A 288,358-nucleotide genomic window follows, 5' to 3' on the forward strand; every position below is an offset into this window, starting at 1 on the left:
TTAAAAGAAGGTTAGCAAGCATATAAAAAGCCTAGCTAATAAGGAGAGCTATGTTAACCTTTTCAAACCCCGCCGTCGCGCTCGCCAGTTTTTTTAACACTGAGGTAAATCAGACACATTGGTAGAAAAACAATTGTCTCCAATTTTTGTTCAACGGGTCTGGTAGTGTCACATTTCAGTTTGGCCAGGTAACATATATTTTCTTTGACTGGCAAGATCAGCTACTAGGTTATTTACTTGTTATGGATTGTCTGCGCAAGTCTGCCGGAAGTTAAGTTTGGGCCAGATTAACGCACATGTCGTCACTGCTGAAAGCGTCTATAGACAGACACTTACAAGGTGAGTGGGAACAGCTGAGGGTGATGAAACAGGAACCAGGCGTGACTGCTTATGCTGGGTACACCAAAAGATAAATTGGGCTGATTTTGGGCCGATTTCCCCCCTTCCAACAATCCTAGTTATGTCCAGATTATCTTGATGGTTCTTCGGATTATCTTATCAGTTTCTCCCTTGGTGTGAGGTGTGTTAAGAGTGTCCGAACCTGCTCTGAAGAACGTCGGAGCCGTCCCAATCGCGAATCAGTTCCTGATGTGTGGGAGGAACCCCGAGCATGCACGCTCTGGAGATTATCAAGTGAAACAAAACAATATCCAATCAGAAAGTGAGATGTTGGAAGACATAGTGTAACAAATGCAGTCATGGCGCAGAACATTTATTTTCCAATAGAGACCTGAGAACAACAATTATAAAAAACATAAGCTGTGTGATTTTGTGACCATTGCTCACCTGTAGCTCGCTCTGTAGACCATGTACCCGGCGTCTCCATGACTTCACCCAAACCCTTTTCTTTTTTTCATGAACTTTCTGTGAAGATCATTCCAAACACACACACACACACACCTTCCCCGCCCCAAAATCATTGATCCCCTGAAAGCCTTGTGTAATTCTGCATGAGTTATTGTAGTTTGTGTGACATCTGATGCCTTGAGATTGTCCCTGAAGATTAAATTCTGCTGATCTCAGGGTGTGACAGGGGTGCAGTGGGCCGTCTGGTTGAGTAGGAAAGAAGTGAATCATGAAGGTTCATGCCTAGTTTGTTCCCGCATTGGACCTTATTTCCAAGTTAACCTAGGTGTTATTTATCATAAAAAACAGGTTTACCCACTCCACAGTACACCAAAACAAATGAATTATAACGGCAGACTATCCATGTAAATGTCTGTTCAGAGATTAATGTTAGAAATTACTAAGTAATGTTAGTATTACTAAGGTGGATGGGCTGGCCCGTCGGTAGAACAGTGACTAAGGGCGGGGATGGGGGAGGGTGGTGGTGGTGAAGGGCTCTGAAGAGGCAACTCACTCCCCTCTATCTCCTAGGACTAAATATGCTCCTTAGCCCTGGTGTGGAATGAAGCAGCCAGAAGAAAAAGCTGTTGAGCCTGACCCAACTCAAACGATCATTTCGATTCGATTACAGTGAGGCAAACCAATCCTGCTGATTTTAACATTCAAACACAAAACACTCATTCAAACACGCACACACACACACACACATGGTAAACTATACAAAAAATATAGTTTGTATAGTCCCCCCCCCCTTTTGTTTCTTTTTTTTTCTTGTTTTGTTCTATTTTTTCAATTATTGTTCTCCTTTGTTTCATGTTGTATGTGTGATACGCACTCTGTATATGTATATCTTTTCTCAATATCAAATATTCATTGTATACTGTATGTTTTGTTTGTTACACTCTGGATTTTATATTATGTGCAGTAAAAAAAGGGGAAAAAAAAAGAAAAAAGAAATTAATAAGTAAAAAAAAAAACCTGAAATACTGGTTTCACAACATGTCTGTAACTCATCCATTTGTAAGAAGACAGTTTAGCCTATTGAACAAAGAAAAACCACAAATAAGCTCATGAATGTTTCTAATCATCAGAGCAAACAAATTGGATATACACCTTGTTCCCTAGTAATTTAGGAGTCTCTTATAGCACATTTTGCAATGAAGTATTATCCCATTCTGTGCATTTAATCCTCTTCAACGTTTAAAGCAACTTTTCACCTCACTTCATAAGAATCGAATTCATTCTGACAATAACAGGGCTCATGATAAAGGAGCAGGTATTATGTTACTCACGGCAACAAACCAAACCCCATAAGGAGAACAATACCAGAGAAGATGTTACCATAGATTCTGGGAGTGTGTAACTTCTCTCTCTCTCTCTCACTTTATATATATATATATATATATATATATATATATATATATATATATGAAGAGTTCAGATGCAAAAGCCTCTAAGTGCCATTTGAAATTTTCTTCTAAAATGATCATTTTTATCAAGCTTATATATTCAAGTTCAGTAATTTCACTTAAATGACAATGAAGATTACCTATGAATTGCCATTTAAGTGAAATTACTGAACTTAAATATCAGCTTGATAAAAATGATCATTCTAGAAGAAAATTTCAAATGACACTTAGAGGCTTTTGCATCTGAACTCTTCATATATATATATATATATATATATATATATATATAAATATGTATGTGTGTCTATCAGTCTATGATTGCATTTAAAAAAATGAGTATTATCATTGAAGATGGACAAGTTTCAGCTGTGGGATTGTTCATAGGTGCAAGAGGAAAGAAATGCTTCCTGGTTATTCAGTCTAGACTATTCAGGAAGGAATACGTGAAGTAGTAGGGTTACAAGTTGAACACACTAAAATGGCTATTAAAAACATTTGGCACAGGTAAGCTTACCCATCCTTTTATTATTTGATTTACTATTAGATATTTTATAATGTTATTTGTGTTGTTAACATACAACATCTTTTAAACTATATGACAGAGGTCTTTAACTCTGCTCCTGGCGACTCACTGTCCTTTAAAGTTTATTTCCAACCTGCTTCAACACACCTGCCTGTGTATTTTCAAGCAATCCTGGAGAGCTTCATTATCTGCTTCAGGTTTTGATTAGGTTTGAAAATACTCTAAACTACCGGACAGTGGGTGCCCAGGAGCAGAGTTGTAGATCTCTCAACTAGAGTAACTTACAATTTGATGTGCTTTCAATAAAATATTCAAAATAATTTGACTGCAGCTTAGCTAAACATTGAATTCTGTATATCTGAAATGATTCAATGGAGGAGTTCAGATGTATGTGAGTGTATATATAGGCGGTAACACTTTACAATAATGTTAACATTAATTAACTACCTTAGTTGGCATGAACAATACTTCTTCAGCATTTATTAATCTTCGTTAATATTATTTTGAATTTACTAATACGTTATTAAAATCAAAGGTTGTAATTGTTAACATTAGTTAATGCACTCTGAACTAAAATGAACAAACAATGAACAGCTGTATTTTTATTAACTAATATTAACAAAGATAAATAAATACTGTAACAAAAGTATTGCTCATGGTTAGTTCATGTTATTTAATACATTAACTAATGAACCTTATTGTAAAGTGTTACCCATATATAGGTTATATAATTACACTTTCTTTTGTTCAGTGTCTTTCAATATGTGAAAGAAAAAGGAAACACAAATGTGATATGTGATCATATAAAATGAATACATTTTACATTTAAAAATTAGCTTGATATCATGAATTTTAATTTAGAAATCAAAAACATGTATCATCTAAGACAGTGGTTCCCAAATTTGTTTTTGCATTTATAAGCATATTATTAGATAATATTGAACTTTTTTCATGCTTATTAACAGAATAATTAGTCTTGCAGAAGAAAATTGAAGCCGGAGCTACTTCTCTGTACAACCCAAACCAGTGTAAAATAAAGCCAATATAAACACTTTTTATATTTCCATAGTGACTCAGGATAAGACAAAAACACGGTTTGGAAAATGGATACATCATGTACTCCCTCATTATATAAATTTAGTAAATTTTGCTGCTGCTTTAATAAATATGGCGCAACCCCCATTGGCATAGGGCTCATTGAAGAGCTCCCTTGTGGGCCGAGACCCCCGTTAGGAACCGATTATTTACTCAATCTAAAACAAAAAAACAAAAAAACACAGGCAGTAACACAGAGTAACTTGGATAAGTAACTTTACTTTATCTGATTAGCGCCAAGCTCAAACCTTCATTTTGTCCAAATGACATCCTTCAGCCGAAATTTTTAAAGTTAATAATCGACTCTGTGGGTCCTGGTCTGGTATCCTTTATTAACAAGTGCCTCAATACGGGCTCAGTTCCAATTAATCTCAAAGTGGCTACGGTCACTCCCTTGCTCAAGAAGCCTTCACTGGATCCATCTGTTCTACAAAATTACCGACCCATCTCTGTCTTGCCTTTTATTTCCAAGGTAATGGAGAAAATAGTGTTTAATCAACTCCAGCACTTTCTTCTAAATAACTGTACTTATGATACTTTTCAATCTGGGTTCAGGGCTGCTCACAGCACTGAGTCTGCCCTTCTGCGAGTGCTAAACGACATCTTAATCTCCACTGATTCTGTGGTTCTAATTCTCTTAGACCTTTCGGCAGCTTTTGACACCGTTGACCACCCTACCCTGTTGGCTAGACTTGAGACTGAGGTGGGACTAAAATCTTCTGTCTTATCATGGTTTCGGTCGTACCTTTCCGACAGAAAGTTTTTAGTTAAGATGGGCAACTTCTCCAGCTCCACGGCCCCTCTAACCTGTGGTCTTCCACAGGGCTCTGTTCTGGCTCCCTCTCTATTTTCTCTGTACATGCTTCCGTTGGGCACTATTTTAAGGAAACACAGTGTATCATTTCATCTGTATGCGGACGACACCCAAATCTACATTCCATTCAAGAAAAATAACCCTGCAGCATTAAACTGTCTTCTACTATGCCTAGAGGAAGTGAAGGCATGGCTGGCCCAAAACTTCCTCTCCTTAAATAGTGATAAGACCGAGGTCATTGTCTTCAGCCCGAGTGAAAGGTCCCAGTGCTTAAGCCCAGACTTGGGGAGCTTAGCCCCCTTTAAATCGACAGAAGTGCGAAATTTGGGTGTTCTTATTGACCATTCGTTAAAACTTGACAAACACATATCAGGCGTCGTCAGCTCCGGTTTCTACCAACTACGTCTATTATCTAAAATCAAAGGCTTTCTTACTCCGACAACCCTGGAAATGGCAGTTCATGCTTTCATCACGTGTAGGCTCGACTATTGCAACTCACTCTATTGTGGGATATCTGCTTCTCAAATTGCCCGTCTTCAGCTGGTCCAAAACGCTGCGGCTAGACTTATTTCCAACTCTCGCAAATATGACCACATCACTCCAATTCTTGAGTCTTTACACTGGCTACCTGTCCAGCAGAGAATTGATTTTAAAGTCCTACTATTTATCTTCAAATCGCTACATAGCCTAGCCCCAGCCTATCTCTCCGAACTTATTCATCCCTATACTCCATCCAGAAGCCTAAGATCCCACGACCAGGCTCTGCTGGTAGTCCCTCGTGTCAGACTTAAGCGCAGAGGGGAGCGTGCTTATGGTAACAGCACAACTTTGTCTGTCTCATTATTTTACCAAACATAATTCATTTACAGCACCAACACCAGTCAGATGGCGGGCGTGCTATAAAAACAGTACATTGATAGCAAACAGAAATACTGGTTTTACAACATGTTACCCATTCATTTCTAAGAAGACAGTTTACACTATTGAACAAAGAAAAACCACAAATAAGCTCATGAATGTTTCTAATCATCGGCATAAATAAATTGGAAATACACCTTGTTGCCTAGTATTTTGGGAGTGTCTCTTATTGCACATTTTGCAAGGAATTATTAACCCATTCTGTGCATTTAATCATCTTCAAGATTTAAAGCAACTTTTCACCTCACTTCATAAGTATCACATTCATTCTGACAATAACAGGGCTCATGATAAAGGAGCAGGTATTATGTTACTCACGGCAACAAACCAAACCCCATAAGGAGAACAATACCAGAGAAGATGTTGCCATAGATTCTGGGACAAAAGAAAAGAGCTCACTGAGGCCCCCTTGTGGGCCAAGAACCCCCTGTTGGGAACAAAAATTCACGTGCTTGAATAAAATGTATGTTTACAAAAGCAATTCACATACGCAAAATTTATTTATATTTTCGTAATACATTTCACAAATGCAAAACACAATTTGTAGATATACAACTGTGCACAAAAACCTTTGAATGTTCAAAATGTGAGTGTGTCCTTGAATTTGAATGTGCAGATCAGCATTCAAGTACGAATCGCCTAGGATGTGCGTTTGTATTGCAAGCCATTTTTACACTTAAATGTAATTTAAATGCTAAAATACACATACGATAGATAAAATATATCAATGAAAATATAAAAATATAATATATAAAATATAAATATCAAACTTTGAGTAGGCTGTCGTTGTGCTAAAATCACTTTCATCATCTGATCCGTCTGACATTGTGCTAAAATTGGTTTCATCATCATAAGTTTCGCAGTCAGACATGTTGTCAGCGAGTCGTGCGCTATCAACAGCTGATCGTAACGTGCGCACTGTTGACGTTGCGGCAGCGCGGATTGATAGAAATGGATAGAAAATAGTGCCGCATTAAAACCGAGGTATGAATTTTGACCGGCGTGTTTTTTTTTGTGGTAAATTAATCAAGCTTTAAAACGCAAATCATTTTTTCATTTTTTCAAATAGCCGGGAGTACTTCATTTAAAAACTTCCAGCGGTCACAACTCTGACCGGGGGGGTGACAACAGAGTGGGTCAGTGTGTATGCACTATAGTGCTGGTAAGGATTGCATACAACTTCATGTCTTAAATGGGTGAACTAACCCTTTAAATGCACTTGCCTCTGCTCAGCCACGAACTGGTCGAAAGCTTATGACAGGTATGGCCCGCCCTCAAGTGATACTGATTGGTCGATTGATAAACTTAAATCAATCACTCATTCGCTAAAGATAAGAACTGCTCTGTGTTACGAGTAAATCGCTGCCAGGAAAGTCTCAAAAACACACACACACACACACACACACACACACACACACACACACACAAGGCGATTCGTATGTGAAGGACACACTCACATTTTGAACATTCAAAGTTTTTGGGCACAGTTGTATGTCTTTGAATTGAGTTTTGCATTGGTGAAATGTATTTTATGAATATATAATTTTATTTTGTGGATGTGAATTGCTTTTTGTGAATATATATGTATTTTTTTATGCATGTGAATTTTTTTGGTGTGTATGTGAATTAGGTTTCATGCATGTGAAATTGTCTATGCATGTGTGAATCATGTTTTTTGCGTGAATTATATTTGAGACTAATCTGCTTCCATAAAAACCAATCAGAGCAATGGAGATGACGTATGCAGAGCGACGTTTGTCTGTTATAGAACAACTTAGTTTGAATAATCGAGCAGACCCTGATTAGCTACTTGCTCTACGTTTATTTAACTTTGTATTTAATACAAGTTCATAATTTTACAATTAAACCCGTTTTAAGATTGTTTCTGATTAAATAGAATAGTTAAGATTGTTTTTTAGACAGATGCTGCTCTCCCGAGAATTTTCAGTTTCTGTGGTTGTTCTGTGTTTTTGTGTGAGCATATCAGTGACCACTCGTGAGTTTCACGTCTTTCTAAACAAAAGTTTTATGCGTTTTATGATGGATTGTTCCTGTGCACCCATACTGTAGAGGTGTGGGGGTCCTACAGCAGAATCAGAAAATTCTCGGGACAGCAGCATCTGTCTAAAAAACAATCTTAACCATTCTATTTCATCAGAAACAATATTAACAGCAAGACAACTAGAAGTGAATGTGCTTTCGATTGAATAAATCATACACAGTAAACAAAACCTTAACCAAAAAAAAAAAAAACGTTGCGATGAACTTTGCAATTTAGACGCGCAAACTGGGTGCCATGCGGTGAGACATACATGCTCGGAAAGATCCGGCTTTTGAAGTCGGTCATTCTCGGACGTGGCGCCATGCACACAGAGGGTCTTGCCAGTGTTCTGACGATTTGTGCTGCCTTGTCGAAAAATGATACCGTAGCGTGAATCGATCACAGATAATTTCGATTAATTTTATATGAAATACAATCATAATAAAATTCAAAGTTATGAGTAGCTACTGTATACTACTGTTTTTATTTTTAAAATGGTGTGAAAAGTAAAAATGGATCCAGTAAACAGCAAATCTCGATGGTTAGCATGAATCGTCAGAACACCGGTCTTGTGCACCGAATGCACCATTTTTGACACACACACACACACACACACACACCTTCACGCTCGTGTGGGGGTGTCGAGTATAAACAAGTATATTTACTCTGTGTCAGCGCGCACTCTGATCGGTAAAGGGGCAGAGATTTCAGACCTCCGTTTATTAAGGTGATCTCCAAGATTTCTCTTCTTGGGAGGGGGTGCACAGATCTATCCCGAATCATCTCCAGCAGTAACAGCCTCCGAAATACCACTAACGCCGCCGTTTCCCTCGTAAGCTGATATTAGTATTTAAACAGTCTCTATGATAAAAAATAAAAAAAAAATAATAATTTTAATTATTTTAAGAGTTGTATATGATATGTATGTATGTTTATATTATTATTTTTTAATATTATTATTGAAGTAGTTAATCATGTAAATTTTATTGTGTATAAAAGCCCTTCCAGGGACAGGAATTGAAAATTAGCAATAGCTATAAACTTTATATGCAACACTTCAGTGACATGCTTGGTCTTGACATTATGTTTGTTTGCATTGTCCCTGTCAAATAAATAGAATAATTATAATTCAATTAGAAAAAAAGTGTATTGTTTAAGTTGCATTTCTATTTTTATAAATAAAAACAATGCACATATACATTTCTCAAAACACCATAAATATATAGATTAATTCTAGTCACTTACATTGTACTGTTGGATGAGGTCATCCTCTTTTCCACCCAGATAACAGATCAAGCAATGGAGGACAACGTCTCTCATCGTGTCGATGTTTATATACGGATTCTGATCGGGAAGTTTGTAAATTAGCATCATCCAAAAATAATGAAAAAATATTGATATGTTAGCTATGAAAGTAACTTACCTGCAGCATGGGATCAATAACGTAGCTAGCTCCGTAGTGTCCGACGTTTTGAGCCATTCCTTCGCACATTGCTTGATTTGTTGCTATCGAACTTCAGTACAGGGCCACGGACCTTTCCCACCATCTTTTCCGACATGAAAAATACACTTTACGGGTGTTAATCGAGCTTGATCGCCGCTATCAGATGAAGATGTGCTGCTTACGTCCTTCTCCATGTTTACATGTGCGTAGAGATATTGGCTGTTACCTACTTACATTTTCGACGCTGACTGGTTGAAAATCTAGCTCAACAGTTTTATATGTCTCAATACGCAGACATAGTGCGCCAATAAATTACACTTTCTCGTTACCTGCAGGATAATGCGTGGAGAACTTTTTGTTTGGATAACTTTTATTCAAGTTAAACATATTGAGAAAAAAGAAAATGTAGTGCCCTGTTTGTCGGAACGAACCTGAACGATACAGCTCATGTACAGCGGACTAAGATAGTTCCTTTAATGAATTGTTCAGAATTGTTTTGCACGTAGCGGTTGTGTATTTTATCGCCCCTCCAGCCCGTGATTTGGAAATCCTTATGCCATTTGAATCCAACTGATGAATCATTCAATTAACAAATTTTCTGAATCAGTCAAAGAATGCAACTTACTGCAAGCTATCTTTTAAGTGATGTCCGTGTCAACATTTCTGACAAAAGCTGTGAACTTAAAATTCATGAAACTTAAATCACTATCATAACCAAGAGATGTAACATGTAAACATAGATTTGCAACAGTTATTTTTGTGATAAATCGTTAATTTTAATTAAAAAAAATTCTGATGTTTTACTGTGAGACTAATTTTGACCTGTTTCTCTTTTGTTTTTCTCTATGCAGTTTGACTCAGGAAAGAGGTCCATGTATTCATCAATTTAAAACGGCATTTTTTCTGCTGCTTACATTGACATTCTTATTGCTTGCCGTTGCTTACGCCTCTGATTTCACTTTGGACACAATTACGTTCCCTAAAACATTGTTTACTAAAATCATGAATCAGACTCACTATAAGGTAATTGACAGCATTTGGGCTGATCATAATCAAAAAGATACATTAGTGCATTTGCCCAATCAGCAAATACAACAAAGAGGTTCAACAATTAGTTATCATATAGCTCATCCAAGCAACTATCATTACATTCTGGATGAACCTGATAAATGTCAGCAGAGTCCGTTCCTGGTCTTGATGGTCCCCGTGGCGCCCCATCAGGTAGAAGCTCGAAACGCCATCCGGAGCACGTGGGGGAATGAGAGCACAGTCCAAGGAAACGCAGTGATGACTCTCTTCTTGGTGGGTTTGACTGGAGGATCCGACTCTGAAAAAGCTCAACAGCAGCTGGAGGAAGAGAGCCGACAACACAGAGACTTACTGCAGAGCAACTTTGTGGACTCGTACTACAACCTGACCATAAAGACGATGGTGATCATGGACTGGTTGGCCACTCGTTGCCCTCAAGCCAGTTTCAGTATGAAGGTCGATTCGGACATGTACTTAAACCTGGAAAACCTGGTTACTCTTCTATTGGCACCCAACACACCCAGACAGAACTACATCACTGGAATGGTAATGTGGAACCGGCCTGTCATTAGAGACACAAACTCAAAATGGTACGTGTCAGAGGAGTCGTACCCCGAACCAATTTACCCCACTTACCTGCTGGGAATGGGATATGTTTTCTCCAATGACCTGCCAGAAAAAATAGTTGAGGCTTCCAAGGAAATAAAGCCCTTCAACATAGAAGACGCATATGTGGGGGCTTGTGTGAAACATTTGGGTTTTGCACCCTCATCCCCCCCAGACCCTTCACAGTTCAGAGCCTATCTGGGACAATATAAACGAGAGGATTTTCTCAGGGTCATTACAACAATCCTGGGATCCCCGCAGCAGCTAATAGACATCTGGAAGGACGTAAAGAGACCCACATAAAAGTATCTCAAACTTTCATAAAAGTATCATACATGAGCAAAATTGGTTTACAAATAAAAAATTACAATCTATACGACAATTCACCATGACGTCACAACAATAATAGACGTTCTTCCGGGTGGCAAAAGCCGAAGCGTCCCTATGGCAACACTAGTAAATTGCATGGCGGGAGACACACCGCCGGCAGAAGCCTAATCTACATTTCAACAGTTGATTCAAGAACAGACGTGGTGGAAATTCAGACATAGTTAACATGATCATTAAAGCTTAGATTCTTTGATCTAGAGACGTGCACTCCCAACGCACTAGACCGCGGCGCGGGACTAGATCTGATGGCCGAGTGCGGGCGGTAATGCACTCTGTGTGTGCGGATTGCAGGAGAATAAAACGATTCGCGGGACTCCCGCAAACTAGAAATATCTATGAATAAAACAAATAAAAACTAATACATTTGTATTTATCTGTTGCAGAAAAGCAACAAGAACAACTAAAACAAAATAGAAATGACTTACATGGCAGAGTTTCTTTTTATAACGTGACTGGAGCGATGAGCGATGTAGCCAATCACAGACGTGTGTTGATTATTGAACGCATTAGCCAATCAGAAGCATTTACTCACCGCTCAAAAGAAAGTAACATAGAAAGTAATAGAAATAACTAAGTTAGTTGAGAACGTCAGTTATATAACGACACGCGTATTAAAATGGTTGGGTTTAAATCGGGCTCAGGCGCATAATTAGAAGACGACATGCACTTTTGACGACGTCCACTCGCTTTAACCTCCTCACCCACAGGTTCTGCTGGATAGATTTACTTTTTTCTGAAGGAAATCGATAAAAAAAACCTACGCCTTTTGCTGTATATCTGGTGGCGCAACCCCAAACACAACATATTTTCGCCATAGATTCAACTTTGATCAACAACAATGATTTTAACTGTGTAACTGTTCAGTTGCCGGCTGGATCTCTTCAGTTAGTCAATGGAAGCCGCTCGCGTTCTGCCACCCGGAAGTATCGCGGTGCCTATTGTTTACAAACATTCTGAAATGCCCTATATATGGAGTTAATATACTGTATGCATAGAAATCCAGGTCATATCTATTTTAAATGAAAACTGTTTTCACAAAGCACGGGCATTTTTCATAAATGTCTGTTGGGGAAGGTTGCTAACTGGTGTCATATTTTGTAATTTTATACAATTAATTAATTATAATTTCAGTTAGTCGGAAGAAGGTTTTATATTTATGTCCATTAATTAATTTTTATTATTGTTTTTTCTTTACTGTTTTGTGGGTGTCATTGTTGATTTATTCTTTAAGTATTGATTGGGGGAAAAACAACATAAGAGGGAGAAATCACATTAGATCATGGTTGAATGTTCCATGAAAACAGACTGCTAGTCTACAAAGAGCGAGTATGTAAAAAGTATTTTTTTAAACACTTGAAGAAGAGAACAATATGAAAGGGAAAAGCACAGGAGCACAAAAGCCAATGAAATGATTCAACAAATTGCTTGTGATATTCCTAATTTGTAAGTTGCTTTGAATAAAACCATCTATTAACTGAATAGGCAACATGGAAATGCAATTTTCTGGTGCACTATTTCCAATATAGCCTTAAAGCATCGCTACCAACTTTTGAGTTGGGGTAAATGTGGGAGGAGACAAGGTTTCAGGTGCAAGTGGTTGGTTCTATCATGCTACATAAAGACCGCATAAAGGATTCTAACAGCAACAGGAGATGGCTGTTCTGCAGTTCTGTAGTGTGGTTGTTGTACTCAACGTGCTGTCTATGTACCCTTTCATATAGGCTGATTATTTTAAGAGGTTTTATTCTCTGTCTGGAAAGCGAGGCAGACAAACATTTATTGCTGTGGAACCTTCAATGGACTGACGGCCGTGTTGGAATGCTGAATAAATGTAACTTATCAATCATGTTTGGGGATTGAGAGCTGAGATTGGGTAACTGTGTTGCTGTCGACCCTCTTGCAGTCTTGAGGAGAGCTAATTCCAACTTCTGCGAATGTTATTAATTTGTTGTCTAAAATCAGTATTTAAACCTTTAGAGGGCTCCTCCTGCCTTAAATAAGGAGGTGGCGTGGTTAGTTTATATCTCTTGCACATTTTTACATTTTTGGTGTAGTCGACAAAGTCTTAATGTAATCTTAACTGTTATTTATTGTATGATTGTTAAAATAGAAACAGTGGCTGGTAGGGGATAAAAAAAAAAGAGGAGCGATTGCCAGGAGATGCCAAGCGGTGCCCCAGAGGCCAGTAAGGTTTCTAATATTGCACCAAGTCCCTCAAGTCAAGCAACACCTGAAAAGTTTGTTTATATTCAGTGGGAGAGGAAGTGTGCTTATTTTTCTGGCTCCAAAACCAAACCATCGGTTTATGATTGGATTGAGAATGTTGAAGCATGTCTTAGGGACAGGTGCATAATAGAGAGAAGGCCCTCTTCCTTTATGACCATTTGGAGGGGGAAGCTAAAGCAGAAATTAGATTTCGCTCTTTGACAGATAGGGAAAAGCCTGAGATTGCTTTACAAATTCTTGGTCTGAAAAACAGTTATTTGATAGAAAACAGAAAGATGGAGAGTAATTAAAAGACTTTTCTCACTCACTGTGGGCTTTAATGGGGGATATCCAGCATTCTTATCCAAATAAGCTAATGGATTCAGATGCCTTGGTTAGCTGAACATGTGCATGAGCATTACGCAAAGAGTCAACGAGTATCATTTACATTTAGTCATTTAGCAGATGCTTTTATCCAAAGCGGATACATTTGAGGACTAAATCAAAAAAAGTCATCGTGAAGAGGCAATAACAACACAAGAAGTGCTCAAAATACATGAGCAAAACCTGTTACATTCATTTCACGGCTGAAGGCTTATGATCGTGGTGACCGAGAAACTGACAAATGGCCCCTTGACTGTACTAAGCACAAAACATACCTCCAATTCCACTGGAAACGATGCAGCGATCCTCCCGTTCCTCGTCCTATTGCGCGCTCGTTGACTGAACAAAACGCTCCTCACACGTCGCCAGAGGAACCCAAAATAACTCGGGTATCTGGGGTTACTATCTCTGGTCCTCAATGATCCCACATTGAATGTAAATAACAGCGATAACTGTCTTCTCTCTGTAACGTTACTGAACGTAACAGCGTTAACGTTCAGAGGCACTGATATCCAGTGAATGTTACACTAAACACACAGTCTGTCTGTATCCGACCAGACGGCCGATTCGGTAAACTGACCGTAAAACACTAAAACAAGCACTCAAAAGCGATTCACCTCTGTGTCAGTCCTTCACATCAGATCTACATTCGATTTAAAGATATTTTAAACCTGTTATATCGTTAGCAAATCACTATCTTACCGCAAGTGCGTCTCTCTCATGTAGCCCACGTGTCTCTAACTCCATTCCCGCGCTTGTCAAAAAAAAAAAAAAAAAAAAAAAAACGACCGCTCACGTTACTTAAAACACCAGGGTGGGACTTGATTTACATAAACCAATAAAATAATCAAACATCTAACTTGATGGTTAAAGCCACGTTTTCCACATATACACATCAATCAAACTTGTATGTTGTTACATCGTGGAGTGCTATTTATGCACGACTTGTTTAGAGTGATGACACTGACAGGAGCATTTCACATAGCAGCCTTTACTGACTCGTGACTCAACAAGACACAGTTGTTCTGCGCATGAACAATATCCCGAGGAGGGCAAATACGGAATCACCGTAAGGACAAAACCCGAAACGTTAAGTAAACAATACACAACATATTCCTCCCCTTTTACTTTTGAAGTCAATCTCAACAAATAAATGCTTTTGATGTCATACATACATTTGTCTTTAGTTTAAGAACATTACTCTTATTATTATTATTTTCATGAACATTCTATTAACTTTTCTAACTCTGGGGAAGGAGGGTAGACTGCCTCAATTCCCTGGCGGAACCCTGGGGATTATTCTGCCCCAATGTCGTGGGTTAGCCTCTAGACTAAAGATCCAATCTCCGTGGTGGTTTTCGCACTCTAGTTGGGTAACGATGGAGAACAGGCACCGGTGGTGTTTCTACTGGAGTGTCTGTAACAGTCACTGATGAGGAAGAAGTATTCTCAACGGGAACGCTTACCCGCGGTTCACTCGAAGATGGTGTGGGTAAGGTTTCTGATACCACCTTTCGACCCGAGTTGAAGAGAGATGCGTGTTGATGTGCGTCCAATTCACAGGGATCATCCCTGGAGATTGTCGAGGACAACAACTGGTCAACATGTCTCCTCCACGTAAACTTTTCCTTTGTTTCAACGATGTATGAAACAGGGCCGGTTTGTGCAAGAACAGTTGCAGGTACCCATTTCGCTCCCTTTCCATAATTACGAGCAAGTATCTCATCACCTCTGTTGAAACTCCTGAACTTCGCTTTGGATCGCCTCTCCACCTGCATTTGCTGTTGTGACAATACAATCTGCTTGGTTCCGATTGGTCTCAGAAGATCCAGTCTGTTGCGTAGTTGTCGTTTCAACAAAGCTGTAGCTGGAGAGACTTTTGTGGTTGCATGAGGAGTGTTTCTGTAGGACAATAGAAATGTGTTCAGTCTTTGGTTTAGGGAGCCCTTACCCTGAGATGTCTTTAGCGCCTTCTTCAGTGTCTGCACGAATCGTTCAGCCAGGCCATTTGTGGATGGATGATAAGGAGCAGATCTGATGTGCTGAATTCCATTTACACTCAGGAAAGACTGAAACTCTTCAGACACTAGCTGGGGCCCATTATCACTTACAAGCTGTTGTGGCAGTCCAAAACGACTGAAAACATTTCTAAGCTCCTCAATGGTCTTCTCCGAAGATGTGTTATGCATGACCGCAACCTCAGGCCATTTGCTGTGAGCATCCACAATTACCAGAAACATGTGGTTCTCCAGAGGTCCTGCGAAGTCTATGTGAATTCTTTGCCATGGCACCTCTGGAAAATCCCATGGATGTAAGGGAGCTGGCTGGGGCATGTTCCTTACATTCTGACATTCTGAACAACCCTTTACTTCCTCCTCGATCTCTGCATCCAAGCCAGGCCACCAGAAGTAGCTGCGTGCCATCTCTTTCATTCTCACTATTCCCGAATGACCAGCGTGAAGTTCTTTCAACAAACGGTGCCTCAGGGGCGGGGGTATGATGACACGATAACCCCACAGTAAGCAATCCGACTGCACTGTCAACTCATTTCGTCGAATCAGATAGGGTTTGAATTTATCTGTCATCTTTCCTTTCCAGCCCTGAGATATCCTGGTCAGAACTTCTGACAAGACAGGGTCAGTTCTTGTGAATCGTTTCACTTGGGCAGCAGTTACCGGAGCACCTTGCACTTCTTGGAAGTAGAATATGTCACCTTGAGGGCATTCTGGCTTTGTGTCTGGCAAAGGCAGCCTAGACAGTCCATCCGCATTGCAATGTTGCTCAGACCTCTTATACTTGATGTCGTACTGATGAGCCGACAGTAGCAGAGCCCAACGTTGCATGCGATTCGCTGCCAGAGAAGGAATACCGGTTTGGGGACCAAAAATGGAGGTAAGGGGTCTGTGGTCTGTGAGCAGGGTAAATCTGCGCCCAAACAGGTACTGGTGAAATTTCTTCACACCAAACACGATTGCTAAAGCTTCTCGCTCAATTTGAGCATAATTACTCTCTGCTGAGTTCAGAGTCCTTGACGCAAAAGCGATTGGTCTTTCTTCACCAGATGGCATTACATGTGAAAGTACCGCACCTACACCATACGGTGAAGCATCACATGCCAACTGTATCGGTAGGGCAGGGTTGTAATGTGTGAGGACCTCTGATTGTGTTAATGTGCACTTCACATCTCTGAATGCCTTTTCACATTTGTCAGACCATTTCCATTTGTTTGACTTGTTTAACAGTTCATGAAGTGGACGAAGTCTACTGGAAAGGTTTGGCATGAACTTTGCATAGTATGTTAGCAATCCTAGGAATGATCGCAGTTGGCTTACGTTCTTTGGTGACGGCGCATCCACAATAGCTTTTACCTTTGATGGAGCTTTGTGAAGACCAGCGCTATCAATCACGTGTCCTAGGTACTCGATGGTGGGCTGGAAGAAGTCACATTTGTCTTTCTTCACCCGAAGGCCATACTCTTTTAGCCTTTGTAGTGTTGCGTTCAGGTTCCCGAGATGGTCTTCATCATCTTTCCCTGTAATTAACAGATCATCGAGATAACACTGTACTCCATTCAATCCACTCAGGATCTGGTCCATGGCCCGCTGGAACAACGCTGGAGCCGAAGTTATGCCGAAAGGAAGCCTCTGATACCTGTATAGGCCCTTGTGTGTCACGATGGTCAGCAGCTCTTGGGAAACAGGATCCACCTGCATTTGGAGGTAAGCTTGACATAAGTCTATCTTGCTGAATTTTTGGCCGCCTGCTAATCCAGCAAACAGATCTTCAATTAGTGGCAAGGGGTAGTGTTCAACAGTTAACACCGGGTTGATAGTAACCTTGAAATCGCCACAAATTCTGACTGATCCATCCTTTTTCAGTACAGGAACAATTGGCGTGGCCCACTCGCTAACACTCACTTTCTTCAGTACACCGGTTTCCTCCAGCCGGTCTAATTCAGTTCCTACCTTAGGCTTTATGGCGTAAGGAACTGGGCGAGCCTTTAAGCACTTAGGTTTACTATCAGACTTAATGGTCAGTTTTACAGTGATATCTTTCATGCTTCCCAATTCATCTCCAAACACCTCTGCATGCTTCCTCAGAATGTGTTGTAGGCTGGTAGACTCTTTCGCCACTAAATGTACTTCCTGCCAGTTTAGCTTTATTTTCTCCAGCCAAGATCGACCGATCAGAGCTGTGTGACTACTACCTTTCACAATATACAGTGGTAAGTTTACCTTTTGTCTGTTTAGCTCTACAGACACATCCACGACTCCTGACAGAGGTACAAGCTCACCTGTGTATGTTTTCAAGCTCAGCTTCGCTTCTTTGAGACAGAGGTATGGCCACTTCTCTCGGTAAGTTGACTCTGCCATGAGCGATACAGCAGCTCCTGTGTCCACTTGCATTGGAACAGCTTTTCCATCTAGAAGTGGTGTCACCCAGTAGCCATCAGAATTTGACGACACAGACATTACATGCGAGTATTCAGTTTCATCAGATTCATCCTCCTGTTGTTTCCCTGAATATTTCACTTGATTCACGTTTTTCTTTTTGAGTTTTCTGACATAACTTTTCTTGAACTCTCCAGGTTTAGCTGGGTTTGCTTTCTCATTTTGCTTTCTGTTTTGGCACACACGTTCAATATGGCCTTTTTTTCCACAGTTTCTGCAGTCTTTGTCTTTGAACCAGCATTCCTGTGCCATATGACTACTCTTTCCACAGCGGTAACATGCTCGCTTATCATCCTGTTTCACTCTTTCACTGTACACATTGTGAACTTGACTGGCTGTGCTTAACTCTTGTGCTTCTTTTGCAGCCATTTCCATGGATACACCGACTTCCATTGCTCGCTCTAGCGTTAGGTTACTTTCACATAAGAGTCGCTTTTGAATGGTCTCACTACGCAACCCACACACAAATCTGTCTCTTATGGTGTCACTCAGTGTTGTGCCGAACTCACAGTGTTCTGACAGACGCTTCAGTACAGCCACAAATTGTGCAATCGATTCTCCTTCTAATTGGTTGCGTTTATGAAAGCGGAATCTTTCAGCGATGATGAGTGGTTTTGGTGCATAATGTTCCTGGAGCATTGTTACAATGTCCTTGAATGAGCTATCACCAGGTTTATTGGGCTGGACCAGGCTACGTAGTAGATTATATGTCTTACAACCCATTACACTGAGAAAAGTAGGTACTATAACCTCATCTTTTATCCCATTAGCCTTGACAAAATAATCGAACCGCTCCGTATACGAGCTCCACTGCTCGACAGTTTCATCATATGGTCCGATTTGCCCCACTAGACCCGCCATTTTGGTCTGTTTGTCAGTGTAATTTACCACTCACTCTTCTTTTATACTGGACTCCTTTCCCTCCCGTGCCGTTTTGCGTCGCCTTCGTGGTGTGCAGTTGCCGTTCTCTGTTTGCGCTATTTCCCAGCGCGACGAGCATCGCATGACTCGCGTGCGTTTTTGCCTGTTAGCTTCCACTGCTCGACGCCGTCGCGGTTAACGAGTCGCCGTCAGCTGAATAGCACGTTATCTCGGAGGGAGAGAGAGAGTTTATCCTCGTCGCCAACTTTGTTACATCGTGGAGTGCTATTTATGCACGACTTGTTTAGAGTGATGACACTGACAGGAGCATTTCACATAGCAGCCTTTACTGACTCGTGACTCAACAAGACACAGTTGTTCTGCGCATGAACAATATCCCGAGGAGGGCAAATACGGAATCACCGTAAGGACAAAACCCGAAACGTTAAGTAAACAATACACAACATATGTCATGCACGCGCGTTCTAAAGGAACAAATAACATATCAAGATGAATGGTTAATTCAAATTTTATCTCTTATAGATACAAAATACAATGAAACAACCCATTAAAAGAATATTGTACTGGGTTACAATGTTTTGGGTTCATAGTTGAAAAAGCATTTGAGTTTTATGCAGATTTAATTTATAGCTGGAATATGAACCAAATTATTTAAAAAGAGATAATAATTTGGGCAAACTTGCATTAGGACAGCTAAATGTCACGAGTATGTCGTCTGCATATGCACATATCTTATATCGTCTGTCTACTATTAATACCAGTGTTATATCCTTGTCTTCTCTGATTGCCTGCACCATGAAGAGGGCTAAAAAGAGTGGGAATGAGGGGGCATCTCTGTCGACATCCCCTTTCAAGAAATTGTTTTGGATAGTCCCATTTATTTAGAAGTTATTTAGAAGATCTAATTTCCTAGTCATCAAAACCAAAGCTTGAGCATTGGTGTTATTGTTTCCCTGAGGGTTTTATACCATTCTAATGGGTACCACTGAAAATAGTCCTCGTCGGCTTTGTTTCGCCCAATTCGACATGTTGTTGAATCGGCGTCGGGGAAAGAGAGAACTCTGATTGGCTGTTCAGCTTAGTGAAAGAGTCAGTGCACGAGAATTAAAGCAAAACAGCAATCAAAGAAGTCAAAACAGTAAAAATAGAAGGCTGTTCTTGTGTTACGTCATCTTACCTGAGTGTTCCTTGGCGAATATTTCAATATCAACATGTGCATAGTGGAATAAAGAAAGCATTCAGCAGGATTGATATTCAAAATGGTAAGCATTCGCTGCTTTGTTTACTGGCAGCCCATTCTCACCCCCAAGGCGTCACTTAACTGACGCCTTGGGAAGCATTTGGACATGCTTCAATATCTGACGCTTTATGCCTAGTTCACACTACATGATTTTAAAATGTCGGGCTGAACTGTGCAGTTTACACTACATGACTTGCTCTCAGTAAAATCATGAGTGTTCAAGTTGTTTAGCTGTTCACACCACACAACACAACGTGATTGATCCACAACAGGAGGTAACTCACTACACGAGTTAACAACGCACTACGTAGAGATACAACCACGATCGGATGATAAGAGCATATAATTTGTGACTCAATGAGAGCTGTTTCAGTACTATAATACGGTCTAAATCCTGAAAATAATCAAACAAATAACGAGTTGACAACAACACGATTCTATCTGGTCTAGAAACCATGTTTTGTAACGAAAAACCACGCAATAAAACGAACCAGAAATGACGCGAAACTGCAGAGAAGAACACAACACGCGAATATGGACGTCAGACAGAAACTAGTGCTGCACACTGTTTGCTCGACGATATGCTCTGAGAAAAAAAAATGCAAAGAAAAAGTAAGATTTACCTGGTGTCCTCAACCCATGCGTTGCTATGATTGGCTGTACTCATGACATCACTGAGATTGAGTCGCGCGACTGCGCGAGATATCTAGCATGCTAGATATTTTTCTGAGCTCGGTGACCTGTCTGCGAGCTGTCTGCGAGCTGTCTTTGATGCGTTGTTGGATCTTTCACACTAACTGATTGGCGAGCGTTAATCGTCCGCTAATCGCCCGCGATTTGCACGCGATAACACCCTGACTTGTCGGCGACTCAACGATTTGCAAATCGGGCTTAAATCGGGCTTAAAATCACGTAGTGTGAACTAGGCTTAAGGCGCCCTTTAGCGTCAGTTAGATGACGCCCTAGGATCGCGTGTACCCTACCCCCACCCCAGACCTAAACCTAACCGCGTCCTCTAACTGACGCTTTCCTTTAGCGTCAGTTAGATGACGCCGTAGGATCGCGTCATGTAAGTGACGCTAATGGCTCTTTCAGACTGCACGATTTTCAAAGTAGTCAGGTCGCTGCTCTTTTCACACTGCATGACTATCTTGGCCAGCATTCAGTCGCTGCTGTGTTCACACTGGACGATGGATCGGCGACAGAAGGTTTCACACTGCATGACTTTAGAAAAATCGCCGACAGACTCTGTCTAGCACGCTGCACGCAAACTACATTTCACAACAAACACGCGTGAGATATGAAAAGGAAACAACGCGCGACACCACACGTGCAAGACCGGAGTTCTCACGTGAGATTTTTTTTTTCGACCCGGTTGTGGTACAGCTGGTGAAACAGACACGAGTGCTCCTGCCAAATTTCTACTAATTTTTCTTCCATTTATTGTGTCCAAATAGACCGAGAAGAAGCTTTTTTTGTTGAAACAATGCCATATCATGTTGATATGTGATCTATAACTCCTCCCCGAACTCCCTGCTGCTCTGTATCTTGCTCTCTCACTGGCTGCCGGTGATCGCCGATGTAGTTTTCAGTCAAAACACTTTTTGAATCGCCGACAGGTCCAGATATTTAGCATGCCAAATATCTCACGGGCGTCGGCGACTCGTCGGTGATTCTCTCAGTTCGCGTCTTTGTTCATTCACACTGCGTGATTGTCACTCGCGTGAACGAGCGCCGATTTGCCTGTGATTTCGGGCATTTGTCGGCGATTTCTCAAAACCTGTCGGCGAGCCAAAATCGTGGCTAAAATCATGCAGTCTGAACTCGGCATAAAGGGCGCCTAAAACGTCAAATATTGAAGCATGGTCAAAGGTGACGCCTTGGGGTGAGAATGCGTTGTTACTGCAGCCGGCAGCGTCGTTTTCCTTTTTGAATGACAAATATATAGAGTGACATATCCGCAGAAATAGACAGTTGGCTCATTAAACACAGGCGCAGAACGCACATTCTAGCTGACAATCGCCTGTAGTTCTCTCGGTGTGTTCATGTGCAGCTTTTTACCCCAACAAAAGCGGACGAGGCAACAACACAGTCGGCTTTCATCAGTGCTTGTCGGCGTCGGCTTGGTGTGTTCTGGGCTTTAAAGACTTTTTACATAATTTACCTCAAAACTCACTTTCATGTTTAAAAGCCTTCTGTTTGTGATCCGATGTAGATTCTGATCACCGTATAAGGTAGAAATATTACCGACGCAAAAGACACTAACCATTACCATAGTAAACATTAAATGAACGCTTGAAGAAAACAGACAAATCATAATGGCTATCACAATGATGTTTTTATTTTATCTGTCAGTAGCCTATGTCTATACCGGACTACCATAAAATAAAGCTTTTTTTTTTTTTTTTGGAAGCTTCCTTTATTTCTCATACTGAACATATCTAGCATACTGGGAGAAAGTGCTAAAACACTTCAGGTTGTATTTTTGGTGACATTTTTGTAGAAATGATCATTCTTTCTAAATGTGATATGTCCTGTAACTACCAAATAATCAGAAACAATAAAGTGAGAAAGTGTGTCCTCTTTCTTTTGTCAAATAGACGATAAACCACTTTATTTCTGTGTGACTAAATTGCAATTTTGACACAAATTAATTCATTATGATCAGTGTATCACTTTTTATTGTAAACCTGGTAAACAACATTGATTCTTGGGTTTTAAATATTTACGGTAAACAAAAAAAAAAAAAAAAAGCCAGCAAACGGTCGCTTTTATTAAGTTTGTATTGTGATCATGCTGTTTCCAGTAATTTATTTTTTTATTTATTATATTTATTTACTTAACCAGACAACCGATGCTGTGTACATAGGGCATATAGCGTAAAGCTAGTTTGCGGGCCGCGTCCCTGATGAGTTTTCTGATAAAACTTTCATTTATTTGTGACAAGATGGGTTAGTGTGACGTTGTTCCAGAGAGGCATGTTACAGGTATGTTTTAGTGAAGCGCAACAGAGCCTCTGGCCCGACACTGGGAACGCAGCAGATTTTGGGCCCGGGGCTTTTAGCCCTGCACGGCCTGTTTAAATCTCTGGCCCAACAGTGGAAACGCAGCTAATGGTGTCTAAATGGTATATTAGAACCTCTTTAAAGGGTACCGGCCTTTGTAGACTACATTTTTTCTGAGAGTGTATGGTGTCACAGTTTAATGATGATCAAAAATACAGGACAGCAGAACAGGCCAGTAGCACCACGAGATCCAGGGGGTGGAGTCGGATCCAGATCTGAGTGGTGGAGTTGGGTAGGTTTAGGGGTGGGTTTAGGGATCAGGGGGTGGAGCCGGGTGGGTTTAGCAATACGTAAGGTGGGAGGAGTTGGATCTGGATCCGACTCCTCCCCATGGATTTCATGTTCTGTAGTGATAACCATCTCGAACAGGCAGCAACACACATTATTTACAACGGAGATAAGACAAAGACTGACTTAACAAACGGAACAAGCGAATATGACAATGATTGACGAAACACAGGTGATAGTTAACAATGATTGACTAAACACAGCTGATACAGTGATTCACTAAACACAGGTGATACAGTGCAGGTGCCGTGACGTGGTGACAGGCAGACAAGTCCAAATGAAAAGAAACTAAACCGAACACCACTGTGACAGTAGGATGGTTAAAACTACAGTGTTTAATGCGTTTAATTTATGAACATACCTGTGCTAATATCTCTACAGTGAGTGACAGCTCAAAGAGGTCAGCTGTGGGTTTGTTCAGGTGCAAGAGAAAAAAACTGCTTCCTCACCCCACCCCTGTTAACTGGTTACTCAGTCTAAGAGACTATTCAGGAAGGAATACGTTAAGTAGTAGAGATACTTGTTGAACACACTAGAATGGCTATTAAAAACATTTGGCACAGGTAAGCTAACCCATCCTTATATCATTCGTTTTATTTTTTAGATATCTTATAATGTTATTTGTGTTGTTTACATACAACTTCTTATAAACTATGACAGTGTAAAGTTTATTTCCAACCTGCTTCAACACACCTGCCTGTGTATTTTCAAGCGATCCTGGAGAGCTTTATTATCTTCTTCAGGCGATTAGGTTGAAGATCTCTCAGCTACAGTAACTTATTATGGAGTAGTTGATGTTATTTGAATACAATGGTCAAAATCAGATTAGATCATTTGACTGCAGCTGAGATAAACGTTGAATAGAGTGCCGAAGTGATGACGTCACTTTGTAGGACAACTCGGAAGCTAGCGGCGCATGGGTTCCCTCGATCTAAAAACTATGCATTTTCCCCATAGACCTTTGTAAAATCGCAAAAAATAAGATTTGTGTTTATACACGTTTTGTGTAAGGGTCACAACCCTTTGTTACACCCCTACAACCAATCAGAGCAATGCAGTAAGTCAACTACTTTGCATATCACAGTTGTCAACTACAGAACTTATTTATTTTAGAAGTAAAATAACGAGTATTGCTTTTTTCACTTGATCCTCCATGAGTGTGACCAAAGGAGAAACCACAACACTTAACCACAAGTTACACTTAAACAAGTTACACTTAAACCACAAGTTACACTTTTGCCGAATCATGTAGGAAGGACGGCAAAAATATTTTTACGATCAACAAATGCCTTGATTGCAGTTTTCGGTTCGTCTATTAAAATTAATGCGCAGTCGTTTTATTTTACAACAGACGTGACAGAGGAATCTATAGTACATCTCAATTCTCCAGCTGCAGTCATCTCTGAGGGAAAACAGTTAAGCGCTCTTTGATAACGTGATGATTACGTCCCTGCAGATCATCTGTCCATCATCTTATAAAGCCCGCCCTGGCAATTTGATTGGCCCGACCATTTTTTGACTGATCATAATTACTCCTCAATGGATCGAGTCCAGACCGAACTTCCCGACCAAAAAATGTTGTTCAGGCTGGCATCCAGGCTAACTATTTCCTAATGTGATGGACAAATAGCTTACATCATATTCTTCGGAATCACGGACAAAAAAAGTCATACAGGAACATTTCTTCTGCAATTTACGAAGAAATGACTCTTATGAGATAGTGCCTTTAATAAATTGTTCGGAATAGTTTCACACGTTGAACTTCTGCGTTTTCTCGCCCCTCCAGGCCATGATTTGGAAATCCTATGCTATTTGAATCCAACTGAAGAATCATTCAATTAACCAATTCTCTGAATCAGTCAAAGAATGCAACTTACTGCAAGCTATCTTTAAGTAAAGTCCGTGTCAACATTTCTGACAAAAGCTGTGAACTTAAAGTTCATGAAACTTAAATCAGTATCATAACTGATGTAACATGTAAATATAGTTAAAGATTTGCAACAGTTATTTTTGTGATAAATCATTAAATTTTAATAAAATATTCTGTTGTTTCACTGTGAGACTAATTTTGACCTGTTTCTCTTTTGTTTTTCTCTATGCAGTTTGGCTCAGGATAGATGTCCATGTATTCATCAATTTAAAACGGCATTTTTTCTGCTGCTTACATTGACATTCTTATTGCTTGCCGTTGCTTACGCCTCTGATTTCACTTTGGACACAATTACGTTCCCTAAAACATGGTTTACTAAAATCATGAATCAGACTCACTATAAGGTAAATGACAGCATTTGGGCCGATCATAATCAAAAAGATACATTAGCGCATTTGCCCAATCAGCAAATACAACAAAGAGGTTCAACAATTAGTTATCATATAGCTCATCCAAGCAACTATCATTACATTCTGGATGAACCTGATAAATGTCAGCAGAGTCCGTTCCTGGTCTTGATGGTCCCTGTGGCGCCCCATCAGGTAGAAGCTCGAAACGCCATCCGGAGCACGTGGGGGAATGAGAGCACAGTCCAAGGAAACGCAGTGATGACTCTCTTCTTGGTGGGTTTGACTGGAGGATCCGACTCTGAAAAAGCTCAACAGCAGCTGGAGGAAGAGAGCCGACAACACAGAGACTTACTGCAGAGCAACTTTGTGGACTCGTACTTCAACCTGACCATAAAGACGATGGTGATCATGGACTGGTTGGCCACTCGTTGCCCTCAAGCCAGTTTCAGTATGAAGGTCGATTCGGACATGTACTTAAACCTGGAAAACCTGGTTACTCTTCTATTGGCACCCAACACACCCAGACAGAACTACATCACTGGAATGGTAATGTGGAACCGGCCTGTCATTAGAGACACAAACTCAAAATGGTACGTGTCAGAGGAGTCGTACCCCGAACCAATTTACCCCACTTACCTGCTGGGAATGGGATATGTTTTCTCCAATGACCTGCCAGAAAAAATAGTTGAGGCTTCCAAGGAAATAAAGCCCTTCAACATAGAAGACGCATATGTGGGGGCTTGTGTGAAACATTTGGGTTTTGCACCCTCATCCCCCCCTGACCCTTCACAGTTCAGAGCCTATCTGGGACAATATAAACGAGAGGATTTTCTCAGGGTCATTACAACAATCCTGGGATCCCCACAGCAGCTAATAGACATCTGGAAGGACCTAAAGAGACCCACATAAAAGTATCTTAAACTTTCATAAAAGTATAATTTGGGATACATGAAAGTATTTCAAAAGTCCCTGTCTGGGATGGAAGCACAAACAAACAAAATGAGAATCACAGATTTCTGATTACAAAGACATGAAACATGGTGGATGTTTATTTAAGAACTTTTTTTTACGCTCGAGATCGTTTGAGGATATGTTATACACAAATAATATGTTCTTGAAGAGGAACTTACGGTCTTGATAACTTCTGTTATTGGGGAAGTGGGTTTTAAAGGGGGGGGGGGGGGGGGGGGGTTAAAATGGGGGAAGAAGTAAGTATCTTATTGGTCAGTTTGCACGTCTCTCGTTTGGGTTAAAGACAGATGGTCAGGGAAAGGATAAAACAAGACTGTAACTGTTGCTCTGTCTCTTTTATTCTCTGGGTCCCTTTCTTGGGTCTCTCTCTCTACAATTAATAGTATAAGTTATCACTATCTCATACATCTATTTTGTAACTATTTTAAGTGTAAACACATTTTGTCATTAAATCTTTTCGATTACAAAGGATGTGTTAACTAGTTTTGATTTGGTATTGACTTTGAATTGCTACATATTGCAATACAATAGTAATCAATTCATTCATTACTATAGGAGAGGAAGATTTTTTTAAACTAGTTAAATCGACAACAGTTATATAAGACCCTATACCAACTAAGCTAATGAAAGAGATGCTTCCAGAGGTCAAAGATCCTCTTTTTAATATCATTAATTCATCTTTGTCATTAGGATACTAACCAAAAAGTTAAGCAGGCTATGATTAAACACTTGTTAAAAAAAAAAAAACACAACTTGATCCTACAGAATTAGTCAATTACTGGCCGACCTCGAATCTACATTTTATGTCAAAGATACTAGAAAAGGAGGTATCTTCACGACTGTGTTCCTTTTTAGGAAGAAATTATATCTGGGAGGATTTTCAGTCAGGATTTAGGCCGTACCATAGTACTGAGACACAAATGAGTCACAAATGATTTGCTCTTATCATCTGATCATGGTTATACTGTAGGTAGTAGAATGTCGAAAGTGACTATCAAAGTAAAGTGTAACCTATTGTTGAGTATTAAGTGTCCCGGATTTAGCAAGCCAGAAGCCACAGTGGGTGACAGAAACTCCATCAGGTGACAGAATGAAGAGGAATAAACCTTGGGATAAGCCAGGCTCAGTCACTTCTGGCCAACGAACGAACGAACAGTGTATGATTATGATTCAGGCTGCATTACAGGTCAGAAGTCAGATTGGATCAGAACATTTCACTCAGTTCCCAAAAATCGGATTAATCACGTCGGTATGGAGACAGGTTTTTTGAGGATTTGTGCCACAGGTTGTCGTGTCGATGAGACTTTCACAGGGGAGAGTCTAGTTGACACATTCTCTGTTGACCCTTCAGAGCTGCGTTGTGGTCGTGTCAAGGCGCAGGTCCTTCGTCTGATCTGGATACGGCCCGGATCCGGCTGACTACGTCATGCGTTGTGGTCGTGTCCAGGCGCAGGTCCTCCATCTGATCTGGTTCCGGCTGACTACATTATGCGTTGTGGTCGTGTCTAGGCGCAGGTCCTCCGTCTGATCTGGATACGGCCTGGATCCGGCTGACTACATCATGCGTTGTGATCATGTCTAGGCGCAGGTCCTCCGTCAGATCTGGATACGGCCCGGATCCGGCTGACTACATCATGTGTTGTGGCTGTGTCTAACATCCATCAAGTGTTATTCTAGGTTTCTACGTGCTTAGGTTTTTGGGTAACACTTTACAATACGGGTGCACTAATGTGCATTAATTCATGCTTAACTAAATGCACAGATAATCATGACTTAATGTATAACTCATGAAGAACTAAACCATTAATTGATGATTACTTAATTAGTCAAAGCTATGCACTTCAACTTCCAGTTGTCTGCTTTAATTAATCATTAGCTAATGATTTGCAAAGGTATCATTATGTTATGACTTTACTTGTTGGGGCACATCATTATTATCTAGTCATTTAGTAATTGTAGTAATTTGCACATGAATTTGCACCAACAATGAAGTAATTAATCATGTATTAATGCATATTAGTGTACCTGTCATATTATCTTGAAGTTGAAATAAAAGGCTTTGGCTCATTCTGGTAATTAACATATTAATTAATACTATTAGTTTAAAAATGAATTATTATGGAATTAATCCACAATTACATATTTAATTAATAACAATTCATGTATGAACTAATACATTAACCTCACAGGCTCTTAATTAGTTCCTAATGTGGTAATCATTAATGCATAGCTTAAATAATCATTAGTTTCACATTAATTCAGTATTATCTGTGCATTAGTTAAGCATGAATGAATGCTTATTAGTACACACGTATTTTAAAGTGTTACTGGTTTTTGTCCATTCAGTTAATATTGTGATTGGTAAGTTTCGTTGGGGTGCAAAGAAATATAGAGCAAAGTATCATCAGTAAAAACAGTAAAAACTAACTCCATGCTTCCGGCGTCATCCTGGTTCCAGAATCTCTGTGACCAACGAAAGTTTGCGATTCTCGCACATTTTGTTTATCAAGAGAATCTTCACAAACGAACACAACTTTCGTGAACTTTAAAGCCTAAACACAATCGACAGAAATAAAAAGCTTAAAAACATATCTTTTTACTCCATCCCTGTCTCAATAGACTGCCTCAAGATAATGCCTTTTCTAAAAAGACATAGCTCCATCAAGTGGTCACAAACAAGAACAAAACAACATGAAATGGGGCCTCCTGTGAAACGATTTTTTCCTCGTGGTTTATAAATGATTTAAAAAGGAATTTGTCCTGCACACTCAGTTAGTGAAAATCTACATGACAAATGTTGGTATTTACAAGGAGGCGACTTCCGTTGGATAGAGGTTTACTTTTTGTACAGAAAATATCTTCATGGTTCATTTTTAGACATACATGTTTAAATGCTGCCCCCTGCTGGTGACATTATGAGTTAGGCCTATTGAAAGTCAGATCATTGAATCCCCAAAGCTGTTTATAGGCAGTTTAAATGATTTTTTCTAATTAATTAAATTAATGGGCCATAGATAGAGCACTGATTATGTGAAGCTTTTTATTATTTTAACAGAAACATTTTCATACATGACAAGTTGCACTCTTAAGAAAAATGGTTGTAAACAGTACCAAATTAATTTTTTTTTCGGCTTATAACAATAGCAGAACCCTTTTTGGTGCCAAATAGAACCATTTTTATGAGGTTCCATAAAGAACCACACTTTAAAAAGTGACCTAAGGTTGTGATAACTAACCTTTTCAATGATATTTATTTTCATTAATATGAGTATATTAGCATCTTCATAATATTAATATTACTTTTATTCTTTATACATTATTTATTAATATTGTTTTTTTAGCCATCTATCTGCCATGGTCTCATATCTTGTTGCCTCTATTTGGGTTTTACGTTTAAAAAAAACAGCAGGTTGTGTCAATTTGGTACTTATATTTTTTATTGACATGGCAGATTGTAGCAAAAAGGACAGTGCTCTTACAACAGAGGTTAGCAAGAACAATTGACATTGAACACAATGTAATGAAGACCAAGTTCCAGTGAAATATCTACACAATCCCCTATGTTGTCTTTACGTCCTTCATTTAATTATTCAATTCTTATTATTATGCGTGTATTCTGAGTGGCAGTTTCTCTCTACAGATAATGAGGTTATGATATGTGACGGCATCTGAAATACACAACAGAGTTAAGAGTTGCATTGTGTGTCTTCCAGTTGATTAAAAACAATTAGTAATATATATATATATATATATATATATATATATACACACATACATACACACACACACACACACACATACTGTATGTATAAACATGAAATGTGATCAAAGGGTAACCAGCAGCACAACTGAAGAGAACTAAACTGATCTTAGACCTGAAGATGAAATATTTACCCAGAGGCCTTTTCACTCTCCACAACTGACAAGCAGCAGGAGGGGCTAGAGATTTCCATAAAGCCTGTGGGTTCCCATGGCAAGCGATGAGGACGTGTACATTGGGGCTGTGGGAACGAAGGTAACCCTGAGGTCGCAGGCTGAGGGGTGGGAGGGGGGCCGTACTCCTGGCAGTGTCATCATCATCAGCTGTGTGCTCATGGACAGTGCGTACAGTCCTTTAGCAGGATCACACACACATGCAATGCTGTATTGATAATCATCCACGCCACTCTCACAAGCCCTGAAGGAGTGTGAACAAACACAGCTGTTCTCTGATGCCTCAGTAAAGTCCTGCTGCTGCTGCTACACACATCGGCTTCAAATCTTTATACTGGAAACTGAAATCAGTACTGCAGTACACAAAGTCTTCAATATAAAATATAGACTATTATGTCAATAGCAAACTACAAAAGATACAAAATTGCAAAGCTAATAAAATTATTATTAAACATTATTAGGCAGGTCAATATCTTTATCATATCTTTTCTCCAGGCACAAATTTAAATTCCAAACAAAGTCGATTGAATTACTATGATTGCATATAATCATTTATAAGTGAGGCGGCTCATTAAAGGTTCTCAGATATGAACGTTTGTGAAAGTTCACGACTGTGCTCCTGATACGAGATATCATTCTGTTGGATCGGGTGTTAAAACAGGAATGGGGGAAACTCTCCAGAGATGTTACTAGCTGTGTTTAGATGCGTGGGAAAGTGTGTATGTGTTTGTGAAGATAACGCACCGAGTAGTTTGTGAGAAGCATGCGAGTGTGATAAAATAAGAGAGAGAGAGAGAGTATGTGAATGTGTTAGATCCGTTTGCTGTTTTAGCCAGGTGGTTCTATCATTACACATGCTCTTCTATTAATACAGCAGAGGGAAGACGCGGTCAGACATCCATGTATTAAACTGAACGCAGACAGACGGGTAAACAGAGAGAGTGAGATGGGTTCAAAAACAGAAAAATTGAGTGAAAATGAGTACAAGAACAGGAATGTGAGACATTTGAGCTATTTTAAAGATACCAACAATATTCAAAACAAAGTAAACAAACCATCCAGCAGCCGAGTTGGATGAATGCAATTTTTAGTTAATTTATGCATACACTGATTTTTTTTGTAATTTTGGTAACACTTTACAATAAGGTTCATTAGTTAACATTAGTAAACTACATTAGTTAACATGTATAATATGTGAACAATACTTCTTCAGCATTTATTAATAATCTTAGTTAATATTAATTCCAACATTTACTAATACGTTATTAAAATCAAAGGTTGTATTTGTTAACATTAGTTAATGGACTGTGAACTAACATGAACGCACAATGAACAGCTGTATTTGTATTAACTAACATTAACAAAGATTAATAAACACTAACTAATGCATTGCTCATCGTTAGTTCATGTTAGTTAATGCATTTACTAATGTTAACTAATGAACCTTATTGTAAAGTGTTACCGTAATTTTTGTAAAAAAAAAAAAAACAACTACTTTTGGAAGAAGGATTGATTATGTATTTGAATTTGTGTTCATTTTTAACTGAAAAAGTTACAAAGTGTACCTTTAAATTGAATTACAATAATTACCTCCCACAACGTAGTTCTTTTTAACTGAAAATGAACTGATTTAGCATCTGACATATGATGAACAATGTTGCTGCATTATGCTTTATGAAAAAAAGTGTGTATTATGACAAAATAACGTGCCTTTTTTTACAATGTACAGAATCGAAGTCTGTGATACTGAAAATCACTCTCATAGAAACTCTCTCTCTCTCTCTCTCTCTCTCTCTCTCTCTCTCTCTCTCTCTCTCTCTCTCTCTGTGTGTGTGTGGTTTACTGTATGTATAAGGACAAAATGTCCCTACAAAAGAGCAATATCCAAAATCCTTTTCAATGTAGGGGAATTTGTTGGTTATAAACCGCTAATAAAATCAAACTAAATGATGTGTTTTGAAAATGTAAAAATGCTGAAGGTTTTCTGTGATGGTTAGGTTTTGGTTAAGGAGAATATGCAGTTTGTACATTATAAAAATCCGTATGGCTATGGAAAGTTCCATAGAAAACCCAATGATTGTGTGTGTATGTGTGTGTGTGTACTGCAGCATTTTGGCTGTTTGTTTGTCTTTCTCTTCTATCTGATAAATAAAGTAAACGTAAAGGAGAAGAACGTGGAAAGGAAGCTGTGGGGTGCTGAAGAAAATTGTGGGAAAGGAATGAAAGGCAATAACGAGAATTAAAATAGAAAAGGTACAAATTAATTTATTTTTAAAAAGATTGAATGAATAAGGAATAAAACAGCGAGAGGGGAAGCGTGTGAGCTGACTAGTTGGTTTCTAACAAGCGGAATTTGGCCAAGGACCAGACGCTGTTTAACAGGCTCCCCTGAGGAATATGAACCAACACACACACACAATGCTGCAGGCCAGATTCCATTCAGCAATTTCACTTCTTCCATGAGGAAAGGCAACGTACAACCAAACAAAAGCTGGTGGTGTGAAAAGACTTTAAGAGCAACTTACACTGTATCCAGCTTTACACATTGCTAACTAGCATTAGCGATGTTTACTTACCACAGTGGCTATACGAAAAACGAGACAACACCACATTTGTCTTGTTGGTCTTAATATCTGAACTAGTTTCAAATCATGGACTGGCACTTTGTAAATGTTGAAGATATGACTCAAAATGTTAGCTTCAGTTCTGCTGCATCTGAGAGGGGAAATGGGATGAGTCAGGTTTGGAAGAAAGGAGAGGAGGAGAGAGAGCGAGGGATTACACAGGGTAAAGTCATTTCCGTACACTGAGAGGTCTGCTGAGGTCAACGAATTCAACACTGTTCCTGAACGTTTAATACCACAGTCAACCTAAAGAGAGAAAGTGGGAGACACATTGCGCCTAAAAACAGTTTGAGACATTTCATGAAGTCACACAAACACACACACTTACATTTCTTAATATAGCTGACGCTTTTATCCAAAGCTACAATTGCTATTATGTCAGAGGTCGCACACCTCTGGAGCAACTAGCTATGGTATACGATGTTAAAAATCGGTCGAGACGGTAGGGAAGTTTTAAAAAACTCATCCCGCCCCTCCACACACACCCCCCTCCCCTCTGTGCTACCTGATCCGTGACGTATGTCACGTTTGAGTTCACGTCAACGCAAGATTAGCAACACATGAAATGTTCTAAACTCCCCACCACCATTATAATACTATTAGTATTGCTAAGGTTTTCAGTAATTGTTATTGCAGCACGCAGCGCATCTTGTTCAAATTCCGATCGGCTCGAACAGAAACCTTGAACAAGAAATATAATTACTTTGAACCGCGATCGGCGATGCTAAACGGCTAACATGAACAATGCCGACCGGCAGCATGAGCAAGTTGTCAAACTGATAAAAAGCCACGTAACACGTCACACCATAAAAGAATAAATAAATGTTTACCTGCTCAACAAAAAGTCATCCGTGTCAGCGTCGTTTTCAGCCCCAGATCTCCCTGAAGCTTTCTCCAATGGTCAATGAAGGACGCTATATTTATATCCTACTTAGAGTCCGGCGTTCTTCACATTTCTTTTTAATCTCTGATCTTTCCTCCACAGACTTTCTCTTGCGTCCAAACTTTACAGTAGAGGCAAGCAGGGGCCGCTTGCTGTTGTCGTTTATATTTTTATCCATTGCTTTATCCATTGCTGATCTGACGCTACTAGCAAGCATAGACAGTCTGTCAGCTGTTTGCTCACGCACGGAGGGGGGCGGGTGCGGTTGGATTGGAGACGCGAGCGCCAGGCGGAGTTTCAAGTGGAGCTGGTGATTGGATGAGAGCAGTTGACCAATATAAGCTGTGCGGCCGCACAGCTTACATTGGTCAACTTTTCTGCGGCTGTACAGCCAATAGAGTGAATGGATTTTTTTCGTTCTTTTTTCTATTCATATTGTTAGGATTGTACTATATAACCATAACCAGTATCTAAACGAGTATATTAATAATGAACAAACTTTGAAATCGTATACCCTAGCTTTAAGTGTCTTGCTCAGGGACACATTGGTGTTTCAGAGTGGATTCGAACCTGTGTCTCTCACACCAAAGGCATGTGTCTTATCCACTGTGCCATCACCACCTCTTCACCATGTTATTTTGGACTTTATTCATCAAAACTATCCTGAAAAAAATGTTTCATGTTTTTCACAAAAATATTAAGCAGCAACTGTTTAAAACATTGATTATATTAATAAAAATAAAAATAATACACGTTTCTAGAGCAGAAAATGGTCATATCAGACTGATTTCTGAAGGATCACAATCTTTGATCACAAGAATAAATTACATTTTAAAATATATTCAAACACAAAACAGTTATTTTCAATTGTAATAATATTTTAAAATATTACTATTTTTGCTGTATTTTTTTATCAAATAAATGCAGCTTTGGTAAAAAAAATTAAATAAGAGACTTCTTTAAAAAAAAAAAACTGCAAAAAACTTTTACTGGAAACCTATTTATTTGGCCTTTTCGGAATAATTTCAATCATATTAAGGGTTTGATGACCTGATCTTTGTTCTTTGGTTGGTTGTATAATTGCTAGTTGCAGTACAAGGGCTGTAATACTTCTCAGTAATGCAATCCATTCCCACTCTGCCACAGCTAACTAAACTCAAAATAACAGGCTATGGGGTTTGGATATCTTGGAGTGTGCGAGTGCTCCACGTTTGCATGTGAGCAGGTTCATGACGCACGCATAAACTGTGAGGAAAATTTATAATCACTGCATCCTTTTCCCAAAGGGTAGTTCAAAAGTTCACCACACGTATTCACTAAGCAGCAGATCCGCTTTTAACACATAACAATACACTCATACTCAGGCTAATCTTGCTCTAGGAATAAGAGCCGAGTTTCATGTCGAAATGTCATCTCAGGTCTCTGCTACGCTATCTCACGACCAAATCTTGCCACGCTATCTCACTACCAATTCGTACGAATTCGTACGAGTGATTCAAAAGTGGCTAATTCGTACTAATTCATACGACCTCACTCGTAGGAATTTGTACGATTTGTCTAAACCCACGTGACTGTTATGTTTAGGGGCGGGGTCAGGGGTAGGTCATTCGTATGAATTCATACGAATTGGCTAATTCGTAAAATACGATTTAGCAAAATCGTACTAATTCGTACGAGTGAGGTCGTACGAATTGTTACGAATTAGCCACCTCGTAAACTTCGTACGATGAATTCGCTCAGGTACAAACAGAGCGGCGTCGAGCTAGCCGACTCTCAGGGCTAAAGCTAAAAATCCCCGCTAAGAATAGCCTAAAAACTCACAAATCCAAACTGTGCACATCACTCACCAAGTTTTAGTGCTCAGTTTAGCCGACTTAAAATCAACGCTGAATCAACATGCACCAATGCTAATTTTTTCTAAATGTCATAATCATTTGTTAACAAACAAGTATTCATTATTTTCAATGAGCTCACTGTTTCTGCATTTAATTATTATTGTTTAAATTAATACCTTTTTGCAAACTGTGATTTCTGAAATAGCCTACATAACTTAGTTACCTCTGATAACAGATCACTCCAAATTGTCACATGAACTCATGCATATTCTGTAAAGCTGCTTTGAAATTATGTGTGACAAGTTCAAGTCCTGGGTGAGCATTTGGCATTGCGCAACTAAATAGTGTGTCGGTGCTACTTTAGGTGAATGTCGGAAGTGTAATGTGACACCATTGATGATTTCACAAGACAGCAGCTCTAAATAGCCTAGCTGTTTCCACCTTAAAACTGCATGTGCATCTAAATGTCAGATATTTGAACTTAAAGTAGCCTAATCCTCCAAGTATAAAGGCCAAGAATTATAACAATAAAGACATGCCTTAAATTCAACTTTACGCACGATAACGTCCTGTCATCTGCCGCTTAAAAGGAATACTGCACCAAAGATTAAAATTCAGTGATGAATCCTAAAACAAGCTATTAGCATAACAATACCACGAAATGGATGGAATAAATAATGAACAGCCAGTTGACTCACTGTTATTGTTGATGAATAACAATGTTCTCAATTTGAACAGACAACGTATCAAAAAAGCAGCAGGGAAGACATTAAAGAACTAGCTTGTCAAATCCAGTTGAGCACAATGTGTAAACTATAGCCAGAAACACTGAGACGTTATAGCGTGCAATTATTTTATTGCAGTGCTTAGTTTTATCAAAAGGTAAACTCATGTTTTGAAAGCAGTTCTGCTTATGCTCTACACTCACACCCATATCTTTCTCCCTCTCCTTATCTTCCTCACTGTGTGAACTGATGCTGCCATCACCAACACATCCTCATTAGCATCAGCCACGGGAGCTGATGAAGGCCCTGCTGCCGACAACATATCTTTATCATTGAAGGGCCTGTTTCTTTTTTTCACACAATTTCTCAGCACCTCCCTTGTGTTTCTTCCCTATCTCTGACTATTTTGACAGATCATATTGCACACCAAAAGTTGTGATTGGACCAGCCCAGTGTCAATCAAGAAACGAACCAATGGGCCGCTGATCTACGTGTTTCTTGAGCCGGTCTGTCAGAAAAACAAACAAACAAACAAACGCATTATGCCTGCACAAAGACCCCAGCACTGTCAATAAAGCAAAACAAAATGAATAGGTCACCGATGTACATGTTGTATGAGCCATTGAAAAAAAAAATGGCATGATCCTCTTGCATGATCCTCTTGTTCATTAACATTGTCAGGGTCTGAATCTGGCTTGAACTCTTCCTTCCTTGAGTTGTTTCAAACCTGTATGAAGTACCAACATCCAAGACAAAGGAAGACATTTTGAAGAATGTCGGTAGCCAGACAGTGAATGAACCCCATTGAATTCCGTAGTAGGAAAAAAAAAAATATTATGGAAGTCAATGGGGTCCGTTCACTGTTTGGTTAGACATTTTTTTTAAATATCTTCTTTTGTGTTCAGCAGAAAAAAGAAATTCATACAGGTTTGAAATCGCTTGAGGGTGAGTAAATGATGACAGAATTTACATTTGTAAGTGAACTATTCCTTTAAGCAAACTGAATCTAAGAAGCGAGAAAAAAAACTTTACCATGGTAAGAATCATGTCTACTACAAGTATTGTAACTGCTGTAAAATCATAATTAGATTATTACAAGCTTTACTATTAATAACTGCACTAAAGGTGTAGCATTTAGTAGCCTACCAGAGGTCACTCTTCCCCAGGAAGGACTCATGGGCGTTTCCATTACAGATTTGCACAAAACTTATGCAATGTTTTCCAAATGGCGATAAAAACTATTGCGAAATGACAGTGTTTGTTATGCGACGTCTTCTCTAAGTCATTCCAAAAATTATGACAATGGACTTAGGTTAATAACCTATTTCACAGCCATGCACCGCACTACACATTATTATTATTAATGTAAGGAGACGTGGTGTGTTATCCAAGCATTAATAGCCGGGAAAGACACTGAGTTCCTGGGTGTTTCTCCCTTATTTCTGCTTCCGATGTCTTGATGGCATTTCTTTGAGGTTCAGAGAGGCTATTCCTTATTGTTTTTCTTTTTTTAATAAATAACTCAATCTCGTATTATGTCCAAACGGTCGTTGCAAAACGAAAAATGAATGGTTGTTGTATTTTTAAAACGCAAAGTTGAGCACCAACATTTTAACGAATTTTAACAAAATTTTAACGAATTTACGACTTTTAGGCCCCTTCAAAACAATATTCACAAATTAATATGGGAAAAAAATGTAGATTTTACTGGTTTTCTAAGGCCAAATTAGAACCTGGATGATATTTTTTCCCGCAGTGCTGTAGGTGAGTTATTATAAATGCGTCTAAAAAATAACAAGCTAAAAACATAATCTCCGGATGCACCTTTAGAGAGAACTGCACCTTTCGGATTACATAATCAGAAGGTATTATTTTACGATTCGAATTTGTTCTTTTTAAAGTGGACATTCAAAGCTTTAGTAAAGGCTTTTGTTTCAGTTCTCGCGCTCCAGTTCACGAAGATCATAAAGCGCGCCTGATTCTTTTATTTTATTTTACAATAGCACAACGTTTTCTTGTTATTGTGACATAATGCAAATAAAAGTAGTTGCGAATAATATATTATTATTTTCTGTATAACCAGAAATGATAGAGTATTTTAAGTTGAAATGAAAGTGTTCGGCACACACTCTTGGATAATAGTCAAAATCGAGTGTTTATTTGAGATAATCTTATAGCCCTGATTATTATTATTATTATTGTCCAACCTAGGTATGAATGAGATGTGACTAATTGCTTTGTTCCTTTTTTGGATAAAAGCGTCTTCTATGTAGCCTAACAAATGTTTTAATCTTCTAAGGGTGACTGTAAAATGCGCAAAATCCGTTTCCATTGCAGTTGCGAAAAAATCCTTTTTCGAATTGCCTGAAAAACCTCCTCATGCGATCGTAAAAACTTTTTTGCTAAACTGACGTGTTTCCATGGCATATAATACGGTGGCCCAGTAGTGCACAACACAACGAAATTCAAAAAGCAAACATAAGTTCACAACACAACGGAAACAAGCCACAACACAACGAAATATCCACAACACAACGAAATAGCCACAACACAACGGAAATGCTCCCGACCACTAGGGGGCAGGGGGTCTCTGTAAATGGTTAATTGCTCTCAATCGCCCATCTGTCTTTGGTTATCTTTGGCGGACTGGATGCTTTTCACTCGCACAGACACACGACAAGAAGAATGTGAATGTAAGTAAAAGCAAGTAAATATTAAAATATATAATATTTACTTTTAGCGTTGTTAAACACAATATTTGTAGAAGATATATAATTACTGTGTACTTGCGAAAAAAGTATAGTCACTATGATTTTGAGTCAACATTTTATTTCAAAAGATTATTTTAGTCTGAATGCCCTAACAGACTGCTTCTTCCCTAAACTAAAGTTAGTAATTCTTTTTGCAGATCACAATGTATTGTCCGTTTTGTGGCGCTACACTGGAAAACTGTCCTGCGTTTTGCAGTGCATGTGGTAAAAACATAACATTTCTGAAAAATAAAGTTCCTGGTGAAAATGAGGCAAGCACGAGTGCAGGTAGGCAACAATATCTGCTTGGTGTACTGTCGAGTGAAATTTGAGAGATTTTTATATGACAATGTGTTTGAAGCAGGGAAATCAGACAGAAGCACAGTGGATTCCTTCATGAAGTTCAGGGCTTTGAAGGAGAAGGAGAGGAAAACCTTCTTTACTAAGAAAAGTCAGGAATCTAAGAAGGATAAAAAAACAGTGAAGGTATCTTTATATGCCACAATAGGGATCAAGACTATTTCAACTCCCATTTCATAATTACTTTAAAGGATATAGAATCATGATGCATGTTTCCTATGGATTTCAGCCCAGTTGTGGAATTGAGAAAAGATGTCAACTATTTTCAAAAACATGATTATCTTTTAATCTATCAGTTTTATGTTCCATGACAAAATAGTTTTATAAATATTTTATAAAATTGTCACATGCCCCAAGTTAAAGCTAATTTTAAATTTCAGTTTGTGACACTTAACATTTTTATTTATTCTTTTTATGTGTAGATTTATGTTGGAGTTATGTGGAGACATGGTGGTGTTTTAAAGCCTATCAGAGGGAAGACCCTGCCTCTTGATGTTCAACCTATTTGGTCATCTGAGCAACTTTTAATTGCTGCTGAAAAGAAAGTAAGAGATTTTAATCAGGATATGGAAGAGGGCCCCTATGTATTGCTGTACCCAGATGGTTCAGAGGTGAAGAACATTCCAGGAACAAACACCCCTTTCAAACTACACCTGTACAAAGAGGCAATTGGAAAGGCTTATCAAAGAATAACTCTGTTTATATGCACATTTCAAGACTTCTTAGCTAATGGTAAGCATATTTAATTTAATGAAAATCTTACAAAGACATATACAACACTATTTACACTAATGGGTTTAAATCAAAGTGAATTTATTACTTTCATTGTTGTTTGAAGACTGCTCTGGGGATTCTTCTAGTGAAGACAGTGAAGTGCAAGTAAAGTCTACCTCTCACAGTCCACATTATGAGAGTGACACTTTGGTGGGTGCATTTAACTGCATGTCTCCTTAAATAAATATAACATTTAATTGTAACTCTTTGTAACAAGTGGCTTGTTTGTTTCTTTACAGATATGGGATTTTCCAGATGAAGCAAGCACACCAAATGCAGGAAGCACATCAAATGCAGGAAGCAATTCAAACAGGTATTAGCATAGTTAACAGGACATTTAGTGGTTAGGAGTGGAGTTGTTCAAATTAATTCACAGTAGTTGTTTTTCAGACCCCCTGATCTCTCTCTGCCTTTTTTGGACCAAGTAAGTTCATAATTGTTCATACCTTGCAAAGTTACTTTGTTACAACGAATGAAAAAATTTATTCGGTCTTTATAATGGTAAGTTATAATGTTATTTTAATAATTGTTACATTTCTGACAAATCTAGGAAGCAGGAAAAAATGGAACAAATATCAAAGAACACCCACATGGCCAACAAAAGTGCTACAGGTAAGCCACTTGTATTATCTCAAAAAGAGTTTAAAAAAATAAATGATTTGCTTTACAAATGTAAATTCTTGTTAATCTGTCTTTTTTTACAGCAATTACACACGTCTCTATGCCCCAATAATAATCGACAGTGACTCGGAAGCATCTGATGAGAGCAGACAAGATGTTCAAGAAGAAAGGTACTTAAAGGGTTAGTTCACCCAAAACTGAAAATTCTGTCAGTATTTACTCACCCTCATGTTGTTCCAACATGTGTTTTTTGGGTTCTGCTGAACACAAAGGAAGATATTTGGAAGAATGTTTTAATCAAACAGATCTCATTCTTCATTGACTACCAGTATGTATTTTTCCTACTGTGGAAGTCAATGGGGATTGAGATCTGTTTGATTAAAACATTCTTCCAAATATCTTCCTTTGTGTTCAGCAGAACAAATAAACACAGAGGTTTGGAACAACATGAGGGTGAGTAAATACTGACAGAATTTTCAGTTTTGGGTGAACTAACCCTTTAATTTATGAAGTATTCCATCTCAATGTCATGTTCCTAAATGTATTGACTAATTGTTTTATTTTATTATCATTTTACTTAACTTTATCAAAAACTCTATTTATTACAGAACGGATGTATTAACTTCTGCAGACATTGTGTCAGATCTCGCATTGAAGATAATAAAAACATGTTGCAGCAGATTCAACATAAATAGAGCCAATGTTTGGGATGGAGCTGTTCGTGGATTCAGACGTGCATCATACAACCCATTACACGACATGCTTGTTAAATTCACGGATGACGAAGGCACAACTGAAGATGCAGTGGACACAGGTGGTCCCAAACGTGAGTTTCTAACCCTCCTAATGGACTGTTTAAGGACACGAAGAATCTTTGATGGTCCAGAAAATAGGAGATTTCTCACCTTTAACAGTGCAGGTAAATTGTTTACTAATTTCATCTGCCCTATTCATAATTGTCTTGTTTTATACTAACTGGACAAAACAATTTACTATAGCTGCCAGAGAAGATGAATACTTCCTTGCGGGGCAGATGATTGCGGTTTCTATTGTTCACGGTGGTCCAGGTCCTCGCTTCCTCTCAGATATGCTATACGATCACCTCACTGGAAGGACGGCCATTAATGGAACAGTTGAAGATATAACAGATGAGATCATGAAGGCAGCTTTAGTTGAGGTGGATTCAATTTTTAAGCTCATTTTAAGATTTTTGTGTCCGTAATAATGGTTTATGGATTAACAGTTACAATTTTGTTCTGGTATTTGCTGTAAGAAAAATGTATTCGAATTCAATTGCTCCTTTTTAATTTATCCTATTTACCAGATATCTAGTGCAGCATCATTGGATGAATTACACATGCTCGTGGATAAGTATTCCAGCTTGCTGCAGACTGCTGGATGTTTTCATAACCCACAAAGTGTAGAAGGCAAAGAAAACATTGTGAAGGATTTCATACAGTGGTACATAATTTACAGAAACCAATACTCAATACAAAAGTAAGTTGGTTCCTAATTTGAGAGCATATTATCATTTATATCATCATTATTATCAGTACTTTGTTTTGCTTCCAGATTTAGCGACGGTCTTTCCACCCTGGATGTCATCCATGCCCTGGAACAACACCCAAGTGTATTCAGACCCTACATGTGCTACAGTGTTGAGAAACTAACACCTGAATCACTGGAGGCTGTCTTCAAGGCTCAGCTCAGTGAAGTTGGTTGCACCAGACGACAAGAAGAAACAAGGATTTTAGGATACTGGAGAGACTATCTGCTTGACACTGGAGGTAAAGGATATATAAACACATTTTATTGTTGTTTTGTACGTATTTCATCATTCCATTGTGGAGTTTTTATTTTCTTTTACTTTTTTTTTTTTTTTTTCAGAACAAGAAACTGCAATCTCCCTCCAGGACATCCTGATGTTTGCTACAGGACTGGATTCACTGCCTCCTTCAACAATTCAGCCTCAGCCCCTACTGACTTTTGAGAGCACTTCTAAATTTCCCATTGCCAGCACATGTGCCAATACAATCAAATTGCCAATGTCTAAAAGCTATGAAGACTTCAAAAATGCAATGGACTTTGGTATCCAAAACTCACCTGGTTTTGGATTGCAGTAGAGTAGAACAATGTAAAATGTTAAAGGGATAGTTCACAAAAAAAAAAAAAAAATTCTGTCAGTAATTACTCTCCCACATGTTGTTCCAACCCTGTAAGATTAATCAAAAATATCTTAATTTGTGTTCCGAAGATGAACAAAGGTCGTATGGGGTTGGAACAACATGATGGTGATGAGTAATTACTGACAGAATTTTAATTTATGGGTGAACTAACCCTTTAAATGTGGGCCATGTTTTTCAAAGTTATATAGTTCTCCACAGCAGTCTCCCAGGTGTGAGGTGTAGTCAAATTACTTCGAGTGCACAGTTCTTCAAAGTTTGCCTGAAGCTGTTCATCTCCACATGTACTGAGAGTAGATTCAATGAAAAACTGGTTCAAGTCTTCCTCTGAGACACGAAATCCACATTCTCTCCCATTAAACCTTTAAGTAAAAGAGGAAAAAGTTATGTGTGAAAAATAAAAGTACAGTGATAAAGGTTAATTTTTAATTAAAATAAAACCTTGTCAATCCAAAGTTGAATGACTTTCTTTTGTGGAATATAATGTTAGCCAGAATCTCTTTTCAATTTATTAGTGAGTGAAACTAATATTGTGTATCATATCACATTTTTTGTTATATGGAAGTAAGCCACACGGCTTTGTAAAAACATTGGTGAGTTTGTAGTTGTGTTAAATATCATTTTAAAAATTATATTAAAAAAATGCAAATAAGTGAAATATTTAATATAGTCATATACTGACCTGTGTGGAAGAGCGTAAATTGCATCTGGTTTACCAGAAGGACAGCGAGACTGTTTAACTGCCCTAATCGTGTGAGTGTTCCAGATTTCTTTGCATTCATCAAGGTCCATCTGTAGCACACTTAAAAACACATAACGTACCAAGCATATGTGCTCATGACTGCCATTAAAGAGTTGTCTCTCTTTCAAGTCATTCAGCAGATCCATCCAGAACTGAGACCTATGAAATAAAACCACAATACCAACATCCTTTTTAGACGTTTAGGCTCGTTTTCACAGACAGGCCTTAGAATGCGCCAGGATTAGGCTTTAGTACGGCATTTAAGTAGCTTTTATAAACATGTCCCAGAGAAAAAAAAATGACTGAGACATTTTGAGACAACAATGGCACTAACAATTTTTTAAGATTCGTCAGTGAAAGTGGCTCTTATTTAAAACGGCTAAAACTTGCATTTTAGTCTAGGACAAGCCTCGTCTGTGAAGCTGGGCATTAATTTTATAAGCTTTTTTCTAACGTGTAACTGCACATTAAATTCAAACTAAAATTTAGCAAGAAAATATATTAAATAAAACCCCTAAATATCATGACTGTTATACCTTTGTTTTCTGAAGTATGACCACCAGCTTTCAATTCGTTGGTTTGTGGTTGATGAGCCATACATATGGCTTGAAGCCCCTGCAAGGTCATCTGTGTGGACTGATCTCAGAGAACAGTGGATTGCAGCCATAGTTCCATTTTCAGTGCCGCAGTCTGTGCGAAGAAGCTTTGGTATGACTCCAAATTGTGTAGCACACTGTAGGTAATAAGCAGCTATAATGTCTGGGTTGTTATTGCTAGCTCCACAGTTTAACCACATTACTTTGCGTGAGTAACCATCAATGCAGCCACTTATAGCTAAACCATATGGTTTTAATTTGTCATAGCCATCAATGTGCCAGGCATGATTTGGCCCCAAAGAATGATAAACTCTTCTCACAAATCTTCTTCTTGAGCGTTGTTCAATGCCTAATGGATCAAGGTCTTTTAGCATAAGCATTACATCTTGCCTTCTCACTGTAAGATTGTGTTTTTGACGCAGGGTCTGGCACATTGTGCGGTAACCATAATGCTGTCCAGAACCATTCAACTCGCCAACAATAGCTGTCCGGACAGTGTCCAAAGGCGAGTAGTTTCTTCGTTTGTACAAAGACAGTCTGTTCAATTTTTTTTTCAGGGTACGAAGGCTCATTTTAATGTTGTGCTTCAATTCCAAGAAATCCAATATGACACTGTAAGTGTGTCCATCTCTGAAGTACTTTCGAAGAAGATCATCCTCACAAACAGGGACTGATGACTCTAACCATAAACAAATATAATAATAATAAAGGTATTATTAAGTAACAACTTTAACTTGGTAGAAACATCTGACTCAGAATTTAGTTAATAAACTTAAACATTGTGCTCAAATAACAGTAACTTAAGGTTTTAAGGCAGACTAAACGCATAACTTACATACCACGTTCAACTTCATTTGACAAAAACTGGAGATTAGAGCCACACGAGCTGCAAAAGGCTGTAACCGTTCTCAGATCGTTTCCACAAAATGGACAAAACATCCCAGCCTAGGACAATAGTAGAAATGATAACAGTTCAGCTAACGTTAATCAAGTGTTCACAACACAAAAACAGAGCTAAAAAGTTAACTAAAAATGAGTTTATCTAACGTAACGTTATATACTCGGTTCATGAATCGATAATTTAAGATGATCAGGATATTAAAACGTTCTGATAAAGTATATGTTCATTTAAAAATCAAATAGACATATTAAGATAACTTACACAGACGTGTGTCCCGATCAAGTCCTGATTCGACGCTTGAGGAAATCTATTTTCAGTGCCGGCACTGCCCCCTGGTGGTCGGGAGCATTTCCGTTGTGTTGTGGCTATTTCGTTGTGTTGTGGATATTTCGTTGTGTTGTGGCTTGTTTCCGTTGTGTTGTGAACTTATGTTTGCTTTTTGAATTTCGTTGTGTTGTGCACTACTGGGCCACCGTACATATATTTTCATTTCGCAATTTCAATTTGCGCAAATTGAAGGGTAATGGAAACGCAGCTGATTATAGACAGTTTATAAAGTTGTAAATTCGGATATTTTTCCACCAAAAACACATCACTTTGCTTCAGAAGGCCATCATTAATCCCCTGGAGCCGCAAATGGATTACTTTTATGAAAGATGGATTGATGCACTTTTTGAATCTTCAAAATCTCAGGTAGCCTACTATTCACTCGCTTAGCCAGGATATTTTTTAATATAAATGTGTTTGGGTGGAAGAAGAAAGTCATATGTTTTGGGGTGAGTAAATAATGGGATAATTTTCACTTTTGGTGACTAAACTCAAAAACTACGATGGCATTTTGTATTTAATAGTCTAATATTCCAATACAAACTGTACGGCACAACTGCATTATACTACATTTGTTGTGGAGTTAGCCTACGTAGTCGGTATATAGCCTAAATACTCCTTATTGCCACAGCCCGGCGACGGAGAGTTGTGTCAAGCCTGAAGAGTTTTGCTCTTGCTCCTCCTTCCTAAAACTCTGGAGGTGTTGCGCTCCTGCCATTCAGTAAAAACACCACCGTGTTCCTAAAGTTCAGACAGACGTCTGGCTGGACGCAACCTGCACGGATCGCTGCATATGTTGTGTGTCAAAGCTTGCCTTCGGGAGAAATTATTCCTGCTCAAGGGCATGACCATACAAGAGTGTTGAGCTTCATTCCGCGGTGTCTTGTGGATAAAACTACACACGCGTGCTTCACTTTTCGAAGTTTTACAGGTAAGCAGTGGAATAAGTATTTGTAGATTGAAAACCAGCACTGAAAATGTTACATAGCCTATGTCTAGACAAGTAAATGAATAATTAGGAATTAATTTTATTTCTGGAACTTTTGTTTCCTTTTGTTAGGGAAACAATTTTGCCAGTGAACTTGTAAAAATGTCTGAACTTTAATCCACCAGTGTTTTTGATGGTTTCGTGAGCGTTCAATAAAGCATTATGAGTTTTTTACTGGCAACTCAATATACCATCGTGCAAGTCGATGATGATTGGTTGTGAATATTATTCTATTCATTTCATTATCTCGCGGCAATAGATACGACATAAACAAAACATAACGAATGCAATATCATTAGCGAGTGAATATTAGGTTTCATATTAGGATGTGGATCTTACAGTATTCTTGTATAGGTTATTATATTATTAGTTGTAGATATTGTTTTATTTTACATTATCTGTGCGAATATGGTGGTGGGTTTTGCTGGGGCTGATATCCCTTATGGTTTTAAAGTTGTTGTTTTTTTTTTACCCATATACATGTCAAAAAAAAAAAAAAAACACAGTGTGCTTTTAACCACAAAGGTAGATTAAAAGTCTGTGGCTTTCACCTGAGGAGATTTCATTCAGTAGGCCTATGACTTATCGGTCGTTTCATCTACAAAACAAAGTGCTAGTGATAGTTTTTAAACAAATCTATATATCTCACACACACACACACACACACACACACACACACACACACACACACACACACACACACACACACACACACACACACACACACACACGCACACGCACACACACTTATTACCCAAGACAAAAATCACTAGCACAATCTTGAAAACTATTGACAGATATTACTTTAGGCCACCTGCCTTTTTTGTTATTAATGCAAGTTGATGTAGTTTGCACCACTATTGTATAGGATTAATATAAAATATATTATATAAGAGGGTTTGTATATATAAAAAAATTAAATCATTTGTACATCAACATTATTGCTAAATTATGGTAACTCGCTTGTGATAAACATGCTGTCAATGTGAAGCCTTTTTAAATCAAGCTCCTAATATTGTCCCTGCAATGTCATTAAACCTCCATCCCCTTCCTCACCCAAGCTGCTGGCATCTAAACGAATGCGTTGTAATTAGTTTAGTTGCACAGGATGGAAAGAAGATTGTGCCCAGTTATTCCACCTTTTAAACCCATTGTTTTCATTGCTTCAAAGAAATCTCACAAGTTGAGGAGAAAGCTTTTTGTGGAGGACTCTATTAAGAAGTACTTTGGATCAAGGGTTGAGTGACATGCTGAGATTTTGGCCATTCATTTTAGTGATTCTGAATAGGTTTGCAAATCCTCCTCAGCCGTACGCCTCTTTCCTTTGCGCAGTGGTTGGTTAGAGGTCTGAGAGAGATGTTAAAATGGTCACAACCTTTAAATATCCACTAGATTGTCACAACAAAATATGAGGTGGTGTAGCATCTGTGAAGTTATTCAGGTTTTAGAATACACTCTTAACAAATAAGGTAGCGATACCATAGAACAACAATTTGGGGTACCTTAAAGATTGTAATAATTTTATATTTATAACAATGGATTGCAGATTCATATTTTACCATTTTTGTGTCAGTTCCAAGAAAAGCAGTGGTCCTTTTAAACAATGCTTAGAGAGCATTTGTATGTGATTTCAGTTAAAGAGAATGACCTGTTTAGTTGGCTCTAAGTTCATTAAAACATCTATTTCAAAAGCTGAACTGATTTTCTTTTTTTTATATACAGAATGTATAACTCAATGTTTTAACTAATTGAAAAAGCTGAATAATCATTCCAAACTTAATGATTAGCCGGCAAAATAATCGACGATTAGTCGATTAAACTTTCTAATAATCATTAGATTAATCGATTATCAAAATAATCGACAATTAGTCGATTAATCGTTCTAACAATCTTCAGATTAATCGTTAACAAAATAATCGACGATTAGTCGATTAAGCGTTCTAATAATCATTATTAATCATCAGATTAATCGATTATCAAAATAAATCGACGATTAGTCGTTTAATCGTTCTAGCAATCTTTAGATTAACCGGTAACAAAATGGTCGACGATTAGTCGATTAATCGTTCTAATAATCATTAGATTAACCGATTATCAAAATGATCGACGATTAGTCGATTAAACGTTCTAATAATCGTTAAATCAATCGATTATCAAGATAATCGACGATTAGTCGATTGACCAGTTCCAATAATCGTTAGATTAGCGATTAATCGTTCTAATAATCGTTAGAATAATCGATTATCAAAATAATCGTTTGTTGCAGCCTTACTCTAAAGAACCTTTATTGTTGATAGTGATGAAGTTTTTAATAGTTTAACAGATTGCACAACCACATATTCTTTCTGCAACTGACCCTTTGAGCAGCAAACCCAAGTTTGTTTTGTAAAATATTGTTTATGAATGATGTCAGAGCAGACCAAGAACCCAGCTGCGAGTTAAGCCCGACCCGTCATTAGTAATGTGGGCCGCATTCCTTATATAGTTTGAGATAATATCTGTAGTAAGCATGTTAACACATTCTTTTCACTTTGTTTTGGTCAGAGGTTGAGATTAGTTGGAAGTCTGCCAGTCATCGTTCAGGAGAGGTAAATACGGAGGGGGCACTTTGGCTACGAAAGAAGGGACGAGCGTATGAGAAAAGCAAAGACAGAGATGCAGCAAAAAGCACAAGCAAACATTCCTGACGCGGTGTCTCAGCAATTTAATTAAAGGGACTAGTGGGACGTTAGAGTGGGCATTCGGAGGTGAAGGCTTAACCCCCCAAAACACCCCCCCCCCCCCCCCCAGGCTTGGTCTAATCCCAAGGGTCAGCTAATAAGTGCTCGGGTCATGCCACCATGACAACTAAATGGGGAGTATCTCAGAAAGAGCTTCCCAGTCACAGTTAATAACTGCATGATGGACGTTAAGACACAGTGAGCAGGAATAAGTGTGTGCAGATGCTGAGTGAAGATCAGCCTTATGGGCTGAGAGGTAGAGTCAAGTGTCTGACATCTGAAGATTATTTAGTTAGAGAAGCACTTTGATTGTAAAGATTTGGGCTTTTGTGTCTTGACTACGACTCTGCCTGTTGTTAAAGGTCAGATGGAAACACTAGAAATGGTTTGCTTGTTGTTTGGATTATACTGATCACTCAAAATCACTCTGAAATCTGTTGTAGTAGCAACTGCCAACGCATGAGCTATTTTTCTAAAACATGGGATTTGATTTTCGTTTGGTTTCTTCCTCCTTGAAGTGTTGGCTAAACAAAGGATTGCAATAGAGGAGCATTAAAGTTAACACAATGGAATAACATGAAACAGAGTCAGTGTCAGTGAGCTTAGAACAATTTAAACACCTGTCATTCAGAGGTTCGATATTTTCTGCACCTTATGTTCTTTTATCACGTATTTTGATGGTTTTATTATACTTTCGGCTATTGATTTAAACAAATTTGGCAAATTTTTAAATATTTATGTATGTTTGCAGATTCTTTACGAATATAAAAATTACAGTTGTAATCGAAATTATTCAAGCTCTTACTGTGCAGCTGAAACCTCAGTTCCTTGTCCATGTTCGTTGTTTGTGAAGGGCAATGATATCCTCTCATAACTTTCTGGACCATTCTTTTGACTTATTTCTAACATGCAGTCAAACGTGACACTAAACAAACCTAGTCAGTTCAGATATTTCATGTGTTCTAGCTCAAGCACACCTGGTGCAACTAATGAAGCCCTTGATACAGGGCTGCTTGAGACAACAAGCAACCAGCTGTGGGATTCTTTTCAAGGTTTTGAATAATTTGAGAGTGTAGAAGTCCCTGTTTACACGAGAACTCTCGCAGGTGAAAATGTAAAAATATTTTATCGGATGTGCCTTTCGTTTACACGGCGACGGCGTTTTTGGGGCTTAAAAACGCAAAAAAGTGAAACCACCCTCCAGAGAGGAAATCTTTAAAACGCTCCCCCGCCGCGTTCCCGTGTAAACGGTAAAAACGCAAAGGTCTGCTTGATAGTGAAGGTTGTACGCAGGCGTGTGGATTTGGTGGTGTTGTAGTATGCACTCTTAGCCGCTTTGAGTGCATACTACATTGAATTTCACAGAATTTTGCGTCACCATGTGCACACAGATTTCACACCCAAAACGCTCGTCTAAACGCAGAATAAAAAGTGATAACGCAACACCACTTTTGCGTTTTCTCTTCAGAATCGTTTCCGTGTAAACATAGCCTAGTTGTATTTTCAGTTGAATTTGTGGAAACCACTTGAAACATTTGTGTTGAGCTATTTAAATTACTTCTGTTTGATTTGTTTATTGAAAACAGCTGGAAGTATGTACATTTTTCCAATAAACCTGCAATGGGGGTTGAATAATTTTGATTACAACTGTAGGATGATTCATTTTTGTGGAACACAACCAGCAACAAGAATGAAAAATATAATTATATATTAACATCCAGTTCAGGAATGTTTAAATGTCCATGTTAGAATCCATATGGGAGAGAATCTCCATGGTCTCCATAATCTGAAGGAAAAAAAATGTTAATCTTTTTTAGGATTGACTTTTTCTTCAGGACGACGTTTTCTTCAATAACTAACAGTGCTCCTAACCCAACTACCTTTTTTCAGAAAGGCATTATGCTAAAATATTCAGTTAAATGTGGCTGTTCATTACTATGTTTTTGAGGTATTCTGTTTTTTTTTTTGTATGCATCTAATTTAAGTTTATTTAAAATACTAAAGTTTGATATTTAATAGGGCTGTCAAACGATTAATCGCATCCAAAATAAAAGTTTGTGTTTACATAATATATAAGTATATAAATACACACACATGCAGGTACAGTATATATTTATTTATTTATTTATTTATAAAATATTTATATATATAATATAAATTATAAATATAAATCTATGCAGTATATACATGAAAATATTTCTTAAATATATACAAGTATGTGTGCATTTATATATAAAATAATTATACACCGTGCACCCACATACAGTATATTATGTAAACACAAACTTTTATTTTGGATGCGACAGCCGTAATATTTAATAATTCATATTTTTTATTTGGATGCCTGAACGTAATACATATAAATATTATAAATTATATTATCAGATCATTTTATTTTGAAAGATTCTGCCCCCTTAAGTAATTCCAAAAGTACTTCAATGCTACTGTAGCTAACTACTTTTAACACTTTATTTTAAGGTGACGTACACATTACTTACTACATGAACTTACTATTGAAATAACAGTAAATCATGCATAATTACAAGTAACTCCTTAAACCAAACCCTAACCATAACTCTATACTAAGTACATGTAGTTAATATTACTTATTTGAGTAAGTACAATGCAACTACGTCACCTTAAAATAAAACGTAACCCTACTATTTAAACAAGAGTAGCTTGAGTGTAGTTTAACTACTTTGAATTTATGAGCTGTGTAGTTTCAAAATAGCTTCACCCAAAACTGCTGACAAGAGATAAGGAAGGCTGGTGAAGAAAAGCTCAAATACTGTATTATCTCATGTTATGGCTTTTAGGGTTTATTTTATGTATATGTTCTTTTGTGGTGTCCACTTGTAAAAACACAGTTTAGATTGCAACCCTGCTGTTTGAATGATCACGAGCACAGAGAAGACAAGAACCAATGCCAAGAGCAACAAAGAAATATAAACACGCATGTAAATCAAAACAATAAATCAGAAAATGTTAGAAATAAGCATGGAGATTGCACGCTACACTAATATATAATAACATAAAACTTCCATCCTAGCTTACAACTATGCATGAGGCATTCGTTGGTTGAATCCCCCTGAAAAGTATAAAAACTAGCGCTTTCTAAACATTACTCTTTTTTTTTTTTTTTCACATCCTGTCCAGCAACACATATCTAGCTCAACCAATAGTGTGAGTTTGAGGTGGGGCTATCCGTTTATCCAGCCAATAGAAACGTAGATATACTGTAGATTGTTCAGGAAACCTGTTTGGAAACAATCATTATTTAGCTTTTTTTTGAGGGAAAACCATACTCTTCCACTTTAAGGAGACAAACTGCATATAAGGAAATCACTAAGAGACAATTTCTTTTTCTGAATGTGAGCTGTAACTTGAATGTCTTCAAGCAAATATCATTTACAGCTCACAGAGTTGTGTCCTTTGGCTGCGTCTGTTGGGTGGTGTTCAGTTTTTCACAAGTCAAGAACAGCAAACATCCGTCTACCTTCCTTCAAACGCAGGCGCTCAGGAGAGCAGTGTTTGATCAGAGGGATCTGCTTCTCTGATTACTTTGGCTGATACATGAGTTATATTAAGGCTGTAACACACTGTCACTGACAGGTCAGAAAAATGGATGTTTTAAAGGCCATTAACCTACAGTTATTCTCTTATTATCACGTTCAAAACGTCAGTGTAAGATTTGTTGCATTAAATTGATCACTTATTACATTACAAAATATTTCTATTACAAATAAATACTGTTCTTTTGGACTTCTATTTGAACTACTACTTTTCATAAAAGAATCCTGAAAACAAAATCTATTACGGTTTCCAGTTTAATATTTAAGATGAACTTGATCAACACTGATAATCAACAGAAATGTTTCTTGAGCCACAAATCAGTTTATTAGAATGATCTCTGAAGGATCATGCAACACTGAAGACTGGAATAATGATGCTAAGATATTTATTTTAAATAGTGTTTTTTTTTTAATCAAATAAATGCAGCCTTTGTGAGCATAAGAGACTTCGTTTGTGTATACAAACACTGTATATCGGTTTCCACTTAAAATAAACTGGCTGTTTTTAGCTTTAAATGTCGTCATTTCGTCCATTTTCGTCAACGTTACGTTTTGAGTGGATGACGAGCGCGAGACGACGAAATGGATGCCAATAAGATTCTGAATGGAAATTTTACTTTTAAAATTTGCCAAATTCCACTGACAAGACCAAAGTGATCTGTGTGTTTTGTCGTTGTGAACTGAGCTATCATCATCACAGCACGTCCAGTGTGAAATACCGCTTGATGATAGCCAAGCACGCGCACACACACACACACACACAGATGATACGAATTCTCCGCCCCCTTGTCAATATCAGGACCCCGTCAGTATTTCTTTCACCCTTTTATTGATGAACCGTGTTACATTGAGAGATTATTTGCTCCAAGTGAGAATTCTAGTGTGAATTTGAATACAATATATGCTAATGTTGTTCAATAAAAAAACATTTGCACAAAGCAAGCCGATACACTTTTCCATGTTGATAAGCATTAAAATGAGAGAAAAAAAAATAACGGGACAAAAAGAAATCAAGAGACATTTAGAATAGATAAAAATGTGCGATTAATCGAGAGTTAACTATGACATTAATCGCGATTAAATATTTTAATCGTTTGACAGAACTACTTTTTTTAGATTGAATAAATGACAGAATGCTAATTTTAGGGTGAACTATCCCATTAAGATGTACATGACATCTGTTATGATGATTGGTTAATCAGTGTACATATTCATACAGCAAAGTCAGAAGCAACTTGAGAGTTACACTGAGGTCACTAATTCATTAATTCTGGCTGCGCACACTTTAAATCAATCAGTGACACAATTCATCAGCAGACTGCCAGGATGGGATCAGATAACCCTCTAAAACACACACACACATTGTGCACACTGTCTTTCATTGCTTTTCAGTGAGCTGCAACGATACACAAACAAAGTAGTATGCTGGAGATTGATGGAGAACTTCCCTAGTATTTAGTTACTTCAGCCACGCTTAAACCATGTCTACACATTACAAGCAAGAGCTACGTCATTCAGAGGAGGTAAACGTACTCCAAGAGGGCCTCAATGTCACCGTGGTACAAACAGGCCGGGACAGGCAGGGAAAGAAACCGATTTGGCCTTGTTCCAGCATACCTCGTCATCACTGGAGGTGAACCGGCATTCGTTTATTTGTTTTAATGGGCTGTTGGTTGCAAATAGATCCGCGACATTATTCAGGATTTTTTGAAACACACGGTTTTTGTCTGTTTTAAAGACTTCCTCGCTTGAGATGCATGAATATCTGACCTTTTCAACAAAGGAGATCACATGCTCAGTATCACAAATGTGATTATTTGATTAATGGCCAAGAAATTGTGAAAAATGTGCTTTGATTTGGTCTGGTCTGACAGACTGAAGACTCGAGAGTTCCTGATACAGAAAACACTCAAGCTGACACAGCTGGTCAGAAGACAGGACACCCCCTGCGGGGCAAGAAGGGGGCGGCGGGGCGAGTTGTTCCAGCACGTCCCAGCCGCGAGTTCTCTCTCTCTTGCGCTCCACTCAATTTAGTCACTTTAAACTTCATGCACATTTATTTCAGATTAATTCAAATGAACTTCATTTGCGTGACTAATTTGCTTTTTTTTTTCTCCATTTAATTCAGGTTAAAAAATAATAATAAATTCCCTCATAAAAATAAAGGTTTTCTTTTTTTTTTTTTTTTTTGCTTCTCCAAAAAACCTTTAATTGAACAGGTAAAATAGTAAAATAACCTTAAAATATATATATATTGTTCTTGGTGTGAATCCACTTTCCACTTCAATCCACTTGCCATTTACGTACATTATATTAAAATTACAACACTTTAATTTTGATTTTGCTCATCGAAAATGTTCTCTCTCCCAATTGCTCAATTCAATTTATGTTCAGATCCAATTGGCTTTCTTAACTTCAGCCAGCGCATTGGCTCCTGTCTGCCATTATTGGACAAACTTGATTAATTCAGGTGTGCCTGATTATGAGGTCAGGCACACCTGGATTAATCAGTTTGTCCAATAATGGCAGACAGGAAACGAGGAGCTGGCTGAAGTTCAGGAAGTAGTGGAGCTGTGCATGAAGCCAATTCAAATTAATGTAATTTACTTGTTTTTTTATGCTGTAATTTTTATCACTTAATTCAGTTCAATTCACTTCTCACTGACATTCAAATGAATGATTTCCATGCAAAATTTTTTTTTATGATTTACTCCAATCTCATTTAGTTTTTCTCTGTCCAGCTCAGTTCAATTCACGTTCACACTTAATTCTTATGCAAATTAGAATGAATTCAAATGTACTTATTTACGTTTTTCTCTCACGTTCAATTTAATTATTTTCATGCAATTTTTCACGTCGATTAATTCAGTTCAGTTCGCTTCTCATTGACAGTTTCATATTCAAACTGAAATGATTTTCATGCAGTTGTTTTTTATGGTTTACTCTCATTTCTTTTCGTTTTTCTCTCCATGGGTTCAATTCAATTCACGTTCGATTCATATTCAGATTTAAATTAATTTGATGTAGGGTAGCACAATATGGTATGGTTTTCCAATCACCACTTTTTGTTTGTTGTTATGCAATGCGAGTAAACGTGTGATTATTTTTGACTGCAAACCAGTTTTAAACACTGACACTTACGCCTAAAATCTGTATACCTCCATACGAGTCATGGAATTAAGATCTATGGCATCAGGCCAACAACGTTTTCCAATTTTTTGACACCCATTATGTGTTACGTAGCACAACAAATAACAAAAGAACGTGCTAACTTGAATAACTTGCTGCTTCAACAGGTGTATGACTGTTCACCTTAGACAGATAAATGCGTGCATATGGTGTGCGTGCGTTTGTTTTTCTTTTGAATACATGAAAGCTGTTGTGTTTCACTCTATTACACACCGATTCAGTCTGAAAGTAAGCCAAAAAGCATAGCATAAAATACTAGGAACCTGTCCTGAACCAACTAAACCTGCAGAGACGGAAAGAGACATGTACAGACAAGAACAAACTGTTCTTTGCCTCTCTCTTCATTAATCACAAAATAATCCAAGTGCAGTTTCCCCTATATAGTAAACAGATAAATGATTAATTGCACATTTTATTGGTACAATATTAGCGAGAATTCTAAGGTCACGTTCACATAGCAGCAGGATATGGTTGTCTGTTCTGTATTCGAGTCCTTAAAGGGATAGTTCATTTTGAAATTAATTTTTGATATGTTTTAGCTTACCTCAAGGGCATCCAAGATGTAGGTGTCTTTGTTTCCACAGTATTTTCAATTTTGACATTTTTAGGTCAAACCGTTTTTTGTCTGTCAGTCATATAATGGAGGTATATGGTCACCACCTCAAAGAGCGTGCACAGACAAGTCCAAATTAAACATGATTTAATGACTCGTAAATGTAAGTACACATTGATGGCCTAAGACACGAAACGAGCGGTTTGTGTGAGAAAACGAACAGTATTTATATTGTTTTCACCTCCTGTAACCACAGCCACATCCAAGTGGCTGAAGTGCCCCGGAAGTGATCTCTTGCGTGGTTGTGAAAAAAAATAAAATAAAATCAACGTTGTCTGTTTATATATCGAAATCGTCTTCCATTGCGATTTCCTGTATATCTAAATCTGTTTAGATCTGTTCTGATCATTTCCGGGGCTTTCCGGCACTTGCGCAGACAGAAGCGCCCTCGCCCTCAGAGTACTTGGACGTGACTGTGCAAGAGGTAAAAACAATATAAATACTGTTCGTTTTCTCACACAAACCGCTCGTTTCGTGTCTTAGGCCATCAGTGTGTACTTACATTTATGAGTCATTCAATCATGTTTAATTTGGACTTGTCTGTGCATGCTCTTTGGGGTGGTGACCATAGACCTCCATTATATGACTGACAGACACGAACGGTTTGACCTAAAAATATCAAAATTGAAAATACTGTGGAAACAAAGACACCTACATCTTGGGGTAAGCTAAAACATATCAAAAATTAATTTCCAAGTGAACTATCCCTTTAATACGGTTACGTTCACACACAGTTACAGTCGTTCATTTACTGACAACCATATATAACCGATCTCACACCCGTACATTTTCAGAACTCACTACTACTGCATTCTCAGAAAACCCGCGCTGTGTGAACGGAACCAGACTTGGTCGCGTCATACAGTGAGCGAGAGCAAACGCGCCTACAGTGTGTAACGTTTATGGCGTCGGAGATATGAGCTTTTTTACATCAGTCACTGTTGTCCACCGGAGCTGCTACCTTCAGTTTTTCGTCTACACTAGACGTAAATACTCCGCTCTTCACCACATATAAACACTGTCAGTTAACATAGAATTGACAGTTGAAGTCAAAGGTCGACTGGATTCTCGTCGTGCTAAGTTTTATGGACCTCGCCATTTCTGAAATTACTTTGCTCACTGGTAAGAGAATACGGGCTTGAGATAAGGTTTGCTTTTGACATTAATTGATATGCAAATACATTTATTTATCTAATATGCCACATTTTAACGTATTGGAATTCACTTCATCTCGTTTTATGGATGTCTACATATTTTTTTTATTGGACAATTGTATTTTTTGGTAATCGAATGCACTTCAAATGCGAGTATGAATCATGCACACACAATGCCATGGCTGCAGATTATGCCACTTGACAACATGCTAGTCATAGCAGAAGCATAATGGCTAATCCGGTCACAAACACACTCTTCTTTCAAACTTCAGAAAAATATGTGCAGCACAAAAGGATGCTAAGAACACCAAAATGATGTCTGTTTTAAACACACCCATGGTAAAATACTTCTCGTACCAGAAATGCTAAAGTTGACCACGCATAGTTTTTACATCTTGGATGGATAGACAGAGATAGATAGATAGATAGATAGATAGATAGATAGATAGATAGATAGATAGATAGATAGATAGATAGATAGATAGATAGATAGATAGATAGATAGATAGATAGATAGATAGATAGATAGATAGATAGATAGATAGATAGCCTTTGTAACAGTATATGACAGGCTGGCGTGTGTCGGAGGCATGGTCTACTTTTGTTAAGTTTCTCATGTTTCACACAGATATGGTGTCTCCACTGATGTGCATGGCTGTAGCAGGTGTGCACATACACACCGAGTAGATTGTAACTTGAACTGCCTGAGCCCCTGGGCAAAGCTGGGGGAGGACGTTATAACTTTATTGCAACTCGACACTTTTTTGTGCCTTTTTTTGAGAGTGTGTTTGTCTGGAGGACCTAATTATGGTTAATAATACTTCAAAGAAATTCAAACATGAACTTTGGGTTCTTGTCATTGTAACATTGATCAGATACACTGCATTTGAAATTGAAGGATCTTTATTGGTTTTATTCATTTATTTTTTTGTAGAAGTTTAAGTTTTACCTCTTCTAACCCTCGTCTTTTTAAAGGAGTAGTCGACTTTAAAAAACAAACAAACTTTTGCTGATAATTTACTCACCCCCATGTCATCCAAGATGTCCATGTCTTTCTTTATTCAGTCGAAAAGAAATTAAGGTTTTTGATGAAAACATTCCAGGATTTTCTCCATATAATGCACTTCATTGGGAACCAAACGGTTCAAGGTCCAAATGAGAGTTTCGGTGTAGCTTCAAATGGCTTTAAACGATTCCAGACGACGAATAAGGGTCTTATCAAGCGAAACGATCGCTCATTTCAAAAATAAATAAAAAAGTTTAAGTTTTATAAGCTCAAATGGTCGCCTTGCTCTGTTCTGTGATGAGCGTTTGTGACTCTCCTGTTCAAACTCGTTCATTTATATCGTCTGGAATTGTTTAAAGCCCTTTGAAGCTGCACTGAAACTCTCATTTGGACCTTGAACGGTTTGGTTCCCAATGAAGTCCATTATATGGAGAAAATTCTGGAATGTTTTCATCAAAAACCTCAATTTCTTTTCGACTGAAGAAAGAAAGACATGGACATCTTGGATGACATGGGGGTGAGTAAATTATCTGCAAAAGTTTTTTTAAAAGTGAACTACTCCTTAAGGAACATACCTGTATTTGGGTTGATTCTTTGGAAACCACATTTAAGCATATTGATTTATGACTTCTTTGGCGTTCTTTTTTTTTTCTTCAATATTTTAAAAGTGTGCATGCAATTCTAAAAATGCGTATAAAAAAAAAAACTACGTGCTCAATTGAGGCAATTATAATTATATGCGCATAAACTACAATGGAAATACATTTTCCGAATAAATCATGGCTTTGCCTCAACGGTGGATGTGATTGGATAACTGGAATAACCAGTGGACCCATTTTATGACACAGAATCTCAAATATTGGGTTTGTTTGTTCTTAAATGAGTCAAAGTCTGTTGATTTGGTTTAAGTCTCTTTCAGAAGCGATTCACATGATTGCATTCACAAACACTGTAATTTATAATGCAGGAAAATAACAGTCACAGTTTCTTTCCGGATTTCAGCAACTTCCATTTTTATTACAGATATGTTGTGCCAATAATCTATTACCAATGGATATAATACCAGAAAATATTGTTGAAAATGCTGAAAATTGTACATAGAGTAAGTGTATAGCATGTAGCACGAATGTGAATAGCGGAGTTCTGATAATTTAATCTCGGAAGAACTGGATAGAAATACTCATATTGAGATCTCTGCAGAAATCATGATAAATCAGAGCACAGGGATATTGTTGGCGAGGTGAAATTTTCATAAAAAAATGGAAACAAGCAAAAGTCCCCATTTGCTCATTTAATCGCACTGATGTCCAAGGGAGAAACAATGAAGATAATCTTATTTGTGATTTTAGTGCTAGTTGAATTGGGTCTGGCTCTGTTTTAGAAGCTTCTGTTGTGGTGGAAGTGAAGCATGAGGTGAATCACAGTTACCCAGATTACCACAGTAATCTGTTTCATATTTTAAATCTGCCACATGCTCATGAGCTTGATTCAAGCATGCGTAAACACAAACAGTCGCTTACGGGCATGTACGCACTCCACATTGAATCCACATTTAAGTGCAGATGCCTGTTTCTCTTTTGGCTTCCTCTCTGAAATCCTCCCCCTACCCTAATCACAAAACAGTTACTTAATGGGATCTCGCTGTCACCCGGAGAGACCGGCCCAATGCATTCTGGGTAACACAATCCAGCTGTACTCAGGAGTTGCTGACGGAAATGTGTATTTATCTGTGTGTGTCAATATGTGTGCGTGGCAGTGAGTAATTTCAAGACAGCAATGTTGTTATTCAAAGAAACACACACTTACACCCCTGTCTGTACTAAACTACGTCTGTTTCACAAATATTGAAACTGTAGCTTTTTAAGCTAAAAGCTCTTTTAAAATAGGTCAACTACAAAGGTCAAGCTACTATTTAGAAAAATACTACTAAGCTACACTTGCAAACATAGTGCTACACAAAAAAAGTAGTAATTAGCTAAGCTAAGCTAACAATTAGTTGGCTATACTTCAAATTAGCTGTTAGCTAAGCTACAAACTACTAAGAATAAGTAGTTGATTACACTGAAAACTACTAACAGTAAGCAGTTACCTACAGTGTTGTGCAAGTTACTTCCAAACTGTAATACATTAGGGATTACTTGTTACTGTAATTTAAAAGTAATTCATTACCTTACAATATTACTGTCCCAGAATTGTAATGCGTTTCATTACTCATGTATTACTTTTGAGTTACTTTCACCAAAATAACTAAGTAGAACTTAACTTTTGGGCTGTAACGATATGCAATATGAAACCGAAATCGCGATTCGCCACATCCACGAACCTACAGAATCGCGACACGCCTCTTCCAACTCCAGCGTTATTCTCCTTACCGTCCAGATCCAATGCTGCCTTATCTTTAAATTAGGCTATTAGTATTATTTGAAGTTAACATTATAAAATACGTAGACCTACACCACAAAACTAGTTGAGGATAAATTATTTAAAATTGGGGAAGTCCAGCATTATGGACATGACATTTGCAGTCAAAACTTGAAATAAAAATTCTCAGAAAATTCATGTATTGAAACGTATATAGGCTACTTCCTTAACCCTTTGATGCGCAAGCTATGGATACCCCTTCTAATGCGCAACATGGGTCTAAAAAGACCCGTATTCATTTCCTATGGTATTTCAGTGATGGCTGAGTGTTTTCTTTGCTAATCTTTAAAATATATGTATTTTATCATTTGTTATGCCAGATTTTCATTAAATATCTTTTTTTTGATTTCCACAAATCATTGGGTTTATGTTTCCTTTCTTACTTTATAAACAAACACAGTTTTTGTATTTCTACATCAATTTTACATACATGGGTCTAAAAAGACCCGTATTCATTTCCTATGGTATTTAATGCATGGCTGGACTTTTCTTTTCTTTTTATCTTTTGAGATCAATTTATTTAAGCATTTAATATTCCATTATCTATAAATTTCATGATTTATAAATATTAAAAAAATATTTTTTTCAATTACCAAAAATATTTTTTTTTCATTTTTTTTCTAGGTTTTGTGTTACTATATCAAATGTACTTATCAAGCATAATAAAACAAAAGAATAAAGACAACATTTTGTTAAATTAATCATAGACGTAATTTAGACAACACATTTAACACTTGAAATGTTTATTTGCCACTTTGTCTCGCATAGCATTCACATATCACAGATAACTGATAACTGATAACACTGAAATTGAACTGTGGTGTAGTGTAACTGTATTGAATTGTGGTGAATGTGATCAAAGAAAAGAAAAGAAAACAGAAAAAATAAAATCACACTGGTACAGCGGCATCTCAAATTGCCATCTTAGTGCTTACATGCCTCACAAATGACAACTACATGTTTGTGCTCCTTGTACACAGGCCTGGTGCTCTGGGAACACCAGCTGCTGACTTTTCTGTCTTTAGCAAAGCTGGGCATCATTTCAATCATAGAATGATTTCAGTATAAGAATCATTTCAGCATATGAATGATTATGAACTGTTAGGCCTACTAAATGTAAATAAGCTTTAAAAAACAATATTTTTTGTGTATAGTTAACATTAGCTAGCTAGAATATGTCAACAGCTAGCTAGCTAATAGTATTGGACATGTTTCTCCTTCTCACAAGTAATTTCTCACTAGGTTTACAAGGTCAAGGTAGCCATAGCCTAATATTGAGATATTATGTTGTAATCTTTTACAATATATAAAAAAAGTATGTGGTTAAAATAAAATAAGATTAATAATAATTTTTGACCCATGTATGTAAAATTGATGTAGAAAAAAAAAAAAAAAACCTAACAAAATGATTTGTGGAAATTAAAAACAAGATATTTAATGAATACCTGCAAGAAATGATTAAAAAACATATTTTAAATTAAAGATTCAGCAAAGAAACACTCAGACATCACTGAAATAAAGCAAATGAATATGGGTCATTTTAGACCCATGTATGTAAAATTGATGTAGAAATACAAAAACTGTGTTTGTTTATAAAGTAAGAAAGGAAACATAAACATAATGAGTTGTGGAAATCAAAAACAAGATATTTAATGAATACCTGGAATAAGAAATGATAAAAAAAAACATATATTTTAAAGATTCAGCAAAGAAACACTCAGCCATCACTGAAATACCATAGGAAATGAATACGGGTCTTTTTAGACCCATGTATGTAAAATTGATGTAGAAATACAAAAACTGTGTTTGTTTATAAAGTAAGAAAGGAAACATAAACCCAATGATTTGTGGAAATCAAAAACAAGATATTTAATGAATACCTGGAATAACAAATGATAAAATACATATATTTTAAAGATTCAGCAAAGAAAACACTCAGCCATCACTGAAATACCATAGGAAATGAATACGGGTCTTTTTAGACCCATGTTGCGCATTAGAGGGGTTGCTATACAAAAACTATTTTTATTCAAAAAGTAAGAAAGGAAAAATAAAAATAAGGCTTTGTGATGATCAAAAACAAGTTAATTGAGGAATACCTGGAATACTGAATGATGAAATTAATTTCTTGCAAAGATATAGAAAATGAAAACTGAGTCGGGTCTATTTAGACCCATGTTGTGCATCAAAGGGTTAAAGGACTCCAGACATTAGACAAATATCAGTCTATGTTTTATTTTTAATATTAGGGAAAAGACACAAATTCATGCGTGACAAAAAAATAGGAGGCAAAATACATTTTTTGTAATTCTGTTAATTACACTGCGCAAATCGGATGAGGAAGGGTTGGCATTTTAGTTTTCGTGTTCGCATTTATGAGGAAAAAACAATGTTACAGACGCGACCGCTCTGAACTGGCACTAAAAGACTACTTTAAAAAACTTTCACATAGTCTGTTGCCTTTAAGAAGTAAAAGCAGACAATACACTGTAATACAACTGTATTACAAGCCTCACTGAATATGTAACGAGTAAAATATTACTGAAAATTGATTAGTAATGCCTTACACTACTGCGTTACAGCAAAAAGTAATATGTTACTGTAATGTATTACTTTTGTAATGCGTTACTCCCAACACTGGTTACCTACTACACTATTAACAAAACTATTACAACTTCAACTAATAACTGAAATAATTAGCTACACTGTAAGCTATTATCAAAAGCTATAAGCAAAAGCTGTATCTAAATATTTTTAGCAGTAGCATGTATATAATTAAGTAACAAGAATAGTTAGCTAGACTACAAGCAAACAAAAACTGTAGCTAAATGTAGCCTTTGTAGCTAAATATCTATTAACATAAATATTTCTCTACACAACATTGTAATTACTTTTTTGTTGTCTTAATGTCCAATAATTTGTTGAACTTACTTAAAATTTCTTAGTACAGTTTGCATGCTATGCCTTCCTTACTCAGAACAAGCTTGTAAAGATACTGGTACCATTTGGTTTGAGCACCCCTCCCCAATTTTTTTTAATGATTTAATTAATTGACCGTTACAATTTTTTTTTCGGTCTCTTATAAGTATAACCGATAGCAAATAAAATTGTTATGGTAAAATAAAGCCAAAAATAGACAAACAAAGCAAGTAATTTATTCATGCCGCAAAGATCACAGACAGAATTAAGTTGACTAAACTTAAATGCATTAAGTAAGAATAACTTGACGCAATTAAGTTATGCTTACTTAATGAAATCAAGGCAACGAGTTTGCATAATAAAATTAAGTAAACTGAACTATTTGGTTTTTAAAAAGGGGCAATATCTTTGAAAACACAACTATCGATTACTATTTTCCTGTGTTAATCAAAGAGGGTTTTAGTACTTTTATTACTTGTATTGATATAAATGAACTAGCCTATCAAAAAAAAAAAAAAAACAAAAAAAAAAAAACCCCTGATGAACAGCAGTATATATCAAAATATTTAAAATGTATTTCTAAAAAGACCATGAGTCACACTTCTCAATTCTAGATAGTAGCACCACTTATTTTAGTTAGTTCCCCAATAACTGTCTTTCACTGTCTCTGGTCCCTCCTCCTGATTATATTAACAAATTACGCTACACACACACACACACACGCACATAGTACTGAACTTTCTGAGTCTCTATGCAGGATTTAGGCAAAGCTTTCCGTTTCGGCTGTATTTATTGAGAATTTTGCCATTCAAAAGAAGTTTTTAAAGGAAGGAAACAGGGTAAAAAAGATTTAGTGAAAAACAAAACCTGTGTAAACGAGGTCATTCGAGGTGTCTCACATTGTGTCTCTCCACTTTCATCGCGGACTAATATTTTTAAAAAAAATTCATACTTGTCAAAAGTAATGAGAAATCTAATAATAATGCAAATGGATGTGTTTTTAGTTTCTCATTTGGCTTGGCATTTATTCATCAATCATGCCTTATAAATAAAATGAAGCTGAGCCAAACCCAGAGGGAGTGTGTGCCTGTGTGTGTTGGAGTAATACCTGAGTGTTCATTTTTGGGTGTGTGTGTGTGTGTGTGTAAGCATGCCTTGCGTGTGGGATTAAAAAAAGTGTCATAATCAGAACGACTTTGTTAAAGAGATAGTTAACCCAAAAATGAAAGTCCAGATATCATGTACGGACCCTCGTGTCATCAAGAATGTTTGAAATGTTTTCTCTGTACAATGCAATTCAAAAGTCCATTGACTATTTTCAACATTTCTTCATTTGTGTAAAGAAAAGTGAAGGAAAAATTCTGATGACAGAATTTTAATTTGTGGGTGAACTGCACATCCCCAACGCTCCCTTAATAAATAGCATGCTGTAAATTATAGGCAATTATTATTAATCAATGATTACGATTTAATCACTTTGGTGTGAGCAAAGGGAACAAAAGGTGTTTTGGTGGCATTCAGCTCTGCTTCACCTGTGACCTCCTTCTGCTCCTCATGCCACCCTTGTCAAACCTGTTTTCACGCAATCAGTTGTGACAGAAGTTTGGCAGACAAGTGCATGAACCCTGAAAGAAATAAAGCGAGAGTGAGAGAGAGAAATGTCAAACCCTCCAGAAGGCCCATAGCTCCCTGTGATGAAGATGGATTTTTAGGGTTATTGCAAAATTCCTGCCGTGCCGGTGGGATTGTGCATATGCCAGAGAAAAAAAAAAAAAAGGAGAATGGAAGGAGGGCAAAATGAAAGGCATCAACACACTTTAATGAAATAGCTCTAGTTTGTCAAAAGTCAAGCAACCTACAGAGAGTCCAAACACAGTGTTTAAGCAAGAGGGAGAGACAAAAAACAAAGCTATACACACAAAATATGTGGAAAAACTACAGCTAAAACTCAGTTGGTAAAATGTCAAACTAAATATACGTCAAATAAGACGGAAAGGGAAGGATTATCAGACTAAGATGAAATGGTGGAATAATTATGACTCAACAAATTAAGCCAATTTGAATGTCACATCATCTAAACACAAGGCGTGTACACAAGTAGGTGTTCACTTTTAGAAACATGATGTCTAGCTGGTCCCAGTTGACATTTTACTGGTAGATGCTGTATAATTTACCAGCTACTGAAAGCTGATGTTTGGAAAGTGATGCCTGGTAGACCAGCCAATGATTATAGCTTGAACCAGCTAATAAGTAGAGATCATGTTCCAACGCAACTGAGTCAAACGGTCTTCTTCGGCGAAAACATTATCAGATCAGATTAAAACAAACATATAAATCACAAGACTATGAGCAAATATAGTCACAAGCCTTTCTAATAGCTAAGACATTGTCCTTCAAGGGGAAGAAGGGAAAAAAGGGGCAGAGAAAAAAAGACAAATGGTTGATGCGAGAAAAAGAGGCTCACGAAAGGGAACTCGGACACCGGGGGGGGGATAAAAAGAGTGAGTGTACCTGCCAAATGAATGGTTGTACATCTCCCTCAATAGGCTGGCCTTTTAGCGATCAGGACTCTTGTTGGAACAGTAAACTATTCTTTGTACTCACAAACATACACATTGTTACATCTGCAGAGGAGAAGATGGGTGGCTTAGTTAGCCCTTTGTTCACCAAATCAAAGACATCTGAGAGATTACTGAACAATTAGAAAAAATTACACAAGGAGTTTTATTGATTAATATCACTACAAGGCCTTCTGCCATCTTAGAAAGTAATGATTTTTCACTTTTAAATAGCCACTTTTATTTAGGCATTCTTACTTGTGTCAGTGAAGAGTTGAGAAACTGGGTGGGCTGCTCTAAGGACACATTCTGGGATGAGGTCTAAACTCTCTGGGATGAACTCATTAAGCAAACAGTGGAAAGAGTGAAACTAAATGCAAGGCGGGTCAACAGACATTCAGTCAACTGGGCCATATACCACAGCCATTGTAGGATGATCTCAGAAAATAACGATAAAAGTTCATCAGCCAGACCACGAAACAAGGTTCCATTATAGTGCATAAATCATCAGGGAAGTCATGTACCCATTTATTTATTTTTACTGAGAAGGCACTAGTGGGCATTCTGACTCATTCAGAACATGTTTACCGAATATTTCCAGTTATTAATGAGCAATACAGTAATGTAGTTAATGGGTGATTTCTGCCACAGCCATTTTAGGCCAACTTGTTTTGTCTTACCTGCAATTATTGTGCAAACTAATTATCAAAGTTTGATTGGATCAATTCTGGTCATCACAACAATTAGTTAGTCAACATTACTGTGCCCTTTGTGTAGGGATGAAGTTTCAAAGACATGACAAAAGCTTAAAAAAAATGCCTGTTTCTGTTTGTATAAGTCATGCAAAGCAATTGTTAAAAACTGGTTTTGCTTGAGGACCAGAATTTGTAATTTTATACAGCCCCAACAAAAGAACCAACATGGTATAGCAGACAGAAGCAAACAAAAATGTCTTAAAAAGACAATGAAATGTATTAATATTACAATGAACTGCCATGGGATGTCCAATCCTACTCCACATCCTGCAGTGCTTCGCTTCAAACTGCTCCAACACACCAGATTGAAAGTTTGCCTTAGAGGTTGTGAAAACTTTGGTTAGATGTTTCAGGTGTGTTTAATTAGGGTTGGAGCTCAACTTTGCAGGACAGTGACCCTCCAGGAGCAGGAACGGGCACCCGGGTGAAAGGCCCAACAATGTGAAAACAGTACAGTGTTTAGTGTTTTTTCATACAGTAAAAAGATTTTAGTTTTAACATTGGGTTTCTCTTTTTGTCTATTCCAGGTTTCAATCACAAAGGCCAGACGCTGACCGACAATGCGGCCATTATCTCCCCTGTCTCATCTCATTTTGTTTCACTTACTGTGTGGATCTCTGAGCAGCAGATGTCCTCTAAACTGCACTTGCGTCCCCGGTAGCTCCATCTTCTGTGTCCAGCAGCACTTGATCTACATGCCTCGTGGCCTCCCGTCCTCCACAAAGAACCTCTATGTCTTTCAGAACAACATCAATACCTTGCAACAGCAGGACTTTGTAGAGCTTAGCGAGCTTGGAATGCTGGACTTGAGTCAGAATGCCCTCAGTGAAATCCCTGATAGGGTGTTCAGCCCCCTCTCCTCTCTACACAACCTGGATCTCTCCTCAAACCGCATTACTCAAATTTCCAAAGACAGTTTCACTGGACTGGTCAACCTGGAAAGGCTGTATCTTTACAGCAACCTCATCCAAAGCATTCACCCAGCTGCTTTTGAGGGACTGGAGAACCTACTGGAGCTGAAGCTTCAGGGCAATAAGATTAGTGTGTTGCCAGCTCTGCGACTGCCCAGACTGCTCCACTTGGACCTTAGTTATAATAGTATCCCACCCCTTGGACCTGAGGATTTACAGACACCACACCTTGAGTCTCTTAAAATAGCTGGACTGAAGCTGACCAGTCTGGACGAGGACCTGCTAAGGAGCCTGGCGCACCTACATGTTCTGGATGTTTCACAGAACCTGCTTGCAGAGATACAACCTACACTGAAGGCAATGGGAGGCCTACGGTATCTCAATTTAACCGGGAATCCCTTGGGATCCCTAAAACAAGACGACTTCCAAAATATGGTTAACTTGCAAGAGCTTGACTTGAGTAACCTTTATTTGCAAGGCTTCCCCGAGGGCTTCTTCAACTTTTTCCCCAAACTTGAGAAGCTCACCGCAGCTGAAAACCCCTTTAACTGCCTCTGCCCACTGGCCTGGTTCCCAGTATGGCTAAAGGATTCAAAAGTAGAGCTGTTGAGGATGGAGGAGACTCGTTGCCACTTTCCGCTAATAAACTCGGGAAAGGTTTTGGCAAAGTTGGAGCATAAAGATTTTGGCTGTCCCACAACAACCATTGAGTTAACAAGCGCAGGGACAAGTAGTACTACAAGCAAGCCCACAAACTCCACAACTCCAGTAAGGACAACACGCGCCATTCCCCCGGCACCACCAAGTGAGATGCCGTCAGCAGACATAGACAGCTTCCCTCTTTCTCAGACCACTGCCTTGCCCAGAAGAATCATAGAAGATTCTGAAGAAGAGGACATTATGTGCCCCCCCAGTATCTGTCTAAATGGGGGAACATGCATATTTGACTCAAATGGGGTGGTTTGCCTGTGCCCGCCTTCAATGTCAGGACTCTACTGTGAGATCAAAAACGAAGCTCTGCTTCCCCCGCCTTCACCTAGAGTTTCTATCGAGACCATTGCTACAGTCCAGCCAAACACAATCAGCTCTATTCACATAACCAGCACTTCCATTTCATTAGACCTTCACCGTTACATCCACACAAGACCACACATCCGTGGAATTCGCCTGACTTACCGAAACTTGTCAGGCCCCGACCGCCGACCACTACAGCTGAATGTGCCTCCAACTTACCCCGAGTACACGCTTAGAGGGCTACAGCCAAATAGCACCTATTCGGTATGTGCTAGCTCTCTGGGAGAGCCAGTCCATGTCTCAGTTAGTGCCTGCATGGAGGCTCGCACAGCAGGGATCCCGCCCTCCTCCCACGAGCCCAGCGTTGACGGGATCGAACCTTCTTCCTCTCTCATACCCATTGTAGTAGCTGTGGCGGTGGTGATGGTTGCTGCCATCGTAGCTACTGTTGTGGTCATCCGCCGCAGGAGGAAATCCAAGGCTCCAGTAGATGTGGACTTACATGAGACATCTCCTCTGGAGTTGGAGGGAGTGAAAACCAGTCCAGAGAACGGGCTGACGCATCCAAAACAACCCGACATAACCCCTTGCGTATCTTTAACACAAACCAGCTTGGAATATGAGGCACCTTTAATACAAGGACAGTGTCCAGCCAACAACAATGTAGCTTGTACAAAACCTTTGTACGTGTAAAAGCCATGTAAGGATTCATACCTCCAGCCCACAGAGGGCAATGTGCTTCATGACTCCTGCAGGCAGGTGCGATGCAGACACTAGATAGACTCTGGTGGGTTGGTGAACATTTAAGTGCATCCCAGCCAAACGCTTAAACTGACTGCAAGGATTTCAACCAGGTGCATTTGCAATTTACATTTTAAGTGCCTTTTAGAACCATAAATATCAGCCTCTGATGATAATTTCACTATAAGAAGTGGCCAGATATGAATGAGCATAGTATTGCAGGTCGCTTTAGAGGTAGCTCATTGATAGTGTAGCTGGCTCTGGAAGTGGTAGACAGGAGTCAAAAGATCTTGCCTGGACGCCTGGACTTTTTTTTGTCCAGAAAAAAAAAATTGCACTGATCAGAAACACTGGGACTGTGAGGTGCCTTAAGAAGCTGAAAGTGATCAGCCTCTTAAAAGATGCTTCAAACTGGTTTTATACAGCATCAAAGCATCCCTATGTCCCTCTACCCCATCTGTCCTGCACAGGAGATTTGCTGTGAAAATAAATAATGAAGAGACATTTTCTTACTTTGTCTAGTTTACGCTGTTTTGTTAAAGTTATGTTATTATATTTTTGTATTTTTAAAGGAATATTTCACCAAAAGCATAAATTCTTTTATGCTATTTACTCACCCGTATGTCGTTTCAAACCTGTATGATATTCTTCCATGGAAGTACATTTTGCTGAAAGAATGTCACACAGGCTTTGAAAGACATTAGGGTTTGTAAATGACAGAATTTTCATGTTCCTTTTAGTCCCATTTCTGTCTTTTTTTGTGTTTAGTTGTGTTTGTATTGACTTTTAAAACATGAAACTGTAGCAAGCATTATTTCTCCTCACACATAACTGCAACACGTTAAATTAAAACAAATCACTTTACATGTGTGAAGTCTCCGTCCTGCAGTCATTTGACAAAGAAACACTTTGCAAGACTATAAACACCAGCAGCCATTTTTGACCTCAAACAAATTCCACACATTAACAAACAGACTAGTACTATATAAGGAGATGGATAACAAACGCTTTTAACAAAGCTGTTTTTTGATGTGCCAGCTTTCTAAAAATGTCCTCTAGTCATAATTCAGACTGCATGGGCCCCAAACACAGACAAACTAGTGTAAAGCTTCAAAGCCAGGTTTTTTTTATACATGTTACTGAGCTGAACGCAGTTAATTCCAGACTATGAAAACTTTAAAATAGTACAGTGATGGTATCATGTGGTAATATGATGGTACTTTGATAATAAAAACTAGGGTACTGAATAATAATTAAAAAAAAAAAAAATACAATGACAAAAAAACTGTAATTAAAAAAAAAAAATGAGTTACTTCAGCTTTTACCTGAATCTTCAATAACCTTTTAATTTAGAAATAAATATAAAAAAACCTATGTGAAAGGAGACTGATTGATTTTTTATTTTTTTTTCTGTGAAAGAATGAAAGTGTTCAAGCCAAATGTGTCATTGTGGAATTGCATATTTATGAGCATTATCAGCGCAGTAAAGTTGTGTTAAGGGAAATGGAGCCAGTACTCTAATCCAAAGTGAGGAAAGGTCAATTGTCAAATTCTCCCCACTCTCCACAGCCTCTTTTTTAGCCCTGTGCCTCAGATATTTGTGAACGTATGCAGTATGAGTGCTGAAGATGTCAGCGTCTAGCACATCCAAACATTTGAACTGGAAAGAGGAACAGCTTTACACAGCATGAGGGGCTTCAAATATTTGAAACATTTTCAAAACTGCTTTCAAGTCCCATGCTTACTTTAGGATGCTTGTTGTTGCTCTCTTTTGTTGTGTGCGAAGCCAAGTCTTTTTTTTTTTGGATGTTAAAATGTGTACTCTTTGGAAAAATGTGAGAAAATAAAATGGAAAAAACACTCTTCTGTGACTGTTATTTCCCACTGAAACTTTATGCTTGTATTTTGTAACTCAGCATGACCACAAAGCTATAATTTAATTGAAAACATTGAGAATTATTCAGGGATTATTTACAAATTGAAAAAAAATTAAGCTACAACATTATATACTAATATAGTGTTGTGTGTTTCTTCATTACATGGCTCTAATTATTGAATCTGTTTTTGTGCAAGTGAAATGAGTAAATGCATGCTCACATTTAATCTAAAACTACAATACAATAATCGTCATGTTCACACAAGCGAAAAGCAGACGAACAGAGCTTTCATGCTAAATAGAAACCGATTGATTGCCTTCAGGTAATTAAGCGCAGTCTCACCCCAAAAAGTCATATAACTGACGTTTTGGGACGTCTTTTGACCATACGTCAATATTCGCCTTTTTAGGGCCCCCTTAAACGTCGGTAGATGAGGTTATGGGATCCTAACTCTACCCCAGACCTAAACCTACCCCGTCACCTAACTGACGTTAAAGGTAAAGCGTCAGTTGTATGACGGCCTGGGATCGCCATCTACCGATGTTTAAGGGTACCCTAAAAAGGCGAATATTGACGTATGGTCAAAAGACGTCCCAAAACGTCAGTTATATGACTTTTTGGGATGAGAATGTGTTGCAGCGATAGGTGTAGCTGACCAAAAATACATTTTTATCATGTATTTATCTGGTAGGTTTTCTCATTTGGCTCATTTCATTGTGGGGTGATGGGTGACAAAAATCTAGACACTGGTTAAAAAAAATAACAAATAAAATAAAATTAAAAACACTTGCTGTCATGCTGCGATTGATATTGTTTTGATTCAAAAACGTCGTTGTGATGTACTTTCGCGGTGCTTAAAGGGACAGTTCACTTTGAAATTAATTTTTGATATGTTTTAGCTTTGATATGTTTTGCATATTTAGATCTTCCATTGCGATTTCCTGTATATCTAAATATGTTTAGTGAAAGGTAAAACTTCCAAAATCTGTGTAAACAATGAGTGACATAGACGCGCAAGCGATCACTTCCGGCGCATGCGCAGACCGAAGCGCCTGTGCCGTCAGATCATTTTGTCATGGCTATGATTACAAGAGGTAAAACGATATAAATACTGTTCGTTTTCTCACACAAACCTCTCGTTTCGTGTCTTAGGCCATCAGCATGTATTTGGACTTCTCCGTGTATGCTCTTTGAGGTGAACCAAGGGGAGGACCCCCTAAACCTCCATTATATGACTGATAGACAACAACGGTTTGACCTAAAAATATCAAAATTGAAAATGCTGTGGAAACAAAGACACCTACATCTTGGATGCCCTTGAGGTAAGCTAAAACATAAAAAATTCATTTCAAAGTGAACTATCCCTTTAATCGCTCTCAGTATTAAAGGCCCTTTACTCACAATTTTTTTCTCAATGTGGACAGGAGAGTTGTCAGTCAATAAATGGGAAAACAAAGTAACTTGAAACTCTTTTTAAAAATGAACTCAAATACATTTTGTTGTAAATTTAAAAGTAATGCGTTATGTTACTAGTTACTTGAAAAAAGTAATCTGATTACATAACTCTGTACATAACTGATTACTTGTAATGTGTTACTGCCAACATACGTGGGATAATACACATTGTTTTAATGGCAAAACAAACCCCTTCAGGGAACTACAAGACCCATTTTCTTTACACTGGAGTCCCAATCATCCCGTCAGGGTTTGTTTTGCCATAATGACTGACAAAGAAAATGCTAATAGCTCTACTCTAAGTCTTGTTTTGCTCATTCCTGAAAATGAAGGAATTGAGAAATGTAATAGACACTCCTTCAGAATAGAGCTCCTTTCAGAAATGCAGTATTTGTATTTTGTGTCAAGGTTTCAATTAGACCGGGCTTATATGTGGACTTTAGCGAGAGCTCTAACTCCAGAGAATAAATCGAATCCAAAACCAAGAGTTTGAGATGAAATGAAGACAAAGACAATAATGTTTCTGGAGCAGAACATGCAGTTCATTCGTAGCACATTTGTGTGGATGTCTGTCACACAAACTGTCCCAATGGACGCTATACACAAGGAGCCTTAAATCACTTAAGAACTAAAACACAGCAGCACGTCTAATGTGGTTCCCATTATAGAGCGCTCAGTAGGGGAAACGGGAAAAGACGAAGAGGAATTTTATTTATTTTAAAAAAGCTGGCGTTGATAATACAGGGTCGGGGTTGCAGGGGTTCACAGTGTGCAGGGAAGGTAGAAAAAAAAGGAGGTGGATGGAGTGTAAAGAGGTATTGGGAGGTGGGGGATGGCTGAAACTTGAGTTGAGACTGATGGTTGGGTCTGATAATGGCTCAAACGGGCCCCTCGGTCAGCGGCCCCCTCCTGCACTCATACACAGGTCAGCGCTGGCAGATATACAGCACCACATCAAACTCCTCAATTCTCAGAACAGATCTGAGATTGGAGGGGGAAAGAGTGAGGTAGATGAAAACGGCAAATAAAAAGAGAATGAATCAGGTTACGTGGACCGTTAACTGTAAAGCCAGATAAGATAAAGTGGACTTAATGCTAAATTGCCAGTGACTATTACAGACACAACAGCAGATGAAGAACAGCTTTAGCAAAGCTTTTCCAAAGCCCAACCCATGCTGAAGGTTAAACAGGGAAAGCCCTGCCTCTCTTGGTTAGTGTTGATAAACTTTACAGAACATCCCATAGCAATAAACTGGAGATTTCAGTGAATAGTTACTACATTCTAAAATGAAATACGTCCTACTATATAACATGAGAAAAACAATATGCCAAGACACTGTAAAAACAACATTTTTTTTTTTTGTAAAATCAACTTAGATAATTTATGTAGTTCAGATAACATATCAAAAAAATCAAACTCCTTCATTGAATTAACTCAATTTCAATGAACTTAAAATATAAGTAACCTGGTTGCCTTAAAATTAAAGGGACACTCCACTTTTTTTTTTTGGAAATAAGCTCATTTTACAACTCCCCCAGAGTTAAACAGTTGAGTTTTATCGTTTAGACGAGTTTCTGATATTTAGAAGAATATCAGTAACCAGACAGTTTCTGGTCTCATTGACTTCCATAGTCGTAAAAAATATACTATGGAAATCAATGAGACCAGAAACTGTGTGGTTACTGATATTCTTCTAAATATCGTCTGAATATATTCGATAACGGTAAAACCCAACTGTTTAACTCTGGGGAAGTGGTAAAAAAGTGGACTATCCCTTTAAGTTAAACCAACAATATTTTTTTACAGTCAAATACATATGTAGTATAAAAAAAAAGTCCCCAGATGACCAACTACTTCTAGTGAGATTCTGTTTTGTGCATTCGACGGACACTTTATAGTTATCGTTCATTAGAAAAAGAGTAAAAGCTTGGCAATAGGCCATACCTCCTAAAGGATGATTTAGACAAGCTGTTTCAACTAGCAGGGCTGTACGCAGTTGTTATGGTTATGGATTAAGATAACAAAGGCTAAGAGAGCTTAGTCTATAAGAGATTACAGCTCTGAACAGGCCAGGACTTCTACACACAAAGATTATTAGATTTAATGAAATATATTACTCATTTAGTGTCGCATGATCCTTCAGAAATCATTTTAATATGATGATTTGCTGCTCAAGAAACATTTCTGTATACACACTACCTCATCTCTCTCTGACCGGGATGGTCAAAGACTCTGAAACACGCATTACCGCCTCAGGGCTTGCACCCCCACCTTTACTGCCCACGTCTGGCCTTCGACCTCCTGGAATAAGGTGCGCTGCTGAGGCATGTCAGGGACCTTCTCATGCTCGCATGCACACAAGCGGGGGAATGTGCCGTTTTTAGTCACAAGACTGCTTGTGGGACCACAAGACTTTCCATCTATAGTAGCTCCTCTAGGCCTGTGGGCTTCTTTATACGGGCTTCAATTTAGCTACAAAATGGCCACCCACAAAATAAACCCCCTTTTATGGGTGCTAGTCATGAGCAATATAACGCAGGTTAAGACATGCCCGGGGCCGTGTGTGTGAGGGGAGGGCGTGGAGCGCTGTTAGTGTCGTGGTATGCCAATGACAAACAATCACTGACGAGCAGATGCCTGCCACATGATGGAAACAGCTTCTAGATGTAAAACAGACTGGAGATTTTTCTTGAATTTAGTCAAATGACATGTGATAGTCTTGAAAGATTCAGTAAAACATGAATTGAAAATGACAGCATTTAGTAATGTCAGGTTTTTGAAGAAAAAAAAAAGTGAAGAAAGGCATTGGTAAAAGAAAACAACATTTTAAAAAATGAATCTATTATAGTATGTATTCATATTTTACTTTGTTACAGTAATATGAACTTTTGTCTTTTTGTTTTTACAGTATATTTCTGTTTAGCTTCAATTCATTTTATTTCAGTTTTAGTAAATGTAAATACTTCAACTGTAACTTATTTTTAGTTATTTTCTAAGGCAATATTTAAAATGTTATTATCTGGCATGTTTTTTTTTTTACATTATTTATTTACACTCACCTAAAGGATTATTAGGAACACCATCCTAATCCTGTGTTTGACCCCCTTTCACTTTCAGAACTGCTGAAAGCATTCTTTAGAAATGTTCAAGAAACCAATTTGAAATGATTTGAGCTTTGTGACATGGTGCATTATCCTGCTGGAGCCATCAGAGGATGGGGACATGGTGGCCATAAACTTTATGGAATGGACATGGACAGAAACAATGCTCAGGTAGGCTGTGGCATTTAAACGATGCCCAATACCCACTAAGGGGCCTAAAGTGTGCCAAGAAAACATCCCCCACACCATTACACCACCACCACCACCAGCCTGCACAGTGGTAACAAGACGTGATGGATCCATGTTCTCATTCTGTTTACGCCAAACTCTGACTCTACCACCTGAATGTCTCAATAGAAATCGAGACTCATCAGACCAGGCAACATTTTTCCAGTCTTCAACTGTCCAATTTTGGTGAGCTCTTGCAAATTGTAGCCTCTTTTTCCTATTTGTAGTGGAGATGAGTGGTACCCGGTGGGGTCTTCTGCTGTTGTAGCCCAACCGCCTCAAGGTTGTGCGTGTTGTGGCTTCACAAATGCTTTGCTGCATACCTCAGTTGTAACGAGTGGTTATTTCAGTCAAAGTTGCTCTTCTATCATCTTGAATCAGTCGTCCCATTCTCCTCTGACCTCTAGCATCAACAAGGCATTTTCACCCACAGAACTGCCGCATACTGGATGTTTTCCCTTTTCACACCATTCTTTGTAAACCCTAGAAATGGTTGTTTGTGAAAATCCCAGTAACTGAGCAGATTGTGAAATACTCAGACCGGCCCGTCTGGCACCAACAACCATGCCGCGCTCAAAATTGCTTAAATTGCCTTTCTTTCCCATTCTGACATTCAGTTTGGAGTTCAGGAGATTGTCTTGACCAGGACCACACCCCTAAATGCATTGAAGCAACTGCCATGTGATTGGTTGATTAGATAATTGCATTCATGAGAAATTGAACAGGTGTTCCTGATAATCCCTTAGGTGAGTGTATATATATATTTATTACATGCAATAAATACATACAAATATAAAAAAATGTATATTAAATAACATAATAAAACTTAAAAAAAGTAAATATATTATAAATAATACTAAAAATACATGCATGAATGAATGAATAAATAAATGAACTCATGAATTAATGATTGAGTGCATGAATGCATTACTTAATAAATGCATGCACGAATGAATGAATGAATGAATACATTAATAAATGAATGATCAAACATATGAATGCTTGAGTGAATTAATTAATGAGTGAGTTGAGTGAAAAAAATAAAAATACATTTCAGAAAAATCTAATTTGAGCATTCTTTAGTGGTGGGAGTCTTGTTTAAAAGTTTGAATGCATGTATGAGCACCAGGGCTGCCTATATATATATCAATCCATTAATCAATCCTTTTCTCTGGTGTATTTTCACTTTCCTGTTGATTTATGTTTAAAACGCCTATAATTCCACCTGTTGTAAAACCTGCTTTCATTTCTACAAGTGCCATTCATTCCTAAAGTAAGTTCGTTCCAGGTCAAGGTATTTCCCACCTACCCCGTCCTCTATTTCTGTGCAGGTGCTGGGAGTCACAACTTCAAGGTGCATAACACAAAAAAAAATTACAATACAAACTCTAGCCATGGCCTTGAAAGTGTCCATATCTCTTTGTATCACATGAAGGGCCAGATATCCTCACAATTACCCATCTGTCCAGTGTTCTCTGCTGAACACAAAGGCTCCTTTCCCTCCGTGTGTGTGTGTGTGTGTGTGTTAACATCTTCTAGTACAGGATTTTTACTACACTAGAATGAATGTGCACTGACAAAGGATTGAAAGAATTTGAAAAGGAGGGGAAAAAAAGCAGTGGATTTTATGTATTGGTACATTTTTGGTACAAAGAAGAAGAATAGGAGAATAGAGTGATCAAGTCAAGATTGAGTCTGAGTTCTCACATTGCGAAATAGAAATTTAAAGAGTTCTGGTTGAACAATCACATGGATCTCTGGAAGAAAGAAGCAAAAAAGTAAAGATGGGCATATCCCACAGTCCCACAATCCCACATATCTTGGGCAAATCCCACAGTCCACAATTTGGTTTTGTCTCCAGGGAAAGCTCAAGTACACGAGGAGGAAGCTGCCAAACGTGCAAACTCTTCACGAGCGCCTCGCACTGCACGGGTCATAATGAAAACCATCCGTATGACTTTCGAAGCCGCTGAACAACCCAAGACCAGAATGACTTTACACAAAAGCTCTTTATCTTTCCAAGTTCAATGAGTTTCTGAACCGTGAACTCAGACTACCACGCGTCCTTCCTAAGATAAGAATCATTCCCTGAGCCTAAAACAGATGTTTGGTGAACCTCACAGATTGGTAAAGTAGTTCCGATGGAACGGCAACGATTGTGAAAAAAAGATTCGGACATGTAGACTAAGATTAGCCATGCATCAGGATCAAATAACTTGAGTAAACAACCATGATGATGATTCGAGATCCTGTATCGGTGTCCATGTTCACATTTCCACAGCCTGTCAGTGAACTGAATACAGTAACCTAAGGCATTTTAGGTGTAACAAATTCACATATTATGTTTCCAGGCAGCGTGTCTCAGTCAGTACAAGCGTATACAGTGCATGACTAAATGACAGAAAAATGGCAAACTGTTTGGTTGCAGTTCATACTTTATGCCAATACAAGACCACAACAGCATCCTGACCGCGAATGATGGAAGGAAGAGGATGAGGGCAACAGCCACAGTCTTTCCAGAATGGGAGAATGTGAGCCACAGGCCGGTTTGCCAAAATGCAGACTGACTCTCGCTCACACACTCCTCCTGTGTGATCTATAAATCCCGTCACGGTCGTGCCGCAGATGGGAGTGTTTTATTAGAAACTAAGTCCAGGGATGAAATCAGTCATGGGGCCTGAAAGTGAAAGATGTTCCTGGGTAAATCTCACGAAAACAAGGACGGTTTCATTTTTTGAAGCAAAATTTTATTTCCTACTTTAATGGCAGTGGTGGAGGAAGTACTGAATCTCAGTACTTAAGTAAAAGTACAAATACCCAGATAAATATTTACTTTAGTAAAAGTAGAAGTAACACAATGACAACCATACTTAAGTAAAAGTACATTTAAAATAAAGTACTTTTTACTTTTTAAGTATTAAAAGTAAAAGTACTTGCATAACAATTTATTATCTTAATGTCTATTTTCTAATGATTACTAAAACATTTAATTCTAACTCATTCAACCTAATAGCCTACTCCTATAATGATGTTCAATAATGATGGGAAAAAACGTCACCATTTCTGAAACAAGCTTGCAATTAGGCAATATCATGCTTATCCTTACTATCTGTTAATAACTATGTTTGGCAGTAAACGAGATTAATTTATGGTGTAATTCTGAACCTCTTGGTTTGCCATAATCCTAACCAAACCAAACATATATTACACACGGTGTGTTTCCTATGCACGTAAAAACAAATTTTCGCGAATGAGTTGCATGATAAACACACTGCGTGTGAGACGCATTTAGTGTGACCGGGTTGATATACTGTATCTATGGCAACCAAACGTCACTGGTGAGACAAACGTGCAACGAACGGACGGTCAGATTACGTTTTGGCAGGGGAAAAACTGATTAGAAATGTAACGAAAATGTAACAGAAGTTGTAGAAATGTAGTGGAGTAGAAAGTATAATAATTGCTGCAAAATGTAACGAAGTAAAAGTAAGCACTATTTATTGTACTTAAGTAAAGTAAAGATACGTGAAAAATGTACTTAAGTAAAGTAACGAAGTATTTGTACTTCGTTACATTCCACCACTGTTTAATGGATGTATTAATCAAGTCAAATCACTTTTATTTCTATAGTGCTTCATACAAGATTGTTTTCCATTTACAATCGTTGCTCCTTTAATTTTAGGTGTGCCAAGTTATGACTGAAATCCAATATATACAGTACATGAAAAGTTTAGTAACTTTAAAGGGTTAGTTCACCCAAAAATGAAAATTCTGTCAGTATTTACTCACCCTCATGTTGTTCCAACTCCGCAAGACCTTCGTTCATCGTCAAAACAGGAATTAAGATATTTTTGATGAAATCTGAGAGCTGGATTACTCCTCCATACTAGTCCATAGGCTTCTTGAGGGATTGAAACTTGCCGGCCTCGAAAAGTTATTAAAGACATCGTTAAAATAGTCCAAGTGACTACAGTGGCTCAATCTTAAGTTTATCAAGCGACGAGAACACTTTTTGTGAGCAAAAAACAAACATAACTAACGACTTTATTTCCAGCCCGTTCTCATCCTTTAACGTCATATAGAACGCTATATGCAAAAACGACGCTATACTACGCACATGGCACACTTTATCGTTAATATGATATATATAATAATATAATATAACACGCGAACCCAAGACGTTATAAATCCTTTAGCGTGAATGACACGCACACCCCCACACCTAAACTTAGCCCTCACATCGAGTGTTATATTAACGATAACGGGTGCCATGTGCGTAGTATAGCGCCGTTTTTGCATATTATGTTCTATATGACGTTAAAGGATGAGAATGCGCTGTTATTTCAGCTATTCATTTCCTTCTCTCTAGGCCTCGAGTCAGGTTACTAGTTTAACAGCGAATAATCTGTTGTACGTCACATGCATCACACACGTGACTAGCACACACACGTGTGACGTAGCTCTACGCGATTACATTACGTTAACTGACTAGAGGCCCAAAGAGAAGGAAATGAATAGTCGTAATTTATGTTTGTTTTTGGGCGCAAAAAGTGTTCTTGTCGCTTGATAAAGTTAAGATTGAGCCACTGTAGTCACTTGGACTATTTTAACGATGTCTTTAATAACTTTTAGAGGCCGGCAAGTTTCAATCCCTCAAGAAGCCTATGGACTAGTATGCAGGAGTGATCCAGCTCTCAGATTTCATCAAAAATATCTTAATTCGTGTTCCGAAGATGAACGAAGGTCTTACGGGGTTGGAACACCATGAGGGTGAGATAAAAACGGACAGAATTTTCATTTTTGGGTGAACTATCCCTTTAAGATGTTATTTCCTTTATTTGTAGATGTTTTGACATGTTTTCAGCACGTTTCGTGAGATTTGCCCATTTTGATATCTCCAAACCTCACGCAGTTGACTTTGACCTAAAAGTGCACTTTGATTCTCCCCCGCACACCAAGCATAAACTCGTTCAACAGCCTGCAGAGCTTCCCATCTGTCTTTCATAGCAAAATTGCACTGCAGCCCTCAATGCGAGAGACGGACGAGTGATAAACAAGGGCGAATGAGAGACAAGCAAAGAGAATGGGAGGCGGCATGACGGATGTGTCATACACGGTGCTAGAGATTGTTAGTGAGAAACTCCAGATGTCTGTGTTTGATGGCAGTCTATATGAAATGAGGTTCAATTACACCTGAGAGAGACATATACACACAAACTCAGAGGTCAGTGAACAGACGCCTCTGACCTTTGACCCCAAACCAAACAAGCGTCCAGAGGGACCACCACAGGCGTTCATGCCTGCAGCCCACCTACACATCACACACGGTGCAGCCATGTTACACATCGCAGTGCCTTCATGCAATGGCGGAGAGTGAATAATTAGGATGATGAAATTCAAAACGGCTGCTGGGACTGGAGACATGCTTCATCTACAGTGGAGAATGTTCTGGCCAAGTGTGTAACAGCGTTACTCCAAAACACAATCTTATGCCTCTGTTAAAGGAATAGTTCACTTATAAAAAAACTTTTGGCCATAAACCCCCATGTCATTCAAGATGTCCATGTCTTTCTTTCTTCAGTCGAAAAGAAATTAAGGTTTTTGATGAAAAATTTCCAGGATTTTCTTGATATAATGGACTTCAGTGGGAACCAAACGGTTCAAGGTCCAAAACGAACGCTTATTTAAAAAAAAAAAAAGTTTACGTTTTATAAGGTCACATGGTCACCTTGCTCTGTTCTTTTCGAACTCCTGTTCGATCAAATCAAAATGAACAAATCTTTTCCCCGAGTCATTTGTTCATTTCGTTCGTTAAATGAACCAAGTCACACAAAAAAAGATTCATTCAATTTGATTTGATCGTTTCGCTTGATAAGACCCCTATTCATCGTCTGGAATTGTTTAAATCGCTTTGAACAGTTTGCACTGAAACTGTCTTTTGGACCTTGAACCGTTTGGTTACCAGTAAAGTCCATTATATGGAGAAAATCCTGGAATGTTTTCATCAAAAACCTTAATTTCTTTACGACTGAAGAAAGAATGACATGGACGTCTTGGATGACATGGGGGTGAGTAAATTATCAGCAAAAGTTTTTTTTAAATGTGAACTACTCCTTTAAAAGAGGTCCAATGTTGTTTTTTGGACCCCATTGACTTCCATTTTATGGACGAAAACTTCTTCTAAATATGTTATTTTGTGTTCCACAGAGGAAAGAAAGAAAGTCATACTAACTGTCAATGGATGACGTATTCCTTTAACAGCTTTTCCTGAACTTCATTTACATTTTTTTTTTATTTGGCAGACGTTTTTATACAAATGAGAACTTTACTTAACAAATGAGCAGAAAACGCAATTTGTCTTCCCAACCAACTGCTAAAAAAATGACATTTGTTGGAGCACTGATTTGCACATATCACCTTCCCACATTCTGAGAGCCAGAAAATTAAATAAATAAGAAATATCACATTTCCTTCCCTTTTCTGTTCAAATGATACTTATGCAATCTGTTCTGAATTTGAAAGCCGTTGCTCATGGAAAATGTCACGCTCCATCATGCGATGTGATCAGCACTTGGAGAGGAACATTGTTAGTTTAAACTACGTACGAATTGGTCTTTCTATTAGGACAGATTCACCAGGAAACATCTATATTTTCCGATCTGTTTTCCAGCTATTAATGGGCTTGCATGAACAGATTTAATCTTGCTGAACCGATTTTCATAAGTCTTCACTGCTGAGGAATGCAGTATGTCTTCTTCCTGTTTCACTCTTCACATAAACACATTGATGTCTCCATTGGGAAACATTGTTGAAAGCAAATAAACTCAGCTCAAAAAGTTATAAAAGATGAAACTGAAATCACTTGCACCTGTTGGGCAGTGTTAAAAAAAAAAGCGTATACCATACCTGTACAATGAAAAGCAGAGCACAAAAGGCTAAATATTTAATCAAACCAGGATGCTAATAATGGTCGTATCAACAATGAGGGTTTATTTTTATCTCAAAAAACAAACTTGCGTGAACGTGGAGAGAAAGCTAAAAAGATTTAGCTCTTTGAGATAGGAAAGTTCCAGTCATTAATAATAAACGGTTATGATAAGAGGAGTTAAATCATAATGCTAAAAAAAGTTTCTCCCATAGTTCTGAAATGCACAACAATATTCCCAAATCCTTGAGAATTTAGTCATTAAATTATAACCAGATTAAGATCTGATTTTTGGGTCATGTTAACATTCAATTCAGATTTTTTGTAACTGAATGTTTACATTACATATGAAAAGCCATAAGAAAAGTATCTGCAACTCCAACCCTTGTGAAAAAGAAGTGTGCTTATTTATATTCACAGGAATATAGCTGTATTCCTTTATCCCTTTTGTGGAACTAAAATATAGGCCTTATTTGGAAAAAGTTCATGTAAACACAAGTCTTGATTTTAAGACTTGAACAGGGGACTTAAAAAGGCATTTGTCACATTTACTGGAAGAACTAATGTGTTGTTTTATGATTGGGGTTTTGACTGTTTCAGTAGTTGGTGAATGTGTCTGAATGAGCTTGGCTTTAGAGTAAAGACAATCTTCATGTCCTTGAAGGAAAAGGACAACTTGTCCCACAGCCCCCCAGTTTGCTCCACCTCAGGGATAAAGCGAAAGAATAACAGGATTTATGAAGTCGTAACACAAAACCCTCAGATCTTTAAAAGACGGGCTTGTAAGATTAACACTTCATTAGTAGAGAAAGAGAGAGCAAGACAGTTGGTGACGGATGAGTTTTCAATCTTTCTCCAAGCTGACACGCAGCACCAGTTTCAAGACTGTTCTGAACAGGTCACATGGATCTGTCTTTATAAAGTGTACTTGGAGATGGTCTAAACACACCAGCTGAATCAGCTCTATGTGTCTCCGCAAAGATAGTAAAAGATTAAAACTTACTCTGTGGCGCCCAACTCATGGTCAACATGGGACATGGGTCAAAACTTGCTTGATTATAAAGGGAGCTATCAAGTTGTCACATCTGTCTAGCCAAACCAGAGACATGCCACTTCTTCAATCCTTAATACAACTATATAGAGTTAACCCAAAACACCAAAGATGGCAGTTGTATGCACATGTCCCGCCCCTCCCGCTGGAAAGCCAATCGTCTGCTTTTAACAGTAAAGCCGGGAAACATTTAAGCCTATCATCTGGTTCCACCGACGCGTATGCACAGTTGAGGTTTGCGATAGCGGAAAATATGTTACTGTTTGAAAAGGCGGCAGATTTGATATGTGTTGGTTGTGTAAATATTAGACATCCCAAGTCTCCCGGAACTCCCGCAGATTGATTGCGGCTTCCTGATGACCGCAAATTAATTAAAATCTCCCGAAATCTAGAGCAGTGTTTCCCAACCCTGTTCCTGGCGGCACACCAACACTGCGCGCATTCTTTGTCTCCCTAATCAAACACGCCTGATTCAACTCATCAGCTCATTAACCCATCTGATTATTAGCTGATGAGTTGAATCAGGTGTGTTTGATAAGGGAGACAAAGAATGCGCGCAGTGTTGGTGTGCTGCCAGGAACAGGGTTGGGAAACACTGGTCTAGAGCGAGTGAGCAGTAGCATGCGCGACAGAGACCGAGAGAACCCTTGCGCATGCGTTATAAAAGTATAACCTGTGGGGGGGAAAAGCGTTTTAAACCTTATTTTGGGGCAAAGTCATCAAACTTTTGCATCGATTTTTATCATATTTTATTAATGTTTCTATACAAGCAGTTTTTTGTCCTGGTGACCAGTGGAAGTGCAGTTCTAAGTCTCTGCCCATTCATTTAGATAGGAGCCTGGTCCTGTTAGTCCGAAATACAGTAGCTGCCCGGAGGCGTTGCCAAGATGGCTGCCGAGTGGCATGACTTGCCTAAAAGGACTTTGGCCAAACTTAGTTGTTGTTTTGAAAGTTTACATGGTGATGTCCGGAACTAATTATGTTATTCAGAAAGGCATCAAGAATGACTTTAAAATGTAATTCTCTAAGAGAGAACCACAAAAATAGTTGGGAGGGAGAATCATTTTCACACATAAATTGGCATCTCTGAGTCCAGACCTTAAATTCATTGAAAGTCTTTGGGATGTGCTGGAGGAGACTTTACAGAGTGTTGGACTCGTGCATTGACAATACAACGCATTCTCACCCCAAGGCGTCACCTTTGACCATGCTTCAATATTTGACGTTTTAGGCGCCCTTTAGCGTCACTTACATGACGCTATCCTACGGCGTCATCTAACTGACGCTAAATGAAAGCGTCAGTTAGGGGACGCGGTTAGGTTTAGGTGTGGGGTGGGGGTAGGGTACACGCGATCCTAGGGCGTCATCTAACTGACGCTAAAGGGCGCCTAAAGCGTCAGATATTGAAGCATGTCCAAATGCTGTCAGTTAAGTGAAGCCTTGGGGGTGAGAATGGGCTGGACAATACAAGATCTTGGCTAAAAATGTAAGGTGTTGTGATATGTTATTTTCATTAAGAGGTGCCTTTTTTTAAAGATCTTGACAATGCAAGAGTCAAGCACCTCTGACATCATACAGACCACACACATTCTAACTATAAAGTAAGCAGCGGGACTAAAGAGGCAGAGGCTGTCAGACCTGCATTGCCTTGCAGAAACAGAAAACACACTGCCATCTGTGCATTCATGGCTCCAAATGCACATAAATCAGACATGAGAATCTTCTCATTCAGAGTGATGATCCATTTGCAAGCATCTGTAATGGTTCTGATCAGTTGTGAGAGGCGCCACAGAACCACTGGCATCTGAGAGCCGACACATGTGCTCCAATCCAGTCCAATGCTCACAAGCTGAGATTCTGGAGTCTGGAGACATGAGACAATCCAACGCATTCTCATCCTTTAGCGTCATATAGAACGCTATGACAAAAACGGCGCTATACTACGCACATGGCACCCGTTATCGCTAATATGACACGCACTGTGATGGGTAGGTTTAGGTGTGGGGTAGGGTAGTCTCATATTACGCTAAAGGATTTATGACGTCTTGGGTTCGCGTGTTATATTAACGATAAAGCGTGCCATGTGCGTAGTATAGCGCCGTTTTGTCATAGCGTTCTATGTGACGCTAAAGGATGAGAACGGGCTGGACAATCCCTGTGTGACACCTGAAAAAACTCTGACAGTACTTACACAAGTGGAGAGTTTATTTAATGTGATTGTGGTTTGAAGACACCTTTACTGTAAGTACAACTCTAATAGGCCAAAAGTTTCCCAATGGTAACTTCGCAAAAAGATCAAGTTGGTCACATAAATTTGCCGCCTTGGGCTTCTTGGATTGAAAGTGACTTTTATTGTGAGCTGTGCTTCTTACATAGGGATGCTCGATATGAACATTTTGGCCAATGCCGATAACCGATAAATTAACACAGTCTCATCCCAAGAAGTCATATAACTGACGTCTTAAGACGTCTTTTGACCATACGTCAATATCCGCCTTTTTAGGGTCCCCTTAAACGTCAGTAGATGACGATCCCGGGCCGTCATACAACTGACGCTTTACCTTTAACGTCAGTTAGGTGACGGGGTAGGTTTAGGTCTGGGGTAGAGTTAGGATCCGATAACGTCATCTACCGACGTTTAAGGGTACCCTAAAAAGGCGGATATTGACGTATGGTCAAAAGACCATACAGTTTTATGACGTCTTGGGATGAGACTGTGCTGGATAAATCACATGCACCGATAAATCAATCATCGCATGCGCGCTCTTGCTCTAGATTCCGGGAGATTTTAACTAATTTGCGGGCATCAGGGATCCATTATAAATATGCGGGAGACTCCCGGAACGTCTGATAGAAAGGGGATTAATAAAGATGCCGAAGACAAAACGCTCCAAGGTTTGGCTGCATTTCACATGTAAAATTACGCATCAGAGTAAGTGTGGCGATTGTCTGAAGCCCATAGAGAATCACGCCAATGCATTGACTGATGGCACGGGTCCCGCCTTGTCGCTCTTATGCCGTCATATTATATTAGCACGCATTATCTGATTTCATTGTGCAAAATGATTTCCAGTCAGTAGCGTTGAGTGGAGCTTAACTCTAGTCTACATTGATGGGCGGAGTAGTGGTAGTGGCCTATCGGGATTGTTGTCTACAATCCACAAGCACTAAAAAGTCATTCTCTGCCTTTTATTGGCCAAGAAGGACCCAAATTAGAAATTTATGATACTATTCTACTACATATATGACCCACTTTCGTTACATATTCATGTCTCCACAGCTGGAATTACCCTTTAAGTGATTCCAATCATATTTTAAGCAATTCAAAACCATCATGGTGAACAGTGCGCATCTAAAGAGTATCATTTAAAGGAGATAATCCATTATTTATCGGCTTTAACATAGACCAAATTTCTTTATCGGCAACGATAACATTTAAAAAGAACATATATCGGCTGATACCAATATGGTGGCCGATATAGACGAATCCGACGAGCGTTCTGTGTAGGCTGCCATCTTGTGGCGACGCCATTACTGAGCTGTTACACCGGCATAGACATATGTAAACAAACCTCGGTGATAACACGAAAGCACCCTCGATGAGAGCTACAGCCAGGCAGAATGACTTGTTGGGTTGAGGATGTTAGACAGTGGCCTCCAGTCACAGATGAAGGTACAAACGATCTTACAGATTATTTATGAAAATAGCTTGGCAAGCTAGCTAGGCTAACGTTTGCCAACGAGGAAACTGTAAAAAGATCTGTCCATTTGGCAACAATAAATAAAATCAAATAAACAAATCCATGTTGTTCATTTGTGTCCATTATTTATCTCATTTTCACATTGCAACGGGCAAGGGTAAGGTAACGTTACAGCTAGAAAGTATACATAATATCGACCAATTAGTGTTTTTAAACAATGGAAAGAGGTCAATATAACAGCAGGAGAACAATTATGTCACATAACGTTACAGTTAGCTCAAAAAAGCCATTTTGCTGATCACTATCACATATTTATTATATTTTTTTTACTTATGTCATTAAATAATTGTTATTATACGTGAATGTCCGCGTCTTGTACTCGCCCAGGAAATCTGTGTAAACCGTACGGCACCAGACAGGGGTATTCACAATGTTTTCTCTTCAAAATTGAAATTTTACTGCCACCATTGAAATTGAAATTTATAACGGAAACTGTTTACCCACTCGACATTATACAAGGGCTAACGTTGTAACGTTAGTGACAGTCGTAAATCGCAGGCTGTTTATTCCAGTGGACGCAAGTTGCAACTAAAAAAAATAGGAGGCAATGGCGCAACGCTACCCAGCAACAGCTCAGTAATGGCGCCCGCTTACTTCCGGTAGTTTCGCCGGATTCATCTTTATTGTGCATCCCTAACATCGATCGCTACACTATTGACAGTAGACAATGGACCTATTTGCCCTCAAACTTTCACAGAAATTTCGCTAATCTAACCGTATACCTTTGACTGTAATCCCATTCTTCAAAATATCTTCTTTCATGTTCCACAGAAGAAAGTCAAACTGATTTGGAACATGACAGTGAAAGAATTTTTGGGTGCATAGACAATCCCTAAATCTTCCCTTTCAGAGTACATTTTTCCTCAGAATTCAGGTCAAGCTTGGATTTGGGGACATGCCAACGACCCCAGAACCACGACACCACCACAAAGGCTGACAGGCTCATCAGTGGAATATCTGACAACCATCTGCTTCACTTTTCATCTACAAAGCCACACCGTCTGAGAAACTGCAGCGCCGGCGTGCGAGGAATATCATTTTAGGCATGTGCGGCAAGAACAGGGAGGATAGACAAAAACTCCCAGTTTTGTGAGAACAAGAAGAATTTGAAGGCACTTTAAACTAACGTTTGTCCTTTTGAAATCATTTCTAGTTATTATTTATGTTAGGAATGCTTCCTTTTGCGTTCTTGGAAAATTCAAGAATCCTTCCCTTTCAAACTCAACGTCTCTGGTGTCGTCAACGGTTCGCATCCTTGCTGAGCCCATGCGGACTTTCTAGATGTTTCACAATCTATTATTACTGGTGTTTTTTTTTTTCAGATACACCCTTGCCAAGGTGCTTATGCTGAGGGAAGTATCGAGTGGGCCAAATCCTTGACATGATTGTGAAACTCTTACGAACTGCGTAAGCTGCTTTGTGTTGAAGATCTGGCTCAACACACTCTGCTCTGCATTCAAAACAGCAATCCACTGTGCCTCATTACGCCTGAGAAATAACTCCACCACAAATGAGAAAATCAGGCAAAAGCATTGAACACAGAGGGAAAGAAAACAGACTATCTTTCTTTCATTCATTTGCTGATTTCTATTTCCCACTCAGCCAAGAGCAAGATTGCTTCAAGCCCCACTGCTCCTCTGAGTATCCGTATGGGGTGGATGGGGTTTCAAAACTCAAGTCACAAACCTGTGCCAGATCACAAAAGGGAGATGAACAATTTCCTTCATTTGAACATATGTGCACACTTTTACCAAAATGACGGGGAAGGAGAGACGTTGTGGTCTTTTCTCACAGTTTATGAATAATTTTGACTTTACAGCTCCCTGTATACACAAAAAGACCTGAGAAATCTGAGTGAAGATGTGATGGAAGAACCATGAGAACATTACACGCTCCTGCTTTTTCATTGCAACTGGATTGAGCAATATGGTTTATGGGTGTTCAAAAATGACTCTAACTTCAAAGTTAAGTCATAGTTTAACTAAAAGCTTAATTATCCCTCCCATATTACAATCTAATAAAGGGTTAGTCAAACCCTTTAATCAGTTCCAAACCCATTAGACCTTCAGCACGTTCTTATTGATGTTTTATGATCTCTTTATGAACAAGTGACAAATTGGTAGTTGTGTAGCTGTCTGGTACATAAAGCTCTCAGATGTCATCAAAAGATCTTAATTTATCTTTAATTTTTAGAAGATGAACAAAAGTCATAGAGGTTTAGAATGAGATGAGGCTGAGTTAATGATGACCGAATTTTCATTTTAGGGTAAACAAACCCTTTAAGTCAAATTCAAATGTAATGTACATGACTCTGCATTAATAGTGTTTTTAATGGTTTTTAGCATCACACCGTTCAAAGGTTTGGGGTCAGTACATTTTGCTTTTGAGAAATTAATACTTTCATTCAGTAAGGACACATTCAATTGATCAAAAGTGACAGTAAAGACATTAATAATGCTACATCAAAGAATCCTAAAAAAAAAAAAAAAAAAAATGTATAATGGTTTCCACAAAAATGTTACGCATCACAAATGTTTGATAATCATAAGACAGGTTAAGCAATTAAAGGGTTAGTTCACCCAAAAATGAAAATTAAGTCATTAATTACTCACCCCCATGCTGTACCAACCCCGTAAGACCTTCGTTCGTCTTCGGAACACAAATGAAGATATTTTTGATTAAATTTGAGAGCTGTATAACTACCACATTGGCTCCTAAGGGACTGCCTCTTGACGGCCCAGAAAGTCAATGAAGAAAATGTTTAAATATCCCAAGTGACTACCGTGGCTCAACTATATGTTTATCAAGCGACGCGAATACTTTTTGTGCGAAAAAACAAACAAAAATAACGAGTTTATTCGACTATTTCTTTTCTTCCTTGTAGGCCAGAACGAGACTTCCTTAGATTTCCACGACGCATGCGCGAGAATTGCCATCTGCTTACACCAGCTTACACTACTTCAGATCGCAATTCTCGCGCATGCGTCGTGGAAATCTAAGGAAGTCTCGTTCTGGCCTACAAGGAAGAAAAGAAATAGTCGAATAAACTCGTTATTTTTGTTTGTTTTTTCGCACAAAAAGTATTCGCGTCGCTTGATAAACATATAGTTGAGCCACGGTAGTCACTTGGGATATTTAAACATTTTCTTCATTGACTTTCTGGGCCGTCAAGAGGCAGTCCCTTAGGAGCCAATGTGGTAGTTATACAGCTCTCAAATTTAATCAAAAATATCTTCATTTGTGTTCCGAAGACGAACGAAGGTCTTACGGGGTTGGTACAGCATGGGGGTGACAATGGCGCCACCAGGGGGTGGCCAGGGGTGGCCATGGCCACCCCTGGCCGACTCCTGGCCACCCCATTGGCCACCCCAATGGCCAGTATTAATTTTTGTAGCATCAGTTATGCATTTTATAAATAAGTCAAAAATATTCTTAAGTAAAAGAAGACGGGGAATTATGTGTCGTGACGTGCTTTTTAAGTGCCAAATGGTATACTGTTACAGCAGCTTTTAGGTGTGTTTTTGCCACGTTTGGACAGGCAGGGATGCAAACAGCGCGCTTTTCGGCGCCTCCCGCTTTTTTCACGTCAGTTTGGGTAACAAAGTCATCTGAAGTCATTCCATAGCTTAATGTGAGGGACAGAAGTATATTTACATCATTAAAGTATAAACTCGTTTTCCCTTCTCTGCGGCTGTCATCATTCTCCATTCATATTCAAACAGCACGCGCGCCTCTTGGATGCACGGTAAAACTCTCTCCAATATGATATATTGACATTATAAATGCATGATCTGTAGATAAAAGTCTGTATATTTGCATAAAATTACTTTATTTTCTTGGAGTTTGTTGCTGTTTTTAAACGACTCACTACCGTGTTCTGTTAGATCACACATACATATCACAAGGATTATGAATCGACATCAAACGATCAAAATAATCACAGGTTTTAGTGTATTTTACAATCAAATAAATATACCATTGGGGAGAAAAAGTGACATCTTTCAAAAACTTTAACAAAAATTGACCCCAGACTTTTAAAAGGTGGTGTAACAACATAATATACACATATTATTATAGGCTAAATGTCTTTGATCCCTGTTAGAGACTTTAGTTAAGTATTGCAAGTTCCACCCTTCAATTTCCATCTACATGATGAGAAATCCCCCGTATTTTCATGTTAATGGATTTTTGGGTGACCTTGCCTCTTTTTTATTTTTTGTTACGTGGTTTGCATGCACATACGTATGAGTCACTGCATTTGTGTGTGTAGCTGTAGTCCACAACTCTAAAACACAAAACCAGCTTGGTTTAGAAAGCCAGAACACAGTGTCAATATTTTTACAGATGATCGGCAGATGTTAGCAGCCTATCAGAGAGGATGAAGAATTATGCCTGATAAAGAACAGCATCCATGTTTTGAAATGACACAATGATGGCATGACCTTTCCTTTTTTGGGTGAACTGTTCCTAAATGTGATTTGGGATGGTTTGTGTTTTTTGTGGGTAATAAGTGGGTTGAATGGAAGGATTCAGAGAGGCGTATGTTTTTTTGTTGAGTAATGCACTTAGGGCCCTGTAAGCACTTCTGAATTTCCCCTTCTTCCATCGCAACCACACACATTTTCCCTCAATCTGGGCCCTTACTCACCCACACACTCCCGCTTTCTTCTGGCAATCTACCAGTTTAACACACTCCACAACATAAACCTTGACAGTATAATTTAAATCCACATGGATCTGCCAGGTACTTTCCTTTGTCCACTCCACCCGTTTCTTCTCTTCTCCCTCTATCTGTATTATTCCAGCCCTTCTTTCCTTCATAAGGGATTCATTCCTCTTCCATAAAGCATGAGGGACTTTTGAATATCTGCCTGCCTACATTCCACACACCCACTTTGTCCTTTTTTCCTCCTTCTCTCTTCGGTACACATCGTCTTTTCCTCCTCTGCATCCCTCCAACTTCTTCCACAAAGTCCACAGAGGGATACAATTTAACATACAGAAGAATCTGTACTTGATTCATCCATTTCATTCTTCAATTTCCTGTCTCTACTTCTTCTAATTGGAAACAGATCTCAGTTTCATCTTTCATCCCCGGGCAACTGTTTCTGTCCTTTCTGTAGCTCCATCATTTATTCTTGTCCTCAACACACGGACAGAAAATGTACCTAGTTTTTACCCAGTAATTATTTACTTTTTTATATTATGTGGAATGTATATCATTATTCCTGAAAATGCAGTACATAATTTAATAAAATTTTACTACACTGTAATCACAGTGAAATTTGTTGTCAGATATTTTTGTATGACTGCTAAACTGAATAATTATGTCAAAAATATGATTTCCTAAACAGTTGTGCTAGTGTTAATTAGCTGGAAATTATTTATGACTGTACACTATCCCTGAATTATGTTTTTTACATAAAAAAAATTAAAGAAAGAAAGAAATGCCCAAACTACTGGTCCGTTCACAATGAAACCAAGACAGTCACTAGGCCACAACATGACACTATAGCCGCGTTTCCATTACCCTTAAAATTGCGCAAATTGAAATTACGAAATGAAAATGGAAACACGTCTATTTCTCCCGTTTATCGCAAAAAAAGTTTACGTTTGCATGAGGAGGTTTTTCAGGCAATTCGAAAAAGGAATATTTCGCAAAACTGCAATGGAAACGGGGTTTGCGCATTTACAGTCACCTGACATAGAAGACTGGATGCTTGGATAACACACCACGTCCCCTTCCATTAATAATAATAATAATAATGTCTAGTGCAGGGGCTGTGACATAGGCTATAAACCTACCAACGTCCGTTGACATGATTTTTGGAATGACTTATTGCGAGAGGAAAAAAGACGCTTTAGTCGCATAACATCGGTTAACAGAAACGCCGTCATTTCTCAATAGTTTATCGACATTTAGAAAATAACGCAAAAGTTTTGTGCAAATCTGTAATGGAAACGCGTCTGTTCCTAATCTTCTCAGGCACCCTCAGTATATGGTGTTGATGAAACTGGTGCTGGTTTTAAATGTCAAAATACGGCAAGGAGTTGGTAAAATACAGCATTTTACGTTCCCAATAGTACACACACAATATGGCCAACCTAAAAAGACTAGCCCTGCATCTCAATGTGCATATTATATCCATCCTAAACAGTACGTGAGATTAGAAAAGGGGTGTATCCCAAAGTATAGCATGTTGAAAAGAGAATGCCAAAAGTCTCCGAATGGTCTACTATTTTCAGTAGATTTTAGAAGTGTGGATCCGTGCACACTATAACGGCTAATATTGCCCAAAACCCATTGGGGGATTCGGATCAGAACTCGTAAATACCACTTCAGAAGTAGATAAAAAAAAAATCTAATTATGTAATTATGCAACAGAGTATATGTTAAAAGACGCAATTTTATGATGTGATAGTATGCCCCAATGTTCTGCTACGCATTCAAAAAGTATCTACTTTTTCTAAACAAAAAGAGTACATACTTTTAGGGTATAGTATAAGTAGACAAATTGGGACGTAGCATGGGTATTATTACAAAACTACTCAGAAGTTTGAAAATAGTCATGTTTAAGATTTCATGAGCAACAGATGGTGCTGTGTCAAAGTGTTAATGATAAATAGAAAGTTGAGTCAATAGATCAAAGTTTTGCAAAGATAAGGGGTGATGATGGCGCAGGGGATAAGACACATGCCTTTGGTGTGAGAGACCCAGGTTCGAATCCACTGTGAGACACCAATGTGTCCCCGAGCAAGACACTTAACCCCTAATTGCTCCTGAGGCGTGGGACCTCTGACATATATAGCAACTGTAAGTCGTTTTGGATAAAAGCGTCGGCTAAGTGAATAAATGTAAATGTAGATAAAAGCTCACTTTATTTTTGGCACATCCATACTCAGTGCTTAACTGCCCCTGTGTTGCAGTTCACAAACTAGCCACCCTAAAAAGTATTACTACTCCTGAAAAAGATTTAGGGCAGTCACAGTAAGCAAATTGTGACACGGACGGTACCGTACACAGCCAGAACCAGACCAGAAGTCCATTTTTGGGTGTACCATGCCTTTAAATCTAATTTGTGTTATAGTTTAGGTGTAATAATAGTGTGCTGGATTCCCTGATAGGGGAATAGGGGAGAAGAAAGAAGTGAGAAAATGAGGGAGGGAAAGAGAGAGTAGGGGTGAAGTCTCCCTTGACAATCTCCAGTTAAATATAGCCCAATCGACAAGCTTTCATTCTGGGACCTACTCTGTTTGTTTAGAGTTTGTTCTGTTTTGGAGGGGGGGGGGGAGCAGGATAGGGGTTGGGGGATCTTCCCACGGCCCGATCGAGTGGGACGAGTAACTCCAACAAGTGAAAGGGAGAATGAGAGTGGAAGGAGTTGATATAGAATTGGACAAGTCCCAAACAGTCCTACCTTAGCAGCGAGTTGGATGGGAATCACACCCCAGCTTGCTCTTCCTGAATACTGGTTGACTATTTAGGTTTAAAAGGCACGTGGGAACACCAGCATCCCAAAACACAACATGTTATGGTCTTGTAAGCAAGATGGAAATGCAATCTGCCTGGGAGGTTTCCAAGACTTCAGTGGTAAAGAGTTCAGTACCTTCTATCCTACATCAACTATAAAATGACTAAGGCTATAGCATGACTTTTACACAGAGTTTTGTAGATTTGCACTCTGGATGAGCTAGTAGCTAAAAGTTAGAACCAGTCAGATGATTTTGGGCAGTTGGAGTTTATACAGACTTACAGAATACAGAGTAGTGTATAATGGACACAGACTCAGAGCGCAGCTTCAGACTATGAGTTCATATTTTAAGCCAATTTTAGAACACATTGTTTTCATTCGTCATGCGTCTCTTATCAACAAGGCTAACACATTCTCATCCCAAAAAGTCATATAACTGACGTCTTGGGGCGTATTTTGACCATACGTCAATATCCGCCTTTTTAGGGCCCCCTTAAACGTCGGTAGATGGCGATCCCGGGCCGTCATACAACTGACGCTTTACCTTTAACGTCAGTTAGGTGACGGGTTAGGTTTAGGGTTAGGTTTAGGTCTGGGGTAGAGTTAGGATCCCATAACCTCATCTACCGACGTTTAAGGGGGCCCTAAAAAGGCGAATATTGACGTATGGTCAAAAGACGTCCCAAAACGTCAGTTATATGACGTCTTGGGATGAGACCGGGTTGACAAGGCACATGTTTCTGCATAAGTTTGAACTTAAAATGTGTGATCCTTAATCATTTAGTGAACGATTTCTCTCATTTACACAGCTGAAAGGGGTACTGTATGCATGATACCTAGTGTTCAATGGATACTTCAGGATTTAGCATTAAGCTTTGTATTAGTAGAAAACCTTCCGATTTACCATGCTTTCCACCCTCATATCCCCCTGAGACGAGAGATGTATTTTTTGTCGGGGGAAAAAAAAAATCGTCATTTTGCGTCATCTGAGGATATTTTGGCCATGGCTAAAGACTGCAGTCGGTAGGGTCTGTTTCGCATGTTCTCAACCCACCCATAGAGGGTGGGATCTCACTCACAGAATGAACACATAGTGTTAGCCATCTTTTTTTGGAAGCTAAGCCAACAGGCTCTTGTGGAGAAAGCGGAGTAACTTAGTAGGAGAAACCTGAAAAACCATCTTTTTCCCGGACATGTCCGGCCGTCGAGATCCTACAAAATGTCCGATATTCAGCTTTTGCTTTCTGCAGTCGCCATTTATTGTTTACATGCACAGCTTTTGTTTCAATCTAACCGAATTCATTCTGATTGGTGAATCTGAATGTAGTGTCTACACGAACGCTAAACAAGTGATCTGTTGATGCGCGTTTTAACATTGCTAAGAGAATTCCCGCTCCTCTCTGAGAGATACGAGACCGGTGCGTCTCACGGGTGTCGCTCATCGGTAATCACGCCACCGCCCTCGCGTCGTTCTCCCGCGGCCCTCACTCGTCCTTCTCGCCACAGTAAACATGATGAATGGCAATATCGAAATCCCAGGCAAATCACGGAGACTCACTAGTAGCCTTGACTTGTTTAACTACTGCACTCTGTTACCAGTAGGCGTGGCCTAGGAAGGGCATTCTGGGAGTTGTTGTCTTTAAGCCACAAAAGCCAAAAATACATTTTCTGGCTTTTCTCAGTCTAGAAAGCTCCAAATTCAAAACTAATTTCACATTTCTTCTACATAAATGGCTCATCACATGGCGTATTCCATCCACTTAACATTAGGCTTGCTTGTTGAGGAGGTGCTCCATGAGATTACTGGATTGGAATGAACTTCTGGACTCCTGCTATAGCTTCAGGGTCCCACTTCCAAACCACAATAAACAAAGGCATGGAAAATCATGCTCTCCGATTGAAATATGGCTGATGCTACAACTCCAAGAGGAGTTGCGGAGCAGGTCACAGCTTGTTACTGTTGGAGACCTAAATGGCATATTGGAGGAGATCTGTGGGAGATGGGAGTTTTGAAATACAGATGTAACTGGCAAGAAGAGGAGACGGGGAGTGTTCCTGCTGCCCAGCCATCCATCAGCATTGCATTCACAACAGTGTAGATTTTCATCAGCTGGCACTGTGCTCATAAACACTCTCAAATACGCCATAAACCTTTTATTTCCGTCCCTATCACTTGCTTAAATCACATAAACACGATGATGAGAGATATGATAAGGATGAGAAGAAACAGGAGATCATTTTGGTAACATTGAAGTTTTTAGGAAGGTTAAGGAAGTGATGTTTGTTATTTGATATGATTGGGTCACGCTCTCTCCTAGAATAGCTGAACTCTTTTTCTTCTGGTCACCTTACACTGCGAAACACACCGTGACAAAACTAGATCATGCGCTTGCGGAGTAGATCGATTATAATGGCAGCAGACTCGTTTGGTCTCGTTACACCAGTAGATTGCAGTGTTGACGAGGTGTATGTCAGCTAAATGTCCAAGTAAACAGATATATATCCGTGAGATTGCTAATGCTTTATGTGCGATTGATTACAGACATTCCAGACTGGGCTTTTGCTATATGAAGCAATCTCACTCGCTGTCAGCTCTTCTGTTCAGCATCGTCCATCAATTGGGTGTAGTCCGAGTGAAAATGTGTTGTGAAATCCCTCGCTTTGGATCTCCTAAAAGCCAAAGTCAAAATTCCAAAACCAGCATCTCTTTCTTATGTCCATAGAACACAAACCATGCAGCTTCTATGAAATTGTGTTTTTCAAGCTACACAACAAGAAAAAGTACATGGAAAGTATCATAAAAATAGGTCCACATGCTGGATTCCAAACATTCCCAAGTTGTAGGTCACTGTTAAGTGAGAAACACACCAACATTTACATCATTATTCTCTGAAGTGAGCTCTTCACTCGAGAACCAGATCGAGTCAGTGAGTCATATGGATCAATCATATTAAAATTATTAAAAGCTGTTGGAACCATATCAACCGATTTTCTTTAAAAATTGTGAACCTGAAGTAGAAAACTGGTCATAGAAGTCACTTTATGCTAATGCTGCTATAGCGCCCCTAGTGGCAGTACAGAGAATGCGACAAATACATTTCATGTTCACATATGAGCATAAAATCACTTATTGGATTTTTTTTAAACTCTTCAAATCAGTGTAAATGTAAATTATATGATCAATAAGTTATGACAACATACGTTTTACATTGCTTTAACTCACCAAAATAAGTTCAGCAATTTTTTACTTTAAGTTAAACAAGATTCAACTATTTTTTTTAAGTCAGTTTAATGTAATTTAAGTTGAAATGACTTTCATTTTTAAGGCAACAACTTTTTTGTACAGTTAATTATTGCATGCATGAACAATCTGCAATAAACCTTTTGATAGCCAACAACTATAGTGCTATCAAAAAGAAATACTGACTGATGTTTCACAGCACAGTTAAAAGGAAGTGTTTTTTTTTTTTGCATACCATATTTTTTAAAACAGATACAGTAAATCTGTTAAACACAGACCCACCAACGCGATAATGATGTTTAACTCTCAACAAATTAGTCGGCAAACACATTCTCAATTACACTACCCAAAAACCTTATCAGTTTTTCACAAGTCAATAAACTCAGAATGTACAAAGGCATAAAGTGACAGCAAATAAAGAAATGTTTGAACAAAAGAACTATAAAAGCAGTGATGACATATGTGAATATCTAAGGCCAGTCCCGTACTGTCTTTTTACAGCTTTGAGAAGAGGAAGAACAACTGTGTGTTCACAAACAAAGTCTTCTGTAAATTTGCTGACAGGTCTGTAGTGCAGCATTTAACTCGACTCGACAGAAGAGTCTTCAGAAAAGCCCTGGGAAAAGCTAACCTTTGGTTTGCACAGGTTCACACTGCAACAAAAAGACGTATGACGAAAATGGCCATGAACTAAATTATGCACATTATGTATCTGACTCAAAAAAACAAAAACTCAAGCATAAAAATGAGGGGTGGAAACGGACGTTTTTTCACGAAAGCGTCTTGCCCAATATTTAATGTCACAAACTGAATGATATATTTTCCTCAAAGGATGCAATTACTTGTATAAAGGTAGTTATTGCACACCTAAAATTGCACAACTAACTCAGCAAAATACACAAGTATGTGTAAGAGCTTTTACAATAATGTCAACAGAATGTCTACAACATCTTTAATGAAAAAAAAAGGGTGGTAGTTATTTTTAATGCAAGTTTAATAACCAGGCTTTTGGCAAAATAAATAAATAAATAAATAGCTACACAGCTTATTTTTGCAGCCAATAAGTGAAATATTCACTGGAATGAAATGCAGCCTCAGCTTTCATCTAAATATTTCTCCATTCAATTGCTTTTATAGTAAATTTAAGGCATGTAAATTTAAAGTACTTCATGGAAAGCGTCATGTACCACTTTACACTATTTTTTATGAATTATGGCGAGAGATCTGATGTAATGTAGATTAATTTGAGCTGAATATAATGCCAGATACTCCATGGCGCCGTTCATGTCTCACATTAAAACGTTCATCAGCTCAACGAGGTTGCACTCCTTCAACCTTTCCTTCAAAGCAGCCACATGTCTTTCTACTATACGTGCTTGTCTTTCTCTTTTTTTCTAAACTAATCAACATGTTGGCAGTCCATCCAAGCACATCACAGGTCCAAAATAAGCCAGAAGAAGTGCTTGGAATGTCTCCTAAAACAACAGGACATGTTCACCTCAGCGTTCCAGTCGAACTGTGTATTGCTGGATCCTGTACATGCGCTTGTCTATATGCATAAACCCTCTGACATTATTCCAATAAGATTACTAAAAACTGTAGGTCACCATACAACTGGTCTCTTCCAATCTAGCAGCACAGCTGTTTCAACAGAACTGAACAACGAACCCCTGTGACTCCAGGCATTTACTCGCTCCCTTTGTCCTCATTTTCTTCAACACTTTCTTCTATGATCTCACACCTTTCGCCGTCGTGAAACTGACTAGGTGTAAATGCAATAGTTCCAGCTCATTAACAACATGAGGCATAGATGTAAAGACAAAGCGAAATAACAGAAAGAGACTGAATTCATGCAACAGTTGTATTGCAGTCTTGTTCACTAACCTAATCCTTTCTATGCAATTTACACACATTATGGATTGCATTTTATTCACAAATTCCGTTAGTATGTGTGGCCAAAGGATTAAAGGTGAGCTATTATTGTTAATTGTAAATGATACTGAAACAAAAACCAAAATTTGTGGAAATGGTGATGCCATGTGTATTTTGTGTAATAGGCGCGTAGTGTTTCTTCACAAAGTGGCATCGCCAACTACTGGCCTGGCATGGATAATACAGCATTTTTCACGGATCTGTGTGAACAGGGATAATTTTGACAATGTTGTAGCCTGTACACAAAAAACACAAAAGGAAAACCTTTTTCGTTTTTAGCACATCATTGCCACAATAATCGGAAATGGCCAAATTTGCTCTGTTCTCTAAATCAGGGTTTACGAAAAAGGGGTTTGCGAACCCCTGGGGGGAACTTCAGGGGGTTTGTGCCTTGATGAAAAGCTAATAATTTATCAAATCATAAAAATGAAACTTTTAAATAAACAATTAACTTTTAGATGTTTAACATTAAAATAATTTTAAAATAAAAATTGTTATATTTACATTTTTAAATCAGAATAAAAACTTACTAAAACAATAGCATGTCATGTGACCATTAACCGGCATCAGCGAATCGTGAACATGCTAATTATTGAAATATTAACTTTAAATCCCAAGGGCTACTACAAGTAAATATTTTAGGTCAAAAGCGTTCGGCTGACAAAATGTTTCACTAAAACAATCAGCGACAATAAAATTTGTAATGAACACAAATGAAATGCACAATTCTAATGTCTTAATATAAATATAATTCCCTTTACCACCATTTAGCACCTGAGTGATTAAAACACAGGTATTAACTGAAATACTTGTTTGCATCTTGCCTTTTGTGCCAATGTAAGACTAAAACCTAGAAAGGTTCACTAATATCTGCATAGGATCATTCTCGCACACACACAGAGAGAGAGTGCACTGCAGCGTGATCGCTTATTTTTCATAAGGACACATAAATATACAAACACACAGACATAGTATAGTGACTAATTTTTCTCTAAACTGCGGTGCTCTGAACTCACTGTTTCCATCTGTAGATGAGGCCATTTACCCCAGTATACTGTGGCTGATCAGAGCCAAGTTGGAGTTATGGGCCATAAGTAAAGGTGGAGATTCATTATGTTTTATTGGGACAAAGGTCCGAAATTTACCTTCCATGGTATATGATTTATGAGGGTTATTTGACCGAACGGACAGTTTTATATGGCTTGGCTGAACAGCACCGATAATTAACAGTAATTCTAAGAAGGAATGCAGTTTAAATTATGTTGTTGTAAAAAAACAAATCATCATCAATCGTAGCAATTACCAGCAGACTCTTTCTGAGATGGGTTTCAAAAGAACAGCTCAGGGGAATAATGGTCAGCAAGTGTGAGAGGTTTGGACTGGGATGTTTACATTGTGGGAGTTGTGAATTTTGACAGCTGCACTAAAGGTCTGCTATTCCTCTCAACTCTTTGTTTACTTAGATGCAGAACACACACACACACACACACAAAGAGATGCATTTATATGCATTTATAGACTGAAATAGCAACAGCGTTCCTTACAGAACATAACTTTCAAAACCTAGTGAGCTGCCGGCCTGGACAGTGTTTTAGGCTTCAATCTCCCAAAATGAAGACTCTCCTAAAAGCTCAGAAGCATGAATTAAGACGCTTTCTTTTGGCCAAAATCTAAGACATCATCCCATGTATCCAGCTTATTTTGCAATGTGAAAGTAAAGTAAGCAATTTTCTGTGAACTTGAAATGTATATGTAATGTGTGAACTCCCGATTCATTAGTCACTATAGACAACTGTAAGAATGCAGTAAAATAACAAATCAGTTTGTTTATGATTACGGTAATAATTTAAAATATGCATCACATTGTTAGTTTACACCAAAGGCTTTAGATATACAAATATGGTGCACTCATATTATTTATGAATGGGAGAAAGTGCAACACGCAATATGGCAGGAAAAGTCCGGCCTTTTAAACAAAAGAGCCAATCACTAATTGGTAAAATCATCGCATCACTGCAGCTGCCCTTAGATGTTTGGGAGTTAACATTTATGGACAGATTTTGCTGCCGCTTTGAAATATGTTATTTAATTGAACTCTGCAAGCAGTTTCTTAGATTTTAGGATTCCCCCATTTATGTAGATAGGACTTGGTCTTGGATGCCCAAAATAGCTGCCCAGAGGAGTGACAATTATGTAGAGCTGGGTACCGAGTTCGGTACTTTTTTGGTACCGAATTCGGTACTTTTTAGGTACCGAATTCGGTACTTTTTAGGTACCGAGTCCGGTACTTAGGTACCGAGTCGAGTACGTTTTAGGTACCGAGTCCGGTACTTTTTAGGTAACGACTGAATTGCCTCGATACTACAGAGTATCGAAACATGTCTTGTTTTTCGGTACCAAATATCGGTTGCTAAGTGGTTAATCTCGTCAACGTCAGTGAAAAAATAAGCATGCAGCATGATTGGCTGTGGCGGAAACACTAGTTTCCAGAGACGAAGCTCATCGCGCGTGAGGCTGTAATGTGTGCGTGCATGTAAGCGTCCCAACCCAGATAGATAGAAAATATGTGGAAATGATCCAAAGTGTTCTTATGTGCCAGACTCGATGGCAGAAGCACGCGATGCAATATTTTCGACAAGATAATTGCCGCCAAGACCGGTAACATGGTAAATCTGATAAGGCACAGAAGCGCACAGACACTTGAGAGTAGAAAGTTTATCCGTCTTCGACTGCACGAACTGGAGCGCATCACAAATGAACCGAAACTCAGCATATAGGATACTTGCCTCATAGACATGAGAAATAGGCCTACTTTTGTCTAAATATGTCTACTTTTAAACAAAACTATTATAAATAAATAGTTTGATTACCTAATTCATATAGGCGCAAGCGTTCACTGCTGCAGGAATGACGAGTCAGCATCGCCATATTCATATTTGCAGCCAGCAGACATATTAAACACTTGTTCATTAATAAACAATTAAAATATATCCTTGCTGTTGTTTCCCAACACATCCATAATCATTAGCTTCATGTGTGCTGAGCACGAGGTATATATCCCCCCCCCCCCCCCCCAGTAGCCTATATTCAATTTAATTTGCATTTATTTGTATAGCATTTTTTTACAATACATATCGTTTCAAAGCAGCTTTACAGAAAATGCATGTTTCTAAATTACAATTTAGAGTGATCTGTTATCAGAGGTTTATTAATTTTCAATTCAGTTTCATTGTTAAACAATGCATTAAGATAAGGCAGAAACAATGAGCTCATTGAAGTAAAGAATACATGTTGTTAAATGATTAGGAAACAGAAAACTTTAGCATTGGTGCTTTTTTACATACTCAAAAAATGAGTGTGAAAAAGTCAACCTGAAAAAAAAAATGTAGCTAATTTTATTTAGTTAAAACTGGTTACATAAAATTGGTATCGGAAAAAAAGTATCGTTCAGGAACCGGTATCAAAGTCAAGGTATCGGTATCGAACGTCATATAACTGACGTCTTGGGATGTCTTTTGACCATACGTCAACATCCGCCGTTTTAGGGTACCCTTTAACGTCGGATTAGATGATGTTATCGGATCCTAACCCTACCCCAGACCTAAACCTACCCAGTCACCTAACTGACGTTAAAGGTAAAGCGTCAGTTGTATAACATCCCAGGATCGTCATGCAACTGACGTTAAAGGGTACCCTAAAACGGCGGATGTTGACGTATGGTCAAAAGACATCAGTTATATGACGTCTTGGGATGAGACTGTTATATCGAACATTTTGTTACGATACCCAGCCCTACAAATATGGCCACAGAGTGAACAGATTTTCCTTGAAAGGGACTTTGATTACACTCTGTAGAAATCCAGCCAAGCTTATATGCTGCACAGATATAGAGTCGCTGCCAATATCGAGTTTTAAAATCTTCAAATCTTAAAATTCACTTATGATGGGCCATTTCAGTTAGGATGATGCCTTAAAATAGCTAAGATCTGTAAATTAGATTTCAGATCGATGTATAGATGAATTATCTACACAATGTTCCTGAAATCAGACATATAACTTAGTGCTTCCTAACTATTCAAATCTATCCTATAAGTTATTAGTCTTGGTCTGAGAATCTACAGTTTAATGTCAGGTCAAAGTGGCCTATCTCTCTCCTGTGGCCATGTTTTACAAGTCATCTCTGGCCTAAAGAGAAACCCGGGAGCCTTGTTCCCACAGGGAGCACGACCTCTGAGGTCAACCCAGCCACCAAGAAGCTGCATTCGGGAAAGCAACACTGCACGGGTTCCCCTGCATTAAGGGGTCGGAGGTCAAGGCCAGCCTGGCTGAGAAGAACATCACTGAAAGGCCTTTTCTTGCTTCCTCAAAAACAAAACTACAACCAAATCTTGCTTTGAGGGTGCCACCATCAGTGAGCTCCTCACTCCTCCATAATAAAGCAACTCAGAGGACAATTTTATTGCTCAAGTTACTTGATGGGCTTCTCAGTTGTTTAATTGAAGTACCACCCTTGTTTCTGAGGTTCCTTCTAAATTTCCTTAAGATGTTCCAGAGTTAGCAGGAACCCGCTGGGAGTTTTCCCTCCTCTCCTCAAAAACTGATGCCCATAAATCTGACAAGCCCTATACACCATCACCAAATGTACTGTTTATGTTTCAGAGGCTCTAGACGAGAGGGCAGCCATGAGAGATGAGAAAGAGACAGGGTTCACACAAGCTTTCGGTGATTTAGGGATCTGTCACCTCGCACCAGAAACTAACCAGTCAAGACGAGGCGAAACTACTTTTACACTTTGTCTAATTATGGGCCTGGTTTTGATTCTGTCTTGTGGCATTTTTGTCTAATTATATGTTTATAAAAATGAAAGGAACTGTTTGTCAAATGCCCATTGTAGTAAAAAAGGGCCCTTGCCTGACCTATAACAAGAACACACTGAGAGAACTGAAATACAGTGACCAGTTTTATTGTGTTTTATTTATACTCCTTGATTATACGTTTATAATCTTGCGTTTCCGGAACTGAAGATGACAGTATCTTTAGTCAAACAAGAGAGTAATGAAGTAATGAGAAACTTCACAAAACCTGCTCTATTAGTCCGGTCTTTCTCAGTCTTGAGAAATTTTCCACGTTTGCCTCCTGCTGTCGAGTCTTTACAAGAAGCAATAGTTTCCTGCTCCAACTTTCGGTTTAACCACTGTAATCACTGTGCATGTGGCTAAAACAATATTCCTCAGATTGAAACTGCTACAATCAAAGCACCATTTGGGAATGGACCAAAACACTGACTTGATGCAGGCTTGAATCTGTCCCCAGTACAGACAGTTTAGATAGTCTATCCATCTGCTGTGGATTTGTTTCCAAACTCATGGGGAAAAAATCTGGGCTGCATATTGATCATGAACTAGGTCCAAATCACCTCACCCTGGAGGATCTATTTTTCCTTCTTTTTCCTTCTCACAGGAGTTCCAGTACAAACTTTAGACCTATTTAATGATGGATATACGAGTTACATCAGTACTCACTGCCTAAAGAAAACACCAATAATAAATATAGTTCTCATTTTTTGCTAATCTTGCTCTAAACACAAGTATGGCTGATCACCAGGATACATTGCGTTTTGGATTATGGTTTACTAGTGTCCCTGTCAGGTTACTTAATGTCAGTCAACCAGCTTTATTAACTGGTGTACACAAGGGGGTAATCCATCGACCGGAAGTTGAAGCCTCGCGGGAGCTGCCATCTTGTAGCAGAACTTCACTTGCGTTAGCATTTCCATTGACTCCCATTCATTTTGGGGTCACTTTGACAGCGAATAACTTTACATATGAGGCGTTTGAAGACCCCATTTGTCCTTTATTTATTTCTAAAAGAAACACAACAATGTATAAAATGCTCCATTACCTTGTAGCTTATGTTATGGCCCCGTAGAAGCAGTTTTTGTGAAAGTAAGCTAACGATTGCGTCATACCCACTCGACTCTCTGTCGCACAGGAGAGAGATTACCGTATGCACAGGAGAAGAAGCTCGCGAGCAATCGGGGAAACGTGGAGGCAAAATGACAAAATAATTAATCAGAATACCTAGCAAAAGTTTCTCCTGCTCCAGGTTCATGGACAGCTCCTACTCACACTCTCCGCCTCTGCAAGTTTCAGAAGGGAATGATTCAGATTTATCATGCCACAGCCACTAGAAAATGGGGTGCTCACGTCCCATCTACGTCGTCAAACTCTGTTTGAGTCTGCGCGTCAGGGACGGAAGTTCTAAAAAAAAAAAAAAAGCCAAAAACGGGCTTCACTTGTCTCAATGGAGTTCCAATGAGATGGCTCGGTCCACTTACTGTCTATGGGTGTACAGTATGGATGTATTCCTAGTCAAAATTCAAACTAACTGAAACTAACTAGGAACTTTATCAATAAAGAACAATCATGAGTGAATTTACGGTGTTGACCAACAGAAATCTGCTTGGTTTGAAAGTGTCTTCTTCCATAAAATTTCGCTAATTTGACCACACCATAACCCTAGTTCTTTCCTTACGTCTAAAATTTGATTATTTCACAGTTGGGTTGCTCAGTCTTGCTTTTTCCAAATGATCAAGGCTTTGGGGTTCATTTTCAAACACAACTCAGCAGAAAGGTAGATCTCCGAGAGCAGGAATGAACACCCTTGGTTTTAGGAATGTTGTTCCAAGGTTGTTTATCCAGGAATATGTCCTACTTGGCAATGTCAAGGTCATCAATATGGTAAGGTGGATAGCTGAGGTATGGAAGGCCTATTGAAGACTGAACCCTGTGAATTTTTTGTTTAGAGTCCAATCTTGGTCCTGGAAAAACCCTAACTGGCACATTTTGGATGCCTCCCTTGCCTAGCACACCTGATTCAACACATGATCAAGAACGAAAGAGGCTGTGCCAAAGAAGAGACGCATCCAAAATGTGCAATGTTGTTGGCACTCCAGGATTATAAAACATTTGCTCTCCGCTCAGTCTCATAATACTTTCTTCATGTTATTTTTCTCATTCTAAAGACTTTAACCCTGCCATACTGAACATGCTAACACAAATCAAGCCTAGATCAGGTTGGTGCGCAGTCCTGCACCACATAAAAACATGCTCAGTAACTCTATCCCTCTGTTTAAAGTAGAGGTAATGTGTGGCCTTGGTTAGAAAGAACATAATCTACGTAATAGGTCTGTAATCTAATGGTGAATTACGGTTAATTCTTGAAAACGAGCAACATCCTTCTGACCTTCGAACTTTGATCCCTCCTCGCTCTGCCCCTCGACCCGCATGTGGCAGTGATCAGAGCCAATAAGAGAATTGGAACTGGGAATGAGGGGAAATGGGAGTAATGGGAAACAGATTCACACACAAACAAATGCCGCAAGATTGTAGTTATTTGGCCTGCGAAAAATCCCATTTTATGGACGTTGAGAGGCTGGTGTCGTACTCTGTGATTACGGTTATCCTGCTGTGTTGTCTATCATTTGTGAATTCTCTGGGATTGCATCTCTCATCCTTCATGACCACACTACATCCCTCTTTTTTCCTTTCTGATTCATTTCTTTTCAGATCTCATGGCGTAGGCACTGCTCACTCACCCTTTTATGCATATTGTATAAAAATGTCAAGAGTTGGCTAAAAATTGGCAGTTAAGATCTGGCTCTTTGGTTTTAACGCACTTTGAGTCTTCACAGCATATCAAAACCATTCAAACTGTGGTTGGTCGCTTAAATGTCCGTTCAAAGGTCTCCTACTGTCGAAGTGGGCCGTTCTTAGCCAGAAAAATGGCACTATGGCAACACCAGAAGCTTACGGGTACAACTGAATCCAAAATCCTTTCATTGACACACACACACAGCAAACAATCGTTCAGCTTTAAACACATTTAATAAAGCAAAAGGTTTGAGGAATAAGCATATAATCATGTGAAAGAACGTCTTGCCTTGGTCTTTAATGAGTTTTTGGAGTTCATTTTACTGAAAGGTCATAGCCTCCACTCGGTTCCCACCAAATAATGACTCAAGCTTGCTGCAGAAACGCAATTACCGCAATATAGTTCCTTTGTGACAGCTTTACCACACCAGCTTCTGATCAGAGCAAACTGTCAATCTGTCCTGCTCCACAAATAAATCATATATTTCAGCTAAAGGACATTTTAGATAAGGTTGGGCATATTTGCACTCACAACACTGAGCATTACTAGTTCTCATACACGAGTTCGAGAATTTAACAAACTTGGCACATAACATGTGCCACACTATTTGTCCAAAAGACATGAATGATATTTCTATTTTCTACACTCAGGCTAAGGATGATGAAACCGATGAAAGAATTGAATTGCGAAGGGACATTCGTGACTCTCCAGTTCGAACTCTTTCATCAAAATGAACAAATCTTTTTTCCGAGTCATTTCGTTCCCAAATCATTCGAAAAATAGATTTGTTCATTTTGATGAACGAAATAGGGCGTAGGACCTTTCTAGTTCCCGCTGGATTTTGTCCTCCGCATACAACTTGAATAAAGCCTGAACCTCGCCGTCGGTCCATCGGTTTTATACTTTAAGCTCCATTCTTGATTCGAATAGCAAACACTTCTTACTGCGGCACTGCAAAAGACCTTTAAAAATGGTGGTTGAAATAAAATGCGTAGAGTCAACCAATCAAAATGCTACGTGAACTCAACCAATCAGCATGTTCAGTGCCCAAGTCCCACCACCGAAACTTTGAAACAATACTACCTCAACAAGCAGGGACTCTCTGAGGGGGAATTTACCCAAAACTTCATTTAGACCCTGGTTCCTGTGATCAAAACACAGAGTACCAGTCGAGAGTCCCCCGTTCTTCTGGAAACACTTTTTTCAGGCTCATTTTACAACTCCCCCAGAGTTAAACAGTTGGGTTTTACCGTTTTCAAATCCATTCAGCCGATTTTCTGATTTTTAGAAGAATATCAGTAACCAGACTGGTTCCATTGACTTCCATAGTAGAAAAAAATATGTACTAAGGAAGTCAATGGGACCAGAAACTGTCTATTTGCAAAAAGGAACTTAATTGGCCTTTGCTACCTGGTTTTGCCAGCTAAACAAACCAAAAACACACTGCATCTAATTCTGTTTTTGAGAATTTGTTAATGTTTGGTATTGTAGTGTTACACTAACTATACTGTATTTTTTTTCTCACCGGTGAATGATACCATGCTTTCAGAAGGTGTGGCTAGACGGTGATTTTCAGTGAGGGTGAGACGTACGCTTCTACTGCTATCAGGCTAAAGTTAGCATTTTCTCAGATGTCCTACAATACCTTTAAATTGAACAAATAATTAAATGATTAATTTTAACTTCATGCATAACTGAAATTATTATTTTTTTTAATTATTAAGTTATGTGAATGACTTAATTGTCCTAATTATGCATTAAGTTTATTTAATTTTAAGCCAATGGGTTTCCTCACTTTTTTAAGTTAAGTCAACTGATCACTTTTTAGTACACAACAAATGCACATTAAATACAATGAATCACACTTCTTCACAAGGGTGAGCTATTAGATTAGACATTTTTAGCAATGTTAGCAACCCATTGCCATGTCTATCTCAAGCATGTGTGCAACAGTAAGCAAGAGACTGGGTGTGTGAAAGAGTGCAGGGGAACAAGTGAAAGCAGTTGAGAGCTGTAGAGCAGTGGGACTTTCTTAATTCAACACATATGTTAGCCATGCTTATTTTACTGAGGGTGATTGGGTATTGGTAACTTTCACTGTACGCTGAAAGAAAAGATTAACTATGTTTGAACCTCTGCCCACTCAAAAATGTCTTCATTCATTTAATATGGACAATTATCTCAGTGGAGTTTCCATACTTGAACATAAAATACATCCCGTTCGGGATTCCCAGAGATGACATAAGCAAACAATGACGCTCCATTCCCTATTTCAAATAAAATGTCCCATTCTCACATAGAAATGGGCGTATTCCTGCCTGCGTGTTAGTATATGAGGCGCAGTGGTTAAACTCACCACACACACAAGCCTCTGCGTTCAACCAGCAACCAGGCTCATCATGACATCAGCCACAGTCATTATGACATCATCACAAGGGGTCTCAGTGCCATCCAAACCCCCGTCGCCACAGGCTGGCAACACTACACTGCTCTGTATTAAACAGAGCCAGGGTTAGACCACACTTATGACTTGTGGAAATTGTGGGGGTTTACGAGTACAGTACACTCTTCAAAATATAATTTTCCCTCTTCAAAAAACCTCAAGTCTGTTAAGATGTTTGTTTCAACTCCTGACTCTGTCCCCTGAGGGTATATGGCAGCCATCTTTCTGTACAGTGGGAATGAAATGTGGAAATACTTATGAGACAAAAAAAGACTTTACTGTAAAGATGATCTTGGTCTTGATCTGGGCCTCGGGGGTTCTAGACTTGGTTCTGGTTTTAAATCCAGTTTTGCTATGGGGGAAAAAATGTGTAGTTTATTCCCATGATTGCATCCTTAAATATATAGCAGACAACTTATATAAAATGCATAAATATAATTTGGTACCTTATATTTTCCAATTATCTTAGTAAGATGACATTTAAAGTTTAGTTTTATGACAAAAGCCCTGTAGTTTAATGCAGCAAAATACGATGACGACTGAGAGATGAACCAATCCTCAAAAGCCTGATATCATTTTTGATACTATTGTAACATGATTTTCTTTTCTAAACAGGTGATGTACTGTACGGATAATCAAGTAAACGAAAGTGGCTTCAGTCCAGTAAGTTAAGCTTGAAATGAAGAGTTCAGATGCAAAAGCCTCTAAATGCCATTTGAAATTTTCTTCTTTAATGATGATTTTTATCAAACTTGTATATTTAAGTTCAGTAATTTCACTTAAATAGGCTAACAATTAATAGGTAATTATCATTGCCATTTAGCCTAAGTGAAATCACTGAACTTAAATATACAAGTTTGATACAAATCATCATTAAAGAAGAAAATTTCAAATGGCATTTAGAGGCTTTTGCATCTGAACTCTTCAAATATTAATAACAAAAATTATTCTTTTGTTTAAGTTCAGTATCAGTAAAGATTAAAAAAAAAGACACGTTCACCACTTTTAGAATTAGTCAAAACAAGCCTTTTACTTGCATAAACTACCTATGAGACGACAGAAAGTAAATAGTAGATTGTGTTCGACGGGTTTTTCACCAAGGTTATTGATCACGTTTATCAGAAGAAGCATTAGAAAATTGCATATCAAATAATATCATGATGTAGTCTTTATAGAGTTATAGTGTTGTTAGCTTATAGATAGCTTGTATTACATATCGTACACCACTTATATCAAGTTGCATAAAAAAAGCTGCTGTACACAAAACATGAAACCAGTCGCCATCTCCCCCTATGGCTCAAACTATGTTCACACCGCTCTATCTAGTGGTGAAGAGACGCACAGCACTTTTAAATGAAACACCGCGCGCATGCGCAGTACACAGCCGGCCCATAGCGCGATGTAAACATGGCAGCCTCCAGTGCTCGCTCTACTACGCGTTGGCTGTCAGGCGGTTTACCTGGACTTCGCAGCACTTGTGCACTTTTAAAATTCTCTAGACACGTAGAAATATCGGCTTTGAGGTTATGTTGGACGCGTAGTCACGTGACGGGGAGTAATTTAAGTTGTTGGAGGCGCAAAGGATGTGTGACATTGAAGGGGGTACCAGGTGAGCTGGTTATGTGATCAAAGTTGTTGCGTTAGTGGAACAAGCTTATTTTGCATAAACATATGAAGAGTTCAGATGCAAAAGCCTCTAAATGCCATTTGAAATTTTCTTCTAAAATGACCATTTTTATCAAGCTTGTATATTTAAGTTCAGTAATTTCACTTAAATGACAATTAATAGGTAATCTTTATTGCCATTTAAGTGAAATTACTGAACTTAAATATACAAGCTTGATAAAAATGATCATTTTAGAAGAAAATTTCAAATGGCACTTAGAGGCTTTTGCATCTGAACTCTTCATATCAAGTCTATCATATCACACTTTGGTGGACGTATGTGTCCATTTATGTAAGTGGTATTAGAGAAGTTAAAAGAGATGATGCAACCGACTGACATGATTGCCAATATGAGTAAAGTGACAATATAACGTGTTTTATCATTGCAACAATAATAGTGATTCTCACTAACGCTTAAGTGTGGTAACTGGGATTTGAGATTGAATGTGTGATGGTATGTACAACAGTTCACTAAAAAATTGTTACATTTAGGTAGAAATAGAAATGACTTTACACTTACTTTGTTTTTTGCTCCTACGAAATTATTTCCAAATAAACTCATGGCTGGATAAACATAAGTTTGCATATTTCCGAGCATCATACAGCAGAATTAGTGTGTTTGGTGAGTGAAGGATTCGCTCAAAAGGAGAAGTTTTGTCAATGAATTGTTTTTATGCACAGCTGCACTACTTCCTGAACTTAAGCCTGATTAATCCAGGTGTGCCTGACCTCAGTAGCCAACAACAATAATCAGACACACCTGGATTAATCAGTTTGTCCAATAATGGCAGACAGGAATCAAAGGAGCTGGCTGAAGTTCAGGAAGTAGTGCAGCTGTGTATAAAGGCAATTTTGAAACGCATACGAACAGCGAATGATTCATTCATTATACACTTGTCGCTACCTACTGGCCTGGTTATGCAAACTGAAACAACCACTGAGGAATCCCCACTGACTGACATTTCATTATTGCGAAAGATGACGATAGTGACATTCATAAAATAAATAATGGTCTTATATTATTGTTGAGTCTGTGTTTGTGTTCTTCAGAGTGGAGGAGTCCCATTGTTTTCAGCTCTCATTTCTTCCACACTACTTCTGGGTGCCATCAGCAGAATTTCTATGACGTTTTGGGGGTTCCTCGTACTGCCACTCAGAAAGACATTAAGAAAGCCTACTACCAGGTCTGACAACCCATATGACAATCCATTCATATTTTTGAAGGATGGTTCACATGGGGGTTTAACATGGATATTTTCACTCAGTTGGCCAAGAAATACCATCCAGACACCAACCCAGATGACCCTGAAGCTAAGGAGAAGTTTGCCAAGCTAGCAGAAGCCTATGAGGTGAGAAAAGTGTCATGTTTATTTTTAATCTTGCATTACATTATTATTTGGGTGAAATTAAGCCTGTTTGGGCTATATTTTACATCAAAATAAAAAAAGCCTATTTTTAGTACCATCATTTTTGCATTGTGATAGTTTTTAATGACAATTATTAAGCACATTCCCTCCACCCAAATCTCATTATTATAATGCAAAAACATAATTTATATATTAAATTGTAAAGGATTTTACGTAGGCTTAATGTGTAAAGTAATATGATATTTATATTTATAAGCAATGTTTACATTACCATTCAAAAGTTTAAGATGGGTATGATTTTGTAATGTTTTTGAAAGATGTCTCTTAATGATCATCAAGGGAAGGCCGCATTTATTTGATCAAGAATACACCAAAAACAGATATATTGTAAATTAAATATTGCAATTTAAAATGACTGTTTCTATTTTGAACGTATTTTAAAATAAAAATTGATGCATGTGACGCAAAGCTGAATTTTCAGAATTATTACTCCAGTCTTCAGTGTCACATGATCCTTAAGAAATCAGTCTAATATGATGATTTGCTGATCAGGAAACATTTATTATTTTTACCAATATTGAAAACAGTTGAGCTGCTTAATATTGTCAAAAACTTTGATACATTTTTTCAGGATTCTTTGATGTATATTATGTTTAAAAAATAAAATGTAATGCGAATTGTTATATATAAATAGTTGGTGGGTGAAAATTAAATATATACAAGTATGACCCAGGTCTTTTTTTTTTCTCGAAATTCATCAGGGTTAGGTTTAATTAGGTGTGTTTGCCGCTTTAATTAGGTGTGTTTTCCGTTCGGTGTGTATAGACCCTCAGTGACGAGCTGAAGAGGAAGCAGTATGACACGTACGGTTCTGCCGGTCCCAGCGCGAGTGGGGCGGGACAGCAGCAGTACTGGAGAGGCGGGGCCACTGTGGACCCAGAAGAGCTTTTCAGGAAGATCTTTGGAGAGTTTACTGGGGGTCGTGGCTTCGGAGACCTCAACTCCATGTTTGAACAGGCACCCGAAGTGAGACGCACAGTGACGACTGTCCCTCATTTGTGTTCCTCTTTAAATTCCCACCACCTGAACCCTCTTTCTCTCCCTAGTTTGTGATGGAGCTGACGTTCACGCAGGCTGCCAAGGGCGTGAATAAGGAGATAACGGTCAACATAGATGACGCCTGTCCACGATGTGAAGGAAAAGGTCATGAGCCGGGAACTAAAGTTTCACAATGTCACTATTGCAATGGCACAGGCATGGTGAGGACGCCATAGAAACCGTATTAGCAACCATATTTATTTTTCTTACCATTAATAAAAAAAATGTACTCTTTTATGCAGGAGTCTATAAGCACGGGCCCGTTTATGATGCGCTCAACATGTAGGAGGTGTGGTGGACGGGGCTCTATCATCATCACCCCTTGCGTTATGTGCCGGGCAACTGGACAAACCAAACAGAAACAGACCGTCATGGTTCCTGTTCCTGCAGGTGTGCCGCGTTGTACAGTAGGTGTAGAGAATGAGCTGTGGTGAACGTACGAGGTACTGACTGTCTGTTGTGGATGTGTTTTAGGTGTAGAAGACGGACAGACAGTTAAGGTGCCGGTCGGGAAGAAATACATTTATATCACGTTCAAGGTGAGCTGAATGGCATTCACAAAAAGCCTTGTAAACACGGTTCATAGCCTTTATATTTACTCTATGAACATGGAAAACGGCGATAGATGGACCGACGCCGGAGTACGGGCACTTTTTTACATCTTTTTTTTTTGTTGTTTTTACATGTCTTGTGTTGCAGGTCCAAAGGAGTCCAGTGTTTCGCCGTGACGGGGCGGATATCCACTCTGATGTGATGATTTCAGTAGCGCAAGCAATTCTCGGGGGAACAGCCAGAGCTCAGGGCCTGTACAGCACAATCGACATTGCGGTTAGAAAATAAACGCACTCATTGGAATTCGCCACCGTATTTTTATGACTAAAAGAGGAAATGTGTTTCTTGCAGATTCCTCCAGGCATTCAAACAGACCATAAGATCAAACTGGAAGGAAAAGGCATCCCACGCTTGAATAGCTTTGGCTATGGAGACCATTATGTATATATCAAAATCAAAATTCCTAAGTAAGAGGCTTTCTCAGACACTCACGCCTATATGCACTTCCAGTTTGTGTTTGTCTAATAAATCTCATGGATCATCTACAGGAAACTGACACATAAGCAGAGAACATTGCTTTTAAGTTATGCAGAGGATGAGATGGATGTGGAGGGAGTTGTTACTGGAGTAACCAGACCAGCCACCGGTACATCAACAGACACCTTCATACACACAGACAAGAAGAATGCAAAGTAATCTGCCTACACTTAACCTCAAACTTAAGCTTTTTTGTTAAATGTTTGTGTGTTTATTCAGGTAGTTCTCAAGCCGGACAGACCTCAGAATCAGGGCAGAGCAGAGAGGAAGAGACAGAGAAAGAGGAAGGGGGATTTTTCTCTAAACTGAAGAAGATGTTTACCTGAAGATCACGGAAGAAAGCAGTCTTGTGATGTTTTAGTGTAGACTTGGTGTGTATGAACAGCATATGCGATATTTAAAGACACCTTAGATTCCAAAAGTGGGCCACTAAAACATACTCAATGTCTTTTCACTAGATTTGAGAATGGAGGAACAATTTAATTTTCAATCGGTGTCTTTTAAACCATCACAATGGTCGATCATTAGTCACGTTAACAATGAATATTTCCAGTACACATTTTTTTCATTCAGGTAAACAATCATGTTTTTTCTATTCTAGTTGAAGGCCAAAGAGAAGAAGTGTGAAAGGAGCACAAGAATGAAGCACTTTCACCCAGTAGAGGACATTTCCAATCACTCTTTGTTGTCACATTTGCTTGTACAGATTAATTGCAGAAGATGCAATTTTAGATTTGTTCAAATTAAGGATTAAAAAAAATAAAAACAAACTCCACCTATTCTTAGCCTGATCATGACATATGGGCTCTCTACATGTGTGCTGTTTGGTGTGTGTTGTTTTTTAAGGGGAATGTCTGAATAAACTAAGTCACAAGAAATCTGTTTTTGTAACACTAACAAACAGAACTGTAATAAAATGAACAGAGTTAAAACTTATAAGGTATGAAAGGCTATGTTTTATTGTTAAAATAGTTGAGGCTAAAGAGCATTTCTTGGCTGGTCACACAGCAACCCTTCAGCTGTGACTACATTATAAATAAAATTGTATTCTTTGAATTTGCTTCACAAATGAGTAAGTTTTACCCTGTAAACAGAATATAACATATGTCTTCTAAAATTACTATTTATTCAAGCAGGATGTTTTCTTAAAATAAATTTAGCTGAAAAAAAGCGCAATATTACTCAAAGAAAATTATTATACTTTTTTTTTTTTTAATCTAACAATATTTGGCGCCAAAAAGTCGAGCTCTTTCTGACTGGATCAATATTAGACGACGCTCCGTAAAAACCGTAAGTACTATAGCATATCTCGCTCTATATTATCTAGACTTTGCGATACATAAAATACTTGCATAAAAATGAATAAAATACTTTTGACTTCGTTTTAACCACGAAACTTTGGCCCCGTCTTTCCTCTCCACCAGGTGGAGGCCTTGCATTGATAATTTAAGACTGCATTTCTGAGAGGTGCGTGAACGGGTAAGTATCCGTATAAATGTCTAAATTAGTTAAGCACTGAAACGTTATACGTGGCATAAAACTTAAGTGTGGTGTCTTACTACTTCTGTTCTGGGTTAATCTTCTGTCCCTATTATTAGCCTAGAGTCAGAATCTCTAGTGCTTTCATGGATGCTGATTTCGTTTTTGTTAACATGTCACTTAATTGTTACTTAAGCTCATTGTGAACAATAATAACAATATGGAGACTTCAGTGTATCTTCTGGGCTTATCCAGATGTCCACAGTCTAGACAAACAAAATTTAGCTACACAAAGTGACCTCATAAGTGACTTTGAACCATAGTGCGTCAACCCATGATTTGTTCTGTAGACTGGGAGACAGTCCCTGGGTTTGAGGATGAGGAGTAAATGGAATCTGGAGTTGTATAAATGCACGTCAATCTGGTCTCCAAAACAGCAGGACCATCACAGCAACGTCAATGTACAGGGACTCGTAAGTACAGACACTGGCTCCACATACCCAACTGACACTCCAATACACAGTAGCTTTGCCCAGAGGAAGCCCAGAAAGAGACTGCGTATGGAGGAATGTCAATCCGTAGGCTAGTTGTGTTTGTTCTCCACTGCTCCTTGGATACTCAAAGTCTATCACTCGTCACCATGTCTTTACAAAGCCGAAGAAACTTGAACTAAAAAAGTAAACAATGTACAGCACACTAACTGACCTTAAAGCAAAACCCTTAAACTCTTAAGTCAATAGGCAGCTATACTGAATGAATGGGTAATGTATAAACATGTAGGTTGTAGTATGTAGGTCATTCTCTGCACAGACATCCTAGCACAGTCAAAATGGTTTAAAGACACTTACACACTGCTGGTTGTATGCGCCTCGGGAGCTGAAGGATTACATAGACGGGTCAAAAAAGGGTGAACGAGTCCATAGAGAGAAATGTGAGCATACAATATAATTAGTAATGCAGTAATATGTTGAATAAATTACTGTTCATGATCCCTTAATATGCACTTTATGGTCAGTTGAGTGTTGAAGTTTCAATTTTCATGACTAAAAATAGTGTCAAAAAGAAATATTTTAAATAACTTATTTTGACGACCTTTATTAATACATGTGAAAGTACACAATTATTTTTATAAATATTTTTAAAGGCAACTTTAAAAATACCATTAATTAATTTACATATCATTAAGAATATTTTTGATACTTCATAACCTTTGCTATGACATAAAAAATGGTTAAATTATATAAAGAAAAATGAATAAAGTGTCATTTTATTTAATTAAAAAAATATTTTAACAAAACTGCTTCATTGTTTATTTTTTTTCTAATAAATAATATTTTTTTTATTCTAAAACTTATATATTTTTTAATTAATGTTTCTAAAAAATATATTTTATTAAGTCATTAAAACGTGCTTATCATAGAAAATCTGAGTTTGAGTTATTTTTAAAAATGAACTGCTATTATTTTTTTAAATAAATTAATAGACAGGATGAAAAATGAGCATTGTATCGCTGACTCAGTTCACATGGCAGCGTCAACTTCGCAGCTGTTGAGCGTACTTGCAGAAAATAAATGTTTTAACTATCAAGAAGCAAGTTCTTCATCAAATGCATTATGCAGGTTTCCAGTAAAATGTCACCACATAATGTTCAAACCTTTTCACTTGCAGTTTCTAGTAGGGTATTTGATAGTTTGAGGTGCTTCCATTGAGATGGAAAAATGTATTGAAGTGGACGTTCAGACTGTGGTTGGCGGCTCTCTTCTAGTAGGGCAGTAAAGGGGAGAAGGGCTCCTTTGTGTGGCTGACTGAGGAACATAAAGTACAGTAGTGAGCTCTGATTACTTTTAATGTGTGTGTGTGTAATGTGAAGTGGGCGGAGGGCAATAGAGGGCCAGCACCCTGTACACACACTTCTCTACACTGATATATATCTCTCCCCTGTTTAATGGCAGGCTTTCCACAGGAACTGCAAAGCTCTGATCAAGGCAACAAATTACTATTGCCACCATTCCCACTGACAGACTATGGGTGGGTGTGGTAGTGGTAGTAAGAAAATGTTCCACAAAATTCAAACCTCAAACCATCAAGAAGTGAATGTAAAGCTTGCACACTTTTGCATTCTTAAAAATTTAATTTTATTAGATTAAACGATTTAAAGGCACACAATGTAATTCTTCGCCACTAGAGGTCACTTATTCAAAACAAGATGTAACTTGATGCCTTTAATTCGTGGAATCATGGGAGTTGTTGTCTTCGCCTCTACAGCCGGTGGAAAATACTACGGAATTTGGGCAGAAATCATATTCATGGATGACCGGTAATGTATTAAAGATTTATTAACGTTACGAAAGCCGTTAGAGCAGAACAAGCCGCTGAAGCGATTGCTAATGAAATACGAGCGCGACACGTGGCTCGAGAGAAGTGTAGCTTTAATTATGCCTCAGACGCCACTTCTGCTTCTTCCGGTGTGGTAACGCAACTTTGTTTTATCATATTAGATACATTTGAGTGTGTTGAAAGATGTTATAATGCATTATAAGTGAGCTAGATTGATATTAGGCATGGTAAATATGGTACTCGCGGTAAATCAAGAAAACGAGATTTTTGAGAAAAGTTGCTCACCTGTCTAATAAAAAAACATAATATATTTAAGAGTCTTTGGTGTTTACTTGATTTCGTCAAAATGAAACCGGAAATCGAGGGTAACGCGGGTATGATGTCATTGATAGGAGACGCACGGACACAGTCCATGTCCTGGTTAAAACCGCTTATTTCTCTGGAATTACAGACTGATCTCATGAAGTAGCGTATTCGTATTTCCATTTTTGACGTGCTATCAACACGCATAATCGCTTTTCAGCGCGTAAATGAACGCCGTTGACTTAACGTTATTACTGTATATATAAATATATGACTTACCTCAAACCTGTCCCTAAACCTACCCGTCACTTGGGTTAATGGCATTTATGACTCTTCCCTTACCATCCTAGGAAAGAAAAACATAGCTCCCCAGATGTAGATGTACATTTTGCTTTGTTTTGGTCAGACATTTGACGGCGTGGAATGACGTGGACGTTAATGGCGTAGACATGCACGCGGATAGCTCAAAATGCGTCGAGATAACACGCCACTTGACTCGAAATTGGCACGTATGTTTACGCAAAAGTCATGATGTCATCTTGGGATTTAAACATTCTTAGAAACATTTAGGATAATGTAAGTACACAAATCAACGAAATATATAACATCGTTCTAGTGGTTTTTGGATATTTTGATCCAAAAATCTTACATAGTGTACCTTTAAGCAGAATATAGAATTGGAACTAGGAGCGTTTTGCGAGTGCTTTAGCGGCCTGCAGGCCTTCAGAGAGTCTTATACGGCCTGCATAGCACAGGTGTGCTGGATTACCGGGTGGAGACTGGGTAAGAATGCGAGGGTCTGTGCATGGAGCCGCTGGGTCAGCGGGCCGCCATAAACATCAGCTTTAAACACAGAGCGGGAGATGGAGGAGACACCACTACCAGCCCTGCCCTGGGGTCATCCTAGCAGAAGAATGATATAATACAGACTCATCTGCTAAAGCAACACACCCAACAGGGCTTGAATCCGCCGTACCCTCTGGACGTCGAAGCGTGTGTCTGCATGCACCTTGCGTTGTGTGCGTTTTTGGAGTGATGGAAGTTGATGGTTTAATCTCCGACTGTAACTGACCCCCGAGCAGCTGGACGAGACGAACAGTGGAAGACGGCTCTCTTTGAAATATGACAGATGATAGCATGTGATCTTGGCCATGCGAAATGCTTCACCTCGACCTTTTCGTCATCTCTCATTCTGTGCGGCGTTCCTTCGTGGCCTTTTGTTCCGTTCCTCTTGTTGTTGTTTTTTTGCTCTCCTTTCTCTCTCGGAGTCGTGAGAATTCTTGCAAATCCCCGCTGAGAAGCAGTCTTCTCTCCCGCTGCTGATTGTTCAAAGCTTTAAAATGGGAAAATAGGATGTGTATGTTTTTTTAACACAGCTTTTTGCGGTTTCTCCAAGCGAGGACTGTTTCAGCATTACACGATAAAACCCAAACTAGACTTAATCATGTTCCCTCCTCGCCACTTAATGTCGGAGGAGCGGGAGGGTCTGAAACCAGACGATATCCTGAGGAGACCAAGAGGAGACCACCCACACACAGAGAAAAAGCAAGGGGGACTCCCGCTCGACAGAAAACCTGAGCTGGCTCGGTTTCCACAGCCGCCCTTCTGTTCTCAAAGAATACCTGAACCCATGACATCATTCTTCAACTGTAGGAGACTGTGATCTCCTGGGTACAATCATGCACTGATGACTGAAACATATCAGAAGTTGGAGATCAAGGAGTGCGGCTGGGTGTGTTTATAAAAGCAGCATGGGATTTTATGTGAATGAGAGCGTATGTTTGTGAGAGGAGCCGTTTGAATGACTGTAGGAGTAGAAATGATGTTTCACATGAGATTCTGGAGTTGCAATCTGAATTGAATGTGATCAGATAAAACAACCGGATAAAATAATGTTGCTGGATGCACACAAACAACAAGCATACTATACAGAGTGACCAGTGTTAGTCTTATGAACTACGACTTTTAATGAAAAGATTCATAAACTCAGAAATCATCAGTTTAGACAAAGTCAATTCATTCAGCTTCCATCTTGGTAACGCATCTGTTTTATATCTAGGTGATCCAAATGCTTGTGAAAAAACATAAAATACTACTAAAATCTATTATAACTGGGAATTGTAATAATTAATCACATTAAATAAAAAATATTATTTATGAATTGTATCAAATTAATGATATAATTATTATTATTGTTAGGTTTAATTTAATCATTTCAAATATTTTAAATTAAACGAACGAAATTAAATATTATGAAATGAAAAGCTATAATTAAATAACAATTATAATGATTAAATATTACAATATTGTTAGATTTAATTTCAAATCAATTTTTAAATTAAAACATTAAAATTGTCTTTTTTTTTATTATTCAAAATTTTTTAAATATCCAATTTTTATTTTATTTTTTTATTGGGCAGCCATCCCCATTTTGTAATCCAGATGGTAAAATATGATAAATAATAACAATAAATTAACTATTAAAAATATCGTTAAATCTAATTTAAATAGTTTGGGAAAAAAGGTATTGTTTTATACTTAAATGCCTGTGTTTAGTATCTACAGGTAATAAAGTCCAATTATGATCCTCTTATGATTCCGCTTTTACGGTGGGGAACCATGCATTAAGGCCCGTTCACACCAAGAACGATAACTAGCGGACGATATCGTTCTGTTTATTCTAAGCGTGTGCTTGTCTGTCTCTTTAAAAGCTCGTTACAGCAGGATGCGTTCTGATTGGCTCTCAATCGTTCATCGGCTGGAAAATCACTCTGAAAGTGATTCCAACGATATCGTTTCTCTGCGCCGTTAACCTTAGGTGTGGTGTGATCTCTGCTATTCTTTTATATTGAGAAGGATTTTTAGAACTATATCTTTATCGTTATCTTCATGGTTTTTGTCATTGGCGTGAACGGGCCTTTAGTGTGTGTGGTAACAATCTCCCTCCATCTGGTCTTTGAGCTCTTAGGTTGATCTGAGCCACTGAAAGCAAGCCAGTCAGGCTAAGTGCTGTTATCTAATGATACCTTCGTTTGGGAAAACTAAATACTTTCAACACCAGCACCAACAAAGCATGTATGGCCATCCCTGTTTATCACAGGAGGTCCTGAAGGCATCTTCGCATCTCTAACCCTATTCCTTCTGCACTCTCCATAGTCTTAGGTTAAGCCAGGGGCCTGTGAGATTTGAGATCCCAGCACCTTTTTTTAAGTCCTCCCCACTGTTTTTAGGTTCTCTGATGTTGAGGTCAGTGGCTTCCGCACACTAAAGCCTCTAGCTATGGTTTCAGCGCGTCTGATACAAACGTGTTTTAAAGTGATAACCTTTATACAGGACCACCAGGTCTCTCACTTTACTTGTAGCCCTAGGAAAAAAAGGAATCAGTCCCTGAGCTCAAAGGCCAAGTCCAATCCCACCGTCACCATCTCAAAACATTCCACTGTTGCACAATCCTCGCAGCCTTGAAACGTTTTGGCTACGTGCCCTGCCAAAAAAAAAAAAAAAAAAAAAAAAGGATTTAGACACCTAAGGCGTATCTTAAGCTTGTTCATCCTCATGAAGCTTCTCTGTGCCCAAAGGCAATGAATTAGAAATTTGTCTCCTAATATCCAAAGACTCCTGAAAGTGCACCAATCAAATCGCAGCAGATGTCACAGAGGGTATCGAGTCCATCCCGTAACCAGGCTTGCACGGAATATTTTCTTTTTCCTCTTGATCGCCACAGTTTTCTGCATTTAATTCAGATGGATAGTCTTTTACAAGAACAGATGCATTGCATTGAAAGTGACTGAAGCCAGGCAAGGTGGCGGATGAAGAGGGTACGGAAGGAGGGAGAGTAAGAAGACAGCTGCATGAAGAGGAAGATGAGAGGATGAAGAGCAGGGATGTTGACAGGAAAGCTTTGGCTCACATGCACACATCTGGCTAGAGATTACAGCTGGCACGACAGCATGCATGAGCGTGAGCGCTACGGTTACTCCATCACTGCCTCTACAAGTCATTCATTTCCATTGGAGATTTGATAGATAGTGACCGTTCTTTATGCAACATTTGAGGAGATTTAAACTTTATGCATACAAGCAGCGACTACCGATGGGAGCTCAAATGCCAAACCTTGCAAAACCTATAAAGAAATTCACCTGTCTCTTCATTTCCTTTCCTTTTATTCTCTCTTTTTTTCTCCTTATCATTTTCCTTAACTCTTCCCTCACCCTCTTTTCCCCTTTGATGTGAAATGCATCTCAAATCTAAGGACATCATGATCACATTAAAACAGTTACCCGCTTGCCAGTGAGGCATTTGGTATTTGATGAAAGGGGGGGAAATGAGAAGAAAAAAAGTGACAGAGGTGGGCTTGTCAAACTCAAAATCCCTGTTCGAATCCTGCCTCGGCACGTACGGACAAGCAGGGCTTTCCCCGAGCAGCTTTGAACTAAAGCACAGCTATAAATCATAGTATGTTTAAATATGTATATATATATGTATAATGTGTTTAATGTTGGGAATAGGGCGAGATATGGCTGTTTTGGCTGTTATGGCTGTCTACCAGTTCAGGTCTCTCTCTCTCTTCTTCTTCTCTCTTTCTTTGACCCGCAGGCTTTCCCTCTCTTTATTGCTCTGCTCCTCTGATGTTCTTGCCCTAATCTTGGCTGTTCTGCAAGTTGAAAACCCTTTTTCTCTGTTTCCGCGCTGTTTGATCTCGCACGTTAAGCTCGAGGAGCCTTCTCAGAGCCGAGAGACCCCGAGGTGAGGGGTAGCATAGAACAAAGGACAGAATATTGTATAGCTTTGCGCACATGAAAACATAGATAAAACTGTCTAAAACTGGCATTTGCACTTAAAGATCAATGCTCAATTCTTGACATATTGCAATGTAAGTCACACAAAACTGTACTGTACATGGACATTCAAACTTTGCAGGTCGGTGGAAATGAAATGACTTGATCCTTGCTTTATATAAACAACTTTATTCATGTTGGTGGAAATAAGAGATGTTTTATGAAGTCTAATAAATACTTAAATACTTTATTCCTAGTCTAACTTTGCCAGACTATCAGCGTAAACTGCCCACTTAAACAGGAAGGTACATCTGAACAATGTTTTTTTTTTTTACGTGACATTTAGTGATGTGTAAACCTGAAAGTCGGACATAGCACTGAAACAAATGTAGCCAAAATCTTGCAAATATTTTATATCATATATATTGTAACCATTGGCAAATCTAATGGCTAAAGAAATTGTGGGTGAACTATTTACATTTTTAAAAAAATATATAATATTTCATTAGACTATCAGTATTTTTATGACAAGAAGGGGAGGGGGGTGCAATATAAATCTATTCTAATGAATAATTCTAAAATGCAGTTTAAAATCATTAAAAATAATCAACTGCAGTTTTAACGTACTGTGTCACAAATATCAAGCCTTTCAAATTTCAGTGTCTAGTTATGAATTAAGGAAACAAATTGCAAAAAACGGACGGACGGACGGATGGATGGATGGATCCAAACTGTGACATTAAATGGATTTGGGTCCACAGCAAAAAGTCTGAAAACATTGTAAATGCACGAAACACAATATTCAAAAAAGCCAAAAAGACTGACAATACACTGGGGCAGTGCAGATGTTGAAAAGGTCTAGAAATATAATGTTGCAGTGATTGTTTTAAAATTAACATTTTGTTTTGTTGGGGTGTAAGAAAAGACAAGAGAATTTTAAAAGATTAAACATCATACTTAACATGGAAGTGTCAAGTTAAACCGATTACCAATTACTAACTCTCATGTCCTTGCAAATCCACTTTTGTTCATCCCTGAAACATAAGTGAAGATATATATAATGAAAACTGAGAGATTTCTGTCCCACAATTGAATGTCTATTCACCCAAAACTTTGACGCCACCTTCACACTGGCAGTTGAAATCAGCTCCGTAATTAACAACAAAAATTCTTCGGGTAGAACAAAAATGGCGGAGAGATTAGAAAGGTTGATTTCTCTTGAACGTCTCCAGTATAGGCAACAGCAAGAGCATTGACCAGCCGACGATTTGCTATCATTGAATTTTCTGGCTGTGTGTGAATGAGCGGTTTGAGGGAAAATGGCCACAATATTTAATTATAGCCAGTTTAATTATTTAATTATAGCCTACATTTTAATTGTATTGGCCTTATAATGTTAGAAAAATCATGAAAATATAAAAATGTAATTGACAACTTGTCGTTATAAAATCATTATTTATTTGATTAAAAGTTAAGAATTCAGGTTTGTTTATCAGTATCATAGCAACGCTCAACTTCCGCTTGTATTGTCGGATAGGAACCGTCCGTAGCTTTTCGCAAAAGTTACATTTTTTGAACGCATCCGAATGATCAACGGACACGATTTTCTTCGCACCGCACTCAATCGGACCCATTCGCATGTGGTCTGCGAATCTCCATAGGAAATGAATGACTTCCGGTCGTTTCGGAGTCGTATCGGAGCTGATTTCCACTGCCAGTGTGAAGGCATTTTCATTTTGGGTGAACTAACCTTTTATTGCACAATATTCTTAAAAGGCCACAAAAAGTATCTTCTAAGTCCACGAAGAGAGCCGACACGTGCTCAAGGCTCTTCAAAGCTGCACAAAAGTGAGTTGGTTTTCCTGTGGGAATCCCTGAAGGCATTTAGAGCTGAATTAGCTGAGCTGCCGAGTCACACAGTGGATGGGCTCTAGAGAGGATCTGCTCTTTCATCAACTGTGCAATAATGCTAAATCTTATTTGTTTTTCTTCCAAGAGTATGAAGCGCATGTGTGTGTATGTGAAAGGGAGCGAGACTGGAGGAGGGGGGTGATGGAATCCCATCTTGCCTTGGGGCAAGTTGGCACCTGACTGCTTAACAAAGCCCCGGTCAGAGGTCAAAGGTCAGATGTCACGGAGAGAGAGCCCCTACGTGGAGCGTGCTGAATAAACTGCAGCTAAATCTTCCTTTATGTCCCTTTAACTCATCCTCTCCTTCGTTGTCCTCCCTTCTCTCCTCGGCTTTCTCTTTATCAGTCTAGTCCAGGCGTCTTGAGCTCTATTCTCTCAGTGTGATGTATGTAAGACAAGGGTGAATGTAAACCCAAGGGCTCCTCAATCATCTGCTGGAGGGAAACCGTTTAAAGCCTCAATCCACACTCAAAGTCCATTGTTTATTAGGTGACGCTGAAGGTGCAGACAGACTGACAATACACTGTACACTGGTAGTGCAGATGGTGAAAAGCTCTAGAAATGTGACGTTGCTGTGTGAGTTTGTTTTAAAGTTAACCTTCTTACTCTGTTGTGGTATTAAAGACCATGTTCAAGCTCAAACAATGATTGAATTGAGGCTTTTATGCACATGTAAAAATTGATTAGCGAATATATACTGAAGCTCAAATGTGCTGCGTAACACCTCATTGGTTCTCACACACGTCTAACGGACATGCTTGTGCGAGTTGATGAATGTTTGTATGCCAATAAAAGCCTAAATTCAATCTGTTCCTCATATAAAGCAAGCCTCTTTAGAAAATTTGCACTAAACCGCTCAATTCATACGGATTAGTTTTACAATGTCTTTATTAACTTTTTGAAGCATCAAAATGGTAGTTGCGTAGAAAGTCAATGCAGAAATCTCTCAGATTTCATCAAAAAGACCTTCAGTTGTGTGCCGAAGATCAACGAAAGTCTTACTGGTTTGGAGTGACACGAGGTTGAGTAATAATCCAAGAAATTCAACTAACATTGAATATCAAGTTGATAGTTTTCTCAACTCTTTGCAGCCATTGAAGAATTTTCTGTCATTTATGACACAACACTTCATTGGAAATTTCTGGAAATCCATGTTTTCACTGTTATACGCAGCGTATTCTCACCCCAAAAAGTTTTGGGACGTCTTTTGACCATACGTCAATATTTGCCTTTTTAGGGCCCCCTTAAACGTCGGTAGATGAGGTTATGGGATCCTAACTCTACCCCAGACCTAAACCTAACCCGTCACCTAACTGACGTTAAAGGTAAAGCGTCAGTTGTAGGACGGCCCGGGATCGCCATTTACCGACGTTTAAGGGGGCCCTAAAAAGGCGAATATTGACGTATGGTCAAAAGACGTCCCAAAACGTCAGTTATATGACTTTTTGGGATGAGAATGTGTTGGTTATACGGTATAGGGCACTACACGCATCTTCTGAAAGAATACAGTATCTCCAGATCAAAATACAGGCAAAAAAAAGAGTGTAACAAGCGATAAAAGCGTTGCTTACGCAAATGTAAAATATCAAACATCAAACATTTAACAGCATATAAATTTGCCGAACATTACCGTATGATGTCGACATTTGTGAAAATGATCAAAAATGCTGGCAGTGGCTGGCAATTTTTATGGTTGGGGAAAGGGTCAATATTACAAGAACTGATTACACACAAAAACGCCCGACATGATAAACGTTACATTAGCCTGCCAAACTGATTTGTATACTCACACATTATAAGTCCACTCCTGACAGTTATTTACTTTATTCCAAAACCTTGTGAGCCACGTGTTTACATGCACTCATTTTCTTTAATTGGAATGAATCTGATCCAATTTCAGAGTCTGAATGTTTAGTTTATGGACCCTAAATGTTGCTATTAGATTCACATATGTGTTTACATGTGCATTGCATATATTCCAAACAAAACGTCAGCGCATGCGCGGTTACCGAGCCACCGTGATAATGTCATCAGAGCTTCCACAAACTTATAATGTTTTGCCTTGATGAAACATATATATATTGTAGTGAGGCGGTAGGTGTGTCGGGTAACTGCACTTGACTACGCCACTCCAATAGTTTGGGTAGGAGATCCCAAGTCACTAGAGGGTTTCCCGCTCGGCTATTCAATTAAATTAATCAAGGCAAAATTACTATTTAATCAAAGCATCACTTTTATTAAATACAATGATTCTGAGCTCATCTGCTTTCACTCAAAGCTGGTCAAATGTAAGCTTGAGAGATGGTGATACAATTAACTAGGGGAGGTAACGGATCACTTCAAAATAAAATACACACAACAATGAATAAATACAATAAACCCGAAAAAAAATTAAGTTTCTACATGCCACGCTAAACACAAAAACTCTTTACACACCACACCTGTATAAATCAAGACTGAACCTCTTCCCCCTTAGTTACTATGCTCACAGCTACAGATAATGGTCTGGTTGCAGTTCACAGAATCCACCATATTAAAAAGTACAACTGATTAGTCATGGGCCAACTAAACAAAAACACACCAAAATCATGAAAACCAAAAATAAAGGTAGGGAAAAACAGTGGTCAGTTGCACAGGACAAATCGAATTCTACAAAAGGAAAAACATCAACCACATTCTCATTAAAACAACTGGAACTAAAACATAACATTGAATACTAGCACCACAGCATAACATCATTACCAACTATAGGAACACTGACCATATATTTATTTCAATCATCATGGTTAAAATATGCTAGCCATTCCAACATTACATCAATAGAAATAAATACCTTTTGGCTAACTTCAGAAGCCCCAGGAAATACAGTAGCGGTTAATGCCCATCGCTCATCCGGCTCCACATGGCCAAACGTGAGAGCCTTTTAAAGCAACTTCTCTACAAAAATCATTCACCCCAATACATACAACACAGGGTTGTCAACAATCACTTAAAAAAATATATATATAACTTGCTTTGACATTGTCAACACTCACGTGGTGTAATGCTAATTCAGTATTCACCACTCATCCAGCCAAACTTTATCAACATTGGGGCGTTTAGGCCTCACTTCTAAAACAATCCAACTACATCAAGACAATGAACAGATTGAGTACAACTGGCCCATTTGCATTAACATTTTCCCCAAACATCACTGGCTCTTGGCCAACACATCAAAAAGATTTGAAATATCATACGTATAAAAAAACACTTCTTATTAAAATCAACCTACCAGAGCTTGTTCTTCCAGCGACCATGCCAAACAATTCAGCTACTGCAACTATTCCTCTTCCTCTTCTTCTTCTTCTTCTTTAAGAGTTTAATGGCGGTTGGCAAAACAGCTAAAAAGGTGCATTTACCGCCACCAATTGGACAGGAGTGTGAAGCGAGAGTTAAGCAACTTATCTGTATATTTAAAAAAAAAAAATCTATTTAACTATATCCTGTGAACCAGTCCTGTTTCCCTTAGATAAACTATTCCTCTCACAGGAAGTGGCATATTTAAATGGAAATTACACCCTCTATACATACCCTCAGCAGCGCCCCCTAGTGACTTGGCTACAATATATTTAAAAGCTGACGTTTTTAGAATTTCTCTCACCTTGTCCACCATTTTGGCTCAGTGCATTATGGGATAGCCTTCTCCACAATCTTGAAAATCTTGACATGACTATGTCAGAGGAATATAGTAGCCCTCAGACCGTATTCACTTTATAGCCCTTAATCCTGTAATTGTGGACAAATGTGGGCACAGAGGACTCAGGTGTGATCCTATTTTTTATTTGTTATAAATGTTATATCACTGTCTTCGATAAAGTTTTGTCTATCCATTTATGGTGTTTTTTTTTTATTTTGGGGGTATTTTTGAATTTATTTACTTCAAAAAGTACCATATTTTCTATGTAAATTATGCTTATTTTTATGTTTTATTATTATTTTTTTTTAACTACATTAAAATATCATTCCAATAAATTCTTAGAGCTAAAACATAAAGATGAAGTGACCTGGTGTCTTATTTTGGCTTATTTTAGAAGGCTCTAAATTCCAGTTTTTCCCATTTATTTCTATGGGTGACCGTTTTTGATCCAAATACAAGATTATTATTATTTTTTTTTTTTTCACCTACAAGTCTTGTACCGCTCAGATCAAGGGACGTATTTTTTTAAAAATAAATCAAAACTATTTTGCCCACATTTGTCCAGAATACGGTTTTAGGGTTAAAAAGTGAATGGTGAAAGAATTATTAAATTTGAAACACCTACTTTTTTTTTAAACATACAAACAGAATGAAAAATGATCACATGATCTCTAGAGGGTCGGGGCCAAATGTGAGGATGTATTGACTGGGCTTCCCCTTCTCTTTCTCCAATTCTTTCTCTCTTTTCTCGTTCTCTTTGTCTTGTTATGGTCCATTGGTCTTTAAATCACCAAACGCCTCGGGTTTCCCCTTTTCTGTAGTGTTGTTTTTACACCTCCCCTGTTCTTCATTCTCCCTGTCTGCTAAATTCCTCCTCCTTGTTTCCTAAACATCTCCTCCTTGTTCTGTGAAGTGTCTCCCTTGTTCTTTCGTTCCTCCTCCGTGTCTTTCCTCTCTCTCTTTTCGCTTTGAGGTGTTGTTATTCTGAAGAGCCAGACATCCTCTGAATGGCATGCAGCAACTGCTTCTTTTCATTCTTCACTCTTGCCTTTATTCCTCTACTTCACCTCCCCTGCCCTTCATCTTGAGCCAGCACTTAAACCAGCCAGAGAGTCGAGCGTGAAGAGAAAGCAGGAGATTTAGCCGAAGTGCAGGTCACAGCGAGGAGCGAGAAGAGGATAAAAGAAGACAGAACAAAGTGTCTCCAAACAGCTCTACATTTTCTCCGCAAACTTAAACGGATGCCCAGATGCTGATCTTAAAGAGAAGCTAAAGTTTTTTTTAATTTTGAAAACTGAACACATTTGAGTTGCAGAAGTGTTACCACAACCAATTTAAAGGGTGTGCGTGTGTGAGGGAGGCCATATTGGTGATTTAGTGATTCAAGTTGTCAGCTCATAAGCTTCCCTTTGTCCTCGTGGTGAGGCTAAACCTGTTCCATCCCTATAATTCACTCCTTCAATAAAAAGACTTACTTTTGCTTCAGTGGCCCTGAGTGCCCCTGATGCCCTTTCTCCAAAATACTCTACCCCATCCTTTAAACTCCCTGCACCTTCGACCCACCACTTGCTCATTATCCGTTTAGACTTTTAAGGGCAAAAGGAATTCGTTTTCTTTATTTCAATATAATCATATCATATGATATAATTTCCTGGGATTTTGTGAAAGTTCACAGTATTTTGTGGCTGTTCGAAGGCATTCGACCACATGCACGTCGATCACGTTACACTCTGAAAGCAATCCTTTCAAATGAGTTTTCAAGTGTTTTAGACCCGTCGTCCACACAAATCAAAAGTAATCAAAAAAATTTTGGCAACAGATTACAAGCAATATTATTAATTCAATTTAACACATTAGAATTGAGTAATAATTCATCAAATTCATTCCTTAAAAGTTAACCATTTAAAATGAGTAAAACTTAAAAACAAAAAAAAAACGTACATTCAAGTCACCATTATGGTGATCAGTGTTTGTTTTAAAATTACGTTTTTCTCCTTCAGTGATTCTGCTTGTTAATATTGGGTGTCTTCAATGTTGGCAATATAAAATAAAGAGTTCTTCATTAATCTTTGACGTCTGTCTGTTATTCAGATATTTTTTTGGGGTGTAAACTTTACTCATTTTAAATGGTTAACTTTTAAGGAATAATTTGATTAATTATTACTCAATTCTAATTTGTTCAATTTAATTAATAATATTGCTTGTGATCTGTTGCCACAATTTTATTGATAAGATAAAGCGTATTCAGTTTTACAGTGCATTTGTGATCCGATCAAACAAAACACCATCTTAATACCAGGTGTAAACAGGGCCTAAATGAAAGAACAAAAGACAAAAACAAAATCACTCACTGCTAGTGACTGAATAACTTTTGTAGCTTTAATAACGATTCGTCTACATTTAATGTATGCAGTGCTTATAACATTATTCAATTTATGTTAAGATCAAATATTTAGAATGTACTGTCTTTTTGTTGTTACTTATTTTGGAAATTAACTGTGAAATTATTTTAATTTTATTTTAATTATTTTAATAAACTTTAATTTTATGTTTAAATAGTTAAATATTAATTAGATCATTTGTATTGATTGACAGCAATATATATATATATATATATATATATATATATATATATATACTACTGCATATTTTGCCATTTATTTCATAGCTTTAAAAAAATCTCTTTGGCACAGTGAACTCTGATTGTACTCTAAACTTTACTTTTAATAAAGTACATTTACAATGAAAATATTAAAATTATATGTATTATACTGATGCAAAAGACACAAAATCACTTACTTGGGACAATAGTCAATTATACAATTTAGTGTTGTTATACAAAAATATTTATTAATAATTGATCAATCGTAAGTATTATTGTATTATCTAAATATTTCATATTATTAATAATTAATTATATTTTTGTATGTTATATTAACATTTTTGCCTTAGTCTACTGATGTAACTGAAGTTATAAATAGCCATATCTGTTAATCTGGATTAGAAATCGCAGGTCAGGATATATCCATCCCCTATCTCGCTTTATTATCTCTCTCTGTCTCTCTTACTCATGTGTGCTTAGACAATAAAAGAAACGGTTTTAGCACCAAATCCCTTTGTGTTTTCTATGGTAATCCCTGTGTCTATATATCCAAGACATTGATGCTCTATATCCTGTAATTCCGGGAAATACAATCCCTTGTTTGAATGTGAGGCATGTGTCGGTGTGTTAAATGCGAGTAGAGTATCTCCCTTCTCTCACCGACTCACTAGAGAGCCCTCGTCCTGTCGGCCTCGCCAGGCTTTTAATGGATTTGTGTATAATGAAAAACTGCCGATGGATTAAACCAGAACGTGAGCGCCGAGTCGTCATCTCCGCCATGACGTAAATGGAAGTAATGGCAGTAATCCTGCAAATGGCTGGTGTTTGTGAGAGGTGGAGAAAATAAATAGGTTATGGGACAATCTGTGGCAAAAGGTATGAAAAGATTGAATCACTGAACACAGTGATTCTGGCAGTGGTGTCTTCTGGCAAGAGTTCCCTAATTAATTTTTGGGAGGCACATAATTCCGCCCATAACAACGATAAGGGAATATAAATAGTTGTTCACTTCACTCCTTTCCTTCTGGAATCCTTCCTCCACGCAAACTGTTTTTTTTTTTTTTTAATTTATACTCACTTTTTAATTTAAAAAAAAAAAATGTGAATAAGTAAAATCAAATTTGTGCCAAAGTTCAGTTACAACTTTGTTTACTGATGACTGATTTTGAGAGCTGCTGAAAACTAATAGACTAAACTTTTGACATTTTGAGGCATTTTGAATCTTTACAGCTCTTTTTATAAATTACTTAAAACTAAAATGGTTCAGTAGGAATATTAGAACTGAAAACACGTGCTTGCAACATCATATTCATATTCAATCATAACATACAACATCTGATTCTGACATTCCTGATTTGAATATTTTCAATCATTTTCTATTCTTGACTGATAATTGATTTGGCAATAGATGAACTGATCTCGTCCAATATATACATATTATAATCTTGACAGGTGATTTTTATAAAATAAGATTAAGGAAATAATAGTTTTTGTATACTTTTATGTATATCTATAGACAAACAGACATGTTATTAAGACCGGTTCAAACGAATTTGGTACTTAGATTTCTCTGACGCTCACAAACACAGACTCCCTGCTGTTTGAGTGACTGACGAGCGCAAGTAGAGAGTTCATCAAAAAGCACTTAGCATCCACAACACATCCTCTTATCAGTTCCTTTTATCGCTCTCCCCTTCTTTTCGGCTCTCTCGCCCTCCCTTCTTTTGTCTCAGCGTCTAACAGAGACAAAGTGGGAGTTCCATGGAGGGGGGTTCAGGGATGAGACACATTGTGTGTGTGAGGGACGGATTGACGGATGGATGAATGCTGTTGAAGAGCGACCATTTAGCTGATAGTGATCAGCCAGTTTAACTCAGATCCCCCCACCCAACTCATCTACCTCGCTCTCTTTTCCCCTGGCTCTGCACCTCATCCATCCTTTTGTCCCGGACCTGCATGTCTCTACTTCTCCTCATTGTTGCTCTGATTGAGCCTCAGTAGCTCCGCTATCACCTCACACACATTCTCTCTGATCTCGGATCAAATCCTCCATCCCTCCCCCTCGAGAGTATTAACCTGCCCTGTTCCTCAAAGTAGAATGTCACAGCTGGACTAATCCTCCATATGCAGACCTAAGACATCGAAGAATTAGACGCAGTTTACACTTCCACTTTGGTGACTTTGTATAGATTCAATCACTTCCACTATTGGCTGCATCTTCCAATCTGATCTCAAATCCGCAAGCAAATTGACGATTTTGTGTGAATTCTTACGATCTGTTTCGCACAGATACATATCGTATATTGTAGGTAAACCATAAACATGAAGGCCCCTAATCTAACCAGAATGTACATACCGGTACACATAAAAAAAATGCCACCATGGGCGAAAAAAATCTCCAAAACATGCACTGGAGGAGGTTCTGAAGCCACATTTAGATAGGGCTGTCAAACGATTAATCGCGATTTACCGCATCCAAAATAAAAGTTTGTGCTTATATAATATATGTGGGTGTACTGTGTATAATTATTTTGTATAATGAAGAATACACATCGAGGGCTTGGAGCCAGAGGGGCGTAAGTGGCTTTTAACAAACTTTACAGGAGAGACAAAACAAATTTTTTGACCACACTTAAATCACCTGTATTATTAACCTTAAACCACAAATATTGCAACCACAGGCATACTTACATGAATGAGTATTTAAGTAAAAAATGTATGGCATATTAACAGTGAAGATTTTCTCAAACATTTTCAAATTTAAAAAATAAGTCAAATACGTCAGATACGCCTTTTTGTTGCTTTATTCTATACAGTTTGATCTCAGACAGGTATTTTGGCACCATTGGATAGAGCTCATCGAGACCTTTATTTTGATATAAAGAACTCATATTCGCCCAAAATGCCACTTACGCCCCTCTGGCTCCAAGCAAGGTATGTTGTGACAAAAGATGTGAGATTACTTGTAGCCCTTCAGTCAGAAAGCTTAAAACAGGAAATGGACATGCCTGCCTGAAGGCCGTGATTCACACCGTTGGATCTTTTATATCAGATCAACACTTTGTGAAACAAAAGCCATTTTCTTAAGAACAATCACGTTGTGTTACAGCGACTATATTCAGTTCTACCCCGGAGCAGAAATACTTTCTCTATGATATCAAAGGATGTCAGTTGCTGATGTAACGGATAAAACAAATGAAGTGGTTGTTTATTGTAGGCTACTCACAAGAAAGCTTTCAGATGAGAGAGGGAAAATGAGAATGAAAGAAAGAAAATGGGTTGAAATGTGAGTCTGAGAAACAAATTCCCTGTATCCTTTCCTTTGTTTGCTTCCATCTGAGGTCAGAAACCCGAATCCATCAGAGAGTCAGGAAAAGGCCATTCTGTAATTTACACTATTAACGGCAATAAACCTCATTTCCACACATGACAGAGTTTTCACAGCTGAATTAAGCTTCTGTACTTCAACTTAAATTGGGTGAAACAGATCTCTCTTGTCCTTCTTTTTCTTACTTTCGCTTTGAGGCTAAATTAGCTGACTTTTCAAAAACCTAGTGAACTGAACTGCCCCTCTTTTTGAAAGATACACGAGCAGAACATCGTGCGCTCCTCACAAGAAACGCATGGGAAACTCGCCTAAAAATGAATTGTAATGTTAGCATGTTGCTAATGGTGCAATACTCTAATACTAATAGAGTGCCGAAGTGATGACGCCACTTTGTGGGACAACTCGGAAGTTAGGGGCGCATGGGTTCCCTCGATCGAAAAGCTATGCATTTTCCCCATAGACTTTTGGAAAGTCGAAAAAAATAAGATCTGTGTTCAACAAAGAGCAGACACAATAAAGTTTAAAAAGCCACAAGCAGGTTGTATGTCATAGATCAAAACGTAAAAATATATAGAGCCAAATTTGTTCACCACAGACCTTATTTCAGGCGATTTAGCAAAAACCCATTCAAAAACCCTTAGACTTTAGAGTGAGGGAACTGGAAGTGCTAAAATGCTAACTCACTTCCGCGTTTTGGCCAAAAAAGTGACGTGATAACTTCGGCACTCTATAGAGAGCACCATCTTATAAGAAGCAGACGAGAGATTCCAATCACAACTGATTCTAATAGCATTTTTATTTAAAAACATGAAATCAAAATGGACGTTTTCCATTTTGTTCTTGTACGAAATGCCAATTCACTTGGATATGTGTCACAATAGAATAGCGAAAAGAGGACGAAATAGGAAGAAAAGATTAAATGATTAAAATAGTCAATTTATAATACATCAGTACGTTTAGATATTGAATGACATGTACTTTAATTGACATTTCAACATTATTTTATATGCTTCTGGCCTTCTGCCTGTTTTTTTGGAAAGTGGATGTGTTAAGTACTATAAAACACATCCACACATGCTCATCACACACTTGTACTGTAGATGATCACAACGTCACATTAATGACTCACTATTCACTATAATGACTCACTATTGGATCTATTGTGCCTTCAAACATCTTGTGGTTTGGAGTAAAGAAAGCATATTTAAGTCCTCAAACCAACATGTAACTGCATTTGTGGGTAATAGGCCTACTTGTTACATAACAACAAGATCTCACACATCACATTGACGTTATTCTGACCTCATCTCTCAGCTAACCACTGTCTACAAGTTTTGTGAGTTTTGTGTATAAACGCTAGGTCTGTGACAGTAACTGGCAATTATAATTAGCTCTCATTTTGAAACAACGCCGGGTTTCAGCACAAGCCAATTTCAGGAGCCCCATCAAATTTTCTGGAGCAGCCAGACAGGGACTGGGCGACCAGTCAGGGCACAGTTTGGTTTAGTGGTTTGGATATGAATGTGTGTGTTTATGTGGCTGATGTTTGCTTTGGATATGCCAGAACCTGACAGAGCAGCTTCCATCATCTCAATTATCGTCATTTTAGAGCTGCACGAAATAAGCCGATCAGAACTTATTAGAGGTCTTAAAGCAGGAACGTTCATACTGGCGCGAAGGAAAACGAAAATGGGGCGTGACCTGACGCGATCAAGCAGCCAATCAGACTCTCTCTCTCGCATTAGATTTCTCTGGCATCTAACTATCCAGTAAGTTAAACAGTGACTCAAAAACCTTGCTGGACACTTCAAGTCGTGTCTGAAGTTTATGATTAAACTGTGAAACTGTAAAAATATACAAAAGATACAATCACTAAATATGAAATTAGAAAATTACAGATTGACAATAACATGGGGATAATTAAACTAAGAAAATATACATCTTAATATCAAATAACCTTCTCATATGCATCACACAATAAATTTAACATTATGTACTTACAGACATTGCGTGCAAAGAAAGATGATGCTTAAAGATGAAACATAGCTATCACATTTTGCTGAACTACTGCAGTACTATTAGTACTTCCTGTTTCTTGTACTAAGGGGTTGTTTGTGAAGTTTCAAAATTAAAGTCCTCACTAGAATAAACATATTCAAAATGAAAAAAACCCCTGAAAAATCCTAAAGAAATGCAGTCCTGCACAGGCTTCGTAATCTTTAATCAAAATTACCCTCCTCTCTGCATTGGAGGATCTTCCCTGATGATGTAGGTTTGGCGGTTTGGGTGTCTGCTTAACATCCGTAACCACAAAAAACTCTTAAAACTAAGTTTCCTGACACAATAACAATAGTTTTATAATTCCAATTAGTGTAACACCTACTTTTCTTGATCCAATCTGGTGCTAGTTGGAAAAAAAATCCACGCTCACTATTTTGCCTCATTTATTATTCTGTTTCTCTCAGAAATTAGCATAGACAGTATAAGAAGTGGACAGAGCCATCTCATTGGAACTCCATTGAGACAAGTGAAGTCCATTTTTAGTGATTTTTTTTAGGACTTCCGTTCCTGACGCGCAGACTCAAACCGACTCAAACAGAGATTGACGATGTAGAAGTGACGTCAGCAACCCGTCTGTCTTCTAGTGGCTGTGGCATAAGAAATCTGAATCATTCCCTTCCGAAACTTGCAGAGGCGGAGAGTGTGAGTAGGAGCTGTCCATGAGCCTGGAGCAGGAGAAACTTTTGCTAGGTATTCTGATTAATTATTTTGTCATTTTGCCTCCACGTTTCCCCGATTGCCCGTGAGCTTCTTCTCCTGTGCATACGGTAATCTCTCTACTGTGCGACAGAGAGTCACGTGGGTACTATGACGCAATCGTTAGCCAACTTTTACAAAAAACTGCTTTTACGGGGCCATAATATAAGCTACAAGGTAATGGAGCATTTTATACATTGTTGTGTTTCTTTAGAAATAAATAATGGACAAATGGGGTCTTCAAACGCCTCAGATGTAAAGTTATTTGCTGTCAAAGTGACGCCAAAATGAATGAAAGTCAATGGAAATGCTAACGCAAGTGAAGTTCTGCTACAAGATGGCAGCTCCCGCGAGGCTTCAACTTCCGGTCGATGAATTACCCCATTGGGAAATTAGTCACAACACTGGAGAAAATTTGTTTGCAACTTCCGGTTCACGGGGACTTTAACATAGGCTACATGAAAAACGCTACTTTGGTCCAATAAGATTTCGAGGGGGCGGGGCCACCTGCTGTGATGCTGAAAAAACAGAAATCAAGCAACTGTTAAAAAGCTTTATCCCCTCAGTGTTGGTTCAAGTAATTTAGTCAGCTTATGTGTAATTTATGCATTTTATCATTCTCCTGAAGCCACGAATTTTATGAGAAATGTAGTTGTTGTCGAAACACTTAGAAATGACATTAAACATTCATGATTACAAACATGTGTGATCAATATCAAAATCCAAAGTTTCCCAAAATTAAAAATAGTAAATATGACATTGTGGTTGCATTAATCTCAATTGTATCGTCTGTAGGACATATTTAAAGTAGACTTAAAAATGGCTGCCACCCATGGTTTTGATGTGGTTGCATTTGGTTCATGTGAAGATTTATCACACGGTGTTATGAATGCACATAATCATACTCATCTTTGAGACATATTCATCTTTGTCCATCAGACAAACGTCATAAAATGTATTCACTTTATTAAGTATCAGTTACTGTAGATTGTGTTTTGTTGTACTCGTTCGTTCTACGGCATATATAAGACAAGAGAAGATCATTGTTGATAGAAAACTGGCAGTTATACAAAAATAAGATGATACAGATATTTGCTGGAGAAATACATTTTGATACACAAATAAAGTTGTGATAGATGCTCCTTTAAAAGGTCGTGGAATCAGTACTTCGACGTCTGCGACTCAAAGTTCGTTTACAGGCTCTGCGAGTCTCTGTCATTGCAGTCTCTAGTTTTTTTGTGCTTTGTTCCCCCAGGGTTTTAATCCAAAGTCTCTCTCGGGGTCGCTTCTAAAGGTGCATCAAAAGTCCAAAGTAAGCCAAAAAGGCCGCCCTGATTCGCTCATTGCTGAACAGTTCACATCCGCCTCGTCTCTTCAGATGATATCACTCAATGGCTGCCGTGCAGTCCGAGTTATCTGATTGGACGTGATGGCCCACCTTCTCTGCTTTCTTTTATCCAGAGCCACGCTCACCTTATATCTGCTGTGGAGAACAGATACTGTTAGCTTTTGACAGCGCACCTGTTGAACTGACAAAAAAAGCTGCTTACAATGGATGTGTGTGAGTGAAGTGTGCCATGGATGAAAAAAAATATTATTTTGTTTCTTTGTTCTTCATTTTTCTTACTCAAAGTTTATTTGTCTTAATATAAAAAATAGCATTTTATTATAATATTATTAGATTTTATATAAAATATTATTAAAATAATATTTCATAATATAATGATAACATAATATCATATTTAATAACATTAAAATTGTATTTAAAACATTTTTAAAGCATTTAACAGCACAGCTTTTGAGCTAATGTGCTTACAATGGAAGTCTACCGGACAAGTCCATCGGATAGAAATTGCAAAAAAAAAAATAATAATAATAATTTTTATTATTTTATTGCTTGTAATTTGTAGTCTGAGTTTCCCCATGCTGGTTTCCTGCAGCGTGATTTTATTCACGCTTAAAGGCAGTCTGGATACCATGGCCCAGATTTTCGCCTCACTTACGGAACCAATCACAGAACGGGGAGGGAGCAGCAATGCGATGATGGCATCTGTGATACACCGAAGCAGTTTGTTTATATCTATGGATTCAACATGGCAGCAGACGCGAAGATGCAGCCTTAGATATTGTTCTAAGTAGTTTCGAATGCAAGTTTATTTTGAAAAAAAGAGCAGATTTTGGCGTTAACCTTTGCGAGACCCCAGTCGTTATTGTTGTCTCGCCATTAATTGCCCTAATGGAGGACCAGGTACAGGAGGCGGTCAACCTTGGAATATCTGCCGCTAAATATATATAAAATTTTAAATTATGTTGAACTAACAAAATGGTGCTTTCTGTGTCTATGGGGCTGGTGTGAAATCGTCAGCTCTCATTGAAAATGAATGATTTTATTTGGTGTAATTTATGTATTTGTTTAATATTAAAATATCATATAAAATTACATATCAAAAATCATCATTTTTTGTATAAAGACACTCCCTAGACTGCTCTTACTCTCGACCTTGACCAATAAGTCCACTTGGCTTTCATCTTACTGACCATTAGTCTAAATATAGAGTCTGTAAATCTGTACTGCCGCTTTCGGACAGTTTATCTTATTTTCCATTTCCTCCTCTTTTTTTAGCTCTGGCCTTTGAGTGGAGGAACGAAGGGAAACGACAAGGCAGGAAAAGGGCGGAGAGGGAAAAATAAAACGAGGTGTGGGAAAGCAAATGATTAAAACGACTGAGTGGGTTTAAAGGCTTCTGTACAGCACTTTGGTTCCACTTGTGGTGTTGAAAGTGCTCTATAAATTAAGTTGAGTAAAGGTACAGCAAGCGATTTCTGAGAAACGCTGTTGAAAGTGGATTGGACCGAATGCCACAACAAACTTGTAGCCAATTGGCAGTAGTGGGTGTGTCCACTCATGATGGGGGAGGAGAGAGAGAGAGCAAGAGAAAGATTTGAAGACTGTAGAAAGAGAGATGCCTGAGAGACATTACAAAAAGAGAAAAGCTCAGGAGAATATCACTGGGAAAAAAGGGATATGAGCTTAAGGACCCTCGTTAAAATTAGAAAATATATCCAGTGCTGGAGAGACCGAAGCGGGAAGGCCTGAAAACAGACGTAAGGTTGCGTTGTTTCTGCTCCATACATGAGTAACTTTAGTTTTTCTGTTTCTTAGAACCAAGATATGCTGTTTTTGTCATGTTGGCTAACAACAGGACAGTTTTTACTGTCTGTTAATTCTTCGTGTTATTTTGTTTTGCTTCAGGTATGATAAAGAGACATCTACTCATTTTGGGGGCACAGCAATGAAGGGAGGGGTGTGTTTGTTTGGGTTGATTCAAAATATCAACAGTGTTTATCAGAAACTTTGTACTGCAACTTTAAAGGCGGCAGTGTTTGCGTACCTGTGTGTATGCGGGACTCTGAGTGATGTTTGGACGTGCACACACACTCGAGATGATCCTCCAGCTGCACCTGCACCTCCCGAAGCTTTGGCCTCCTGCGTACGTACTCCACCTTGGCCACCTGAGAGAGAGAGAGAGAGAGTGTGGGAACATCCTGAGTTGCACGCACACACTCATAACCCTATCAACAGTGTGTTTTTTCCTCTGCTTTTCCAGAGGTGAGATAAGGCGAGAGCTAAATGTGACTCGGTCGGTTTCCTGTAACGCAGATGAGCCGCCTCAAACCTCTCTTTCTAAACACACACACCTCATATCATACTGACAGACTTCTTCCCTCCCTGCCAACTCAGCTGCCCTGCAGGCCCATTTATACAATACTTTATTCAGGTCTGAACACTCACACACATTGCTGGCGAGATAAACGGAACGGAACACACCCCACAGCCGTGGAGTAACAGACAGATATTTGCAGCGGTTAACTCAAGGTTAGGGCTATTGGTTAACCAGCCGCGGAAGTCTGGCCTGAAACTCTTTCAGTGTGTTCAGCGGCCCTGAAATTCTCGTCGACGCTGTCCTCCCTTTTGGCGCGTCCTACGCCTCGCTCTTGTTACATTTAAATCTGAGAAATGTGAAAAGCTTTGCATGCTGAAAATGAGCCGGGCAAGTGGCAAACGGGGTCACAGCCTAGTGTGCAGGAGATCTCCATCAATCAAACCATATTTCCAATATAAATGCGCTTTGACGAGGAGAGAGAAGAAAGTTTTATTTAACTTTCACCTAGTTCCTATAAATAGGGACAAATTAGACAATTTTTTGACATAAAAAAAATTGTGCGCTTTAAAATTAATGTAAATGGCATAACTCAGATAACACCTCGTTCATATAAGTTCATATAAAGACTTTATATTTGATATTAAGATTAAGAATTTTGACTGCAGACTTTTATATTATTGTATATTTATTTAGTATTATGAAAAATATTTAAAATAATTATAATTTAATAGTAATTTATAATGTTTTAATCTATGATCTATGTGGTTAAAATATAAACATATATAACAATGTATAAATAAAAAGATGTATATTGTCTTATTATATATATTCAATATAAAACATTGCCATTTTTTTATTTGCCAAATTATTTAAAATAATGTGTATTTACTAATCATTTAAATAATTAAAATATGAATAGAAAATAATAAATGGTATATATGTATATATATATATATATATATATATATATAAAGATTTTAAATAATTATAATTATATACCATTAAAAATATAAATTATAAATATTTATATTTTATAATAATACCAATTTTTTAATATCTTATATATATGAAAAAAGAATTAATATCAAATAATAATAAACAGAGCAATTCTAAGGGGGTCCTCACACCATCAGTGCTCATGCCCTAATAATTTAAATATTTAAAATGCAAATATTAAAATCATTTAAATATTTTTATATAAAATAAAATATTTATATTTAAAAAAATTATAAATATTATATATATATATACTGTATATATATATATATATATATATATATATAAATGTATTACATTAATGATATAATGAAAAATTACTCTTATATAGCATAAATAAAACAATATGTAAAAAATATTCAATATATTTATACATATACTGTGTATATATATATATATTTACACAGGCACATTATATATAGAGGGAAGGATGTGTGTTTTCTCACCTTCACGGCCCTGTGGTGTTTTTTGGACGGGTGGCAGCGCATGTTGCTGGTGTTGCAGCAGCCTGAGCATCGCCTCACCTCGACACACGGAGGCCAGATCAGGAAGTTGGCGGCCGTGGGATCCACCTGACTGCGTGGGATCTCGTAGATCACTGTGCGAGTCTTACAGACGGCTGGCACTGCCTCCTCTAAACACACAATAGCCCGTAAACACACAGAACAACCACAGGAGCTTTGCAAAGTGTACGTGAGCATGTATGCGTGTGTGTTTTACCAATGCTTCTCTTGCGTCTAGAGTGAGTGTGTGAACTCTTGAGGTGTCTGCTGTCATACAGATGCTCCTTATGGTGGCCCTGCTTAACGTCTTCCAGCACCTCATTCTCTGCAAAAGGAGTCAACGAAGCACAAAGTCAACAGTGTTTAAGCAACATATTTTGGCATGTAGAACAAACAACCATCCAATGCACAATCCCTCCCTCACTATTGTGAAGAGAGAGTGCCCTTGAACCTCTTTGTGAACCCCGCCTCTGCCAGGCCCGATGGAAAGAAATGAAGAAAACCCGGTCTGATCACTAAGTGAAGAATAAAAGGTGTCCGCCAACCTGCCTCCACACACTTCATTCGAAACACTTCCTGAGGACACGCCGAGAAAAACCTAGACTCAACAATAAGACGTTCGGAAAGGATTGTGTCATTTAAAATGATTTAAGGACGTCTGGTTGGTTAGTCTGAGCAAAGTGCGCGTTATTTAATCATGCTGTTCTACGGATCCGCAGAGCCATTCAGCCATACAGCGGGACGACGGGGGGCAGAGATGCCCCTGTTGTTGCCCCCGGAAACCGGCCCAATGGAGGAGGAGGGCGCTTTTAATTCAGGCTTGAGCACCGTGGCTGACCGACCCGCTCGGCTTTTCACACAGTCGTTAGCGGAGCAACAGACCTCACAAACGCAAACACTACTTGAGCTTCAGCCTCTTTTCTCTCCCAAACACACTGACACACACTCGCACGCAGAGATGCACACACAAAACTGAGGAATTCGACATGAATAATACATTACAGCAGCGCTGGCATTCAGCCGCACTCAACTCATAAAGGCAGCATGACAACAGTATAATGGAGAGAGTCTCTTGACCTCCCTCAGGCACCAGCCACACAGACGCAGCTGTTTGCATTTCAATTACAGCGCTTATGGGCCGGATCAAATCTGACGCTCCTAAGCATTTCCTCATTAGATGTGCTGGAAGTTTATATTTGAGGCATTTCAGTTGGGTATTCAGTTATTAAATCTTTGCCATTAAAAAAAAGCTCCCATTCAGGGTCAGGTGATCCGAAACTAGCTAAATCATACTTGGCTTCCTTAAAAGGATAGTTCACCCAAAAATGAAAACTCTGTCATCATTTGCTCGCCCTCATCTTGTTCCAAACCTGTATGAGTTTCTTTCTTCTGTTGAACACAAAAGAAGAATGTTGGTAATCAAAAAGTTGATGGTAGCCATTGACTTCCACGGTATTTATGGAGTTTGAAAGTTTGATTACCAACATTCTTTAAAATACCTTCTTTTGTGTTCAACGGAAGAAAGAAACTCATACAGGTTTGGAACAACATGAGGGTGAGTAAGGGATGACTTTTTAATTTTTGAGTGAACTATTTTACTATTTATACACTTTAAAAAATGATTTGTGGGATGTGCCAAACTTCATATTATTAAAATCGACTAGTCTTAATTGTGGGAATTACTAATCGGCAGCATCTTTACAGTGTAAAGGCAGTGGTACTGTAGATGTGAGAAATGACGATTGAGAATGCAAGGAATAAGACCAATAGCAATGCAGTATGCAAATGATGCAATGACATCATCGCTGTCAGTTAGGATTTTAAATACTGAACGTAAGCCAAACCGAACTTTTTAAACTTTATGTTTTTAAAAAGCATTCTTTTTTTTACATTTATACACAAAACATGCTGAAATATCCCTCATGCTTCAAGAATGGGAATAAACTACTTTTTGATACGAGTTACTGTAACTACGTAATTTCAAATGACATAATTGAGTTCAGAATGTTTGTCTTGCCAAAATGTGACATGATTTATGAAGTTCAAAAGCTGATGCGGCGCCATGAGTGCAGGAGCGGGACTGCGGTCTCTAGGCAACATGTGCTGAGGCGTTCGTGGCGAGGTCCATAAACTTTGAGTGCAATAAAAGATTGAGTGAGTCTCCTCTGAATGGATAATTCCCACAGTCTTGTTCTCCTAACATTGCACCTCAACATTTTAGCGACTTCATAGCTAACAATTTTACGTTGGTTTTTGTTCCCAGAACGTTCCCAAGGACGTTCCCTATTGGTGATCCAGGAAAGTTTCTTAACGTAAATAGAACGTTACCTTAAAGGGTAACTAAACCCCTGGTCAGAGTCTGACTCCACCCACTGGCAATATTTGAAAGATGCTGAAAAAGTGGGCAGACCCCAGCGGAGATAGAGGGGACGAAATAGATGCTAAAACACTCCATCCTGATCGTTTTCAGTACTCGCAATTCCAACTCCTGACTCGCTACAGTGGTTTTGACGAAACAAGCTGTTTTTTATACTGCCAAGGGCGTAGCTCGTACCAAGAGCATGGTGAGCTGAAACCTGCGTACGTCACGAAGAACCGCTAACATCCAATAGGAAAACTCAATTGCAGTAGCCACCGTTCAACCTGAAGAGGGCAGCAGTAAGACGTTTTTACACCATATATTGTAGAAATAAAACACTTTATACACAAATGTCAAAAAAGTTACTCGAATCAATGACTGGTATTAATAAAGATCTATTCTTACCGATCATTAACTAAAATTTAAACTTGGTTTAGGGTTTAGTTACTCTTTAAGGTTAGGGGAATATTGTGGAAACTTTATGTGAACATTCCCCTTAAGTTATAAAAATAGAACCTAAAAATAACCTACAGGGAACGTTCTTGTTTGGTTCCCAAAAAAATAACCAAATGGGAACCATATGGGATGGTTAGGGGATCGTTCTGTGTTTGCAGGGTTGACACATTGTGCTGACATTGGTTGGGTTTCACTCATGTTTTGAAACAAATCTTTTAAGTGAACAAATCATTCTCAAACGAATCAAGGACTACGACAATTCTCCGATTTATCAAGCACACAACCCACATTCCTGTAGTAGTTGATTTAGCAACCAGCTGACAAGAAGGCTGAGTGAATGTTTCAATGACTCATTCATAAACTTGTCTCTGCCACATTAAAGATGTAACTGCAAGGACCACTAAATAAAACTGAATTAATCTTAAAGAAATCTTTTTTTTTTTCCTTTTGAACAGATTAACAAGATTCAAGTCACAGATATGAATCACCACTAGCTGGTATAGGTTTAGGATATATTTTAGATCATGTTCGGCCTACCCACACTTCTTGCCAAATAATCAGAAAAAACAACACTTTACCAAGGAAGTCAATCTCCAGGAGCCTCTGGAGGTCGCTAATGCTGCGGATGTCACTGTTAGAGAGTCTCTCGATCAGCTCTCGGGGAATCGGCGCTTCCTGTGGAAGAAAATGGTCCTTCCAAAATTCATCAAAATGAAATGAATGAAAATACATGTGTTGTGGGCCAAACCCCTTAAGTTCTTCAGTAAATTGTTTATTGAGTAGTATTTAAATACTTTACGGTTGCACCACTTGAAAAGTCATTATATCAAAATATTTGTAGAAAATTCTATCATTTTATGGTAATACTTTACAATAAGGTTTCATTTGTTACTTCGACAGCATGTATTATTCTTAGTCAGTGTTATAATTTCTCAACATTTAGGCTACTGATAAACTCTTAAGATCAAAAGATGTAGTCTATCATTTGACATTAGTTAACAGTGAACTAACATTACCAAAGGTTATTTAATGCTTATTGCTTATTGTTAGTTAATGTAAGGTAATGAATTAACAGATGTTAACAAATGAGAAAAAAGTGTTACCATTTTTTCCCGATTGTATGTAACCAACATGAGTAGCCAACTAATATTACATAATAACATCGATTTTAGAAAACGTATGAGCAATACGAATGGGTGTTCCTTTTATGGTTATTTTATAATCATTATTATGACCTGAATGAGGAACTGCGAAGTGGCAGACCGAATTGAGCATCAAAATAAGTTAAGCAATTTTCTACTTTTTTAAAGAACTTATTGGGTACCAGTTCCAACTCTTAAGTCAGTTTAATGTAATTTAAGTTGAATTGACTTAAACATCCAAGTTTAATGTACTTAAAATTTGAAGGAAGCATTCTCTCTCTCTCTCTCTTTTTTTACAGTGAATCATCGTGTACCTCTCTCCCTTTATCCCCAATGTATGAATGTGTGCAGAGGTTGGTCTTCTTACCTCAGCGGCTGCTGAAAGCACAGAGAAGCAGCAGAAGAGAAAGCAGATCAGCGCGGTTCTCATCTCCCCTGTGGTCCAAATGTGTCCCAGCGCAGGCGAAACCTTCCCGACCGGAGCCGCAAAGATGCTCCAACCGGCGTGGAGCCAGGGAACATGCCTTTCCACAGACAAACCTCTCCAAGGATAAACTCTTCACAAGTAGCCTATGTCAAAGCCCTAAAAACGACTCTCTGAATTGTACTGGTACGAATAAATTATAGTCGTTTTAATCCGTTAAAAAAGAAAACATGAATGAAGCGAACCTTCATCCCTTGACCGCATCGCTTCTGAGCTCAATAAAAAAAATTCTAAATCCAAAGGTGGTCCTAGATTCAAAACAATGATAGAGTAAAGAGTCCACGTTTATCCAAAATAGTCCATTTTATCCACCGTCCACACTTTGTGTCCTCAACTCCTCGTATAAAACTAATTCGGTTCAAACTTGAACACGTCTGGTCTCGCTCGTGCGCGTGGATGGGATCTGACAGTGAATGAACTGGCGCTTCTCTCATCTCCTCAACTTAAACTCAGCGAGAGCCGCGCGCCCCCTCAGGACGAGGTAATCTCTGCTAACCAGCCTTTCAAGTCACCGCATTTCGAGTCATTTCAGTGATTCGAATCTTTTCAATCAGTAAAAAAAAAAGATTTAAAACATCGGTAACATCGTATTACATCAGTAGGTGACGACGACACTTCAATCGCTCAACCGTATCGTTAAAAACACCGTTCACTCAAAATGGGTTCACACATTTGTTCAGAAATGAAACACCTCTCGGATGTGTTTCACCTTTATCACCCTGAGAAGACAGAATTATTTATACTTCGCTCCACATTTCCTCAAGATTTGACAAGTGAGGACGTGATAAAACCGTTAGCGTACCAGATTAGCCTGCTTCAAAATCTGAAAAAGTGTTTTCTTTTCCTTGATATTTTGACTCTGGACGTGAGTTATTCAGGTAACTTCCTCTGAGCTATTAAAAAGTTAATAGTTAACACATTTAGTTCAGATTCAGACAGTGTTTACTTTAGTCATTTTCTGTCAGATAATGCCTAACAGGAGAAACAGGGATGGGTGAGTTTCAGGGTCTACTGAATCCAGTGTTCTCTAAAGTTTTAGATGGGTGAATCCTATAGCCCCACTGAGACAGAAAGCACCATAGACAGACAACTATTCGGGAGAAATTATGGGAGTGAAGGAAACACTGAATGGACTACAAGATAATAAGGAAAAGGTGAAGACAGCAGACTACAGGAGGTGAGCACACTGTCCTAGAGTTGAAACAATGTAGATAAATAGACACGGCACACACACACACTAGCTTCCAAATTGGGTTTTGTGCAGTTTGGTGCGGTAAAAGGGAATAATGGAATTCTCTGGAAGCTTTTCATTCATTCCACTCATACCACAGATTGGCTCTCGTAATAAAAGACTTGGCATTTTCTTGTGTAACAAAATACATTTAGTTGTGCATGTTCTCATTTCATTACTTTTGTGGGTTTGTGTGTGTGACAATCATGATTTGCATTCCTGACCCTGGCTTTAGCCGTAAGATGGAGAGGAATGTGTGAGGACCCACACACACACACACACACACACACACACACACACACACACTAAAGCTTCAGCAGGTGAAGAAGCTGGAAATCCAGCGTCTATGTAGTTCATGACTGACATCTCAATGAAGACAGAGGGGGAAGGGGTACGAGGTCAGACGAGCTGAACCGAAAGAGCTGATAGGGAAAGACGTTTTGGTATGGATGGACGTCTAGTGACAGTTTGATATGAAGGAAAAAGGAAAAGCAAATGAGAGGACATCTGTTATGGTTGTGGTAAAAATAGGCAAGAGAAAAGGGGGACTATGGGAATTGAAGTCCCTTGAGATCCCGCCTTGCCAAAGAGAATGAGTCACAGCACAACCACATCTACCAGTAATGTGTGTGGGAAACCTCTACGGAGCACGCAGATGCATACTTGTACCTTTTCTGTAAGACCGACACTCTTGGACACACGGACACCCACACATACCTCGAGCACCAGCGGTCCATGCCAAGCAGGGATTCCTGCCAAAACCAAAAACCTTTGCTCTCCTTCCCATCCATCCAAGCATGAGAATAATAAGTTGAACTTCTATCATGTAAAAACACTGCACACTTGCTAGCTGGTCAAGCTCTTGACTTTTAAGGAATGGTTCGGAAATGAAAACTCTGTTACCATTTACCCTGATGATATCATTCCTGGCTTTGTTTCTTCTGTGGAATGCAAAAGGAGAATGAAATCAAAGCGATTAATAATTAATAAACTAAATAAAATCAGTGTGGTGTAACCAACACACAAAGGCCAGTTTTTCATCATCTGACTACTTAAAATCCCCACGATTGTCTCAGTCATAACATTTTTCATTAAACAATGCATTTTTTTCAGGTCAGATGGAAAAAAAACCTGTTGATATTAATGACTCAAAGTGCATATTTGTAAAATGAATAAATAAAAGTATGCAAAACCCAAACAAAGTATTTAAGTATTTTCTACTTGATGTTTTCACCACTTGACATTTTAAAATCCAAATATTTGTAGTCATTAAATCAAAGTATTGTAGAAGATTTTGTGCTTATTTGGGTAAAAAATAGACCATTAAAATTCGTGGATTAGTCCTTTTTAAAAGGTTTTTCTTTGCATTTTTTGGATACAGACGAGATGACAACTTTGTCAAAGTGATCCCCATTTCAAATCCGTGAAACAATCAAAAACGCTGTATTATTTATGCCAGACCAGTAGTTGGCAATGTAACTTTGTAATGAAAGTTTGTTTTCGTAAAAAGTATCGTTTTCATAAACTTATATATTAATTTGTTCCCTTGTTGCAGGTAAATCATGACCATGGTTTAACTAAATACAACTTGGCCATGATTTACCTAAGGATTTGTAATTGTATTAAAAATGTAAAAGTTTTTCCTTCGCGTTTTCCGCATACAGTCGACAGCATTATCAAAATGATCCCCATTTACCTGCACGACTAAAAAAAAAACGCTGTATTATTCATGTCAGGCCATTAGTTGGCGATGTCACTTGTTGTCTTAAAAGTTTGAAGTTTGTAGTAAAATGAATCCCTCATTGTAGCTAAATCACTGGCATGTTTTGGCTAGCCCCGCACATGACATGCAAGGCTAAAAAAAGAATTTTTTCTTTTTCTGAAAAAGAAAAAGAACAAATTAAGAATTTGTTTCCACAATTTACAAATTTACACAACACCGTTTTTAACTAAAAACTGAAAACTTTTTGTGTGTTTTGGCTGTTCATCTATAGGGCTGGGTAATAAATATCGATTTCTCGATATTAATCGATTCTCCTTTTTACGAACCGATATCGATTCTTAAATCTCAAGAATCGATTAGTCATCCTGTTTCATTTGAATGAATGGGACATTGTATCGCGGCTGCGCGCATCCAAAAAAAAATAAAAAAAAATCGCAATAATCTTTGTCCTTTGTTACTATTGATATGAAACAAAGTCTCATTTTTCAAATTACGTCCATTTTCTTTAGAAATTCAAAAACATAAATAGCGTTTTGGCGCTGTGGCGTGAGATCGCTCTGGCGCAGCTCTAGAGAAGCAGCAGCGCTGATCTCTCTTCCGGCTTAATAATACCAGTTACAGCGCGAAATAAACATGAATGAGCATCTGAAAGTGTGTTAAAAGATAGAGTACAACTTATCGAAATCCGTATCATGTCACATTGATTCGCTCAATCAGCGTTTTAACCGTTGAAAGACATCAGTTAAACAGCTTGTAATCAATGTCAGGTATCGTCATATTTACCTCAGAAAACCCACATAAACTCGTTATTCAGCTAGAAAAAAATAACTCTAGAGAGGAGCATTTTGCTAAATATATACACCATATTACATATGCATTATAATCTTAATGTTCTTCAATAATTAATGCATATTTGAATAAATCTGGCAAGTTTTTATGACAGCCACCATTTAAATGTTAAATGTATTTCATATCTTCTTATTATAAAAATAAATAAGTGTAATTTAAGTGTTTGTATAGCTACAAAACAGTTCATTATTACCTTCATATTAGGCTAATGAAGCCTAGTAGGCTACACCTAGACTCCCTTATTTTACAGCATTAGTTAAGAGATTTGATTCCCTTGAGAAAAATTGCCATTTATTGTAACTGATATCCAAAATAATCGATATTGAATCGAGTAGTAATTGAAATCGAATCGAATTGCAAGCTTGTGAATCGAAATCGAATCGAATTGTGAAATTTGTCTCAATACCCAGCCCTATTCATCTACACAACAATGGTGTTTTTGGGCCCTGAAAAATGCAAACGTTTGAAAACGGGGTTTTGAACATTGCATTGTTATTACCTCCATGTAAACTACAAAAACATGAATTTATAAAGCTGTGACATCATGCCTTTTTCGTGTTTCTTTACATGCATTTGTAGTTTCTTTACAAAGTGACATCGCCATCTACTGGCCTGGCATGAAAAATACAGCATTTGAATGGGGATCCTGAAATGAGGGAACAATTTAATAATCACATGGATAATCACTTAATTTGCGTCAACGGTCCCCGTTGAAAATATGGAGGCATGAATGAAACATTGAGTGTCCCAAAGTTTTAGCTCTGTTGAAAGTGAGTGAAAGTTGAGCAAGTGAGAAATAAATGTCTTGAAATGGCAATGCCAGAACAGTGGGACCAAAACATGTTCTCCGGTAATGGAGCTTGGCAGTGAACTGACAGCATCAGTTATTTGGATTTGCTCTTCGCCACTCATGAGTGGACAAAACATATAAATGTACATACAAAAGTATTATTGATGAGAGAGGAAAAAGACCCTGTGCTCTGTCCCTCCTCCCCCTCAGTCTCTCTCAATCCATGCACTGTTCATCATCCCCAGTGTCTCTGGCTCCTGCAGAGCTTCAGTGTGTCCGGAGGAATTAACAGACCAAGACCTCTGCCACCAGAGACAAGCCCTCAAGCCCTCACAAGAATAACAGTGTGTTGCAATGCTTGAGCGGGGAGAAAAAAGTTAAGGGAAATTCCCAGGAGCAGTCCAGACAGTTTACACAAAGAGACAGACTAGACTTCTCTCACCATCCTCCAATTACTGGCTTTGCATATTTTTTTTTAATATACATAGATTGTGTATGTTTGTGTTTCTGCATGTCTCATCTCATCCCCTGTAAGCCATTTAATAAGGAGACCTTAAGGTGGAAGAAGGAAAGAAAGGTGTGGTTGAGCATGTTTGTTGTACCTGGAAGGAGTGTTTTTTACAGCGCGTGTAAGTTGTATCAAAAATGCGTTGAGGAAATATTAACCAGACTCTTGTTTCTCCCTCAGTGATGGGGAGTAACTAGCGGCATGTAGCAATGCTGCTAACATTACCTTTTAGTAGCATAACATTAGCTCAGCTATTCTCAAAATATTGTTGATTTTCCAGAAATAAGCCACTTCATTTTCAACGGTAAGTGGTGTAGCATGACAAAACTCTCCATCTGTGTTTTTTATGTCACAATCTATTATGCTAACAGCCTTACAGATAAGTAGACATACTGTAATAAAGTCAACATGAAACCCAAATGGTCCCTATTTACTTCCTGGATGTTCCTGGTCTAATTCCAAAGGGAAGAAAAAAATCTATAAATGTCATAGCAAAAATAGCAACGTAATAATGTTAAAATATAGCGAAATAGCTAACTAGGCTACCACTGTTTTAACATTTAGTTACTCTTATTTTTAATAACCTAAAAAATTCCTCATTGGATAATATTTAGTCCCACCTGACATTGTTTGATGAAAATACTTCAAAAACTGAAAATACCAAAAATAAAAAACTAATTCAAGATAAATAAATGCTATAAACGTTTAATAATATTAACTCTCAAATGACAGATTTTTTAAAAATTCATTTCAATGAAATTGTTGTATGATATTTTAGTTTGATTTTTATTTAATATGTTGTATTTTCAGGGGATATTATGGTACTAAATTATAACTATATGCAGTGGTTATAATCCATTTATTCACTTTTTGAGCATGGACCTGAAAATGAAATTTAATCTGTCACAAATCGAATGCTTTGCAGAACTTAACACAGACTTGGTTTCTTTTTAACGACGAAATTTGGCAGATTATTGCTGAAGTGAAAAAAGTTTTAAAAAAACTGAAAACTCATTTATTATACGAAAAATGCACAAAATTTTTTTTTTTTTTTACATATATATTTTACAAAAAACGTTTAGGTCTAGCCATAAATCTAAACAAGGCTATGTCCCAAATTTGAGGAATGATATCTTAAAAAATTTAGCTTTCAGTAAGATTTTGTTTGGACACATTACCAAACATTTCCAATAGATAAAATTCGTCTCCCATTCGCGAAAACCTTTACAAAGTTTCATACCATTCCAATGAAGTAAAAAAAAATTCAACAAAAAATAAATAAACGTAAACTTTTTCGGTCTGACGTTAAATGAAAATAACACTGATCTCAAGTAGCCTTATTCAGAGTAATGGACTACCAGGACATTTTAATTGTAAGGAGAGAAAAAAAATATATATATTTACCAATTCATTTTGAGTCCCTGTGCAACATTAACTAGCTTGAACTCTCTTGTGGCATGGCAAGCTGGAGTTTCAAAAGGAGCTTCCTCAACCCTGGTCTGCATCAGTTTAGGTTAGAGAGGACATCAAAGCCTATCCTCAGTGTAAGCCTTGTTTGGCTGCTAACCAAAACCTATTGTGCATCATTGCAGGAGCATTTGGGTGGTGTCCAACCAAAGGCTTATCCCAGATAATGCATGAATATGCTTAAGTTTACTCATAGACACTACTGTCATACGTCAAACAACATCTGCACGGTGAGGACAGGAGCTTGCGTGTGAGCGCAGCTGTAAAGGTCAAGACTGATGATGTTGCACAGCTACCGTGTTTGAGTACGAGCCCTGCCGTAATCAGCATGAGAATAAAGCTTTGTTTTGATATCTAGGATATCTTTTGATATCTAGGATCTGACACACAGGCAGGAACATGCTTACATGTGTGTATCGCAGTTTGGAATGCTCTTGCACTTAGGAACAGCGTGGTACAACCTTATCTGCATTGTGCAAGGCCAAGTCTCTATCTTACAGCATTCGCACTTGCAGTTATTGAGTGAAGTATGTTAAATCATTAGTGGTGCGGGTGCATACTTAGGGTTAGTGATTTAAACAACTCCTCCTCCCACCAAATGCCGGCATAATGCATCAGAAGGAGCTGGATTTAATATTCTGAATTATTTCAATCTGACTTGTCATGCAGCCTGGAATTATAACCACACTATGTTATTTCGTCTGGCCAGAGGAGAACTGGTCCCCTGCTGGCCTAGTATGCATAAAAAAAAAACGTAGTATACTTTGGGCTTTACCCTAAAGGTGAAAATTCTCTGCATATATATATCATCTCTCATAATTTGTGCTATGTCCATAATACATACTGTATGGAAGCTGGTTTCCGCCACAGAATAAAACATTTTAAAAGATGATTGCGATTTTATGTCTCAGAATTGCGTGATAGAAAGTCGCAATTGCGCGTTATAGTCAGAATTGTGAGAAATAAACTTGCAATTCTGACTCTTTTTTTCTGAGTTAAGGCTATATCTCACAATTCTGACTTTATAACATGCAATTGCGACTTTAAATCTCCCAATTACGTGTTATAAAGTCAAAATTTAAAGCGCCTCGTCCCCTAAATAACCATATATGAAACTTACGACGGTTAGTTTTACTATGCATAACCTCATCTCTGCATATCATTTCTATATGGATTTTCTCACCCATGGTTGGAGCACAACTGGAAGAAAACAAAACTAGAAGTATTTTGCATTTCATGGAAAGAGAGCTCGATTGCATATCGAGAGGCCTTAAAAGCTGCTAGATCTGCTCATTTTTCAACCCTATTACAAGAAAATAAACAAAACCCAAGGTATTTTTTTGAAACAGCGGCTAAACTAATGAAAAATAAAGCTTCAAGCCCTGAAGTTTCCAAGCAGCACAGCAGTAATGACTTTATGAACTTGTCGACTTATAAGATATAATATCAGGGAGAAAATTATATCCACTATGCAACCGTCTACTACAGTATCGCATCAGGGAGATCTAAATCGACAATGTATATTTGACCCTATACCAACCAAGCTAATCAAAGAGATGCTTCCAGAGGTTAAAGGTCCTCTTCTTAATATCATTAATTCATCTTTTTCATTAGGATACTTACCAAAAAGTTTTAAGCTGGCACTTGTAAAAAAAAACAAAACACAACTTGATCCTACAGAATTAGTCAATTACAATCTCGAATCTACATTTTAGGTCACAGATACTAGAAAACGAAGTATCTATGTAACTATGTTCCTTTTTAGAAATAAATGATCTCTGCAAGGATTTCCAGTCAGGATTTAGGCCGTACCATAGTACTGAGACAGTTCTCATTAGAGTCACAAATGATTTGCTCTTATCATCTGATTGTGGTTGTATCTCTCTGTTAGTGTTACTCGATCTTAGTACTGCATTTGTTACCATCGACCACAACATACTTTTAAATAGTGGTAATGGTTTAAATCATACTTATCTGACCGTTATCAGTTTGTAGCAGTAAATGAGATGTCTCATCGATCACATGTTCAGTATGGTGTACCACAAGGCTCAGTGCTTGGACCGTTGCTCTTCACTCTGTACATGCTTCCCTTGGGAGATATCATTAGAAAGCATGGCATTAGTTTTCACTGTTATGCTGATGATACGCAGCGCAATTCACAAAATTAATGGAATACAAACCTGATATAAAAAACTGGATGACTAGCAACTTCTTACTACATAATTCTGAATAAAACTGAAATTCTAATTACTGGACAAAAAACGTTCTAGAATACTTTCTAACACTTGACGGCTGCTCTGTCAAGTCTTCATCGTCAGTAATGAACCTGGGTGTTCTCTTTGATACCAACCTTTCATTTGAACGTCACATGTAAAACCGCATTTTACATCTTAAAAATATATCTAAATTACATCATATGCTCTCAATGAACAATTAATTCATGCGTTCATGACATCAAGGCTAGATTAGTGTAATGCTATTATGGGTGGTTGCCCTGCACGCTTAAGAAACAAACTACAGCCGGTCCAAAATGCAGCAGCTCGAGTTCTTACCAGAACCAGGAAGTATGACCATATTAGCCCGGCTTTATCAACACTGCATTGGCTCCCTATTAAACATTGTATGAATTTTAAAATATTGCTGATCACTTACAAAGCACTAAATGGTTTAGCTCCCCAGTACTTGAGCGAGCTCTTAACGCATTATAGTCCTTCACGTCTATTGTGATCTCAAAATTACGGCCAGTTGTTAATACCTAGAATATCAAAAATCGACTGCTGGCGGTAGATTCCTATTTAGCACCAAAACATTGGAACAATCTTCCCAACATTGTCCGGGAAGCAGACACACTCTGTCAGTTAAAGACTAAAAACACATCTCTTTGGCCTAGCCTACACATAACACATTACAGACTTCTATAATTCAATTTAGGCTGCTTTTAGGACAACCGGAATCGGGAACACTCCCCACAAATCCTGATGTACTCGTTACATCATAAGAAGGATGGCGTCTACGCTCTCTGTTTATCCGAGGTTTCTCGCAGTCCACTGGATCCAGGCCGTACCCAGATCTGATGCAAGACCTGCGCATAGACACGATAACAACGCAGTCCTGAAGTGTCAACCAGTCCCTTCCCTGTTTACTGAAGTCAGCCGGATCCCAGCCATATCCAGATCAGATGGAAGACCCATCCACGACGCATCCCTGAAGAGCCAGCCTCATCAGCTCTGTGAAGGCCTCATCGACACGACAGCCATCGGCACTGATCCTCAACAAACTCGTCTCCCACTTCCAACCAGAATTGGATTAATATTCTGAATATTCTGATCCAATCTGACTTCTGACCTGTAATTCTGCGTGGATCATAATCATACACTGTTCACTCATTGGCTCCCGACTGAGCCTGATTTATCCCAAGGTTTCTGTCTCCTGATCAAGTTTTGTTTCCTTGCCACTGTTGCCTTGACTTATGGCTTGCTTAGTTGGGGACATTTAATATTTAACTATATTATTGATTTGCCTTACTTAAGATGGATGATGATGCAATTGTCTTCTAGAAACAAACTTTGTTGTATTTTCATATTATCACTGTGAAGCTGCTTTGTAAAAAGAGATATATAAAAAGGTGACTTAACCCATGTGATACTACCATGTTTAACGTTAGCCTACAAGACACTGTAGCCTATAAATCCTGATATGCACATTTCAACACCCAGTTTGTACTTATGCAACTTTGTACATCAGACCCCAGATTTATAGATAAATTCGAAGCATGGAAATAGATAGTACTTTCCTGTTTTGCATTTTGATTCCTTATCTCCTGCACTAGTCATCTTCTTTATATACTAAAACAAAAGGCTCTTTCTTTCATTGCTTCCCCCTGCTTTCTGTCTGCCGTTGTAATTTCTTTTCCCGTGTCCTTGATCTTGTGTGTAAGATTAGTGGTCACCGTGGCATTGTTCTGTTTATCACTGAGCAGATGTGCCGAGCACTGCTGAATGGCCCACATCTTCCTCTCTCCTTCCTCTCCCCTCTTCCTCTGAGTGACAGTGATGAAGGTATTTAGGTAAACAGGACTCAGTGTTGATGAATGGGTCAGTAAGCATCTGGTGTGTGAGAGGTATAACAAGCACCTGCAAAAGACTCACAGGAAACACTTGTTCATTCTTCTCATCTATATTTAGAGCTTTGTTTAAACACAAATTCTGTGATCATTCACTCATTTCAAATGCTTTTCAAATTCATCTCTGGAACACAAAAAGAGATGTTTTCAAAAATACCCATCCTGCTCTTTTCCATGCATTTAAAGGGATACTCCACTTTTTTTTGGAAATAGGCTCATTTTACAACTCCCCCTAAGATAAACAGTTGAGTTTTACCCCTTTCGAATCCATTCAGCCAATTTTCCAGAAAGTTTCTGGTCTCATTGACCTCCATAGTATATATTTTTTTCCTACTATAGAAGTCAATGAGACCAGAAACTGTCTGGTTACTGATATTCTTCTGAATGTCAGAAAATCGGCTGAATGGATTCGAAAACGGTAAAACTCAACTGCTTAACTCTGGGGGTGTTTAAAATGAGCCTATTAGAGCCAGACCGATATATCGGCCAGCCGATATTAGGCATTTTCCAAAATATCGGCATCGGCAGTTATAATGGCCGATAAATGAATATTTAAAAGACAAAAATTAAAAACGGATGAAACACGCTTCAATCATCTCTCCTTGGCCTGTTATATTGAAAATGTATGTTTTACAATTTGCAGTATGACGTCATCTATTGCTAAATTATGGCTCATCATAGACTAGCTAACCACAAAGCTAGCTAATGCCACTATCATCAGTGGAAGACCGCTAACGTTAACATTAATGAGCTTGGAAACCACAATGAACTTTTTCTGCCTAAATAAAGTAATGATTACTGTATTTATAACTAGCATATCTCTAGTTACAGTCCCTGCATTGTAAAATGTAAGTTATACTTGCGAGGAGTGAACATTTAGACATAGAGAAAAGGTATCAAACGTATCTTGTGCAGAAAAGTTAGCTTTTGTTTTACACGTGTGTGAAATCCAAAAATATTTAATAAAAAAAAATATCGGCCGATATATCGGATTTTAAAACGCAAAAATATTTGTATCGGTATCGGCCTTCAAAATCCTTTATCGGTCGGGCTCTAGAGCCGATTTCCAAAAAAAAAAGTGGAGTATCTCTTTAAAGCTTGTGGTGGGTTGAATTTAAGGGTTGTCTTTTTTAAAGGCATCTTAAAACATAAACTAAATTCAATGTGTTGTCAAAAATCTCAATACCGATACTGAAATATCTGAAACGCTTCCAATATTCATTTTCCGTAGAATATAAACACGAGACCAGCTGTGCTTTCTCTCTCTCATGATCTCAGAAGCGAGTTGACACGCAATGACAAACGCGCCTCCATTCACTCATTTGTTCCGTATGAATATTGTTGCTGTTACAGGGATTGAATTCTGGTGAGGGATTGCACATATTGTGCATAATTTTACTCATTCCCACAGATTTTGTGCGCACATAAAGCCGCCTTTTACTAAATTTAGTTCATTTTCGCTGTTTGTTGCACTTAAACGGTTAAATACACAAAAAATAATGTCAAAATGCTGGTCTTGGCGAGTATTCGCGATTATTCACGTAAACACAGTCAGTTTTAAATGAACGTAAACAGTTGAGAAAGGAAACACGTGAAACTGTGTAATGGATCTGTGTGTCTGGTCTTAAAGTGACTAATGCTTGGTTCAGATTACATGATTTTTTTTTGTCGGTTACGATAGTCACTGTGTCAGATTACGTGATTTTGACTCCAAAAATCGTGTTGTTTCGTGGACATGTCAGACTACACGTTGCTTCCTGACCAGTCATCGCATGCCGTCATTAATCGCGCACATGATGCCATCGAGAAGGCGAAACTAGTAGCGAGTGTCTTCCAGAAACAAACAATGGATGAAGCGGTGAGTGTTGTATTGGCTCTCCTGTGTTCAGAAAAAAAAGTAAAAAAAGAAAGAAAACCCGACAATGGACACGTTCCTGGATTGCTCGAAGAGGACAGTATGGGCTGTCAATCCTCCAAAGAGAACTTGAGGTAAAATATTGTTTTATTTTTTTATAAATATTTGAAAAATACTTGTCTTTTATTTTTACTTTTTTTATTTTTACTTTTAGTTTTAACTTTAGTACCATCATCTCTCATTCGTTTCGCCATTTTTGAAAGTTGTGTACGGAAAAACTGTTCTGCTCCTATAGGTCAACCTCATACATGAGACAGAGAATAAAAATTAAATAATAAATTGAATAAAAAAATTTTTGTTGTTATGTTGTGAAGCATCGCAGAAGCAACGTAGGCTGTCGCCCACTATGACACACTAAACGTCAAAGGGCGTCGGGACGCAAGATTTGATCGAATCATCTCGTATAGTCTAAACGCGATGATACGATCGAATCTTGCATCCCAACGCCCGTTGACGTTTACGAATCCCCACAACACCCTACGTCAAACGGATTGTGCCAAAATCGGGCTAACTGAACCAGGCGTAATATACCTGCTGCCAAATTATGCAGACTGATCTCATGAAGTAGCGTGTGTATGACAAGCCAATTCGTATTTCCATTTGTGGCGAGCTATCAAGACGCGTAATCTCTTTTCAGCGTGTTTATGAACGCCGTTGACTTATCGTTATTACTGTATATATACAGTAAATATATGACTTACCTCAACCCCGTCCCTAAACCTAACCGTCACTGGGGTTAATGGCATTTATGAGTGTTCCCTTACCATCCTAGGAAAAAAAGAGATCGCTCCCCAGATGTAGATGTACAATTTGCTTCATTTTGCGCGGACATTTGACCGCGTGTACAGATACGCGGAATCTCTCAGACGTTAACGGCGTAGACATACACACATACACGCGGATACACGCGGATAGCTCAAAATGCGTAGAGATAACACGCCACTTGACGCGAAAGTGGCGTGTATGTTTACGCAAAAGTCATGATGTCATGTTGAATTATGAGATTATGAATTATGAGATAATACTAGGATTTTTTTTATTATTTTGAGACTGGTCTTTATTTTTACCATGGCTGCATTTATTTGATCAAAATACAGTAAAAACATTAATTTTCTTACATAATATTACAATTTCAAAGAACTGTTTTCTATTTTATATTTTGCTGCTCAAGAAACATTTCGCATTATTGTTATCAGAAACAGTTGTGCTTCAATATTTTTTTGTGGAAACGGTATTTCGATTTTTTTCAGGATTCTTTGATGATCAGAAAAGAACAGCATTTATTTGAAATAAAAATGGTTTGTATTAAAAATAAAAGTCTTAATATCTATAGTAGTACACAAAAATGATCAAAAATGTTATAAACAAAAAATATACTGTATATATATTCATTAATAATAATTTTCGAACGGTTCCTTCACACATATCTCATTTTGTGTGACACAGAACACACATAATTCATTTCCTCAATTAATTGACAAACACTGACAAGCCCGCATTTGATCTTTCATCTGTTTTTAAGCCACACCCGCTTCATGCTCTCACAGGATGAATGACATTGTTCAAAGAATGAATAAACGATACAGTAGCTACACACCAGTGCAATGCAATGACGAAATCCATGATCTGTCTGGGCTGTTGTGTAGCCTACTTTTTTTTATACGCAAGATTAGTGCAAATCAGCAATGCGGTCACATGCGCAGGAGCTTTCCGAATAGCATTGTCTGAGTTATCGCTTATCCGCAGTGTCTTACAGAGAGGAAAGAGAAAGGCGTGAAGTGCAGTGTTACTCACTGGAATAATTAGGTCGACCACACAATGATTCCAGTCTTCCCTCGGCTTTAATATGCAGATATTGGCGGGAAATGACTGTATTGTTCTCTCTTCAGATTTAACTTGTGTGTGTGTGTGTGTGGGAGAGAGAGCTACCGCTATAGGTGACATCATCAGTGCAGAGAAAACCCCTCATTAGGGAGTGACTCATCTTATTAGTAGCGTTTTCTAAAACGCAGCACGTGGGGACCAAAGGAAAATGAGCTCGCGGTCAGATGATGACGGAGAGCTTTTCAGCTCTTAAATACACAGACAAACACACGCACATGCCCACACACACCTGTGCAGGTGGGCTTTTTGAGTCGTTTCATTTGAAGCCACAATAATAGATCAAAAAGGCCTCGCTGACTATCCCAAGCTTTTATGAGACTGTTAAAAAATTCAGTGAGCATGTGTGAAAAAAAGTAGTTATGAAGGCAGCGCAAACATTGTAATCTAAAGACAGGTGCACTGATGAGAATATGCATGTACATCATCTTTCTCACGGTGATGATTTCTGAAATATCATATCTTATGTTGATGATTATATTTTAATCATTTTTTTTTTTTACATGATGTTTCAGAAGAACAGTAGTGCATTAGATTTTTGGCGTTAAGAAAAACATTTACGTTCATAAATGTTTGTGCAAGACCCTCGGCACTTAAAGCTACACTGTGTAACTCTTTTAGTTTATTCTTAGATAAAAACACTTAGTTCTTTAAAAAAATTTGCTCATTAATGTATATTTACTTCGTTTAAGTAATAAAGTATAATAAAGTGTATAATATGCCATTGAAAATACATACGGGTAAGGGGTTCTAATATCGGTCGCCATGTTGCCCCTCCATCTTGAAAGTACATTAGCCAAAGAGGGACATACCCGTTAATTCAAGCTTCGCCTTTCGCGTTTATGTTTCGGTTAACACTCATGGACGAGGTCGAACTGGAAGCAATGTTAATCTTGGACTACATTGGCCACCGTAGGAGTTAAAACGAAATCGGAATTGAGAGGAACAGAAACTAATATTCACTGGATGGTCATATACCTTTTCACCACTAGATGGGGGTGAAAATCACACGGTGTAGCTTTAAAATAAAAATATTTATATTGAGGCTAAACACTGTTTATCACTACTTGTTGTATTGGAACATACAAATCATATATTTTATTTTTAGGTTTTTATCTCTTTTGTGCCATTTTGATTATAAAATGGGACATAGGTCTACTCAAATATCACAAAAATATATATTTGTTTAAATACAGGCCTATAAAAGTATAAAATTAGACCTATAGTGTATAAAGAAGTTAAAAAACCTCAAAAATTGTCAAATGGCTCAATAATATAAATATTCTAAAACAAATGTAAAAAAAGAAGATTTGATACATATAACAAAACAATATTTTTCCATTTTTTTATCTATTTTGATTAAATACCAAGATATAGGCCTACTCAAATATTGCAAGAATACTAAAAGTTTGTTATACAGCTATAAAAAAATATACAGTAAAACAAAAATATATATATATATATATAAATTCATATTTTTACACACACATGGGTAAAAAAAAAGCTGTTTGGATTTTTCTGGATCATTATTGCAGTGATTATGATGTTTCTTTCATGTTAAATATTTGGCAACCGTTCTTCTAACCCTAACTGATGGAGTGTGCAGCTTTTCATTTCTTAAACAACCATGTAGGAAGACACATCATGGCCATTTTCCAGGATGACAATGTCAAGATTCATATATAGATACAGTATGTGTGTGTATAGTTCACTTTCTTTTGATGTAAAAGTGTATGGTTAGATTTTGTCTATGAGTAGCTGTGGACCATACGCATATACCTCTCAGACCTCAAAGATCAGAGAATCCACGGTGGATTACAGTGCGGCAATGATGGTATGAGTGTGTTTATGTCGAGTGTGAGCGCTGAGAGTGCATGCCTGTGCTTGTGAGTGTCAGATGGAATGGCTTACAGGAACAGCCTGCTATAATAGTAGGGAAATACTATTTAGTGTCTCTCCGTCACCCTGAAGAAGGGTAGAGGGACTCTAAAGGTAAATGTTGATCATGTTAGGTACACGTGGGTGAAAGAGGGTAAATCAGGTCTGAATTTTAATACGAAGAACCAGACTTAAACACAAAAAAACACTAATATCTTACATATATCTTCTTTTTTTTTTATCAGTACGGTCATGCGTAACTCAGACCTGGTTTATCTTAAATAAACCGGCTTTGGCTTAACCGCACAGGTTATCTTTGAACTGCACACCTGTTGGTACTTTAAAAAAGCTGGCAGGTGAGTGGAGATGAAGGGGCGCATGAGACAAGCCAGAGAAGGAAGGGGAATGTGTGTGTGTGTAATGCTGGCAGTAATTGTCCCTTTGGCTTCTTGCCTGGTTTATAATGGCTGGTGCTTTTTAATGGCACCTCAGCAGGTTGAGCTGGTGAATGAGGACATACGGTTACTGTAAATATAATAAAACAGAGCAGACGATCTAAACAGGAGGCCTCTCTCGCAGTGCCCTTCAGTTTGAGCTGGCGGGGAAGACATTGTTTCTTGGTCCCCTGTGTTATGACTAGATGTTAAGCTCTCAGGGTCTTTCACACACTCACACACAATCTCTTATGGCTGCCTGCGTGTGAGAGTATGTGAGGAACCCTTGAACAGGTTAAAAATGTGATTTAAGTGAATTACAACAAATTATTATACTAAACTATAAAGAGTTTATATATATATATATATGAAGAGTTCAGATGCAAAAACCTCTAAGTGCCATTTGAAATTTTCTTCTAGAATGATCATTTTTATCAAGCTTGTATATTTAAGTTCAGTAATTTCACTTAAATGGCATTGAAGATTACCTATTAATTGTTATTTAAGTGAAATTACTGAACTTAAATATACAAGTTTGACAAAAATCATCATTAAAGAAGAAAATTTCAAATGGCATTTAGAGGCTTTTGCATCTGAACTCTTCATATATATATATATATATATATATATATATATATATATATTAAAATAGTGATGTCAGACTCTTTTAACAATAACTGGACAGGATCTCGCTTGAATCTGACAGCTAATGCTTGTTAAATTGCACCCTCTGGTGGTGATGAACTAGACTGCATGATTTGGACATTTGTTGTAGTGCCTGATCAAACATGCGATTAGCATACTCGGGACCATATTGAGAATTTTTTCCAATAACTTATTCATGGCCACCTTTTATTAAGTAATTTCCTTGTTTTAGTTAAATCATGGTCACACCATACTAATTCATTCCCTAAATTGTGGCCACGTTTTTCTAAATCATTCCCTTGTTTTAAAGGTGCCTAGTATCAAAAAAAAAAAAAAAAAAAAAAAATCGGTACTATCCTGTTATTCGAACCCCACCATATACTATTTCAGAACTATAGTCATCCCTGATTGGTCTTAACCCCAGTGACGGGTAGGTTTAGGGGTAGGCCATGGTCCGAATAACATAAGTACCAAAAAAATCAAATCATACTCCATATTCCATACCAGATGGGGGCAGTATACCTCCAGAAAGTGAGTTGTGCCGCAGCCGCGCGCGCACTCTCACATCTGCGCCGTATTGCTCTCTCTCTCACGCGCATATTAATCAAATCAATGGGCTCTATGCACGGCGGTATTTCCGGTGAAGGTTTCAGGATGCTCGATAACTTCCGCCGATCATAGAGTCCAAAGCAATACCGAGAATTTATATTGAATTTTATACTCTATGGTTATACTAAAGAAACGTTAGTCACAAAAACAGATAAAACAGACACCCCTCGTTGTGTTTATGCTTCTTCTTAAAATTATATTAAATAAACATAACTATATAAAAAATTACATCTAAACGTATGAAAGTTTCGTTTCAAAGACGGGAGGACAGTAAATTTTGAGAGACCTCGGTTTTCCACCGCTTTAATCTTCTCAACCGGAAACCGACGAGCATCCTTGCGTCAAATGCGGAACTTCTGCGTGCATATAGCCCATTGACACCATAGTAAAAGGTTGGAAGACCGCAGTTTCACGTGGAGCATTTGTAGATTTTTAGAGATTAGAGACCCAATGAACAACATCTCAATACTAAATTATAAAGGCCGTCTCATAGACGCCTGTCTCAAATACAAGGCGGTGCAGTTCGACGATATGGGAAAATAAACGCCCAGGCTATTATTTGGAGTTTTTCGGTATTCGTTTTGTTCATATGACATTTTTATTGTTAGTTTGAATTAATATGAAAGACAGCATTCGCTGATGTTGACCAAGCTAGCGCCATTCAGAGCTGCCAACTCTCACGAATTCACTGTGAGACACACGCAATTGACACTTTTCACACACTCTCACGCCACACATCAATTTTGTCACGCACAGAAAAGGACACGGAGACCGTCAGACTAGACGGAGCAGGTTAGTTATGATATATAAAAAAATCCGTTTTAGCGTTTTGTACATGTTACACGACAGATCCCTAGCGCACGTGAACCGATCATCTCTACTAGCTAATGGTAAAAGGACACGAACACTGTTGAAAGATACAGTATGCTACTATACCAAACCTACTTACTAAAATGTTTTCCTCATGCATAATATCGACCAATCATTTTTTGAACTCTTCCCTGAACTGAAATGTAGTAGTGGGCTGTATTTCCACACCACTGACATCAGGTTCAAGTACACACACGCCCAGCGAGTTACTCGTGTGTTGCAGTTTGGCTGGTGTTTATGTTACCCGCCCGCATAGCGCCTCCCATGGCTGAAACTAGTATTATGACATCTGCCGGGCCGGGGCTAGTAATTTAGCATGCTAAATTAGGTTGATATCTCGACAGCACTTTAACTTGTCATTTTTTTAATGACATCATCAACCTTATTTCTTCTCGTTCTTTTGATGCGTGTTGCTAATTTTTGGGATATTTTAACCTCAATTCTCACACATGGCACCTTTAAGCTAATTTTCATATTTGGGTGAACTATCCCTTTAAGTTCAATTGTAGCCATGTTGACTAAGGGTAAGTTTACAGAACAATGATGTGCTAAAAACGGAAAGGATTTTCCATTGCGTTTTTCGTGTACAGATGACAACCTAGTCAAAACAACCAAAACACAAACTTCTTAAAATTGGTTTCAAAGTGCAAGTTCTTAAAAACAATAACTTTATTGTCTCAGACTAAATTACAAATACATGAATTTGTGCACAAATTCATGCACATCCATATTACAAGTTCAGTCTATAAGCGCACATTAAAGTCTAGCGCCCCCTCTTTTGGAGGGAACGATTTAGGTTATTGGAGTATATTTTGCAAGAAAATACTAATTCAGTCTCTCTATGTCTACTTGCAGTTCCTTTGTAATTAATTGAGAAATTTACTAGCAATAACAGATTTTTTCTTCTGTGAAAAAAACCCAAATAACCATGACAAAATTCATCAGTATATTCTCAAGACTGACAGCCACTTTCTGTTAGTGCCGTCGCGAAGCTTTTCAGCTCGTCGCATTTCACCTGCAGAGGAGATCCAGCCCCGCATTCAGACTCACCCGGCCAGCGCTCGACCCACGTGTCTTTCCCCAACGTATACGCATACCTGAGAGCCAAACCGTGAGTGAATGGTCAAATACAGACCCTAACATGTACATTTCCAGTGCTATTATGCTACTCACCTGTTAGACGTGCTCCCTGCTTGCCAAACATCAGCGATCGGCCCAATGATCAGATAGTCCTGACCCTCTCTCAAACCAAGCCCTGTCCTACAGCTCGCATGAGAGAGGAACATTCGTCTTTCCTTCTCGATCAGACCTTCTTCTACCCCTACACAAACAGAAACGTATGTTTGTAAGATAAGACTCTACATTTATTAGCATCTATGATTTCGTGAACAGCCTTTAACATCTACGTAACCTTTCCGTTATGCAAAAAAGTTCTTTTTATAGCGGAAAATGGTTCTTTAGATTTTTAAAATGTTCTTAAAAATCAAATTTTGTAAAAAGGGCATAGTAGGTCCCCTTTAAGAGTGTGGTAGACGTACCCTCTTTGATAACCTGCACAATCTCCATCTCGTATTGGTCATAGTGGCTCTGGCTGGCGCTGATCAGTGTGACCCTGTAGGCTGAGGAAAAGACACATTTATTGAGAAGATGTTGACATCCCGATGTGTTCCCTCCCCCAAAAAAGAAACTTTTACCATGATGTAATCCATTGCACACAGCAGCCTTCCTCTGTTCTGTCCCAAAAGACAAGGAGTCTTCTTTCACTACACAACAGTCACCTATGAAAGAAAGTTTTACAACTGGTTAAAGTTGAGAAGTTGATTGAAAACATTAAGATAGTCTGACTCCTGCTGGACTGACCCTGTGAGCAGCGGCACACGTCGTCTTTGCAGATCTGATCGAGCTGCTGTTGGTCTTCCGGAGGAGAGTAGAATCTGCTACAACGCTTATCTGACAGAACAAAGATCGTAATCACACCGTTTGTATTTTCCACTACCCTACCTCTCACTTTTTAACAGCAGAAAAGCAAGTTCAGAGTTCAGAGGCCAAGTTTAATACTTAAAAATGTAGATTAGTAGTATAATTTCACAAACCTATGTGTGTACGAACCTTTGTTGTAGTACTGGTAAACCGTGACAGTGGAGGGCTGAAGGAGCCCCACTTTGAATTTCTGATGCAGTCTGAATGAGATCATGTCAGTCTCAGTACTGGACACCTGTTCAGGTCGTTCATACAAAGACAAATATTCAATGTTTCCTTCATTTACATCATGGTAAGCATGTATAAACCTTTAGGGTGATTGTTAGGTTACCTTAAACAAGTGAATTATGAGGGATCCTCTGTCACTCAGGTTGTCCACCACTTGGTAGTTGTTAATGTAGCGGTCCACTGAATTTTTAAGCTAAAAAAAACAAACAAAACAAACATTATCACTTCTATAGCCGAAGGATTTGCCTTGCTGCATACAAGGGTGGTGATGGCGCAGTGGATAAGACACGTGCTTTTGGTGTGAGAGACCCAGGTTCGAATCCACTATGAGACACCAATGTGTCCCTGAGAAAGACACTTAACCCCTAATTGCTTCAGAGGCGTGCAACCTCTGACATATATAGCAACTATAAGTAGCTTTGGATAAAAGCGTCAGCTAAATGAATAAATGTAAATGTAAATGTAGTACAAAATGACTCTGTTTGACTCATTTGCGTTGAAACATTGGTCATTTTGTACTAATAAATATATTTAAACGTTCTGTGCTCCGGTCCTGCTCCATAGTCTTAGTTAGACCTTGGGTCCTTTTCCTCAGATTTTTGTGTCCTGTTCCGAGAGCCCTGGCTAGGCTGAGGCGCAAGTGATTCCTTTCTATTGTAAATGTAAATGTGTAGGTAGCTGCCTATATAGTTAGCATCCTAACCGTCAAGGGGACATATTTGAATTGCTCTTTATAATCAGAAACTGCGTGCAACACAAATAGACTCAACTCACAATTGATTCCAATAGAGTTCAACGTTAGCATGTTGCTAAGCTAAAAACACCCCAGATAGCAAACTGACATTGAATCAACGTGGAAACGACGTCTCTCATGACATTGAAACAACGTTGATTTGCTCATCGAATTAACGTTGAACCAACGTCAGACGCGGCATTCTTCAAAGCTAAATGAAATCGAAAATTGGTTTGCTTTCATAACGTTGAAACAACGCGTTGATTTCAAGTTGATTTTCCGTTAGTTTTGAAAGAATGACGCATCTGACGTTGGTTCAACGTTAATTCGATGAGCAAAACAATGTCAGATCAACGTTGTTTCGATGTCATATTTCCACGTTGATTCAATGTCAGTCTGCTATCTGGGACAATACTCTTGGCATAAAAATACAAAGCAACAAAAATATTGGGTGGAAAAGCCCACTGGTGTGTTGAAGGAGAAAAACTCTATGTAAGGCTGCCAAAATGTAACGCCACATTATGTCACAAATTTGTTCTTACCAACTCTAAATCTGAGTTTTCAGGCTCGAAGCCGGTGGGCAGGCCGATGTCCAGAATAACCATCCTCACTTGGCGTGCCTCCAGAGCCCTTTGGGGTGCAAAGCAGATTGTGGAAACCACAATAATATGTCCTAGCAAAAAACAAGACCTGCATACAAGCGCTTACCTCACGTGGATATTGAGTCTGTAGGATTTTTCTACATCTGGTGGGGTTTTTTCTAAAATGGACCAAAGAGTGATCTTAATGAAAACCTGTCCGCTATATGTGTACAGCTAAGATTACCAGACCTGAGAGTTAAAAAAAGCGTAGCAAGATTTTTGGTTTTACAGATGTGAATATTTACACAGTAAACCAATATTTCATTAACTGATATAATGCCAGGGAACACTTCATTTTAGTATTCAAATGCTGCCTTTTCATGCTAATCAGTAAATATGTGTTTCCTAGTTAAAACTTGGACATGAACACCCTCTCAAGTCGTATTTACCACTGGGAAGCTTGGCGATAATTTTGATACCCAAGTTTCGTAAACTTAACACATGGCAGAAGGGAGAATGACTGCTGCCGTGGCTGTTTTTCTTTGTTACTTTTTTCCACAACAGATACATAGCCTTGACTTGTTGTTAAAGTAATGCATATTTACAAATATGAATAATCATTTGAAGCATATTGATGTTTTATACACAGAGAAAATCGCCTGTATTTGCCCAAAATTCCAGAATTGCAAGCACGCTGACTATAGATAGTGTAGTGAATGTTTATGGTTGTCAATAAATGAGACGCTAAATATAATTTTGGCTTTAATAAAATTTTCCCAATAAATAGGTAAGAATTAACCTGGTGTCCGCCATGATTCCTGTTCTTTCCAACAACAAAGCTTTTTTTCAATTTTTTTTAATCGTTCCATATAAATTGATTTGAGAACATACCATTAGTCTCAGCGATAGAGACGTCCAGCTGAAAGCCGTTACACGTGCTGTTCTCGTACACATCAGGAAGCTGGTGGTACACAGTCACTACCTGAGACACAAAATGCAATAGAGAAAAGATTGGAACTAAATTACGTCTTGGTTTTATATTTTAATAATTCAAAACTATGGCGGAAATGTGGGCATTTAGCACCTCCAAAATTCCCTTGCCCTTCCCAGAAGCCACCACTGTGAATTCCTGGTCAAGAGGTACCTGAAAGAGATAATTAAATATTTATTGTGCACGGCCTTTGTGATGGTGAAGTTGAAGTCATACGACCCTAGTGTGTTTAATATAGCCCACGTTTACGCTTTAACTTCTGCCAACTGTATTTAGGCTTCAAAATTCATATAAGTTGTGTTCATTTGTGAATATCATCTTGATGAACTAAACATGTGAGAATCATAAAAGTTTGTTGGTCACCAAGCTTTTTTTCTGCAATTATCCAAAAGCCAATGGAAAAATCCTATTGGGTTTTTGTCGGGGGAACCAGGGTGACTGGGACAGGGAGAGCACTGTATATTTGTGGGAGAGTGAAGGGAATCTGTGTGCTAGCTGATATATTTGTGCAGTATAATAACACCATATACATTCATACACAAGCCAAACAAAATTGAAGCTCAACATAAATGTGTTAAGTGGTTTTTCCCCAAATCCAACTGAAAATGCAAATTTTAGTGACTTCTACAGTCTCGAAATTATTCAACCCCCTGAACTGAATCCCTCACAACAGCACAGATCTTCAAAGCTTGTTGTCTGAAGCACACCTGTTGCAACTAATCAAGGGCTTCATTAGTTGCATCAGGTGTGCTTGAGCTAGAACACATGAAATATCTGAACTGGCTTGTTTAATGTCACATTTGACTGCATTTTCAAAGTCAAAAGAATGGTCCAAAAAGTTAAGAGAGCATATCATCGCCCTTCACAAACAGGATACAAAAAGGTTGTGGAGGCACGAAATGTTTCTAGTGACACAATTGGAAGCTTAGTTTGCAAGTTCAAAGCTACAGGAACAGTGGTTACACTGTCTTGGGCGGGGCAGAAAAAGAAAGCTATCAACCTCTGCAACCAGATTTCTGAGCCAGATTTCAGAAAAGCCCTCAAGTAACTGCAAATGACCTGCAGCAAGACTTGGTGGCAACAGGCACTGAGGTTTCAGCTGCACAGTAAAGCACGTAAGACCTACACCAATACTGACCGAAAAAGTTGGCTCCAGTTTGCTCAAAAGCATATAAATAAGCCACAGAGATTTTGAGATTCTGTTCTGTGGAGCGAATTGTAACTTTTCGGCCCTCTGAATCTATGTCTGGAGGAAGAAGAATGAAGCATATGCTAAAAGAACACTCTGCCTACAGTTTAGCATGGTGGTGCTCTGCGGCTGCTTTATATCCTCTGGCACTGGAAACCAGTTTCTTGAACCCCGTAGATTACCCCATTGAAAATCTCTGGTGTGATAAGAAGAAGGCGGTAGCAACACGCAAACCCAAGAATATTACTGAACTGGAGGCCGTTGCTCATAAGGAATGTGCTAAGATCCCTCAGAAATGCTACCAGAAGCTGGTGTCTGGCTATAGTATCTTATTTGCAGCAGGCCGTAACAGCAAAAGGGTGTTCTACTAAGTACTAAACATGCGTGCCATGAAGGGGTTGAATAATTTTTAGACTGCAGAAATCATTAAAAGTTGCATTTCAGGCGGAACATTTTGCCAATAAACATTTTGATTAAAACTGCACAGGAGAGTTTGAAAGATATACTATCGCACCCGTGAAGATCGGGCCACGTAAGCAACTTTGGGATTGAAGGTCCAGCGTACGTCACTGCGACCGGGAACACTGAGCTGCACCAATAAATTGAGGTCATTAGGAGGAGGGCTCTTCACGAGGTACTCAGAGAGGGCCTGTAGCACTACCATGGTAGACTGATGGGAGAAAACAGTCATATGAATAACCATGTACCTTAAATACAAAAGTAAGACAAGTAGTAAAGGTTTACACGTGGTTTTTAACCTGAGTAGAGCCGTACCCTCCCCCAATGCCACGTTTTTCACTCAGCCATTGAAAGGGGGCGGCTGCTTCTTCCATGTGGCCACTTTTGATAAGCGCTAACAAAGCGTAGCCTGTAGCTTCCAGTGTGAAGAAATAATTATCAGAGTCAGGCCAGTGGGTACGATCTGTAGACAGAAAAAAAGAAAGATGAGAAAGACAAGACTACGGAGCCCCCTTAGTCCCACTTTGGAAGAAAATAAAAAAACTATTTTGTGGCCTCAAGATAGTAACTCGTGGCCTCAAGATAATATCTAGTGGCCTCAAGATAGAGTTAGTATCTTGAGGCCATGAGATGGTATCTTGAGGCCACGAGTTACTATCTTGAGGCCACAAGTTACTATCTTGAGGCCACGAGTTCGTATCTTGAGGCCACGAGTTAGTATCTTGAGGCCACGAGTTAGTATCTTGAGGCCACGAGTTAGTATCTTGAGGCCACGAGTTAGTATCTTGAGGCCACGAGTTACTATCTTGAGGCCACGAGTTAGTATCTTGAGGCCACGAGTTAGTATCTTGAGGCCACGAGTTAGTATCTTGAGGCCACGAGTTAGTATCTTGAGGCCACGAGTTAGTATCTTGAGGCCACGAGTTAGTATCTTGAGGCCACGAGTTAGTATCTTGAGGCCACGAGATAGTATCTTGAGGCCACGAGTTACTATCTTGAGGCCACGAGTTACTATCTTGAGGCCACGAGTTAGTATCTTGAGGCCACGAGTTAGTATCTTGAGGCCACGAGTTAGTATCTTGAGGTCACGAGTTAGTATCTTGAGGTCACGAGTTAGTATCTTGAGGCCACGAGTTACTATCTTGAGGCCACGAGTTCGTATCTTGAGGCCACGAGTTAGTATCTTGAGGCCACGAGTTAGTATCTTGAGGCCACGAGTTAGTATCTTGAGGCCACGAGTTAGTATCTTGAGGCCACGAGATAGTATCTTGAGGCCACGAGTTAGTATCTTGAGGCCACGAGTTAGTATCTTGAGGCCACGAGTTAGTATCTTGAGGCCACGAGTTACTATCTTGAGGCCACGAGTTAGTATCTTGAGGCCACAAGATAGTATCTTGAGGCCACGAGTTAGTGTCTTGAGGTCACGAGTTAGTATCTTGAGGTCACGAGTTAGTATCTTGAGGCCACGAGTTAGTATCTTGAGGCCACGAGATAGTATCTTGAGGCCACGAGTTAGTATCTTGAGGTCACGAGTTAGTATCTTGAGGTCACGAGTTAGTATCTTGAGGCCACGAGTTAGTATCTTGAGGCCACGAGTTAGTATCTTGAGGCCACGAGATAGTATCTTGAGGCCACGAGTTAGTATCTTGAGGTCACGAGTTAGTATCTTGAGGTCACGAGTTAGTATCTTGAGGTCACGAGTTAGTATCTTGAGGCCACGAGTTAGTATCTTGAGGCCACGAGTTAGTATCTTGAGGCCACGAGTTAGTATCTTGAGGCCACGAGTTAGTATCTTGAGGCCACGAGTTAGTATCTTGAGGCCACGAGATAGTATCTTGAGGCCACGAGTTAGTATCTTGAGGCCACGAGTTAGTATCTTGAGGCCACGAGTTAGTATCTTGAGGCCACGAGTTACTATCTTGAGGCCACGAGTTAGTATCTTGAGTCCACGAGATAGTATCTTGAGGCCACGAGTTAGTATCTTGAGGTCACGAGTTAGTATCTTGAGGTCACGAGTTAGTATCTTGAGGCCACGAGTTAGTATCTTGAGGCCACGAGATAGTATCTTGAGGCCACGAGTTAGTATCTTGAGGCCACGAGTTAGTATCTTGAGGTCACGAGTTAGTATCTTGAGGTCACGAGTTAGTATCTTGAGGCCACGAGATAGTATCTTGAGGCCACGAGTTAGTATCTTGAGGCCACGAGTTAGTATCTTGAGGCCACGAGTTACTATCTTGAGGCCACGAGTTACTATCTTGAGGCCACGAGTTAGTATCTTGAGGACACGAGTTTTGTTTTTAAAAGCTATGTACCAGGTGAGGCTAATTTTAGCAACATGCTCTTCATGCAGCCGTGGTTGGAGACGGCTAAGGCGTAACATGCTATAGCCGCTGTGTACGGCCTCGACAGCCGAGGGAAATGCTCTCTTATATACATCGCTGCTTTTCTAGACTCGTCCTGCAATGATCGAAAGCAGAAAATACAATCAGAACACGTCATTTGAACATGTCAAAACGTATTTTATTCAATTTCTGAGTGAAGTTACCTGTATGTCAAGGCCTGGCTCTTGACAGGTGACAGCGTTTTGTGCCTCTGCCAAAGCAATGAGCACGAATGCAGTCAGAGACACTCTGGATTCAGAGCCCCGCAGGCCGCCCTTAATCACAAAACATGCGTCAGCTAGTACTGTGAGAAAGCATTCAGATGACAGTGTTCCCCTTCAATAGATAATCATGAAACTAGTGCAATCACAGTTATTAATTCTCACCGTCATACTGGTGTCGTAGACAGGATTGTTCTCCTTAAAGGATCCATCTGGACTGTGTTTATTCTTGAGTAAGTACAGCAGAGGGCCACACAGATGCTTCTTATCGACACGGATAAATGAGTGTGCCATGGAGAACACCTTTACCACATATGCAGTGACCCTGAGATGGACAAAACATAAAGACACATGAACTATACTGGAAAACGTTCAAAATAGTGCTGGAGTTTAAGTATGAATACCATGTGCTGGTGCCTTCTCTGGCATAGGGAGGGTACGAGTCATCCTTTTTCCGATAATTAAGTTGATTTTCGTAACCTATAAATATAAAAATAACAGGATATAAATAACTGATCGTATCATATCTGAAAGAATGGAGTTCATCCCTATTTGTACCTTTTTGTATATATTTGATGGCCTCTTCTCTGCGACTTACTCCCACCGCGGCCCAGTTTGCACTGCGGTCCAAGTAATGGGCTGCAATGAGGGGCAGTGTGATGGTGGCCAGGTTCTGCTCCACACACCCGCCGGGCATGCGGATCAGTGATGCCAGCGAGTCCTCCTGAATGGAGTTATCAATGCTGTCTGCCAGCAAATCACCTGAAGAACAGACAAACGCATACAGATCAGTACAAAACTGGGGAATTCTTCACGTCAACTGTCAAGAATATCCCAGTTTTGTTCATAAATGTCCATTATGTAATTGAGTGTTAATAACATTTTCATAATATTGTGAATATTGTTCATTAAAATGTCAAACCTCTGACATTGACAAATGTCTCCGGCAGAGATTTTGGTACGACAGCGTCCAGCTGCATCTTCTCCACTTCTATCATCTGTCTCCCAGCTGAGACGAAGGAAATACAAAAACGTATAAAATGAACAAATTATTAAAATTAACATATACTTTTCATGAATCAAAACCCATTTATACTGTGTAAAACTTTTAAAAAGAGTGTTTTTATAAAGAAAATGTTCGAGTTATAGATAATTTTACAAAGTAGAACACACCCCAAATGTACATTTTGTATTTTTTCATACTGTTATAGCAGAACGCAAAGGAAAAAAGAGCAGATATTCTTGTTATACCATGTAGCATGATGTTGTTCCCCTGACGTCTGAAAATACAACTAGAAAGAAATTGTACAGCTCTTTCAGTCAAGCGGACAGATAAGCATTATATATAGCGCGCAACCTTGATTGTAAGTTATTTGTTTCAGTCTTTTTGAGTGGAACTTCCCCAAACCAGAAGTGTCTCTCACAATCTAAAAGTAGGGCTCATCATAGATATATACACTAGATGTCGCATGGCTACGGCAGTTCATTTGAACGAATGCGTCAATTGAGCCGCCATCTTGGAACAGGGGAGCCACTTTAATGCATTAGCGTCAATGTAGACAAAAGAAATAAACCATAAAACATCATGAATGCGATTTTCTCGTTTTTTTGGTTCGTTCCAACGGTCAGACATGTATTTATCATTGATTCCAGAAAAAAATTTAAAAGATTAAAAAAAACAACAACATTTTTTACTAGTTCAGATTTCATTCGTGTGAACATCATACGCAGCACAAATGTCCGCCGCCATCCATTAATTCGAAGTAAAGGCAGAGATAGCAGCGTTACCAAGCTACTTCATATGACAAGAACCCTGTTCCAAGATGGCGGCGCTTTTGACGCATGCTTAGAACACCTAGTTAGTCTAGTCTAGTGTCTATGACTGCTCATTAGGAAAAAGGTTAATATGGATAAAAGTATTGAAACACACCTCTTAATTATTGAATTCAGGTGTTGCAGTCCAACCCATTTCTACATGTGTATAAAATAAAGCACCTAGCCAAACATTTGTGAAAAAAAATTTGTTGTTCAGAAGAGCTCATTGAATTCAAGCGTGGCACTGTGATTGTAAGCCTATAGGGGGTCGCACACCGGACGAGAAGCGCAGCGTCGCGTTGCGCAGTGCACGTCTTAAAAAAAATTCGAACACATTATTCTCTATGAGTGTACACACACCGGCGGCGCCATTCGACGTCTGTCCGCGGCGCCCAGCGACGGCTCAGGACCGTGTTCAAAATCCTGTTCAAAGCCACAGAGCGCCATCAAATTATTTTTGTCTCAAATCGGTGCTGATGGATCCTGACTTCGCCCTATGCTGCAATATACATTTAGTTTTGCATTCATTTACAGAAATTAGCTGCTTGAATGACAATTGCTGATGTTACTGGATTTTTCAGGTGAGATTCTCAATTCATTCAGTTAACGGATGCTCTGAGGTAAAGTTTTCAGATGGCAGACTCAGCAACGATTGTACTTAATTGTACAGTACAATAATAACATAGAACAGACATTATCTTCATTTCATGTCATTAAACATTACAATATTGCTGGCCATACACTGATGTGAAAGTGCGCGTCCGGTGTTCTGTCGATTTTTGCTGCCTTGTCGAAAAATGCTACCGCAGCGCGAATTGATCACAGAATGCCGATTAAAGTCGTATGAAATACAATTCTAATATAATTCTAAGTTATGAGTAGCTACTGTATACTGTAGACTACTGTTTTTATTTTTAAAACGGTGTGAAAAGTAAAAATTAACATAAAATATTCATCTTTGACTTGTCAAAGTACACCTTTTCTTATAGTAACTGAAACTTTCAGTTATTCCTTTTCAGCTGGCTGACCGTACAAATATTCATATGGTAGTAAGCATTTTTTAAAGGGAAATTATACATTATAACAGGAAAATGTACCTTTTGTAAAAAAAAAAAAAAAAAAAAACTGAGTCTGCACATTTGCATAACCGGTAAGTAGGAAATCTCGATGGGTAGCATGAATTGTCAACACCGGTGTGCGATACCTGGAGTTGTCCTAGTAGACGCGACGGCGACGCGGCGCTTCTCGTCCGGTGTGCGACCCCCTTAAGACTCTATTCTAAGACTCATTTATATTGTGTAAAACTGCTACTGTAACATTTTTGTAAAAAGCGTGATTTTACAACGGCAAGCATTTCAATGTTTTTTTGTGTGTTATGAATAATCTCATGATTTCCAACCAGTCTTACCACTGTCCCCTTTCCCAGTGGGGTTCAACACAAAACTCCTCACTTTAATTGTCTGGATGCCTTCTACCTAAAACACAAGATATAGCGTCATACTAAAAACGCATAGCAAGTAAAATATGTTCAATATTACGTGTGTGAGACACAAGACAGAGCAGGATTTAGTAGCCCACTTACAACCACACGTAGATTCTTTCTCACTGCATCTTGCCCCATGAAAGAGGCCGCGATGGCTGTGACCTGTAGGGGGAGCTCTCCTGTTTTGAGGGGGATGATAGTGTATGTAATGAGCTTGGAGGAGCTGGCCTGCACCGAAACCTGCTGTCTGTGGGGTCCGCTAAATGCCACACTACACATGTCCTCTGTCTTATCCAGGATCACCAGTACCTGCAAAACAGACAGTTGTCCAGGTCAGGTCACAGAGACGTTAGAGTGGGAGTGTGGTGGTAATCGTTTGGTGACGGTGTGAATCCAACCTCCAGTTTTGAGTCCCTGTAGTTGTGGACCACAGCTTTGATTTGCACATGTTCATTTCTGGACACCGAGTGAGGCAACCGCAGGTCTATGAAGAACGGCTGCCACGCTCGCACGTTATAAGGTTCAGCTACACAGAAACCTGCATGAACCAGGAGTAATCTCAACCTCAGGGACATTTTCACATTCTTCTCAGAAATGTCTGACATGTAGCATGAAAAGCTAAAAAATAATGATTAAACTATTCATCATTCATATGAAAAGCTTGACATGTAGCATTAAAAGTTAAATAATGTCTGTTCGAAATGTTTGACGTAGCGCAAAAAGCAAAATAATTAATACTTTGTACGATGAAATACTTGACATGTAGCATGAAAAGTTAAATAGTAATTATTGAAATATGCAGAATTCATATGCAGAAATGTTTTACATTTACCGGTACCAGGGCGGTGAAAACTTTACTTCACTTTATTTCTATTAAATCCTAATCTAATTATGACAAATTATATATCATTTGAAAGGTTTAAGACTTCTAAATAGATATTCTACCCCTGTTTTGTGTTAAAAAATTATGTAGGAAGAGTAATTGATGAATTTATGACAAGAGTGCACCTCAAAAAAACCTTTGTCACAAAAAGTCGATGCACCCACTTTTAATCATTGAAACTTCTGTTTTTATGCTAAAAGTTCACAATAAACATTTAATCTAGTATTTTTCATTAAAAAATTAAAAATTATAGTATAATATTATCATAAAAATGATAATATTTATATTTATTATCCTCTAAAATATAATATATTTTTTTATCGCCTTTTTATTATATCACATATTTTAGTAATTATCATAAATTAGGTATCATTTGAAAGCTTATAAACTCAGAATTCATCGTGTGAAAACTGTTGCGTTACCATAGCAACGGTACTTATTTTATCAGGCTCCTCCCCTTTTGGGCGTCATTATATTTCATAATTTATGATCAAAACCTTTTCTAATCTTGACAAAACTGCTATTGTCAGAAAGGTCAGAGTCTCAAGGTTCCAAAATTTGTGACAGAAATGTATTAATTTGTTAAGGCAGAATGTATACAACTAAATTCAATGGAATTCAATGGCATCTGGTGGCTATTTTTGGTACTACGCCTAAACAAAATCTCATGGGAACTTCAATTTTTGTGATATCAACTTCAAATTTGGAACATAACTTTATGTTTAAGATTTATGGCTTTGATTTTATAGAAATTTTAGAGTAAAAAATATGTTGTAAAATATATATTTTATATAAAAAAAATATATATTACAGTATATTTGATTTTCTGTAAATGTAAACTTCCATAACTTTTTCATACTTTGATTTTTTTGAAGTGTTTTCACTTCAGCAATATTCTGCTGAGTGTTTCCTTTAAAACAAGACCAAACTTGGGAATATATTCCAAAACATTCTTAAATTACAACCATTTAAGTTTGAATAGTGCATTTTAACCCCCATTCTCAAAAAGGGGGGTGACAGCTAAGGGGTAGCCTAAATGATTATTAATAAACAGGGTCTAGCTAACCACTCTTACTTAAAAAAAGGGTTAATCACATTTACTTTTTCATTTCAAGAGGTGCTCTGAATAAATGATTTGCTTTTAGAAATATCTAAAAGCATAAAAAGGAGCTCTGCCCAGACAAACAGACAAGATCAGGAACGTTTACCCTTCTCAGGTGAGGCGCTGACGGCTAGAAACCCCCACTGCGTGATACTGTCAGGAAGAACCGTGTTCACTGAAAACACAGCCAGCCTGGAATAGCAGATACACGTCATCAATTAACATGATAAAAGAGGGACTTCTTCACCGAGTCAAGGTCAAACTCTTACCCATCAGACTTGGGTACGCTGGGCAGTCTGATGTCAGTCCACAGCCACGACTCGAAGAACTTGGTGCGCACGTAAATGTCTTCTAATATGTCAGCTAAATCTTCTTCATCAAACTCTTGGTCCTCCTCCTCCTCCTCCACCTCCACTTTCACCCTTTCAACATGACTCTCCATGCGTGCTCCTCCCAACCCATATCTTCGGACGGGAGTTTCGGGGACAACAGATTGAAGCTGAAAGCGTTGTGAAACAACGAACTCGGTAAAATAATCAGGGGTTTGTCTATGAAGCATAGGTAAAATATGGTGACGTGTGGCGATGGGTGTAGGGGTGGTGGTTGGTGGAAGGGTGGTCGTCGGGGGCCTGGTAACGACACCAAGCTCCTCCCCTCTGTACTGTGCGCAACAGTGGAGGAAAGCTAACACGCAGCTCCAGTCCTCGGTGATGTAGAGGGAGCGGCGGTAGCACGAATAGGGCATGGGAATCTCCCGCATGCCGTCCACACAACATCTCTGCAGGAACTCGTCAGAATACACCTTCTCTGAGAGAAAAAAAACGTGTTTAGACAGGGTGGCCTAGCGCATTAGCTCGACTTGGCTAGCGCTTTTGCTAACACTTATTTGACAAACTATGAAATACCAAACTTTTTAAAGATTTCTGATACATAGATAACAGCGACTCACCCAGCTGCTCTCTGAGCTGCAGTTTGGCAGCAGAACGTCTTCTTCTAGATTTACTGGAGCAATCTGTACCAAACAAACCACAGAAAATACACCTTTAACATCAAAGGAACAAGATGAAGAAACCAAGATCTGAACCAAGATGGCGAATGGGACTTGGATGCTGAAGGTCAAGTTCCCCCTAAAGAGCATCTCAACGTAATACCAATGGTATCTGGTATTATTACCATAATGTTACTTTATCACATGACGATCACTGATGTGATTGATTACAACTACAAGGTAGTTTGTGACGTCAGAAACACCAGCGATTTCTTTTGAGACCGTCTTTGGTTCACTGCAGTTTTAAAGGGATACTCCACTTTTTTGGAAATAGGCTCATTTTACAACTCCCCCAGAGTTAAACAGTTGAGTTTTACCGTTTTCAAATACAGTTTCTGGTCTCATTGACTTCCATTATGGGGGAGTTGTAAAATGAACCTATTTCCAAAAAAAGTCGAGTATCCCTTTAAGAAAATACTCAGCAATGGTTTTGACTAATAAATTTGCACATGTTTTTTTCTTAAAGCATATTAAAAACACCACACATAAACAACATTAAACGCTTGATTTTCACCGCATGGGGACTTTAACTATAGGAAAGGTTTTTGAAAGGCTCCATAACAACTGTTGTCTCAAAATGACTGTCAAAGGGATATACAGTATTTGTCCTGCATTTTTAATTAGACATTTAGTTGCACTTTATTTGATTGTGCACGTATTTACCTAAGAAAGTAATGGTTTATATAAGGTAGCTACAAGGGTTAAGTTAAGTACCTAGTTATTACACAGTTATTGCAATTACTATAATTAGTACATAGTAAAATAAAGTGCTACCATTTAGTTTAGAAATTAAAAGTGCGCCATTTTTGGTCAATCTTGTGTTCTCTTGCCTAAATCTGTAACTTTGAACTTGTTTTATTAACAGAACCATTCAAAAGTTTGGGGTCAGTGGTATTTGAATGCTTTAATTCATCAAGGAAGCATTAAATTGATCAAAAGGGACAGAAAAGACATTTAAAATGCTACAAAAGATTACTACGGTATTCATAATAGACACTATCGCGATTTCCAGTTTGTTTATAATATTTCTATAAATTTATATTTATATTTTTTTTATTAATTAATTACGACTGTAATTTCATGCAGGTATTTTTTAAATATAAGTACAATGTAAAAACATGTATGTACACGATAAGTCCATTGTATCAAATTATTAATTTCAATGTAAGTACATAGTAGTTAAAGCCAATTAATATAAAGTGGGACCATAATATTTCACAATATTACTGTTTTACTGTATTTTTGATCAAAATAATGCAACTGTGATGAGTATAAGAGACTTATTTAAAAAATGTAATATGTTCCAATCTTTGAATGGAAGTGTAATGACATTTACTCTAGTGCAATTAATTAGATGTTAATGCTGTGTGTGTCTAAAGGACCTGTTTTGTAGTCAGTGGATCTTCCTGTGCTGGAATAAAACATCAGTCCTGCATCACTGAATACGCCCATATTATTCTTGCCTCCTCCTGCGGTGCAGCCCATATCGCTCTGTGCCACCACCTCCCACACCTGAATGAAAGAGTCATGAGTGTCAGTGAGGTCCTGGAGAAGGTTCTGGAGAGTGCAGTGAAAATTACATCACTCACCTTCTTCTGTGTCAGGCGGTTTTTACTCAACAGAAAGATGGCGTTATCCACCGCAACCAGGCTGACCTTTGCTCCCGGGTCACCTTTCACTTCAAATTTAAAGCTGCTGCCTGGTGAGTAGGAATTGAGTTTTTCTCCCTTCTCTGGTCCTACACTGAGCTAATACAATCATAAAAACACTCAAATGAAATAATGCACTCAAATAAAAGAATGTAAGCAACTATTATGGCATTAAACTTATATGGCCTTTTTTGGGACAAATCTTAAAGGTGCACTGTGTAATTGTTAGCAGCATCTATTGGTGAGGTTGTGAATTGCAACCAACAGAAGTTACGGTGGAGTTACTGAGACAGCAGAGAGTAGCCAGTTCAGCAATGACGTTTCTTTACAGAGATAAATTAAGAAATTAGGTTTACTTTTCAGTGAAATTATGTTATTGCGAATAATATTGTTACTTGTTCATCATTTTGTCAGTGTTTTATTCGCTGACTTTAGCTAGCTTTTTCGCATGAAGAACAACATTGAAACACGTTTGTCCGTTTAGGTCGATGTAAGAGGACCCACGGTGTATGTTGATAGAAATGGCTCATTCTAAGGTAATAAAAACATAACGGTTCATATTATACAGCACTGAAAACATAGTTATGATATTGCATTTCTGTTAACAGATCCTCCTAAATATTACACAATGCACCTTTAAGTGGTTTTAAAGCTACACTATGTGATTTTTACCCCCGTCTAGCGGTGTAAAGATATATGACCATCCAGTGAATATTAGATTCTGTTCCTCTCAATAGAGTGCCGAAGTTACGACGTCACTCTGTAGGCCAAAACGCGGAAGTGAGTTAGCATTTTAGCACTAACGGTTCCCTCGCTCTAAAGCCTATGGGGTTTTTGAATGGGTTTTTGCTAAATCGCCTGAAATAAGGTCTGTGGTGAACAAAGCCTCTGAATATTTTCACGTTTTGATCTATGACATAGAACACACAGTTATTACCTGATTGTGGTTTTTAAAAACTTTATTGTGTTTGATTGTGTTTTTTAAAATCTTTATATAGGCTTCAAAATGTAAAAGATTATCTTGATAGACAAAACGTGTAAGGGTCACTACTCTTTGTTAAACACAGATCTTATTTTTTTGCGATTTTCCAAAAGTCTATGGGGAAAATGCATAGCTTTTCGATCGAGGGAACCCATGCGCCGCTAGCTTCCGAGTTGTCCTACAAAGTGACGTCATACTTCTGCACTCTATTCCGATTTCGTTTTAACTCCTATGGTGGCCAATGTAGTCCAAGATTAACATGGCTTCCAGTTCGACCTCGTGCATGAGTGTTAACCGAATCGTAAACGCGAAAGGCGAAAGGCGAAGCTTGAATTAACGGGTATGTCCCTCTTTGGCTAACGTACTTTCAAGATGGAGGGGCAACATGGCGACCGACATTAGAACCCCTTACCCGTATGTATTTTCAATGGCATATTATACACTCACGAGAATACTTTATTACTTGAGCGAAGTAAATATACATTAATGAGCACATATATTTTTGAAAGAACAATGTGTTTTTAGCAAAGAATAAACTAAAAGAGTTACACAGTGTAGCTTTAAAGCCAAAGCAGAATTACTTACATTATCGTAATGTTAAAATGAGTAAAGTGCTAGAACCATGCAATGTTAATAACTTCTTATGGACACCACATGAACTCACCGAACCCACACACCGGTCCTCCACATCAACAAACACAGAGTCTGCCACCACTTCCGCATTTATCCATGGCAAAATGTAGTACGCCACAACCCGAAAGGAAGGTAGCATTTCTGTGGTAACCAGCAGAGGAATGTTTATGACAGTCAGGTCTTTGACATTCACTCTCCCGGCATGGATTATATTTCCCTTGTTTAACACCTATAGAAACAATTGGAAGTGTAATCAACACCAAGATTGCAGTCATTCTCATCCCAAAATGCCCCATGTGTCATACTCACAGCATACGTCAGCTGCTCCACAAACTTTTTTTTATTTGGCGGGGATTTGATGTGCGCTTGGACATTGAGTGTGTTGCCCACCACCACTTTACTGAGACCCACTGAGATATGCAGGAAGTTCCTGTAGCTGGTTAAAGGGGCATATGGCTCCACACGCAAGTCTAAAACAGCCTGCTGTTCTGGTCTCAGCGAAGGATTCGCTGTCTCCACCTACACATGAATATGTCAATCATGACAACTCTCTGGGAAGGTTAATGAATAGGGCATTTCAGAATGTTTGTAAACAATAGGCACCGCGATACTTCCGGGTGGCAGAACGCGAGCGGCTTCCATTGACTAACTGAAGAGATCCAGCCGGCAACTGAACAGTTACACAGTTAAAATCATTGTTGTTGATCAAAGTTGAATCTATGGCGAAAATATGTTGTGTTTGGGGTTGCGCCACCAGATATACAGCAAAAGGCGTAAGTTAGGTTTTTTTTATCGATTTCCTTCAGAAAAAAGTAAATCTGTCCAGCAGAACCTGTGGGTGAGGAGGTTAAAGCGAGTGGACGTCGTCAAAAGTGCATGTCGTCTTCTAATTATGAGCCTGAGCCCGATTTAAACCCAACCATTTGAATACGTGGGTCGTTATATAACTGACGTTCTCAACTAACTTAGTTATTTCTATTACTTTCTATGTTACTTTCTTTTGAGCGATGAGTAAATGCTTCTTCATCGTAAATGCTTCTGATTGGCCAATGCGTTCAATAAATCAACACATATGTCTGTGATTGGCTACATCGCTCATCGCTGCAGTCGCGTTATAAAAAGAAACTCTGCCATGTAAGTCATTTCTATTTGGTTTTAGTTGTTCTTGTTGTTTTTCTGCAACAGATAAATACAAATGTATTAGTTTTTATTTGTTTTATTCATAGATATTTCTAGTTTGCGGGAGTCCCGCGAATCGTTTTATTCTCCTGCAATCTGCACACACAGAGTGCATTACCGCCCGCACTCGGCCATCAGATCTAGTCCCGCGCCGCGGTCTAGTGCGTTGGGAGTGCACGTCTCTAGATCAAAGAATCTATGCTTTAATGATCATGTTAAATAATGTCCGAATTTCCACCACGTCTGTTTTTGAATCAACTGTTGAAATGTAGATTAGGCTTCTGCCGGCGGTGTGTCTCCCTCCATGCGATTTACTAGTGTTGCCATAGGGACGCTTCGGCTTTTGCCACCCGGAAGAACGTCTATTATTGTTGTGACGTCATGGTGAATTGTCGTATACAACAATGTTAATGTATTTGGTCTTGGCGGACTAAATCTGCTACGCGGCTGCTGCTGAGCAAGTATGGTCTCTACTGTTAATAGAGACTCGAACACACTGCAGTTAGTGTAAGATATGCTGCTGCATAAATAGACATACATCGATAGGGTAGCAGATCTAGGCAGGTGGAGCTGGGGGAGGTGGAGGAGTTAAGAGGAACTCTGATAGCACACCGCAGGACTACTTCACTTATGTATATATACGTATATAAGGAGTGTTACGATACATGTATTCCTATTGAACCGTTCGGTACAAGGCTTTCGGTTTGGTACGCAGTAGTTGGACTGTTTTTTCTGCCGGTACGACCAAAGTTTAGTTGGCAGTCGCGCTGGCGCAACCACCACAGCATTTCCCAACATCAAGTAACCGTAGATCTCTATTAGATCACACAGTGCTGGCGTGGAAACCAGGAGACACATTGTGCCATGAACTAGTTCTAGGCTTTAAGTCCACAAATCAGCAACATTCACCATGGATTTAATGTAGTAACACTAACTGTAACCATGAAAGTTTGGCAGAAATAGTAAAATACGTTACATATCTTTTTCCAGCACTTCAAAACTCAAATATTATACTATTTAAATGTTTTTTAAATGTTTTTTTGACTGAATGTATTTTTAAATGTTTTTTAAATGTATGATGACCAAAACATTATTTGTTCATACTTCAAAGATTACCCCCATTTATAAAACTAAAAGTTTCAAGATGTATTGTAGGAAAACAGAAAAATAAAAAAAGCATTCTAACTAGATCCACTCCCAAATATTTATTTTTTAATCGTTTTGCTTTTGAATTATTATTTCAACATTATGAATAAAAATGTAAAAAATTATGAATGTATAATTCACATTGTAATTTCAGTAAGTTAAGTCTATTTATTAGATATTTGTCAGTAATAATCAAAATGGGGGAAATGTGAATAACTGTGCTGCAGATTGATTTAATGTGTGCCCCTAAAATTTCTCCATGTGCGCCTAAAATTGTGTGTAAAATTCAGTGAGAATACTTCAAACATGTCAACTCATTTACACCGACATCACCCCACTCTCATCTTTCTGGAAAGAAAATGTGTCCAAATTGAGTATAAAAACTGCATACAAAATATTTATATTGCATATAAAAACTAAATTGTTATTTTCTTTGTGTTTGTTTATAACTACTACAATATTCCATTTCATTCTTTTATAAGGAGCTATTTCTGTTTTCTATGTTGCTAAGACAACACCCCAGTTTTAATAAATCAATTTTCCTTATTTTTGCTGTATCGAAAACCGAACTGTGACACCACTGTGTCGTATTGAACCGAACCGATACACAAATTCAGCTCACGGTTAAATACAATTTTTATATTGTTTCAATATGTGTGTATGTTTTTTCTGTGATTGACTTACTTTCAGTATCTGTGCTTCATATGACCTGCTTGGCATGTTGATGTAGACTTGGATGATGCCGCGGTGAACACTGATTGGGCTTTCGAGAAAGCTGATTTTAACAGGAACATCGGGGGCTGGAGAGCCGTCATGGTTACTCACTATAACCTAAGCAACAAAATACAAACTAATTTGTAATAATGGTACCGTCATGTGTTAAAATCAACAATCCTATCATAACATCAGATTAAAGGGATAGTTCACCCAAAAAATTCTATTTTGTCATCATTTACTCAGCTCCTAATATGTTTTAAGAAGGAAGCTAAAAAGAAATATTAAAAAAAGACAAAATTGACAAAAGCACATAAAATTACTAAAACTTAAACTAAAATAAAAAAACTGCAAATACAAAACTAAAACCTTTTCAAAATAATAACAGACACCATAAAAATTCTATATAAATAACAGTAGAATAACACTTTTACACACGCTTGTATTACATATGACATTAAATTACACACGCTTGTATTACATATGACATTAAAAAAAGATTATATATATATATATATATATATATTAGGGCTGTGCAAAGATTAATTTCCATTAATCGTTTGTGTTTACACAATATATCTGTGTGTGCTGTGTATAATTATTATATACATGCATGCATATGTATTTATATATACAAAATAATTAATAATATATACAGCACACACACATATTATGTGTAAACAAACTTTTATTTTGGATGCGGTTAATCGCAATTAATCTTTGCACAACCTAATATATATATATATATATATATATATATATATATATACACACACACTGTATATATATTTAAAAAAAAATAAAAGTTAGAAATGCCTTAACTAAAATGAAAGAAGTTAACTAAAACAACTAAAACAGAAATAATAATAAATTAAAGCCATATATATATATATATATATATATATATATATATATATACACATATATATTTAATAGATATTAGAAATAACAAATGCACATGAGCCATTCCACCAAAAGGGTGACATTTCTGTCCCCAGGACCTTATATGTATAAAATTGCATGAAAATTATCTCTAAAATACATTTTATTATTAAGCAAAATGTCATGCACATTTAGCTAACTACAAATTTAAAACGTATAATTAAAAACATGAACAAAAACGACACAGAACACTAAAAAATAGCATTTTCTGCATGTCCCAACTCTATCTCTAAACTTTACCATGAAATATTATAATTAAAATCCTTCAGAAATCTGATTTTTCTTGCATTGTTGTGTGACTTTATATCCAATCAATGCTTTAAAATGAAAAAAGAAAAAAAACATTTGATCTAATATTTTAGATAAAATACACATTTTAGTCATGTCCCCAGGTTTTCACTCAGTCCTGTTACACTATTACATCCCCCCGCTGAATAACGTCAAATATTCCACAAGACACATTTTCAACAGTAAGTTTCATCATCTGGATCTTCTGAAGGCAATGGGCCGACTATAAGTCACTCCTCTCATTTTCGTTTCTGTATATTTTATTAAATTGTAACTATGAATGAGAAGGTCAATCTCAACATACAGTCCTGTTACCTAAAGGTTTTCTTAGATTTAATTGTTTTATTTTAAAAATATTAACTTTTGGTAAGGCACTAGAAATGGCTCAGAGTCCTCACGCGATTAGCATCAATGGTATGTGGCCATATGCCATATATTTGATAACTTTTTGCTTAAAAACTCAATCCTGTTACCTTCAGTCCTGTTACTATTTGTTTCTTTTCCTAAAAAAAATAAAATTAAACCACTATTTTTATCATTTTTGTTTGGCCCATAATTTATACAATTATTTAATGAATTAATTCTAAAAAGCTTGAGGCTTCGGTCGTCTTTAAAATGAAAAAATGCCTTTGTGTTTTTTACATCAGAATACACCTTGCTTTAATAGTGATTTTATTGGCACAAATATCAATTTTTTCAACATATAACCAACAGTTTCTTTAAAATAAACACTTTCTTGTTGGGAAAACAAAGGAATTAATTGGCATGCTTCTAAACTTGCTTTTTAAATGACACATGATTTTTGGTAACAGGATTGAGAAAACATGGGTCCATATTCTGCTTAAAAAACCTTGTAAAAAAATAAATAAAGTTGCCTGAGATTGACCAATACAAATTTTGAGTAGTTAAATATGTGTAGTATTAGATTCAATGTTGAAAACGATCAAAAATAAAGTTTATTTTTGAAGAGTTACAACAAGCAAATGTCACCCATTCGGTGGAATGGCCCACATAGCAAAACTACTAAAACTTAAACTATCACTTGAAGCAGTAAACGTTGCAACAGAAATGAAATTACCGTCATGCCAAATGGCAGGCCAGGTTTGAAATACTTTGTTGTGTCCCTGATGGAGAGCATGTAGGGTGATATTACTATTTTAATGCCAGATTTCTCTGCTTCCACAAGGTCGCTACCTGAGGAGAAAGTCTTAAGACGTAAGAGTGTTTTCAGAGAAGAAATCTCTCAATAATGAGGCAAACGCTGGTATTTTCCCACCTGTGCTGGTCATTACTGACGCTTTGACGTACACAGAAGACCCCACTAGGCTGTTTGTGTCAGGATAGGCCCTCTTTATCTCCTCCATAGTCAAACTAACAATTCCTCCATTCAGCTGCAATTTATAAAACATAGATTACAAAAGTCTCTTTTTAAGATACTTAAAGTGAAGGTTTTTTTTCTTGTTTAACCACTTACATCATTCAGTTGCTTCATAGATGTGAGTCTCTTCTTCTCACCATTTATTTCCATACCAAACAGCACATACGCAACACCTTGCACTGGTTCACCATAAAGATACCTGGAAGAAATATATACAGTGACCTCAGAGAAATATATACTATGAAGAAATGAAGAGTTCATATGCAAAAGCCTCTAAGTGACATTTGAAATTTTCTTCTAGAATGATCATTTTTATCAAGCTTGTATATTTAAGTTCAGTGATTTCACTTAAATGGCAATGATGATTACCTATTAATTGTTATTTAAGTGAAATTACTGAACTTAAATATACAAGTTTGACAAGTTTCAAAATCATCATTAAAGAAGAAAATTTCAAATGGCATTTAGAGGCTTTTGCATATGAACTCTTCAAATATATACAGAGAAATATATACAGTGAAGGTTTTTGGCAACTTATGAATGTATGAACTCAATACACTACTGTTAAAAAATTTGGGGTCAGTAAGATTTTGTAATGCTTTTGAAAAAAGTCTTAATTCTTGCCAAGGCTGCATTTATTCAATACAAAAAAATATTACAACAATTTAAAATAACTTTATAATTGAATATGTTTTCAAAAATAGGCGTAACATTTTTGAATGATAAAATATGTTACACTTCACGAATGCTAAATGCATTCAGATCATTCAGAGTTTGATGCACACACCTGGCTGTTATTTCTACTTCCAGCTTTTCTGCATCTAGACCGAGGTGGGACGTCTTTGGAGTCAAAGTGACATTGAATGCTGGGAGCACTTGGGAGCAAGAAGAAATGGCATTAACCCACCGACAGACAAAAAAAAAAAAATAAGAAGAAGAATCTGAAGATTATATGAATTGCTTACCATATTTCTTTACTTCAAACTCTCTGCTAAAAATGTTCTCTTTTCCTTGATCAAACTTTGCCACTACTTTCCACTTGCCCTCTCTAGAAAATCAAAAAGATCAGCAGCTACACGATTACAAGGTAAATATAATAATATTTATATATAATATTAAATATAAATTAGATTATTTTATGATATATATATATATATATATATATATATATATATACAGTGATTTAAAATATTTAATATACAATTATGAAATAATCACATATATATATATATATATATATATATATTATGATAGATAATGATTAAACATATATATATATATATATATATATATATTATGATAGATAATGATTAAACATATATATATATATATATATATACTGTATATAATTTATTATATATAATGATTATACATTATATATATATATATATATATATATATATAGAGAGAGAGAGAGAGAGAGAGAGAGAGAGAGAGAGAGAGAAATTAAAAATATTGAATGTTTAATTAATTACAAATCAGAGATAATTATATTTCAACACTCAAACTATACTAATTGAGTAGTTATAGTATAGACCACAAATGAACAGTTCTGTATGTATACTTGACCACAGTGGAGAGGAGGTAGGTGTCAGATAATATCCCATCTATTGATTTGGCTCTGGAAATACCATGCACTGCAATACCATCTGGATTCTGAAACAAGAGCCAATTGAGCTATAAAGCATTGTTGCAGAAAAATAAACTGTTGCCTTGTGATCTGTAATGACGCTTATGCCAATGCCAATGAAAGTCACCTGAATCTCAAGAGTGATGGTTCTCTCAGAAGCACGAAATTCTGAGTCAGATACAAAAGCCCTGTAACGCACTGGAAAAATCCGGATTGATTAAGGAAAGGAAGAGCAATGCACTAACGATAGGTATTATGTGCTCGACAGCATGTGAGAGCTGACCTGCATCTCCAGGGTTGTAAACAGGTTTATCAGTCTGAATGAAGATGTGTCCAGTGCGGAAGGACACTGCTATTACTTTTTCTGCACGATGGAAGGAGCCAAACTGAGCAACCAGCTTCACGTATTTCTTCTTTCCATCTGGAAGCAGCATATTTGGATCAATCTGGCAAAATACAGTATTTTATTAGGTTCAGCAAGCAATATGAACAATGTTTCAAACAAGTGAGAACTTTAACAAACCAAGTTTAAACCAACCAAGATCAGACGGATTCATAAATAAATTCACCTCAATGGTCTTGAGGGCACTGTGGTTGTTGTCTGACTTGAGGACAACTGAGTCCCTCAAATACACAGTTTCAGAGACCGGATAGTCATAGACCTGGATATTGACTTTTAGTAACTGGCGCATATTCTGACCCTCTATCAGGATGTTCTGTTTTGTTCCAGGCCTTATCTTTGCAGGAGCTAGAATAAAAAACCTAAACCGAAACATAGATATCCAAGCATAACATCGATGGGAAACACGTATTTCCAAATTAAGAAATATTTTGAATGATTGTGTTTTTGTGGTTAAAGAAAGTCAAAAATGTCAAAGTGGTCTAACCTAAAAGAAAAGAAAATATGAATAGCCTGGCATTCTAAAAGAATAATTCTAAATTTAAAAAAAAAAAAAAAAGAAAAGAGTTACCGTAACAGTGTGTGTTAACCAACTCTAAGGTCAGAGGACAGTTGTGTACTTACGTCGGAGAAGGTTCAATAACCGGGTCACTGTAAAAACACAACACACTCAAGTTACAGATAAACCCTATTTGATTTTACATACAACACAAATCAATGGGCCTACTGAGAATTTGATATCCATGAACATTTTCTTCACAAAATTCTCTCAGAAGCACAAAATACACAACATTAAAAAGATATACGTACAGTGTTGGCATATAATGTCCCAAAACTGTCCACTTGCTGTTCAATTGACAAGATAAACACACTATAAATCAACTTCGTCAAGACAAGGAGAACATTTACATTATTAAACGTTATTAATATAATATTAAACGCACTGTCTTTGAGAGGAAGGCTGGCCGTCGGAGATGTGACAGAGCAAAGTTGTCCATAACAGCAGTAGAAGGAGCATATCGTCCTGACTGAGTGACAACTCACAAATTGTCAGAAACATCAACGAGAGCTGTAATAATACCCCAAAATCCCTCCCACTAAACCAGACCACTGCTATCTCCAAACGTTGAGAAACTCTTGTGTAATGTTTGCTTTATTCTAACTACCGGTAAGCACCAGCCAGATAGGACATATAAGACATTCTACCAGAAACGTACATGTCCACTTATAAAAAATCTTGGGGAAAAAAATATTGTATTAACACATAGCATGCCATCTCAGCGTGTTTTTATGATTGTATACACAAAGGCAATATATTATGGAAGCTTGTTTCCGCCACTGAATAAAAAAAAAATAATAATAATTGCCACTTTTTATCTCACAATTGCATGTTATAAAGTCAGAATTGCTAGATATAGTCAGAATTGCGAGATACAAAGTCAGAATTGCGAGATATAAAGTCAAAATTGCGAAATATAAAGTCAGAATTGCGAAATATAAAGTCAGAATTGCGTGACATAAAGTCAAATTGCGAGATAAAGTCAGAATTGCTAGATATAAAGTCAGAATTGCGAGATACAAAGTCAGAATTGCGAAATATAAAGTCAGAATTGCGAGATATAAAGTCAAATTGCGTGACAGTCAAATTGCGAGATATAAAGTCAGAATTGCGAGACAAAGTTAAAATTGCGAAATAGAAAGTCAGAATTGCGAGATATAAAGCCAGAATTGCGTGATATAAAGTCAGAATTGCGAGATATAAAGTCAGAATTGCGAGATATAAAGTCAGAATTGCAAAATATAAAGTCAAAATTGCGAAATATAAAGTCAGAATTGCTTGATATAAAGTCAGAATTGTGTGATATAAAGTCAGAATTGCGAAATATAAAGTCAGAATTGCGAGATATAAAGTCAGAATTGTGTGATATAAAGTCAGAATTGCGAAATATAAAGTCAGAATTGCGAGATATAAAGTCAGAATTGTGTGATATAAAGTCAGAATTGCGAAATATAAAGTCAGAATTGTGTGATATAAAGTCAGAATTGTGAGATATAAAGTCAGAATTGCGAGATATAAAGTCAGAATTGCAAAATATAAAGTCAAAATTGCGAGATATAAAGTCAGAATTGCTTGATATAAAGTCAGAATTGTGTGATATAAAGTCAGAATTGCGAAATATAAAGTCAGAATTGCGAGATATAAAGTCAGAATTGTGTGATATAAAGTCAGAATTGCGAAATATAAAGTCAGAATTGCGAGATATAAAGTCAGAATTGTGTGATATAAAGTCAGAATTGCGAAATATAAAGTCAGAATTGTGTGATATAGTCAGAATTGTGAGATATAGTCAGAATTGCGAAATATAAAGTCAGAATTGCGAAATATAAAGTCAGAATTGCGAAATATAAAGTCAGAATTGCGAGATATAAAGTCAGAATTGTGTGATATAAAGTCAGAATTGCGAAATATAAAGTCAGAATTGCGAAATATAAAGTCAGAATTGCGCAATATAAAGTCAGAATTGCGTGATAAAAAGTCCGAATTGCGAAATATAAAGTCAGAATTGTGAGATACAAAGTTAAAATTGCGAAATATAAAGTCAGAATTGCGAGACAAAGTTAAAATTGTATAATCATAATTTTATAGTCATAATTCTGTGATATATATATAATTCTGTGATATCAGAATTGCGAGATATAAAGTCAGAATTGCGAGATATAAAGTCAGAATTGTGAGATATAAAGTCAGAATTGCGAGATATAAAGTCAGAATTGCGAGATATAAAGTCAGAATTGTGTGATATAAAGTCAGAATTGCGAAATATAAAGTCAGAATTGCGAAATATAAAGTCAGAATTGCGTGATAAAAAGTCCGAATTGCGAAATATAAAGTCAGAATTGTGTGATATAAAGTCAGAATTGTGAGATACAAAGTTAAAATTGCGAAATATAAAGTCAGAATTGCGAGATATAAAGTCAGAATTGCGAGACAAAGTTAAAATTGTATAATCATAATTTTATAGTCATAATTCTGTGATATATATATAATTCTGTGATATCAGAATTGCGAGATATAAAGTCAGAATTGCGAGATATAAAGTCAGAATTGCGAGATATAAAGTCAGAATTGCGAGATATAAAGTCAGAATTGCGAAATATAAAGTCAGAATTGTGTGATATAAAGTCAGAATTGCGAAATATAAAGTCAGAATTGCAAAATATAAAGTCAGAATTGAGAAATATAACGTCAGAATTGAGAAATATAAAGTCAGAATTGCGAAATATAAAGTCAGAATTGCGAGATATAAAGTCAGAATTGTGTGATATAAAGTCAGAATTGCGAAATATAAAGTCAGAATTGCAAAATATAAAGTCAGAATTGAGAAATATAAAGTCAGAATTGAGAAATATAAAGTCAGAATTGCGAAATATAAAGTCAGAATTGCGAAATATAAAGTCAGAATTGCGAAATATAAAGTCAGAATTGCGTGATAAAAAGTCCGAATTGCGAAATATAAAGTCAGAATTGTGAGATACAAAGTTAAAATTGCGAAATATAAAGTCAGAATTGCGAGACAAAGTTAAAATTGTATAATCATAATTTTATAGTCATAATTCTGTGATATATATATAATTCTGTGATATCAGAATTGCGAGATATAAAGTCAGAATTGCGAGATATAAAGTCAGAATTGTGAGATATAAAGTCAGAATTGCGAGATATAAAGTCAGAATTGCGAGATATAAAGTCAGAATTGTGTGATATAAAGTCAGAATTGCGAAATATAAAGTCAGAATTGCGAAATATAAAGTCAGAATTGCGTGATAAAAAGTCCGAATTGCGAAATATAAAGTCAGAATTGTGTGATATAAAGTCAGAATTGTGAGATACAAAGTTAAAATTGCGAAATATAAAGTCAGAATTGCGAGATATAAAGTCAGAATTGCGAGACAAAGTTAAAATTGTATAATCATAATTTTATAGTCATAATTCTGTGATATATATATAATTCTGTGATATCAGAATTGCGAGATATAAAGTCAGAATTGCGAGATATAAAGTCAGAATTGTGAGATATAAAGTCAGAATTGCGAGATATAAAGTCAGAATTGCGAGATATAAAGTCAGAATTGCGAAATATAAAGTCAGAATTGTGTGATATAAAGTCAGAATTGCGAAATATAAAGTCAGAATTGCAAAATATAAAGTCAGAATTGAGAAATATAAAGTCAGAATTGAGAAATATAAAGTCAGAATTGCGAAATATAAAGTCAGAATTGCGAAATATAAAGTCAGAATTGCGAAATATAAAGTCAGAATTGCGTGATAAAAAGTCTGAATTGCGAAATATAAAGTCAGAATTGTGAGATACAAAGTTAAAATTGCGAAATATAAAGTCAGAATTGCGAGACAAAGTTAAAATTGTATAATCATAATTTTATAGTCATAATTCTGTGATATATATATAATTCTGTGATATCAGAATTGCGAGATATAAAGTCAGAATTGCGAGATATAAAGTCAGAATTGTGAGATATAAAGTCAGAATTGCGAGATATAAAGTCAGAATTGCGAGATATAAAGTCAGAATTGTGTGATATAAAGTCAGAATTGCGAAATATAAAGTCAGAATTGCGAAATATAAAGTCAGAATTGCGTGATAAAAAGTCCGAATTGCGAAATATAAAGTCAGAATTGTGTGATATAAAGTCAGAATTGTGAGATACAAAGTTAAAATTGCGAAATATAAAGTCAGAATTGCGAGATATAAAGTCAGAATTGCGAGACAAAGTTAAAATTGTATAATCATAATTTTATAGTCATAATTCTGTGATATATATATAATTCTGTGATATCAGAATTGCGAGATATAAAGTCAGAATTGCGAGATATAAAGTCAGAATTGTGAGATATAAAGTCAGAATTGCGAGATATAAAGTCAGAATTGCGAGATATAAAGTCAGAATTGCGAAATATAAAGTCAGAATTGTGTGATATAAAGTCAGAATTGCGAAATATAAAGTCAGAATTGCAAAATATAAAGTCAGAATTGAGAAATATAAAGTCAGAATTGAGAAATATAAAGTCAGAATTGCGAAATATAAAGTCAGAATTGCGAAATATAAAGTCAGAATTGCGAAATATAAAGTCAGAATTGCGTGATAAAAAGTCCGAATTGCGAAATATAAAGTCAGAATTGTGAGATACAAAGTTAAAATTGCGAAATATAAAGTCAGAATTGCGAGACAAAGTTAAAATTGTATAATCATAATTTTATAGTCATAATTCTGTGATATATATATAATTCTGTGATATCAGAATTGCGAGATATAAAGTCAGAATTGTGAGATATAAAGTCAGAATTGCGAGATATAAAGTCAGAATTGCGAGATATAAAGTCAGAATTGCGAAATATAAAGTCAGAATTGTGTGATATAAAGTCAGAATTGTGTGATATAAAGTCAGAATTGCGAAATATAAAGTCAGAATTGCAAAATATAAAGTCAGAATTGAGAAATATAAAGTCAGAATTGAGAAATATAAAGTCAGAATTGCGAAATATAAAGTCAGAATTGTGTGATATAAAGTTGCAATTCTGAGAGAAAAAGACAGAAGTGCGACTTTTTATCTCACAATTGGGACTTTTTTTCTCACAATTGCGAGTTTACATCTCGTAATTCTGACTTTATAACACATAATTGCGAGTTTGCATGTCGAAATTCTGATATCTTTTCTCAGAATTGTGAGATATAAACTCGCAAATGCGACTTATTAGGCCAATTCTAAGGAGAAAAAAAGACTAACTTTTTTCCCCCTCAGAATAGTTTAAATCTCACAATTCTGACTTTATTTCACATAATTGCGACTTTATATCACGCAATTCTGACTTTATATCTCACAATTCTGAGTTAATATCTCGCAATTGTGACTTTATATCTCACAAGTGCAACTTTATATCTCGCAATTTTGACTTTATATCAAGCAATTCTGAGAAATAAAGTCAGAATTGCGAGAAGAAAACTCAGAATTGTGAGATAAAAAGTCACAATTACCTTTTATATTTTTCATTCTGTGCCGTAAACAAGCTTCCATAACATAGCCTTCAACATTAGAAACATTTTGAACTCAAAACATTGGTGAAAAAAATGTTATTAAAAGTAGAATTTCATATTTTCTCCATAAAATTTGTGGAATGGTGCATAATCATGAATGATGCGGTGTTCTGTTGCTGTGCTTTCTCAGGGTTGTCGCAAGGGCTATTGCGGAAAAAAAAGTGTGAATTTTCCTCAAATCAACTACTGTCAGTTTGAAGAAAATCTTCCTGATCATGTTATTTAAGCATTGTAACAGCTACTTACCTGAATAATAAGCCATTTCTTTCCACAAAGAGATGCAAACCCCACCCAGCAGCCAATTCTAAAGATTTCATTGGTTATTTCAGAGTGCTGATTGCATACACAAAGCCAAAACAAATAACAAACTCAGTGACTGTACCCTAAACTCAACTTTAACCTTAAAGTGTTGCAAGCAAATTCTGGTAAATAGATAGATGACATTACCGTTTGTCGTGATCAAATTCCGTCCGGATATTCCTAGTATATAGTCAGTTAAAACAGTATGCGAGTAGTATATGCAAATTACTTAAGGCAAAAATGACTTGGATAATAATAATAATACATTTTATTCATAATGCGCCTTTCTCAGACACAAAGCCCTTGGATGACCAAGGTCTACTACTTGCAAGAATCTGAAGTGTGCATTTGATGGACATTTTAGTATCTGGGTTGTGAATGGCAATGAACCGATGCAAGTGATGGCAAAAGTCACGACGTCCAAATTTCATTCACACAATGATCATCACTCTCTCTTTTGAGTAGTAAATACTTATTTTGAGTAAGTCATCTATTTAAATGCAAGAGGCATCTTAAAGCAACTCTATCGCCCCCTTGTGTCTTGGAGTCGTTACCGTCATGTTTGCTGTGAGCAAATCAATAAACTAAGTTCAATTCTCAATGTTTGACATTTAGGGGGAAAAAAATAAATAAACCCTGACACACTTTTCAGTATGGGAGAGTTTATTTTTTGGTAAATAATGACTAATTGTTGACCACAAGAAGACATGTATGAATTACGTTGGGGTTAAAATTTCAATTTCTAATCTTTTTCAGGCCTCACTGCCCGAGTCGGAGTCGCTGTAATCTGCAACCAGAGACTTTCCAGCACACGAGTCAATGTTGTTGTCCTCCTCTGATGAGGTTCCTTCACGAGTCTCTGTAGTGCAGCTGTGAGTATTTGTGTCCTTGCTCGCGTTCACATTATTTGTGAGAGGAGAAGATGAGTCACTGGGGTTTATGTCCACAGCTGCTGGGTTAGTGTCAGGAGACGACGAGTTGGAGTTCATAACGTTTCCGCTTTCAGTCTTGCCATTTTCGGACTTCCTGCGTACCAGAATGTGTGGGCTGGGAATAGTGGAGCTGAGTGCTTTAGCTATGGCTGCTCCTCGACCCTGTTGGCCTAACTTTAGCAAGAGGCTCCCGGCAGCGCCCCCTGCCGCCGAAGACGAGGTACTGAACCAGGAACGAGTCGATATCTGTTTCCTTTTTGACTGCTGACCCTCATCATATGCTGGAAGAGAAAAAGATTTATCCAGATCAATATATGTATAGATTCATTCATTAAAGCAAATAAAAGATGAACAAAAAGAGTAACAAAGGGTAAAATAAATGAAAAAAAAATTACTACACATACATTAAATAAATAAATAAATACATCGATTTATGACTTGAAAAGAGAGCAGATCCGTTGGAAGTAAATGGAACGGTCAGACTCACAGTCTGGAATCTGAAGGGTGAGTAGTGAGGCTAGCTTCTTATCTTCTTCTCTCTCTGGTAATAACGGGATGGACAGGCCAGTCCTCATTCGGACTGCATTGTCTTTTTCCACCTCCTCGGCAATCACTTTCTTCTCCGACTGTATTTGCAAACCAGGAATAGATTAACGTGCAAATCTTTCATGGCAGATGCATATCTGATGCAGCGGCCAATGTGTAACCCACCCTGAACTTCCTGCGGAGGACGCTGTTCAGCTGAAAATCATCTTTCCAGCTGGACTGGTGATCTTGAAGCTCATTGAGAGACGGGATGGCGGCACGTAGCTTCTCCTTATCCTTTCCTCCGTGATCTAATTTATACATGGCATCCGTCTCCAGCTTCTCTTTCTCACTGTGCTCTATAGGGGAAAACAGCACACTGAGCCGAAATATCCTGATGACTGTCATACAAATAACCGTAATTAATTACTCTTTTTCTTCATATCAATATTAAAATATTTGTAATAAATAATGTTAAAAATATGGGTGGACGGACAGACAGACTGCTATGGTTTTGGAATATAGGTTAGCTCATAAACAGAGATGGATGGACAGACAGATCGTGAGACAGACATACAGACAGATATATAGATAGATAGATAGATAGATAGATAGATAGATAGATAGATAGATAGATAGATAGATAGATAGATAGATAGGCAGCCAATCAGACACACAGACAGACAGAAATGCAGACAGACAGACAGACAGGGAGGCAGACAAATAGGCAGGCAGACAAACAGACAGGCAGTCAGGCGGGCAGGCAGACAGACAATCAGACAGACAGACAGGCAGACAATCAGACAGACAGACAGGCAGACAATCAGACAGACAGACAGGCAGACAGACAATCAGACAGGCAGACACACATGCAGGCAGACAGACAATCAGACAGGCAAGCAGGCAGTAGGGCTGAACGATTTTGGAAAATAATCTAATTGCGATTTTTTTAACCAATATTGCGATTGCGATTTAATATGCGATTTAAAAAAAAAAGTTATTTACCTTCTGTATTAGTCGACAAAGACAAGCAATAAATCATTGTACAGTAGGGATGGGAATCTTTAGATGGCTCATGATCCGATCTACTTTTTTTCTTATTAATTAATCTTAATAACTCTTAAAATATGTATTTAATTACATGTGTAAAAACACATACTTTAAAAAATAAATATAAAAAACTTTAATTAAACCAATTACATGTTAAGAATTTTAAATAGCCTATATAAAATAATATAGCTTCAAAATATAAAAGCTAGTAAATAAAGAGAAACAAAAAAAAAAAAACCTTACAAGCAATAAACAAAGAGTGGTCTCAGTATTTAAAAGTAGGCTGTCTGAATGTTTTTCATTCAAGAGCTGGAGTGATTTCCCCTCAGTTTAGATACGATAAGCTGCATTCACACTAATGCATATATCTCTTTTGAAATTGTAAATGTTGTTTGTCCTGTTGGTTTAAGATATAACTGACCGTGTTTACATTAATTTCGCGTCATAAAAGCATTTTGACATGCAAGTACATTTACCAATGAGTCGCTCACGGCCGCATGCACGAGCGCTCTTCACAAAGCACGCGTTAGTATTTTAAAATAAAAGCAGCCTTCTCAGTGATTTTCATGGTTTTAATATATAAGCCAACTGCATTCCAAAAGACATAAATAATGCCTCTGTGAAGCATTTGTAAAGAAAATTCCCGCGGGAGAGAACGCGCACTGCAAGTGTAACGTTATAACATCAAGCAAAGCGGCAAAACCTGTTCAATGAAGCCCGCGAATGTCCTTGTAATTCGGTTAAATCCCGAACTTTATGAAATAACGTTACTATGTTTTGGAAGGGTCGAGCGGTGTCATGTGTGTGAGTGAGGAAGAGAGAGAGCGAGAAAACAGAAGCAAGCAGATTCAGAACACGGTTCGTTTCTAAGCACGCGCAGCGTCATTACGCATGTGTTTAAAAACTAAGCTCAGACTCGATTCTGAAATTCTCTGAATCGATCCAGGATAGTTGAGGAGAGGAGAGAATAAATAACACAATAAACTGTTCTTTTCTGAACGCCAGACCGCGTAGCGTGGCAAGTTGATGCTTTATCTTGCAGACTGCTTTTCTCTCGCGTGTCACGTGACCAGTATAATCGCAGCTCTTGCGATTACAAAATCGCTTTTCATCATATCGCGATTTTATCGCAAATGCAATTAATCGTTCAGCCCTAGCAGGCAGTCAGGCAGGCAGACAGACAGTTAGACAGACAGGCTGACAGACAGACATGCAGACAGGCAGGCAGACAGACAGACAGGCAGACAATCAGACAGACAATCAGACAGGTAGACACACATGCAGGCACACAGACAGACAGACACACAGGCAGACAGACAGACAGGCAGACAGACAATCAAACAGACAGGCAGACAGACACATATGCAGGCAGACAGACAGACAATCAGACAGACACACACACACACAGGCAGGCAGACAGACAGACAGACACACACACACACACAGGGAGACAGACATGCAGACAATCAGACAGACAGGCAGACAGACAGACACATATGCAGGCAGACAGACGGAGAGACAGACAGACAAGCAGACAGACGGAGAGACAGACAGACAATCAGACACACAGACAGACAGACAGACACACAGGCAGGTAGACACACAGACAGACAGACAGGCAGACAGACAGACAGACAATCAGACAGACAGACAGACAGACAATCAGACAGACAGACGACAGCTGGAGTATGGAAAGTCTTGGCTCATTATTCTTCTATAATAATAATAATAATAAATTTGTGTTTCGCACCAGTAGTGAGTATCTGCTCATTCTCAGCCATGTCCCATCTTTCTTCCTTCCTTTGGGCTCCACTCACAATGACATAATCACAGGTGGCCGGGTCTGTCTGCATCTCTATGTAGTTCACACACAGATGGCACTTCATCTTGAACCTGTGGTACACAAAGCTATAGGTTAACACATGCTGCCTCGTGGCATACGAAACTGAACAGTCAGAGATCAGACGGCATATAACCTGTATATTGGAGTTGTGTAGTAATTTCCCACTTTCGACTTCTCTGCATTGTATCGAACCCCTTTAAAGACAAAACGAATTAGACATCATTTTTAATCAAGAAATCCTGGTTAATTTATTTAACATAATTTAGTTGAAGAGGATTGCATTGAGAAAAGGTATGTACAATTTACATACTATATACTACAGAAACAGTACGAGTAGAATGCACAAGTCTTACCCATGCCGATATGATTCTTACAGCCATCACACCAAATATTATAAGGCATCTCAAATCTGTGAACACAAAACAGGCAATCATCACATGTGAATCAAAAAACAGTGACAGATACTGTTTAAAGAAAATGTGTATTACCGGATGATGAGGATGCCCTGAGACAGTTTCCTGGCCCTCTCCCGCAGCGGGTGACTTTTCCTGTAGCCGTTGATGGAGCCATGCTGGTATGAGATACATATGTCAGGAAAATCATCTTTAATATACAAGATGTCACACAGTCTTGAAAGACAGAACCCAGAAAAATTGTTGTCCTCACCTTGGCTGGATCGAAATCCGGAGGGTAGTACTTGTTCACTCCTTTACGTTCACCCTAAAACAGAGAACACACATTATAATAATATTTCCTTTTTTTAAACAGAGCCAGTGTGTTATTATTAACTAAAACTATGGAAAATGGTTTTCAGAAGTTGAAATAAAGCTGAAATAAAATGTAAATTAAATGAAAAACTTTTACATTTTTAACAAAAAATAAACCTGAAATAAATATTAAAGCTCATTAGTATTTAAAATGAACGTAAAATTACTAAAATAACAACTAAATCACATACAATAAAATTGACTAAAACGTTAACTAACTATTTCAAACAAATTATAAAAATAAAAGCGAATTCAAAATATTAATACATAGTAATATGTAAATAATACTTAAAGAAATGGTCCATACCATTTTTTTTTTCTGGTTTAGATCAGCTCCAGATGATTTTAGTATCAATCAGAATACAACTGCAGAAAAGAACATGGAAGAGAAAAACTAACATTATTATAAATCATAAATATGTTGTTTCATATTCTCATAAGTTGCCTAAATGCTGAAAAAATATGGTAAGTCAATGCATTGTTTCGTGGACATTATTACGCTTCACGCTTCGCTTAATATATATCAAAGTAGCTACCGTGGTAATACTGTCACTCCAGTGCTTTTACAGGATTAATTAAATTGCCAGAGCAAAAATTATAACGTGTTATAATTACAATAACGAAAATTAACAGCAGTTGTCAGCTGAAACACGATATGTCTTAAAATAACCAAAAAACAGCCGACTAAATGTCAAACAACAACCACTGCGCAAACGTTAAGCTATTTACACTACTAATACACGTAGAAACATATGAACATTATAAAACAAATGAAAATAACGTCCTACGTTAAAGTACTGACCAAACAACCGTCTGCGTAAACAGCGTCTGAGTTTCCTTGTCCTCGTAGCCTCGCTTCACGCGAGAGCTGAGTGTTCCGACAGTGCCATCTGTCGAGCGGAGGACGAGACGCGCTCGACAGGCAACTCAAAATCTGTTAATAACAAGTTTATTCAGTTAATAAAATGTACGGTTATATTATAAATAAGATATTAAGACAAGGGGGAACCCTCTGAGATGGAAAAATCCGCTGTGAGTCAATCGTGAGGCGTAAACAACATCCGTCTATTGGCTCACATTCACTCGGAATAACCATGACATGTTTGCCAGTTGGGATTTCGCTCGCAGGTGCAGGTGGGCATTTTCCTGCCAGTGAGAGGTACATAATGGAACATCTCTGGAGTTTATTTTTGAGCATGTGTAGCCAGGTGGTCAGAAAAACTTGGACATTTGAGGGTTTTTCCAATCTTAGGCATGGAAAAATAGCCTACCTGAGGTAAATTTACTCCATTTTGAATGCCAGAAACTATTTGGAGTTTGCGTTGAACCAATGGAGCAATGGGGAATAATACCGTATATATTATACATATGTGCTGGTCCAGTATGATGGAGGGATGTTGAGAAAGGTGTGAGTGGATGAGAAGTGATGGAGGAGGCAGGAGCTTCTTGTGCGCTGGTCAGATTTACAGCATAAACAGCCCTTGCCTGGCGAGTTTGAGATTCCCCACTAATTCCCGCAGAATGCTTCCCAACACTGGAACGCTGCTCTTGCATTCCTGCCCGGTGCAGACGAGCCCTATATGGGCCCGCCGGGAGACCCGCCGGTGAAGGAATGCAACACAACTTTGGTATAAGGTCACCCATACCTTAAACACCCCTGAGAAATGACCCTGATCTCACACACGATACACCTGAGCATATAGACACATGTTATTATCTTTATAGTCATTTAGATTGGGCTCTTGGGAACCAGGTGTTTGCCAACAGGCGCACTTGAGAAAAATTGTTTCAAGTTGCATAATTTAAAAGATTATTATACTTTACAGACCACATTGGACTGTGTAGAGTGATTGTGATTCATTAATATTGTGTTGTTTTGCATCCATCTTTACTGAGAATGATCTTATCAGAAAACAAAAGTATGAGGAATGCTGAGAGATATGTAGCTACTTTTTTTAAGACTAAATCCATGAGTGCATGCATAGGTGAGCTCTTGTGATTTGTACCAGACAGACAAAGCTCTTTTCCGTGGGTCCACACCTCCCTTCCATGTCACTGTGTGTTTTACAGTGTGTGAGTGAGACTGTTTTTCCACTCTGTGACTTTGATATGAGATTCCTGCCTGACTCAGACTGCCTCGGATTCCTAGAGGGTCTTTCAGGACATGCCAGATGGGTTGCCGTATCCCCCACTGTACTTCCATTAACAGGTTAAGCTTTGGTGCACAAATCCTATGTTGTTGTTGTTTTTTGACCTATTTAATAGTTTGATAAAATATCTTATATTCTCAGCTTCAGATATCACACCCATGGACTGTTGGCTGAAGGTCTGATGCATAAAGGCACACAAAATCCTCTGATCATCTGGCTGAATTCTACAGGATTTCCGGGAGACGTGTGTCGCGTTCTTTCAACGGTCCACCGAGAAACAAATCCGGTGTGATGCCAAACCCTCTTATGGAAGAAGAAAGTCATCGTTTACAACTGTGACAATGAGCGTTTATCAGGATCAACTAAACGATGGATTTTAAAAAGAATGTGAAGTTCGCGGCATAGACTCTTTAAACGATGTCAGAAAGCTTCACTTGAGGCACTTATAGTGAACGACTGGTTTCACACGGGTCTGTTGTTGTTGGGACATTGATTTTACATTTTCATGCCCCTAATCATGACACTGAACAAACTTCTGCCATCGTTCTCAAAGTCTGGCTTCTCAAGACTAATTATCTTATAGAAATTAGAATCAAAAAGTAGCTACTTAGTATGAAAATTGGCTACTTTTAAACACATCAAAAATGTCTGTACAGATTTTACGATGTGGCGATTTTGTATGAATTTCTGTGATGAGATTCGTATGGAAACGTATGGTTTAAAAAACAAAAACATAAACATAAAGGTCTACCCTGAAACTTAACCATCAGTGGGGTGTAAGCAGATACAAATACGTGCGGTGCAAATGAGACTGTATGAATTCTTAAAATTTGACACAAATTTGCCAGAATGTAAAAAGTGTGTGTTGTGGTCACGCTGTCCAACAACTAAAACATGTCATAATTTTGATGTAGTCTGTTAAATTATGCCACCTCGGTTGTGCATTTGTTCCCCTAATAATTTAATGCCTCCTCGACAGTTATTCCTTACTTAATTGCCCAAACTATCCTTTTAATTGTGACATGTAAGCAGTGAAATCAATTGGACTCTAAAGCAGGATAAGAAAAATCTAATCCAAATTTTCTACAAAATGTAGTGTTGACTGCATTCATCGAGTTAGTTTCCTTAGTTATTGTTAAATATATATATATATATATATTTACATCTAATTCTTTCCTCAATTTATAGGAAATGTATATTGATCATAACTACAAATGAACATGAAGTTGCAAACTAGTTAAAGCCCCTACTGAGTGAAAACATAATTCATTTTGCATGCTTGAAAAATAAAGCCCTCTTGGTGAAAAAAGTTTTTGGAGAAAGACCCCACCGGGTACCACTCATCTCCACTACAAATAGGAAAAAGAGGCTACAATTTGCAAGAGCTCACCAAAATTGGACAGTTGAAGACTGGAAAAATGTTGCCTGGTCTGATGAGTCTTGATTTCTGTTGAGACATTCAGACGGTAGAGTCAGAATTTGGCGTAAACAGAATGAGAACATGGATCCATCATGCCTTGTTACCACTGTGCAGGCTGGTGGTGGTGGTGTAATGGTGTGGGGGATGTTTTCTTGGCACACTTTAGGTCTCTTAGTGCCAATTAGGCATCGTTTAAATGCCACGGCCTACCTGAGCATTGTTTCTGGCATGTCCATCCCTTTATGGCCACCATGTGCCCATCCTCTGATGGCTACTTCCAGCAGGATAATGCACCATGTCACAAAGCTCGAACAGTTCTGAAGGCGGAAGGGGGTCAAACACAGTATTAGTATGGTGTTCCTAATAATCTTTAAGGTGAGTGATATTCTGACCCTATTTTTGAAAAGGAAAAAAAGGAATGTCTAATGTTTTTCAGGCTCAGTTTTGTAGTGTAAAGTGCCATACAAATCCTTCCTTATTTTCACTCCATCATCATCTTTTTTTCCAGCTTTATTCAAGGATGGAATCATACATATATCTGGGAGGACAAAGAGGAGTAAGGAAAGGATAATAAACTGAAGCAAAAAGGAATATATCATACTTTGGTTGTTTTGGCGAGACAAATAGCTATTATATTCCAAATCCATTCCCTCTTACGGATCTAATTCAGTCTTTCTCCTTTGGTGTCTAGGGACACAACAGACCTGAGCACTGCGTGTTCACTCTGGTCTGGATGAAGACGTCCAGTTTTAACAAGGTTGTAAGGTGGTTTGAGCCAACAGCATGGCAGCAGCACCAGTGGAAACTGATCTCACTGTAATCTTCCTCATGATGGATGGGTTAAAAAGAGTTATAAATTAAAACAGACTAGCTGAGAAGAGATTTCTGTGGAAGTTTCCCTGTAAAGCAGATTGTTTTATGGACCCGTGTCAGATTTTAAACCGCCCGACGATTGGCTGAAATCCTTTTCCATTGATCTTATTTTAATATTGATGGATGTCTGACTGGAAAACATTCCAAACTGCTCACAATCCAAACTCTAGGTATTTTTCTTAAAAAAACTGCACTCAATAAGAATTGGCATTATTCTCAGACTAGAATTATAATTATTAAAAGATTTAGATACATTTTGTAAAACCACCATAGATTTATCAAATAGACCATTAAATTATAACTGCAAAGTAAGGCTTTGTGGTAAAGCTTGGTTTTCTGTTTATACCTATTAACTTTAATATTTAGGTAACATCCTCAGTTTTAGCAGTGTTAGCACTGAACAGCCACACAGAAAATTCAATACAACATTCAGTAATAATTACAATAAGGTAAGAAAATATATGAATAGTGGAGTTTAGTTAAAAAAAGTTAGAATAAAGAGACTTGAAGTAACTTCAACCCTCCTTTTATTACAAATATTCTTTCAAAATTACTACATCATAATATAATCATAATGGTAAGCACAAAGCAAGGAATGTTAAATCAAACAGTAAAACTGTCAACCCTGTTGCCATCATAACGCCCTTTTATTACAATAATCCTGTAAAAATGACATCTTTTCAATAAGTGGACATTTAAAGTCACGTAACATTGTTCTTACTTAGAATTTTTTTGCTAACTTTACTTAATGTTCAATAATTTGTTGAACTTACTTAAAATTTCTTAGTATGTTTGCATGCTATGCCTTCGTTACTCAGAAAAGCCTAATGGTAAAATAAAGCCAAAAATAGAAAAAGCAATTAATTTATTCATGCCGCAATGCACTCTGGGAGTACACTTCCTCAGATCATAGACAGAATTAAGTTGACAAAACTTGAATTAATTAAGAACAACTTGATGCAATTAAGTTATGCTTACTTAAAGAAATTATGACAACTAGTTTGCATAATAAAATTAAGTAAACTGACCAAACTGGTTTTTACAGTGTAAATGTCTCCTGTTTTTAATAGGGCACGATCTTAGAATGTCAACCCTGTTACCATGCATGATTTTAAACAGTAAATGGTTGCTAAAAATTAGATATTTGTATAATTCCAGGATTCAATTATTTTTTTTTTAAGAGTATTATAATGGTGACCACAAAGCAAGTAATATTTAATCAAACTGTAGAACTCAACCCCATTACCATCATAACTCCCTTTTATTACTATAATTCTGTCAAAATTTCAAAGGCATCTTCAAAAGCATGTAAATATCTCCTATTTTGTCATAGGGAATGACGCTGAGAATTTCAACCCTGTTACGATCATTTTAAATAGTAAATGATTGCTAACAAGTAGATTTCAGATTTCTATTTATCAGTATTAAAATCTCTTTCTGACAATAAGCCATATAGTATAGCCATGGTGAGGTGAACAAGCCTTGCTGAACTGTAGAACTGTCATCCCTGTTACCTTTTTAAAGTGCTATACTCATTTATCCTTAAATTCCATAATGGATTTTATCAACAATGAAAGATGTTCTTTGTCTGGTAGAAGATTTAACAGATTTAACAGATTTAGATTAAAAATCTCGTTTTTACAGCTAAATATTAAGGTTGTCCATTTAAGAAGTATGTGGATGCTTGACACACTTAAAAAATTGATCTGAAATGTATGAATTAATGTATTAAAAAGATTTCAAGCTATACATTTCACAAAAAAATAAAAAATAAAAAAAATAATACGATTTTTAGATACTACAGAAAATGTCTCTGAAAAGTGATGTTTGATCTGAGAAAAGCTCAAGCAGAATTTGTTTCCAAACACAGCTTGGTTTGAGATTTCATTACCTAATTCAATAAATGTTTAAGTGCGACTTAAGTGTCCAAATATATTATGGTGCCGCTTTACTTATATAACACAAGACTGCTGAGATATCACTGCAAGTCATGCGCATTCACTTCTCCAGCACTGCAGGACTTCATGCCTTCATAGTTATATAAGGAATGTAAAAAAAAAAAAATCATATTTTAATAAAATCCCCAAATTTATGTATCCAAAGACAGCCATTATTCTTGGAATTTCCATTCAAATAACTTCTGTCATCTATTTAGTTTTTTTGTAATTATGGGCCTTTCTTCCATCCTTCATGCAGTTAACCCTTAATTTTCCATGTTCATCATTTTGTACAAAATCGGTCCAACCTCCATGATGTCTACGCTAGTCAGACGTCCAACAGCTTTAAACAATTTACCCCCATTTTCCATACTCTCAGCCGCTCAGACTTAAAGAAATACCAGTGGCTTTCCAAACATTACATCTAGTTGCCTCTAATCATAGCCACGAGTCCAGGTGAGAGAGTGAAGGGTTATTCCACCTCCCTCCCCTCCAGGCCGCACCCCATCATCCCCTCCGCCCCGCTTAGATGCCTATAAAAGAAACGGCGACTCTGGCGCATCTCAGCATCACCTGCGCTCTCATCCTGAAGAAGGAAAACCAGGCGAATAGACAAGAAGAACGATGCGTTCACTACTGAAGATCACCGTTCTGCTGTTTTGCGTTCAAGCGGGAGAAGGACACTGGCTTCGAACGCTACTGGGTAAGCCTGAAGGTCATGACCTTTGAGGAAAGGGTAGATTTATTACAGGCTCACTATTGCCGTTCCAAACCTGTATGACTTTTTTTCTTCTGTGGAACACATAGAAGTTATTACGAAAAATGTACTTTTTTTTGTCCATTGTGTAGTACTATTGTTTGGACCCCATTGACTTTTAATGGATGGGCTGCTACTTTTCAACTTCTATCATTAGTATTTATGTTTCGCTCTTTCTTTTTCAGACACAGACCTCCGTGACGAAGAGAGAAGAGGTGACGGTGAGGAAAAGGAGGATTCAGGGAGGGCGATTCGGTCGCCCCGCAGCGCTGAGTCCCCGTGTGCTCTGCACTCCATCCTGCTGCAGGTGCGGGACCTCGGGCTGGGATACGACTCGGATGAGACGGTGCTGTTTAAATACTGCAGCGGGACCTGCCCTCGCCTCGCCTCCAACCACGACCTCACGCTCACCAACCTCCTGCAGAGCGGCACCCTCCAATACACCGGCCACTGGCACCATCAGCCCTGCTGCCGCCCCACACACCACGAGGACATAGCCTTCCTCGACAACCTGCATCGCTGGCACAAAGTGGAGAAACTCTCCGCCGCTGAATGCGTGTGTATGGGGTAGAGACTGCCCAAATCTGGCTTCTGTCTGCTTATCCTATTGGCTTAGAGACTGTACAAATTTAAATAAAAGGCTGTTTAGGGGACGTTAATTCAGGAAGAAATAATATGTATGTATTAAGTTGTATAGGTTGCTTTCTCTGATGACATGGCTTATTCGGCTATAATTGCGTCTAAACGTTTAGTTTTGGTTAATGGCGACACAATGGCGTGTTTGAGTGGCCAATTCTGATTCCATCAGAACCAAAAACGCAAGATATTTATGTGCTCGTAAATTATTTATTTATTTGAAACCCATGTTTACTGCCAAATAAATTATTGATCATCTATATTTTATTGTGCTGCTTGTAAATATGTACAGTTCTGATTAAATATACAAACAAAAGTTGTTGTGTTCATTTCGTTTCTAACTACACTTTGCTTACAATTAAGAACTAACGACAAAAGTATGATAACATAAAAACATCCTAAATTATATAAAAATACATTTACAACGTATTTTCTTTTTTTTACCTTTTTTAATTGATTTTATATTAAAATACAAAAAATATGTATGACACAATCAAACTGATACAAAATAGTGATTCGCACTTCTTGAATGAGTCCTGCTCATGTGTTTGGTGTTCAATACACACTACTCAGCTGTGTCCTCTGGCTCCGCCCCCCATACCTGAACACACCCCTCCATCGAAGTCAAAAGGCGGGGCTCCGTTGGGTGGAAGGACAGCGATTGGACGACAGCTTTCCCAACAGGCAGCTTTAAAGTCAGCGAGCCCTACAAGGATAGATTACAGCTTTACATATTCAACTTGATATTATGGCATTGGCTCTGTGGGTCATGTGACTTATTCTGCTCACCTCCACCAGATCCCAGAAGTAAACATGGCCATCTTCTGAACAGCTCAGAACATGTGTGTCTTTATCAGACAGACAGCAGTCAAGCTTATAGCCTTTATTGACATGACCGGAGTACCTGTGAAGAGACACCATAGAAACATGTAATGTTCAAGTGATAATAGTATAAATAGTATAGAAATAATTATTTGACATATTGTTTGTATTTATTTACCAAATATTTATATTTATATTATATTTATATAATATATTTATATTATTTTATATTATTTATATTTTCAAAATAAATATTTAACAAATATTTATTGATAATTATTTGTTATATAAATAATTATTTATATAACAGCACCGTATTAATAGTTATTTAAAAATAAAAAGTTTGTGTTTACATAATATATGTGGGTGCACTGTGTATAATTATTTTGTATCAAAATAATTATACACAGTGCACCCACATATATTATGTAAACAGAAACTTTTATGCGATTAATCGCGATTAATCGTTTGACAGCCCAAGAAATAATACATTAATGTAGCAAATTATTTACCGTTCCATTTAACTTACATTTTGAACATGATTTGGCAGTTTAAAATGTGAATTACTTTATTTCACTCATATTTAACTATGCTTTTAAACATACATTTAATTCAACGGTTTTCAATAATGCACATTTATTTGTTAATGTGATAAGTGATTTATTTATTATTTTTACCATTTTTAACTAGGCTTTTAAACATGAAGTAAACTATTTTAAATATGCATATTTATTCTTCTCTACACTTAAAAAAATATATTTTAAAATATCGGTTTGCCACGTCATTTAATTTATTTACTGTTACATTTATGTACACCTTTAGACACTTTAAAATGTGCAAACTTTGTCAATTTGAAAAGTTTTGTTTAATACCCATTTTTATTTTTTAATTAACAAATTGAAAATAAAGTTCTCCATATACTTTACTTATAAAAGCCAAAAGAATCACATTGTTAAAAAAAAAAAAAAATGTTGTACATACTCTCCCAGCATCTCCCCTGAGCTTTTGTCCAACAGGCGCACCGTAGAGTCCAAGCTGGAGCTAAGTGTGCACTGACCGTCCCGACTGAAACACACACAAGTGATGGGATCTGTGGAGCAAAAATACACACAACAAAAGCATATTAGACATCACACAGTACAAAACATGTATTTTTTATTCCCTCATGTGCGATTTAACTCACTTCCAATGAAATCGACGTGAAGCTGCCCCATTCTCAGGTCATAACGCCTCACTCTTCCATCCACAGACCTGATAAACAACAAACTTCAGTTCCACACTCTTATTCTCACATCATATCCTACAATAAGATAAGCTTAGTTTGGTTCTGACCCCGTCAAAAGCTCATGCTCTGACACTTTTAGGCTGCTGATGCCATCCCGAGCCTCGTCCAGGATCTGGATGGGCTCCATCCGTCTGGATCTAGTGTCCCAACATCGCACCGTCCCATCAATGGAGCCTGAAGCATTAAGAAGCAACTGAGTCACAGTGAGATTGGATTGTGGTTATTCCCATAATCAATTATGATTAAATCGATTTCATAAAGCCTAACCCACCTGACAGCATCACAGTAGCCTCCTCATTAAACTGCACACAGTTCACTTTCTAGGGAACAAGCATAACATCTACCATAAATCATCTATAACTAATAATGAATTAATTAAGCAATTATCTTAGCAAAGACACATAATTAAGTCAGTATCATGGTGGGAAATGTGGTTACCCCTGCGTGCCCGCGAAGTTTGCGCGTCACCTGTCCAGACCCCACATCCCACAGAATGACGGTTTTATCCGAGCTGCAGGAGCACAGCTGACTGTTATCGTAAGAACTGCGAAAAGAAAGCGAAATTAACACAAACCAAACACAGTAGTGATGATATTTTAATGTAACGTATATAAGATATAAACACACCAGTCCACGTCCAGCACTTCATATCCGTGACCGGTGTAAGTCTTCAGCAGAGTCCCTCGACTCACACTCCAAAGCTTTAGAGATTTATCACTGCCACAGGTCAGCAGATAATTCCCATCCGCTGGAAGAACATGTAATATATTATATAAACGACAGGTCTGAGATTAGCTCTGTTTTCACTGGTGTTCCCCAGGGCTCAGTCTTGGGCCCTTTACTCTTTCATATTTATCTGTCACCACTTGGTCCTTTGTTGTGATCGCTTGGCCTCAATTATCACTTTCATGCTGATGATGCGCAAAATCTGGTGAACAACCTGATGCTGGTTTCCTCTTAGGCTGTATTACTGAGGATGAGTAATAATTTCTTGTGTCTGAAACAGTATAACAGATGTTATACTCATTGGTTCCCGTTATCAAATTTCCAAAGCTGGTTCACTGTTTTTGACTATTGATGGCTCAAAGTAAAGCGAGGAACCTTTCATTGCTAGTCTTTCACTGGATTCTTTTCTTTTTTTTTTTCAGAGTATTGTTAAAACATCCTTTTTTTTCAAGATTACGTCCTATTCTCTGTAGCTTAAAAACGGATTTAGAACGATAAAGAAAGCTGATAAAGATGAATGTTGGAAATCAAACCGTGAGAGCACCCATTGACTTTCATATTAGGAAAAAAGTAATATGGAAGTCAATGGCTGTCGCCGAGTAACGTAGGCTAAGCAATGACGGAAAAAAAATCATTGTTAGGTGAAACATCCCTTTAAAAGGAGTAGTTCACTTATAAAAAACTTTTGCTGATAATTTACTCACCCCCATGTCATCCAAGATGTCAAACCTCTTTTGACATCAGAAATTAAGGTTTTTGATGAAAACATTCCAGGATTTTCTCCATATAATGGACTTCATTGGGAACCAAACGGTTCAAGGTCCAAATAAACTTTCAGTGCAGCTTCAAAGGGCTTTAAACGACACCAGACGACGAATAAGGGTCTTTATCTACAACCCTTCGTGTCCTGACTCTAAAACAGATTTAATTTTGATAAACGAGTTTGAACAGGAGAGCCACGAACACGAATCACAGAACAGAGCAAGGCGAGCATTTGTGCTTATAAAATTTGTTTATTTGTTATTTAAACGACCGATCGTTGTGACTACATAAGACCCTTATTCGTCGTCTGGTATCGTTTAAAGCCCTTTGAAGCTGCACTGAAACTCTTATTTGGACCTTGAACCGTTTGGTTCCCATTGAAATCCATTAAATGGAGAAAAATCATGGAATGTTTTCATCAAAAACCTTAATTTCTTTTCGACTGAAGAAAGAAAGACACGGACATCTTGGATGACATGGGGGTGAGTAAATTATCAGCAAAAGTTTTTTAAAAAGTGAACTTCCTTTTTAAGCATGTTTGAAACAACAGCGTCACGCACTTAACTGTTACTTTTCTCAACGCTAATAATGAATGGCCAATCAGAATCGTTAGTACTAGAGGTAACTCTGTGAGGTAATCTTTAAAATGGATATTTTAAAGACTAACTTAGTGTATAGATCTCCAACAAAGTGATCAAATGAAATTGAAAAATGCAACCCGTCATGTACAACCTTCTTGAGATAGACAGATGTTTGTTTTAAGGTTAAAAAAGCAGATAGTTCCCTCACTCTTACCGTTGAAGCGCACGGCTCTCACGGCGCCCTGCTGACAGTCGACAGTCCGCAGAAGAAGCTGTGGCAGCTGAGGAGCTTGAGGACGGGGCTGGGGGAAAGCCATGACTCTAGCCTTAGATATTGAGTAAAAATTACATATTCAAGCGGTAACACTCCATTAAAACCAGAACTACTCCACAAACTGCATAAAACAAAACACACCGTTTTCTTCAGCGGAATGCATGTTGATGAATACTAGTGCTCATTACCGCCATCTAATGTGTCGGAAGACGCACGTTCTTGACATTTTTGTTCGCATTGTGTTAGTTTATAATGGAGGTTTAAAATGTTTTTTATTTTTAATTTCTTCATAACTATTTCATAAATCAGCATGTGATGGAAAACGCATCAAAATGTACTCAATATTAATGAAACACAATAGCGGATGCCAGATATGTTGCAGCACCTCCCTATTCATTTTATAACCAGAACAAAATGTTCTTTTCATATTCATGACACACATGGCAGTGCGTAGTAATAATAACAAATAAAGGACAAAAAAATAGTGCAACAATATTTTACTCAACCATAAAGTCAAGAGCAAAATGGACCATAAAATCAAATACTGCGCAATGTGAACAAACGGTTGGCTAAAAATAAGTGGACTGTTGAAAATCTATCCCAACCACATCATAAACGTGACTGATTTCCAGTACACATCTGTGTGAATCAAAATAGCTATTTACAATGACTAAGTAATCGAAGGATTTATGGTACACAGTCGCAGCTTACGTAACTTGTGATGTTTTACTAACAGAAAAAGACATTGAATTGTTTAGCATCTGACCAGAAAGAAAAAGAAACAAACTTAATTCTCCCAAACTGGGAATTTTTCAAAACGAGGTGTTAGATTTTTACAAACACACCGCAAAGCAAAGCGCAAGTCAAAAACAGTTGATGGTTTAGGAACAGCACGTTATTTCTTCTTGCCCTTGGCTTTGCTGGCTTTGGCCAAGAGCGCAGGGTCAATCTGATCCGCAGCCAGTCCTCTGACGGAGAACAGACGGGCAGCCCGTTCCTGCAGCGTTCCTCCACACTTCATCCCTCGTTCCATCAGCTCTTTCTTCAGCCGCTCCAGACCCAAGGCCTCCAGCTGCTCCGGCCCACTCGCAGAGAGCAGATCCAGTAGACTCTCCGCCTGAAGAAAAAGGCCATGATTATCAAACAAAAAAAAAAACATTTCCAACAGAAACAACCACATCAGAAGTAGGAGATCTTACCACTTCCAGTGCCTGACTGCTCTCGGCTGGGACGCTCTGTGCTTCTGTGGGCGCAACCGGCAACTTCTGTTCGGTGCTGCAGTTTTTAATGATGTCATCCTGCACCTTCTCTTCTGTGCTGCGATTTTGACTGAGATCAACCTGAACTTTCTCTTCTTCTGTGCCAATGTTTTGGCTGATATCAACCTCCATCTTCTCTCCAGTGCTGCCATTTTGGCTGATATCGACCTGCAACTTCTCTTCTGCGCTGCTGTTTTGGCTGATATCATCAGCTGTACGTTCCTTCTCGGCCTCCTCCTGCACCTCTTCCTGGTTGTGTGTTGGGGAGCTCGTTGGACTCGAGGAGGAGCTGCTGGTGCTGCTGGGCTGGCCCTGAGGTTCTGTCCTGTCGCTCCCCCTGGTGGTTGAAGCTGGCACAGCTGGTTTGGAAATATCTGAGCTACAAGAAGCCCCAGAGGTGGATGGAGAGCCCTCGCTGTCACTGTCATCACTTCCTTCACCAGAGCTGCCCATGTCTTCCAGTTCTCCAATGCCAGACCTAATGGTTTAAAGAAAGGATATTGCAGATTTTAAATTGTAGGATTTGAATTTCATCTTTGTAGTCCATCTACATTTCTTTTATTATTGCTCAGAACATATGTAAAATCATCTGACCAGAAACACGTCTTCTTTGCTTTCTTTTGGCCGTCGGTTGGTGACGGACGCTTGCGGCTCAGTTTCTCGTCCGCCTGAACGAGACCACTAGAGGAAGCCTGCATGCCTGAATAGTAAAGAATTTTATTTTCAAATTTTACCTTTAATGTCAAGAATAATTAGGGATAGGAGATACATATTGAACATTTATATTATTCAATATATATATATATATATATATATAAATAAATTTACAGACTTTTAGCTGTTTGCAATAAACATTTCAAACTAAAGTAATTGATATAGCTCAACACAACCAATGTTTCAAGTCGTTTCCCCAAATTAAGGACACTTTAAACATTTTTTTTAATTAATTATAATTTTTCTAGATAAATAAAAGTTTTCATTTTGAAATCTCAATTAACTAGTATAAATGAGATAATATTTAAAAACAGATATTTTACTTTGTAACGGTCTCTGATTTAAATATCTTTTATTCAAATTGTGATTAATTCAATGAATTAGTAGTTTTGAGTATCTCTTAAAATAAATGAATCAAAAGATGTGTTTCACTAGGATGAAACTGCGCACACACACACACATACATATATATATATATATATATATATATATATATATCATAATTCTTCTATGTAAATGTAATGTATTCTAGACTAGCACATGGAATTTGTACACCGAAAATCACTAAGTTACCTTTCAATACAGAGTCCTCCAGTCTCTCTGAGAGGTCGTGGCACTGCTGTTCATACTTCGGGTCAGTGAAATAATGTTTTGGCTCGGCCAACTTCCTCTGAATCCGCTCTAGACGACGCTGCTCCTTTTCCGCCTCTCGGTCGGATTGCTTTTTCAACCACTCTGCCATTCTACACAGAAACACAAATAAATATTCACTTACTCATATAAGCTAGATGTGATGCAGCTTATGAAAAGTTGAAAACACCAAATCCATAAAGCATGAAATGAGTATATAATCAAAGAATCGTGCTAAAAATCCATATTGCAATAATTAGCATTACTCTTTCTCATGATTGACGTCTCGAAGTCTTCTTCCACTAAGATCTCTGCAGGCCTCGCGGTTTGTGGTCTTTTCGATTTGTGCACCGAGGGCCCTCAACATAGAGCCAAATCCTACAAAACAAATATGAGTTTAAAACATATTTATAACTTTTAAAAGTTCAAAGCATTATAATTTTTTTTTTACTTCAGAATAAACACTAACGTAATTATAATTTAGAACCAAGTTCACAAAAACTAAAATAAAAAATTATACAATTAATAATACCACCATTTGGGATTAGTTGCAAATTAATATCAAAGACCCTAATCATTACTACAATACAAACCTATAAAACAATTAGTCATATCAAAACGCAATCATTTTGATGAAATATTTACAGACTTCAGACAGATCAATACTCGTCTGGTTAACGTTACCTCCTTTGCCTCCTCGTAACCGAGGCTCCAGATGGTAAACAACTCCGGACTGAAGAGGGTCATCACTGTCAGAGACACGGCCATTACTCTTCACATAGAAATCCGTACAACAGACGCCCTGAGGAAACATAAATACATACTTTAGGAAACTTTAATCATCATCATCATCATCATCATCATCAAAATCACATTGAACCAGCAGCAGTGAGAGACTGTACAGCACACGTTAGAGTTCATTTCACATTAACGTTCGACTAATGATAGACTCACCTCTTTAACGGCAAAATGACTGATAAGATCGCTGACAGTGGAATCCGGGCCGACAGTCAGGTTAGTAAACCTCAAATTCGGTGAAATCACGAAGAGCTCCATGTTTTCTTCTCCTCTGTCTGTGTTTTCGAAGATGTGCTTATAAACTTCCGGTAAAAGCTATGACGTACGACTGCGTTGACTCAACTACGGAAGCCGAGAGAACTTTCCAAATAGTAGTATATTCAAAAGTCTTTTTTTAAACAAAATACACTGAGCAATATATCGAAGCTTATTCGTCTTCGGAGATCTACAACATTCTGAAGACAGTCATATTTGATGTTTCATATAATATTGATATGAAATAATTTATATTTATGGTGTAATGTTTTATTTAGTATTGTATTATAGGTGCTTTTCATTTCTAGTTATTTGTACTATAGTCCGACTACATGTCTGTACATAATCTATTTGTGATGCGATAACTCAAAAATGCACTAAGAATAACAGAACCAAAATACATTTTAGATTGTTTATGTTTAAATGATGATTGAAATAAATTACATAATCTATCAAAGCCTCTGGCTGAGTATATATATATATATATATATATATATATATATATATATATATATATATATATATATATATATATATATATATATATAATGTATATCAAAAATCCCACTTTCTCGTGTATGCTCTTATTTTGAAATTGACTCTGCGTGCTGACCGTGCTCTCCTCCTTGAGACGTTTCAACATGGCGTCGCTCTGCAAGGTGATGTACAACGTGAGTTCCAGATCATCTTTCCTGCCAAAACACAATGTTTTAGCCACGCTTCGATCATTATACAGCTCAGACGCGAGCGGAGGAGAGGATGAATCGCCCGAGAAGGTGAAGAGCGGGTTTGCAGCCGCATATGATCTGCACTCGGACCTGCGGCAGAGCGGCGACCGGAGCGCAGCGGCGCTGAGGAGTTCCAGGGACGAGACCTCCTTCATATCGCTCCTGCGACACTCCCCGCTCATGCAGATGGGTCCCGCCAAAGACAAAATCGTCATCGGGAAAATCTTTCACGTCGTCAATGACGATCTTTATATCGATTTCGGCGGGAAGTTTCACTGTGTGTGCCGCAGGCCCCCGGCGCCGGACGGGCAGAAGTACCAGAGGGGCAGCAGGGTGAGACTGAGGCTGGAGGATCTGGAGTTGACATCGCGGTTCCTGGGAGCGACCATCGACACGACGCTGTTGGAGGCGGACGCCACACTGCTGGGACTGATGGAGAGCAAAGAGACCAGGACCAAGGAATAGTTGCCATGGACAAAACTGAGATGAACTTTGTGTGTGAATGAATGGACACTGTAATGTTTGAAATATATACAATTTTAAATCGCACTGACTTTTATTCTTGTTTCTTAATGTCTGATGCTTGTGTATAGACCATTTCACAAGATGTAAACAACACTGGTCCAGAAGCACTTCCTGTTTCAGTTTTTTAACACTACATAAAAGCTGGGATAAAATACAACCAACAGAACATTTAAAACTGAATCAAAAAGTTAAACAAACATCTTTAAGATGTTTTCTTTACATGTGAAATAAAGAAAACAGTTACAAACTGAAACAGGAAGTGCTTCTGGACCAGTGTTGTTTACATCTTGTGAAATGGTCTATACACACACACACTCACAAACAGTCCTTTCAAAATCACATAAATATATATAAAAGTATTTAGTCAAGATATAAACACTAATGTGAATCGTACCGATAGAGCAAATCACCATTTAATTCTAAGGTTGCTTCAAATAACTATTGTATTAATTATATATAGTTACACTAGTAGGTGGTGACAAGTGACCGTTAAAAAATGTATGTCATTGATTAATCCACTGAAGAGATGTTCAATAACACTGATTCATTCAATAATGAAATAAGTGAAGTATTTACAAGGGAGTCATTGAATCAATCAAATTAAACAATATATTTTTTTAAATAGACAGCAGCTATTACAATTTTGTCAGAACCGCTAGTAAATTATGTAATTTTGTTCAGTTGTTTGTTCAGAATTGTAATCTCTTTATGAACCCTCCAAAAAATAGTGGTTCTCAATTTATCCAGAATCATTTATATATACAGTGAATATAGCCATTAAAAACATAAAATGCCAATAAGTTAAATTTAATCTTTATTTTCACTTCATATTAAGCAGCATAAAAGAAGAATAATTCCCTGAACATCCTATAAGAACATAAGTTATTTTTATATAAATAATAATTGCACAGCAAATCACAGTGATCATAAATTCTATGAAAATCATACACGAACAAGATCAATTTCTGAATCTCGAGCAAGACATTTCTTTAAATATCAAGGCCGTAATGGTGCAAACTTCAGGATGCTAAGTTAAGCTACGTTTGCGAGGTACAATAAAATATCCTACAGCATAAGGTTAGTGGCATGCAGTGAAGAATATATATATATAAACACACTTACCTAAAGGATTATTAGGAACACCATACTAATACTGTGTTTGACCCCCTTTCGCCTTCAGAACTGCCTCAATTCTATGTGGCATTGATTCAACAAGGTGCTGAAAGCATTCTTTAGAAATGTGGCCCATATTGATAGGATAGCATCTTGCAGTTGATGGAGATTTGTGGGATGCACATCCAGGGCATGAAGCTCCCGTTCCACCACATCCCAAAGATGCTCTATTGGATTGAGATCTGGTGACTGTGGGGGCCATTTTAGTACAGTGAACTCATTGTTATGTTCAAGAAACCAATTTGAAATGGTTTGAGCTTTGTGACATGGTGCATTATCCTGCTGGAAGTAGCCATCAGAGGATGGGGACATGGTGGCCATAAAGGGATGGACATGGTCAGAAACAATGCTCAGGTAGGCCGTGGCATTTAAACGATGCCTAATTGGCACTAAGAGACCTAAAGTGTGCCAAGAAAACATCCTCCACACCATTACACCACCACCACCAGCCTGCACAGTGGTAACAAGGCATGATGGATCCATGTTCTCATTCTGTTTACGCCAAATTCTGACTCTACCATCTGAATGTCTCAACAGAAATCGAGACTCATCAGACCAGGCAACATTTTTCCAGTCTTCAACTGTCCAATTTTGGTGAGCTCTTGCAAATTGTAGCCTCTTTTTCCTATTTGTAGTGGAGATGAGTGGTACCCGGTGGGGTCTTCTGCTGTTGTAGCCCATCCGCCTCAAGGTTGTGCGTGTTGTGGCTTCACAAATGCTTTGCTGCATACCTCGGTTGTAACGAGTGGTTATTTCAGTCAAAGTTGCTCTTCTATCAGCTTGAATCAGTCGGCCCATTCTCCTCTGACCTCTAGCATCAACAAGGCATTTTCGCCCACAGGACTGCCGCATACTGGATGTTTTTCCCTTTTCACACCATTAATGTAAACCCTAGAAATGGTTGTTTGTGAAAATCCCAGTAACTGAGCAGATTGTGAAATAGTCAGACTGGCACCAACAACTATGCCACGCTCAAAATTGCTTAAATCACCTTTCTTTCCCATTCTGACATTCAGTTTGGAGTTCAGGAGATTGTCTTGACCAGGACCACACCCCTAAATGCATTGAAGCAACTGCCATGTGATTGGTTGATTAGATAATTGCATTCATGAGGAATTGAACAGGTGTTTCTAAAAATCCTTTACGTGAGTGGATATATATTAACATAATTATATATTAATTTACATTTAGTGGTTCATAATTGATAAACACATCTTGCATAATGAGGTGTCCTGTTTTAATCAAAAAGCATATAGTGCCCTAAGCTGATGTGATGGTTATGTTGCATGTGTTTTAAGGCAGTATTGTATTGCTCAGGCATCTTTGGGTGTGTAATGGCTTAAAGCTGCGGTTGAGGGCGTGTGATTTCGGTTCTTCTAGTCCAGCACGATATTATCTTCTTCACACATCAACCACACATGGTCATGTACAGCCACTGTTAGGGACAGCAAGATGGTTAACGACTTCATTTCCTTTATATACAATATTAAGACTTAGGCTATGTTTACACGGAAACGATTCTGAAGAGAAAACGCAAAAGTGGCGTTGCGTCATCTTTTTCTATTCTGCGTTTAGACGAGCGTTTTGTGTGGGAAATCCGCGTGCAAACGGAAACGCAAAAGTGTGTGAAATTCAATGTAGTAGCCTATGCACTTCAGGCGGCTAGGAGTGCATACTACAACAACACCAAGTCCACGCGCCTGCGTACAACTTTCACCGTCAAGCAGACTTTTGCGTTTTTACCGTTTACACGGGAACGCGGCGATGGAGCGTTTTTAAGATTTCCACTCTGGAGGGTGGTTTCACTTTTTTGCGTTTTTGAGGCTTAAAAACGCCGTTGCCGTGTAAACGAAAGGCACATCCGATAAAATATTTTTACGTTTTCACCCGCGAGCGTTCTCGTGTAAACAGGGCCTTAATACACCATCAATTATATGTCCCGCCATGTTGAAGAACATGAGACACTTTACCCACCTCGCTTATATTGAGTTCTGCGATGCCTTTCCCCTCTCTATCCAGCTCTCTGAAAGACTCTGTTGAATACGACAGTCAATGAGACATTTTAGTGGAATATTAGCGAATACATGATAAAAATAAATAGATATGTAAATGACATACTGAACATGGTGTCCAGTTTAACCAGGCAACAGACAAAGTTGTCGAAGTCAATTGTATCTCCTTCGGAATATCGTGCCACCAGTATCTGATGAAGCTTGTTATTCAGTTTAAAACCTTAGGACAAGAAAATAGGCACTGGTAAAACAAACACGCATTTAATTTGAACGATCCTAATATATGCTCTTCAAAAATCACAATAAAGATTGATTTACAGTGGCTGGATAAAAACATATTTGTAATCTTATGAGCTAGTTTACTCAATTTACAGCAAAACCGTTTCATGAACAAATTACTGACTCGGTTCTTTTTAGTGAATAAAAGTGCAACCTGATGCCTGCAAGAACGACTCTTGAATTGATTAACTTTAAAGCATACAGCCACAAGATGAACATTAAAAACAGTTTATTACCAGCTGACTCCACAGCCAGGCGCATTTCATAAGAGCTCATTGTGCCAGATTTATCCAGATCAAACTGTCTGAAAATGCCCTGCAAATGAGATAAATAAGTATGAGTTACCACCAGACTATGTCATGTAGGGAAGGATGTGTGATTGATGAACCACTCAGTTTCTCACCAGCCACTTCCTGATTTTATTCCACAGAATCTGGAACTCCACAATTCCCAGCCGTGCACTTCCATCTTTCTGAGTTTGATCAGTCAAGGCTCATTACTAAACTAAATTCGAATTAATAACCTGACGAAATGCATATATAGAGAACACAATCTGATAAGCAAAAGTCAGAGGATACATCCATCAGGCTGACCATGCATCTACACGACTCCATACTGAACCCGTCTGTCTTTAAGTCCCTGTCTGCAGAACACAGAAGAGCAGAGGTGTTTCTCAAGCACACAGACCAGACGTGAACAACTGAAAACCTCAGCCGAGCTTACGTTTGCCCACCACTCGGTTCAGAATGGTCCTCAGCTCTTGAACTGAAATCTCCATGTCCTGCAAGAGAGTTTAGATCAAGTTTAATCGAATGGAAGACACAATATAATTAATCAAGACACTCAAATATACACACCTCTCCTGACAGCTGAGAAAACATTTTTTTGAAAGAGATATCAATATTCTCCTCTGAAACCTCTTCCTGTGGATCAAACACACATTTATATATTGGTTATACACTGGTCCTTTCTTAAATGTATGTCTATGGACTTTTTCTCAGTTTTATCATCTGCGATATCAGAAAAGTATCTTTTTTTTCTGCCATGGAATAAAAATAAAAAAGGTAATTGTGACTTTTTATCTAATGATTCGGACATTTTTACATCTCACGATTCTTTTTTTGGTCAAAATTGTGAGAAATAAACTTTTGTCTTCTCTAGCAAATGAAAATTTATTGCAATTTTTTTTCAGATCTCACAATTCAGAATTACGAGTTTATATCTCACCTTGCAATTCTGACTTCTTTTCTCAGAATTGTGAGATATAAACTGGCAATTTCAAGAAAAACAAATTGCTTGCAATTTGTCGGTTAATCAGATATTTAGTAGTTTTTAGTTTGTCAGTTAGTTAGTAGTTTTTATTAGTTAGTAGTTTTTAGTTTGTCGGTTAGTTAGTTTTTATTAGTTAGTAGTTTTTAGTCTGTTAGTTAGTGGTTTTTAGTTAGTTAGTTAGTCAGTTAGTTGATTAGATGTTTAGTTAGTTAGCAAGCAAGTTAGTTAGTCAGTAGTTTTTAGTTAGTTGGTAGTTTTTAGTTTGTCGATTAGTCAGTTAGTTAGAAGTTTTTAGTTTGTCAGTTAGTCAGTAAGTTAGTAGTTTTTGGTTTGTCGGTTAGTCAGTAGTTTTTAGTTTGTCGGTTAGTCAGGTAGTTAGTTAGTAGTTTTTAGTTTGTCGTTTAGTCAGTAGTTTTTAGCTTGTCAGTTAGTTAGTTAGTTAGTAGTTTTTAGTTTGTCGGTTAGTCAGTAGTTTTTAGTTTGTAAGTCAGTTTGTAAGTCAGTTAGTTAGTTAGTAGTTTTTTAGTTTGTCAGTTAGTCAGTAGTTTTTAGTTTGTCAGTCAGTTAGTTAGTTAATAGTTTTTAGTTTGTCAGTCAGTTAGTTAGTTAATAGTTTTTAGTTTGTCGGTAAGTCAGTTAGTTAGTTAGTAGTTTTTAGTTTGTCGGTTAGTCAGTAGTTTTTAGTTTGTCAGTTAGTCATTTAGTTAGTTAGTTAGTAGTTTTTAGTTTGTCAGTTAGTCAGTTAGTTAGTCAGTCAGTCAATCAGTTATTTAGTTAGTAGTTTTCAGTTTGTCGGTAAGTCAGTAGTTTTTAGTTTGTTAGTCAGTTAGTAGTTTTTAGTTTGTCGGTTAGTCAGTAGTTTATAGTTTGTCAGTTAGTTAGTTAGTTTGTAGTTTTTAGTTTGTCAGTTAGTCAGTAGTTTTTAGTTTGCCAGTTAGTCAGTTCGTTAGTTAGTTAGTAGTTTTTAGTTTGTCGGTTAGTCAGTAGATTTTAGTTTGGCGGTTAGTCAGTCAGTTAGTTAGTAGATTTTAGTTTGTTGGTTAGTCAGTTAGTTAGTAATTTTTAGTTTGTCGGTTAGTCAGTTAGTAAGCTAGAGTTATTTGTTAGTCAGTTAGTCAGTAGTTTTTAGTAAGTCAGTTAGTTATACCACAAAGAATGGAACTGGTTTGTGTTTGGTAATAAAAAATACTCGCAAATGCCAGTATATATTTCACAATTCTGCCAAAAGAAGTCAGAATTGCATTACAAGATATAAACTCATAATTCTGAATTGAGATCTGAAAAAAATGTGGAAAAAAAGTCAGAACTGCGAGATATATACTCACAATTGTGAGAAAAAAAAAGTTTAGTGAGAATTGTGAGATTTATATCTCGCAATCCTGACGTTCTAATTCACAAATGTGACTTCATATCATGCAATTCTGAGAAAAAAGAGCCAGACTTGCGAAATGTAAACTCGTAATTGTGAGGAAAAAGTCAGAATTGTGAGTTAAAAAGTCGCAATTATCTTTTTAATTCCATGGCAAAAACAAGCTTCCATAGAAAAGTCCTTACTTCATCTTCCAGGTTAAATGAAATCTCATCATCCATTTCACTAAAAAAAAGAAACAAATAAAATTAAGTTTGCTTCAATAGAATGATGCTGCACATTGAAATGCATAACAGGCGAGACCAAAAAAGCTACATAATTAAATATAATCAATATTTTAAACTAATTATTTAAACTGGTGTTTGTTGTAGTTAAATGGTCGAGTCACTTACTGAGTTTCTGACTGTTTCTCGGTGAAGACTCGCAGGACGAAGTCAGCCTCTTTTCCAGGCTCAAAAGTGGAAGGGACAATGAGATACTCGCCCGGTGGCAGTTTCAGTCGCGTACTGACCTCTCGCAGATTAATGAAGCTGTCTGACCGCGCACAGGACGACTGACGCAAGAAAAATTCCTTCTTGAGGTGAACACTCTGGGAGCCACGAAACTAAAAACAGAAGAAATAGAGTTTATAAATGTAATTTAGAGGTGAAGTCTAATTTCAGCATCACCAAACATGAAAAAAACTGTTTTCAAAGAGGTTTCCTGAACACTTCCCTGTCTGTCATTGGTCAGATAGCTCCGCCCAAAACTCATTGGTTAAGCCGCTGTTACTATGCGGGGCAGGTCGAAATAGTCAAACGAACAGAGCAATACTTTGAAAACACCACAGGGACACAGTGTTTAAACTATTAGGGGAATATAAACCTAGAAGTGACTTAAAGGGATACTCCACTTTTTTTGGAAATAGGCTAATTTTACAACTCCCCCAGAGTTAAACACAGAAACAACAGTTTTTTGGGGGGAAATAGGCTCATTTTACTCCCCCAGACTCCGTTTTAACGTTTTCGAATCCATTCAGCCGGATTCAAAATCCATTCAAAAAAGTGGAGTATCCCTTTAATTAAAAGCCTCTGCAGATTACAAAGTATTTTATGCACTTCACCTTTAGATTCATATAAAACTGAAAAAATGACATACCTCTTCTGGGACCTAAAAACAGGAATAAAAGACAAGAAATTAGGTATGATATATAAGTTAACCAATGATATTTAACAAAGTCTGTGAGTGTTGAATCATTTTTGTCCTCAAACCTCATATATGGCAAAGCCAATGGTGTGCATATCCTGTCCTTGCTTGCGATAACGCCGCCTGTCCTTTTGCATCAAGGCCACCATGAATGTGCAGGCCACCTCATCATCCTCAGGATCATCATCTTCCTCCTGTAGCGTGATCTTATATTGAGGGTTTATCCAGAATGTATCTGACAAAAGAGACACCAAACTAAGTTTGAAATGCAGTATTTTTTAGCTGATAAATAAATTTCATTGTGTAGTAATCTCACTGGGGTGGTTCCTGCAGCCCCCTGCTGTACTTCCTCGCCTCCAGGTCCCATTAAACTTAATCGTGTTCCAGAAATGTTGAGAATCTTCACTCAGAGCATCTGGTGTGAGGTTACAGATCTCCAGACGAGAAAACTGACGTTTGAACTCCTCAAATGACATCCTGATGATGAAGCAAAGCATCAGTATCACAGCAAAACTTTGGGGAGGAAAACTTTACACGGGAAATAGAAATTAAATTCCAGAGTTTTTGGAATTAGAGTCGATTCCAAGACCTGATTCCAGACTATTGTTCTCAATTTTTAAGAAAAAAACACGTATTTCTCACATATAAATGAACACAGTGCCACGATTCCAGACCATTGTTCTCGATGTTTAAGGAAAAAACACGTGTTGCTCACGTATAAATGAACACAGTGAATGAACACCGGGAAACCTGTCACTCACATGAGATCGACCAATAACAAACCACAACAATCCAATCAATTCCTGACTGACAAAAATAAAGTCGCGCCCTACATTTTTCTTCTTCGAGAAGCCGCTTTACTTGGATATAAGACACAATAGGGTAAAAAACAAAACAATTGTGGCTTCTTGTTTATACCGATTTAATAGTAAAAAAAAACGTTCAGTTATCAGTTAAGTTTTCAGTTAAAAACAATGTTGTAGTACTACTTAAGGCTTGTTACATTAGAATGTCTTGCCCTATAGGCTTCCACTGTAAATGAAATACAGTAACAGTATTTTCTGTAAAACACTCTTCACTCTGAAACATGCAACTCATTATTTTGATTAATCATGAAGCCCAAGATTTGGAGTCGACTCTGGACTCTCAACATCTCAAAATCACTTCTTCTTGGAAGTAACTCACAGCCCTAATATAGAGCGCATAATCCATAAAGATCAAATTTTTATGCAGGTGATTTACCAAAACTCGCCATCCTCCATGTGGTTGTTCATTTCCTCTCTTTCTGCTGGATCAATTCCATTCCACTCAGAAGAACTGGAAATGATGTATAAGTGTTATACTATGAGCATGTCCGGTATAGCAAGTCCATTCAATTTCATTCTGATTGGCTGACTCACTTGTCACTCCAAGCTCCTGTCCATTCAACTTGCCCCCAAGGGTTTCGGATGCGGATCAACCTCTCTCTTCTGCCACGGAAATTCACCTAAAATTAAAACGACAAAAGATTGATGCAAATGATTAAAACGATAAACTGATGAGCTCAAGATACATTTTAGACGTGATCCTGACCTCTCTGAGAGCTGTGACGGAGTACGCATGCCCCTTCACCAGCTTCTTAAAAGTCACGGCCTCCATGTCAAAGGCACTGGTGATCTACCAGACAAACACACTTTAAATCGCGCCATCATTATTTGGATAATCCATAAATGTTGAGTTGTGTCTCCAGGCCTGTAGTAGGCGCTGTTGGGACTCACATCAATGGAACAGCCCAGCAGTGAGCCTCTCTCCAAGGCTTTGGAAATGATGCGGTGCAGGTCTTTAGGAGCTTTACACAGCTCGTACATCTCGGCCACTCCACCTGTGAAGTCCTCAAAGCCTTCGGTGGTGGAACCTCCCGACAGAGCTTCATATGAGCCGTTCAGCCTACAGGCACAAACACACATTATGGTCCCTAAATGCCATAGAAGAAGAAAAGCGAGGAAGAGACTCACTTGGCATAGGCCTTCTCCAAAAGGGCACTCCAGAACTCATTTCCCTCTGCTGAGTGAACAAACATTAGCTCTTTATCCTTTACAGGCAATCGGTCATCAATCACAACGTCCACCCACTCGCCAAACTGCCAAAACTGCACAACAAGCAAACAACACACATTAGTGGATAGTAAGGTAAAGAAAAATATAGTTTATTAACAGTGAGCTGTGCACCTGGAAATGGAAGATGCCGGCATACTCGTCTGTAAAGCTTTGGCCATGAGGTACAACTCTGTGAAGCAGCTTGTCGTTTAAAGTCAGGGAGCCAATGGCAGCCAAAAGCCAACAGTCACCTGAGTGGAGAAAAATTACCACAGAAAATACTGTTACTCTATTTCATTTACAGTGGAAGACTATAGGGCAAGACATTCTGAGGTAACAAGAGCCTTAAGTAGTACTACAAAAACGCTTTTAACTAAAAACTTAACTGATAACTGAATTGTTTTTTTTTTACCCTATTGTGTCAGGAATTGATTGGATTGTTGTGGTTTGTTATTGGTCGATCTCATGTGAGTGACAGGTTTCCCCTCCCTCATGCCAGTTAACATCATCAGAGAAGAGATGAAACAGGTTATTTTCATAGACAGTAAAAGAAACGGACACAGCGAGAAAATTGAAGCCTGTGAAAAGCTGAGATACAATGGAGCCTTTTATACATTGTCGTGTTTCTTTAGAAATTAATAAAGGACAAATGGAGTCTGTAAATGCCTCAGATGTAAAGATATTCGCTGTCAAAGTGATGCCAAAATGAATGGGAGTCAATGGAACGCTAACAGCAGGTGAAGTTCTGCTACAATGGCGGCTCCCGCGAGGCTTCAACTTCCGGTCGATGGATTACCCCATTGGTTAATTTTCATGAGGGCACATGAATAAGAAAAAAAATTATAAACAATTTATAATAAGTGCAATATTTTACATTATTTTGGATTCATGATGATTAAGTAAGTTTTATAGCCATTCTGGGGCTTTGTGAATGAACTGATAGCATCTGTTCAACCAATGGCATGAGTTTGGGGCTATCTGAACCAATGGCAGATGAGAATACAGGTTTAACTTTTGCAATTAATTTTGAAGACAAGTTTTCAAACCTATTACCCTTTTAAAAATGTACCATGGTTACCATAGTTTTAGCCAAAAAACAAGTAATACTACAGCTAGCTACTGTTACTACTTTAATTCAAAATTAAAATTCTTCTTCAATGTTTGAGAAGCTAATTCTGTAGAAACAATAACTAGTATGATAAATGCAATGTGTGTACTACAATGACCCATTAGGGGGAGCCCTCCACCCACAGCCAAAGGGGTGTGTATAAGATACTTCCGTACTCAACTTTACTCTGGATGAAGGCTGTTTTATCTCAAACACCCTTGGCAAAGCCAAACCCATTTGTCTGAGGAGGTTATTTTCTATGTGCTAACTGAAAGGTAAAATGCATTTCTGCGATAAGCTTCTCCATCCTACTCCACCCAGTGTTTGTTGTACAAACTTCGGCACTAATGAGTACACACCCACAGCCTCACAAACACACACACTGTGGGCTGTGGCTTGCTGCCAGCAATGGCAGAGTTCTCTAACGCTACCCCCATGTTTGTGTGACTCACCACTCAGGCATCTTGTTTGAACACTCCCACCAGCCAGGAAACAAACACACACATTCATCTAACCCCCTAACACACATTTCCTGTCCACATCTATCATACGTGCAATATAATATTACATTACATTTACATCCATGTCAATAAACATGCTAATGCTAACATTTTATGCTAATGCTAATCATGCATTTATCTCTACAATAGTATTGACTACATTGATGAATATCTGCAAATATATGCTGTAGAACATGTTACTTTTAATTACACATTGGGGGATATCGGGTTCTTCATTTGTGTGTCAACATTTGACAGTCAGTATGTGTGAAGGGTTGTAGACATTGTTTTGCTTAGATTTAAGCTGTAGGATCACCCAAACTGCAGTGAAGCACAAATGAATCTTTTGACATTCGTTATCGTGTGCAAGCATGCACAAACATACACACCCAGGCCCGTACAGTGCATACTCACCTAGAGCCCCCTGGCAAATATCTGTCCGAGTGGCTCCACCAACTACAAACTGAGGATTGTTCGACAGCTCCTGCAAACATTACGCAAGCAAATGCACCTCAGCCAAAGTGTGATACTCTCCCTGTCAACCTAATAACACACTTTACACATGATTACATATCAACCATATGCAATTTCTGTCTTTAATATGTGACATGCAAACAATACAGTATACTGGATACTATCAGTTTGCCTGTGAAAATATTGTTTGAGTTTTGACACGAGATACACAGGCCGAGACAAATATAACACTCCTTGATGATTCAATGAAGAAATTATATTACTTGCTGCTTGTATGAAGAACTTTAACAATTTAAATTAGGGCTGTCAAACGATTAATCGCATCCAAAATAAAAGTTTGTGTTTACATAATATATGTGGGTGCACTGTGTATAATTATTTTATATATATAAATACACACACATGCTTGTATATTTTAAAAAATATATTTTCATGTTTATACTGTATATAGATTTATATATAATTTATATTATATATAAATATTTTATATATAAATAATATTTTTTTCTAAAATATACATGCATGTGTGTGTATTTATATATTTACAAAATAATTATACACAGTGCACCCACATATATTATGTAAACACAAACTTTTATTTTGGATGCGATTAATCGCAATTAATCGTTTGACAGCCCTAATTTAAATAAATGAATTAAATGTTTCAGCATATATACATATAGATATTTCCTTTCCTTTCTTTATAGAATAGAGGGAAAATTTGGAAAAACCAGATGTTGTATCTTAGTTCTCAGGTAGGATATGAGAGTTCGAGTCTAGCTCAGTCTTTTTGCTCCCACTGAAACAAAATAAAAGCGTGTTCCCTCAGTGACTATCCAGATGTATGTGGTTTCTACGTTTACGTTTTTCTGCGACACTCACAGTGGGTCTTATCCACTTCACACCGCGTGTTTTGGAGGAGTTTGGCGCGAGCTCCTTGAAGCCCAGTGACTGGGGCACGGCGGGAAAGCAGGAGTCCTCAAACAGCCTGCCGCTCTCCACACACTCTCTCTTCAGCTCCTCGTAGTCCTGGTTCAGGAACTTGACCGCATTGTCATTGCTTCCCATCCCTTCAGCCTGCAAGCGCTCCTTGTAGATACGCGACGACATTCCTCCAATTGAAAACATACTGTAGTGCACCAAAATAAGGTAGTCATTTAAACATAAAGTAGATCCCATCCCATATTGTTCCAAACCCGTCTCCATTTACTTTCAATATGTGACCCTGGACCACAAAACCAATCACATGGGTCATTTTTAAAAGAAATTGAGATCTAAACATCATCTGAAAGCTGAATACATACATTTTCCATTGATGTGTCTTAGGATAGGATAATATTTACCCGAGATATATGAAAATCTGGAATCTGAGGGTGCAAAAAAAATCTAAACATTGAAAAAAATCGCCTTTAAAGTTGTCCATTTATGTTCTTGATTGTGCTGCATTCACTCACAAAAATACATTTTTTATATATTTACGGTAGAAAATTTACAAAATATCTTCATGGAACATGATCTTTCCTTAATATCCTAATGATTTTTGCCATAAAAGAAAAATCGATCATTTTGACCCATACAATGTATTGTTGGCTATTGCCACAGAATGATACCTGGTTTTGTGATCCAGGGTCATATGGAAAAGACATGCACTTTCTTCAACATTAAAAGTACAGGTTTCGAACAACAGGGACAGTAAATTACAGAATTGCTTTTTTTAGTGAACTATCGCTTTAAAATGATGATAGCTTATGCCTCGCTGCAGGAATCAAACCAGCAACCGCCTGATCACAAGACCAGAGCTTTAACCGCTACACCAAACAAAACAAAAGTGTGTGCATATGGTAGTTGGAGACTAGAAGCTAGCAAAGGAATAGCACGTGTTCAATGTCTCTGAGCGTTTAGCACAAAGTGCTGCAGCTAAAAGCATATGATGCTTGCTTATGTTCGCTTATGGTCACCCACTTTGCCATTATTAGTGCAGCAGCATTCATGCGGCTTTTAGTCCAGGGTGCTGAGAGAAATGCCCTCTACAAATGACACTCGATTACTAGCCTTACTGAGGGTGGAGAGAGGTTTACTAATGACTGGCTAATTTCATGAGGTCTTGTAATAGGGTTAGCTCTGCAGATTTCCAGACCCTGTTTACCATGATTTCATGGACAATGCAACGTACATGGAGGGCAGTTCTCTAAGCTTTAGCTAAAGGAAAACCCAGCTGAGATAACTCAGTCCTTAATTTAAACTAGTACTACAGAGAGACAAGATGGTGAATATACCTTCAGTTCCTTGTGAGGGCCGTGGGCTTGAGGAGAAAAGGGTCATTTAGAAATATATTAATCAGAAAGAGTAATCAGTTCATAGCTAATTTGCTACCACACGATGAATTCATGTTATGGTACTTTGGTTGTTACATGGCAAGTAGCCTAAATGTAGGCTACTTAACAATATTAGCATGTGATATTTTTTTGTTGTCTGCATATGAGAGTGTAAATACACTCTGTTCATATTTATATAAGGGCAGTGGGTGTTCTCCAAAACATAGGCTACTCTTAAAACTATACCAAAATAAATAACTAACTTTTAACTAGTCTGTGGATTTTTTCGAGGTGCAATAGGGCATATCATGTGGAATGTAAACAGCACTGGCTACTGATACAATGTCAGCTTAGTGATGTGAAATCAATAGGCCAGACTGAGCATCAGCATTCTAGTGTTTGTTTTAGATGATGAATGAACACACCCTCAAAAAAAGTTGCACATATTCACCATATATTCACTTATGCTGCTTTATATAGTGCTATCAGTTTGTATGTTGTTGTAAATTAGTTCATATATATATATCTATATCTATCTATATATATATATATATATATATATATATATATAATTCACATCCTAAAGGAGACCCCTTTGTTTACAATTATTAATGATTCACATTCACATCGTAGAAATTAAACAAATAAGCAATAAGAAAATAGTTTCGTCACTTGCTAGAAATATAGGGCAGAGGTTTTATAGCCTAACTGGCGGAAATCACATATAATCAACACGGAAAAGTTCAACAAAACTTACCACCGTTTAGTTGTCGTTATGGTTATCAGCCCTGCGGCTTCGTTTAAAAATGACGTACAAGAGAATGATGAACGGATCCGTGCAGATGAGACAACAATCAGGGTACCGCAGTGCACGGCCACGCCTATGAGGGCGGGACTAGCGAATGATTGACAGCTGAGACGTCAAATGTACTACGCCTTCTGCGAAGAGCCTTAAAGGGACCGGAAGTGTTTCTTTAATAACTTCCATTCTTCATGTACAAAAACACGAGTTCGTACAGTTTCAAAAGTCTTTAATAATGTTCTTTAGAGAGAAAAAAATGCACACAGTTTAATTACACAGTGGTTTAAGATACTCCCAGTTCAACAATGCTTCCATTTGTAAACGAAAATAGTGGGACAATGTCAAGCACAATAAAAGCATGCCAAATCTGGAAGTAAGACTGGTCAAAAGTGCAATAGACAATTTAAAAAATAAAAGTAAATACCTATCTTTAAAAGTTTAACACTTGAAATATTAATTGAGTGGCGTGGTCCATCTGTTGGCGAGTCATCTAAATCATGGTAAAGTTCAGCCACTAAAAATATAGAACATTTGTTAAAATATATACTTATTTAAATATTTACATTAAAAAAATGTGTATGAGTGACAAACCTGCTGAAAGTCCAGCTCAATGAATCCACTTTGGTGGGCATCCAGCTTTTTGAACACCCCTAGAAATGAGAGGCACATTCACATTGATCAGATCAGAGACATACCTGTACAAAACCTCCAGCACTACAGGAGGCGCTGACCCAACATCAAATTTAGACATACTGTAATTCTAGACAGAATCTGCAGATATTTTCTGCAGATTTTAGGGTCAAATCTGTTAGGCAGAGGCAGAGTAGGCAATTTTTTCATAAACACTTTTTGTTATGGTTGAAACTCTCTTCACAATCAATAACAAAGTGCTCTAAATAATAAAACATGTACATATTAGGGGTGTGCATGAATAGCCGAATATTCAATCTGTAATTATTGTTCAATTTTTTTTTAAACTATTTGAGTTTTGCTTTGCTTGCTTTAAAAGCGGTGACATCATAAGCACACAAACTAAAGGCGTTTTTAGACCGTTTAGACGCATGAACCTGAACCTGAACCCGAGACTACCTGAAGGAGGTGGTTTGAGTTTGATTATCTACCCTACTATAAATCTGCATTTGATTAAATGTGTTCACTCCAAGATAATTGTTAAACGAAAACTCAAGGAACTTACGGAACATCATCTCCAGACGCATGAGGCAGGCCACAAAGTTATCAAAGTCAAGGGTCATGTCTGTCTCAGAGTAACGTGCTACTAGCAGCTGAAATATAGCGTTATTCAGACAGAAACCTAGGAGAGGAAATAAAACACAAGCAATGAATATTAAAATACACCCCCAAAATGAAATTATTGTGTGAGTATCTGAGTGTGGCTTGACTAACCAGCCTCTTTCAGAGCCATACGCAGCTCTGTAGTGCTTATGGTTCCTGAACCATCCATGTCATTCTTTTTGTAAATTCCCTGGGGTGATTTTCAAATAAGACAACATGTTAAAAATAATGTGAAATGGTTAATCATGTTAAAGGCTTCTGGGTTTTAGGATCTCTTACAAGGTATTTCTGCACTTTTTTCCACAGAGTAGCAAACTCTCCCAGACCCAGTTTTCCATTCCCACTGTCCTGAGGTACGGTTAAGGGAAAACACAAAATTCCCTGTCACGTTAACACAAACATAAAAATATAAGCAGAAGCAGCTGAGAGGATACATCCATGATGTTCACCATGACACGACACGTCTCCATACTGAAGCCGGCTGTCTTTATGTCAGTTCCTACAAAACAACGCACAGCTCCTTAGACTCCTCCTTAAATCTCGAGTGTAAACAAGGATGTGGGAGTACTTACGTTTTGCGATGATCCTGTTTAAGATAGTCATGAGCTCTGAGGCTGAGATTTCCATGTCCTACCGGGAGAAGATAGCTTCAGTTCTGATTCTGCTTTTCAGAATATATAAATGTTTGCATAAAAAGTCGTCTCCACTTACAGCTCCAGCGAGTTTTACGAACATGGTTCTGAATCCAGATTCAACTTCAGCGTCTGAGACAGTCTCCTGAAAACACGAAGAAGTACAGTTTAAAGGAAATTTCCAAGTTCAATACGACTAATCAGCAACATTTGTGTCAAAATGTTGATTACAACCCAAAATATTAATATTGCTTAATGAGGACTATTGTTTTTAATTCATTGAGTCTTATTATTGTTGTTATTCTTTATTATTTGATATGAACTACTATTAAATTAAAATGATAATTTACAAGTAATAATTTCTACTATTTATAACTAGAAATAAATGTGACCGGCTGTGGGAAATATTTTAAGAGAAAGTAGCCTGTTTTCATCCATTTGTGCAAATTTTAGGATACTGCATTTTAGGATAGCTACGGCAAGATGCAGATCAAATCTTAAAATGTGAATAAAAAAAAAATTTATCTACGTATTGAAGCAGATAAAAAAATTATCCGTAATAATACTATGATGGAAGCACATTTACCGAATAAATTCTTTGATGGGCAACAAAAAACGTGACTCAACAGATCATGTGACTCCCTAGAAGTGACGATTTTGTTCTCATTAACACATGGGATAGAAACGGTGCTTTATTCACGAATATTTTATGTGGTAGTCCAATTTTCTCGCATGAACTGAATTAGCAACTTTGGAATGAAGCATACAGTAGCTAATGTGACGCTGTTAACTTTTGAGAGCGTCACATTATATATATTATTTGAGAGCAGTCTGTTGAGTTACTTACATCAGGTAATTCAGCATCCACAGGGTCATCGCATATTCTAGGAGAAAACATAAGATATTCCAATCAAATTAATTCAGAACCAAGTATTTGAAATAAAAATACATTCAGTTTGCATATTGGCATTAAAGGCACAGTGTGTAAGTTTTGCCTCTTTGCTTGAGTTCGCTTATTCAGAGAAAAACAAAGGCGTAGCTTGATTACACTGTGAATGTGTGTGGAATCATGGGAATTGTCGTCTTTACCTCCACAGCCAATCAGCAAAAAAAAAAAAAGAAGCTGATTTCTCTTGATTTAAACATTATTGGAAACATTAAAATATCGTTCAAATGGTTTGGGGATATTTAAATCCAAGAGCCCTATCATACACCTGGCGAAATGCGAAAATGAAATGAAAGGCGAAATGAAAGTGTTTTTTTTGCTAGTTTCAGACCGGCACAGTCATCATTTTCACGTCCTGCGCCACGTTGTTTAAATAGCAAATGCATTCGCTCCCATTTCTAAACCCATGGGTTGCTAATCTGGAAACGAGGTGTTCAGGCACATTTTTGGCGTGTTGCTATTTTGAGACAACTGAAATAGACTGCACCATTGGCCTGGTCTAAATGGCGCAATATTTATTTTGTTACTTAAAGAGCGCGTTAGTAAAATGCGCGTATACGACAATTCATCATGACGTCACAACAATAATAGACGTTCTTCCGGGTGGCAAAAGCCGAAGCGTCCCTATGGCAACACTAGTAAATTGCTTGGAGGGAGACACACCGTCGGCAGTAGCCTAATCTACATTTCAACAATTGATTCAATTGTCAATTGCCATCGTTTCAACTTTGATCAACAACAGTGATTTTAAATATGTAACTGTTCATTTGCTGGCTGGATCTCTTCAGTTAGTCAATAGAAGCCGCTCGCGTTCTGCCACCCGGAAGTATCGCGGTGCCTATTGTTTACAAACATTCTGAAATGCCCTATACACTTTGTCCCATAGATGGTCTGCTTGTACGCTTTAACCTCAAGCAGATCCGTTTCCTCGCTACAGAAGCATTCATTTTTTCCGCTTGCAAATTCAGCCATGTAAACATCAATCCTCCATGGTGCGAGCGCAACTGGCTTTTGAATGGAATGGGAGAGTAGATTCTGATTGGTTTATTGCACATTATGCCCAAAACACACCCATTACTCATTAAGAGAATAGAGACAACCCTTTTAGACCATGCACCGGGCACGCCAACCACTTTTCCGGACATTAAACTAGCCGAAGTAGATTCGGACACTCCCTAAGTGCCCTTGCGCATTAAAATAGGGCCCTGAAAATCTTACATGTTGTGCCTTTAAGTATGGAAACCTCACACAGATGTGATACATTACAGTGTTTCGGTCTGTCTTTCGGAAAAGACGCGCAGGCAAAAGTCTCCGTCCAGGTTGGGTTCGAAGGTGGAAGGCACAACAAGGTATTCTCCTGGAGGCAATTTGAAGCGCGTGCAGACCTCCCTCAAGTTAATGAAAGTCTCAGAGCGAGCTTTCTGTCCGTGCGTCAGGAAGAAGTTCTTATCGAGGTGCACGTCCCGCTGACCCTGAAACTGATGGAGGCAATCAAAAGGCCAATCAGCGAGCCAGGAAGGCTGTGACTAGGGTTGGGTATCGAGAATCGAGTATCGATTGGAACCGAGACTAACTTTTCGTTTTTCCCGGAATCGTTCAAAAGTTAAAATTTCGATTCCTAGTTTCGATATTCACAGTCCGCCGAGCGGAAGAAGAAACCGCTGAACAACACCAACGAAGAAGCGTCTACCGGAAGTGTTGGCATAACCACGCGAGTCGAACATGAGTACCTTACGTCGGCGTTCCAAAGTGTGGCTTCACTTTTCTAAAAATAACGAAATCTCGGCAAAATGCAAAATTTGTGACAAAAGGAGTATTTTTACAGAAGGAGTATTTCCTTCAGAAAGGCCGTTGGTTAGCAAGGTTAGCTAAACTTTTTTGACCCTGCCTCTTAAAAGAATCGGAATCGAGAATCGTTAGGAACCGGAATCGAAACAAGGAATCGGAATCGAGAATCGTTAGGAACCGGAATCGAAACAAGGAATCGGAATCGGAATCAGAATCGTTCAAATTCAAACGATACCCAACCCTAGCTGTGACTAATGTGAATTCTCCGATATGATTGGTCAAGGGATAAATCACCACCCCTCTTTGTAGTTTAATGCTTACCTGTGGAGGTAACTGTGGAAACAAAACAAAAAACACATTGATTTGATATTGTTCAAATGTAATCTGAGAGTTTAAACTATTGAAGAACACGTGTTCCTTTAATCTCCATCCATAATCACAATTTTTAGACTGCTCTTTGTGTCTCCCCCCCACCTCATAAATAGCAAAGCCGATGGTGTGCATGTCCTCTCCCATTTTCCTCAGGCGGCGTCGGTTCTTCTGGATCAGACCCACCACGAAACTGCAGTCCGGCTCATTATCGTCTGGATTGTCATCATCCAGCTTAATCACAAACTGAGGATTCATCCAGAATGTGTCTGAGGAATGAATGGATGCAGCCATCAGCAATATTATTAAACAAACCAAACCAACCAAACGTTGTCCATGTGAATCATTTAGTTTGCACTGAAATATGAATCTGATTAATGGTGTGTTTGCAGTTCTTTTGTTGCTCACAAGCGTTGTTTCTGCAGCCCCCGGCGGTGGAGCCTTTCCTCCAAGTGCCATCGTGGTTAGTCACGGCCCAGTGTTTTACCGAATCGCTGGTGATGGTGTCCGGGGTCAGGGTGCAGATCTCTATACGAGAGTAATGGCTTAGGAATTCGGAGAATGACATCCTAAACAAATAGAGAAAGCATATTATACTTATTTAATACAATGTATGGAACTTTTTTTAATACCCTATATTGTAGTTGTAAATGGACGTTAGATTGTAAACGCACCAGAATTCACCATCCTCAGCGTTGGCGTTAGGTCGCTCTGAAGCCGCAACACTGTTCCATTCAGATGAACTAAAGGAAAGAAGAAATAAACATTTCAGATAAGCATCAGCAGTTCAGTGTGTGATGTAGATGTTTTATAATGATATTTGATGCTATCGTCTCCAAATAAGTTCCAAAGTAATTTAAGTAAAATTAATTGGCACCCAAATGGACTCCACTTAGAGCCCACTATGGGGCCATCAAAGGCCCACATGGACATGTTGGCTGGGAAAGTTAATTGATGAATCATGATTTGTTTGTGAATCAAAATCAGTTCATTCTTTTCATGATGCGCAATTTTTCTTATTGTTGACAAAGTCAAAAAACACTTCAAACCATTTTCAACAGTCAAGTTTATAGTGACTGCACGGTTGCGACCTCATACTTTCTGAATAACTGCTATTTCAGTTACGTTTAGCGAATTATATTAGCATAGCGATGAATTTATGTCGTATCTAAGCGATAATCAAAGCGTACCCGTCACTCCAGGCTCCGGTCCACTCCACCTGTCCCCAAGGGTTGCGCATACGGACCAGCTTCTCCTTGCGGCCACGATAGTTTACCTGAAGAAAAAATAGCATGTACTCTAATGACAAAATGTAATAATTCTGTCATTAAAAAAGGGTGTGCCAATAACTTTATTCATACCTCTGTCGCCCCCGTGAGTGAGTAGGCGTGGCCTTTCACCAGCTTCTGACGGGTGACGGCTTCTGAATCAGAAGCACTTGTGATCTACATCATAGAAAAAATAATTAAACAGGGATGTCTGACAAAGGTCAACGATCTTGACGCAGAAATTATCTCCAAATTCAGGTCAAAGGCTATTAAACTGTCTGTTTACACCGAGATGGTCTTCACTGCAGAACACAAAATCCAGAACCAACTCCTCCCACCTTGCATATACCTAAACATACCCATCTACACCCCCTGATCCCTAACCCCACCCCTAATCCTACCAATCTCCGTCCCCTGATCCCTAACCCCACCCTTAAACATACCCATCTCCACCACTTATCCCTAACCCCACTTCTAAACCTACCCATCCCCAACCCCTGATTATTAACCCCACCCCTAATCCTACTCATCTCCGCCCCCTGATCCCTAACCCCACCACTAATCCGACCAATCTCCGCCCCCTTTTCCCTAACCCCACCTCTAATCCTACCAATCTCCGTCCCCTGATCCCTAACCCCACCCTTAAGGCCAATTTATACTTCTGCGTAGGGTGCGCGCAGTAGGTACGGCGTAGCATACGCACAGACGCGTCCCATACCGCGTACCCTTCCGCGTTGCCTGACGCGCACCTCTTCAAAAATGTAACTACACGTCGCGACGACGCGGACCGCAAGATCGGTGATTGGTCGGCTTGGTAGCATCGCATTTCCTCCTACGCATTTCCGCACTTCTCACGCATTTCCACACGTACCATCTCCTCCGACATCTTCTGTCATTTCTGCCTTTCAGTTTTAGTAATTTCACTAAAATGAACTGTTTTTCCACCCCAATAAGCTCCAACTCCAACATGATCCACTCTCTTTCAGTCGCTATTGCTTGCAGTAACCTAGCCGCGAGGAATCTAAACACAGTGGAACATTAAAACCCTCCGCCGCCAACTAGCGTCTCGGAGCAGTACTGCAGAGCAACCAATACCTGAACGCAGAAGTATAAATGCTCACGACGGCGTCGCCTACGTGCGAAGCCAACGCCGTACACTACGGCGTACCCTCGACGCAGAAGTATAAATTGGCCTTTAAACATACCCATCTCCACCACTTATCCCTAACCCCACTTCTAAACCTACCCATCCCCAACCCTTGATTATTAACCCCAACCCTAATCCTACTCATCTCCGCCCCCTGATCCCAAATTCCATCGCTAATCCTACCCATCTCCGCACCCTGATCCCAAAACCAACCCCTAAACCTACTCATCTCCACCCCCTGATCCCAAATCCCACCACTAATCCTACCCATCTCCGCCCCCTGATCCCAAACCCCACCCCTAAACCTACCCATCTCCACCCCCTGATTATTAACCCCACCCCTAATCTTACTCATTTCCGCCCCCTGATCCTAAATCCCACCGCTAAATTAATCCTACCCATCTCCGCCCCCTGGGGAAGTAACACCACCCCTAAACCTACCCATCTCCACCTCCTGATCCCAAATCCCACCCCTAATACTACCCATCTCCGCCCCCTGATCCCAAACCCCACCCTTAAACCTACCCATCTCCGCCCCCTGATCCCAAACCCCACCCCTAAACCTACCCATCTCCACCCCTGATCCCTAATCCCATTCCTCACCCCACCCATCTCCACCCCTTACATCAGGATCCAACTCCGCCCCCTGGATCTCATGTACTGCAATGAGGTGCTACTGTTTACACCTGATTTTAAGTTGTGTTTTGGTCGATCGGATCACAAGTATAGGAGGGAGCCACGTTCCCATTTACACCTGCTGTTTTAATCTGTAGCTTTTTCCACTTTTAAACACTTCTGACCTGATTTCTTCAAGGGGAGGGTCTATGGACAGGTTAATGTATGGGTTTTCAGATCTTTCAGTCTAATGGACGCAAATAAGCTTGAGCAAATTACATTTGAACACGACCGAAGATGATAATGAGCAGCTTTCATTTCTGCTCTGACAGATGCAAGACCGAACGTGGTGAGTGTGTGTTAGAAATCAGGAATGGTGAGAGAACATGGTGTTTGGTATGTTTTTCACTTTCAAACCGAACTTGGACCTCCAGCCGCAGCCGACAAAGTTTAAATCCCGTCTGGCTAGAGCGATTCGATTAATATGTTTAAGCAAAACGTTTTAGACTGTATTTAGCGTCGTCTACTTGTGCTTCGATCAACAAAAACGCATTGTTATACCAGGTGTAAAAAACATGCCTTAGTGTCATTATAATAGTGAAATTTGTTCTGTTAATAGTTATTAGATTTGATGCCCAATAAACTATGAAGTCGAACATACACAGATTTACATAAAACGAGTGTCATGAGTGCAGGCAGAGGAATCTCACATCGATGGAGCAGCCCAGCAAAGCTCCAGAGTCCAGGGCTTTCTGGATGATCTGAAACATGTTGGGCGGCGCTTTACTCAGGTCGTAGTTCTCAGCGATGCCTCCAGTGAAATCCTCAAAACCCTCACTGGTGGATCCTCCAGACAGGGCTTCATAACAGCCGTTCACCCTGCCAGAAACCATAAAAGTCACAGTTAGAGTTATGAAACGACATGTGCGTGCATGTCTTTGGCCTTCGTTTCAGAAACCTAAAAGACAGTCTCGTTAAAAAATAAACTATAGTAAATCCTATTAAACAACATGTTTACTGTAAGCCAATTAAACAAATCAACATTTTACCACTTTTGGCTTTATCATCCTGAAGTCAATAGTTTTTTTTTTGTTTTTTGTTTTTTTTAATGGATTTTTGGTTAAATGCCTGAAATAAGGCTGTAGAGATAGACACAAACTCAAGTTATTTTCACGTTTTATTCTACAACATAAAATAGTGAACTGTGTGAATTTTTAAAAGCTTTTTCTTGTCTTGAAAAAGGTAGTTTCTAAAAAGAAGCTAAATGTGACTACAGAGCTTGTCAGAGACATTAATCGTCTTCACGGCTAACAAATTAACTCAGCTAATACGCCTTTACTACCTTGTTATATTTATATGTTAAATGATTCTTAAATAAAGACTGAAAGAGTTGTCGGAAGCTTAGTGATTGTGACGTTGAAGTCAATATTCAACTTTTTATTTCTGCCAATTGTATTTAGGCTTCAAAATTCATAAATTTGAGCTCATTCGTGAAATTTAAAGTGAACAAACGCACAAGAATCATACACTTTCGTTGGTCGCATAGCTTGTTTTCTGCAATAATCCAAAAGACAATGGTAGAATCCTATTGGGTTTTTGTCGACGGAACCAGGGTGACTTCGAACTAACGAGTTGGGCTACAAAAATATGTCATCATGGCATAACTCAATTTCATCCCTGTTATAAATGCTCATGCTTGATATCACCGCTTGTGGACGGGGCCATTCCCATAGTTCACATGGTGGTTCCAAAATTAGTAGGCCACAACGCAACAAACAACAGGTGTTGACATTACGTGTTCAGCTGGCAACCATAAATAGAAATTTCCTCTTGATGGAAATAAATGTTGTGATGTTTCAGTCAAGAGGTGCAGATTTTTTTTCCCAGAGATTTCATGTGTGAGAATGAATCGTCATGTTCCCTCCCAACTATTCTTTCACAATTTGAGCCTGATGAATCTTGACACAGTCCTTCTGGAATGGCCATGATGTGTCTTCCTACATGGTAACACTTTACTTGAAGGGGTGTGCAGAAGACTGACATGTCACCTTCATAAACACGACATGACATGTCTTGAATATGAAGGAAGTTTTATGCATGTTTATGACAGCTGTCATTATCGCTCAATAATGACATTTTAAATGCAAATATGATATTGTTTAAGATGCCTTTGTTATGACATCTTTACATAAACCAATATATCATAACCTGTCAGTGTCTTTGTCATGACAACTTGACATTACTAAGACAACCCACACCCTTATTCCAGGAATACACCTGCGGTGGTTAAAGCCTGCTGTGCTTGTATGCAAAGTTCAACAACCACTTTTTAGGGACTAGCCTTTTCGGTTACACTATTTTTTTTTTTTGATGATCCACTTTAGACACACTATCAACAAGTAACTTTGCAACTACAAGTCAACAATCTGTCATTAGAGTATTAATAGACTATTAGATAAGGGTTAGGTTTTAAGGTTAAGGTTAGTAGATACAAGTTAACATGTAGTTGCAAAGTTACTTGTAGTCACTAGAATGTCTGAAGTGGAGAATCGTCTATGGTAAACATGTCTAAAAAAAACAATTGTGAGTAATCAAATAAATTGACAACCCTAAGGAAAACACTTGATTATCCTGTTGTTGTTTTCCTAGAAAGCAAGTTCCTCAAATGAGCTGACTTTCTGGTTTAGACGGTTCTAACTGCAATATGTAATGCCAAAAACACAAGAAACAACATGCACAAACACTAACTTCGCATAGGCCTTCTCCAGCAGGGCGCTCCAAAATTCATTTCCCTCGGCGGAGTGGACAAACACCAGCGCACCGTCTTTCACTGGCAGCCGATCGTCAATGACAACATCCACCCATTCACCAAACTGCCAGAACTGAAGGACAAAGGTACAAGGTGCAGTCTCAGATTTATCTGTTCGATCTCAAGATGTGTGTTAAACTGTAAAGACACCCATATACAAACTTAAGAGTCTAACTCTGCATTAAAGGCAATAAGAAAATGCACCAAAAGCCAGTATGTATATACCATACTTTACCATACTTTTGTGTTACCATGTTTTTTTAGTCATGTAAAATGGTATTACAATATGCACTACCATTTAAACATTCATCAAGGCTCCGTTATAGGAAAGAAAAGATGTTATATGCAACATTTTTACAATATAACATTTATTTAAAATAACTGCTTTTAATTCCTGTGACGTCAAAGCTGAATTTTCAGCATGATCCTTCAGAAATCATTCTAATGTGATGATTTGGTGAATCATTTATGTTGAAAACAATCATATTTTTATGGAATCTGAGATAAAAATGATTCATTGATGAATAGAAAGTTCAACAGAACAGATATTATAATAATATATATTATTATTACTATATAAATATAATATTAAAGGAATAGCCTATTCCACTTTTGCTGATAATTTATTCACCCCCATGTCATCCAAGATGTCCATGTCTTTCTTTCTTCAGTCGAAAAGAAATTAAGGTTTTTGATGAAAACATTCCAGGATTTTTCTCCATATAATGGACTTCAATGGGAACCACACGGTTCAAGGTCTAAATGAGAGTTTCAGTGCAGTTTCAAAGGGCTTTAAACGACACCAGACGATGAATAAGGGTCTTATCTAGAGAAACGATCGCTCATTTAAAAAAATAAATAAAAAAGTTTAAGTTTCATAAGCACAAATGAGCATTCGTGACTCTCCTGTTCAAACTCGTTCATCAAAATGAACAAATCTTTTTTCAAGTCATGACTCAAAGGGTCCTAGATAAGACCCTTATTCATCGTCTGGAATCGTGGAACAGTTTGTAGTTTGCACTGAAACTCTCATTTGGACCTTGAACCGTTCGGTTCCCATTGAAGTCCATTATATGGAAAAAATCCTGGAATGTTTTCATCAAAAACCTTAATTTCTTTTCGACTGAAGAAAGAAAGACATGGACATCTTGGATGACATGGGGGTGAGTAAATTATCAGCAAAAGTTTTACTCCTTTAACATGTTTTTTTAGCCTAACTTGTTACTATGTTTTTTTTTTCAGTAACATTTACTGTACACTCACTATAGACCATTTTGCGAGATGTAAACAACACTGGTCCAGAAGCACTTCCTGTTTCAGTTTTTTAATAAAATACAACCAACAGAACATTTGCAACTGAATCAAAAAGTTAAACACACAGCTTTAAGTTGTTTTCTTTACATTTGAAATAAAGAAACCATTTACAAACTGTAAACAGGAAGTGTTTCTGGAAAAGTGTTGTTTACATCTTGCAAAATGGTAGCTATTATCATGTTTACTCGGGCATGGTAAAAAAGCTTGTTTCCGCCACAGATTAAAAAACAAAAAAACTACTTTTTTTTCTCAAAATTGCTTAATATAAACTCGCAATTGTGAGTTATAAAGTCAGAATTGTGAGATATAAACACTCCCCCCCCCCATATCTCAGAATTCTTGGAAAAGCTTCAAGACAAACTAAACTCTTTATGTAAAATGTCAGAATTGCGAGACATTAACTCGCAACTAGAAAAAAAGGTCACAATCATCTCGTTATTTTGTTTATTCCATGGCGAAAACAAGCCTCCATGTTTCTTAAGTAGCACATAAACATAATGGTAAATTAATATAGTTTCCATGATATACTATATATAAGTGTAATATAAGAGTGTAATATATTTGAACAAATCACTATCATATAATATACGTATTGTGCATTAGCATATGTTAGCTAATGATTTTATATTCTAACATGAACACCAATGTACAGTGGCACACTTGGCGAAACTGCAGATACCTGGAAATGGAAGATTCCAGCATAACTGTCATCAAAGTTCTGTCCGCCGGGCACCACCCGGGCCAGAACGTCTTCGTTCAGAGTCAGGGATGCGATAGCCGCTAGCAGCCAGCAGTCACCTGAGAGACAGGAAGTGAGACTTTTACTGTGTGTTTACACAGCTCTGCTGTCTGGAGTTTAAACATGCCACAGAGAGGCCTGGATTCACTTACTCGGTATTTTATAGATATAGAACATGATTTGCATTTTGAAATGCAACTTCAAATGCCTTCAGACAAACAAGTGCAGACACATTTTGAGGTGCTCAAGCTCGTGATCTAATTGGAGCAGCTATTGTGGTTTTCATGTCACGCAAGTGGTTAGCTGCCAGTCTGAGAGAGCAGATGCATGCAGAAAATGCAGAGACTTGAATCCGCTCTCTCCTAAACACAATGGGCTGCTTTTCCTGCAGTCTGACACATGTATCACATTAAGACTTTACATGATAAATACAGCCAGGTTTTCCTCTCTTTAAATGCAACCTTTAATAACTGTTCAAAACCCCTCTGGCTTGTTTCTACGTTCGGGTGGTTTGCATTATGTGTTTGGCTCGGATATTCAGTCAGTGGTAAACACAACACAGGAAGGATTGGGGCAAAAGAAAGTATAGAAGAGGAGAGTGATGCTACTAAAGTTAGCAGTGTGAAGCTAAATGGTATGTTATTTTAGGATTGTTTATATACTGTTATGGTGACACTTATATAACACAATATGGTTTCATTAGTTAATATTAGTTAGCTCGTTAACACGAACTAAGTTAATGTTAATTTCAACATGAACTAATACTATATTCAAATCAAAAAATGTATTTGTTAACATTAGTTAATGCACTGTGAACAACTAACATGAACAAACGATGAACAGCTACTGTATTTTTATTAACTAACATTAACGAAGATTAATAAACACTGTAACAAATGTATTGCTCACTGTAAGTTAATACATTAACTAATGTTAACAAATTAAACATTATTGTAAATTGTTACCGTATTTATTTAATATTTAAAATAATATTTAAAATGATTTAATATTTAAAATATTTTCATTTTATGTTTTTATTTTCATGAAGTTTTAGTCATTTTGTTGTGCTTTTGACATTTATTTTTTAGCTTTAAGTTATTATTTACTTATTTTAGTGTTATTAAATTTTATTTATTATTTTATTGAATTATTTATTATTTAATTATTATTTATTAAATTAATTATTAAAGTTAATTTACTCAACTTTCTTTTCTTTAGGTTAGTTATGAAGGCAACATTTCTTATTTTCTTTTAAGTTTTTTATGTAATTATTATTATTATTATTATTATTTTGCATCTAATATTTGTGTTTTATTTTATTTCAGCTTTATTTCAGTTAGTGAAACCAAGTCTTAGTTAAAAATAATAACAATGGTATGATCGCTAGGTTAAAAGCATTCTTCAAATACTGACCGGGCTAGTAGTGTGTGTGAGTGTCTGCTTGTCAAGTTCACAATTCACCTTTGTAGAATTAACTTGATTCACAGGAGTAATAAGCATTTTTTTTTCAAAAAATGAGTAAAGTGAGGGGCTGTTTACACAACACTGTTTTCAACTAAAAATGGTGTACAATGTTGGGGAAAGTTACTTTTAAAGGAAATGATATCATGTTACCTAAAAATGTAACTAAATGCATACTTATATGGAAAGTAATGTGCTGTTTGCGTAATATTCTGAGATTGCAATTCACTCTTTTAATTCATTTTGAGGAATACTGACTCAGTTTTTGTGCAAGGGAGATGAGTAAATGCAACAAAAAAAGTAACTTGCATTACTTATTTTAAAACTAATTATTTGCTTTACTAGTTACTTGAAAAAAAGTAATCTGATTACGTAACACGTTACTTGTAAAGCGTTACCCCAACCCCAAAAAGTAGCACAAATGTAACGTATTTTTAACTTTACATTGTAAGTAATAGTGTAAATAATTTGTTACCTTTTATAATAAATCACGCAATATTACTGCATGAAGCACATTTTAGGTTGCCTTTTTATACGGTGTAGAATGAGCAATGCTGAATTACTGGTTGAGGTAGGCTACTTAAAAACGTTTAATATGCATTTGACTTGCAGGTATCAGATGAGAAGTGCCTCAGTATTGCTGACCTAAAGGCACGGTCTGTATATTGAAAAGGTTCTTGACATTTAGACAAACATGGAGGATTAGCACACAAAATCTAAAAATGAATTTTCCTTTTACCTAAAGCTCCTTGACAGATATCCGTCCGTGTCGCTCCACCGACGATGAACTGTGGTTTCGAGCACAGCTCCTGCAAAAAACACCAACAACCATATTTGAAACGCAGGATCATAGCATGCAATCAATATTATGTAATATAGCATAACAATTTTTGCAATAATAAATTATATTGTAATCAAAGTGAAAAGGAGGGCATATAGACACAAAACAGTAAGATTGTATTTACATTTCACATTGGGGTCCATACCAAGACAACAAATTAACATAATGCATTGTGGGATTTATATTGGTCTGGCCATAGAAGTTATAAAATATGAGTATGGCCTATTTTTTAATATGGCTTTCAATTGTGTTTAACAAGAAAAGTTAATCAAATGTTTGAGAACCATAGCAAACAGTCATTATCAGACGTGCCACGGGCAAAACATTTAGGCTACTGCTACATAACACAAATATGATAACAACAACAACAACAACAAAAGGTATTTTGTGAAAAGATGTTTAAGACTTTTGGCACTAAGCGATGGGCTTGCTTATAACATTAAAGTGTATCCGTGTGTTCTCAAAGCGTTCGCACAATAACTGGACGTTTTTAACGCCCAGGGAACAGATAACGTTTTTTTTTTTGTTTTTTTTTTTTACTTCAAATTAATATTAGCGAAACGTTCTGAGAAAACAGTTTTGTTAGCTGGGTAGTAAGCTATAATCCCCACAATGGTGTCCAGTTGACAGAACTGTTTTGGTACGCTTAAAAACGCAACGCTGATGACGCGCCCCTAAAAAAAATCGAGACGCAACAGCCAAGACGTCAGTCTGATGCACATAGCTATTATTAAACACATACTAATATAAAAAGCAAATACGTGACGTACGAAAACTCTAATTCGAAGTGAAACCGTTTACATAAATGGAACTCAGAATTTTGGAAATGCATGGAATTCCCGTATAACCAAGAACGCACAAACAATGCCCTCCATATTAAAACTAATACTGAAGTCATACCCCGGGTCTTTTCCATACTATTCCTCTGGTTTTGGACGTGTTGGGTCCGAGTTCTTTAAAGCCCAGGGATTCGGGTGCGGCTGGGAAAGTCGGGTCTGAGAACAGGGTCCCTCTGCCGAGACACTGGCTCCTGAGCGCCTCAAAGTCCTGGTTGAGGTATTTAGTGGCATTGGCGTTCGTTCCAAACCCTGCAGCCTGCGCTCTCTTCTTGGCCAGGGTAAAGGCGACTCCCGACATTTTCCACTTCTGAACAACCAAAAAAAATCTGAGAAATGTGCAACTGTCTTTATGCTTCAACTTAGATTACTGTGACTCTCCGCCCCAAACTTTCTAGGAGTGGTCATCAGACTGTCATAAGCGATGTTATTGCGCGTTTTTACGCACACAGTGAAGAACAGGAAGAGTGAACATAAATACACTAGCTGAGCTACTGTATCGGTGCGATAACAGTGACCAATCTTATCTGACCGATCAAGAATTATTATTGCTGTAGCAATAGTAGGCCTATTATACTAACCACACTATAAAAAACTATTTAGGCAACGTTTCAAATAGGCTATGTTATTGTTTAGCCTACATAAAATAACCTACTTTTATTTTTCAATGGCACTGCGACGAAGCGCCGATATTATTGAAGGATTTTTGAGTTTAATTAAGTTAATTGTGCGACCATAACTTACATTTGTTCATAGGCCTACATGTTCATTCTGATATTTTCTAGGCAACATAACGGTGGAGAGACAAGCTCTATACTCGATTAGCTGTACAACAGCGCAACCTATCGGATATTAAAAGTGGTGCAGCCAGATCGTTGATTTATGCACAATTAGACGAGTCTAACGCTGGAGGTGGAGCTAGACATCACCTGTCTCTGCAGTGAGCGCGTTTTTTGCAGTAGCACCTCAATGCAGAACATGAGATCCACGGGGAGGAGTCGGATCACGATCCAAGGGGTGGAGATGGGTAGGATTAGGGTTGGGTTTAGGGATTAGGGGTGGGTTTAGGGATCAGGGGGCGGAGTTGGTTAGGTTTAGGTGTATGTAAGGTGGGAGGAGTTGGATCTGGATCCGACTCCTCCCCATGGATTTCATGTTCCAGTGAGGACCATCTCGTTTTTTCTGGCAGCCGCAATCCCAACAAGGAAACGAAATTAGACGGCAACATTTTATCTATGTGGGAGAGGATATGAAGTTAGTTAACCATATAACAAAAATACAATATAGTCCGACATAAAATAAATAGTGTGAAATCCCAATTGCAACGTTCGGTGATGTGATTTAAGCATTTTATATGTCTTAGGATAGTGCAAATTGTAGTAGGCTATCTATTTTTATTTTTTTTTTAATTTTCATAATAAAACTCTCGACCATCATGCACACCCCTTTAATGGTTTTGCCCTGGCCCCGTCCCAGATAGCACAAGTCTATTTGATGTAATGTTTACATCTGGAAGACGTATTTTTAAGAGTGTTTGCTCGTCTGCAATACGTCTATGTCTCCTGTCAGATGTCAAATAGACGTTTAGAAGATGTAATTTTAACATGCATTCTAAATCATTACATCTTAAAGACATCTTCTAAACGTCTATTTGACATCTGACAGGAAATAGACGGAATGCAGATGAGCAAACACTCTTAAAAATACGTCTTCCAGATGTAAACATTACATCAAATAGATTTGTGCTATCCAGCTGGCATTTTAACGTCGAGTCACTGTTGAATCAACGCAGGTGCCAGTTGGATAACCATTGAATTTTGATGTTGTTGCCTACAATAATGTTGATTTGACGTACAACTCAAAAATTGCTGATATTTCTATGTTGAATCCATAGTGAGTTAACAACACCACTTCAACTATTTGGTGTTCCACATTGTTTTGACATTGAATTCATGTTTTTTTCATAAACTGACATTATATCAACAACATTTAAACATTTAATGTCAGTCGAATGTTAGCTGGTAATTCCAGTGAGGACAAATCTTGTTTCCTGCTCTCTCAATCCACAAATGGTTAATATAGAAACGGTTTGGCTAGTTGTTCATCTATTAAATTATTAATCTTTACACTGTAAAAAAAAAAAATATTGATGGTTTAACTTAAAAAAGTAAGTAACCTGGTTGCCTTAAAATTTTAAGTTCATTGAACTGGAAAAAGTGAGTTAATACAATGAAGGAGAATGATTTAATCATCAGAAACTCAAAATTATACGTTATCTGAACTAAATAAATTATTTAAGTTGATTTGACAAATGAAAAAATGTTGTGATTACTACACTGTAAAAAAAATATTGTTGGTTTAACTTAAAAAGTAAGTAACCTGGGTTGCCTTAAAATTTTAAGTTTAAGTGAACTGGAAAAAGTGAGTTAATACAATGAAGGAGATTAATTTAATTATCAGAAACTCAAAATAAGAAGTTACCTCAACAAAATAAATTATTATAAAGTTGATTTGACAAAAGAAACTATGTTGTGATAACAAATCTTGAAAATATTTTTTTACAGTGTATTTATTTTTATTTTTTGACTTGACAGAGGATTAACTGGAAGTAGAAGCTGTTAAGAAGGACTAACTCTACATGCCTGTGGTTTTGACTTTAAATGTTTCAAAAATCATATAGGTCTCCCAAAGAACAAAAAAACAAACAAACAAAAAAAAACAAACAATAGAAACAGAAGAGGTCTGAATTTAGTGTATTAGGTCACACTATACGTTACAGTGCAATTACATTGGTAAGTATTGAAATGAATAAAAGCGTCTGAAGCGATACGTTAATGAAAAGCATGTACTTGTTGAACAATGTTCTTCACAGGGTTATATGATGCTAAACCAGTATGAAAGCAACACCTGCTGCCACCCGCTGACAGGTGAGTGTGACTCCGCCCATGTTCACCATAGAGCCACTCTCACATTAAAAGCATCAGTCTCACACAAACACTCACACTCTCGGCAAGCTTAAGAGACACTAGAGGACGACTACAGGGCAGCATGTCTAATATTGCTAAGGTTCTTTCTAGGAGGCAGGACAGAGGAGAAGGAGTGGGAACAAATGACAATGCGGTTCCCTTCAATAAGCAGGACTATGAGAGCTTGAAGCGGGAATGTCTGGCGAAAAAAACCCTGTTCTGTGACCCGACCTTCCCTGCTGAATCCGACTCTTTGGGATACAACGAACTTGGGCGGTACTCCTTCAAGACCAAAGGAGTGGAGTGGAAAAGACCAAAGGTACAGTAATGTCCTCTGTGTGTGCATGTGCTTCAGATAAACCACACAATGTCTTACAGATAGGCTATAGAATTATGTTTTTTGAAAATGTAAAAATGCAGCAAGTTTTCTGTGATGGGTTGGATTAGGGGATCGAATTTACAGTCAAAAATCATTATGTCGATGCAAAGTCATGTGTGTGTGCTTTCTTTGCACAGGTGGAGTTTAGGTAAATAAAGGCTTGTTTTGTGATCTTTGTTTTATAGAATCTTTTTTTATAGAATCTTAAAAAATACTTTGTAACTTAATAAAAAGAAAAGAAATATTAGAGTAAATACTTTATACTTTAAATGTTTTATAGAATATTTTTTATTGAATATTAAAAAACACTTTTTACCTATTTACTTAATAAAAAGAAAAAATAGAAGAGTAAAATATTAATATCAATTTTAATAATATTATTAGTCATACTTGTGTGTTATAATATGAATTACAATTTTTTTTCAAGTCTTTAAGGTGATATTTCCACTCACAAGGAATGATGGGAGGAGTTTTAGTAATTAATAATAGGTACTATTAAATAAAATCATTTAAAAAAATGGTGAAACCAAAGTGAAACAAAAATTCCAATAACTTCAAGTAAAATGTTCATTGCACTTTTTAAACCACTTTTTATTGAATTAGGCCTACTAAATCAAGCTGAAATTCAAGAGAAGAAAACAACTCTTTAGAAAAGAAAAAAACATATAGGTCTATATATGTTTAATTAAAGTAATAAATATACAAATACTTAATAAAAATAAAAATGTTTAAAGGACAAGGTGAAACATTTTTACAGCTTATCTGATTTGCAAAACATGTATTATTCTGTAGGTGTGCATGCATACGCTTACTATGGTAACCAACCGACAGCAGCTCAGGTTTCTCTTCAGGTGTGTGTGTGTGTGTGTGTGTTGATACTTACAACAAGCATACTCTCTGCACATCGGTTTGCATTGTTATAAAAAGAAACACTTTTATCAGTAGTTTTTTTTTTCTTTTATGAGTACAGTAGCAACCACACAATTGATCAACTGATCCTTTTTAAGGAACTGTTTGCTAAGAGCAAATAAAACATATTGTTACTCAAATGTACCATTGCAAAACGTAATAATGTGTAATTATAGTCAAATTTGCCGTTTTTAAAGGAGCTGTGCTCAAACCCTGAGTTCATTGTGGACGGCGCCAAGCGGACAGACATCTGCCAGGGAGCTTTAGGTAAGAAAAGATCCTTTTGGTCACAATAGTGTTCGGGTGTGGCCTGTGGAGAAATACAATGAATCATTTAGGATTCTCACCAACATAGAGGTCATTAGACATTATTACTGAAGTGCAGCAACAGCAAACATGATGCATAAGGAATTTCAGGATCGGTTTAATTGTTTATTATGATATCAAATGAGGTATTTAGTTACCTGTATGGTGTGTCCGCTTTATGTTGACTTGAGAACACTGTCCTCCACCCCAAACTCACACAGACTCGTATTGTGTGGGGCTAACCACCATGACACAACGAATATAAACTGTTTAGCTGCGGCTTCACAAATATTCAAAACTCTTAATATGATAAATTAACACTATAGAGCCATTTTATTTGTTCAAACAAAAAGAGACATGTATTGTACGGAGCCTCCAAGAGGAATTATTCATGGAATAAATATGAGATGGGAATTATTATTTTTTTATTTCAATGCATTTTTCGTTCCCCCAAAAAATTCCCAGCAAGTTAAACAGGGAATGTGATATTTTTCCAAATTCCAAGAGAACACAAAAGGAGCCCCTAAAGGGACATGGTGGTAGAAAAAAATATGTGTCGGGAAGAAAAAAAAGTAGCATGTCAATGCTTTTGCATTCCCCCTAGGTTCACGTTCGCAAAGAGCTCACAAGTGCAGTTTCTCAGGGGAACGCAAACTTATGCAAAAGTATTGACATATATTTGACATTTAACCTCCCGTTTTTTTTTTTTTTTGTTTGTTTTGTTTTTGCAAGAGAACGCAAAAGATATGCAAGAGAATGAAAAGTTTCTCTGGAGAACGCAATTTATTTTGCAAGAGAACGCAAAAGACGTGTGAGCAAATTAAAAGTTTCTCTGGGGACGCAATTTCTTTTCTCCAAGAGAACGCAAAAGGTTTGCGAGCGGAGAATGCAATTTGTTTTGCAAAAGAACTCAAAACTTGGGTGAAAAGTTTCTTGGGGAAACTTAAAATCTGCAACAAAACGCTAAAGTTTTGCGAGCGAATGCAAAAGCACTAAAATATGGAGAATGGATGTGGGATTAAATACATGCTCAAGAGTTAGTTGTAAGTAGTTAAAGGGCAACTAAACCCCTGGTCAGAGCCTGACTCCACCCACTGGCAATATTTGAAAAATGCTGGAAAAGTGGGCAGACCCCAGCGGAGATAGAGGGTACGAAATAGATGCTAAGACACTCTATCCTGGGGTGCGTTTCCCGAAAGCATCGTTAGCCAACTATGGCCGCAAGTTGGTCACAATTTCCATTGAAATCTATTGGTAACGACGGAACTTGCGACCATAGTTGGCTAACGATGCTTTCGGGAAACGCACCCCTGATCGTTTTCAATACTCGCAATTCCAACTCCTGACTCGCTACAGTGGTTTTGACGAAACAAGCTGGTTTTTATACTGCCAAGAGCGTAGCTCGTACTAACAGCGTGGTGAGCTGAAACCTGCATACGTCACGAAGAACCGCTAACATCCAATAGGAAAATTCAACTGCAGTAGCCACCGTTCAACCTGAAGAGGGCAGCGCTAAGACATTTTTACACCATATATTGTAGAAATAAAACACTTTATACACAAATGTCAAAAAAGTTACTCGAATCAATGTACTGGTATTAATAAAGATCCATTCTTACAGATCACTAACTGAACGAAGCATGGAGCAATAATAATAATGATGCACTTCAGTGACCGCTAATTAACGTTACCTCACACTATAAGTACGCAACCTCTGTTGTGGAAAAACATGGGCGTCACGTGGTTAAAGACTTAAGCTTGAAGGTTGTAGGTTCAATCCCCATAATGGTTGATCCATGAACCGACAGCATTGAGCAAGACACATGAAGACCAGCTTGACCCTGCAAGACTATCACTGTAATAAATGCACAGAGAGTTAGTTTGCATAAAATCAGTAGCTCAAGGCAAAATGAATATCTAATGATGATACATTGGCAGGTGACTGTTGGTTGCTGGCAGCCATTGCTTCTCTGACTCTGAATAAGGAGATTCTGGAACGGGTAGTTCCACCTGGACAGAGTTTTACGGAGGACTATACTGGCATCTTTCACTTTCAGGTCAGAACATACAAACTGATTAAAGATCTGGGATTTAAAGTCTAATTTAAACCTGGGGGGAATGGTCAATACTTCATTCAATTCTTACGATGCACCATATGATCATATTATATTTTCAATGATAGATTAAAGGGACACTGTCAGACTGATGGTGTTGTTCTCTACTCTTCAGTTCTGGCAGTTCGGTGTATGGGTGGATGTGGTCATTGATGACCGACTGCCAACAAGAGATGGGAAGCTGCTGTTCCTCCACTCCGCCGAGGGAAATGAGTTTTGGAGCGCTCTACTGGAGAAGGCCTATGCAAAGTGAGTGTGTGATCATCAAAAATTACCTGCTACTACTTACCTGAACTGCAATGTTGAACATGATACTGAGTCATCCAAAACGCTTGGCAAACACTCTGTCTACAACCACAGCCTACAAAACACACAATGTAACATCACATATCAGTGACATTCCAACAATCGGCGACAAATTCGACCTTGTTTTGAAGGGTAACCGGGTCATATGAAGCTCTGTCCGGAGGTTCGACCACTGAGGGTTTTGAGGATTTCACCGGAGGCATCGCTGAGAACTATGAGCTGAGCAAAGCTCCTCCGTACCTGTTTAAGCTCATGCAGAAAGCCCTGACGCTGGGCTCATTACTGGGGTGCTCCATTGATGTAAGTCGTATTCCACGTCTGATGGCTTTCATTTCGTTGCATTTTGAGCTGCAATAACTTCTCCATGGTATGAAGAAATAGTGATTAATACATAATACTGAGTAAGTCTTCAGATCAATTTTTTGCTAGAGCTGTGCATACGTACTTAACAATAACAAACACACTTTAGAAACCTAAAGCCCTTATTTATGAAGATCCAGATTAAAACTGGACAACTTGCATGTACTTCAAGGATGTTTTGCAAGAAACTTACTAAGAATACTTGCCACATATGTCTCGCCCATATTTAAAGGATTTTGCGTGTGGAAATATCAAATGTTAGCTCACTTGTGGCTGAATATTTAGGTATTAATTTCTTAAAAAGAAAATCTCACTAACCCAAACGTTTGAAATGGTCGTGCCATTGCTCTAATGTGGGAAAAGCGAATATAAATAATTTATTATTATTGAGCAGATTTCCAGTTCCTATGAGACGGAGGCGGTGACGAGTCTGAAGCTGGTGAAGGGTCATGCCTACTCCGTCACGGCCGCAGAGAAGGTCAGACATCGCCACTGATGCTGAAATGGATTCAATAGTAATCATTTGAAGTAGATCTAATGATTGTCACCTTACACGCAGGTTCACTTCAAAGGTAATCCGGTTGAACTGGTCCGTATCAGGAACCCGTGGGGTCAGGTGGAGTGGACCGGTGCTTGGAGTGATGGGTGAGTTCTCTAAACAGATTGTACAAGTTCAACATCAGTCTTTAGAGTCCTGTAAAATGTGTACCACCTCTTCCTCAGTTCAATAGAATGGGATAGCATCCAACCAGAGGAGAAAGCTAAACTGGATCATTCAGCTGAAGATGGAGAGTTCTGGTAAGAGAACTTGAGATTTTTTTAACCCTCAACAACGTAACAAATTCCTTGGTTAACGAATCTACCTCGTCCTGTCAGGATGGCGTATTCTGACTTCATACAGCAGTTCTCCAGGTTGGAGATCTGTAATCTGACACCAGACACTCTTTCAAGTGAGGATGTGAGCCGGTGGAACTACAGCCAGTTGGAAGGCACCTGGAGGGTAGGCTCCACCGCAGGAGGCTGCAGGAACAACCCAGGTATATCAAATCAACATGCATGTGCTTGAAACCAAATTTGGTTTTAAAGTTGTTTTTGTTCCACCGTCCAACCATTTGGTTTCTCCTCTCTAGCTACGTTCTGCTCAAACCCTCAGTTTGTGATCAAGCTGGAGGATGCAGATGATGATCCCTATGATGAAGAAGAGGGATGCACTTTCCTTGTGGGTCTAATGCAGAAAGATGGTCGTAAAGACAAGCGGTTTGGACGAGACCTGAACACCATTGGCTTTGCCATCTATAAGGTAGTTACTGGTGAATAACAATCAGTAATAACAATGCAACTGGAAAACAACATTACCATCAACACCAAAAACAACTTCACAACCAACAGTACCACCAACCTTGCAACCACTTGCTCAGCAGTCTTGGTTCTAGAAATACCTTTCCCATTCATTTTCTTCATACAGCTTAAAAAAAATTCATGAACCAAACCAACCTGCTTCAAGATTAATTGCAAAATTGAATTTGAAGAAGTAAAGGAGGCCTATTTGAAAATGAAAAATCTTTCTCCTCAGCATTCATAGGTAGTGCAGATCTTCACCTGGTGCTTAACTTCTAAACAATTGTTCCTAAATGATGGTGAAATATTGATTACTAGCCTCTGAGCGCATAGTACATCTGTCTGGAAATATATATTAAAAAATCTTTATGGAGAATGTGATTTTATTTCCAGAGCCCGACTGTTGTACAGCACATTATACAACTAATTTTTCCATGAACATAAACATCAACATTACCACAGAATATTTTTATGGTGAAAATGTATGAATTTGAACATTGAGTAATATAATATTCTTTGGTGTTTTTCAGGTTCCAGATGAGGTGTGTATGAGCTCTATATGTTTTGAACATAAGAGTAACTGGACACCACAAATGTAACCAGTCATTCTTTCATTTATACGATACTACAGAGCCCCTGACGGGGCATGGTGATGTTAAAAAATTAGATGGGAGAAAAAAATATATATTTTGATACTTTTGCGTCCTTTGCAAAACTCTCTCCTTTTGGGAGAGAACATGAAGTTTCTTGAGGGAAAGCAATTCTTTGGGAGAGAATGCACATTTTCTTGGGGGAACAATCCTTTGGGGGAGAACATAAAGTTTGGGGGTACGCGGTCCTTTGGGAGAGAATGCAGTTCTTTGGGAGAGAACACAAAGTTTCTTGGGGGAATGCAATTCTTTGGGAGAGAATGCAATTCTTTGAGGGAGAACTCAAAGTTTCTTGGGGAACACAATTCTTTAGGAGAGAACACAACGTTTCTAGGGCAATGCAATTCTTTAGGAGAGAACAAAGTTTCTTAGGGAACACAATTCTTTGGGAGAGAACGTGAAGTTTGGGGGTACGCAGTCCTTTGGCAGAGAATGCAAAGTTTCTTGGGGAACGCAATTCTTGGGGAGAGAATGCAATTATTTGGGTGAGAATGCAAAGTTTCAGGGGGGATGCAATTCTTTGGGAGAGAATACAATTCTTTGGGAGAGAATGCAAAGTTTCTTGGGGGAACACAATTCTTTAGAAGAGAACACAAGGTTACTTGGGGGAACACAATTCTTTAGGAGAGAACACAAGGTTTCTTGGGGGAACACAATTCTTTAGGAGAGAACACAAGGTTTCTTGGGGGAACACAATTCTTTAGAAGAGAACACAAGGTTACTTGGGGGAACACAATTCTTTAGGAGAGAACACAAGGTTTCTTGGGGGAACACAATTCTTTAGGAGAGAACACAAGGTTTCTTGGGGGAACACAATTCTTTAGGAGAGAACACAAGGTTTCTTGGGGGAACACAATTCTTTGGGAGAGAATACAATTCTTTGGGAGAGAATGCAACGTTTCTTGGGGGAACGCAATTCTTTGGGAGAGAACACAAAGTCTCTTGGGGGAACACAATTCTTTGGGAGAGAATACAATTCTTTGGGAGAGAATGCAACGTTTCTTGGGGGAATGCAATTCTTTGGGAGAGAACGCAAAGTTTCTTGGGGACACACAATTCTTTAGGAGAGAACACAAAGTTTCTTAGGGAACACAATTCTTTGGGAGAGAACGCGAAGTTTGGGGGTACGCAGTCCTTTGGCAGAGAATGCAAAGTTTCTTGGGGAACGCAATTCTTTGGGAGAGAATGCAATTATTTGGGTGAGAATGCAAAGTTTCAGGGGGAATGCAATTCTTTGGGAGAGAATACAATTCTTTGGGAGAGAATGCAAAGTTTCTTGGGGGAACACAATTCTTTGGGAGAGAATACAAGTCTTTGGGAGAGAATGCAACGTTTCTTGGGGGAATACAATTCTTTGGGAGAGAATGCAACGTTTCTTGGGGGAATGCAATTCTTTGGGAGAGAACGCAAGGTTTCTTGGGGGTACGCAATTCTTTGGGAGAGAACACAAAGTCTCTTGTGGGAACACAATCCTTTGGGAGAGAATACAAGTCTTTGGGAGAGAATGCAACGTTTCTTGGGGGAATGCAATTCTTTGGGAGAGAATACAATTCTATGGGAGAGAATACAATTCTTTGGGAGAGAATGCAACGTTTCTTGGGGGAATGCAATTCTTTGGGAGACAACGCAAGGTTTCTTGGGGGTACGCAATTCTTTGGGAGAGAACACAAAGTCTCTTGTGGGAACACAATTCTTTGGGAGAGAATACAAGTCTTTGGGAGAGAATGCAACGTTTCTTGGGGGAATGCAATTCTTTGGGAGAGAATACAATTCTTTGAGAGAGAACTCAAAATTTATTGGGGGGGAACACAATTCGTTAGGAGAGAACACAATTTTTCAGGGGAATGCAATCCTTTGGGAGATAACACAAAGTTTCTAGGGAAAATTCTTTGGGGGAAAATGCAGTTTCTTAGGGGAACACAATCCTTTGGGAGAGAATGCAAAGTTTCTTAGGGGAACACAATTCTTTGTGATCGATTGCAAAAGCATTAGAATATGATTTTCTAATATACCAATTCTTATATTTGTTTTATATTACCATACACCTATATGGAACAAGTTTTCAGATATAATTTCGTCCGTGTTTGTGTTGCAGTTTAAGGGTCGCAACAATATTCATCTCGGTCCTGACGTACTGCTGCGTCAGCGTTCCATTGCTGGGAGCAGCACCTTCATCAACCTGCGAGAGATGTGTGAGCGCTTCAAACTGCCTCCTGGTGAATATGTCATCATCCCCTCTACTTTCGAGCCGCACCGCAAGGGAAGCTTCATACTGCGTGTGTTTACAGAGAAAGAGGCTGGTGCCAAGTGAGTTCCAAACTGTTCTAGTTTTAGACCACAAGGTGGTGATGTTGCACAGGTTCTGTTCTGTCTAGGGTGGATAGTAACACTAAAACATCTACTTGCTATGTGTTTGTCAGACCAATTAATCATACTTGTTCCTTAAACATTCTTGTATTTGCACCCAAATGCATGATGGATGTATTTCTGTCTCTCGTCCCTACAGCCCGATGGATGCAGAGATCAGTGCAGATACAAAAAGGGTGAATTTATCATTTACAAGCATAGTATATATGTATGAAATGTATGTATGTATATATATATATTGTTTTTATTTTATTTTTTTTAATATTACTTAAAATACATTTTTTTCTTTACTAGCAATACATATCCGAGAGTGATGTGGACCCGCATTTCAAACGACTTTTCAAACAAATTGCTGGAAATGTAAGGCACATGAAATATATATGTTTCTATATATATATATATATATATATAGTTTGGGGTAATTATCATTTAATTTTTCCCAGTTGCATGATGTTATTTTTACTCTGCAGGACTCAGAGGTGTCTGTGTTTGAACTACAACAGACCCTGGACAGTGTTATGTCGAAACGTAGGAAAATACACTTTTCTATTTTTATTTGCATTTATATAAATATATAGATATTTTTATTTGCATTTCCAAGCCTTTGAAATTGTTCCAACAATCTTTGCTGGTCATTTCTTTCAATGTTTTGTGGTATTTCACATAGGAACTGATCTGAAGACAGATGGATTCAGTATGGAAACCTGTCGCCACATTATCAGCCTGCTAGATGTATCCTTACCTCACTAGATAATATGAATGTATAGATACTACATGGATAAATGTAGGGATTAATAATATTTTTTGTCTCTTTGACACTAAATATGTTCTACCCCGAGATTTCAACAATCCGACAACACATCTGCATGTTCACGGTTCTCTCATGACTATTCCTACAGTATATCTTACATAAAAAATGCAAATATAGTTTTGTTAAGAGTTATATCTTGTTTTTATTTAAAAAAATATTTGTTCATTTTGATTTTACGTTTAGTTCTGCGAATCTGCAATTTCCGAATCTCACTAAGGAAATTAAACACGGATTATCTACATGTTTTAACATGTTCTGCATCATCATAACCCAGCTATAACCTTTGACCTCAGTCCAGAGAGATGGCAGCGGCAAACTTGGCCTTGTGGAGTTTCACACACTGTGGCTAAAGATTCAGAAATATTTGGTATAATACATATTTTGGTACAATATATCAATATCAATTAAAACAGAAATTCTAATAACCGACAAGATATATTGTGCATTCCTACCACAGAGCAAAATTTTTGTTCTGATCAATTCTTAATATTTGATTGATGTTTATTATTCAGTGTGGATTTTCTGTTATACCTCACCAGGAAATTTTTAAGAACCGCGATACAGACAACTCAGGCACCATGAGTTCGCATGAGATGAGAGATGCTGTGAAGGAAGCAGGTAGTCTATGTTAGACAGACCATTGAAGACAATGTATTAATAATACACTTCTTCTAAAAGAGTAAAATAATATTTAGATAGTAATATAGAGTGAATTAATGCTTGCATGCATTTTTCTCTACAGGGTTCCAGCTGAACAATGAAGTACTTCAGGTGTTAATCTCACGCTATGCCAATCAGCAGTACGCCATTGACTTCGATTGCTTTGTCAGCTGCCTGATTCGCCTGGAGATGCTCTTCAGTAAGTTTTGCTGAAGATTATCCCGAATGTTTAAATAAATTGCAAGAAATGGAATTATGACTGTTTGTTTATTAGTGGTTTACTGTAACATTTTCACCATGTGCTCAACACAGAAATGTTTAAAACGTTCGATAAGAAGGAGACCGGAAAAATTGAGCTGGATATCTTGCAGGTGATGCACAAGAGTGGTCATGGATGTTGATTTCTCTATCTCTTCAATGTAGCGTTATCATTTACAGATGTGTTGTTTTGTGTGTTGCAGTGGCTCTGCTTGACCCTCAGCTGAAAATCCATTTAGCCTATAATTTCACAAGAAGTCCATTTCCTGCAAGGACACAGCAACTAAAGAACTGAACTGCTTTCAAAATGTAATTTGTTTATGGTGCTTATTTGATAAAAATAAAACCATTTGCAATTATAAAGACGAATAATTTTTTTCATCTTTATAAAGTCAGTCATTTGTCCTGTTTAATAGTTTCCACCAAAATAACAGATAAAAAACGAATAGGTATCACATTGAGACCACCGAAGTCATCTGTCATGAAGTCAAAACGTCTATTTTTCCGGCGTTAACACGGACGTGGTTTAACGTCGATGCAATATGTTGTTTTAGCGTACCTTTTGCTTAAACGAGGAGCTGGGGGACGCCGGAAAACCAATAGGCCTAGGTCGTTGTGGCAGAGGCGATTGCGTGTAATAGGTCAACATCCGGTATCTCTCCACTGGAACGTGTTAACGCAAACGTGTAAGTTTCACGTGTGAGGGGGTTAAACCGTGACATCTACACGTTTTCCAAAGTGGACCAACGTGATTATTTCACGTCTTGTCGTGATACGGCCTGCACAGCATTTATACTAGCACTTCACGCTCGTACAGTGCTCACATCAACCACTAGATGTCAGTATTGGCGCTCAAATCATGACGCTGACGTGCAAACTATTTTTAATTAAATATCATTAACGTTAAATGTAGTAGCACAAATAAACATAAAAAGGTAGAGACACTTACATAGGCCTATATAAAAAACATGATGTATCTGAGCCTTACAAAAAATCAATATAAAAATATAGCTGCGAGCAGCGATGAAGGGCCCAAGCCGGTGGCACCGCAACCCCGGTTCCTTAGTTACCTAAAAGCACCAGGGTGGCCATGCCACTGGCTTTGGCCCTTCATCGCGGATCACAGCTATATATATATACTGTATATATACATATATATATGAAGCCGGTGGCACCGCCACCCTGGTGCCTTTAGGTTTATTGTGCACGACATGCAAAATGTAACCCTGCTTTGACTGATGCAAGCTCTACAGCACAGTTTATAGTAAGAAAGAATATAGTAAGAAAGAAAAGTAAGCTGTTACTCTGAGATGGTTTGGGAAACAAACATTCATCATGTCGTATTGGTTTTAGTTACTTGTCCTCGAACAGAGCCCTAATCTGTTTATATTTCAGTTACACATTCTACATTGATTAAAAAAGAAAAATCAAATGTGTTTTTAATCCATACAGAAATAAAATATTTATAATTCAGCTGAGAATAAAGTTAGTTCAAATTTTAAGAAAAACAAATATATGATCTGAAATATAGCACATTCATTTTTAAATTCATTCAGGTTCAATTACCAAAAATACAATCTTAATTTAATTTAAAGCAAATAATAAATCTAAAATATATGGGTTATATGCATATTTTGTAAAAAAAGAAAAAAAAAAGAAAGAAAGATATATATCCAAAAACACAAGGCCTTAAACTTTAACAAGGGTGCAACTCTTATCACTACAACAAACATAGTCACACACACAAGTCAAGTCACTTACATTTTAGATGCAATATTGACTTTTTAGATGCAATATTGACTTTTTTCTGTTTCAGCAGAAAAAATAGTTAAACAAAGATCACAGCGACCCATCGCGCATCTCAAAGCAATGTGTTTTCTCATTACTGAATGATTCAGCATTTTGAATCCATGACTCGTTCATTAAGACGGTCATCTGGCGACACCTTATGGTGATTTAGGGTTATGTTTAAAAGTATCGTTCTTTACAGCGATTTTTAATTGACTCCTGTTAAACCAATCTCGTAACATTATTGTGTAACCGATTTAATTTGATCAGCCTTACCTAGGGTAACAGCCCTATAGTGCCTTATTATTCTAAATTATTGAATTTATTGATCAAATTTACTAATGAAAAATGAAGCATATTTATTAAGACTATAGGCTGCCCTGCAGATATTAGGCTACAATATGCAGATTTAAATATACCATTTATCAAATAATCTGTTTATTTTTTCAGGTTACACATTACATTGTTTAAAAAATAAAAATCAAATGTGACCCGCTTTGGCGAAATGAGTCGGAAGTTGCAACCTTCCATTTTAAGATATGTGCAGATTATGTGGAAAAACCATGAAATAACAAAACAAAAAAAAACAAAAAAAAAATTTTTTTTTGCTAATTTCAAAGAACAGACATTCAAAAATAATCTCACAGGGTTTCGTAGTCGAGATAATTGAGTAAAGGTATTTAAATAACGATTAAAGTTGTCAAAGCTTTAAATTAGCTGAAATAAACATTGCTCTTCTCAACTCCCCTCGTCACCTCTGAGCATTTCCCGGGTATCCCCTGAAACGTTGAACTCACTGGAGGCTTCTAACCTAAACTGCGTGAGTATATTTATCTGCAAGAAGAATATAGCCTATGTAAGGCTGTAACGATCGCAACACTCAGATCCACGAACCTGTGTCGCGGTGTGAGAAGACAGAATCACGACACCGACACGTCCCTTCAACTCCCGAAGTTATCCTTCACGTCCAGACCCAATGCTAGCTACAACATCTTTAAATTACTATTAGTATTATTTGAAGTTAACATTATAAAATACGTAGACTTACACCACAAAACTTAAATTATTACTAAATTTTTTAAAATTGGGCAATTTCAGCATTATGGAGGAGATCCAATTCCCAGATAATTAAATATTTTAATAAATTGGCCTATGTGAACCACACTGCACAAACCAAAAGTAATACTCACCGGATGAAGAAGGGTTGACTCTCTCCAGAACATAAAATCTTTATTTTATTTTCCGTGTTCGCATTTATGAGGAAAAACAATCCGAACGTGGCCGTTCTCTGGAAGCAGCACTAAAACTTTTACATAGCTTAAACATGCAAGCACAAAGCCTTTCTTTAAAGTAAATTTCGTTTTAAAATAATTATCTTAATTTAAATCAATGTTTCATCAACCAATTACTAGGATTTAATAATAAGAAATAAATTGCAGACAATAGGCTAGGCCTAATCACGACGCGGAGACGCGCGGCACGTGAACTGAAGCTTGTCTCATGAACCGAAAGTCAGCGTATAAGGTATCCTCACAGACCAGTGGAGATTTCTTTAAGACTGCAAGGGAAGCTCAGCTTCCCCTATAATGTCAAACAAATAATGATCAAATGTGTACTATTGTGGTAACATTTTAATGAGTAAAAATGCGTTAGAACACGGTAATCTCGAAGACGAGTTCGTTCAGAATAAGCAACAAATAGCGGGTCGGCTGACTCATGCATACCTGTAGCGCGTCACAGTGCATGCATTTTCCTATGGCATTTCCCCGTTGAAGCTCGGCGTCCATTGACTTCAATGGGGCTGCTTTGAACAGTTTTTTTCAGTGCTGTTAAACTAGACGGTCATTGGATAAATGCTGCGATTATGTCCCGCCCACGGACGCCGGGCGTCTCTGGGGTGAATAGGGAAGTGGGCTGGCCTGGCGTCCGGGCGTCCGCGTGATGATTGGAGGATTGCATCTCCTTTTGATTGACAGCGATTTCACCCAATAAAAAAAAATAAAAAAAAAATAAATAAATAAATAAAAGAAGCTAGTTTAAAGACTTCGTGCTCAGTCTCGTCGCAAATTTTGTGTGTATTTTACTCGAAAGACGAACTGCTGTACCATATTTCTTAGTATTTGCAATTTTCATCAGATATTTCACAGTTCTTCAACCTAATTCCCACATTTCTTCCGTCGATGTCAGGTGTCTTGTTACATGTGCGGGCGTGGTGTTTGAATCACGGCACATCTGTTTGGTTTCAGTTTTGTGTTGGGATTCGGACATGCATTCTCCGCGTGTTTGTTTTCGGTTGTGAGTGCACAGGATGACCTTATGGTCGTACTCATGCGTAACGTTAGCGTTCTGTCTTGTCGTGTTCGCTCTGTTCAGTGTGTTGTGTGGCACATGGTTTGTGTTTACATCGGCCGCGTGCTTTCATGTCATGTTTTGTCTTGTGTAGCACACAGCTTGTGTTTTAAACTAGCTGTGTGCTTTCATGTTGTCATGTTCTGTGTGAACACGTGTCTTATGAGTGTTCTGATCGTTCTTCAGGTCTCATTTTGTGTGAGCACAATTGCTTTTTAATTTGTTTTATTGGTCATGTGTTTTTGTCATGTTTGGTATGAGCATATGTCTTGTGCTTGTCATGTGTTTGTTGTGCCATATGTGCTTTCCTGTCATTGTGTCGACTCCCATCTTGTTTCCTGATTATTAGTTATTTTATATAGATTATTACCCCACCTGTGCTCCCTCGTTACCTGCCTTTTTTGCTCCCAATTTATTCCCCTTGTTTTTTTTTTTGTTGTTTGTTTGTTTTTTTTATCAATAAAATAAAGCCCATCAACTCTGCATCGAGTCCTCGCTCTTTTCACCATCCCCACACCTGACAGTCGAGTTTAAAAAAAAAGAAGAAAAAAGAGCTTCCCCTCTTTGAAAGACCAGCAGCCGCCACTGTCACAGACATATATATTGAAATGTCTACTTTTAAAGACAACCATTCAAAATGAAAGAAAACAGACTGCTCTCTGCTTATGTGGGCTAATCCGTATGAAAACTGAATTTCTCTCTGACTCCTCTTCAATCTTTCTGATTTTAGAACATTTTTGTAAAAGTGACTTTTTAATTATTTATTTCAAAAAAATTTAAAATAAGTTGAGTTTCAGCCTCGTTAAATTGCATTTATATATGTTAATCTATTTGGTCAAATTAAGCTATATAAAATAAATAGTTTATCCCTTAAAATGCTATGGATTTTGAAAGATATCAAAAAAAAAAAAAAAAACGGGCAAAAAAACTTTAAAAGCGATTTTCTTAGGTTTTCAATTGGAAAAAAGGGCAGACGACCAGAATTCAAATCTGTATATCTTTACAACCATTCAAGGTATGACCAAGGTATCATTTGAAAGCTTACAGTGTCCTCTTTCCATTAATATCAAAATCTCAATTTTTAAATTTGGGTCACTGTGACTAATTTTGCTGGATCAGGTCGGTCACAAATGTGTTTTTTATTGTAGTATTATTTTATACAGAAATACATTATAATTATATATAATATACAAAATATAACCGTGGGCGCGATTAAACAGTGTTACAATAAAACTCAACATTGTGTTTTTTAAAAATAAATTCAAATAATACAAATCCCGAAATTGCGCTAATTTTAAAATTAAACTAAAACTCATGGCTGCACAAGCATTCATAACTGTGCGCGCCAACAGCGAGGAACCAGCAGAACAGAGTGAACGTTCATTCTGTTTAGTTCAATCCTACTTAATAGGAATTTATTTAAAATGCTTGCTCTACTCCACAACATTAATGTCTTGTGCGGATATCTGTATTTTGACTTTCGGTTTTAAGTAAGCGATTTAAAAGTTCCCGAGTCCCAGCGGAGTCACACGTTGATTAACCGGTGGGAATATACACAATAGGCCTAACTGATATTGAACACAAGAGGGCAGTATAGCACTACGTATGACTCAGATTATTATTTTTTTATGAATTTTACAACAATTCTGGCTGTTTTTGAACGTAAACATAATTCTTAAATGAAAAAAAGGAAAAATTGGGGAAGTTATAATATTTGTATAATTTAATTTAGAAACAAATGATGTATAATTACATTTTTAGAAGATATGAGGCTTTTAGTGTTTACTTTTTTGACATTACTTTAATCTTTTGCCAAAGTTGCACATGCCTACTGGCTAATAAATGTGATGTATCTGTCGAGCTATCTGTATCTATCTGTTTCAAGCAATTTCAAGCATGCTAAGAGTCCCAAAAGTATCAAAAAAGAATGTTAGTTTGATTTGTTGCCACAGCAACAGTATCAAAGATATCAAGAATCCATTCACAGGTCTACATCTGCTGTATTTTTACATTATACAGATGAAGTTTGAAGCAAATCGGTTAAAAATAAGAGGGTGATATCAAAGCATTTTGAAAGTGACACACTTCCTGCTGCCAGTTGGTGGCGCTATAACTTTGACTCACAATAGTCACATCCATGTAATCAGCCTCTTACAGTGAACACACTGCTGAAGTTTCATCAAGATCAGTTAATGTATGCTGAAGTTATAACACACTTCCTGTTTCACGTTTCTCGCCATAATTTTGTTTCCTCGCCACGGCCAAACCGTTCGAGATATCAAAAATCCCCTCGCAAACTTTCATCCTCAATGCCTTGACTTCATGCTGACCGAGTTTTGTGCCGTGTGTTTGAATTCTCTAGGAGGAGTATTGCACATTCCATTGCGAGCGTTTTACAAACAAACCTCAATAGCCGACTTCCTGTTTGGCTGGGGTAAAAAGTAAGAGCGTGAGGTATAGATGAAACGATGAGATCAACATGTGTACCGAGTTTCATATTATTACATGCAAGCGTGTTTGATTTATGGACCAAGTGTTCGGACCCCGTTCCAGGGGGCGCTGTCTAGCCCCCATGCCACACCCAGGTACCAGCTTCAGCCCGGCTCTGATGGCTGTGGGATCTGACCTGTGTGCAAAGTTTCAAGAGTTTTCAAACCCGTTAAGGGCCCCAAAAGCCGCTAAGAGTCTCAAAATCATTAAAAAAAGAATTTTAAAGTTTGATGCGTTGCCACGGCAACAGTATCAAAGATATCAAGAATCCATTCACAGGTCTTCATCTGCTATGTATTTATATTATACAGATTAAGTTTGAAGCACATCGGGTAAAAATAAAAGGGTGAGATCAAAGCATTTTGAAAGTGACACACTTCCTGCTACCAGTTGGTGGCGCTATAACTTTGACTCACAATAGTCACATCCATGTGATCGTCCTCTTACAGCGAACACACTGCTGAAGTTTCATCAAGATCAGTTAATGTATGCTGAAGTTATAACACACTTCCTGTTTCACGTTTCTCGCCATAATTTCGTTTCTTCGCCATGGCCAAACCGTTCGAGATATCAAAAATCCCCTCGCAAACTTTCATCGTCAATGCCTTGACTTCATGCTGACCGAGTTTCGTGCCGTGTGTTTGAATTCTCTAGGAGTAGTACTTCAAATTCCATTGCGAGTGTTTTATGAACAACCCTAAATAACCGACTTCCTGTTGGGCTGGGGTAAAAAGTAATAGTATGAGGTATATATGTACGATGAGATCTATATGTGCACCGAGTTTCATATTATTACATGCAAGCGTGTTTGATTTATGGACCAAGTTTTCGGACCCCGTTCCAGGGGGCGCTGTCTAGTCCCCCTGCCACGCCCGGGTACCATCTTCAGCCCGGCTCTGATGGCCGCGGGTTCTGACCCGTGTGCTAAGTTTCAAGAGTTTTTGAGCATGTTAAGGGCCCCAAAAGTGCCCGAATAGTCGTATAAATAATAATAATAATAATAATAATAATAATAAATATAGCTGCGAGCAGCGATGGCGGGCCCAAGCCGGTGGCACCGCAACCCCGGTTCCTTTAGTTACCTAAAGGCACCCGGGTGGCGGTGCCGAAGGCTTTGGCCCTTTCATGATTAAATGTTAAAACGGCTTGCCATACTCTGTCATTTCGACTAGTCAAAATTATGTTACAGATATCTTAAATGATAATACAAACTATCCAAAATGTAATTACGACTAGACAGAAAGACGTTGTTGATATCTACAATGTTAATTCCGGATAGGCAAACTTAGCTTTATACAGGGACATAGGCTCAGAGAGAGGCTCACCATATTCAAACCAAAATATCGGACTTCCTCTTGGTCCGAGCTAATGACTATGTAATAGAAAGTTGTCCGGCTTGAGGAGTAAAATGTATATACCGATTTTTGTAACTGTAGATAAAACTAACAACCCCACTTTTGTCAAAAGGTGGCGCTATTTAGTCCTTGCACCATGCCCGTTTCTGAAACTTTGCACGTCTACTGGCTAATAAATGTGATGTATCTGTTGAGTTTCAAGCAATTTCAATTTCAATTTGACTGTTGAAAAGAAGTGCGCCGATTAGATACTCAGGATCGGTATCGGCTCTGACACTGCCATCTTTGACAAGGCTGATTCAAATTCTATATTGTGCATATACTATTCTATGTAAGGCACAAAGGCACAAAAACTTTCTAAAGTACCATAAAGTTTTTGTGTACTGTATTATAAGTGTTCTGAAGCTATTATGTGATATAGAAATTAATATTTAAGTCATTAAATTCAAGAACACGTAAACTTTTCCCTCTATGCGCCTGTCAGTCATTCTCCATTCAGCATTCAAACAGCACGTCGCATTCGGTTACAGTCAATGATGAAACGATCTTCAAGATGATTCAATGTTAATCCTATTATACTGGGTCTTTAAGATAAAGGTCTAAAGGTCTATATTTTCGAATGAAGAAACTTTTTCTTGCTGGACTTTATTGCTGTAACTTAATCGTGTTACTTTCTACCGGGTGTCAGACGCTGTCGGTTAGATCACAACACTAGAGTCAGAGCACTATAATTGTTCTTCACGCACACAGTAACTGAAATTTAAAACCTTTAAAAGAAAAGGCTCAATAAACTATTGCATAGATAGATAATGTATAATACACTGTTCATAAATATGTATTTCCTTTGTGCTTTGAACTTTTCAATACGGACTCAATGCGCTGTAACTTCATGTGGCTTCAAGCACATCATTCTCCGCTCAGGATGCACATAAGTGCTTTGTGCTGCACCGTATTAGAGCCGTAAAATCATAATGCAGTGACGTAATGACAGATTATTAATTGCCTTTCAATTATATGTTGCTGCGTCATTAAACATCTGTCCTATGCATTTCAAACATTTATAGCAGCCATGGCTATATCTTTTTATGATTTTTGTTATCTTGTTTTTCATGAATGTATTTTTTAAAAATAAGAGCAATGTGTATTATCTATTATTAATATAGTTTATAATAGCATTTTTGTCATAGATTATGACAAAGTAATCATATGATCCACCAGCGAGGAACCAGCAGAACAGAGTGAACATTCTTTCTGTTTAGTTCAATCCTACTTAATAGGAATTTATTTAAAATGCTCGCTCTACTCCACACCATTAATGTCTTGTGCGGACATCCGTATTTTGACTTTCGGTTTTAAGTAAGCGATTTAAAAGCTCCCAAGTCCCAGCGGAGTCACACGTTGATTAACCGGTGGGAATATACACAATAGGCCTACCTGATATTGAACACAAGAGGGCAGTATAGCACTACGTATGACTCAGATTATTATTTTTTTCTGAATTTTACAACAATTCTGGCTGTTTTTGAACGTAAACATAATTCTTAAATGAAAAAAGGGAAAAATTGGGGAAGTTATAATATTTGTATAATTTAATTTAGAAACAAATGATGTATAATTACATTTTTAGAAGATATGAGGCTTTTAGTGTTTACTTTTTTCACATTACTTTAATCTTTTGCCATAGTTGCACATGTCTACTGGCTAATAAATGTGATGTATCTGTTGAGTTTCAAGCAATTTCAAGCATGCTAAGAGTCCCAAAAGCATCAAAAAAGAATGTTAAAGTTTGTTTCGTTGCCACGGCAACAGTATCAAAGATATCAAAAATTCATTCACAGGTCTACATCTGCCGTGTATTTACATTATACAGATGAAGTTTGAAGCAAATCGGTTAAAAATAAGAGAGTGATTTCAAAGCATTTTGAAAGTGACACACTTCCTGCTGCCAGTTGGTGGCGCTATAACTTTGACTCACAATAGTCACATCCATGTGATCGGTCTCTTACAGCGAAAACACTGCTGAAGTTTCATCAAGATCAGTTAATGTATGCTGAAGTTATAACACACATCCTGTTTCATGTTTCTCGCCATAATTTTGTTTCCTCGCCACGGCCAAACCGTTCGAGGTATCAAAAATCCCGTGGCACTTTTTCATCCTCAATGTCTTGACTTCACGCTGATCGAGTTTCGTCGAATTTGGTTCAGTGCTCTAGGAGCAATAATTTAAATTCCATTGCATGTGTTTTAAACACAACCCTAAATAGCCGACTTCCTGTTGGGCTGGGGTAAAAAATAAGAGTGTGAAGTATATATGAAACGATGAGATCTATTTGTGTACCAAGTTTCATATTATTACATGCAAGTGTGTTTGATTTATGGACCAAATTTTCAGACCAAGTTTATTGACCAAGTTAATCTGATTAATAAACTAATTATATAAAACTATTGTCAATTCACTACAATTAAACTAGTTATATGCCTTTACTTATAAAAAAATAAAAATAAAAACTTATTTAAAAAATACCAGGCTTGAGAAATGTATTTTCTTTATGCAGGTCATACACACAGCAGTGAAATGGTTAAGCCCCCTCCCCCTGCACACACACACACACACACAGACAGCCAGCCAGTCAGCCAGCCAGCCAAAGACACAGAGACACAGAGACATGTAGGCTCAGAGTGGCCATATTCAAACAAAAATATCTGACTTTCTGTGGGTCCTAGCTAATAAGTGTCAATTAGAAAGTTGTCCGGCTCGAGGAGTACAATATACATACCAATTTTTGTAACTCTAGTTAAAACTAACAACCCCACTTTTGTCAAAAGGTGGCGCTACTGAGCCCTCACCACGCCCGTTTCTGAAACTTTGCACATGTCTACTGGCTAATAAATGTGTTGTGTCTGTCGAGTTTCATGCAATTTGAAGCATGCTAAGGGTCTCAAAAGCATCCAAAAAGCATCCTAAAAGAAGGGTAAAGTTTGATGCGTCGCCACGGCAACAGTTTCAAAGATATCAAGAATCCATTCACAGGTCTACATCTGCCATATGTTTACATTATACATATGAAGTTTGAAGCAAATCGGGTAAAAATAAAAGGGTGATATCAAAGCATTTTGAAAGTGACACACTTCCTGCTGCCAGTTGGTGGCGCTATAACTTTGACTCACAATAGTCACATCCATGTGATCGTCCTCTTACAGCGAACACACTGCTGAAGTTTCATCAAGATCAGTTAATGTATGCTGAAGTTATAACACACTTCCTGTTTCACGTTTCTCGCCATGATTTCGTTTCCTCGCCACGGACAAACCGTTCGAGATATAAAAAATCCCCTCGCAAACTTTCATCCTCAATGTCTTGACTTCACGCTGACCGAGTTTCGTCGAATTTGGATCAAAGCTCTAGGAGGAGTATATGACATTCCATTGCGAGCGTTTTACAAACAAACCTCAATAGCCGACTTCCTGTTGGGCTGGGGTAAAAAGTAAGAGTGTGAGGTATAGATGAAACAATGAGATCAACATGTGTACCGAGTTTCATATTATTACATACAAGCGTGTTTGAGTTATGGACCAAGTGTTCGGACCCCGTTCCAGGGGGCGCTGACGAGCCGCCCTACCACGCCCGGGTACCAGCTTCAGCCCGGCTCTGATGGCCGCGGGTTCTGACCCGTGTGCAAAGTTTCAAGAGTTTTCGAGCACGTTAAGGGCCCCAAAAGTGCCCAAAAGGTAGTAAAATAATAATTATTATAATAAATATAGCTGCGAGCAGCGATGGCGGGCCCAAGCCGGTGGCACCGCAACCCCGGTTCCTTTAGTTACCTAAAGGCACCCGGGTGGCGGTGCCGAAGGCTTTGGCCCTTTCATGATTAAATGTTAAAACGGCTTGCCATACTCTGTCATTTCGACTAGTCAAAATTATGTTACAGATATCTTAAATGATAATACAAACTATCCAAAATGTAATTACGACTAGACAGAAAGACGTTGTTGATATCTACAATGTTAATTCCGGATAGGCAAACTTAGCTTTTAAATGTTAAAAGGGCTTGCCATACAGGGATGTAGGCTCAGAGAGAGGCTCACCATATTCAAACCAAAATATCGGACTTCCTCTTGGTCCGAGCTAATGACTATGTAATAGAAAGTTGTCCGGCTTGAGGAGTACAATGTACCGATTTTTGTAACTGTAGATAAAACTAACAACCCCACTTTTGTCAAAAGGTGGCGCTATTTAGTCCTTGCACCATGCCCGTTTCTGAAACTTTGCACGTCTACTGGCTAATAAATGTGATGTATCTGTTGAGTTTCAAGCAATTTCAATTTCAATTTGACTGTTGAAAAGAAGTGCGCCGATTAGATACTCAGGATCGGTATCGGCTCTGACACTGCCATCTTTGACGAGGCTGATTCAAATTCTATATTGTGCATATACTATTCTATGTAAGGCACAAAGGCACAAAAACTTTCTAAAGTACCATAACGTTTTTGTGTACTGTATTATAAGTGTTCTGAAGCTATTATGTGATATAGAAATTAATATTTAAGTCATTAAATTCAAGAACACGTAAACTTTTCCCTCTCTGCGCCTGTCAGTCATTCTCCATTCAGCATTCAAACAGCACGTCGCATTCGGTTACAGTCAATGATGAAACGATCTTCAAGATGATTCAATGTTAATCCTATTATACTGGGTCTTTAAGATAAAGGTCTAAAGGTCTATATTTTCGAATGAAGAAACTTTTTCTTGCTGGACTTTATTGCTGTAACTTAATCGTGTTACTTTCTACCGGGTGTCGGACGCTGTCGGTTAGATCACAACACTAGAGTCAGAGCACTATAATTGTTCTTCACGCACACAGTAACTGAAATTTAAAACCTTTAAAAGAAAAGGCTCAATAAACTATTGCATAGATAGATAATGTATAATACACTGTTCATAAATATGTATTTCCTTTGTGCTTTGAACTTTTCAATACGGACTTAATGCGCTGTAACTTCATGTGGCTTCAAGCACATCATTCTCCGCTCGGGATGCACATAAGTGCTTTGTGCTGCACCGTATTGGAGCCGTAATATCATAATGCAGTGACGTAATGACAGATTATTAATTGCCTTTCAATTATATGTTGCTGCGTCATTAAACATCTGTCCTATGCATTTCAAACATTTATAGCAGCCATGGCTATATCTTTTTATGATTTTTGTTATCTTGTTTTTCATGAATGTATTTTTTTAAAATAAGAGCAATGTGTATTATCTATTATTAATATAGTTTATAATAGCATTTTTGTCATAGATTATGACAAAGTAATCATATGATCCACCAGCGAGGAACCAGCAGAACAGAGTGAACATTCTTTCTGTTTAGTTCAATCCTACTTAATAGGAATTTATTTAAAATGCTCGCTCTACTCCACACCATTAATGTCTTGTGCGGACATCCGTATTTTGACTTTCGGTTTTAAGTAAGCGATTTAAAAGCTCCCAAGTCCCAGCGGAGTCACACGTTGATTAACCGGTGGGAATATACACAATAGGCCTACCTGATATTGAACACAAGATGGCAGTATAGCACTACGTATGACTCAGATTATTATTTTTTTCTGAATTTTACAACAATTCTGGCTGTTTTTGAACGTAAACATAATTCTTAAATGAAAAAAGGGAAAAATTGGGGACGTTATAATATTTGTATAATTTAATTTAGAAACAAATGATGTATAATTACATTTTTAGAAGATATGAGGCTTTTAGTGTTTACTTTTTTGACATTACTTTAATCTTTTGCCATAGTTGCACATGTCTACTGGCTAATAAATGTGATGTATCTGTTGAGTTTCAAGCAATTTCAAGCATGCTAAGAGTCCCAAAAGCATCAAAAAAGAATGTTAAAGTTTGTTTCGTTGCTACGGCAACAGTATCAAAGATATCAAAAATTCATTCACAGGTCTACATCTGCCGTGTATTTACATTATACAGATGAAGTTTGAAGCAAATCGGTTAAAAATAAGAGAGTGATTTCAAAGCATTTTGAAAGTGACACACTTCCTGCTGCCAGTTGGTGGCGCTATAACTTTGACTCACAATAGTCACATCCATGTGATCGGTCTCTTACAGCGAAAACACTGCTGAAGTTTCATCAAGATCAGTTAATGTATGCTGAAGTTATAACAGACATCCTGTTTCATGTTTCTCGCCATAATTTCGTTTCCTCGCCACGGCCAAACCGTTCGAGATATCAAAAATCCCGTGGCACTTTTTCATCCTTAATGTCTTGACTTCACGCTGATCGAGTTTCGTCGAATTTGGTTCAGTGCTCTAGGAGCAATAATTTAAATTCCATTGCATGTGTTTTAAACACAACCCTAAATAGCCAACTTCCTGTTGGGCTGGGGTAAAAAGTAAGAGTGTGAAGTATATATGAAACGATGAGATCTATATGTGTACCAAGTTTCATATTATTACATGCAAGTGTGTTTGATTTATGGACCAAATTTTCAGACCAAGTTTATTGACCAAGTTAATCTGATTAATAAACTAATTATATAAAACTATTGTCAATTCACTATAATTTAACTAGTTATATGCCTTTACTTATAAAAAAAATAAAAACTTATTTAAAAAATACCAGGCTTGAGAAATGTATTTTCTTTATGCAGGTCATACACACAGCAGTGAAATGGTTAAGCCCCCTCCCCCTGCACACACACACAGACAGCCAGCCAGCCAGCCAGCCAGCCAGCCAAAGACACAGAGACACAGAGACATGTAGGCTCAGAGTGGCCATATTCAAACAAAAATATCTGACTTTCCGTGGGTCCTAGCTAATAAGTGTCAATTAGAAAGTTGTCCGGCTCGAGGAGTACAATATACATACCAATTTTTGTAACTCTAGTTAAAACTAACCACCCCACTTTTGTCAAAAGGTGGCGCTACTGAGCCCTCACCACGCCCGTTTCTGAAACTTTGCACATGTCTACTGGCTAATAAATGTGATGTGTCTGTCGAGTTTCATGCAATTTGAAGCATGCTAAGGGTCTCAAAAGCATCCTAAAAGCATCCTAAAAGAAGGGTAAAGTTTGATGCGTCGCCACGGCAACAGTATCAAAGATATCAAAAATTCATTCACAGGTCTACATCTGCCGTGTATTTACATTATACAGATGAAGTTTGAAGCAAATCGGTTAAAAATAAGAGAGTGATTTCAAAGCATTTTGAAAGTGACACACTTCCTGCTGCCAGTTGGTGGCGCTATAACTTTGACTCACAATAGTCACATCCATGTGATCGGTCTCTTACAGCGAAAACACTGCTGAAGTTTCATCAAGATCAGTTAATGTATGCTGAAGTTATAACAGACATCCTGTTTCATGTTTCTCGCCATAATTTCGTTTCCTCGCCACGGCCAAACCGTTCGAGATATCAAAAATCCCGTGGCACTTTTTCATCCTTAATGTCTTGACTTCACGCTGATCGAGTTTCGTCGAATTTGGTTCAGTGCTCTAGGAGCAATAATTTAAATTCCATTGCATGTGTTTTAAATACAACCCTAAATAGCCAACTTCCTGTTGGGCTGGGGTCAAAAGTAAGAGTGTGAAGTATATATGAAACGATGAGATCTATATGTGTACCAAGTTTCATATTATTACATGCAAGTGTGTTTGATTTATGGACCAAATTTTCAGACCAAGTTTATTGACCAAGTTAATCTGATTAATAAACTAATTATATAAAACTATTGTCAATTCACTACAATTAAACTAGTTATATGCCTTTACTTATAAAAAATAAAAATAAAAACTTATTTAAAAAATACCAGGCTTGAGAAATGTATTTTCTTTATGCAGGTCATACACACAGCAGTGAAATGGTTAAGCCCCCTCCCCCTGCACACACACACAGACAGCCAGCCAGCCAGCCAGCCAAAGACACAGAGACACAGAGACATGTAGGCTCAGAGTGGCCATATTCAAACAAAAATATCTGACTTTCCGTGGGTCCTAGCTAATAAGTGTCAATTAGAAAGTTGTCCGGCTCGAGGAGTACAATATACATACCAATTTTTGTAACTCTAGTTAAAACTAACCACCCCACTTTTGTCAAAAGGTGGCGCTACTGAGCCCTCACCACGCCCGTTTCTGCAACTTTGCACATGTCTACTGGCTAATAAATGTGATGTGTCTGTCGAGTTTCATGCAATTTGAAGCATGCTAAGGGTCTCAAAAGCATCCTAAAAGCATCCTAAAAGAAGGGTAAAGTTTGATGCGTCGCCACGGCAACAGTTTCAAAGATATCAAGAATCCATTCACAGGTCTTCATCTGCCGTATGTTTACATTATACATATGAAGTTTGAAGCAAATCGGGTAAAAATAAAAGGGTGATATCTAAGCATTTTGAAAGTGACACACTTCCTGCTGCCAGTTGGTGGTGCTATAACTTTGACTCACAATAGTCACATCCATGTGATCGTCCTCTTACAGCGAACACACTGCTGAAGTTTCATCAAGATCAGTTAATGTATGCTGAAGTTATAACACACTTCCTGTTTCACGTTTCTCGCCATGATTTCGTTTCCTCGCCACGGACAAACCGTTCGAGATATAAAAAATCCCCTCGCAAACTTTCATCCTCAATGTCTTGACTTCACGCTGACCGAGTTTCGTCGAATTTGGATCAAAGCTCTAGGAGGAGTATTTGACATTCCATTGCGATCGTTTTACAAACAAACCTCAATAGCCGACTTCCTGTTGGGCTGGGGTAAAAAGTAAGAGCGCGAGGTATAGATGAAACGATGAGATCAACATGTGTACCGAGTTTCATATTATTACATACAAGCGTGTTTGAGTTATGGACCAAGTGTTCGGACCCCGTTCCAGGGGGCGCTGACGAGCCGCCCTGCCACGCCCGGGTACCAGCTTCAGCCCGGCTCTGATGGCCGCGGGTTCTGACCCGTGTGCAAAGTTTCAAGAGTTTTCGAGCACGTTAAGGGCCCCAAAAGTGCCCAAAAGGTAGTAAAATAATAATAAATATAGCTGCGAGCAGCGATGGCGGGCCCAAGCCGGTGGCACCGCAACCCCGGCTCCTTTAGTTACCTAAAGGCACCGGGGTGGCGGTGCCGAAGGCTTTGGCCCTTTCATGATTAAATGTTAAAACGGCTTGCCATAGTCTGTCATTTTGACTAGTCACAATTATGTTACAGATATCTTAAATGATAATACAAACTATCCAAAATGTAATTACGAATAGACAGAAAGACATTGTTGATATCTACAATGTTAATTCCGGACAGGCAAACTTAGCTTTTAAATGTTAAAAGGGCTTGCCATACAGGGACATAGGCTCAAAGAGAGGCTCACCATATTCAAACCAAAATATCTGACTTCCTCTTGGTCCGAGCTAATGACTATGTATTAGAAAGTTGTCCGGCTTGAGGAGTACAATGTATATACCGATTTTTGTAACTGTAGATAAAACTAACAACCCCACTTTTGTCAAAAGGTGGCGCTATTTAGTCCTTGCACAATGCCCGTTTCTGAAACTTTGCACATGTCTACTGGCTAATAAATGTTATGTATCTGTTGAGTTTCAAGCAATTTCAATTTCAATTTGACTGTTGAAAAGAAGTGCGCCGATTAGATACTCAGGATCGGTATCGGCTCTGACACTGCCATCTTTGACGAGGCTGATTCAAATTCTATATTGTGCATATACTATTCTATGTTAGGCACAAAGGCACAAAAACTTTCTAAAGTACCATAAAGTTTTTGTGTACTGTATTATTAGTGTTCTGAAGCTATTATGTGATGAAGAAATTAATATTTAAGTAATTAAATTCAAGAACACAAACTTTTCCCTCTCTGCGCCTGTCAGTCATTCTCCATTCAGCATTCAAACAGCACGTCACATTCGGTTACAGTCAATGATGAAACGATCTTCAAGATGATTGAATGTTAATCCTATTATACTGGATCTTTAAGATAAAGGTCTAAAGGTCTATATTTTCGAATGAAGAAACTTTTTCTTGCTGGACTTTATTGCTGTAACTTAATCGTGTTACTTTCTACCGGGTGTCGGTTAGATCACAACACTAGAGTCAGAGCACTATAATTGTTCTTCACGCACACAGTAACTGAAATTTAAAACCTTTAAAAGAAAAGGCTTAATAAACTATTGCATAGATAGATAATGTATAATACACTGTTCATAAATATGTATTTCCTTTGTGCTTTGAACTTTTCAATACGGACTCAATGCGCTGTAACTTCATGTGGCTTCAAGCACATCATTCTCCGCTCGGGATGCACATAAGTGCTATGTGCTGCACCGTATTGGAGCCGTAATATCATAATGCAGTGACGTAATGACAGATTATTAATTGCCTTTCAATTATATGTTGCTGCGTCATTAAACATCTGTCCTATGCATTTCAAACATTTATAGCAGCCATGGCTATATTTTTTTATGATTTTTGTTATCTTGTTTTTCATGAATGTATTTTTCAAAAATAAGAGCAATGTGTATTATCTATTATTAATATGGTTTATAATAGCATTTTTGTCATAGATTATGACAAAGTAATCTTATGATCCACCAGCAAGGAACCAGCAGAACAGAGTGAACATTCTTTCTGTTTAGTTCAATCCTACTTAATAGGAATTTATTTAAAATGCTCGCTCTACTCCACACCATTAATGTCTTGTGCGGACATCCGTATTTTGACTTTCGGTTTTAAGTAAGCGATTTAAAAGCTCCCAAGTCCCAGCGGAGTCACACGTTGATTAACCGGTGGGAATATACACAATAGGCCTACCTGATATTGAACACAAGAGGGCAGTATAGCACTACGTATGACTCAGATTATTATTTTTTTATGAATTTTACAACAATTCTGGCTGTTTTTGAGCGTAAACATAATTCTTAAATGAAAAAAGGAAAAATTGGGGAAGTTATAATATTTGTATAATTTAATTTAGAAACAAATGATGTATAATTACATTTTTAGAAGATATGAGGCTTTTAGTGTTTACTTTTTTGACATTACTTTAATCTTTTGCCATAGTTGCACATGTCTACTGGCTAATAAATGTGATGTATCTGTTGAGTTTCAAGCAATTTCAAGCATGCTAAGAGTCCAAAAAGCATCAAAAAAGAATGTTAAAGTTTGATTCGTTGCCACGGCAACAGTATCAAAGATATCAAAAATTCATTCACAGGTCTACATCTGCCGTGTATTTACATTATACAGATGAAGTTTGAAGCAAATCGGTTAAAAATAAGAGAGTGGTTTCAAAGCATTTTGAAAGTGACACACTTCCTGCTGCCAGTTGGTGGCGCTATAACTTTGACTCACAATAGTCACATCCATGTGATCGGTCTCTTACAGCGAAAACACTGCTGAAGTTTCATCAAGATCAGTTAATGTATGCTGAAGTTATAACACACATCCTGTTTCATGTTTCTCGCCATAATTTCGTTTCCTCGCCACGGCCAAACCGTTCGAGATATAAAAAATCCCTTGGCACTTTTTCATCCTTAATGTCTTGACTTCACGCTGATCGAGTTTTGTCGAATTTGGTTCAGTGCTCTAGGAGCAATAATTTAAATTCCATTGTATGTGTTTTAAACACAACCCTAAATAGCCGACTTCCTGTTGGGCTGGGGTAAAAAGTAAGAGTGTGAAGTATATATGAAACGATGAGATCTATATGTGTACCAAGTTTCATATTATTACATGCAAGTGTGTTTGATTTATGGACCAAATTTTCAGACCAAGTTTATTGACCAAGTTAATCTGATTAATAAACTAATTATATAAAACTATTGTCAATTCACTACAATTAAACTAGTTATATGCCTTTACTTATAAAAAATAAAAATAAAAACTTATTTAAAAAATACCAGGCTTGAAAAATGTATTTTCTTTATGCAGGTCATACACACAGCAGTGAAATGGTTAAGCCCCCTCCCCCTGCACACACACACACACACACACAGACAGCCAGCCAGCCAGTCAGCCAGCCAGCCAAAGACACAGAGACACAGAGACATGTAGGCTCAGAGTGGCCATATTCAAACAAAAATATCTGACTTTCTGTGGGTCCTAGCTAATAAGTGTCAATTAGAAAGTTGTCCGGCTCGAGGAGTACAATATACATTCCAATTTTTGTAACTCTAGTTAAAACTAACAACCCCACTTTTGTCAAAAGGTGGCGCTACTGAGCCCTCACCACGCCCGTTTCTGAAACTTTGCACATGTCTACTGGCTAATAAATGTGATGTGTCTGTCGAGTTTCATGCAATTTGAAGCATGCTAAGGGTCTCAAAAGCATCCAAAAAGCATCCTAAAAGAAGGGTAAAGTTTGATGCGTCGCCACGGCAACAGTTTCAAAGATATCAAGAATCCATTCACAGGTCTACATCTGCCGTATGTTTACATTATACATATGAAGTTTGAAGCAAATCGGGTAAAAATAAAAGGGTGATATCAAAGCATTTTGAAAGTGACACACTTCCTGCTGCCAGTTGGTGGCGCTATAACTTTGACTCACAATAGTCACATCCATGTGATCGTCCTCTTACAGCGAACACACTGCTGAAGTTTCATCAAGATCAGTTAATGTATGCTGAAGTTATAACACACTTCCTGTTTCACGTTTCTCGCCATGATTTCGTTTCCTCGCCACGGACAAACCGTTCGAGATATAAAAAATCCCCTCGCAAACTTTCATCCTCAATGTCTTGACTTCACGCTGACCGAGTTTCGTCGAATTTGGATCAAAGCTCTAGGAGGAGTATTTGACATTCCATTGCGATCGTTTTACAAACAAACCTCAATAGCCGACTTCCTGTTGGGCTGGGGTAAAAAGTAAGAGC

General features: G+C 38.0%; 16 protein-coding genes and 3 long non-coding RNA genes across 29 annotated transcripts; 9 read left to right on the forward strand and 10 right to left on the reverse strand.

The window, feature by feature from the left end:
• Positions 1-2,564: 2,564 nt before the first annotated feature.
• On the forward strand, positions 2,565-12,594 carry LOC120495465 (beta-1,3-galactosyltransferase 2). Its single transcript, XM_089116981.1, has 2 exons — positions 2,565-2,759; positions 9,942-12,594. The coding sequence occupies exons 1-2, from the start codon at positions 2,734-2,736 to the stop codon at positions 11,026-11,028; spliced, it is 1,113 nt and encodes a 370-aa protein (XP_088973107.1). The 5' UTR covers positions 2,565-2,733; the 3' UTR covers positions 11,029-12,594.
• An 11,515-nt stretch (positions 12,595-24,109) lies between these two features.
• Positions 24,110-27,066, forward strand: LOC120495227 (beta-1,3-galactosyltransferase 2). The gene is made up of 2 exons (XM_039694672.2): positions 24,110-24,193; positions 25,733-27,066. The coding sequence occupies exons 1-2, from the start codon at positions 24,168-24,170 to the stop codon at positions 26,817-26,819; spliced, it is 1,113 nt and encodes a 370-aa protein (XP_039550606.2). The 5' UTR covers positions 24,110-24,167; the 3' UTR covers positions 26,820-27,066.
• LOC148995820 (uncharacterized) lies at positions 26,134-114,207 on the reverse strand. Its single transcript, XR_016145521.1, has 3 exons — positions 114,023-114,207; positions 112,117-112,189; positions 26,134-26,228 (listed from the first exon to the last, which is right to left on the reverse strand). It is a non-coding gene; the product is annotated as an uncharacterized LOC148995820 (long non-coding RNA).
• Positions 30,105-33,944, reverse strand: LOC148995821 (uncharacterized). Its single transcript, XR_016168837.1, has 3 exons — positions 33,392-33,944; positions 30,777-31,059; positions 30,105-30,550 (listed from the first exon to the last, which is right to left on the reverse strand). It is a non-coding gene; the product is annotated as an uncharacterized LOC148995821 (long non-coding RNA).
• Positions 39,320-43,510, forward strand: LOC120490605 (G2/M phase-specific E3 ubiquitin-protein ligase). Of its 3 annotated transcripts, XM_039687905.2 has the most exons (14): positions 39,320-39,575; positions 39,791-39,920; positions 39,994-40,118; positions 40,415-40,724; positions 40,831-40,916; positions 41,006-41,079; positions 41,157-41,190; positions 41,317-41,378; positions 41,471-41,557; positions 41,996-42,306; positions 42,386-42,564; positions 42,712-42,884; positions 42,960-43,174; positions 43,275-43,510. In XM_039687905.2, exons 2-14 carry the CDS (start codon positions 39,797-39,799, stop codon positions 43,508-43,510), a joined length of 2,016 nt encoding a protein of 671 aa, XP_039543839.1. In that variant the 5' UTR covers positions 39,320-39,575; positions 39,791-39,796. The 3 variants fall into 3 exon arrangements, with proteins under 3 accessions (XP_039543839.1, XP_088973099.1, XP_039543841.1); XM_089116973.1 differs by having other exon boundaries at positions 39,320-39,920; positions 39,997-40,118; XM_039687907.2 differs by lacking the exons at positions 39,320-39,575; positions 39,994-40,118 and having other exon boundaries at positions 39,810-39,920.
• On the reverse strand, positions 43,728-46,271 carry LOC120490606 (uncharacterized). 2 transcript variants are annotated; one of them, XM_039687908.2, is made up of 5 exons: positions 46,071-46,271; positions 45,748-45,853; positions 44,849-45,587; positions 44,253-44,471; positions 43,728-43,932 (listed from the first exon to the last, which is right to left on the reverse strand). In XM_039687908.2, the coding sequence occupies exons 2-5, from the start codon at positions 45,845-45,847 to the stop codon at positions 43,728-43,730; spliced, it is 1,263 nt and encodes a 420-aa protein (XP_039543842.1). In that variant the 5' UTR covers positions 45,848-45,853; positions 46,071-46,271. The 2 variants fall into 2 exon arrangements, with proteins under 2 accessions (XP_039543842.1, XP_039543843.1); XM_039687909.2 differs by having other exon boundaries at positions 45,744-45,853.
• Positions 46,905-70,785, forward strand: vasna (vasorin a). The gene is made up of 2 exons (XM_039694890.2): positions 46,905-47,067; positions 68,559-70,785. The coding sequence occupies exon 2, from the start codon at positions 68,592-68,594 to the stop codon at positions 70,647-70,649; it is 2,058 nt and encodes a 685-aa protein (XP_039550824.2). The 5' UTR covers positions 46,905-47,067; positions 68,559-68,591; the 3' UTR covers positions 70,650-70,785.
• Positions 113,209-118,112, forward strand: dnaja3b (DnaJ heat shock protein family (Hsp40) member A3b). The gene is made up of 12 exons (XM_039694722.2): positions 113,209-113,446; positions 114,553-114,686; positions 114,768-114,851; positions 115,695-115,895; positions 115,976-116,128; positions 116,210-116,357; positions 116,442-116,506; positions 116,667-116,795; positions 116,871-116,986; positions 117,068-117,165; positions 117,276-117,427; positions 117,658-118,112. The coding sequence occupies exons 1-11, from the start codon at positions 113,245-113,247 to the stop codon at positions 117,380-117,382; spliced, it is 1,437 nt and encodes a 478-aa protein (XP_039550656.2). The 5' UTR covers positions 113,209-113,244; the 3' UTR covers positions 117,383-117,427; positions 117,658-118,112.
• Positions 118,113-118,890: 778 nt separating this feature from the next.
• Positions 118,891-150,073, forward strand: LOC148995822 (uncharacterized). The gene is made up of 2 exons (XR_016145522.1): positions 118,891-119,008; positions 149,648-150,073. It is a non-coding gene; the product is annotated as an uncharacterized LOC148995822 (long non-coding RNA).
• Positions 141,177-149,801, reverse strand: pdgfaa (platelet-derived growth factor alpha polypeptide a). Of its 2 annotated transcripts, none has more exons than XM_039694724.2 (6): positions 149,716-149,801; positions 148,785-148,881; positions 145,609-145,716; positions 145,335-145,522; positions 143,620-143,740; positions 141,177-141,707 (listed from the first exon to the last, which is right to left on the reverse strand). In XM_039694724.2, exons 1-6 carry the CDS (start codon positions 149,776-149,778, stop codon positions 141,697-141,699), a joined length of 588 nt encoding a protein of 195 aa, XP_039550658.2. In that variant the 5' UTR covers positions 149,779-149,801; the 3' UTR covers positions 141,177-141,696. The 2 variants fall into 2 exon arrangements, with proteins under 2 accessions (XP_039550658.2, XP_039550657.2); XM_039694723.2 differs by having other exon boundaries at positions 141,177-141,710.
• A 19,315-nt stretch (positions 150,074-169,388) lies between the features above and the next one.
• Positions 169,389-195,844, reverse strand: LOC120495351 (complement C3-like). 3 transcript variants are annotated; one of them, XM_089117005.1, is made up of 42 exons: positions 195,735-195,843; positions 195,601-195,636; positions 195,415-195,441; positions 194,960-195,152; positions 194,674-194,836; positions 194,518-194,588; positions 194,325-194,416; positions 193,726-193,808; positions 193,548-193,635; positions 192,857-192,959; positions 192,659-192,773; positions 192,461-192,576; positions 190,123-190,269; positions 187,423-187,632; positions 187,145-187,342; positions 185,439-185,597; positions 185,232-185,361; positions 183,751-183,813; positions 183,071-183,608; positions 182,908-182,993; positions 181,215-181,354; positions 180,916-181,125; positions 180,742-180,808; positions 178,441-178,527; positions 178,077-178,280; positions 177,923-177,998; positions 177,684-177,843; positions 177,462-177,572; positions 177,229-177,373; positions 175,216-175,379; positions 174,972-175,127; positions 173,362-173,421; positions 173,169-173,259; positions 172,405-172,456; positions 172,239-172,326; positions 171,067-171,156; positions 170,865-170,970; positions 170,616-170,705; positions 170,450-170,533; positions 170,294-170,374; positions 169,929-170,076; positions 169,389-169,852 (listed from the first exon to the last, which is right to left on the reverse strand). In XM_089117005.1, the coding sequence occupies exons 1-42, from the start codon at positions 195,806-195,808 to the stop codon at positions 169,708-169,710; spliced, it is 5,247 nt and encodes a 1,748-aa protein (XP_088973131.1). In that variant the 5' UTR covers positions 195,809-195,843; the 3' UTR covers positions 169,389-169,707. The 3 variants fall into 3 exon arrangements, with proteins under 3 accessions (XP_088973131.1, XP_088973128.1, XP_088973137.1); XM_089117002.1 differs by having other exon boundaries at positions 170,294-170,533; XM_089117011.1 differs by lacking the exons at positions 169,389-169,852; positions 169,929-170,076; positions 170,294-170,374; ... (4 more) ...; positions 172,239-172,326; positions 172,405-172,456 and adding an exon at positions 172,483-172,526 and having other exon boundaries at positions 195,735-195,844.
• Positions 195,845-201,849: 6,005 nt separating this feature from the next.
• On the reverse strand, positions 201,850-207,274 carry yju2b (YJU2 splicing factor homolog B). 3 transcript variants are annotated; one of them, XM_039694594.2, is made up of 10 exons: positions 207,124-207,274; positions 206,629-206,687; positions 206,221-206,274; positions 206,043-206,125; positions 205,908-205,963; positions 205,688-205,748; positions 205,462-205,604; positions 202,848-203,020; positions 202,624-202,762; positions 201,850-202,417 (listed from the first exon to the last, which is right to left on the reverse strand). In XM_039694594.2, exons 2-10 carry the CDS (start codon positions 206,629-206,631, stop codon positions 201,957-201,959), a joined length of 1,173 nt encoding a protein of 390 aa, XP_039550528.2. In that variant the 5' UTR covers positions 206,632-206,687; positions 207,124-207,274; the 3' UTR covers positions 201,850-201,956. The 3 variants fall into 3 exon arrangements, with proteins under 3 accessions (XP_039550528.2, XP_039550529.2, XP_039550530.2); XM_039694595.2 differs by having other exon boundaries at positions 207,110-207,194; XM_039694596.2 differs by lacking the exon at positions 207,124-207,274 and adding an exon at positions 206,858-207,054.
• A 5,310-nt stretch (positions 207,275-212,584) lies between these two features.
• Positions 212,585-214,120, forward strand: LOC120495356 (persephin). The gene is made up of 2 exons (XM_039694877.2): positions 212,585-213,404; positions 213,644-214,120. The coding sequence occupies exons 1-2, from the start codon at positions 213,326-213,328 to the stop codon at positions 214,027-214,029; spliced, it is 465 nt and encodes a 154-aa protein (XP_039550811.1). The 5' UTR covers positions 212,585-213,325; the 3' UTR covers positions 214,030-214,120.
• Positions 214,121-214,523: 403 nt separating this feature from the next.
• Positions 214,524-218,722, reverse strand: wdr83 (WD repeat domain containing 83). The gene is made up of 9 exons (XM_039694876.2): positions 218,485-218,722; positions 216,829-216,949; positions 216,640-216,745; positions 216,473-216,521; positions 216,249-216,375; positions 216,100-216,167; positions 215,898-216,006; positions 214,884-214,998; positions 214,524-214,800 (listed from the first exon to the last, which is right to left on the reverse strand). The coding sequence occupies exons 1-9, from the start codon at positions 218,585-218,587 to the stop codon at positions 214,660-214,662; spliced, it is 939 nt and encodes a 312-aa protein (XP_039550810.1). The 5' UTR covers positions 218,588-218,722; the 3' UTR covers positions 214,524-214,659.
• Positions 218,723-219,026: 304 nt separating this feature from the next.
• On the reverse strand, positions 219,027-222,276 carry sde2 (SDE2 telomere maintenance homolog (S. pombe)). The gene is made up of 7 exons (XM_039694875.2): positions 222,102-222,276; positions 221,832-221,949; positions 221,414-221,525; positions 221,091-221,260; positions 220,398-220,503; positions 219,744-220,281; positions 219,027-219,661 (listed from the first exon to the last, which is right to left on the reverse strand). Exons 1-7 carry the CDS (start codon positions 222,201-222,203, stop codon positions 219,440-219,442), a joined length of 1,368 nt encoding a protein of 455 aa, XP_039550809.2. The 5' UTR covers positions 222,204-222,276; the 3' UTR covers positions 219,027-219,439.
• A 525-nt stretch (positions 222,277-222,801) lies between these two features.
• Positions 222,802-223,477, forward strand: mrps28 (mitochondrial ribosomal protein S28). The gene has a single exon (XM_039694891.2). It carries the CDS (start codon positions 222,842-222,844, stop codon positions 223,391-223,393), a length of 552 nt encoding a protein of 183 aa, XP_039550825.2. The 5' UTR covers positions 222,802-222,841; the 3' UTR covers positions 223,394-223,477.
• Positions 223,478-224,250: 773 nt separating this feature from the next.
• On the reverse strand, positions 224,251-238,103 carry capn1b (calpain 1, (mu/I) large subunit b). 2 transcript variants are annotated; one of them, XM_039694718.2, is made up of 23 exons: positions 237,973-238,080; positions 237,177-237,202; positions 235,783-236,029; positions 234,841-234,910; positions 232,951-233,069; positions 232,738-232,871; positions 232,501-232,669; positions 232,316-232,399; positions 232,144-232,229; positions 231,986-232,060; positions 231,060-231,220; positions 230,809-230,978; positions 230,696-230,707; positions 229,951-230,162; positions 229,744-229,783; positions 227,775-227,840; positions 227,641-227,698; positions 227,496-227,560; positions 227,321-227,389; positions 227,154-227,232; positions 226,745-226,858; positions 226,601-226,659; positions 224,251-226,061 (listed from the first exon to the last, which is right to left on the reverse strand). In XM_039694718.2, exons 3-23 carry the CDS (start codon positions 236,026-236,028, stop codon positions 226,035-226,037), a joined length of 2,115 nt encoding a protein of 704 aa, XP_039550652.2. In that variant the 5' UTR covers position 236,029; positions 237,177-237,202; positions 237,973-238,080; the 3' UTR covers positions 224,251-226,034. The 2 variants fall into 2 exon arrangements, with proteins under 2 accessions (XP_039550652.2, XP_088973163.1); XM_089117037.1 differs by lacking the exon at positions 237,177-237,202 and having other exon boundaries at positions 237,973-238,103.
• A 126-nt stretch (positions 238,104-238,229) lies between these two features.
• Positions 238,230-254,481, reverse strand: capn2b (calpain 2, (m/II) large subunit b). Of its 2 annotated transcripts, XM_039694721.2 has the most exons (21): positions 254,140-254,481; positions 253,138-253,207; positions 250,878-250,996; positions 248,824-248,957; positions 246,786-246,954; positions 244,407-244,490; positions 244,236-244,321; positions 243,720-243,788; positions 243,454-243,614; positions 243,151-243,314; positions 242,998-243,009; positions 242,155-242,366; positions 240,790-240,826; positions 240,022-240,087; positions 239,883-239,940; positions 239,745-239,809; positions 239,590-239,658; positions 239,422-239,500; positions 239,213-239,329; positions 238,609-238,667; positions 238,230-238,531 (listed from the first exon to the last, which is right to left on the reverse strand). In XM_039694721.2, exons 1-21 carry the CDS (start codon positions 254,374-254,376, stop codon positions 238,508-238,510), a joined length of 2,091 nt encoding a protein of 696 aa, XP_039550655.2. In that variant the 5' UTR covers positions 254,377-254,481; the 3' UTR covers positions 238,230-238,507. The 2 variants fall into 2 exon arrangements, with proteins under 2 accessions (XP_039550655.2, XP_088973180.1); XM_089117054.1 differs by lacking the exon at positions 242,998-243,009.
• Positions 254,482-257,057: 2,576 nt separating this feature from the next.
• On the forward strand, positions 257,058-267,862 carry capn8 (calpain 8). The gene is made up of 21 exons (XM_039694720.2): positions 257,058-257,360; positions 258,527-258,596; positions 260,574-260,692; positions 260,865-260,998; positions 261,187-261,355; positions 261,810-261,893; positions 261,975-262,060; positions 262,139-262,213; positions 262,292-262,452; positions 262,546-262,715; positions 263,284-263,295; positions 265,499-265,710; positions 265,910-265,946; positions 266,065-266,130; positions 266,241-266,298; positions 266,438-266,502; positions 266,880-266,948; positions 267,121-267,199; positions 267,324-267,440; positions 267,554-267,612; positions 267,703-267,862. The coding sequence occupies exons 1-21, from the start codon at positions 257,124-257,126 to the stop codon at positions 267,724-267,726; spliced, it is 2,103 nt and encodes a 700-aa protein (XP_039550654.2). The 5' UTR covers positions 257,058-257,123; the 3' UTR covers positions 267,727-267,862.
• The last annotated feature ends 20,496 nt before the right edge of the window (positions 267,863-288,358 follow it).

The sequence above is a fragment of the Pimephales promelas genome, chromosome 2 (genome assembly GCF_988280905.1).
Source record: "Pimephales promelas chromosome 2, fPimPro1.hap1.1, whole genome shotgun sequence".
Lineage (NCBI taxonomy): Eukaryota > Metazoa > Chordata > Actinopteri > Cypriniformes > Leuciscidae > Pimephales > Pimephales promelas.

Coding starts and splice junctions, on each gene's coding strand:
- dnaja3b (XM_039694722.2), top strand. CDS start 113,245: ATGGCAGCCTCCAGTGCTCGCTCTACTACGCGTTGGCTGTCAGGCGGT. Junction 113,447..114,552: donor GACATTGAAGGGGGTACCAG/GTGAGCTGGTTA, acceptor TGTGTTCTTCAG/AGTGGAGGAGTCCCATTGTT. Junction 115,896..115,975: donor TGTTTGAACAGGCACCCGAA/GTGAGACGCACA, acceptor TTCTCTCCCTAG/TTTGTGATGGAGCTGACGTT.
- LOC120490606 (XM_039687908.2), bottom strand. CDS start 45,847: ATGTTTTGTCCATTTTGTGGAAACGATCTGAGAACGGTTACAGCCTTT. Junction 45,588..45,747: donor GTCAAATGAAGTTGAACGTG/GTATGTAAGTTA, acceptor GTTTATGGTTAG/AGTCATCAGTCCCTGTTTGT. Junction 44,472..44,848: donor TCATACTTCAGAAAACAAAG/GTATAACAGTCA, acceptor TTTATTTCATAG/GTCTCAGTTCTGGATGGATC.
- yju2b (XM_039694594.2), bottom strand. Junction 205,749..205,907: donor TAAGAATCATATCGGCATGG/GTAAGACTTGTG, acceptor TTGTCTTTAAAG/GGGTTCGATACAATGCAGAG. Junction 205,605..205,687: donor TACACAACTCCAATATACAG/GTTATATGCCGT, acceptor TGTGTACCACAG/GTTCAAGATGAAGTGCCATC.
- LOC120495351 (XM_089117002.1), bottom strand. CDS start 195,808: ATGCTCCTTCTACTGCTGTTATGGACAACTTTGCTCTGTCACATCTCC. Junction 194,417..194,517: donor CCATCACTCTTGAGATTCAG/GTGACTTTCATT, acceptor CTCTTGTTTCAG/AATCCAGATGGTATTGCAGT. Junction 170,077..170,293: donor TGTGCAGGTTATCAAAGAGG/GTACGTCTACCA, acceptor CTGTTTGTGTAG/GGGTAGAAGAAGGTCTGATC.
- wdr83 (XM_039694876.2), bottom strand. CDS start 218,587: ATGGCTTTCCCCCAGCCCCGTCCTCAAGCTCCTCAGCTGCCACAGCTT. Junction 216,746..216,828: donor GAAGTGCTGGACGTGGACTG/GTGTGTTTATAT, acceptor TTCTTTTCGCAG/TTCTTACGATAACAGTCAGC. Junction 214,801..214,883: donor ACTTCTGGGATCTGGTGGAG/GTGAGCAGAATA, acceptor CTATCCTTGTAG/GGCTCGCTGACTTTAAAGCT.
- LOC120490605 (XM_039687905.2), top strand. CDS start 39,797: ATGTATTGTCCGTTTTGTGGCGCTACACTGGAAAACTGTCCTGCGTTT. Junction 40,119..40,414: donor AGGATAAAAAAACAGTGAAG/GTATCTTTATAT, acceptor TTTTATGTGTAG/ATTTATGTTGGAGTTATGTG. Junction 41,191..41,316: donor CTCTGCCTTTTTTGGACCAA/GTAAGTTCATAA, acceptor TGACAAATCTAG/GAAGCAGGAAAAAATGGAAC.
- capn2b (XM_039694721.2), bottom strand. CDS start 254,376: ATGTCGGGAGTCGCCTTTACCCTGGCCAAGAAGAGAGCGCAGGCTGCA. Junction 244,491..246,785: donor TGCTGGGCTGCTCCATCGAT/GTGAGATTCCTC, acceptor TCTATGATGTAG/ATCACAAGTGCTTCTGATTC. Junction 238,532..238,608: donor TTGAGCTGGACTTTCAGCAG/GTTTGTCACTCA, acceptor CTATATTTTTAG/TGGCTGAACTTTACCATGAT.
- capn1b (XM_089117037.1), bottom strand. CDS start 236,028: ATGTTTTCAATTGGAGGAATGTCGTCGCGTATCTACAAGGAGCGCTTG. Junction 232,872..232,950: donor CCGGCATCTTCCATTTCCAG/GTGCACAGCTCA, acceptor CTTGTTGTGCAG/TTTTGGCAGTTTGGCGAGTG. Junction 226,062..226,600: donor CAGAACTCAATATAAGCGAG/GTGGGTAAAGTG, acceptor TGTCCCTAACAG/TGGCTGTACATGACCATGTG.
- LOC120495356 (XM_039694877.2), top strand. CDS start 213,326: ATGCGTTCACTACTGAAGATCACCGTTCTGCTGTTTTGCGTTCAAGCG. Junction 213,405..213,643: donor CTGGCTTCGAACGCTACTGG/GTAAGCCTGAAG, acceptor TTTCTTTTTCAG/ACACAGACCTCCGTGACGAA.
- capn8 (XM_039694720.2), top strand. CDS start 257,124: ATGTCTAATATTGCTAAGGTTCTTTCTAGGAGGCAGGACAGAGGAGAA. Junction 258,597..260,573: donor CATCTGCCAGGGAGCTTTAG/GTAAGAAAAGAT, acceptor ATACATTGGCAG/GTGACTGTTGGTTGCTGGCA. Junction 262,214..262,291: donor GCTGAAGATGGAGAGTTCTG/GTAAGAGAACTT, acceptor TCGTCCTGTCAG/GATGGCGTATTCTGACTTCA.
- vasna (XM_039694890.2), top strand. CDS start 68,592: ATGCGGCCATTATCTCCCCTGTCTCATCTCATTTTGTTTCACTTACTG.
- mrps28 (XM_039694891.2), top strand. CDS start 222,842: ATGGCGTCGCTCTGCAAGGTGATGTACAACGTGAGTTCCAGATCATCT.
- LOC120495227 (XM_039694672.2), top strand. CDS start 24,168: ATGGCTATTAAAAACATTTGGCACAG. Junction 24,194..25,732: donor ATTAAAAACATTTGGCACAG/GTAAGCTAACCC, acceptor TTCTCTATGCAG/TTTGGCTCAGGATAGATGTC.
- pdgfaa (XM_039694723.2), bottom strand. CDS start 149,778: ATGAGAACCGCGCTGATCTGCTTTCTCTTCTGCTGCTTCTCTGTGCTT. Junction 145,717..148,784: donor CCTGGAGATTGACTTCCTTG/GTAAAGTGTTGT, acceptor CTCCTTTTGCAG/AGAATGAGGTGCTGGAAGAC. Junction 145,523..145,608: donor TAGACGCAAGAGAAGCATTG/GTAAAACACACA, acceptor TTGTGTGTTTAG/AGGAGGCAGTGCCAGCCGTC.
- sde2 (XM_039694875.2), bottom strand. CDS start 222,203: ATGGAGCTCTTCGTGATTTCACCGAATTTGAGGTTTACTAACCTGACT. Junction 221,526..221,831: donor GTTACGAGGAGGCAAAGGAG/GTAACGTTAACC, acceptor TTTGTTTTGTAG/GATTTGGCTCTATGTTGAGG. Junction 221,261..221,413: donor GACGTCAATCATGAGAAAGA/GTAATGCTAATT, acceptor GTTTCTGTGTAG/AATGGCAGAGTGGTTGAAAA.
- LOC120495465 (XM_089116981.1), top strand. CDS start 2,734: ATGGCTATTAAAAACATTTGGCACAG. Junction 2,760..9,941: donor ATTAAAAACATTTGGCACAG/GTAAGCTTACCC, acceptor TTCTCTATGCAG/TTTGACTCAGGAAAGAGGTC.